General features: G+C 40.1%; 14 protein-coding genes across 32 annotated transcripts; 2 read left to right on the top strand and 12 right to left on the bottom strand.

Moving 5' to 3' along the window:
* Positions 1 to 7,445: 7,445 nt before the first annotated feature.
* LOC122865705 (caM kinase-like vesicle-associated protein) lies at positions 7,446 to 51,283 on the bottom strand. Of its 2 annotated transcripts, XM_044174531.1 has the most exons (12): positions 51,007 to 51,283; positions 28,630 to 28,715; positions 18,117 to 18,224; positions 17,476 to 17,607; positions 16,465 to 16,539; positions 15,623 to 15,761; positions 14,758 to 14,878; positions 14,546 to 14,621; positions 14,196 to 14,332; positions 13,969 to 14,047; positions 10,488 to 10,575; positions 7,446 to 10,308 (listed from the first exon to the last, which is right to left on the bottom strand). In XM_044174531.1, the coding sequence occupies exons 3-12, from the start codon at positions 18,209 to 18,211 to the stop codon at positions 9,946 to 9,948; spliced, it is 1,305 nt and encodes a 434-aa protein (XP_044030466.1). In that variant the 5' UTR covers positions 18,212 to 18,224; positions 28,630 to 28,715; positions 51,007 to 51,283; the 3' UTR covers positions 7,446 to 9,945. The 2 variants fall into 2 exon arrangements, with proteins under 2 accessions (XP_044030466.1, XP_044030458.1); XM_044174523.1 differs by lacking the exon at positions 28,630 to 28,715 and having other exon boundaries at positions 51,007 to 51,277.
* Positions 51,284 to 104,391: 53,108 nt separating this feature from the next.
* Positions 104,392 to 126,621, bottom strand: mst1rb (macrophage stimulating 1 receptor b). 2 transcript variants are annotated; one of them, XR_006375528.1, is made up of 22 exons: positions 126,357 to 126,621; positions 120,875 to 122,181; positions 116,480 to 116,656; positions 116,237 to 116,359; positions 115,046 to 115,216; positions 114,783 to 114,943; positions 113,283 to 113,418; positions 113,014 to 113,150; positions 112,476 to 112,655; positions 112,144 to 112,243; positions 111,815 to 112,033; positions 111,550 to 111,696; positions 110,011 to 110,164; positions 109,735 to 109,824; positions 109,397 to 109,612; positions 109,189 to 109,269; positions 108,807 to 108,988; positions 108,564 to 108,673; positions 108,218 to 108,383; positions 107,877 to 107,919; positions 107,358 to 107,494; positions 105,692 to 105,830 (listed from the first exon to the last, which is right to left on the bottom strand). XR_006375528.1 is itself a non-coding variant. In XM_044174483.1 (21 exons), the coding sequence occupies exons 2-21, from the start codon at positions 122,078 to 122,080 to the stop codon at positions 105,602 to 105,604; spliced, it is 4,122 nt and encodes a 1,373-aa protein (XP_044030418.1). In that variant the 5' UTR covers positions 122,081 to 122,181; positions 126,357 to 126,619; the 3' UTR covers positions 104,392 to 105,601. The 2 variants fall into 2 exon arrangements, 1 of the variants encoding a protein (XP_044030418.1); XM_044174483.1 differs by lacking the exon at positions 107,877 to 107,919 and having other exon boundaries at positions 104,392 to 105,830; positions 126,357 to 126,619.
* Positions 126,622 to 127,178: 557 nt separating this feature from the next.
* mon1a (MON1 secretory trafficking family member A) lies at positions 127,179 to 137,804 on the bottom strand. 3 transcript variants are annotated; one of them, XM_044222058.1, is made up of 6 exons: positions 137,559 to 137,804; positions 136,652 to 136,803; positions 131,374 to 131,751; positions 130,491 to 131,256; positions 130,147 to 130,294; positions 127,179 to 128,338 (listed from the first exon to the last, which is right to left on the bottom strand). In XM_044222058.1, the coding sequence occupies exons 2-6, from the start codon at positions 136,773 to 136,775 to the stop codon at positions 128,198 to 128,200; spliced, it is 1,557 nt and encodes a 518-aa protein (XP_044077993.1). In that variant the 5' UTR covers positions 136,776 to 136,803; positions 137,559 to 137,804; the 3' UTR covers positions 127,179 to 128,197. The 3 variants fall into 3 exon arrangements, with proteins under 3 accessions (XP_044077993.1, XP_044077984.1, XP_044078002.1); XM_044222049.1 differs by having other exon boundaries at positions 137,452 to 137,618; XM_044222067.1 differs by lacking the exon at positions 137,559 to 137,804 and adding an exon at positions 137,262 to 137,399.
* Positions 137,805 to 137,957: 153 nt separating this feature from the next.
* On the top strand, positions 137,958 to 143,751 carry LOC122888098 (TRAF-interacting protein). 2 transcript variants are annotated; one of them, XM_044222090.1, is made up of 16 exons: positions 137,958 to 138,070; positions 138,432 to 138,556; positions 138,645 to 138,702; positions 138,815 to 138,898; positions 139,109 to 139,148; positions 139,238 to 139,365; positions 139,472 to 139,566; positions 140,271 to 140,384; positions 140,491 to 140,578; positions 140,681 to 140,770; positions 140,856 to 140,944; positions 141,052 to 141,207; positions 141,414 to 141,459; positions 141,540 to 141,644; positions 141,743 to 141,793; positions 142,345 to 143,751. In XM_044222090.1, the coding sequence occupies exons 2-16, from the start codon at positions 138,459 to 138,461 to the stop codon at positions 142,450 to 142,452; spliced, it is 1,350 nt and encodes a 449-aa protein (XP_044078025.1). In that variant the 5' UTR covers positions 137,958 to 138,070; positions 138,432 to 138,458; the 3' UTR covers positions 142,453 to 143,751. The 2 variants fall into 2 exon arrangements, with proteins under 2 accessions (XP_044078025.1, XP_044078016.1); XM_044222081.1 differs by having other exon boundaries at positions 138,016 to 138,197.
* On the bottom strand, positions 142,974 to 159,164 carry grm6b (glutamate receptor, metabotropic 6b). The gene is made up of 11 exons (XM_044222001.1): positions 158,637 to 159,164; positions 156,746 to 157,335; positions 152,676 to 152,892; positions 151,400 to 151,535; positions 151,066 to 151,220; positions 150,640 to 150,780; positions 150,354 to 150,554; positions 149,418 to 149,557; positions 147,422 to 148,045; positions 147,032 to 147,343; positions 142,974 to 144,718 (listed from the first exon to the last, which is right to left on the bottom strand). The coding sequence occupies exons 2-11, from the start codon at positions 157,280 to 157,282 to the stop codon at positions 144,479 to 144,481; spliced, it is 2,703 nt and encodes a 900-aa protein (XP_044077936.1). The 5' UTR covers positions 157,283 to 157,335; positions 158,637 to 159,164; the 3' UTR covers positions 142,974 to 144,478.
* Positions 159,165 to 159,638: 474 nt separating this feature from the next.
* Positions 159,639 to 164,588, bottom strand: comtb (catechol-O-methyltransferase b). Its single transcript, XM_044222105.1, has 6 exons — positions 164,432 to 164,588; positions 163,174 to 163,345; positions 160,592 to 160,709; positions 160,284 to 160,477; positions 160,060 to 160,191; positions 159,639 to 159,981 (listed from the first exon to the last, which is right to left on the bottom strand). Coding segments are annotated over exons 1-6 (798 nt in total). The 5' UTR covers positions 164,434 to 164,588; the 3' UTR covers positions 159,639 to 159,801.
* Positions 164,589 to 165,073: 485 nt separating this feature from the next.
* LOC122888076 (SRSF protein kinase 3-like) lies at positions 165,074 to 174,280 on the bottom strand. 3 transcript variants are annotated; one of them, XM_044222016.1, is made up of 15 exons: positions 174,131 to 174,280; positions 172,824 to 173,136; positions 172,636 to 172,744; positions 172,440 to 172,527; positions 171,799 to 171,886; positions 171,436 to 171,542; positions 171,116 to 171,281; positions 170,880 to 170,905; positions 170,709 to 170,765; positions 169,113 to 169,494; positions 168,817 to 168,914; positions 166,226 to 166,333; positions 166,006 to 166,075; positions 165,831 to 165,923; positions 165,074 to 165,580 (listed from the first exon to the last, which is right to left on the bottom strand). In XM_044222016.1, exons 2-15 carry the CDS (start codon positions 173,056 to 173,058, stop codon positions 165,396 to 165,398), a joined length of 1,812 nt encoding a protein of 603 aa, XP_044077951.1. In that variant the 5' UTR covers positions 173,059 to 173,136; positions 174,131 to 174,280; the 3' UTR covers positions 165,074 to 165,395. The 3 variants fall into 3 exon arrangements, with proteins under 3 accessions (XP_044077951.1, XP_044077962.1, XP_044077970.1); XM_044222027.1 differs by having other exon boundaries at positions 169,113 to 169,479; XM_044222035.1 differs by having other exon boundaries at positions 172,636 to 172,726.
* A 2,019-nt stretch (positions 174,281 to 176,299) lies between these two features.
* ccdc120b (coiled-coil domain containing 120b) lies at positions 176,300 to 195,173 on the bottom strand. Of its 5 annotated transcripts, none has more exons than XM_044219642.1 (12): positions 194,731 to 195,170; positions 188,545 to 188,699; positions 188,360 to 188,459; positions 183,885 to 184,015; positions 183,106 to 183,207; positions 182,890 to 183,010; positions 182,635 to 182,694; positions 182,205 to 182,315; positions 181,016 to 181,169; positions 180,769 to 180,870; positions 179,405 to 180,439; positions 176,300 to 178,885 (listed from the first exon to the last, which is right to left on the bottom strand). In XM_044219642.1, the coding sequence occupies exons 3-12, from the start codon at positions 188,406 to 188,408 to the stop codon at positions 178,645 to 178,647; spliced, it is 2,106 nt and encodes a 701-aa protein (XP_044075577.1). In that variant the 5' UTR covers positions 188,409 to 188,459; positions 188,545 to 188,699; positions 194,731 to 195,170; the 3' UTR covers positions 176,300 to 178,644. The 5 variants fall into 5 exon arrangements, with proteins under 5 accessions (XP_044075577.1, XP_044075604.1, XP_044075586.1 ...); XM_044219669.1 differs by having other exon boundaries at positions 176,300 to 178,623; positions 194,731 to 195,159; XM_044219651.1 differs by lacking the exon at positions 188,545 to 188,699 and having other exon boundaries at positions 194,731 to 195,173.
* Positions 195,174 to 196,119: 946 nt separating this feature from the next.
* mbd1b (methyl-CpG binding domain protein 1b) lies at positions 196,120 to 209,256 on the bottom strand. Of its 7 annotated transcripts, none has more exons than XM_044219617.1 (18): positions 208,898 to 209,256; positions 207,807 to 208,382; positions 207,005 to 207,145; positions 205,835 to 205,976; positions 205,470 to 205,756; positions 205,218 to 205,300; positions 205,035 to 205,078; positions 204,463 to 204,603; positions 204,293 to 204,373; positions 203,832 to 203,852; positions 203,640 to 203,732; positions 202,941 to 203,021; positions 202,444 to 202,605; positions 202,092 to 202,271; positions 201,863 to 201,916; positions 201,672 to 201,752; positions 199,021 to 199,143; positions 196,120 to 198,920 (listed from the first exon to the last, which is right to left on the bottom strand). In XM_044219617.1, exons 2-18 carry the CDS (start codon positions 208,181 to 208,183, stop codon positions 198,447 to 198,449), a joined length of 2,565 nt encoding a protein of 854 aa, XP_044075552.1. In that variant the 5' UTR covers positions 208,184 to 208,382; positions 208,898 to 209,256; the 3' UTR covers positions 196,120 to 198,446. The 7 variants fall into 7 exon arrangements, with proteins under 7 accessions (XP_044075552.1, XP_044075545.1, XP_044075525.1 ...); XM_044219610.1 differs by having other exon boundaries at positions 201,836 to 201,916; positions 205,035 to 205,075; positions 208,898 to 209,255; XM_044219590.1 differs by having other exon boundaries at positions 201,836 to 201,916; positions 208,861 to 209,254.
* Positions 209,257 to 210,689: 1,433 nt separating this feature from the next.
* cxxc1b (CXXC finger protein 1b) lies at positions 210,690 to 216,683 on the bottom strand. Of its 2 annotated transcripts, none has more exons than XM_044219673.1 (14): positions 216,527 to 216,683; positions 215,405 to 215,520; positions 215,203 to 215,303; positions 214,951 to 215,087; positions 214,138 to 214,293; positions 213,670 to 213,816; positions 213,434 to 213,541; positions 213,138 to 213,316; positions 212,303 to 212,510; positions 212,002 to 212,112; positions 211,852 to 211,901; positions 211,671 to 211,767; positions 211,407 to 211,559; positions 210,690 to 211,098 (listed from the first exon to the last, which is right to left on the bottom strand). In XM_044219673.1, exons 1-14 carry the CDS (start codon positions 216,527 to 216,529, stop codon positions 210,952 to 210,954), a joined length of 1,713 nt encoding a protein of 570 aa, XP_044075608.1. In that variant the 5' UTR covers positions 216,530 to 216,683; the 3' UTR covers positions 210,690 to 210,951. The 2 variants fall into 2 exon arrangements, with proteins under 2 accessions (XP_044075608.1, XP_044075609.1); XM_044219674.1 differs by lacking the exon at positions 216,527 to 216,683 and adding an exon at positions 215,760 to 215,781.
* Positions 216,684 to 217,109: 426 nt separating this feature from the next.
* Positions 217,110 to 219,108, top strand: si:dkey-245f22.3 (uncharacterized protein LOC492819 homolog). Its single transcript, XM_044168283.1, has 5 exons — positions 217,110 to 217,216; positions 217,993 to 218,180; positions 218,275 to 218,379; positions 218,475 to 218,708; positions 218,822 to 219,108. Exons 2-5 carry the CDS (start codon positions 218,045 to 218,047, stop codon positions 219,106 to 219,108), a joined length of 762 nt encoding a protein of 253 aa, XP_044024218.1. The 5' UTR covers positions 217,110 to 217,216; positions 217,993 to 218,044.
* A 31-nt stretch (positions 219,109 to 219,139) lies between these two features.
* On the bottom strand, positions 219,140 to 227,996 carry tfe3b (transcription factor binding to IGHM enhancer 3b). The gene is made up of 9 exons (XM_044168271.1): positions 227,827 to 227,996; positions 224,827 to 225,052; positions 224,502 to 224,726; positions 223,902 to 223,997; positions 223,040 to 223,151; positions 222,878 to 222,934; positions 222,635 to 222,710; positions 222,285 to 222,432; positions 219,140 to 221,443 (listed from the first exon to the last, which is right to left on the bottom strand). Exons 2-9 carry the CDS (start codon positions 225,016 to 225,018, stop codon positions 220,979 to 220,981), a joined length of 1,371 nt encoding a protein of 456 aa, XP_044024206.1. The 5' UTR covers positions 225,019 to 225,052; positions 227,827 to 227,996; the 3' UTR covers positions 219,140 to 220,978.
* A 302-nt stretch (positions 227,997 to 228,298) lies between these two features.
* gnl3l (guanine nucleotide binding protein-like 3 (nucleolar)-like) lies at positions 228,299 to 233,828 on the bottom strand. The gene is made up of 15 exons (XM_044168258.1): positions 233,705 to 233,828; positions 233,566 to 233,609; positions 232,801 to 232,911; positions 232,567 to 232,683; positions 232,400 to 232,483; positions 231,852 to 231,987; positions 231,605 to 231,708; positions 231,331 to 231,475; positions 231,151 to 231,238; positions 230,892 to 231,069; positions 230,665 to 230,807; positions 230,435 to 230,571; positions 229,176 to 229,342; positions 228,891 to 229,065; positions 228,299 to 228,405 (listed from the first exon to the last, which is right to left on the bottom strand). The coding sequence occupies exons 1-15, from the start codon at positions 233,784 to 233,786 to the stop codon at positions 228,338 to 228,340; spliced, it is 1,779 nt and encodes a 592-aa protein (XP_044024193.1). The 5' UTR covers positions 233,787 to 233,828; the 3' UTR covers positions 228,299 to 228,337.
* An 8,135-nt stretch (positions 233,829 to 241,963) lies between these two features.
* LOC122887355 (red-sensitive opsin) lies at positions 241,964 to 244,251 on the bottom strand. The gene is made up of 6 exons (XM_044220466.1): positions 244,092 to 244,251; positions 243,220 to 243,516; positions 242,922 to 243,090; positions 242,670 to 242,835; positions 242,341 to 242,580; positions 241,964 to 242,253 (listed from the first exon to the last, which is right to left on the bottom strand). Exons 1-6 carry the CDS (start codon positions 244,192 to 244,194, stop codon positions 242,155 to 242,157), a joined length of 1,074 nt encoding a protein of 357 aa, XP_044076401.1. The 5' UTR covers positions 244,195 to 244,251; the 3' UTR covers positions 241,964 to 242,154.
* Positions 244,252 to 268,139: the final 23,888 nt, after the last annotated feature.

The following is a 268,139-nucleotide window of genomic DNA, read 5'->3' as shown; positions in this document are numbered from 1 at the left end:
CATCTGTGCTTGTCCTTCTATGACAAGTCGAAATGTCTGTTGTTAGAGGCCTAAATCTCAGTCCCTCTTCAAACAAGAGGGTCCAACTGCAGACCTCTCATCTGAGGACCCCAGGTCTGCCAGTTAATGGAAAGAGAGTAGGGTCGCTAGTCATGAGGTGTGTCACTTCTGTTAGCAGCCTGGTTTTCCTAAACCTTTATTTAACCAATTTGAAAACTTTCAAATAGTTTCTCAGGAATTTAAGTAGCAATAACGTGATGATGTTTGTCACGTAGCAAACATTAGCTAAATATTCTTTCTTGTAGTGTGTTAGGTGTTAAAGAAATACTATGCTAAATTACCTAAATAAATACTACCTGTCCGAAGTGCAGGTGAAGCTCACATTTATCTTAGTCCATGACTATAAAACCATATCAAACAGATTCTAACATATATCCTCCGGAATAAAACTGAAATCACAAACCTTTGTTGTGCTGTCACTGTTTGACTTTAGTGAATTGCATGTTCCTAAACTCACACTGCCTTCAAAACATATACATAAAATACAAAACGTAAAAAACATATTTTCCAGTTTTTATAACTCCCTACCACTCAGCATGAGAACTGTAATGTAACTGTGCTGACAAACAAATGGGTTAAGCTAATCTTTACCAGCTCATTAGCTGGCTAACGTTTAATATTAGCATTAAGTTTGAACTCTATTTCTTCCACACCTCGCTAATGTTAAATGCTAGTGCTAGTTAGAGACAGTAGATAAAGTTATATTTGCCCAGTAGGACCTGAACATTTAACTTTCTCAGTGGCTATGTTGCAGATGGGGTTTTATTTCACTTGTAGCATGTTTTTTTACACAGATGTTTCATTCTGAGTGAAAAAGAGTTATATCAACCCTAAAAGTAGACCTTTTTTTTATGCTTTCGTGGCAGAAAAGGAAGTGATGCACCCCACTTCTCAGAACCCTAAAGGAATGGAACGGGCCTGGAGTCCCCAGATGCTCAATCTCTCAGATGAAGTTGCCCAATCGTATCTGAAAAGTGCACTCAGAATCTACACCAGACTCTCTTACAGTCATTGTATACCTAAATGAGGGCATTGTGGCCTGTCATTGTTATTCTATGTTGTATCTATTGACCAATATTTCATGAAACTCTGTGTTTCCAACTATCAAGATCCCTTAGTCAGCAGAATTATTTCCATCCCATAATGAATCATAAGGAATGTGTGATGGGAATACTTGAAGGCAAGTCTGGCTCACAGCATCCGAGGGGAACGAGCTGTTGTCAGGTCAGAGTAGTGTGCTTCGGTCCATTAGGGTTTCTGCACCTCATAAAAGCCCTGATGGCAGAGCTGACCCCTGATCAGCCCAAGAGTGACTCACATTCTCCCACAACAATCTAGGTCAGGAGAAGGCGAGAGAAAGAGAGGGGGGAAAAAATCGATTGGGGAAGAGCACAGGAGGGGGGTACATGGAGTACATGAATGTAAGGAGATAACCTCATGTCAGCACTGTATCCAGCGCTAAAGGGTTTAAGACACAACACGTCCTTACATTGCTTGGATGAACAGAAAATCTTCAAGGGCAGCGTAGGTGTGTTTTTATGTACATATAAAGTGCATTATACAAACCTATACTAAAAGCTGCTGCAGTGTTAAGTGTAATACCTTGGTGTTATTAATATATAAAAGAAATGTAAGAATATGTAAGACACTGTTAGCCTCTAACCCCTCATCAGGAGAATCTAAAGGCCAAGGTATGCTTGAAAGGAACAACCGTCTAAGGCAAAAGTGTTGTCTGTCCTTGAAGGCATTCTTAGTGCTGCATTTAGGGATATAAAGGAATATGAAGGTATTATTCGGGTATGAACAGTGCACTGTAATCAAACAGCATCCAAATCCAATTGACACAATTTGCCATAAACATCACACCAATTGTTCTCAGAGTTATTACTCAGTCAAATCAAAATTCAGAGACATTAGACACACTGTTAACACACTCCTAACAGTTGTGTTAGGATCTCCAATGTTCATTCAGGATAACATCCATAAATCCATTTAGAAATCATGTTAAAAAAACTTCCCATCTTGGCTCATAATCATCAACATGACAGCAGTTGTGAAGTAATTATGTGAAGAATGAGAAAAGAGAGCTTGAGAGATCGAAGCTATAACTGTACTTATAAACATCCACTCAGTAAGCAATGTCTGCTTGAGAGGGCTCGCAAGTAGATGTGATTTCATATTATTGGGTCACATGTAAAAAAGGTTGGGAAGTGTAATGAATGAATATTTAATTTTTGTGTCTGGTCATTTACATGACCCATCCCTCATGGAATTATTCAGACATATTAACTAACAGCAAACCAAACATTTTGGCATGTTAAGCTTTCAGTTTTTTTCAAATTCAGCGAATATCTCCTCACGGTCCACTAGCTGTCCATTCTGTGTGCGCGCTGAAAAAACCTCTGGTGTTTGTACACAGCGCTGGCTCTGTAAATGGGAAATAAACAACACTATTCCAGCCATGATCTGTGTGTCAAGTAACGTTAAATGACTTGCCCACGGACATTCAGCTTACTTTCTAGTTTACCAAGATATGCTGTTGTTGTGATGTTAGCTATAGTAGCAGGAGAGTTGTGTGTATCGCTGTCTGGAGCTGGTGTGCTGGCTCTGGGAAAAAGTCTCGTCCTCTCTGCATGTTAGCTTTGCAGCAGCAACTGTAGGGACAGTTTGATAACATACAACCTAGCTAACGTTAGTTACATTACTTGCTGTGTTGTTGTTCGCGCTACATCATGGTATTTGTCATGGTATTGGATTTCTCCAGAATCGCATTCATATATAATACAATCTGAGGTATCTGTCTATGTTACTTTTCTCCTCCTATCCCATGCTTTTGAAATATATTCCGAAAATGCAAAAACATTATCAAAAAGGTATTCAATTAAATCTCCATTCTCAATACCTATCAAATCTAAATCAGGAACATAAACAGTATTTGTCGTAAATCATGATATAAGGGACAATATGAAATGAAATAAATTCTCCGCCTCATTTAGCTTACAATATTCACAGATTCTTTCCACTACTATATATAGTGGTAATATACTGCATCTTAACTGTGCACAGAGTGATCCCTGACTTTTAGACAAATTATACATCACATATTTTTTACATTTGTAATCTTTCTTAAATGAACAATAAATTCTGGCTTTTGCCAGATTTCTTCTGTCCATGATTGTGTTCATTTAGCCCGGACGGATATATAAACTCCTCCACCTCCACATTTGCTTTTTGGAAATACTTTTCTTCAAGTCCACAAATATTTCAGAAGCCCATTCACCTCAAACAGACAAATCCCAATAGCAAATGTCACTAGCCACCCTGTTGGTTGGTAAACCCGGCAGCCTCTCACCATGCTGGTCTTCCATCTTACCTCTAGTAATGCTAGTGCTCCGTGGCACACCTGTGGTACTCGTAGTGTCTCTGTTGTGCCACAAATGTAATGAAATTCAACCCAGCAAACACAATGTCACTGGACTGGCTGATACCATCAATCGTATGAAGGTTGCAGGTAACTGATCATTTCTAAAGATGAATGTGGGCAACTGCATAATGCACTGTAATGTAATATAATGTATTAATGCTACACATGGCACCTTCAAGCATAAATATTTGGCCAGTATAGAATGCCAAAACAAACTGGAATGCAAATAAGTAACAAGGAATGAATGTTTGCCGAACTCTCAGACAAACCCAGATGGTTCATAATTCATGTAAGGTAAAACATACTGAGCAAACCAGCAGAAGCAGTGATCCAAAACATGTTGCATTCTTGTTTTTACTTGCATAAATTATGAATAAAAACAGATCAGAGTGGAGATAACGTTTGTTCCTTGGTTGGATGTGTTGCTCTCTTGTATTTGACTGCAACTTCACAAATAAGTGAACTACTACATACACTTGGTTAGGCATTTGAATATGCTCTTCGCGTAATGTGTATGTCACAAAGGCCATCCCACAAACAGAATTACATCTGCTCACTTTAGCCCCCAATGACATTTTGTGAAAGGACGAGATGAGAACACGTCTGGAGACACCTTTTCACCCTAGCATGGGTTTGTTTCAGGACAGGGCAGACTATAGGTCAGATGTTTTGGAAAGCCATCACATGGCATTCCAGACATCAGATGACATCTGGGCTTTAGAGAACTCTGTTGTCCCCTTTTTCATTCTTCCCCATAGACAGAGCTTTGTTCCCTTTGCTTATCTGATCCCTACCAATTAGCAGCAGAGTAGACGAGGGTGGCAGTCCTGAAGAGAGGACACTAATATTCAGGTTCAGCCTCCCCCACAGTGGCTGTTAATTATATCTGTATCATCACCACATCACTTCAAATCCAGCCACCTCCGCCTCTGAATCACAAACTTGCTTAAAATCAAGAAGCTGATCCTCATTTTGGAAATTCAAAACTAGCCACAACAAAGGCAGACCCATCAGAATCTCATCAGACAGTTCTGTGCAGCATTCTTCACAACACAACAGAGATAGATTTCTGTGGGGCGTTATCTCCTCAGTGGCATATTACATGACATAAAGCAAGCCATGGCATCACTAACATCATTCAGTTGACTTTTCAGATGTGGAATCCAGCTCTGTCTTATCGTTGAGCCTGATCTGGTGCTCAGTGGCTCAGAGGCAGTCGTGGCATCCTGTGGTTATCTGCTCCGTCACTCTCACAGTGAGAGCTGCCGGACACTTACTGCATTGTTGGAGCAGAGAGACTCAGACGTTGGATAGTGAGGGGCAGACGTTTGGCACGCCATGAAACTGGTTCTTTGTTCACAGGCATCCTTCTGAAGACCTACAGACTTGGCCACTGTAAAAACTAAACTCAGTCCATGAGTTCAGGACTTGATGAGCTGACATTAATTTATTGCCTTAACCTGGGATTTGTCACAAACTGGGTTAAAGAGTTTAGCTCTTAAAGCGACTGGATGTTTTATTTGATGCATCACACCATATTCTGGCTTTGATGAACTCCCAGTTCTCATATTGTCAGACTTTCTCATGCAGTAACCATACACAGACGAGACTCTGGGGAAAGTGTGGAATAGCCATTGTCGACCACCAGAGCCTCCCAAAGTAAAGCAGAGTGAAGAGGGAGCAACACTGCTCTCTGCTGCTTCTATACAATCACAACAAGAGTCCTGCTTACAGCTGCATTACATGGTGTTAACCAGCAGATGGCAGGATGCAACAGAGTCTTCTGGACTGTTCATATGGTATGATCGGCCTTGTCTATTGTTGTTATCCACTTAAAATATGCACAATAAACAGGCCCATGAGTGTAAAATTGTGAAATTTGTACTACTATGTTATATTGCTTGTAACATGTTTGCTGAATAAAACATGGATTACTCAGATATTTTAATAATCACAAATTACAAATACAACATTGTAAAAAAAAACTCTATACAAGTCCTGCATTCAAAATCCTGCATAAGTAAAAGTACAGCAATATCATCTGTAAAATGTACTTAAAGTATTTAAAGTAAGAAGTACATGTTCAGCAGAGAAATGGCTCCTGTGACTAATGTATTATTATATACAGTCATTATTAGATTAATACTGATGCAACAATGTGTTAGTAGCATTTTAGTGTTGTATGCTGGTTGAGGCAAGTTTTAACAAATTTATATACAGTTAACTAGTTCAGTCCAGTGTTTCCCAACCTAGGGGTTGGGTCCCCTCCGAAGGGTCACAAGATAAGTTTGGGGGTCATGAGATGATTCAATGAGACAGAAAATAAGAAAAAAGTTATATAAAAGAAACCATTTGAGAAGTTTAGAGGGGAAATGTCTCTTTGGTGGAACAGCTAACATCTCGTAGTCATCTGAACAGTAGCAAGTGTCCTCAACTTTTTTGTAAGGCGTCACAAGCCAGAAAGGTTGAGAACCACTGATTTAATCTTCAGCAATGCCTTGTATTTTATATGTTTTTATCTTAATTGGAAAAGTAGCTGTCAAATAAATGTAGTGGAGTAAAAAGCACAGTATTTCCCTCTGAATTGAAAAGAATCTTAAACGTGTACTTTAGTACAGTACTTGAATAAATGTAATTAATTTCCAGTGGAAATAGTGGTTATACACTGCAACATTTAAATTCATAAAAATTGTTGGAAACAAATACTAAAAAAGGCTCTGTTGTTTTTTGCCTTAATACTGCACAGGTCACCACACTTTACTATACTGTAATTGCAATATATCCTCATTATAAACCACATTTAATCATCCTGTCTTATAATACAAAACTTAAATACTGTAGGTTGATTTTGCATTGGTGACGGTCTGTTATACACAGCCACTGACACTGATTACAGTTAATTACTGAAGAAACTGAAATGTTGTTACATGTCTATAACAACAATATAGACATGTGTTTTCTGCAGGGCCTCAGTGGCGTGCAGTAAGCTGAGGCAGTAAACCGATAAGGGGAGTTGTTGTGATTGATTGCTTTCTAACCTCTACATGCCAATAACTCAATGCTACACGCCACATCCATTCATCACTATCGAAATTCTTCATTTGGAATATTGTCATCAATTTGAATCTGATAGAGTTACTGAAACGATGAACATCAATATAAGTGTAAGGAAGCACTTATTAAGAGCAGAGCTGTGTTAAGATTGAGATGTAGTAGATGAATTATTGCTTGCTGTTACTCAAGTATTTCTGTATCGATTGCACTACATAACTCAATCCGCAATGTGCAGAAACTATTGTAGGTGCTATTTTAATTATGCTAGTATGTAAAGTAGGGAAGTATGTTTTGCCCAGACGATGTAATATTTTGGTATTCCTTGTAAAATTATCTTTTCCTCTCGGCAAGGACAGACTCTGATCAGTAGCCTTTCATCTCTACATTGCTGGTTGAGACAGGAAAGAGACGATTCTCTCACCCTACCACTCTTAATGAAGTCATCCAGTGACACAGAGACAGAGAGGATACCCCTGAGCCCCAATGAGTGTATGGATGGCTGCATACCATTGTACAATGGGCATGAAAAAGAGCAAATCTCCCAAGAGGAAGCCTATTGAAACCCCAGGGGGCCTAGAAAGTGAGCTCTCCGCATTATTATTCCAACACGATGCAATTCAAGTATCCTCAAAAGTGTCACCAAATGGCACTGCTGGGATTTCTCGAACACTAGTTCGCACCCCACCAGGATGGGTGCTAAGCTTGTGCTAATTGAGAGCGTGTAGCACAGATGCTCTCCTCCGGGTGAGGGGGAAAGCGGAGTGTGATGACGCAAGCTGTTTCCCACATTTTCTCTAAATAATCCCGCAGATCTTTGATAGAGCCATCATTTTTTGAAAGATGCTATGTACCCTCTGTCCGCTGACTGACTACTTAGAAGAGAAATGATGAGGATTGCAGATGAATAAACAGATGAAGTAGAATTTTATTACCATCAAAGTCATCAACTCAGTCAAAGAGTACAGAACAAAGCTCACAAATGCAAGACAGGACCTACAGGTGACCACTGGTCCTGGCAAACATCACATCTACAAATACACCTGTAAGTGCATGGCAAAATGAACAGACATGGAATACTAAATACAGTGAGAAATGAATTGGAAAAAAGCATTGCTTTAAATTGTGTAACAGTATTTAAACAGTATTTATTTGCCATCTAAACAAAGAGAACGGACTACATGAAATAATCTATTCACATAAAAAAAATCTGATATTCTTCTGTTTAAGCATCTCGTTAAAATCTAAATATTTATCTTAAACAATGCAAGAAATAATATAGTGGTACATACAATCTGAATGATTGGAGTGTCTACCAATCTACCTTAGCACAAATTAAAAGGAGATACATGTATAAACAAAAGACTCTGCAACAACAAAGTCAAACTTGAGATTCTACGGATAATAAATGTGATCAGCTTTATCCAGAGCCCCTTTTTATCTGAGGTGCACTTTTTCATAGAAATTCACAGGTGTTCACAGTAAATACTCTTGACAACAGATTGGGTAGAGTCAGACAAAGTGGCCGAGCACAAGCCATAACATATTATACTTTAATTATATCATCTAATAATCGTATTGACAATGTGGCCGCTGTCTTTGTGACCAGGGAATGAGGGCCCGTGGTTCAGTGCGTGTTAGCACAGGAAATCATGTGGGGACTCACAGGCCAGAGGAGCAAATATGGTCTTATTCGCCCTCCCCCACACACACACTTATCTGACAGCAGCCATGTGTTAGTTAAGTGGCCCTGATGGGCCTGACAGCTGGTAAGGACTAAAGACTTTTACTTACAGGTACATGGACTGTATCAATAGGACACCAGGAATCACAGTTTCTGCAGCCAGTCGAATATTGCTCAATTTCCTCTAGAGTGATTACAGAGAAGTCCTTCTGTAGCTCATTATTAATGCTCGAGGGGATCAGTGACAGGAAAGGATAGATCATTATTACTGTTTATCAAGTATAAGCTGAAAAGTCTATAGAAGAAACAAATGAGAGTAAAAAAAAACAAAAATGAAAAAACCAAAGCAAAAAGAGATATGGAAATAAAAAATATAAATAAATAATAAATAAATAAACAATAAGTTCAGAAATACAGGTCAGCAAAGCTGAGTTGGTGAAGATGACCCTAGTTACCACAAGGTCAAAAATGATGCATGTCTTCCCTTGAAAGCCGCATGTGGTCAGTTAATGCACATTTTGTTTTACAGTTACAACCAAATATTAAGACATATGTGGCATTTGAGTCAATGTCCTAACACACAGGACATGATTAAACCAAAGTAGATACAAGTAGATGGAAATCTAGCAAAAGAAAAACCAATTTCTGTCATATGATGGATAAAGACGTTTCTAAAAAAGTAAAGCTACAAATTAATTTGGATGCATAGAACTGCTATGTAATGAAGACTGTTTTTTTCCCATATAACCTACATTGATAGCAGGGGCGCTAAATGAACAGTAGTAATAGACAGCATCATTTATAGAATGCTTTTGAAAAGAACATTGGCCTCGACATGGCTTGTGGCAAGAGGCGAGGGTTCTGTGGCCTACGGTAAGACAAGGTTGGCAGTAGCGCATCTTTATCCACCAAGTGGCTGTAAATGTAAAATGAACAGCAAAAAGTGAGAATGCATGCTGTTTTGGCTACTTCTACAAAGGTCTCTATGTACAGAATCTTTACACTTACAGCTATGAGGTTCTTTCCTGAGCAGGAAGTTAGCAAAGGAACATAGTGTTTGTGTGTGTGCTTATGTGTGAAGCTGCCTAGTTCAAAATACAGTACTGGGCATAATAACTCCCAGTCACCAATCTCACCATTGTTTAACACACAATAACTGGTTAGTGTAGACAGATAAGAAAGATAACCATATTTCCCCAGTGACGGGAATATGTGATCTTCTCCATGTGTGAGGACCAGCACTTACTGAGTATTACGGTACAAGGTCAAAATTTCAGAAGCAAAACTTTTCTACTGATTCTAAGAACAAACACTGTAATTGCAAAAGTGGCAGAGAGAAGTTTCCCAAGTCTGCTCATTAAAAAGAATCAAAGCCGTTTTCAGCACAATTATGTCTTCCTATATTCTCTTATCACTAAGAGAAGAATCAGAAAGAAGACTTTAGCCATAAGCCACAGTTTGACAGCAAATCTGTTTTTGCCCCTAAAACTCAAGTGTGTGGAGATTTATATAATCTGACAAAAAAACACTGGAGGGTCAGTGAAAAAAGACACATGTAAAAAGAAAGCCAGCACTCAGGAAAGGTAGCACACAGCCTCCATGAGATGAAACTAATGCTGCAAGTGAGAGAGAAGCAGAGTCAGTGTCACCATGCTAGCAGCTAATGTACAGTGTGCAGGAGTTGGTGGGGACTGCAGAGGTCACACAGGGAGGGGTGGGAGGGGGTCTAACCCTGCTCGTCCCCGGCCTCAGTGGCTGCATGGAGAGCAGCCGAAGCTTCTCCATTACAACGCAATGTGGGCACAGCCTCCTGCGGCGCCGGGCTCGGTTGCTGTGGCTCAGCGGCTGAGGCTGCCACCCCGGCTCCAGCCTCTGGTGCCGGTTGACTTATCTCCGCTCCGGCAGGGAGCTCTGTGACAGAAGCGGGCGTTCCCTCGGGTGTCGCGGCAGATGAAGGTGCGGAGGGGTCAGTGGCAGCCTGGGGAGCTGTGGTGTCTGCTGGGGCACCAGTTGCTGGGCTGGTTGCCCTCGAGTCACTCTGCTCAGGTGCTCTCAGTCTCTTCATGATGGTGGTGACCCGCACAGCTTTCTATAGCAGGAGGGAGAACAAACTGAACTCAAATAGGTGCTGTAACCTTAAAACTCTCATATTAATGCCTTAACTGTTATACAATAAGGCACTACTATACTTCCCTGTTTAAGGACCGTACAACTATTGTTGGACTTTGTGAAGAAGAGCTTCCTGGAAGAGAGAACAAAATGGCTTACCTTCCATTTAGCTCTGGCAAAGTTCTTCTCAATTTGTGCACACACATTTTCCTTGATGTTCTTATCTGAAGCTGCACCGCCAGAGATCCTGTTGTAGAAAATGGTAAAAACACAACACAGAGCTTTATACTCCCCCTATCTTTGAATGTCACAGGCTACTGCACACAGTATTACTCAATTTGTTGTTCATTTTATTGACTGGCAAACTTTTGCAGGAACTGTTTAACCTTTAAGGATTATTCTGGTCATTTTTCAGCTTGGGCCTTTTTCTCCAAGTTTTTGCCACTTCACAATCGATTTGTGTTCAAAATGTATAGTTTGCTCGAAGTGCCTAAGATACACCTAAGCAGGACCAACAGTCAAACTGAGAAAGTGATTAATACATGCCTTTTTAACACAATAATCTGAGTACTGAAATATCCTACTCAAGTCGGTGTACTGTTACTTGACTGAAATGTACTCAAGTAAAAGTAAAAGTATTTGTGTAAAAAATGACTCAAGTAAAAAGTAGCTCACTTAAAAAGTACTCAAAGTAAAAGTTACTTCCGTGTTGATTTTTATAATAAACACATTTTGCCAAGGTTACCTTACACATGCATCCCATGCTTATTGTGTAATATGTAGCCCTCAGCTCCCAGTTATAAATAGACATCAGGGGTGTGTTCAGCCTCGACAAAACGTAGCAAAACTTTTATTTAAACGGAAATGGTGGTGCCTTGAATACCCTGTTGTGTATGCAAGCCACTGCACTGCACTGCCTTTTTTTAAGATGGCGGTGTTTATATACATGTTGCTGCTGATTGGGTAACACCTCCAACACACCCACCAAATGAGACAAAACATACCTCAAAGGCTGTTGCACACCGTTTCACACCGTTTTGAGGAAACATGTCGCTCAAACCCGGAAACCGTAGCAAAACAGTGCACACAATTTTCAGATTGAACGTGCTTCAGAGCTTCCACACACATGGCCAGTCAGAAACACAGCCTCTGATTGGTCAACAGACTCAAACCAAGGTATTGTGGCTGCCAGTAGACAGCTTAGAACAATAATAACAAAAATCGATAAATAATTACAGAAGACATTCACTGTCGGATTTATAATTATGGATCTCCAAAAATACACTGCAGTTCGAGGCTGGATTACAAAGCTTCTGAAAGGGATACGATCGCACCGGAGCCCTTGTTGGCAAGGCACAACAGTTAGATTCTGGGCAAAAAAAAAAAGTAAGTCTCTAACATAAAGCGTTCGCTGATGCATGACATTTTGATCTGGATGGCTGATTTTTGATGCGATGCATTTGATAGGCTGGCCCAAGTCACTTTTCCCGTTGATCATTTTAAAGCAAAATGAAATAATTTACTCAGTAACGGATGGATGTACAAATATAGCAAACTACTTTACTTCATTAAAAACATACGTAAGTAAAAGTAAAATTACTGTTGGGTCTTGTCTAGCCTCACCATGTGTGAGGGACAAAAGAAAGGCCTACCTGGAAAGGCCAAAGCCTTCACTAAGTTGCTTGACTGAGAAACAAAGAACAAACAATAGGAAGGTGCCAAGCCGACACAGCCGTTTATTCCTGAATGTGAAATTGAGACGAAATCTTGTTTGAACCCAACATAAGATCTCAGTTGAATCTAAACAACGGACTCCTATTGGACGAGACGTGCGAGACAGCGCATAAAATCTCGGAAGACAGCTATGATGACGCCAACTCTATAAAGCCTGGCACTCCACACTGCTCGTTGCCATTCCACAGTAACCCCTTTACAAAAGGAGGCGCCTTACGTCTTTTCCACAGTAAACTCTGTTTATGACAGGAGGTGCATTAAATCTTTCTCCACGGTAACTCCCGTTACCACAAGAAGACTCTTTTCACGTGAACTTTAATTTCCCTAGGAAGAGTCTTAACTCGCTGGACGAGAAAAACAGACTATTTTGTGTTTGCACTTTTGGATCCTGATCGTTTACTCCCCATTACATTATTAGGAAACACTCCATAAACTTTCATTGTTATGCGGATGATACCCAGTTATATCTATCGATCTAGCCAGATGAAACTAATCAGTTAGCTAAACTTTAAGCATGCCTTAAGGACATAAAAACCTGGAAGACCTGCAATTTTTTGATGTTAAACTCAGACAAAACTGAAGTTATTGTACTTGGCCCCAAACACCTCTGAGACATATTATCTAAAGACATAGTTGCTCTAGATGGCATTGCCCTGGCCTCCAGCACCACCGTAAGGAACCTCAGTTATCTTTGATTGGACTGACTTCTTTCACCTACGCAACATTGCAAAAATCAGGCACATCCTGTCTCAAAATGATGCTGAAAAACTGCATGCATTTGTTACTTCTATTTTTTTTTTGTTCACTCTCACCGCTTTCATAGTGTTGTTTTCAGCCACAGCAAGCAGCTGTTTTCAACGAAAAAGCTCTAAAAACCCACTGTTCACTACCTGCTCAGCACCAAACAGCAGACAGATACAGTTAACGACTAGCTGGTGAACATAGTGGAGCATTTAGCAGCTAAAGAACCAGATATTTCCCTCTGGAGTTGATAGAAACCAAAAACAGAGCTAAAAGAGAGTGAATGCCAGGTGGCCAGAAACATGGCTGCAAGCGAATGCTATTGTTGCTCCGTAACTGCTGGATGTGTAAATAAGCACCTGCTAACAAGTTCATCATATCAACTTAAAAGGTTTCCCAAGTAGCCAAAAAATTTGTTCTTGCAGCTGTGCAAGTGTGTTAGCATGCTAACATTTGCCAATTAGCACTAAACACTGAATGTCATGTGAATGTCATTAGTTTTTCAGGTATTTGGTCATAAACCAAAGTTTTGGACAAAGTGAAATTTTGACCTGATGATGGCGTTAGGTAAAAAATCAAGGCATTACTAAAGTTAGTGTGGGGAACATGAATGTCTTTACCAAATTTATTGGCAATCCATCCAATATTTGCTAGTTCAATAGAAAATTTCATCCTGCTGGTAGCACTGAAGTAAAAGTTATTGGATCACCAAAGTCAGTAGTACATTGTCTGGGAACCATGAATTTGTACAAAATTGTGTGCCAATTCATCTGATATATGTTTCAGACACTACCATCTCTAGAGCCACGCTGCTAATGTGGCAAGCAGCTTTGGTTTACTGTTAAGTAAAGCATCAATATTGTTGCTACAGTATGCCTGCTCTATAGGAAAAGTGCAATGAGATAATTTCTGTTATAAATTGGCACTATATAAATAAAATTGAATACAATTGAACTGAACTTGCAGCCTACAGGCGGATCATTATTCTGAACAGTGATCTGCCTGTTAAAGTGAACTATGAACTTTCTCAGTGTGATTTTAAGGGACACATCAAACAAGAAAGAAAGTCTGCTCTTTTGCAGCTGTTCTGATTCCATTAATACAGTCTGATCATACTGTTCTGGTTCAAATGGTCTGCACAACGAATCAAAGGTATGCCACCTACCATTCATGGTTTATGGCCTCCTGGGCTGTCAGTCTCTGGTCTTGATCCACCTCCATCAGACGAGCAACCAGACTCTTAGCTGTCAGAGAAAAAACACACAGAGGAAACTCAACAAAAAAGGGTTTGTTCTCTTGATGGATGGGAACATAAATATGACATGTTTGGCCACTCTAGAGGTAAAGCTGTCATTGCGTTCCTTCACAGTGTAAACTTTCTCTTTGAAGTACCTGAATCAGAGATGTCATCCCAGTACGGAGAGTCAAACTCATAATCGCCTGCCAGAATCTTTCTGAATAGGTTCTTGTCATGGTTTTCATAATCATCATCATCAGTTTCATCGTAGAAAGGAGGGTTGCCTGACAGCCTGAGGTAGCAAAGGAAAAAAGAGCATCAGAAGTCAAAAAACATCTACATACCATATTTAAACAAGGCCTATTATGACAGAATGGACAATCTAAGATATTATCATCAAAATGATTTAACATGCCACACAGTGACTTTAAATGAGGTGTAAAAAATCCCTGTTTTATGTTTAGAATAATAATCTTCTGTCTTTATGTTTTATGTCACAACTTACAGTATGTACATGATGACACCTGTTGCCCAGCAGTCCACAGGCCTGCCATATCGCTGTCTGCCAACCACCTCTGGAGCTGCACAAGAGCACACAAACTTCATCAAAATCTCTGCGAGTTTGAAAGCAACAACAGGCAGCCACATCACATTATCCACTGATCTGCCTGTATATCAATGTCTTATTTGCCACTTGGTAAATATATATATTCTCACCCAGGTACTCTGGTGTCCCACAGGGGTCTTTGATCAGTCCGTTCTCCAGCTTGGCAAGATGGAAGTCGCTGATGACTATTTTAGAGTGCTTCAGGCGGTTGTAGTAAACCAAGTTCTCCAACTAAAATATAGCATATTACAATGACAACGGTTAATATAATATTCATGTTTAAGGTCTTTCATTTTCATAGTTAATCATCTAGTGAAAATTTAGGAGGTTGAATTTCAGTTGTGAGATCATTTTTTGACAGAAATATAATGAGAAGATTGATAACATCTAAAAGTTTATTTATCCAGTGCATATTAAAACGAATGAAATCAAATGAGAGACATTCAGTTTAATTTTGTCATTTTATTATGATTGGACTAAAGCTAAATGCCTCAACCTCAAGAAATGTATCGATTTTCATTTAAGGGAGATTTGAGAGGTATCGAGGTTGAGAAGCTCATCCAGCTTTTGCTATAAAAAGTAATCATATGGCAACCACCTTTTCCTCTATTACTCATTTGTCATCTTGAATCTGCATACTAACAAGATAAGGGCTCTATTTTCGTGAACCCTGTGACGTGGCGCAGATCGTAGTCAAGTGCGCCCTGTCCAGTGCGTCGTTGAAACGTTTTTCAGATTCTAATCTTTATTCCAACACATTTTGATCACTGAATATATCAGCATATTACTGATTCTACAGGATCTCCTGGACATATTTCTTGTTAAAGATGGTTAAAGAATCATATCCTTCACGTAGATTACAGTTTCATTGCTTGGGTTAAGAGTGAGATGCCACCACAGCAATGCCATCTAGTTTACTTCTGCCTACAACTGAGATTAGACTATTCTAAGTCCTGCACTGTTGTAGCGTGTTACCTTGAGGTTTCTGTGAACGATACGTAAGGAGTGGAGGTAAGCGACAGCCTCCAACACCTGGCGCACCACGTTGCTGGTGTCTCGCTCTGAGTAGTAGCCTTGGTCCAGGATCCAGTCAAATACCTCCCTGCCTGTTGCGCTGTGGAAAAGGAAGGCCGTATTGTGTTACCTGTTTGTTGTTGAAAGTTATGAATGTGATTCAATCTCAGCATTGGAAGATTTGCACCGTGTAACTGCAATGTTATCGGTTTAAATCTGACTGGGAACATTTCTGTCATCCCCATTCTCTTCCCATGTTTCCATCTGCTCTCTAGTGCCAACTATTCAGGCAAAAGCAAAACAAAAAAATAAGATTTGGTAATATAGAAACTGATAATAATAATTTTTATTGTATTGTATTTATCATGAAATGTTAATTACATTGTTCAAGAATACATTTTTTGACAAGATGACATAACACGCCCCACCTGTTGAAGGGAGATGGTTTAAATCTTTTCCCCATAGATGTTTCTTTTGTGTTTGATGATTTTCTTTCTTACCACAATTCCTAAACCCACTAATCAAGTGTCCTCAAAGGACGAGATGAGTATCGCACATTTAGCATATCCATGGAAACGTATCAAATTCTCCAAGAACACGTGCTGATGAAATGGGGAACTAGCAAGCATCATCTGAATACCAAATGAGTAGATTTCAGAGCTGTTCTCATATCTACCAGGCCTCAGGCTACAACAGCTCATTCCCCATGAGTGTATAATCAACATATACAGTTCAGCAGGCCCAAGCGACCGCAAAGACAAGCAGAGAGCCTTTTCCCCAGCTCATCAGGCATCTGAACTCACAGTTCAAGGAAGAGGAAGTACTCTTTCTTGGTCTCGAAGACGTCCACCAGTTGGAGAATATTGGGATGCTTCACCCTGAGGAGATGTGTCACAAAGCACAAGACAGAGAGAGAAAGAGAGAATGATATCAGGAGTCATATAGGAGATGACGTCTGCATCAGATATTCAGTTGGAGGAATAATGTAAAGTCCTGCTTTAATTCCCATGAATAACACACTATAGTAGTCACGGAGGCCAAGAGAGGGAGCAACCACGAAGAAAACAAAATTAAATTGCAAAATGTAATCAGTTAACTTTACTTCACATCACTGGGATGTGCATGCCCAACTGCCTATGCATAAATAAACAGATTTATGTAATCTGATGCATCCATTTGGGCATAAAGACAACCATGCCGTGCTCACTATGCCTTCAACAACCACAGCACCAGCTGGGAAACTTTATGGTGAATTTGGCCCATAAAGGTACAATACTTGAGCCTATAGAGTGTTGTTATTATCCACTGAAACCCCCACTGATGATTACAGAAGCAGTGCACATCCGTTATTGAGGTTTCTAAACTGTAATGTTCAGAAGAATATCCATGGTTTGAAAGGCTTCTTATAAAGAAATCACACCTTCATCTTCATCGTGCTCCACTGCTTCGCTTGCTGTCAGCGACAAATTGTTTGATAAGGCCCAGGTTATGCTAATGTGGGTTTTACTGGAAAGTTAGATAATCACAGAGAAGCTGAATAATGATGTCTCAGATAAACAAGACTGTTAGAAACAGTGGCTGTGTAATCACTCAGCAAAATGAGGTTGACTTTTCCTATTAAAGCAAGCATCAAGATTTGTTTTCTTTTTTGTTTTTGTTTTCATAAATTGTAGTCTGCGGAATTAGTATTTAAGATGATGAAACAGGGAAAACAAGAAACAAAGAACTTGACAGTCTCATCACAAACCTAATAATGCACTAGTTAACACAGAAATTTAGACTGCAGAGAACATTAACCACAATGAATAACTTACATCTTTAAGATGAGGATCTCATTTTTCGCAGCCTTGCGGACTTTCCTTCCATCCTTTTTCAGGAACTTTTTACATGTGTACATTTTCATTGTAGTTTTGTCCTTGGCTCTGAATATCTCACAGAACTCCTCCCTGAAAAGAAGCATTTAATGGCATTTCAGGTTTATTTACAGGGATTCATGCTGCCTTTAAATATGGTCGTGTTAACCGTGTTCACGAGAAGAGTACGTATGACAGCCCGCCCCCCGAAATCTCTGAATTCACGAGTTGTGACGTGTTTGGTGATGTTTTCAGAAATGACGGAAGCCATGGAAGTTCATTTTTCAGTGGATGGTAAGTTTATATATTGTAATTCTTTGTAAATCTAATTCCTTGTTCCTCCACAAGGCGTTGAAATAATCAAGACAAGAGAACAACGAGGAGTCATTTGGCGTCCATGTTGCCGTTGCCCAGCAGTGGTGTTCTCACGACTTACCACTTGAACGCCAAGCATATCCCATGTCGTAACCACGAGCTCACGAGTTCCATTTGAAGGCAGCAAGAATCACAGATCATAATGCTTTCTCAAGAAAAGATAAAGCATCTTCCAAAAGTCTGTATAGATGATGTTGAACTCTACAAGAAGCTGTTGCGATACTCACGATTTAACAATCTGACCCAGGTCATATTTATCCGTCACGTCCGAAGGATTATTATAATCCTTCTTTTCCCCGATTGTTAAACAGCCAAATGGCATGGCCACTCCTGACCTGTGGTAAGAGACACAGAGAGACAGAAGAGGGAGAGAATGAAATGAATAAGAAGACAGCGATAAGACTTTCATCAATCTATCAGGGTGTAATGTCCTGGTGTCCCACTTAGCTTATGAGTTCTCTTCAATTTGGCGTCACACATCATTACACTGAATGATGACTTGGCAAAAAAAAAACTAAAAAACGTGGCCCTCTCTCAGTCATAAAGAATTACTCCAGTAATGCTGAGAAAGCCTTTCAAAAGTGTGAGAGGTAAAGAGCCACCAGAGGCAGTATCAATGCAGTGGATTGTTTCACTTAATGTGACAGAGCCTTTCATGAGTATGCATTAATAACGGGCAGAGCCATAGAGGGATCTGCTGCGCAGGCTCAGCTTTATGCTAATATCTAACTTACATAACTAATAAAACAGCAAGGGGAATGTTTTTTGCAGTGAAGCAAAAGTGTTGACTGAATGTACCAGTGCTTCTCTGTGGGGTGCAAGTTACAAACCATAGGGGTCAGGGAGCAGATGTAGTAGCGGCTAATATGGTCCGAGAACCCATGCGAGGCAACCGCAGCAACAAGTGAAGCATTTCCAATCAAGAAAGGGAGCCAGCAATTACAGGCACAGCACCCCAGGACTCCGAAAGGAATTAACATACTTTACTAGCTCTGCATCAACACCTACAGTAATTGCAGTGCAGCCTCTCTGTGCCTCTCTCAAACAGCATGGAGTGAAATTTGAGACCAGCCTTTGCTACTTTACTGCAGGTTTTTGTTTAATGAGAATTAAAGGTTGTATAGTCAGTTTATTTGGAGTTGTTATTTTTGTGTTTCAAGGGAAAAGAAGGGATTTTTTTTTAAATTTCTTTCCCTGCTCTGCACAGTCAGGAACAGAGATACCAAAACAAGTAGGAAATTAACTGTTTTTAGAGTGTGACACAATCAAACTTTCATCCTCCCCTGCACTTCAGACAGTGTTTTTGTGGTCTGACTTAGGCTACCTTTGGGGACACATTTCAGACTAAAGAGCTTAGTTAAGTGGGGACGGCTTGTCCATTTGGCTGTGTCAAAAGCTGTGTCCCCAATTGGAAAAAAGCTGATTTTTGGGTCAGCGGTTAAGGTTAGGGTTAGGTACAGTAAGTAGTGGTTCTGGTTAGGATATGTAGGGCAAGGCAAGGCAAGGCAGTTTATTTAGAAAGCACATTTTCTACACAGAGGTAGATTCAAGGTGCTGTACAGAGAAGCCAAAAACAACACAATTCAAAGTTAATAATAATAATAACACAGTTCAGAAACATTTAGTTAAATTGCTTGAGAACAATAATGTTTTCAGTCTGGATTTAAAAACTTCAATGGATGGGGCATTCCTAAGGCCATCAGGCAGTTGGTTCCACTGTGCTGCATAATAACTAAAAGTGGCTTCTCCTTGTTGAGATTTTGCCATGGGCACCACTAGCAGTCCACTCCCCAACGATCTAAGAGGCATATCAATTATATATTTAGGGCCAGTTCCATGTAAAGATTTCTAAATAAGTAATAAGACTTTAAAATCAATTCTGTGGCTTAATGGCAACCAGTGTAGAGATTTAAGAACCAGGGTGATGTGGGCTGTCCTTTTGGTTTTTGGTACGAATTCTTGCGGCTGAATTTTGGATAAGTTGCAAGTCTTTTTAGCAAGACCTGTCAGAAGTCCATTGCAGTAATCAATTTTGCTGGAAATAAAAGCATGAATCAGTTTTTACAGATCTTGTTTTGTCATGAGGTCCCTGACAGTGGATGTTTTCAAGGTGATAAAATGCCAATTTTGTTATTGCTTTTACATTATTGTTAAAACACCAAGGTTCTTAACCTGCTCTTTTGTGTTTTAGTGCCTTGTTTTGATTCATCTGATGATGAATCTGATAACAATATATCAGCAGATTTTTTTAATTAAATGGATCCCTTTATTTTAAGTGAGCAAGATATGTACTAAGCGGTCCCGCTTAGTTATTTTACAGTTGAAAAATAAAAGGGTCACTGCTCTCTGGTGGACGAACTATGTAATGGTGTTTCTAAAGCTATATTTTGTGTTCTGCATTAAGGGGTTACAGTGTAGCTAAGGCGGCTATGTACATAGGCTCAGTAGCTACTCAGTAGGCTACGCAACAGCTGACGATCACCTCGTCAAAAATTTAACTACAGCAGCTACGAGCTACCATATGGGGCTGTGTTGGGGAGTAGTGGTGATACATGTAGCAGTGCTACTAGTTTAATTGCCTTTTCCAGTAGCTGTTGGGTAGCTTAGCTATTTTCAAATTCATAACGTTTTTAGTAGTAAACTATGTTTTTCTGCTAAGAAGTGGGAAAATGCCAACCAAACCAAACATTATGTAGTTACATTTTATTTTCTCTTGAAGATTAAAAAGCTCAGAAATTATTGAAATATTTCTAGACCACCCATGCAGATTCTGCACCCACACTTCCCCGTCTTCTGTTTCAGGTTAGAATCAATCAAGCGGGATGATTTGACAGTGTGAAGCAGAGAAAGAGTGGGACCGACAGCCGACCTGAGCAATAGCCAGGCAACCAGCGGTGACCCCAGGAAGTTACTGCTCCCAGCCAAGAAAAAGAATGGTACATAACCACCCATGAAACAGCGAATTGTTGTTTTTACAATTTGCTTTTTGTATGGATTTAAAAAAACAGATGTAACATGTTAATTGGTGAGCTTAAGAGGTGCTGGTAGGCAGATTGTGTTACCCTGAGCCAGGCTAGCTATTTCCCCCTGCTTCCAGTCTATGGAGAGATATAATATGAGTGGAATTGATCTTTTCATCTAGCTCTCTGCCAGAAAGCAAATAAGCGCAAAATGTTGAACTATTCCTTTAAATAGTTCCAATGAAGAGTAGCTTTATTTTCAAAGTACCTTCCCCAACACTGACGTGGGAACCACAAAAAAAAAGCATAAAATCAGATTATACTACTTCAGACATATCTTTGGCATTTCTGTACTGCAATTTATAGCCAATTTTTCAGTCGGGCTCTACTATATACATGATTGATTTTGTTTTATTAAGGGATTTTACAGGTCCAGTGTGTAGGATTAAGTGGCATCTAGCATTGGAATTGCAGTTTGCAACCATTTGAATACCGCTCCCCTCACCCACCCAAGTGTGTAGGAGAAACTACGTTGGCCACGAAACTCGCGGAAAAAGCGAAAGGCCCTATCTAGAGCCAGTGATTGGTTTGTCCGTTCTGGGCTACTGTAGAAACATGGCGACCTCCGTGGAAGGGGACCCGCTCCCTCAGTAGATATAAACGGCTTATTCTAAGGTAATGAAAACACAACAATTCTTATTTTCAGCCGATAATACACTAATGAAAACATACGTATGTTTATTATATTCCATTTCTGCCAATAGCTCCTCCTAAATGTTACACACTGGACCTTTAAGTCTGATTGCAAACACATGACTCTTACTATAGAACTAATCACACATGGTCATCGTTAGGGCTGGGGGATATGGATAAAATCTTCTGTCATGTTATGTGTCAGGGTTTATATCGCAGTCTCAATATACTGTATGTCATGATATAGTACATTTCCTGAAATGCAATTAAGAAACCATTTATAGATAAAGTGGGAATGGCTGGACCCTTCAATGATGTAAAAATTCTATAAATTCAATAATGCCTACAATGGCCAATACTGCCACTACATATTAAATGGATACATATGTTGGTACAAATGGCCAAATCTTTTATATCTCTCTTAATAAGCATATCATACTATTGACCAACCGTAGACATCATGAGATTTAACACTAAACAAACACGTGATTTTATTACTAAATGCTTCTACATGTGACTAAATTTTTTTTCAAAGAAAATAGCTTGCATAAAACAAAAAACAAAGAAAAAAGCAAGTTTGTGATTAAATGTTCTTCTGGTTCAAATCCCTGGACAGATTTGGGCAATCTGCAGGGAAAACAGTTGTTGCCTCTTTCTATCACTATCACTGATACTACTACAGTACATATTACTCCAGTAACGCTGTTCAGGCGCCTACCATACAACACTGCAGCATTACTGACTAGTTCTGAACTGGTGTGAATATTCTGCATGTGAAGCTGCATGAATGTAAAGCAGGGCAGTGCTGAAATACGATTGCGCCACAAAATTTTTCCAGATGAATAAGGGGTAAAAAATATTTATTTTCTAGCCACACAACATCCATCTGTGCAGACAGTCTGGATGATGGATGTCCACATGTAAATGAGCACACCCAGCATGAAATATAGCGTTATGGGTAAGAAGGGCAATCTGTTCACTGTAGCTCCGCGAACTGACTCGTAATCCAATCTAAATGAACATGGCACATCTCAAATTGCTGAGAGAAAATTGTGCTCTGCTCTCTTTGAACCTCCTTTTCTCATCTGAGGCCCAAGTCTGTGTTGTGTAGTCAGTGTGAGGGGCTGACCTTTCCTGGCTCCCTAGCTCTCACTCTCGCTCTCAAGATACTGTACATGTATCTCTGTGGTAAATGCTTTGGCTCAGTAAAATGTTATGATGAAAAGAAGAAGGGAAAGTCCTGCAGGGCCAGTGGCTTAAACGGAGGTAATTCTGAGTAAGTCTGGCAGAAGGAAGACATTAGCTAGCATGTCAGGAATAATCCATATTATGCTAGAAAACATTTATATTCTGCAAGCAGCTGTAACAGTCCACAAGAGAGTCGTTGCATTGCAGAGAGGGAAAATAGTCTGGAGAATAAGAGAGTGAAATTCTGATGATGATGATGAAATCTAATACATCTAATGAATAAATCTAGCTAATAAACAGAACCTTTGTGTTTTTGGAAAAGCTTTGTGAGCCCTTGGAGACATTTATTTTACAGGTTCATGATGAACCCGTAAAATAAAAGGCGGACTATGGAGACATGAACATTCGTACAAAGTTCCAAAGGCAGATTAGTTCAGCAAAAACCTAAAAGTACTTCCTCAAAGTATCTCAGTCAGACTCAGTCAGACTCTCCCATTAAAAAAAAAAAATGTGTGACTTACTGTAAGAATTTGTGAAGCATTTCAAGTGAAAAGAGCAGGATGCTGGCCATATCATATAACAGAGGCTGCATAATGGGCCTACTTGGACTGACCACCATCAGCAACATTCAAGCATTATCACCCAATATTCTGACTGTTATCTGCCCTGTGGGAGCACCAATCAATGGCTCGAGATGCTTCATGGCCCAGAGTGCGACCTACATCCTGCCGGCTAGGCCAGCGTGGGCCATATCACCACAGATTTTCTGCAGATGCAGTGAAGATTTACAGGACGGAAGATGGATAGTGATCAAGATCATGGCCACATTAGGCGAGCGCAGCGCCTCCTCTAGCCAGGCGAGCCAATGAGCAAATTAGTTTTTCTTGTTCCTGTAGAAATCGATGAGAAACTCTTGTAGCATTTGTGTCTGGGCAAAGTTTAGGATTAGGCTAAATGCAGCGCTTATGTGCTCTGTGTCAAGACTTTTTAACGCAGCAGTAAGGGGGATTATTTTACCTGCTGCTATGGTATAATGTTGGGCAATGCCTCGGGGAAATGGCTGGTATCTCTTTGGTATGGTAAGCCTTTACGTATGTGAGTGAGCAGCCGTTTGCACTAATCGCACCATGTAATTCCACAGAGACGGAGAAGTGCTTCCTTGTTTTTGGAAATGGGGTTAGGGTTTCATATGCTGTTTAGTTTACAACTCTGTCTCTGTCCTTCTATCACCCCTTCCTCCATACCCCTCCTCTGGCTCAGCAGCCGCTTAATGAGGATGCACAGTAAAGATCAGACCCCATGCATCACACTTGTGCTGACTGTAGGCCATTACAGATTTACTGACGTGAACCTAAGCAGTGCTGAGCCTCAACAGTCATGTAGAAACTATATTTTACACAGACAACATTCACCTGACCAAGATAAAAAAAAAATATGATCAAATAAAATGTGCTATATTCATTGTACATAATTTTGATGGATGAACAGTTTTCACTACATGTTCCTTATCCTAAGGTACACATAACTGAAAACAGAAGAGCTATACAGTACTAATTTGCTTTTTCAAATATGTTTTGGAGGAAACATAATTGCTGCCTGGGTTATGTTCAGTGGCAAAATGTTTTTCAATCCACAAAGTGTGACATTCTTACTCTGCACAAAAGTTTAAGAGATGACGTCAGGGTGGATGGTTGGGCATATATAGCAAAAGACTTTGACATGGAGACTAAGGATAACTGCCAGCCTCTCACATGCTGTTAGGTTTAGGTTACTAAAACACGTGGTTAAGGTTGGGGAAAGATCTAGGTTTTGGGTAAATATTGAAAAAGTCAATCAAGTCAAATCAAGGAGAAAACATTTTAGGGAAAACAAATTAAATACATAGACAGAAATATGTTCCAATATAAACTTTTCCTCATTATGTTTGAATTAAACGCACTCTGAGGTGCATTATGTTTCCTAAGAAACATTTCCTATGTAAAATTAGTTGTATAGGTAGCACTTTATAATAACCATCATTAATACATGGTAAATTGATAGTTAATTAAACTTTAGTTAATAGTTATTCTACCGTTAACAAACAAAGAAATAATAATAATTAATCATGTTTACTAATTATTAGTAATGCTATAATTTATGTTATTTTGTCATTAGTTTGTGTAATATAAAATAATTAGTTTATAAATTATATATTGAATCATAGCTGATAAGCGATGATAACAATTACATTCGGATTACATTAGTAAACTATGTATTAACAGTTTATTGTTGCACACATTAGAACATTATAAAGCTGCAACTGATTATAATACCTTGTTAAATGGTTAATAAATACTTCGTTAAGCATCTATAAACATTATTTAGAGATAGTTAATACTTTGTCAATGGTTAATAATTGGTTTGTAAACCATCTATACACATTATCTGGATGTTATTGTAAAGTTGCACCTGATGTTTACAATACTTTGTAAATGGTTAATAAATACTGTGTAGTGCATCTATAAACATTATTTGGATGGCCATTATAAAATTGCAAAACTTTACAATTGCTTAATAAATGGTTTATAGAGTATATATAAACATTATTTGAATGGCTACTATAAAGTTGTAACTGATGTTCGTAATAGAGCTCAACAGTGAGGTTCTGGAAGTGAAAATCCCATTCGTATTCTGAAAAGAGGATTTTGATTATTAGCCATAACGTTCCATCCAAGGTAGACTTACCACGAGCTATGAGATTGTGAAACGATGGTATGTGCTCCTGTAGAAGCCACACGTCTGTATGATATCAACCTTGTTTTAAGAAAAGCACGTTTTATTCGCAATCTCATGAAGAAGTGCTACACTACCCACAATCCTAAAGTGTTACAGCAACGTCTCTGATTGGTGGAGATAGCTGTTACCATGGAAATGTTTACCGCACCCACGAGCTCGAACCTGCAAACAGCTAGTGAGCTTTCTTTTTTTAAAAACTTTATTTACACACTTACAACAACCTTACAACAGGTTCAGCTAGTGAGTTACTGCTGTCACTGAACTCTACGTTCGTTTACATTACGTTTGCCACAGAGCAACCATGATTTCCCTTTATGACATGCTGCCTTTTTTTAAAGAAACACAATAATAATGATGAAGGTTAAATTCAAGAAGAAGTGCGCTACTATTGTCAGGTTGGAAAGGTATCATTCGCAATGGTTTTATGGGATGTTCACTCTTAAAATGAGTGAAGGACTGTCCACAGTCTTGTACCTTTTTTTCCATTTTCCAATCTTTTTTTTTTTGCTCCGAATCAAATGTTTTATGATCACGATTCATCTCATAGTTGGTTGGCTTGGTTCCAGGCTTAAAACTCTTTATATAAGGATTTTCTGAAACGTCAGTGGAGTGAATGAATGGGGAAATTCACTTCCGGAACCGCAGCCGGTAAAAAAGTGGGCGGTCACTGTTGAGCTTGATACTTTGTAAATGGATAATAAATGCTTTGTAAAACATATATATTATTTAAGTGACTGTTATAAAGTTGCAACTGATGTTTACAATAGTTAGGGTAACACTTTATTTAAAGGGGTGTGCACAAGACTGACATGACACCATCATAATCATGACATGACACCTGTCATGAACATGAAGGAGTCTTTATTAATGTTTGGTGACTGTTGTCATTATTGTCAATTATGTCACTTTTAATGCAAAGTTGACATCGTTTGAGATGTCTCTGTTATGACAACTTGACAATGAGGCGTTTTTCGCGAGTTTTGCGGCCACTGTAGTTTCTCTTACACGCTTGGAAGGGGAGGGTGAGGCAAGCAGTATTCAAATGGTTGCAATCTGCAATTTCAACGCTAGATGCCACTAAATCCTCCACACTGCTCCATTAAGTTGTTTACTTGCAGTGAAAGCGGTTTAATATTCAAAACCAAACGGCAAAAATCAAAAATCTAATACTAAAAGTTCTTATGGGATCTTTTGGTGGGAAAGGTAAGCAGGGAATGGTATTTGTAATTGGTAAAAACTTTCAACTTTAAATTTGAAGTGAGCATTTTCTCACAGTACTGTTCTGTGTTGAGTCCCCTAAACACACTCCATTCTTGCGTGTTGTGGACAAGCTAGTAATTCTGTTTTGACAAGGCTCAGCTCAGCCATTTAAAATATCATCTCTCCCTCGCTCTGTCGCTCAGTCTTTCCCTCTGTTCCTGGGGATTGGTTGGAGCCTCAGCCCCACAAGGACAGACACTCTAGTTATTACGACATTCATTTTCTTTCATCCCTGCTGATCTCCTGGGATTGCCCAAGAGACTGCGATAGCACTTTGCCTTCAGCTGAAAGGAGAAGATAAGGTCAACACAGATGGGCATGGCGACTATTGTGCAAGTCTTAAAAGAGAACAGTGCGAGAAAGATGCTCAAATGGTTGCCTCCCGCTGTCTCTTCCTGTGAAAAACGGTGCAAGGAAACTATGCTTATTAAACTGGAAGCAAACATAAGAACTGGAGGATGATAGAAAACAAGAAAACAAGTTATTGTTGGATTTCTGCAGCTCTGTATTGGCTTGAAAGCCGTTAACTTCGACAATGCTTTTAAAAAAATGCATGGACTACAGTTACAATCAGTAAGGTTTCAATCACACCAGGTAACAGGTTCATTTTGAAAACCAGATAGTGAAGTAGCCCGACTGTGATCGGAGAACTGACACTATGTTCAGGCAGCAGACAGATCAAACCTGTTTTTTTCATATCGGATTTTCTAAGATTCATTTAAAATCCCTCTGACTGTTAATGACATTTTCTGGTTGTTCATAACATATTTGTCATATAAGATCTCAGCTTGTTGGTGAGGAATGAAACTTCATCATTCACCCTGTCTTTAGTAGTTGTTTGTAGCATCTCTTCCATGTGATTTATGATGATGTAAAATACGTGCATGGAGAAAGAGGTGAACAACACTTAAGCCTGATCTGAGAGGTCAGAGATGTGATGTAAATAGAAATTCAAACACAAATGTGTACATAAATGGTGTAAATCTCATCTGACATGACTTGATTTTATGTGATATGTGACATATCAGATGTGCAAAAAATGGATTTTAGCTCCAGGTGTGAACATGGCATTTTGGAGGCAGGACAACACATGGATTTTAAAGACATAACAACACCATAAGTGTTAAACAAATCGTTTTCAAGTCAAGTGTCGACACATAACACATCATAAATTGGCCAGGTGTGAAGGGTGTGCAGGCGTAGGGTAGCCACAGTCCAAAGTAAGTAATTTAAATAACATGGAGGCAGCTCATACAACTAAAACACAACCAACTAATTCATTTAGTTATATAGAAAATGTAATTTTTCACTTGTAGCTATTATGCTCCAAAGATATAACAACAGGCAAATATAAATGCTAATGATTGTTATTGCTTGCGCCTAAGCTGTCTGACTCTGAGTGAACTTTTATTGATGAAGGGCTGAACCAAGGGCCAAGATAACCCAATAGTGCTGAGATTTACTCTATGAACAGTACACTCAAGGTGGAATATTGATGTTATGCTATAAATCTAAAGTACCTCTGACTATGCTGGCAAAATTATAGCGGCGCTGTTCCCTGTATATTTCTATATAATCAGAAGAAATAGGCACCCAAGATGAAGACCAAATCAAAGTACTTTGTATGTATATTATTTCACAGTATACAGTAAAAACTGCATTAATTCAGTGGCGATTCAATGCACCCATGGAAGCACAGAATTCTCAGAAGCTCACTGGGAAAGAAGAAACAACATTCTGCTACATCACACCGCCTCATTACTGCAACTCGCAAGAATTATCTTTTTACATTTGATTTTAAGGGGAAATGGCCTCTTGGAAATGTTGACATAAAAGTTTGCATGCACTGTCTTGGGGGTCTTACCGCACTAATTAAAGTTGCAATGTAGCATATTAGCCTTGCTGTTTCAACCTTTGCAGGGCCAGCAGAGGAGTGTGGAGCTGAGAGGTCTATAACGAGGGGGAGAAGAGCAGAGTAACAACAGCAGACAGGAAGTAAGAGATGGAGAGTTGCATCAGTCAGCAGCATGCGCGGAGCGGGATCAGAATAAAGATGGTGGCAAAGGTTTTTAAAATACACAACTGAATTAATTAATCATGGCTGACAGTCTCCTTTTCCACAGCGTGTCTCACTGGGCCTGTGGTTCGTGTCTTTCTTGCATCGAGGAATCGCTGTGTCCCGGGGCGCTTGCTTAACAGCGTGCTAGGAGCAGAAGCATGTCAGCTCTGGCAGTGCTGTAATAATTACCAGCCTTCTCTCCTCAGCCCTCCTCTAATCCCAATTCAGTGTGCTGCACTGATTGTCGGTGTCTGCGTCAGCCCCACACACATCAAATCTCTCAAGAATTGGGAGGATTGGATGGCTTATATTTTTTTTAAGAGGACTTATTAAAGGTCAGGGACCCTGATCATTCATGCCTTTAGAAAACGATCAGAATCTATGTGCTGTCATTCACTCACAAGAGGGCAACAAGGCTCTGTATTTGACTCATATTGCTGCATTCCTCACTGAATGAGAAAACACTGCAGTGGCTTCTTCGGCAGCAGAGAGGAGCTTAAGAAAACCCTCACTCTTCTCCACTTGACCTCCTTCCCACTTCCTTCTGTCTTCCTGTGCCACCACTCTCTCACAGTCACACTTGGAGCCCCTCTATGGAGAATCATCTGCAGCGACAACACCACAGACTTAATCTTGCACTTTACACAAATCACAAGGAAAATTACAGCCCCCTCTTACAACAGCTTCTAAAGGGGAGGTGAGACTGCACGATCATGTCACATATACTGTACAAGAGTCACAGTTCTATAGTCGATATATTGCCCGCCTTCCCAGGACAAGCAGACTGCCCTTTCTACACCTGCTGCCCACCATACCATTATTTTTCTGCTCCAGAGCGGGGACACAATGCCTGGACTTAATTAGGCAGGAGAGTACACAGGAATTTTTGTTATCAACTACATACAAAGCCAGTGAACAGCTTCTCAGAGCCTGTGTGCATTACAGCCTGAGGAAGCATCATCTCAGAACTGACTAACAGGACGGACACATGCAGTGGCTGCTTTTGGTATATTTTTTTTATATTGTTATTTTATCAGTATACTTTGGCAAAAAAATGACAGAATCAGTACCTACAAACAGCTGACTAGAAGTGACTTTAGCATTTGAAAGGCAATTGTCCGCTACGTCCTGTACCTATGACTGTAACTGTCTTTGGTGTCTTCTTTAATCCTGCCAGCACCAACAGCATTCATCTTACATGTCTGTTTCACACAGGAAATGGTTCTGAGACCTACAGTACAGTACACTAGCCAAAGCACCTCACCAAGAACTGCAAGCAGCCGATTTAAACAAGACAAAAAAGCATTTTGCTACATTTTGTCTGCTTAACGTGAAAGTCATGAAGACAATGTGAATATGAGATGAGCTGTGGTTTTCTAACATCAATTATTAAACCGATTCAAGCTATTAGCTGATGCTGCTACTAGTGCTTGAATGTTAATTGTGGGCTTGACTTGGCTTGCCAGGGGGAGAGGTTTGATTTCCTGCATTTAAAATTTGCTGTATGGAGATTTTTGGCATATGACTTAAATTATTTCGTTCATGGCTTGTGCTAATTTAAAAGTCTGACGCACGCTCCTTTAAACAACTCCATCTTTTGTATTTAACACGAGTAGAAATAGAAAACGAGACATTGTAGTTGTTGTTTTTTTTTTTCCCATTGTGGTTTAGCAGCCTACAGTTTGGAGTTATTTACTAACCATCCATCAGCTAACGTTAGCTTAGCATCAGTGACCGGCACACAGCTCTCCAGTCCCAACCTCAACTGCGCAATTACACCCTCCAACTCTAAACAAAATTAGGTGATTCCTGAATATACTCGTACCCACGGCTAACGTCAGCAAGCCAGCTAATAACACACAGCATGTAAATAAGACAACTTTGGAATTACCATTTGTCCTCTTTTGGTAGGTAGCTGCCCCAACTTTAAGCCTCTGCTGCAAGCTAGCACATCCCGGACCAGACTATTGACTGAACGCAGAGAGATCAATCTGATATTGGCCCATCATCTAACTCCCAGTAAGAGTTGAAATGTCAAAGTAACTAAGCGTTACTGGGATTAGTAACTGTAATGTAAATACTGAATTTGTTTTGAAATTGTAAGCCCTTACACTACTCATTACTGAAAAAAAAATGACACTGGTTATTACTACCAGTATTAAGCTAGTTTGATATTGGTTTTGTAGCTATATGTAACTATAAAATCCCTATGGAGAGAGTATGTGAGAACAAATGCCAGCTTGTTTTGATAAAACAGCTACAGACAATCCATCCTGAGGGAGACAGCGTGTGTGAGCGCATAGACATGAGTGCATGCCTGAATGCACATATACATGTGTGCATTACAGTGTGAATCCATATACTGCACTGTACTATGGACATTTGTGTCCTTTCCTATTTGCAATGGACACAGACACTATTTCTAATTTTAGCCCAAGAAATGTCGCTGCTGACAAAACCCCTGTACCTTTATGTCATTTTTAGTCCGATGCAGGAGAGTGTTGGTGTGAGCGTGGTGAATCGCAACATAAGGTGGTAAGAGCACTTTTTGAATGCCCTAATTACAGACACAGTTCAAAGAATGTATGATGAAAGCAGGTTCAGGGAGGGTGTGAGACTGACTGAGTTAATGGAAGAGTCTAACCAACCTAAACCTGAGACACAACATCTCTGCTGAGAAGTCTGGTCAAGTCTGCCTGACAGTGGTGACCACAACCTAGACAAACAAACAAAAGATAGTTTGGTCCACAAATTTATACTCGTCATATCATTTACTATGTCTGGTGCCTCCATTACTGTACTGTCAACAATAAGAAACCGCTGTATTTTTTTCTGTATATGCGATGTTAAGTGTAAAGTGAATGTATTGATATTTTTACATTTTGGAGCTAAAGTTGTATTTATTTTCATGCAAAAATATGCAGAGTGATTGCTTTTTCCTATGAGCGTGTCCAACGCGGGTCAAACATACGTTGAGTAGACCCACGTCAAACGCTCGTCCGTTGTCTGAAAAGGGTATAATACTGTTCGATTCAGTTTGATTTATATAGCGCCAATTCATAACAGAAGTGATCTCATTGCACTTTTCCTATAGAGCAGGTCTAGACCGTACTCTTTATAATATTATTTACAGAGACCCAACAAATCCCAATAATAATACTATAAGCACCTCTTGGTTTGAGTCCTGTTAATTGGCAGTTCGCTTTAGAGTGTGTAGAATTTGAACATTTCATACAGTGGTAGTATCAAAAAAGACACTGTGGCATAGAGCAATGCAGGCCCATGGATCAGACCCGAGGACACTGAGATGAATGTGCTGAAAGCAACTGCACCAATTTTGACTGTGATTGTCTCATTTTCTACAAACAAAAACTTACACCATTAGAATCATTGAAAAGATGCTATAATCATATACAAGTTAACTCACATAGTGGCTGAAAAGTACAATTTTTATGTTTAAAGATGTTGTGGTAATGTTTTAAATTATTGAGTTTAATTGCTATTTTTCAGCTTATGTCAGTTATAAACCAATATGTGAATTAGCATTAGTCCGATGATCAACTATGTTTCACTATAACACAACCGTAATGTACAATGTCCTCTTTACTCCAAAAAACAGGTCAGTTGTTTACATGAGGAGACCCATGGCTCAGCTTCTCCTCTCCAACAAGCCTTGCACTGCCAATCTCATTAGCTTTCAGTTCCTCTGTGCTGCTTCAGTGGACAGAAACTTTAATTGCCATGCATAAAATCGACATTACATGAAATATTATCATCTAAAGGCAGGGATAAATAAAGTAGGTTTGGTTTTAATGTCGAGCTCACACTAATTGAAAGTCCCCTCGGAGTGCTGACTGTGAAATTGATAGCACAAAAGAGACAAATTATGAGCAGTAAATTCAAGAAAGCACATTATTGAAACTGACAGGAGGAGACTGTAAATTGATAACATTTGAAAACAAACAATACTACACCACAGTGAATCCCTCCCCATTGTGGGATAGCAGCAAACTTGAGGGAAATTGTGTTGCACTAGCTAACCGCAGAAGAAGGCAACCTTAGGCTATAGTAGACTAGTCTAACTCCATATCGTTGAACATGTATGCACTAGTTCACATTCATGACATTTCTGTAACACATCTGGTATTACACAATTGTCTTGTTAGCCACAGCATTAAACTCACTGTACAATAAAGTCTCCTACATTTTAATGGCATCCTCCCTGAGTCCCTGTTCAATAGTTTGTGTGTGGGGGGTGTTAAGAGTGCAGATACATCTTGTAGGTTATTAACACAGCTAGATTTCCAGATGACAGTCACATTACACTGTCCCTGCTGCCTGCCTTCTTGCAAGAGAAGGAGCACATGGCTATACTGTAAGATATTTCAGATCATTAGCTTTCTGTCTGCAATACTATTAGCATATCTTTTCTTGAATGATATCTCTTGATGTTGGAAAGATGCACAATCACATTAGCTGAATGGAGAGACTCCTGCTAGTCCAGAGATGCTGTATGCTCCACCTCTGTCTTTGTCTCATCCACTTCCTGAATCTGCTTTCACCAGTCTCAGCTGTGATAGCCCAGGAAGGAGAAAAGCTAAAAACCTATTATGTCAGTCCTTTATTAGCTCCAGTAGTTGCACCTGTGCAAATGTTTCAAACCTTAAACCTGCAATAACTGTTTTTGGGCCACTTGGGGGCAGTGGAAACAAGTTGTGAGCACTGACATATCAACACCTTTTAACTTGATAACCTTTTAGCAAACTGTTGCTTATCTATACATCCAGTAGTTACAGAGCAACATTATCATTCAGTCATGTTTTGGCCACCTGATGGAAGTCCAATATTCAAGATTACTTAATTTGTCCCAGGGGACATAAAGGCTGTCAAATAAAAATACATACAATTATAGTGCAATAAAAGACATAAAGTGCATAGCACAGATAAGTGCAGACATAAGTGCATTTAAATGCATGCATCACAGCCCCTTATTTCACACCCTCCTTATGTCCTGAGTTTATGAGATTCAGTGATAGAGGGATGAAAGAGTTTTTATACCTATTCAGGTATCGTTCCAGTATGTAATTGGAGCCATGTAGCTTCTATCTGATGGGAGCAGTTCGTATTCTGAATACAGGCCATGGGAGGGGTCTGCGATAATTTTCCTAGCCTGTTTAACTATAGTCTTCTCTAAGAGCATTTGGAGGGAGGGATGCTCCCCCATGAAATTCTGTAAAGTAATAGACTCTCTGTCACAGCATGATAAAATAACAACATTACCCTCTCGCTGTTGGATCGTAGTGCATATAGGATTCACATGGACATTCCAAGACAGATTACAGTCCGTATGTATTTGTAAGAATGAACCTGGGTAACACAAGCGTTATGGACCAGTAGTGGAGAATGATCCCCCCGATGTCCTGGATCAAAAAGTTTGAATTTAATTTAAAGAGTTTAAATTTCCCCGATTTTTCCCCCGAAATGATGAAATTTCAAAATCTGCCCATCCACTATAATTATTAGAAATGGTATCACTGCTGTTTGCGATTGTGTTTTTTAAATTATGTACTTATTCCACATTTGTCTGTTGTGTCCAAACAGAGAGCGAGAGAGACGAGCAGACACACACACACACACACACACAGGCGCAGAGAAATGCGCTTCTGGTGCGAACAGCCAGGCTACTGCTCGCGCAGCTTTTGCCTCCTGTCTGAACCCGGCGTAAAGCTCCGTGAAGCCAAGGGGAGCTGCAGATTCAGGTGATAGTTCTCTGTGTTCATCACTAAAAAGTATTGGCCAAAGGAATAGTTGGACCTGATGGTGGCGCTAGATGAAAGGTCAGGGAACAATAAGTCATTAGGAGTCATCCTCTAGGAATCATGAATGTCTGTACAACATGTTGTGCCCGTCAGCTAACTAGAGGTTGAGATATTTCATTAGATAAGTAAAAAATCTGACTAGAGGAAAAGGCAGGAAATCACTAGAGTCATTAGAATTCAACCTAAGGGGACCATTAATGTCTGTGCAAAATTTCATGACAACCCATCCAATAGTTGTCGAGACATTTCACTATAAAAACAAAAATGTCAGCCTCATGGTGGCACTAGAGGAAAATTCAGCGGCTCATCACAGTCAGTAGGATTCATCCTCAGGGAATCTTGATTGTGTGTACAAAATGTGATGCTAATCCATTGATGTTGAGATATTTCAGTGGATAAGTGAAAAGTCTGACCTGGTGGTAGCGCTAGATGAAAGGTCAGGGACCAGTAAAGTCATTAGGATTCGTCCTCTGAGAACCACGAATGTCTGTACGAAATTTCATGGCAATGAATCGAGTAGTTGTTCAGAAATATCTCAGTTTGGACAAAAGTGGTGGACCGATCCACTGACCAACTGACAGCAAGCAACTGACAACTGCAACAAGGTCTCATCACACAGAAAAGCCATATATCTGTACAAGACTGACGTAATCTTTCTGGCATAGAGACCAAGGTCTTTTCTGCAGGCACAAAAAGGATCACATTTTTCCTTAACTCTAATTTGACAGCAAATTCTTTCCAGCACCATCTCCCTGTGCTCTCAAACATTCTGTTTTCCCTCCTCTGTGTAAAGTAAATAGATTGTGTCTAATGCTCTCATTAGTTTCCGCTGTTGCTCTACGTAGCATTGCGTGCTAGCTCCATCTTTTATTCTCTCTTCTCATTCAGTTTGAACAGCACTATTCTCCACCGCGGGAGAGGAGGCTTCTTATATCATCGTTTCACTGAACTGAAAATAGTTAGTTCAGAGCATGAAAATGCCTTTGACAGAGGGGGGGGGGGCTGAGGCTGCCGCCGCTGCACCCGGAGCCTGATGTTTAAAACAAGGCAGATCTGGAGGGTTTTGTCTGAAGTCCAGCACAACTGAAACTGAAAGCACTATGATGAATACATTGCTCAAAGGCAATGCATGCATGATGAAGATGTGGGTATCTGCATGATTTAGATTCATTCTATGTGATGTCTTTTTGATTAATTTAATGAAATGATTTAATGAAAAAGCATCAATCTACAGGGAATGTTATGTAAAAGATCAAATGATTTACATACAACATGCATAAGAAAAAGCACGATAACAATAATATATAATTGTGGGATTCTTTTTTATTCAAGTCAGGTCAATAATATCAGGCATGAAGCAAGTATTTTAATACGACTGAGCAGTATAGATCTGCTGTCTCGGTCCTGTGACTAACTGCCATAACTCGAGCTCTGGTGGAGTAGATTTTGATATTCAGCTAAAACAGTCAGTCAGCAAAAACAGGAATACTGCAGTGGAAGGTTTAACATTGTTGTGCAAAGGCAGGGCTGGGAAATCGACCTGGCTCCCTCCACCATTTTTGTATTTTTCAGCTGTAAACCAACTAAAAAATCAGCACAATGCAGTGTAACAGATGAAAACCAGTCAGGAGGTCATGATTCAATCTTGTACACAGGTTAACCAGTTTTAGATTTTGTTAGCTCTCCATCCAAGTCCAATCTTGAAAGCTGTCCGCAAGTTCATTTAAATTCTCTTTTATTCTGAGAGAGCAAATAAAACTCAACAGCATGAAGAGACTTCATGGCCAGGGCACCATGCCGCTGCTTGTTAGAAGTGTGTTACGAGGTTCTTGGAGGGGATAGAAACTGATGGGTTGGACTGCTGCAGAGCTGTTGTTGTCTGAGGGCTTGGTGTGAAATCAAAGAGAAGTTTCTCTCTAATGCTTGCTGCTTTGGAGAGAAGCCTAGAAAATGGAACAATGATATTGTATCAGTTCGTGTTAGTTAATGTGATGCTTGTCTCAACTCTTTCTGCTGTTATTTTGTGCTGCAGCACAGTGTGCATTGTGTGTGTATGCATATACATGTGTATTCCATCCTACTGTATACAGAAAGCCTTTAGCTTAATTTGTTGTTTAATTAATAATGGCCAACTTATCATTTTAATACAAACTTTTAGATACAGACATTTGGTTCTTAAAGAATCAACAATTCCAGATTTCCCTCAAAATTTCATACATAAATTCAATATTTAGGCTCACAGTCAGGCATCGGAGCACACTGTGTTTAAGTGAAACTGCTTTTATTTTAGAGACAAAGAGAACAGGACAGCTGCTGTTATGATTCAACTCGAATTCTAATTGAATTGTTGGCCAAACAAAACAAACAATGGGCCCAAATACTGATATGGTTTAATTTGCTGGTGTGTTACAATTACCTGCTCCAAATATGACGCAATGATATAAAACTGCAGTTTAGCGGCGTTACTAGTTTAACTACATTTCTCAGTAGCGTGGTGGTAGCGTCGCTGTTTTCTGAATCAAACAGCTTTTCAGTAGCTTAGCTCATGTTAGCTAATGCAGCCATCGCCAACCAAGCTAGCCATCACAATTCAGTGCAGTCTGCAGCCAGCAACTTGTCAACAGCTAGCCACTAGCTAGCTACAATTTTTTTCACTTTCTGTTGGCAGAAAGTGAAAAAAATTAAGCGTGGTTGGTTTTGGAGCAGTGAGAGCAGAGAGCGCTGACTTCTAATGAAGTTGGTTCAATGTAAAAAAAAAAAGCTTCTATGTAGTAAGCTACTTTTGCCATGTTGCTGTAGCTTAGCTTGCTACATTTCTCTGTATAGCTTCAGTGTAGTGAAGCTTCATTTAATGTAGAGTAGCTTTCCCAATACTGACGAATTTAATTGAAATTAAAATCAGGACATCCAAAAATACTATTGAAGTTGACTGAAATGAATATTATCTTCATTTTTTAATCAGGTTTCTTTCTTGATTTAGGCCTTAAATGCTTTTACTTTTCAGTTTTCAGTGATGGTTAGCCGTGTACACAAAGAGGCAGCACCGATGACATGATGAATTAGACATGTTTACAAGATTATGTAAAGCAGCTACCTTTAAAATGAATGTCCAGTGAAGTTTATTATTACATTTTTCAATTTACTTTTCAAACTGAGCCAAGGTACAGTTTATTTCCAGGATGGAGCTTGTGAGCTGCTCAAACAAAATACTGTGTATGATTTAACTGAATGAATAAAACACAATTTTAAATGAGCCATCGGTAAATTGCTGCGAAGTCATTAATTAGATCAGACACAACTTGACAGACGCCCTGCAGAAAGAAAGCTGCAGGCATAAATATCCAGGATGTTTGCAGAGGTCTTTAAAACATTTTAATACCTGATGATTTCAGACATCGGTAGTGAGAGCAGCAGCAATCAATTCACTGATTGTCATATTTGAGAATAATACCTCCCTTAATGTTTGTGCATCACTTATAAAGCTTTGGCTGCAAATTGACAACTCCTGCAAGATTAATAAGCACACCAGTGCAGTCCTTAAAATTGGGATATTATAATGATTTTTGTCAAGGAAAATATTAGAGGTTACTGAGCTCTATAGTTTCCACCGACAGTATCTTAATGTGTTATGTAAGTCACTTCTGTAATACTCTCCGCAGCCTCATCATATTTACAAACTACCCTCTCTGGGGGAGAAAACCCAGCAGGATGAGGGACGCGTAATCTCTCAACAGAACGTTCATGAAAACTAGGATTGTGTTACTGCCTGTGCTTTTGGATACTCAGCAAGAGAAACTAGCTTGCACTGAATTTCTAGCTGCTTTTCAAATGACATCAGAGTGGAGCAGCTGTGGCACTGTCACTGTGTGCAGGTAAACGGATGTTGGAAACACTGCTGAATGGCTTGCAGAAAATCCAAGTCATAAAGCAGACTGAATAACACTGCAGTGGCTTAAACGTTTCAAATGAGTGTAAATGCAACGTAACAGCCCTCTGTCTCCATGGTTACACACTGGTCACACGGGTGAAGAGATGACATATTCTTGGTGTAGAAAGAACTTTGCCTGCTGCGAGGACATGCTCTCGCTCCTCAGACCGGGGTGAGTACATGTGTTGCGGCCCACTGCAAGCACAGACCCAGTGAGGGGTGGTGAGCTGTCCTGCATATGGCCTCGATAGTCCCGGTGGAATCACAGCGCCGCCTGCCCACCAGTCCGGCCCACCTGCTCCTCAGCCGAGCCAAGCAAACCCAATCCCCATGCTGGCTACATTTCCTGTTGTACACACGCAAACACCAAGCCCTCCCAAAAAACGTCATCTAGTTTGCATTTCAGCCAATGCTTAAATTGATCTAGGCATTCATGCATGTTTCACACCCACAGTGTGATCACATTTGTCCTTCTCAAAGGGAAAGAGAGCCTGGTCCAAACCTTTATTGGTCCTGTGATGCACTCCAACTCAGCTCTATTTACTGTACTGTGTATAGCAAAGGATGTTCTCTAATAAATCCATGCAGTAAATTTCCTTTTTTATACTTTTGTTTTATTTTTAGATGAAGCGTCATCAAGTTAGAGCCAAAGGAAACCATGCTTAAAACCAGGAGAAAAGAGAGAAAGAGCTAATGTCTGCCTCCCAAGTATTTTATATCCACTCAGCAAATATTCAGGCATTATGTGTAAATCATGCACACCGCCCCCCAGAAAACACCAGTGATGTTCACTACATCAGACACAGCTGTCAACACCTCATTTATTTCTGCAGTTTCTTGCCTCCATATACGAAGACGTCTGTTGTGCTGAACGGCTTAAAAATGTAGAGTTATATCTTATGTTTATGAAAATCCTCTGTTTGTTTTGTCTATGGCCATTTTCACACCGTTTTCATACAATATTATCATGTACCTATGTTTTGTATATGGTTGTATTTGTCACAGTTTGCTCCTCAGTCCCTCTCTTCAGCCACATTCCCACCTCCTCAAACACATGTTTATTGCTATTATCATCCTGTCTACTAGATGCACTTTGTCACTTTTTCTCCTGACCCAGTTATTCTCTCACTCCCACGTTCAGCCACTCCCTCCTGCCCTGCAGTAACCCCTTTCCCTCCTTTCCCCATCGCCTGACTGCCCCACCCATCTACACACCTGTTTCCACTCTCCCTCATCAGCCCTGCAGTTACTTGGCCTACTCCGCCCACTCCTCACCTGCAACTCATTCCCTCATCAGCATATATACTGGTTCACTTCCTTTGTTCTTAGTCACTTCATCCCTGTTGCTATGTTGGTGCTGGTATTGCTGCCTTTTGGCCCTTTTAGCTGTCAGCCTACCTGTACCTGCCAGCAAGCTTAAAATAAATCACTCAAGTCATTGTTCTGCCTCCTTTCTGTGTTTGGATACTTTCCCTGTTCCCTGCTTGCCAACACTGTGACAGTGTTACATACATTTTATGGTATTTAGCACCACCATGCCTAAAGTACAGCCTTACAGAGCTGCTAGCAGCCATGCTGGGCAAACTCTGCTGATGAAGATCATGTGAACAGTCACAGAATGGATCTTGAGGTTACATTGCTTTCTCAACTGCCATTTCCATGGTGAACTTTGAACCTTTACACAAACACTATGTCCGTACACAAAGCATATAATGCGTTATAGAACATACTGTATAATTGTTATACTAGTTGCTTATTAATCCAACACAGTTGCTGTTATGATCCATGTTGGAGCCTCTTAAAGTGATGTCTGTTATGTCATGTGACATGTGGCTCTGTTCTAGTTTTATCTACATAATGTTCCTGGCAGAAATACCATGCAACAGGACACGTGTCTGAACTGATTTAGACAAGTGTCCACAGCTCTGATGTGTGCTGGGAAAATTGGAGCCGTAACACTTAAAGCCCATGGGATTGGTCCTCTGATGCTTGGCCTTTCTTGTATAAGTTAAAGTGGAAGAACAGACTGACTGCTCTACAAAAACCTACTATCCACCACAAAGCTGGACTCATGCTTCTTTTCGTCCCACGTGAATGAAAAAAGCCCATCTCTGGGGCCTTTCTCCAGTCGATAGTAGCAGTCTGTACCTAAATATACTTTCCTCTGTTTTCTTGCTTTGTCTAGGCAGCGATACAGTTAATCTGCTCTTGGTGTGTTGGTGTGCTCCATGAGGAGAGAGAGGCTGACGTACCACCCTGAGAGAACAAGCAGGGAGGAGTGGCGAACGGCCAGGTGACTCAGAACATGTGACAGGGGGTCAGTGCGGTGGGAGGCGGTGAGATGAATGACTGAGGTGTGAATCCTTGCCGCTAATGGAGGCATCCACCTCCACCAAGCTCTTTTTCTGAAGTATGTGATTAGCTCATCTCCAGCCTTGTGTTCAGCTACATGCCTTCGGCCTTTGAGCCCAGTATTTTAAAATTCCTCTGTGAATTTGTACTTAATATAATAGATTACGCATAAAATCTCACCACAAACACCACAAAGGCTGCTACAAGGAATATCTTCCAAGGTGAAGCGGTTTATTTAAGTTTTATACAATGTCGATGTAAAACAGCTTGGCCGTTTAGCAGTCTGAAATGCTTCTTCTTCACACTTCACCGGCTAATCTGACCATTCTCTGCGCCTGTTTGTTGCCTTGGTTACAAAGTCCTTCAATGTGGCATCATAATACAGTTCCATTTCAATGCAGAAAAAAGCAGAATTTGCTTTGGAGAAGGGTGTATGTTGTATGCTGCATATTGCTAAATTTAGACGTTTTTCTTATTTGTCTTTTGGAGGTCCAAGAGGTTTGTCTTCAAACAGCAAGTGGATAAAACATTCATGTGCATTACCGCATGGATCAGTGCTACTATTGTCTTTCACAAAAGAGGAGTAGGAACAGTTGTTTTGAATGAATTTTATCGGCTCTGCTCATTAATGTCTACCACCTGTTCCTTCAGCCCAGTTTCCCTCCTCGTTATCTGTTGACAAAGATCTTGCAAAGTGGATCTCATTCAATGTGAAAATGCTGCATCTCATTACAGTAAACTTTAATCTAATTAGTGACTCACTAAGATGAGAAACAAACATGTTTCTGGTTCTTATAAACAATATCTTCCCTCTGTCACAACGCATACAAGGCCGTACATAATGAGAATCTGCACAGTTTACTGAATTACTGTACACATTTAATCTTGGGATCATGCCAGGCTACCAGAGGGCTCAGGTGTGGGACAGACTGAGGCAACGAAAGGTTACAACCTCAAAAAGCTCTAATCAGTTTCAGGGAAATATCTGAAAGCCATAAAGATGGCATTCAAGTTTCCTTAAAGTGGTTATAATCTAGTTTTAAACAACAAGAGAAAGAAAGAGGTCGCTCGTACTGATGAACCTACAGAGAATTTTCACATGAATCTGCAGCTCCCCTCGGCTCTACAGAGCTTTATAGTGAGTTTCAGCTCACTGTTTGGCTGTCTGGTCCACAACTTTACTGTTTTGGTTCACTTTCGTGGCTCTCATAAAAAGCGTAATTTTCAGCAAAAAAGCTCTAAAAAAAAAATAAAAAAAACCACTGCACACTACCTGCTATGCACCAAATGACAGACAGTTAGCGACTAGCTGGTGAAAACAGTGGAGCATTTAGCATCTAAAGAGCCAGATATTTCCCTCCGGAGTTGGTAGACACCAAAAACAGAGCTAAAAGAGTGAAATTTGTGTTTACAACAAGTAAGTAAATTCAACTTAAAAGGTGATATGTTCACAACTTGTTTCCACTGCCCCCACGTTGCCAAAAAAAAATCAGTTATTGCAGGTTTAATGCTCTGTTTTACTGATGCAATAAACATACTGGCAGATGCCCATAAATGCTCTTTGTTGTGCACTTTAAACAGCAATTAAACCGTGAAATCATTTGCAATCACTTATTTGTAATATACAACATACTGTAAGCGATCGAGCCTGCTGGGTACATATTAATTTGTGGTGTCCCTCTGCTGATTCAGACATCTTTTAACATTTCTAATTTAATTGCATACTTTCTGTACAGAAGTTGCTCGCTCTATTACCAAGCCCCTTCTCCCCACCCTCCTCCTCCTCCTCCTCCTCCTCCTCCTCCTCCTCCTCCTCCTCCTGTTTAGCCAGAAGCCAAAACTGCACTGTTGCACCTCTCAAAATTGCAAACTGACAATGCTGAGCTTGTCAAAATGCTTAGACTCTAGCTCAAAAACGGAAACCTCCAACGTGCTTCCCTATCAAGGTGTCTAAAAAAAAAAACAGTGCAGTAGTATCTTACTGCAGGCCAATTCCAGACACATTAAGTCCTGACTCAAGGGTCAACTCAAAGCACATCTCTACCTGTGTCACCTCAATGACAAACTACCACACCATGAAGGAGCAGCATCGATTGTAGTCATGCGACTGCCGGTTGTCTTCAGGCACTGTCATGCAACTTTAATGAAAATAGGTTAGAGGAGACAATATTTAAAGGGACTGAGAATTTAATAATCAGGACTCACACATGAAACATGACAAACAGAACCGGGAAGCTTTAAATTTTTATTTCTCGCAGAAAACAATCTAATTTTCTACATTACATCTATAGTAGCCTGTGTGTTTTCTTGTTTTTTTTTTGTTAGTAACAGAAGATGTCGCTGAAAATTTCCATACATTTAATCAGTTTTTGTTGCATAGAGCAGATGAATAAAATGTCACATGAGAAATTACCTTGCACACGCAAATATCATGGAAAATGCCACCTATTTCTTTAGGACGCAGTCAGCAAACACCGCGTCAATAATACCTCCCAGCCATCACAGCCTTTATCGCTTCCACCCCTGCCGTGTGTGAATAAGAAAAGGACAGGGCAAGCAGCTGATGCAACAAACTAAGTGGTGATGACAGTAATGTTCCACATAGGAGGCCCATTACCTCTAATGCACAGTGGAAAGGAGAGGATGTGCCAGATCAAGACCGCGGTAACGTCACTGCATGCCTTTTCATAAGCGACTCGCTCGTAGAGGAAAATGTCTACTGTGGTGGCATGAATCAACGTTGAGGTGAAATATTAATCCACGTTCATTTAAAATTCCCCTTCAAATTTTCTATTTCTGGGTGCTAGGCAGGGTGCCTCTTTGAAGCTGCATGGTGCCACAAGTAACCCTTTCACTAAAGATGAGGTTTGAGGGCAGAAAACACTACTGTTTGAATTTTTGGTAACACTTTACAATTAGGTACACAAGATTTAGAGTACTTACTAAGGAAGTAATGAATGAATGAGCAACTATTAGTTAATGGTCAGCTGTTGAGTAACTCCTAATTAAATGTCATGGAGTAGCTAATCAGTAGGTAATGATTAGTTAAACGAGTGAGGAATGAATCAGGGATAACTTGATTATTGATTAATCGTTAATAATTACTTCCCTAATAGTTCCTAATGGAGGAATATATAGTAGATAATGATGAATTACTGAGCTATATATATATATATATATATATATATATATATCAGAAACGACTCATGAACAAAGTGGTTAGTATGATGACAATTTACAGATATTCATTAACTAATCATTACCTAATGATTCATTAATATTATATATATATATATATATATATATATATATATATATATATATATATATATATATATATATATATATATAGTATGATGACAATTTACAGATATTCATTAACTATTACCTAATGATTCATTAATATTATATATATATATATATATATATATATATATATATATATATATATAATTAATGAATCATTAGGTAATGATTAGTTAATGAATATCTGTAAATTGTCATCATACTAACCACTTTGTTCATGAGTCGTTTCTGATTAACTCTGAACCAGTCTGTGAATGTCACAAGACTCATTTATTACTAATTACTTAAACATTAGTTACTGTTTTTGTGTCCCCTAAAGTAAAGTGGAGCATCATACTGAGTGGTTGGCTAAATCGATCGTACAAAATGATATCGTGTCAATGTCGTCGCAGCGAGACAAAACCTAACGTTTATTTATTTCAGTGTTTTTCAGATAAAACGGGCGTATTTTGCACATTTATGTTTGCAGATAAATAAATGGTTGTGGAACCAAATGTGTGTATAGTGACTGTTCTTGTATCTGAAAACAATTAGAAGAGCTCCGCACACTGTCTCGCTTATTTCTGAAATGTTTAACTAATGGACAGGAAATGATGAAGTAAGATCAGTACTCAGTAACCACTCAGTGTGATGCACCACTTTACTTTAGGGGGACACAAAAACAATAACTAATGTTTAAGTAATTGGTAATGAATGAGTCGTTACTAGTTTTGGTTCAGAGTTAATCAGGAGCGACTCATGAAGAAGGTGTTCAGTATGATCGATTCACAGATATTCATGAACTAATTATTACCTAATATTTCATTAATATAGGATCTTGCAGTCTATTCTCTAGGAATTAATCAATATCTATTATATAGATCTCCATTAGGAACTATTAGGAAGTAACTACTAACGATTAATCGCTCTACCCCGGCGTGCCTCTGTCCCTGGGGCCCACCCACAGGACAACCAACCCTTGTCCAACATTTCTTTCTTCCTTCTTTGAATTTTATTTGTATTTGTATTTCCCCTCTCTTCTCCTCCATCTTTCCCATTTATAATACTGCTCACTGCTGTAACTTGCGCGTGCACACACACACACACATACCTAGACAGGCGCAAAGTACAATAAGAACATGATAATTATTTAAGCTTATCTGTATACGGTTTTTTTTTCTTGTTGTATTTATTTTCTTTCTTTTTTTTTGGTTGTTTGTATCACCTTGTCATGTCGCATATATGTCTTCTTGTCAATCACTTGTCTTGCACTATAAAATAAAACTAATAAAAATAAAAAAAAGAGTCAATGTCAGCAACGTGTTCCTAGATGCCTACGACAAGAAGAAACTAGCCAGGACAGAACAGCACAGATGAGACTGATTAATTCACAGCTGGCCCTCCTATAGAGGATATTCACTTACGTCACTTTTTCATGATATTACCTCCCTCACAATGCTGAATGGCAATGCAATGAACCAGAAGAGCTGCAATATCAAGATGGAAACAAACAAAATATCTTAAAAAACTAAAAGAGATTAGAAGTGCCAGACTGTGGAAGTGTGAAATGTGGCCAGGAATTGAGTTTCCTGATATACTTTATGTGTACATATACTGTATAGTTTGGTTTATAATCTTACATTTTGTTCTATAGCATTACATGTTCATGACTAAATATATAGCAATCAAAGTGAAATTTTCATTAAAAGTATTATTCATTAAACGTTTAACACTCAAAAACTCAGCTAATCTGTTTCATAAGGGCTGTGTGGGTGTGGCTTTCATCCAGTTTGACTGACAGTGTCGTTTGGCAACGTAAGCAAACAAGCACACAACTGTCTACAGATCCTGATTCAAATGTTCCTAAATCCTTAGTGGTGCACGGAAGAACATGACATCACGTTTTTCCAACTGAGCCCCGCCCACTTCAAACTAGTAAGAAGAACGCAAGAGAAAAACATACATTTAAAAATCTCTCACGTGAAATAACCAAAACTGCCGTAACTTTGGCGAAATATTGTGTGTTCTTGTAGGATCATGAGCACACAATGGTCATTCATAGTAAGGTGATTAGGAAAATTGGTTTTTGGGGTCTTGAAAAAGGAACTCCACCAATTTTACTAATCAAAGTCTGTTTACGGGTCTTGGGGAGTACTACTGCATATGTGAAAAGAGTTGTTAAAAGCTTTTTGTGGCTCCAGACAGCGATAAATTACCTCAAGTGATGTCACTTGAGTCAGTGTCGGTTGGGGCTGAAGAATACTGAAGTTGAAAATGAAAAAAATCTGGGGAGTTAGAAAGAAGTGAGCTTACCGGATCTCTGTAGCCCGCTCCTCATCTCTGCTTGAGGCAGATGGCTCAAGGCTACATTAGCCGCTACTAGCATAGCAAACTAGAATGTCGGCGGTCGAGTTGCATTGTGGGTATTGTAGGCACCAGGTTTTGACAAGGAAGAAGAATGCATAGAATAAAAAGGATAATATATAATATATATATATATGGTTCTGCTGAATCGATTTTGATCCTTAAAAATATTCTAGTAATCTCTAGAATGACTTGTAAAATATTTTGATTTTATTACAAATGTCATTCAGAAAATCATATTTGGTTAGTTGACATTACACAGCAACAAGTATCCAGTATCAATTCCCATTGCTTCTTTTCTTTTTGGCCTTTTTGTAAAGACTTATACCTGAATTGCCTCTAAATGTTTTTGCACTGCTGACTGCACAACAGCTCTTTTTTAGCAGTATTTTTACATGTTTTTTTTTTTTCCTTACATGAATGCACAAAGGCATATGCTGACTGCTGCATGCGTGCCACCCAGGGGGGAGTGGGAGTGACTGTGGCAACTTCCGTGGTTCAATGACATCACATGCATTTCCTCTATTGGCAGATCAGGAGCTGCGTCTAGGCCCCACCTCTTTTTGACCATCCACCAATGGGAAAAATCTAAGTTTGAGAATTGACTTTATATCATAGCTGAATGATAGTAAGTCAGATAGTAAAAAAATAATGTTAATATTTATAATAAACTGCTGTGAGGTGTGTTAACAGATAAAAGATGATCTGACTCATGACTTGTGTTGAAGCACTGGCATTTATACTGATTAATACATACATATATAATGATTAATAAGTAACCGTCAGAGAACAAGTCACAATGTGCATGGATAAGCTCTTATAATAAGGATACGGATAATCAACCAGTAATGTATCCATACACTGCATGTTTAGTGCGTTCGTTTTTAATGCATCCATCATCTCTGTCACAAATGTGAGCATCTTCTCTTTCCTGTTGAGATTAGCAGCTTTATGTCAGATGCTGCATTGCATGACTGCTTAGCGACTGCTACAGGTATCACTGCAGGAACTGTAGTATCCCCCTCATTTCACTCTCACTCACTTCTCACAGCAGGATATTGATCCACTGTAAATGGAGAGAGCGCATGCACGGCTACAAAAAACAACCCATGTGTTGCTGCAGTCTCTGACTTGATGGCATCACTTATTTTTCCCTGGTCTGTTTAAGTCATGTGAGGACAGCATTGGCCTGGGTTTGACGGGTGGACAGCAGCAGCAGTGAAACTGGAGAACCATCAAATGGAACCCATTAATTAAAATATTCCACACTAAATCAAAGATAATGGTGGGAGCATTTAACACATGTAGAACTGAATGTCTACATGATTTATTTTGTTAGTTTACAGGATATGCTTTGCTCTGCAAAAAAAAAAAAAGATGTTTAAAACATATTTGCATGACATCACATTTATGAAACAGAAAACATCTGCAGGCTGTTTGGAAATGTTTTGTAATTAGCAAGCATGTCTTATATGTTATTTAATTTCCTCTGTGCTGCAATGTAGCATTCTATACAGTATGTTTGGCTGTTTGTTGAGTCTGGAAAATCTACAGTTTATATGGCAAAAATCTGTATTCATGAGGTATACCTCACATGTGGGTTATGTAAAGTCAATACAACAGTCAGCCTCTGCAGTGGCTGAGTATCCACATGCTTGATTCTCTTCAAAGTGAGGGAATACACTCACAGTCCACACACTACAGTTCTCATAAAAAGAACCAGTCCTATCTTATTACTTTAGATGTAACCCTTCCACACTTGAGGGATGTTGTCTCTGACTTAAGTCATTAAACTCTCTCCTCTTGTATAATACGGGTCTCTCACTCATACTCAAAGGCCTGCTATTCTTATTTTCTTAGAACAGTGGTGACAATATAATGAAATACCACATTGGGAGCATCTCTGGAACTCCAATAATGCCAGCAGCAGTGCCACCTCCCAATGACAATTCATGTGCTTTAGTGTCAAAATGTGCACTTTACTCTCCATACAGACAATGACCCCGCCCTCCCAGGTTGACACATAAAAGTTGGGCAAACAAATAGCAAGATGGATAAACAAGTGAACTTCTCTGTTAAGCATCACTGCATCCACAGTCTCCACTCGTTAGAACAGAGTGGTTTTGATAAATGAAAAGTAGAGTATCTCAGATACTGGATAATCTCTCTGGCCCTCCACATGATATGTTCGCTGCAGTACATACCAATTTATGCTCCAATATTGCTGCTCAGTGTGTGTTTTGATCTAGTACAAGTACTCAGCACAGTACACTCCTCGACTATGTAAGGGCACACATGGTGAAGTTAGTTTGTCGTGTGGTTCTTGCACAGGAGTGTTAGAGGTTGAGGACTCTCAAAAGTCCCATAAAAATTTTAAAAAGCACAAATAAAGCCACATGCACGGAAGAGAAAAAAATGTATGTGTAATATCTTACACAGGTCAATATGTACTGTATACAGAGAACCACAGGACTAGTAGGCAGATAGTAATAAAAACATTGTATATTGGAATGTATTGGTGCAGTACTTCTAGAGAAAGCATGGATCTGAATGAGCAGACTTACAGAAATTGATCCTACAGCTATTTATACAGGAGAACCGACTCCACTGTCCTCTGAGTAATTTATTTCCATTCATTTACAACATCACTGTTACCCTAATCATTTCACCAGTAACAAATTTGTACATCTACAGTCGCATTTTCAAAGCAATCCTCACATTTCCACATTTCTCTCTCGTGCCAGCAATCAAGAGCGGACGCAACACAAAGTTCGAGTGGCTCTCCCCGGAGATCTAATTGTGTACAGATTGCGAAGGCAAAGTGGTAATCTGCTGCGCTTCCTGCAGCTGCTGCTGCCACGGGGCCACCGCAGGTCTGGGCTTCTTCTGGGACTGAACAAATCATTACATACAGCTCACTGGTGACCCAGTGCTCATCATTCATCTTAAAGGGCCTTCAGGACATGACATATGGTTGAACGGCATCAGCCTAGAAATGCTGCCAAGTGGGATTTATTTATTTTTTTACCTGTGTAAATCCGAGCATGTGGCTCAGCTGACTTACTGGGCTGCCAAATGTACAGACCTGAATTTATATCTAAGTAGAGGATTAATAATAATGAATGTCAAGAGGCTGATTGAGACTTGATTATTCTGAGTCTTATTAAATCCTAGAAGTAAATGTCAGAGTGTCTGCTTTCTAATGTTGAGGCAGGGAACATGCAAGAGTTCAGAAAGATTAGTGTCAGTGTCTCATAGGCCGTTACAGTAAAAAGCCTTATCTACTCACTGCATGCTGATGGTAGCAGGAGTTATTCCTTATGAACTTGAGCCTTTGCAGAATGCAAAACACTGATTCGGCCACATTTCCCAAAAAATATTTTTAAATGTCTACAAAGGTCATCAGTGCATGTGTTTTAAATAACAAAAAAAAATATATACATTTTTGCATGTGGTATTTGATGACCATTAACCTAAATAAAAAAAATCGCAATACTTTTATCTCATTACACATTTGAGGCGGAGTGAGAAGGGTATTCAATTTCTGCAAAAGTCATTATTTATATTTTTTTGTATCATCATCCACTGTGCAATTATAACATGCCTGAAGTTGCCCTGTTTAAGCCATCTTTAACCCCAGCCACTTCTCACAAGAGATGAAAAACCACCGTAGACAATATCAGAGAACATTACTGACCTTTGACATGGTAGTGTCTGTATGGTTTTTCACATTAAAAGATTGCCCTGTGTTGGGGCTCATAAGTCACTAAAAATGATCATTATATGTTTGAATGTTGCTCAGTGTTGCAGCATCAGCACTTAGATGTGTGCCTGTGGAGCCAGTGCAGACTTAGTGCTGTATAAACTCCTGAAATGTAAGAATAAAGGGCTCTTATTGCCATAAGAATTCAGGATAATGAGGAGGTCTGATGTTTCTATTCATTCTTAATTCATACCCGCATTAATGATGAAACTATTAAGTTTGCCACGTACCATTTAAAATAAACATCTCACTTGTGTCAATTAGTATCTATTTCAAAAATATCTTTCCTGGATATCTATGGATTAGTTATGGAAACATTTTGTTGCAATAGATTTGGAATCTGTAAATCAACTATATCTAAAAACTATTTGTTTTTACCCAAATTTCGTAAAAAATCTATTTTAATTAAAATGTTTGTTTAAGACATTCGATCTAATGGTGGGTTAATTGACGCCAGAGCGCTATTTCAATGTTCCATTGTTCTTCATTCCGTAAAATATTATGTAACAAACTTAAATGGTTTGGGTTAGTGTTCTAAATACACTTAGACACTTCGAGAAAGGAGAAAAAAATACTTGAAGTCATCGCATTTTATGCTTTTTCTGCGCATTCTGCTCTGAGTTCATTGATTCCGAAATCTGAACGGCTATTCAGAAAACATCACAACTTACCTTGACACCAAATTCCGCCTCTAAACGTAGGATCCAGTGACTGTCAAAGTCGAGCCCCCCCCCACTCCTATTATACTAAGCGTTCCTGTGAAGTTTAGAGAAATAAAAGTACATCTACATCAAATTATTGCGCTCCTGCAGCCTGTAGTACTGTACCATCTGTTGTGCCTGTCTGCGTCGAGCTCCGCGCGGTGAAGAGGAGAGGAGGAGGAGGAGGGGGGGTTAGTGTCCAGAGCGCACAGCGGATAGGACAGCGCACGCAGGAGGAGAAGGGTCAGAGACAATCTGATCGAGTTCAAATAGTTTACAGAATCCGCATGCGATGTGCAGCATGTGGGCTCTAACTGATAAACCAGCAATAAAACAGCACACAGTGGGGGATGCACCTGCACTCACTTTCACTTCACACACCATTTTAACCAGTTCATTAACATATAGGCTCGTTTAACCACCCTTTAGACAAATCTATGAATCTTAAAATTAAAATTTACACTATAGTATTTCAAAGCAAATAAAATGATGGAACTTGTGAGAATCATACCTAAAAGACGAATTACTGTATAACATCAAAGTTTGGACATACTGGACATAAAGAGTTTCCTTCGGGGATCAATAAAGTATTTCTGATAGTTTGCTTAGTGTCATATTTACCAGTACCAGTAGTATCATTAGCCTGTCTGCTATTGTATAGACTCACTCCACTGTAGCTTGTGTCAAGTGATGGACTGAGACATAAAATACTACGTAGTTCCTGGCAGGGTTGTTATTTTATTCTCACAATATGCATTTCAATGTAAGTTTGACACAGGCAATTGTAAAAAGAAAAAAAGAACAGTAATACTTCATAACAAAAATGAAGAGAGCAATAACAGGTTTCACATGAAAGGCATATACGGTATAAGTATGTATGCAAAATGGAAGGGTAAAGGGAAGGACAGGAGAATTACATGATATTATAATTCAGACCAAAGTCTTGTTAACTAATGTGCAAAAAGCAGCTAGCCAATCAGAGCTCCTGCTACTGCTCTATAGGCAGAAGAATTAATTTATCTTGTGAAGACAGAATAAGGAAATAGGCTTATTAACTGGCAAATCTCTATTATTTTTTCATTTGAGTTCTATTGTGTGTCATTTAAATGCAAATTTAATTAATTTTATTTTATTAATTTTTTTTTTTCAAATTCATGAAGTAAAAGTCTACAATTATTCCAGTGGCACACTCCAGACACCATACAATTTGGGTCACTTAAGTTAGTTGGCAGACTTAGATTGTCAATTACAACCACCAAGCCATTCTGTACTTCCACAGAAAGTCCTGATTACCAGTCCACCTGGTTTAACAGAGTGGCTCATAACTTCAGTCCCCGAAACAGCAAATGCTTGTACATCAATAGCCATTTGTTTTGTTGTCCTTGAGACATACATTAAACCATTGCTTGCTCACATGTTGACGTGTTTATGAGCTTTATATGGCTAGATACCAGTTGGTTCTCGCAGCTTTGGAAAATTTGATTTCAAAAATCAACAGCAACATCTCTATTCAGAAAAGGTGTCTGGATGGATAATCCACAGAACAAGCTGCCAGCTGTTTTTATAGGTGCTATTTTCTCGGAGGAAGTAGTTCAATGACAGCCTGTACTGGGGTGGTGGAAGAAATCTCAGAGATGGATATCTCAAAACCTGGGCAAATAACACCAAAATCAGCATGGCTAAATTCCAAGCAGTATGCAGTACATGCTTTTCTATATGTTATATATGTTTCCTTTCAACTGCCAAATCAAGCATCTGTAGCTGGCCTCTGATTGTTGTTGGAGATGAAAATATGCTCTAACATTCTGGGCCTTATCCAAACCCTCAAGGGTCCACATGTCCACACACATTACAAATGAAGCATGAGGTCAAACGGATATACATAAAACTAGGAACTGAAAACAGTGGATGCTCATGGATTGAGACACTGGATATTCAGAGAGTAGATGGTTTTCCCTCAATGTGACAGATACTGTACGATGCACCACACATGTTCAGAATGATGAAATCAGAGGTCAAAAGAATCCACTTGCTTCTAAACAAACTGGAATCATACTGTAAGGTTTTCTAATAACAGGTCTGAATGCATTATAGGTTGCTAATTGTTTATTTTCAAATTGTGTCCCTGCTAAGTATAAAATAGCGCAAACGTAAAGGCTATCTCTCTTCTATCACCTCAGGTAAACAGAACTGGATCCCTCCACCGAACACCGCTGCCTCTTCACCCACATGTGCTGAAGCCTGCTGAGGCAGGTGAAGATCGAGCCTGTCACCCAGGACGGATATTTTTGGAGGGGCACAGACAGAACGTTGACCCTGGTGTCGCTGGGTGCCATCTGCAACCGCTGAGAGAAGCCAAGCTGCCATACTGGCCATTTACAGCTCCTGCCAACTGGGATCGTGCTTGGTCAGCTGTTTACGATGTGCTCGCCAGGCTTGCTCACTCTCATGATGGAGTGGTAGAAGAGCATAGCAGCACAACGGGGTCGCTCATTTCTAAAGGGCAGTGAATTATGTTCAGGAAGTTTATAATCCAACTCACCCTTTTCAGATGACCAAGTTATGGGAAATGGCACAGGTGTTTGCTTTTTTATTCAGCTAACGGGCTTAAAGGAATTGTTTGAGAGAAATACGTAGTAGGCGATTTGTTCATTTTTAGGGGGGATGGCCCAATGGGAACACCAACCTGGCCTATGTCTCATATATTCCAAGACTGTGGCGATTCTTAAATACGGCAATGTGAAGCGCCACTACGAGACAAGGCACAGAGCATCTTTTGAGCAGGTTAACAAGGGGGATGGATTTTTGTCATTTTGCTAATAAGGGGCATGGCATCCCCCCCTCAAATCGCCTATTGGAAATACCCTTATTTGCTTTCTTGCTAACAGTTAGAGAAGATCGATATCACTCTCATGTCTGCCAGTTAGCTAGAGCCAGGAGATGGTTAGTTTAGCTTACCATAAAGACTGGAAATAGGCTCAAACAGCTAGCTTGACGCTATAAAAACTTGCAGTTTTTACACTCTGTTTTTTGTATAATTAAACAAAAGAGATAAAGCAAGTTCATAAATTAGCTTTAGAGGTGCTTATAGGTTTGTTTTGTACCTTTGGATGGAGCCAGGCTAGCTGTTTCCCCCTGCCATGGCATGGCCCCCTCGCTGACTCTCTGGGTCAAGTAAGGCAAAAGTAGTGGGACAAGCAAATCTGTAAATGTTATCACCGTAGTCCAGCTGAGACAAGAATAGACCTATAACCAGCGTGAGGATGGAGAAAAAGATGACTTTAACCTATGACACCTGACACCTGTCTGACAGTCCTGGACTCTGTTGCCCCCTACAAAGACAAAAAGTCAAATAGAACACTCCAGCCCTAGGTAAATAAATCCATCCAGGAATTTAAAAAAGACTGTAGGAAAAAGGAACGAAAATGGGGAAAAAGACGGCTTTGTATGTTTTTTATGAGCATTGGAAAGATGATGATGAAAAACTATCAAATGGCAGTTAAAGAAGCAAGAACATCCTTCTTCTCTAATTTTAGCAAATCACTCTAACCCCAATCAACCACGTGCAGCCTTGATATTATTCCCACAAAGTTTCCCACAGTTGGGCCCAGTATTTTATTGATTATTAATAGCTCCTTAGCAAAAGGAATTTTTCCATCTGTGTTTAAACACGCTGTGGTCCAACCTCTTGATCCTTCTGTTCTTAACAAATTTAGGTCAATTTCTAAACTTTCGTTTTTATCAAAAGTTTTAGAAAAACTGGTTTCAACCCAACTTTCAGCTTTATGTGTCGTAATAACATCTTTGAGAAGTTTCAATCAGGTTTTAGAGCTTTACATAGCCCAGAGACTGCCCTCCTCAAGGTAACCAATAACCTTTTAGCAGCCAACAAGGGGGAGAGCGCAGTTTTTATTCTTTTAGTGCAGATTTTGACACAGTAGATCATGCCATATTTTAATTTACCGCCTTAAAACCTGGGTTGGCATCAAGGACACAGTACTTAGTTGGTTTTATCCTTACCTTTTAGAAAGAACCTACACGGTCAGACCCCAAAAGTATAGCTGCTGTTTTAGATTGTCTCAGTGATGTCAACTGTTGGATGGCACAACATTTTCTTCAACTCAATAACTCAAAATCAGAAATCGTGTTGTTCAATCCCCAAACCCTATCAGTCTCATTTGGTCTGCTGTCTGCTAACGTGAAGCCCGCTGCCAGAAATGTGGGAGTACTATTTGATTCTGATCTAAGCTTTAAGCCACAAATCAAAAAAGTTGCCCAGTCCTGCTTCCTCCAAATCAGAGCCATCTCCAGAATGAAACCAATGCTCTCACACTCTGGAAAAAGTCATTCACGCATTTTTCTTCTCTTGACCACTGTAACTTCCTCCTTTCTGGCATAAACCAAGTCACATTCTCGCCTCCAACTAGTTCAGAATGCAGAAGCTTGTTACGGCCTGTCCACTCATCGCCAGCTCGTTGTTTTCAACCCATGTGGTAGTTCACATCCTTGGCCCCTATAATAGCCTTCTATTTACTTTCCTTTGCTTGCTTGCTCAGGATCACTTCCTCCCTGTCTGTCTGCCTCGCTGGGTCTCAGCTACACAGCCACACGTACCTCTAGACTTGGACCCACGGCTCCCCTCACACCCCTCGGTCTCATCCTCTGGCTCCCTTCGCTCAATCCCATCAAAACTCTGGTGAACTGTACAATAAATCCCTCTTATCTCTGACTCACCTCTCTGTGTCTGAGTCTGGGTTTGAGTCCACCCTTGTGAATCGTAATAAAGCTAGGCTTCTCACTGGTTTTAACAAACATCACATCACCCCAATCCTGGCATCTCTCCGCTGGCTCCCTGTTCGTTAAAGAATTGATATTACTGATCACTTTTAAAGCACGTGTGGGTTTGGTCCCAAGCTACATAATGGAGACGTTGACCCCATATGAGCCAGCTCGCAGCCTCAGATCCTCAGGTGGGGCCCTTCTGGCTGTTCCAAAGTCGAGGCTTAAATCTAATGGTGACCATGCCTTTGCCTCCAGGGTCCCTCAGCTTTGGAACGACCTGCCTGAGGAGATAAGGCTTGCAGAATCTTTAAAATCACTTCTTAAAACTTCTCTTTCTAGACTTGCTTTTGTGTGATGTTGCTTTTATTGTTTCCATTTGTTTTTATTTCCATTGTCATGTATTTCATTGTTTTTGTGTTGTCTTCTTGTTTTAATTTTACCTTAATTTTGTCTTGCTTTGTTTGGCTTTCTGCTGTTATACTGCCTTCTGAGTATCTTGTTTCTGCTTTGCCTTGTCTGTCAAAGCACTTTGTAAACTCTTTTTCTAAGGTGCTATATCATAATTATATAACAAACTCAGCATGAACTTGAGTTTATTGGTTAGTGTTTCAATGTGATGCTTAAAATTAAGATTTTTGTCCAACCAAATGCCCAGATATTTATAGATATCAACAAACTCTATACCAGCACCTTCAAGGGTGTTATTAGATGGAAGGATCCTTAGTATTACTGGGGGCAAATAGCAAAGCTTTAGTTGCATCATTTTCATAATAGTTCATGTGAAAGAAAATAACAAATGCATATCCAGCCAGCTGCTTTTGACCGTCCATCACTGTCATCTATACTATACTATATTGGTACTCGACACTTAGTTTATCTTATACTTATACCAACATGTTACTTAATTTATTTCTGACCTGTTTATAGTGTATAATATCGTTTTCTCCTGTGTGCACTGACGTAAAGGCGAGCTACTGTAACAAAGAGTTTCCCTACGGGGATCAATAAAGTATTTCTGATTCTGATTCTGATTCTGATTGGTCCTTTAATTTGCACACAGGCTTTGTCAAAAGTTGCTACTGAGTTCACCTGTTTAAGGAGATATTGGTATGATTTTAGTAAAACGTTGGTTTGTTTGCATAAATCAGAACAGTCCATACTCACTCACGAAGCAAAAGGAGTACATTTTTGGTGAGACGATGTTGTGCACAGGAAATAAAGCAGTAAATGCACCTCTCAATACTGCCTCTCCACGAGACAAGCCTGAATATACAGCAGACTGGCAGAATTGTAACAAGTGTGAAACAAGACAAGTTTAGCAATGCCTAAGTGCTTGGGAACAGTTCAAAAGTGTGCACAGAGCGATGCCTGATATGTTCAGCACTTGCTGTACAGTCAGTCACTTTGTCTCCTGTCACGACCACATCAGTGATGTAATGAAGCAAGCAGTAGTTATTGCATAATGTAGAGTCAGCTGTCATCTCTCAACATTGGGACAGAATAGACAGCTGGAGATCTGTCACCAGGATGTCATGTTCTTTAGGACAGAACCACAGTTCCTCATTGTGCAGAAGTCTCAAATGTGCCATGGAGAACCTGTGATTACACCGATCACTCCTCCCTTTGTGGTTGATTGTGAATAGCATGCACTCTCAGTGGCACATGGTCTGAAACATGGTCATACAGTAGAGGATAGAGTCGCTTATCAATTAATTGACAACAAGCTTCTTCCTGCCAGGGTTGGCTGTAATGTGTGTTTCATCTCCTCTCAGTCCAGGAGTGTCAGCATATAGCTCTTTATCTTTATTCACAAGAGATTGTGGTCTAATTAATGTAGACATTCTGCAGTCCTCACATCACATGGCATCACATAGACGCCGTTTGTTTTTTACCTGAAAAGTTTGTTTCCTTGTTGTTTTTCCCGTCCCCAACCATCTTCCCAATACTTTTTTTTTCAGCGTGCCCAGTACTTTTGGTCACAGACAGACTGTGCTGTTTCACTGCAAACGCCTGATATCACAACGACATCCATGGCCTTGAAGCATCACAGCGCTCAAGCTGGAGTTGCTATAGCAACGGGTGATCAGAGGGGTTATTTTTCTGTGTTTGTGAACATATTGAGGAGATGATGGGGAAAAGATGATTTTATAATCAGTCACCAGCTAGATAGCATTTTGTACTCACCAGCAGTGGTGGAATGTAACTAAGTACAGTACTTACGTTCAATTTTGAGGTACTTGTATTTTACTTGAGTGTTTCCATTTTATGCAGCTTTATTTACTCCACTACATTTTGGAGGCAAATATGGTACTTTTTACTCCACCACATTTATTTGATAGCTTTAGATACTAGTTACTTTGAAGATTTACATTATAAATACAAAATACCAACTAATAAATTATAATATATTGTTATAGATTGAGCTACCTAAGATATATAAAGTAATTCAAATTACCCTCACCTTTACCAGCTGCAATATTAAAGTGATGTACACATGAATGCATCACTGATTATAATCCAGTAATATACTTCATGTAATTCTAAAATGGACCATTCTGCATAATAAGTACTTTTGGCTGTACTTTTACTTAAGTAAGATTTTGAATTCAGGACTTTTACTTTTGAGTATTTTTATACTGTAGTTACTTTCACTAAAATAAAAGATGTGAATACTTCTTCCACCACTGCTCACCAGCACCACAACACCGGGCTTTTTAAAAGCCTGTAACGGTGATAAATGTGAACCTGCTATTGTTCCTCATCACTGAAACATGCCAGAACACTAAATCTGATGTAATCACTATATATATCCCTCCTCTTCTGGTGACCATCCATGAATGGATGGCCCCTTTGACAGAAACCTACTGCATGACAGCATCTCCTGAAACAAGCTTTTCAAGAGGAGCCCTTCTGAGATGTGAAATCATGAAGGGCACAGCGTGATTTGATATCACCCCTACAGAGGGGGTGCTGCTGACACTTTACTGCCACTTTTAAAGGTCAGAGCTGGAGGCATCAGCAGCAATATAAGGATTATATTACAGCATGTAGTAATTGTATGTAAGTGTTGCAGATGGCTCACTTTTTGACCACTGACATGCAGAACAACATGTTTTTAAAATGGTTTATGGTAGTATATTTAATAGCATATTTAAGAATGTTTTAATTAGTAAAGATCTGTAAATGTAGGTGTGTGTGTGTGTGTGTGTCTTTTGCACACACACAGTGTCTCTCAGCTCTCGGTTCTGGCATGTTTTGAGATTTCATACCCACCAATTGCTGTTTTGGCTTCTTTTTCTCTTATCTCTCTTTCTGTCAGCATACAGAATCTTGTATCACTATTCCTGGGAGAAAAAAAAACATATGAATGTATATGATTCCATGACATGGACATTGTTATTGTGAGTCACAATCCTCTATCCAGAGGAATAATTAATGTTTCACCATCACAGCACTAAGAGGCCTCATTACAGCCTGTAGATCCATCCACTTCCCCCTTAGCAGGATTTTTTTAGCATCCTGCATCATAGCCAATGGTGAAATTGAAATTAAAATTAGAACAACTGAGAGGCAGCAGATACGTAGGATCTGGTTTTTACTGTGTTATAAAATCCATCAGAAGAGAGTGCTTTAGAACAATTTTGGTGGCAAAACTGTCGGTAGCAAAGGAATTTGACATATCTAAAACATATTTTACCTGCTATGAATTTATAGTAAATACCATGTAAGACAGATATTCTAGCTTAGGATGAATGATGAATGTGTAGAAATTTTATATTAGATTGTGACAAAAGATAGAGTTTTGTTATGCTAAAAATGAAAAGCTGATCAAAGAGAGTATTACTAACCATTCGTCTCTTATAAAACTTATTACCCTCCAGCAGGTGAATGTGTTTGTATTGAACGTTTAAGTGCCGGAGCTCAGAGGATTTTTCAATGCAGGCATGCAGCCAAGTGGAAGAGCTGTTCGATGTTCAAATGTCTTCATGTCTGCTTATTTATGGCAGGTACTGTATATTAGTACTTGCCAAGATTCTCTGTGCTATTTCTGGCTCTCCTGAAATAACACAGTAAGCTCATTTTTTGTCAAAGGCTTTGAGGGCTTAGTTTAGATTATATGAATGAATATCCATGGTCACCGTGGTGATGAAGCTCCACAGATTTACTTCTGCAACTTCTGTAACGATGAAAATTAAGCTATGCTAATCACAGATCAATTGTAATACTTCTATATTTTGGGAAATACGCTTGAGGAGATTGATAACACTCTCACGTTTCTACGGTTAATGTGAAGCTAGCCGGGCAAGATAACAAAATCTGCCTCCCAGCACCTCTAAAGCTCACTAATTAACACAGTCATCACCGTGAAGTTGCCAGGCAACTCCAGGAGACTCCAGGAAGTGACACGGCCGAGACTAAGCGCGGCAAATTACCATACAGATATGAGAGTGGTATTGATCTTCTCATCTAACTCTCAGCAAGAAACAATAAGTGTATTTTCCAAATTGTGGAACTATTCCTTTAATTTGGTCTTTTATACTGTGATACGTTTGTCTTTTGGTTTGAACCCACCTCCTGACAGCAGTTGAACCAATCAACCAATCAACTTGCTTGACATGCAGGTTGTGTCGTTGAGATTTTGGAGATGTGCACATCAGCTTCTCTGCGAGTCTCTGCAACCTACAGTTACCCATAACACCCTTCTCTGCGTTGGTCCACGGAGACTTTTACGTGTATCTTCGATGAAGCATCATTTTCAGCATCAAGCCAACCTAGAACACAATTCTTACTTCCCTCAGTCCTCATACATGTATACTGAAGTCCACTTATGCAAGCTTTGGCAGACTGGCATGACATGGGATGAAGCAACCTCCAGCTGTGGCCAAGCTCAGGCTCCCTGCGGAGGTTGTTCAAACTCCATCAGTGATGTGGTTAGAAGTGACAACATGTAACAAGCATATAATAAAAACAGCCACCACATAGTATGGAAGGAAAAATGTACATAATAGAACTGCTACCATGTAGGGTCATAGAAACTGTAAGGAGGGATATTGTTTCATCATTTACCGACCACTGTGTTTCAAGGACATTGTCATAAGATGTATGTGCAGTCATCATCTGTGTCAATCATTACGCTAGGTACTGTCCTAATACCTTTTTAAGAGGAAAAGATGGCGAGAACAGTCACGTCTAGCAGTGTCTTGTGCCAAGCTCTTCGGGTCCATCTGACTGAGATCATACCACGAGGTCAGGCAACACATCGTCATACCTAAACGACAGAATAGGTCAATTGTCAGTGACTCCCAAAACAACATATATGACCGTTGGAAAGTACCGCTTAAGAAAGTCACGTGATGTAAGTCACATGACGTTAAACACGTGATTAATGTTGTGAAACGGTCACAGTTTGGTTAGGTTTAGGCAACAAAACTACTTGGTTAGGTTTAGGAAAAGATCGTGGTTTGGGTTAAAAAAGTAACATAAGTTACGTAAATCACGTGACTTAACTCACCTGACGTAAGTCAACGTAACGTTAATTAACTAAAAACAAGTAAACGTTGACTTGATTTTACACAGGACATGAACCCCGGTCTCCTGGATGAAAGACCTGTGTTTGCTTGACCCATCCATCACCACCACCACCACAACCACCTCCTATTGTGGACTTTATACAATGTCACCTGACTTCCTTCTTTGCTCCTGTCATAATTACTACGGCCACTTGAGGTCGCGGCCTACAATAAACGTAAATATGGGTCATAATAAGCTGCTTTCACGATCGACTTATACATTATTACTATCCTCTGTTGAGGGCATGCAGAACTGTTTCTAAGCTACAATTATCAACACAATAGCCATACTGAAATCATCTCATGTCATTCGCAAAAATGACCAACATTGATTAATGGGCTCAAAATTTACATTTACATGTTTTAATGTCCAAACACTTCCAAAATCAGAGATGAACATGAATGCCCACAGTGAACACCCTGGATACACACATATGAGCCCTTACAACTCATCATCTGCTGTTTTGATCGTGTAACCAGGCCCCTGTCCACCAACTTTGTCAATCCTATGTGGTCAGTTCAATGCTTTGAACAGATCCGCAGAGATATGCACAAACTCTTCCATTCTCCACATCCTGCTACTCCAACACGAATTTGCAGATTTGTGATAGTGCCCCGTGGTCTGGAACTGTAAAGGGGAGTTTCCTCTGAAAGAGCTAGTTTGTGAGGAGGAAGTGATGCTCATTGCTGGGAGGGGACCATCTGCAGGGCCTACGGCAAAGAACAGGTCAGGTGGTAATGGCTGCCTCTCACTGCCATGCTGCTTAAGTACTGCTCAATGCAGAGGAACACATGTGTAGCTGTTACTTCCTAGAATCACTTCATCCATCAATAGGAGACATCTTTTTCACCACAAAATGTAGAGATCAGGGGCATCTGAGTGGCACAGAAGCAAAACACTCACCTACCAAGTTTGATTCTTGGCAACAGTACCTCCAGCTTGATTTTGTGTTCCAAAGAACACAATTGGCAGTGTTTGTGGTTGGGAAGCCAGCGAGGGATCATGTCCTTCTCACTACATTAGCAAGTATTAAGACCAAAATCAGCCCTGCATTGGTGTGGGCATCTTGATTCAGGTACCGGTGAGACATGAAATATGGTCTCTGAAGTCCAGTTTGCGTAACAGATCCATGCGTTTCATGGCTTCTCAGACACCAAAACACTGCACAGCGGTTTATTATACTACGAGACAGGATTCACCTCTTTTTTTATTACTAGCTAACTGAAGTCAGAGCCTAGATGCCAAATATCAACGCTGTACATATTTTACATTCACATTGGCAATAATACATTCCACATAAGATGGCTGACTGATCGTCCGCACTTCTCCTGATACAACCAAACCTGTTATAAAACCTACATCTGTTATCAAACTGTGGTACATGCAGCTACTGTATGCATGAAGTCTGCTGTATGACAGTTCATACCTGAGGTACGCCACCTCACCAACAGAGGTGGTTCACAGAAAGATGGTTTCCATGACAACGTTATCTGATAAGCTCCCTCAAAGCGATCAAAAGTGGGGGAATAAAAAGCCACCTACTCAATAAGTCATAGACTGGTGAGAGCAACTCTATCACTGCTTTGTGTAATTTAGATGTCAGTTTTGCACAATGACAGAAGTTTATTCAGGTGGAGGGCAATTATGTCTTCAATTGCATCCGATTTACAGAGCGTTCGGTGCTGCCACTGATGTGCTGCCAAAAAGTGTCCCAATAGATCAGGAAGAATCAGAGTGAATGACAGTTATCTGAGATGAATGATAACCTGCACAGAGAAATATGATGATCAGCTTGTTGGATATAAAATAGTAGTTCCAAAAAGTAACTTTTTTACAACTTCTTTTTGAGGTCGATTATTTATCAGGCTGAGGGTAAACCCGAGCAAAAAAGTATGGGTCAAGACTAGTTTATCCATCAGATGCAATACTGTAAAGATCTAATATTGTGTCAGAGTGTTATTTATGAAATTTACAAATGAAATGCTTGTCCAGGAAGGTAATTGCACACCTTCTGTCTCCCTTCCCCTCTCTTCCTTTCATTCAGCCAACCTGGACTGTTTACTGACCTTACATACAGAAATATGTTACTTGCATTGCTTCATTGAAAACTAACACGCTTTATACAGAGTCTTGTGACGTAGCTCATATGCCAAAACAAATTACACACTTGATGTTTATAAACCAGCGGTAGAGATGATTTGTCAACATCCACAGTTAAATGCAATGATCACAGATTGGATGACACAACTTTACTGATGCAACCATGGCAACCTGGAGAATAGGATCCAGCATCTTGATAGGCTGTCGCTGCTGCGACTAGGCAGCCTGGTTGCATAATGCTCTCAACCTTGACTTTGATGTGTTCCTCTTTATGTCTTTGTACCTGCAGTGAATGTTTATGTAATCTGTTTAGATAGATTTTTTTAAAAATGATTGTATTTAATGGTGAGAGCAATAAAAGTGATACAGGAAAGTCTAAAGGAAAAAAGGTCAAAGATCAACAGCTGTTTCCACTACCTAGAGGTAATAGTCTGCATATAAAAATCTGCATTCCCATGTTATCTTAATAATGTTATCCATTTCTCATACAGAACACAGCAAGATAACAGTGAAAACAATTAGCACACAAATTAACAGTCTGTTTCTGTCTGCATGTTTGCGTGTGTGTGTGTGTGTGTGTGTGTGTGTGTGTGTGTGTGTGTGTGTGTGTGTGTGTGTGCAGGACGGATCAGCCCAAAAACTTTGCAAACTACTTCCAGCAGACTTGAGCAGTAGAAAGAGTTTAGCTTCTCCCATCTGGTGCTCCTTTAATAAAATGTGTTTGAACTGTGTCACATTTTTTTCAACTGGCCTCTCCGTTTATGCAATGCAACACGTCGTAGAGAAAAGAGAACACAGAGAGCAGCAGCATGCAGAGAAAAGGATAAGTGTGTGTAGTGTGTGTGTAGAGTTGGTGGCAGTGGGTGGGTGGGTGTAGGAGGATGGGGGTGCAGAGAATGAGAGTATAAATGTTACTTGCAGTGCCTTCCCTCTAGCACATGACCGTCACTTCACCCATTTAAAATCTGATTATCATTTTGTTCCTTATAAGAAACACTGCAAGGATTTCATAATAAAGCGTGTTATGAATCATGAAAGAGGACAATCATAATTTATATATTTTTAAGTTAGAGATTATTGATAACAAATTATACGTTGTCTGAGATTCAAATATTTTACTGTGATGATAATTCTTTTTTTCAGCCACATAAGCAAATTACTCTTCCATGGATTTACAGTGTCCATACACAGCAAGCAATGGGAGATGCAGTTATTAAGAAGTGATTCTCCCTGTGTGTGTTGGAGTAGAGATGAGGGTGGTTCATTGGTAAGAGGGAAACAGGGAGCAGAGGAGCTGACCTCAGAAGAGGACACTTTCTCTGCTCTTAATTACCAGCTATTCCTGAGAGAGAAAAGATGTTCATCTGCGCTGCAAGCACTGTGCACTTCTGCTCCGCAACCCCCCTCAACTCTCACACTTACTACATCACTGAAATACATCCTCAGCCCTTTGTCACTTCCTCATTTAATGATGCTCCTGTGGAAAAACTGGAATTTTCACCTGCACCAACTTCCAGGATTACTCATGAATATTTCAGTGGTATGTGTCTGGCTGGATCAGCACTTTATCCTCATCTTTTTCCTATGATGTTACAGTCGCTGGAGAACAAATCCCCCCACCCCCCACCACCCAACCCAACTGGTCTATAGCTGTCAATGATCCCTACATGTAGATTTGGATTATCAACACCACTACTTCTCATCTTCAGCACCCTGCAGTGCCTCGTGAGTCTCATTAGAAAGCAGTTACAGATGGAAAAACACATAAATATGTGTGCACAGATTGTTTTGGATGGATTTCAGCTTACACTGGATGTTTCAGGGAAGCGCTGACCTTGTCACGCAACACATATTTCATACTTAAACAAATTCAATATGGCCCTAAGTAGAATCAGTGTGTGGGCAAATTGCACTGAAGATAATATATCAAATAACAGGCTAAATCCAATTTCACAAACACATCCCCTTGAGGTAAGATTCAGATAGCTTGACTGCTGATCCTTGCTTGCAAACACACATACACATACACACATTGAGAGTGAGAGAACAAAGAAGCAGCGATCCCTTATTGTATTCCTATTGACATCAGAGAAATAGAATTTTTAAGGGAATGAGCATCTTTCGTTTTGCCACCGCCCGTCTAACAATGCCTGCTCGCAAGAGATTTTCTATCTATAAATACATATCTTCCAATAACAGTCAGGCATGATGAGGTGAAGGGCCGCTATTCTGTGAATAAAACCTTTATTGGCTTGTTAATCCTAAACTCATTGAGCTTGGATGTAGTCATGAAGAAGGGAGATTACATCCCACGGGTCTCCCTGGCCAAATGGACACACACACTCTCACTGACACACACATAAATATACAATGAGTTTCCTGTGTATCTCTGCACATAATATGGGTAAAGAGTGGTGATCTGTATTTAAAATGTAGTATGCAGAAGAAACCGAACCTGTTAGAAATAGCACTTCATAATCTACTATCTTCGAGTCTCACCAAAAGCACACAGTTTGTGTGAATGACAGAGAATATATAATCAATTTTTGCAAAATTAACTTAGCCCGAGACATCTGATATTTCTATGACAGTGTGAAAAAGAAAATGTACATACCCACACGGCAGATATATAGCTTAACTAGTCTGGTGGACACTTTGTTGGCAAATAAAGCCTGTTCTTATTACGCATCTGCTTGTAATCCGCAAGAGTAAGAGGAAACCTGTTTTACCCAGAGTGCACTGTCGATTGTTCTGCCCTGCAGAAGTCCAGCATGTTTACCTGTCAGCAAATTGTACAGCAAAACTCAAAACTCCCTCCAGCCAAAGGTCTCAGTGAGATATTGTAGTTCTGTGTGTTCCTCCATAATACAGAAACCCTTCAGGCCAGGATCTGGTAGCAGGCAAGAATATGGAGAGTTAAAAACTGTGAACCCACAAAGAAAGATGGATGTATTGTTCAGCAATAGTATCTTCTCTGGATTCTGTTTGTGAACAGTGACTCTGCAGCAAAATACATTTTAAGGGAAAGGTAACGGATAAAGTTTTTTTCTACGTATCATCCAGAATATTGGATTAATATCTGCAACATTTAAACGGATAGTTTTTAGTTGTTTGTCCCCCTACAATACTGTATGTGTGGGAAAATAAGTCATGGAAAAAAATAGTAAAATTGCCAATGTGACTATGTGTCTAACAACAAGCACATTTAGAGTATATGAACATTACCTTTCTCATGCAATGGGTCCAGGGAATGTAGAGGAGGGCATGTAAACACCATTTACGCATCTCTTAAATTCTCAAGTAACATTTACAAAATCCCCCTTGAGTATTTACAGTCCACTGGACCATAATCCATGTGTTCGTGTGATCACTGCAACCATTTGTATATATTGGGTCTGCAATGGTATGTACTGCTTTCAGAAAATAGCTAAAGCCTTGCACTCCGAGTCCGACACTGGCAAAAGCTTCCACTTTCTCTCGTCTACTCAGCTTTTATACCAAACTAACTGCCAGCGATTGAAATGGAAGCAGTACAACCTGTACCTGTCGAACTCTGCTGAAGAATACTGAAGCTGCCACTTGGGGACTTCAGGGCTTGCCAGATTCATTCATGCACCAGGGTCAGTCAGTACACTCTGTGCTTATTAGCCCGGATGCTATTCCTGGCTGCCAGCAGAGTTTGGAGAGACTCACTGCTGAAATGTGGTTTATTTACTGGAAAAATCATGCACAACTAGAATTAACACAAATATCATAATGGGTAAAGTAAAACACTCCAGGATTTTATAAGCTCAATGTAGTCTACAACTTAATTATAAATAAATTATAAAATAAATAAATTATTTTTGGCAGGATAATGAGGCATACATTGCTTTACTTCCAGTCAACCTGTTGAAAATTCCTGTATTTCAACCTTTCATTTCCCATAAATGTGGCTTTGCACTCACCACCTCATTGTAGAGTTTTGGGGGAAAGACAACTCGCATAAAACAACCCATATCAGGGCAAGCTGTGCGAGTCTCTGACAGCTTTCCAAATAAACATGATTTATGCATGAATCATTTCAAACACTTGCCTCTGATTCCGACTGAGAGCGCTGCTGTCTGCTCATCCATAACACAGGCTACTGTAGTACATTACTTCCTCATTAAAAGTCTATTGAAAGAAAGCAAAAGCCACAGAAACATTCATAATGTGATTACTGTTGCAAATAGTTGGCTGCTGAGCTATTAACCTTATAAACAGTATTCGTAAAGGCCAAATTTTGTACTGAACTGAATGTACTGCTGACCTGAAGTCAGTCAGAATCAGCGCTGAACCTTATTGAGGTTTGAACAGTGACGCACTCACTTACTTTACTAGAAAAGAAGTGGTTCATACAATGTGTTCATTCAAAAGTGTTTATAGTTCTTCTGAATGGCCACACTGGAAAGGCAGAGTAAAAAGCTGGCTCCCATGGAGAGGGGGGAGAAGCGATATCATTTCAAAATGGGGATAATGGCGCACATTTTAGCCAGTCTCTGCTGGAAGGCATTCATAGTGTTACGTTCGGTTGTTCACGTGAAAAATGACAGAAGTAGTTGTGTAAAGAATGAAAAAAGGGAGGTAGAGAGAGAAGTTCAAACCCTGGCACCTCTCTCACCTCCACACAGCTGACCAGTCACGCGGGAAGTGAGTGTGTATGTCGGATTGTCGGTTTCGGAATAATACATAAATGGCCGGACAGACACAGCCCCCCCCTCCCACAATCTGCCTGTTAAGCATAAAAAAAATGGAACAAACTACGGCTGGCTCTCTCAGCTCTGTAATGTCAGATCGTAGTGGGTCAGGGAAAATGTATAACCAGATGTTGCTGTTTATTGCTGGTAGGTCACACATATTGCACATAAAATTGCTTTTTTGATTGTCAAAAAACATACAACAGGATAGCTTTGCCCTACAGTGAATTCTTGACATGGCATGATTACATATGATTGCCTTTTATTGTCTATAATAATGTTTCCGTTTTTTTCACCTAAGTGTACAATCATAAGGTCATCACACTTCCTGCCCCCATGCTGAATATAATTATTGATGTCTTGATCCCATTTATCCCACAGCGCGCTGCCACCTGGCAGACGCTGACGCTCGTGCTGGCCTTGTATCTCCTCTCAGTTGAAAGATAAATCAGTGAGAGCAGAGACTGTAGCCCGAAGGAGAGGAGAACACAATGGCTCAGTTAGCAAAAGCCCCAGTGTGAGCAGTGTCAGTCACTTTATTCCCCGCAGGGACCCACTGGACCTCAGAACGCTCCCCACTGGGAACATTAGAGAAACGGGCCTTGTGGCTAGACACGCATGTACACACTCGCACAAAGACACCTCTACTCATGGAAGAGGAAGAAAACGATTATTATCGAGGTTTTGTAAAAATGGTTTGGTGACTCAGGTGAATTTGGAACCATACAGTCACGATCTTATTTGTCAAAAGGCTAATTAACATCACCTTTTCACACCCAGAGAGTCAAAATCAAATCAAAGAATCAAATGCTTTCTCCCCTTCTTTTCGGCCCTTTTGAGATTACCTCAGGATGTTCACATGAACAAGCTAGACTGAGCAAAATCATTCATAATGAAGGTTGTTTAGACCTAGCAATGTTATCGCATATGCTTCAGAGAAACATCATCCATTATCCAGTGTATCTCTTTCTATTGCTCTGCCCTTTTCTTCATCTATTTCTGCCACGAGCCACTCATGCAACATCAACATGCAACATCACCTCACTTTTTTTTTTCTGACTGGCAGGATCTATGTTAAGCCTCATAACAATACAGTTTTCAAAGATGTAGGACTGTTCTGCTCATATTATGATCCAGTTGACTTGTTGTGTCTTTGGCGCCCTCTGGCCACAAATACTGTTTATCCCTCAGGCTGTCCAGCTGCTCAGTGACTGGTATTGGTGCTGGGTGGAAAGAAGCTCTGCTACTCTCACTTATTGTATGATTATTCTGTTGAATCACCATTTGTCTAGTCCTGACAGCACACTGGAAACATATTGGTGTAAACATTTAGCAACAAATTAACACAAACATTGCCAGTGTTTCACCATCAGGAATGCAAGACCATAATAAAGCCAGCAAATTAATCCCAACCATAGATGCTGACCATGAAATTTTAATGCCAGTGCACACGTGCAATATTTGTTTTTGCTTTATCGCAGAGGCAAAAAGGGAAGAACTGATGAAAAAGATTGAGGTTATAGTGTGGGATGTTGTGTTTCTGTAATCGTCACATTTTGTGTTAATGGAATAATATTCAACCTTCTCTTCAAAGCATGTTTTACTAGTGCATCAACATAATTCAACTGAGCTGGAGACATACAGTGCAGACACACCAAACCATAAAGGAGCATCTTAACTCCTTTATGCTTTATCCAACTCTCTGAAATAATAAGCTTAAAGCTGTTAAAATGTAAACCTCAAGCATTCATAATGAGGTAAACACAAGTGGCTCCAGATCTGAAGAAGAAAAAAAGCATCCTGCCTTTTTAATACCTAAGACTAATGGGCAAATTGTTTTCATGAGACAGTGCCAGACTCGTGGGCAGAAGATAAGGATTTGAACATTTGTTGCACTGTTGCAGCAAAATTCCAGCTAAAAAATAACCCAGATTTGTTGGAAAAGAAATAGTAAAATATTTATCGTGAAATGAATATTGATGAGGCAGGTGGAGGGTGAGTTAAACCAGAGTAAAACAGCAACAATGATTATATCTGAGTCATACGGCACCGCACTAACCTGCATCACTGCATACACCACCCACTCTGCTTTGACCTTTGAGTATAATGTAGAATTTCAGTACAGCATATTTTTATGTCTCTTGCATGGCCACTCTTCCTGTTGCAAGTACAAAGAAGAAGAACAAAAGGCTCCCTCACACTGCAGTCAGAGATATTTAATAACAACGTTTCAGTACACAGACCTGCATCAGGTTAGCTTACCAGACAAAACGAGAGACCATCTTAAATAGGTTGGTTGACCCACGTGGACCAATCAGGTCACACTACAGACTGACATCACTCAGTTGAATCATATGAAACCCACATGGACCAGTCAGGTCACCTGTCGATCTACAGGTGGGCAGAAGTCCTGCTCTTTTGCAAGTAAATTACTAACATTAAATTCCAAATCTGTAATGCATACAGTTGTTGACTTCAGTGCTGTCACCTTCAACCCTGCAGGTGAAATGCCTGCAAACTACCAAGATGAACAAATACACAAATAGCAACCACAGAGCGTGCTGTATGCTCAGGTATGAATTTTGGCCTATGGCAAGCCTCCCTGTGTTGATCCTCTGAGGATGTTTGTGTTGTATGAACGTGGGGGCACAAATGACAAACTACACCAGGAGCTTAGCTTTTCAACAAATGGACCCCCTCCTACCTGTGAGAGCTCTGATGTGCGTGTGTGTGTGTGTGGCCATTTTGCATGTTTTTACATCTATTTGTGATCATTTTGCACCTCGATATATTCATTTTGCATCTCTTTGTGGTTATTTTGCAAATCTGTGTTTTGTTTGCATCTCTTTGTGGGTGTTTTTGAGTCTCTTCGTAGTCATTCGTGTGCTTTTTTTTCGTCTCTGTTTGCATTGCTTTATAGTCATTTTGCGTCTCTTTGTGGTTGTTTTGCATCTATTTGTGGTCATTTTGTGTCTGTTTGTGGCCGTTTTTTGCCATTTGGTGATATTGTGTCTTTCTGCAGTCGTTTTGTGTCTCTTTGTGGTCATCTCACGTGTCTTTGTGGTCATCTCACGTGTCTTTGTGGTCATCTCATGTGTCTTTGTGGTTATCTCACGTGTCTTTGTGGTACTAGATGCCACAGTAAAATATATCCACTACTGCTGGAAAAGACAAATGAAGTCCTGCAACAACTCAGTGAGATTCTCACATGAACTGAGAGGCAAGAAAAATAAACATCGTAGGGAGATATATTGTAATAGTGAGTGGAAGCCGAGCTGAGATGTGAATTAAGCCTCCTGAGCTTGCCTGCTGCTCGCTGCACCCCACACAGTGTCTGCATTACAAGCAGCTGGTAGGTGGTGAGATGTGGTTGACGTCTGCTTGTGGGCAGATTGTCTGTAAGGTTTTTTTTTTTCAAGGAGATGAGAAGCTCTCCATTGACTGGAAAGATGAACTTCATGCAGCCAAAAGTCACAAGTGAATATCTGCTGTAAGAAAATATTAGAAAACCTTTTTTTCCTTCTTCCTTCCTTACAATAGACCCTGAATCTCCTCAAGACTTTGCAGCTGGTTGCCATAGTTATGGGAGGCAGTGGAAAAAACACAGCTGAATGATTAAATTATTAATAAATGAACTGTGTAGAGCTCGCCTTCGCACATGCACAGCAGAGTATCTTAATAACATCCTGCCTAAAAAAAGACAATAGACGTCGGATGCTAAAATTACATGGGTGCATAAATACATCACTTGAGTTGTTGTTTTGGACGTTGTCCATTTAGTATTTCATTAATAGATTAGTGTATTTTTGGCCACATGGATGGTGCATTTGCTGAAAACAGGAATTCTGAATACCCTCCCTCCACTGAAATATTTTGGCAACATTTTCAACTATGTCCTTAATCCAAGATTCAAAATGGCATGATTCATCAAACAGTGCCCAGTGCCTCTATTTATTTCAGGTTTATGTTTAAAACTGATAAACATGCCTCATTGAGAACCAATTGTTCTGTGTGTGAACTGAAATAACAATAGAGTAATCTGCAACCCAATCCTCTTGACACAGATATGACATTGTTTGATAAGGCAACAAAGCTAGAGGTGGTCAACATGAAGACACATTTTCACATGTTTTCTATTTGGATGATGTGTGTAGGAAAATACAAATGCATTAAATTTAGCAGAGCTTCTGGAATTATTAATGCATTTGAGGGAGAAAAAAAAAACCTAATAGTTCATATAGGGAAACGAGTGTATTCACTTTATTCTGACAGTTAGATGAGAAGCTCAATACCACTGTGTATAAGTATAGAGCTGGAGCCATCAGACAATTAGTTTAGCTTAGCATAAAACGAAAGAAAACAGCTAGCCTGGCTCACCCCAAAGTAAAGAAAAATATTCCTACAGACACCTCTAATGTATTGACAATATATTGGTAAAACAGGGCTCAACGTCGCTGACTGACTGCCACAAAGAGATTATGGCTTAATGCTTAGCAATTAACATACTGTATCTTGTTTGTTTAATCTGAACAAAAAACAGAAATGTAAAAACAGCTATTTGTCTTTTTTGAGGGAGTTGTGTGTTGTAACTATTTCTTGACAAACAAAATGTTATCCATCCACCCAGTACTTCTGTGCAGCATCTCTGCTGGTTGCTTGGCTGCCTCACTGTGCTGACAAGACCTTGGGAAGTCACTGCACCCAGCTGTTGTTAGCCATGAAATAGTTGCAGCATGTAACTCACTCTACAACTACCTGTGCACAGATTAAACAAGGCATATTTTAAACCATGCATATATATGCTAAGCTAAACTAATCGCCTTGATTTAACACAGACATGAGAGTGGTATCAATCCATCAATCCTCTCATCTAACTCTAGGAAAGAGAGCAAATAAGCGTATTTCCCAAAAGCTTGAACTATGCCTTTGAGACCTACTGAATAGACTCAGCCTTGGAAAATCAATTATATCTGCCACTGATTGTGTCTTGTCATATGACAGGCTAAACAAACCACTTGCCACACAATACACCGTATGGACCACAAAGTGAGATCCAAAACAAAGCAATGTAAAAGCAAAAGCTTTGCCTTCCTAACTCGAGAGATCTGGGAAAGTAAAGGTTGAATTAGTTCAGGGTTTGTCACAGTAAACACCTTTTTCAGATACATTGATATGTTGTTGCTATTACAAACAAACATCTTAATGTACAGCAGCTAGTAATCTCATTAACAATCGCTGATGTGTTTTATGTGTAGGTGGACATCTCATTTTGGGAATGATCATTTATTTTGAACAACTCCTCCAGCTCCTCTTATATACACTGGACCAACTAGGGACTTCACAGCCCTTCTCAATGACCTCTGCTGTACCACTGGAGAAGCATCCATAATCAAGGGCTCTAAAGCTTCTCCCAAGCGTCAGTTTTCAGTAATGATTTTCTCAGTTCACGAGAGGCTCTCAGCTCAGCCCATATAATAGAGTGGCCACTCAAAAACAAGAGGAGATGAGTGTCTTCTTAAGCCCACATATAGAATAAGAGGATGATGATCATGAGGATGAAGATGATGAGGATCAATAGATTCCCCAACAACAGATTCGGGTTGCCTCAAATTTATTGTACGCGGCCATGACTGGGTGACGTCAGCGGGGTCAAAAGTGCAAGGAGGTGTGGGGTGGGTGGGCAGGTGGGTGGGTAGTGGATCTGATGGTAGGCAGACCTGTGGAGCGGAGGTGGTTATTGTGGTGCTAATGGTTTTTCAGAAGGGGGAAGGGTTGGTGTGAGGGCTCTTCATTGCACTTCTGTCGGTTTAATGACTCCACAGCGTGATTACTCAGGTTAGTCCACACAGTTACATAAACCACCACTCAGGTTTGTATGCTAAATGTGGTCGTCCTGTTGCTGTGAAGTCCAGCTGGTGACATGCAGTAGATAATAATAGTATAATTAGCTAATACTATAGCTAAACTGCATGTCTTTGGAATACATGTGTTACCTGAAATTATGTATTCTTGGGGAGGATATGACAAAAATGTAGATATATCCAGATTGTAGGGTGTGAGTTTGTTGATACCTCAAAAGCAAATGCATTTCAATTATTTGGGCAAAATATGAAGATTTTTTACCAACCAGTGCTTACTATCTGGAATCTAGATAGGGTTTGATTTGGTAAAAGAACTATGCTAATGTAATATACAAAAGCCACATAAAACATTCATCTTATTTCACAGTATTCTGCATAGACTCTATCTAGAACCAAGACCAGTATGATTGAATGGGGAGTTACATGCTCCCTTCACTTTCCAATAATTATTTCCTGCTATGATAGTCCTGTCGTCCTTTTAGATTTTATTCAGCGCCTCCAACACAGCTTTCACGTATTAACAAACTACCACATTCTTGTGATGCATTGTTGCAGTAATAATGTTTGATAAATGCCTGCCTCTGCAGCTCTTATACCTCTTTAGTTATATGCTGCAACCACTGATACCATTTCAGCTGTGTATATTGGATGGTATATTGATTTGCCATTACCAGATGGGATTTCATTTGTCTTGCATAAAATGCTGTCTAATTTATGAGGTGTGATTTGTGCTGTTAATGGATTTTTAAAAGATGTAACCTGGTTTAGCCTTGAGATATCCACTGAATGATGCCTCTGCCTTTCAATCAGTACTGAGGAGAGACACTGAGTTGTTTTAGCTGTAGCTGGGCCTGTGTAACTTCAACCTTTGTCTCCCACACTCCTATACATTTCTAAGATTTTAGAAATGCATGATTTCAAGTTCCTCTGCAAGTAGCATTGGACATTTTGTTAAACATCATTGCTGTTGCATTGGGTGCCATGGGTAAATTTTAGATTCCATTTACCTCATAAATGATGACAGTGGTTCCTTCCTACATGACAGTACATTTGCCACTTTTAATAATAGACAGAATTTGTATTGATTTTTGTGATTCTGCCTCTAGTATTACCTGATATCAAGTCGAAATCACATTTTGTGGTATTGCCCACCCTTACAATAAGGCCTTCACTGCATACCAAAACTATACATTTCAACAGGAAACTGAACATCAGAGAATCATGGCTTTTTGTATTTGTAAATGCTTTGTTAACTATAGGCCTTTTTCAATCAATCACATTCATGAGCATATAATATACTTTTTGTACTTTGTACTTTTTTCTCTTTGTTGTTGTGGATGTTATATTAAATTAAAATGAAAACGTTCTGCATTATTCATATAATTTGTCCAATAAAAATATGTATGACGATAGATCTATTTCTCTATAGTAAAGCAAGCCTTGAAAAGATATACTCATTAAGGGAATCAAGGGAGGCAAAGATTATGGTAGACACCTCCTTAGGATTTACCTTTCACCAACTGGCACATGTCTCATAGTAATACTTGGTGTGAATAGATTCAAATATCAGAACTGACTCAATTAATATGCCTTAATGTAGTCAAGGGCAGTATTCCTCCATGTAATTTTAACAGGGCTGCTGAGTGTGAAGACAATGATGTAGAGGCACTGCTAGGTCTTTGTGGTAATCACATAGAGGTGCTCTTTGGAAACTTCAGGTTTACTGTGCTTATTTCTTCTTGTGAAGGGCTCATTGCATGGGTGGAATAAGGTCTTAATCAAAAATGAAAAATGCAAGTCTCCTTCAAAAACGATCCAAGGCACACTGTAGGGTTTGTGCAAAATTAAAATGCCTTTATTTTTCCATAGCAATATGTATTTAAAGTAACCAACGTGTTGCAACCAACATAGGTCTTCATCAGGGTCATTGTTAGCTTACACACCTATATTGTGTTACATTAATGAGTTTAGTGGGAGGATGGTTCTCATATCAACATTACAAGCCTATTGGTCAAAAAACGAGGGCGTGATACATAAATACATTCATCAATGAAAGGCAGAAGGAAGGAGGACAAAAGAGAAGGGAAGGGGGATGGAAGGAAGTGAAGGAGAAAAAAATGAGATCAGAAGAGGTGAACCTAAATGTTAAAGGATAGATTTAATGTGGCTACCAAGTCAAGGTGGACCTAATCTTTTCCTTATGCACACATGATAAATTCCTCAATCTATAACATTTCTGTTCATCATTATAATCACATATTGACTACAAAAAACACCATAACCATCAATAGTTCCATATATTAAAAACACAGTATTTTCATTATTCCTGAAGTAATATTGCACAAAAAAGGAGAAAAAGTCTTGTCATTGAGGCCCGGGTATTGTGTTGCTTTCAGTTGTACAATCCAACAAGCTGAGCTCCAAGGAAGCTCCAGCACTCTCCACTCACTTTAATTAAAGACTTCTACTGGACAAGTGTTAGCAATTAGAGTGTCTCCTCAACTATTGTATGTCCCCAGGGAGGTGCCGAGAGGAACTCCCACTCACCCATTAATGTTTAAACTGGCCTGATGGGCTGAATTATTCAGTGAATCACTCGTCCTCTGCGGGTAAGTGTCTCCTTGTTGGTTTGGTCCTCAGGGCTGAGTCTGTGACTATATGGGCAGCTGCAGTAGCTGTGGTTTAGTCAGTGGTTGGTGTTGTCAAAGAGGGACTGTAAATGTAGATGGATACTGTGAATTGGGAAACTGTTTAAAAATAAAGTGAAGACAAGGGTCAAAAGTATAAGGAGCAAGAGTCAGGAATCAGCTAAGGCAAGTTTCAGCGTGGGTAGAGGGGGTCCAGAGGAGGGATTCAAGGGCCAGACGGAAGACCTCTGGCGGACAGCCTGGAGGCAGGGCCGAAGGGTAGAGCAGGTCCAGAGGATGACCAGACTTGTGGAGCAACTCTGGGGGTTGGCGATGAAGGCGAAACCCCTCCGGAGGCCGGACTGGATGCTAGCGGTGAAGACAGAAACCATCTTGAGGCCGGCGTCAAAGGCGGCTCCCCTGGGGGGCGGGCTGCGGTGAAAGCTGGAAGCTAGCATGCTGGTTGTTAGCAGGTCAGAGTGAAGGCTGAGGTTTCTGGGTATAAAGAAAGTCTGTGAGCCATTCAGGAATGGCCTCCCTCATCTCCAGGAATGCCGACAATCTTGTTTGGGCCCGAGAAATGATGGCCTCTCTTTGGAAGTCATCGACTTCCTCCCATATGTACCTGAGGCACATCAAGTCACAAATAACATCATATTCCTCCTCAGAATAGTCTGCTGGGTCCATGTTTGGTCAGATCGTACTGCCACAGTTATTGTTCAGCCGGGTAGCAGACCCAAACGCCAACTAGGAGGCAAAGCAGGTGCAGTTCAGTAATTTAATGACACAAGAGACCACTGGGGGGGCATACCATGACAGTGTTCTGCAGTTTTTTGCAGTTGCCAATTTGGTTAGCATTCTCAGAAACAACAACTACTTAAATGATTTAGGTGAGTTACCTAGCTTAAAAGTTAGCAACTGACTAGACCACACGCATGCCTCATGAATGGTACATGTGGTTTGTTTTCTGTTTGGGTATAAGAAACTTTCCACTGTTAGTGTAGCTATTTTAACTATAAAAGTTGATTATGATAGGCATATTTACCAACAGGTAATAGTAAAGGTTTGACCTATAAAACCTGAATGGAAGTTTAAGGTTTGAGTTTTTACCTGCCAACTGTTACTGATTTCCTTGAGACGTATGTGAGGTACACAGGAGTACACGGGAAGTGACTGCTCTGTTGCTGTTTGCCAAGACTGAGTTCCAGCTTGCCAGGCTAGCTGTTTTCCCCTGCTTCCAGTCTATATGCTAAGCTAAACTAATCACCTCCTGGCTATAGCTCTGTATTTAACGGACAAACTTGAGAGTGGTATTCATCTTCTCATCTAACTTTGAATAAGCTTATTTCCCAAAATGTCAAACTGTTCTTTTAGCCACGGCTATAGACTTTTACCTACTGTAAACATAATGAAAAAAGTGTATTAAAATGTAATTTTTTAGCAGGACGTCTGTGAAATGATAAGTCAATTATTTAAATCTGCACCATACTATGGCTTCTGGGCTGTACTTGAATAAGGCCAGTTGCTTAATCACTGATATAATTGTTATTATCCTCAGTGCTCATAATTTATGAACACTTACAGGCAACAGTCCAACAAAATAATTGTTTCAAGTCAAATTCTTGGACTGCTTTGTTTTCCATGTCAGTTTCCGATTCATTCTGCATTTGTTGGGAAAAATGCATTTCATGACCCAATGGATCTTATGTAACATCAGCATTTCAGAAGAGGTGCACTTTTGCCTGAGGTTCAAATTGTCCAAGCACACAAAATATATAGTATGTCTCACTCATCCTAATCCATTATGCACATAATTTCTTCCTCTCACAGAAGCAATCAGAACAGATTTTTTTATCTGTTTTGAGAAGAAATTCCTTCACAAGTCAACTGACTTGGCTGCATGTTCTTACTATAACTGGAGCCATTTGTAGTACATATCAATTTTTTTTTTTTTTTTTTACGAATCTGTTGCAATGTGCAAGTAAAGCCTGGGTTATCTATATTGAACCAAATTCTGGCATTGCTACTGGCATCCTACACATTCTCATTGTGAAAACAGCAGTTACCTTGGTAACAAGCACACCACAATAAGGGCATCTTAGAAGACAAACAAATCGTGCTGTGCCGTGGAGGCTGGGACGTGTGATAGATTTACATAATCAAGGACATCTACTGTACAGGCACTGTTACCGTGATCTTGAACATCTCCACAGGAACACCCATGGAGGTTGCTCTGTTACATGAACACATCTCTGTGTCTTCTAACACCTAGCTGATAGACATTTAATTCTCACCAACCAAGGCAGCTTTAATTTACTGGAGCCTTTCCAGAGTTTAATAAATAAAAGAATAAATTAATAGCATTGACACAAGTAGTGACAAAGTTTCCTCAACAATGTAATTGCACATCAGTATTTTCCTCATGCATATGTGCCTGGGGCAATCTTGATGAGGGTAATTGGATGAGTTTGTTCACTTAAGTCAACGGATGTTTCTCTACAGTCACAGCTGTTAACTTTATTTGGTAAGTGAAGACTTTAGAGGAGATCTGAAAGCTGTTATCCCAATACAAAAATTTCACACATTTGAACGTCTTTCTTTGCTTCAATGGGCTGTGAAGAAAGAAGGAACTGTGTTTTCCGTTTGCATTTGTCATAGCCTGTATGGCTATGCTTTAGTTTTTAGTGACATCTGTCAGTGTTATCTAGCCAGGAAGCTGTTCTGGTTTCTACTCACACAGTCTTTATCAAACTCCAGTTCCAGGACTACTAGGACATGTGCTGTATAGTGGCCTTCATTAGAGGCCCATCTCTTAGCGTGGACTGTCCGGATGTGTGTGTGTGTATGTGTGTGTGTGTGTGTAAATGTGTGTGTACATGTATCTCAGTAACAAGGGATATACACATAAAGATCAGTTTACTTGTCACAGGGAGTACTACCCAGCCTGTAAAAACTGTTATTAAATGGGGAGTGATCACAACGTATGTTCTTCTACGAAAAATTATATTAATTATAATTAATTAATTAATTATATTTTTTGGCACTTAACTAGTTCCACATTTTTCAATGTAGAAACTTCATTCAAACATCAAAATATTCAGCTCAATTAGGACATGCCGAATATTACTTTTCTCATTCATACCTTCCAAAATACTCCAGCTTTTCCAGGACATTTTCCACATTCAAATAAATAGACGAAATCTTCAAAAATCACGTTTACCCACTTTTTCAACTCTTAAGTATTCATTCATGCTTTCAGCTAGAAACTCCATTCAAACATCAAAATGTTCCACATCTTCCATACATTCTGGGTTGCTTTTCTAATATCATTAAAACTTATTCAACTATTCAAATAGCTATTCAAATATTCAACTTAGTTTGAAGTAAAATTATAATGACAGTCAACTAGAAAAACTTTCAAACCCATTCATCTTCAACCTCTTCGCAGTCATTCATACATTCACGTAGAAACTCCATTCAAACTTTAAAACGTTCTCAATCCTTTGGAATTTCTCACATTAATTCAACTTGTCATGTCTTTCATACTTTTTACACAGTCACAATTCAAAATTCATGAATTTATTTGTCCTTTTCTGAGTTTATAATGGGTGTGTATTGGGTGGAATGTTCAGAGCTAGAGCGGGTGACATCGCTAGAGTGCAGAGGAGAAGTAAAATCTTAAACATTTCTCTTAAACTTGCTTTCATTCCCACAACTCTCATTCCACATACGTAATTTATACATCAAAAATGTGTGTTGGTCGCAGACATGTAACTATGGAATCAAACAGACTCACACAGTTGGCACAGTAAGCTTCAAATTGACAGCAGTGCCAGCCAACTGCTGCATAGACTTTCATATTAACTGAGACCAGAATTTTCAGGAACGAGGCAGAAACTGGGACATTTCTAAATTGCTCTAATGGACACATTTTTGACACTACTCACACAAAGCTCTCACAGCCTCTTCAGGAGGTTTTCATCTCTCTTACGGTATTTTAACTTAGGCGATATGAGTTATGGTCATTGCGCTAGAAGCTAAAATCTCTCTTATGAAATTAACTCTCTGAGACAGGAGTCACCAACCACCAATTTAACGTTGCTTGGCCAGCCTGAGTCCCATTTCGTCCAGACATTAGTCAAGTCATGGAGTTCAGCTCCTAGCATAAACTATATTTTGCTTTCCTCAGCCCATTCCCACTTTCCCAACTATTGATATTCCTTCCTACACTTATCATACATTTTTCAACTCTTATCTACGAAAAACTCCTTTCAAACCTTCTAATGTTCCACATCTTTCATACAACATTGGTATTATTCAACTTTCAAAGCCAGCAATTCCATTTAGTGTCAGCTTTGTGTGACTTTAAATGTGTCCATTACAGACCATGTGATTTGTCAGACACCTGTTGATGTTCTTGGTCTATGAACCACAACTATAAAAGTCCATAAATCAAGTAAATAAAGAAATTATACGATCAAATACATAGCTATGAAAATTACATTTGAACATCAAAGTAATATTAAACTGAAATGGATTTCTTTCTGACACATATAGGCTGTCACACTTGAATGCATTTCACAATTCCAAGCTGTATCTCAGTAATCAGAAGCTTCCAGTCTGAGGAAGTGAAATGATTTACAGTCTAAGCCTCAGCGCCTGAAGACATGACTAAATTGGTTTTATGACAGTGACAACATGTAGAATTACTCTGTCATAAATCTGTCACCTGATACAATCATGTTGTGGTGCTACAGAAGTACAGTGCCCTGGCAGTGCCACCAAGTATAGTAAAAGATTGAAATGATTGAAACCTTTTCTACTATAGTACAAGATGTTTTTCTCTTATTTGCACAGTTTAGTTTGATGTGATCCGGTGATGACGCATGCTGGCAAGTCAGCCAAACATATTTAGTACAGGTCTATTTTCAGAAAGTAGAAATAAGCCTCACAGTCTCAGCATTTAAAAAAAAAAGTGTTTATACGCATTGAAAACGACCAAAGTATACAGCATCTTTGTGTGGTGGAAACACAACATTAGTGAGCCAGCCAACTTTATCTGAAAGCAGACCAGTGAGGAAATAACATAAGTGAATAAAAAAATAATACTGAGATTAAAGGTCAGTGTTTGAAGATAAACTCAGAGAAAATCTGACAAATCCCTCTGTGTTTCTACTGAGTCTATAAGAACACAAATCTGCATTGTATTTGCTGTCTGTGGCTACGTTTTCTGTATTATTCTGTTCTCAATGCTGTCTGTTCTTGCTCTTTCCACTGAGTGTCCTGGTGAACTTAACTTTAACACAGCATCTTTGAAGTCACATTTTAAGTTGGAATATAAGAATATGAGAGAATTATATCTATTCAAAAACAAATGTAATACAAAGTCTATGGGCAGTTTGCTATGTGAGTAAGCATGGCAGCTGGTGGAAGGTTTGAGTTTATTGGCTGGGGTAAAGACAGTGTTTTAATTGGCTCATGTGGAGTGCAGGTTGAGTCGGAATATACAAATGAGACAGAGCAGACCTCTGTTCTTCTGTTTTTGTTTATTACCATCACATACAGTCTTGGATAAAAGAGACCCAGATCCTGTCCATAGTTCTGAACCTGCTGGTGCTGAAAATTAAATATTGGTTGGTCACATTATGGCACTTCCTGTGTGTGAAGAAGAATCATTACTAGGAAAAAGGGATCACTGGATAAACAGCATGAATTCCATGAATGTTAATTTGATTTGTTCTTTCAGCGAGAAATTTATTTTCTATTTTCTTTATCAACATTGTGCCAGCTGCTCAGTATGGGTTTTTCTGTAATTTATTTATTAGTCCCACTACAGGCTGTTTATGTGGGCTCCTTACTTTTCTTTCGTGCTGAAGGCGATGCACCAACACTGTCTCTAAATAGACAAAATTATCACCTGAGCAGCTACAAGTAAAAGTAAAAAGGAGCATTTACACTGCATGTTTGTACTATAAAGGCTTCTTTTTTGCACAAATGGCTCACCAAAGCAGTGAGCATCAGGGACCACATGAAGATTTTATTAAGAAAATATTTATTGTACGCATCAGTTTAGAATAATATCTGCAACTCCTTCAGATGAACAAAACTATTCAGACAGATTCCAAACTGCACTGAAAGTAACAGATTCGGTCTTTAAATAGAATTTAAAGTCTTGGCCTACATGTCTTTCACTTCCAGGTCCAGGTTTTATATTATTTACTAATGATCACTGTTGACTGGACTGAATGTGGGAAACCTTTTTAAATAGAACAGAAGAAAAACCTTCAGACATCATCTAAACCCCAATAAGAGATGAACTCTTTTGATACAACTTGTGAATTTTCCATATTACCATTATTTACAAAATAAAAAAAGAGATACTAACAAAGGCCACTTTATCATAGGGCTGTCCAAAAGTTGACCATTTACAGAAGAACATTTTGCCCCTTCTCCCTTCCAAGTCTGTGCATATCACTGTACTGAACTAACAAGACTAAGAGTCTATGGCCATGCCAGCAGCAGTGAGGCTTTACCATGGTGGGTTGTACTTCGGTACAGTAGTGCTTTGAGCTAAATGCTAACATCAGTATGCTAACATACTCACAATGACAATGGCAACATGCTGATGTTTAGCAGGTACAATGTTTACCATGTTCACCATCTTAGTTTAGTGTGTTAGCATGCTAACATTTGCTAATTAGCACTAAACACAAAGTACAGCTGAGGCTGATGGAAATGTCAATATTTTTGCTGGAATGTGGATATAAACCAAAGCATTGGACAAACTGAAATTTCATCCTGAGGGGATTAATGCCTGTGTTCATGACAATGCATCCAATAGTTTTTCAGACTCTAAATCACAAATATCAACCTCATGGTGGCGCTAGAGGAAATGTCAGGGGATGACCAAAGTCACTGAGATTCATCGTCTTGGGATCTTGAATGTCTGTACAAAATTTTGTGCCAATCCATTTCAGTCTGGACCAAAGTGGTGGACCGACCGACTGATATTACCATCCATAGAGCCATGCCGCTAGCATGGTTAAAAACTGAGCATTATTTAATAAAGTAAAATTAATCTTAACATTCCCACTGTGTCATTGTAAATAGGCAGAAGATCAGGAAAGACAGACAGAAACCAGTAAAGTCAGAAATCAATTAATAGGTTTTAAAGAATATGTTGAGATGACAGTCACATTTGCAGTCTGTTTCCAGGGCCTCTGGGTACTGAGATGCCTGAATGTCCAAAGCTATTTAGGAGATTTCTTCCACATATCCCTCCTGTGGCGACAGGAGAAAAGCAACTCACTGCCTCCCATGATCTGATCTGCCAGTCCATCCTGCAATTTTGAAATGACGAACCCGAGGACTGATTGCCATGGGTTTTCTGCACAGAGCTTTTTGATTGAATCTATCAGCTTCTCATAGAGATGTCATTTCATGGTGGAACTCATTTGCTTTTGGTCTGTCAGCATCAGGAAATAAAGTCTCATTTTCACTTGTGGTTAATGAACCTGATTTTCTAGCATTAGTCTGCACTAAGCATCCACATTTACAGTAATCAGTACTGAATATAGGACACACTTCAATATTGTGCAATGGCATGCTAGATGAGCTGTAACCACATACTGCTATCCAAAATGTGATTCAGAATGACACATCAGCACCAGATTGGCACTGAAATTATTAAAGTTTTAGTTTATTCTTATAGAAAGTCCTTCCTATGTATTTAAGTTACAATGCTATTTAACATGCATAATGCACCAGTGATAGGTTTCAAACACAGACCCTTTATGCCAATAAGCATAATTTACAGTTTAGATTAGACTGATTTATTACTGAGAGTACTATTATGCAAGTCAGACTTGGTTTTTCAGTTAGAATACCCGAGAGATAAGCAGTGTGTGTTCAAGATTAAACATGTATGATATGAGTTAAAGTAATAATTTAAAGATTGCTTTCTTTTTCGTATGGCAATATCTGATAAATGCTTCATTATGTTTACTAGCTAGTCGATGACTTTGTCTGTCAGCTGTTTGGTGCTGGGCAGGTAATGTACAGTGGGTTTATTAGAGCTTTTTGATGAAACAGGTGGCTGCTGCTGCTGAAAACCAAGCTGATAAGAGCAGTTAGGCTGAACGAAAACTGTTAAGCTGTGGGCCGTAAAACCAAAATAATGAGCTTAAAGATGCTAAAATGCTCATTGTAACAGTAAAAATAGAGACTAGCAGAGCTTTAACACCTAACAAATTGTTAATAAAGAAAGCCCGTGGTTGGAAAGCTGCAGAGAAAAATACAGCGAATAACAAGCTAGTGTTCATATTCAACATCTACAGTGTGATACCTTTTGAAGGCAGTCCTTCTCTGTATTTCCTCACTTGAAAAATGTATGTTTCCCAGCCCTGAGATTTTCAATTGCCAGAAGCAGAATCCTGAGGCCCCAATGAAAGAGAATTTCTTCTCTCTGGAAGAAGAACTACTGCAGCACAATAACCAACACGTATTATTTGAAATGTACTTCAGACAGCAGACCTCATCTTCTGACACATAGGTAATACTAATCAATAAACTTCATGACTCCAATCAATAGTACAATATCTCACACAAAAAACACATGCAGTGCCTTTCTTCTGCTTCAATATCTCTTTCTGGGAAGCGTTACGTCATGAATTATGTGTTTGTGTTACAGCAGATTTCTTATGCACTTCTACTATACCCCAGAGCTCATAAAAGCTGATGCTGAGAAAGAGCTGAGAAAGTGAAGCTATATTACATGCCTCTCTTTCCCACCAAGCAATTTGAAGTGTCCTGAGACTGAGACACTTCTGTGACAGCTACAAGAAGGCAAAATGAATCAAGTTGGTGGGGACAGACAGTTTTGTGAAGTCTGGTTTTCACTGGTAGTTTCAGTTTCTTTTTGCAAGGATGTTACAAGCTTGAGGTAGAGAACTGTATTGCATTATTGTTACACTTTTTGTTTTCTTGTTTAATATTCTTTTTAGCTTATGCAAGAGAGAAGCAGGCAGGCAGATGAACGCAAACTCCCAGTGCTCTGTAAGTAACATATAAGCAGCCAGATTTACAAACTGCTCGAGGCATCTCACAAGAGGAACAAGCTGGACTGCCAACGGTAGATGCCTGTTGCCTTGTCTAGACTTGTACCTCAGTTTAAGACAGAGTTGTGACCATCAGTTCTGGATATGACAAAGTTGAGTAAAATTGGCAAGTGCAGAGTTGGAAATCAAGTAAAGACTGACCCTCAAGATAGATTCAACATTATAACCCTCATTAAGGTAGGCTTATTGCAGGCCTGTTGTATTATACTGTATTAGTTTAAGCTATGTGCACCTAATAAACTAGTTCAAGCGTCTGAATCTCATGATCTAATTTAAACTGTAGTATTTTTAAGTTTTTATTTTCTTATTTATATATTTATTGGCACCTGGGGGCAGCATACAAAGCTATTGTACACAAGCATTCATGAATGCTAATGTAACTCTCTTTTTATCTCTGTTTTGGTCTGCACTAACTCCTAAGGAAAATATCTGGCTCTTTAGCTACTAAATGCTCAACTATGTTCTGTTGTTTGGTGCTGGGCAGGTAGCTGTTTATAAGTTTATCAGTTTATAAGACCTTTTTTGCTGGAAACAGCTGCCTGCTACTGGAAATTAGATTGATGAGAGTGGTGAGATTGAACAAAATCATTAAAGTTGCTGGCCCCAAAACCAAAACAATGAGCTGAAAAAGGCTAAAGTATGAGTATGAGTGATAAGTGATGATTCTCTGTGGATTTACCAGAGCCACCCCTTTCATATACAAGTAGCCATTGATCCATTGTTAATAATAATAATAATAATAATAATAATAATAATAATAATAATAATAATGATTAGTGCAGCTTTAAATAATATTTACATACAAATTACACAATGGATTTATTAAGGCTGCACTGCACTACTTAGTGTAGTATAATTACACTGATGCCAGGAGGGAAATGTACGTGTCCTTCCACTATTAAAAGAAATCTTCATATCCTCAAATACTCTATGTCACTTTGTTGTTGAAAAAGTAAAAATCTTGGGAATTGCACTTTTTAAAAAGCCAGAGCTATGTATACGTTCCCCTAAGAATAAAAGCAGATGAGTCATGGATCAAACACACGCACTCAGACAAATCCTCAACAATTACCATAAGAATAACCATGGGTAAACCTACTAAATAGCTAACAACAGTTGTCTTCTTTGCTTAAATCTGGCACAAAAGAGAAAGCGGCTGAAAGAAAGAGACCTAGATTATAGGAATGATGAGGGATTTTTAGGTGGCTGTGGTTGCCGAGCGCCCAGCTACTCATCCTTGTGATGATTGACAGGAGGGTTTTCAGCGAGAGATAAGAGTTGAGACTGTGTGAAGCAAGGTGTCAGTGGAGCTGGAACATTAAGTCCAACAGAGACGACAGAGGCGACGCTGCCAACACAGCACCCACAGGAAAATGCAGCTGGAGTGTCTGTCTGTCCTGCTGTGCAGTTAAATAGGTGATGTTCATCACCAGTTAATGTGAAACCATCTAGTGTCATCTGTAGCTTAAAGTTAATGCAAGTTGACTGCATACTGTAAGAACACTGTAAGAAAAACAGAAAGCTTTCATGTTAAAGGTTTGGTTCACGTAGTCAGTAATGGGGGATCAACATGAGGAAAAATGTTTTGCAGACATTATATTTGTACATTGCTCCTTCTTTTGGATTCTCTGTCATGATTGTTTTTTGGACAATCCACTTTCCCTTATCCTGCTTATCCTCTTAGATTATATTTGAAGGTGGAAAGAGCGTATGGTGACAGTGAATTTAGGTTTTCTGTTGTAAAGTCAGTCTTTACCAAAACGAAATTATTATTTTTTTTATTGTAATCTCTGTCCTCTACAACAATGATCTGTCAACAGTGGCGGTGGTAAGCCTTCAAAGAAGCCATCTCTCTCTGATTCACTAGGGCTGACAACATCTGACATTTACTATTGATGTTTAAGGTAGTTTTTTTTTCTGTTGTCAGCCTTTATTGTACCTCAGCTAGGAATATGTGGACCTGACAACATGTCATCTACATTTGGCCAGCTATATGGCATGGTAAAAAAAACACCACAAAGCAACTATCTTGATAAGCAGACTAAACTGACATTTTGTTTTACCTCATTCATTCAGCCTGACATTGTGTTCCTGTTTGCTGATCTCTTTTTAGGATGGGGGGGTTATTTTGTTTTGTCTTGCCCTAACCAGTCAGTAGCACGTGATCTCCCGTCAACGTAATTTTCAGTCGACATGGAAGCTGCTGTAGCAGTTGCTAGATTGCAAGATTTTTCTTTGATCAAAGCATTTTTGATCAGAGAAATATGCCAGTGTCTTTTCTGTAAGTCGATTCATAACAACTTTCAACTTACACGCTTTAGCTAGGCAACTAGCTAGCTATGTAGGAAGATCATGTGCCAATTCTTAATCCCGCCTACTAAACTCTAACTGTTCAATTGTTTCTTTAACCACTTTTTGGGCACAACATCAGATTTGACGCACTGAACAAATCTGAGACGTGCAGCGATTCAGAGGTCTAGAATCAGGCTACCAAGTAACTTCACTGTCACTGAAATGCAAGGCAATTCGAACAGAGTCTGTGTTTTCCTTTAATATAGCAAAGAAAAAGATTACAACTCAAATTGCATCTGCAAGTGGTAAATAAGTTCTACGTTTACAGCACATTTACAGCACTAGGCAAAAACTGTTATCCACTATTGCTCATGTATGATTAAAACTCTCAGAGCTGTTGACTTAAGGGTCTGCCAATTTCCACAAATCAAGATCTGTTTATTCATCATGTACTACTCAGCCTGTGAAAACAATAAAGCCTTCTGTGGCTCTGGAGGAGCTTTCAAAAGTCTGAGAAAAAATAACCCTGATGATGTCATCAGGGTTCTCAGCAGGGTTATCTGAGCTTGGACTTTAACAAATTTTACAGAAAGTCTGTGTTACAAACTGGAAGCATGGAGTTTTAAATATGTGGGTATTTACCAGATATGGACGGTCTAATAATGATTAATTTGCATTATGGGAGGTGTCCAGCATTTTTGGAGCTTGACCCATATGAGGGACTAAAAGTCAGGATATCTCAGCCTTTGTTGCATTGATTTTGACCATTCCTTCTAAATCTGTCCTTTGAGTCCCCCAACTCTATTTAAGTGCACTACTAAATCTCTGGAGTAAACTCCATAGTGACATGGACATCCCTCCAGACACTTGTGGACAGCTATAGTAATCAAGTAGCGAGACAAAATATGAAGGCCCAACTCTATTAAGAAGAAGCCACAGCTATTTTTACAGTACGTTGAATTATACTTATTCAGCTGGCAGGGGTTTGTTTTGCTGTCCTCCCCCACTGTCTTTGCTCTGTAGTAATTATTATGCAAATTGCCATTGCAGGGATTGAGGAGCTTCAGGTTTTCATTCGTTTTGGAGATAAGTGCTAATTTTTTAAGGGGTGGAAGCCTCGTATATCTAATCTTGTGTATGGATAGATCACAAATGCCTTTTTTACACAAACGTGGGCAGTCACTGTTGCTTCCAAAAAGCAGAAAGAGCATCTAGAAGATTTCTTGAAGATTTGATGATGCAGCTGGCTGTTGTTGTGAGGTCAAAGGTCAGCTTCACTGTGAAAGAACATAATGAATTTGTAAAAGATGATGTCAGTGTTTAGCCATTGGTTGCACATAATTGTTGCTGTTGTCCAGGTTGACGTCTCCATATAGCCAGAGATGTACAAACACAAACACACCAGGGCCCTTTGACAGGTCATCGTCTTTATCCTCCCGTTCATGCTGTCTGCCATCCATCAGCTGTTTCCATGACTCCCACTGCCGTCTCTTGCTCCTGCTCCACTGGCTGTCGCCTATGCTTGAAAGACATTCTTTTTAATTACACTCTGTTTTGTGACTATCATTTCTCCCAGTGGATCCGTTGGAAAACTGTCAAGAGTGAACCAGCTCCAGGATAAATCCTTTAAAACAAGCCTTAATATGACATGATATAAGTATCTGTTGATTTATAATGGTGCTATTGATTACATGCATATTTCACTTTCTTAGCTTTCTTTTAAATTCCCTACAGTCAGTAAGGTGTAAAATTATATTTTTCCTTCACAGGCGTATTACTCTGGATATGAAATTAGTCTTAATTTACACTGCGGTGGTCTCATTTTTCTACTGTACAGCTAAATTACTATTCTATGAAAATTCATTGGAAGATAATAAATTGCTGTACATTTTCCAAATGTAGGGGCTTTGAGAAATGAATAAGAATGAAGAATTATTAACTATTTTAACTTGAAATAACATTCTAAATATCTAATAAAAAAATAAGCAGTAGGGATACAATTTGCTTTCAGAAGTGCTTCAGTCTGCCTGGTGCAGCTGTCACACAACATCCTGAACTGTATGTAGTGGATACTGGAACTTTCATCAAGAAGAAAGCCCTCCAGAGCCATCACTGTGGTGTTCCAGGAAACCACTTTTGCAGTTTGAATGGGAGCATTATCATCTCCCATTCCCTCGAGATGGGACCATCTCGAGGGAACAGTGTTTGCACCCTATGGTGCTACTGGTTGTGTAAAATGGCCTCATATTCCTTGGCTGATATACAACTATGCAGCGTAATTATCAGATTGACGCACTAGATGGATCATTACAGATCCGTCCGCCATTTTTAACAGTTGGCAACACACACACACACACACACACACACACACACAACTAATTGACATTCAACGTAATGGCTGCCCTGCAATGACTCACTTTGTTCTACTTAGTACCGGAACAATTAGGGATCGCCTCAGTGAAAGCAGATGATGACCATATGGGAGTCAAGTTACGAGTTGTACTGTATAAGCTTTAAAGCGTGTAACTGATAAATGTCATAACACTGCAGATACTTAAAGGAATATGCCAATGTTTTGAGAAATTTGCTTGTTTGCTGACTTACTTACTCAGACTTACAGGAGAATATCAGTTTAATGTGTGTAGCCTAGCTTAGCAGAAAGAGGGAAACAGCTAGCCTCCATCAAAAGTACAGAAGAAAGGCAGAAAATACTTTAAAGCAGCAATAATTAATATTGTCATAAAAACAGTGGATCACATGACTATTTGTATGGCACAGCGTCACTCGTGGTGATGAACTTTGTAGCATCTTTAAGCTCATTGTTTTGATTTTCAGGTCCGCAACTTTAGTGTTTGGTTCACTCTCACCACTCTTATAGTGTAATTTTCAGCCATAGCAGGCAGCTGTTTTCAGATAAAAAGCTGTAAAACCCCACTGTACACTACCTGCTCAGCACCAAACGGCAGAAAGACACAGTTAGTGACAAGCTGGTGAACAAAGTGGAGCATTTCGCAGCTAAAGAACCAGATATTTCCCTCAGGAGTTGGTGTAGACCAAAAACAAGCTAAAAGGAGTGAATGTTGGATTTACTTTAGCCAGTTTAGGCAACTGGTTGCTAACTTGTTCACCACATCAACTTAAAAATCAGTTATTGCAGGTTTAAGTAAATTTCCCAGTACCCTGCATGTAACTCTCAATTGAGGTTCAAATTATCATGCACCTGCTACACAGCACTTTTTTCTGTCTTCATTATGTCATATACCACAAAAAACAAAACAAAATTGTGAATTGTATCTTAATACTAGTTTAGCATTCATTGAAATGCAGAGTTACTGTGACATTCCATATTTACAGTAAAGGAATTGCTGAAAGTCACAAATAATACAAAAATTCCGTATCTCAAAAGGTCTGCTGTACAACAGAGAAAGTAAATCAATGTAAAACTTGAACCTACTGTATGAAAAAAAAATGTCACAGCCAAGACATCAACCAAAATGGAAAAGTTTCCACCGGAAGACCTAGACACTGAATAACAAAACACAGTTAAAGACATTTCGAGACAGAAATGCAAATTATTTGAAGGACTTGTTAGCATAACGTGGGAAAGAGAGGGCCTGTTGTGAATGCCTTATGTAATAGTCACCCAGCACTGCCACTCCACAGATGGTCCAGGAGAGGTAGGCAGTTGTACCAGCACATCTATTTCCACATATCAGCAGTAAGAGCTCTTATCCTTCTCTGCAAGCCCAAACTGTGACAGGAGGCTGAGGCTCTTGACGAGCAGCAGTGAGGCCAGATACCATGATTAAAAATGGATGCTGATGCGAGAGAGAATGTCAGCATGATGCTGCCATAACACACTGATATAAAAAAAGCAGTCAGATTGCTGTCTCTGGATGTGGTGCTCATTGGTGGGTTATTGACTACGGTGAGTGAGCAGAGTGTGTTAAGAGGCAGGCTGGTCCCCAGAGAGGATTTGCATGATTGATGCTTTCTTTACGAGGCTCGTATCATGTGCTTGTCTCTAGTCAGCTCAGCAGAAAAAAGACACATACTGTACCTGATGATAAATGGGAACTTGTTGAGATATGATCTCTAAAATATTGAATACCAGTAGACCTACATACAGTATATGGCAGCATGAATAGGAAATAGTTCCTCATTATCAAATTTTTCCACGTGTGAGGTTTGAGGAGAGGATAGCTTTAGTTTTTCCATGCATGAGAAACACAGCTGGCGCTGGCTGTTTGTATATGCAGATCTCACACTCTCACCCAAGGTTCTTCTGATTAGAGGGGAAAATCTGAAAATCTGGTGCACTGCTGACTCAGACGAACATTATACGAATTTCTAGAGAGAGTTAATATTTGCAGCACTGGCCTCAAACACAAAAAAATGACAAGACTGTGCCACAGACACAAACACATCCAGTGGTGAAGAATTATTCAGATCCTTGCTTCAAGTAAAAGTAGCTATAGGACAGAAAGTAAAGAACATTTATAATCAATGTTCTTATACAAACAAATGACTAAAGTATGTGTAATTTGTCAGGGGTCGCTCGTAGTGATGAATCCACAGAGAAATCTCCCCCAACTCCGCAGTTCCCTGTAGTTCAACTGAGAAACACATCTTGTTTTATCTCATTGTTTTGGTTTTATGGCCTGCAACTTTACTGTTTTGGTTCACTGCTCTGAGTGTGGTTTTCAGCTGCAGCAGGCAGCTGTTTTCAGCAAAAAAGCTCTAAAAACCCACTGTACACTACCTGCTCAGCACCAGTTGGCAGACAGACACAGTTAGCAACAGGCTAGAGAACAAAGTGGAACATTTAGCAGCTAAAGAGCCAGATATTTCCCTCAGGAGTTGGTAGAGACCAAAAACAAGCTAAAAGAGAGTGAATATTGGACTAAGATTCATCAGGTGGCCAGAAACACAACTCCAAATGAATGCTAATGTTGCTTTGGCATTTAGCACTTATTGGACTCGTGTTTGTGTCCATCTGATGAATGTAAGTAAGTACACAATTCACTGTCCTTTTAGCTCTGCTTTGGTCTAGAGGGAAATATCTGGTCCTTTCGCAGGATACAGTGCCAGAGGCAGGGCCCTGTTCATTCCTATGAAAGTTGCTCAGTGGCGCATTAAATCAAAACAGCCACTTCCCGCTGTAAAGAAATTACCCAGATGAATGCATACTGCTACACACCAGACTTCTGCTGACTTCCGGTTTAGCCCTCCACAAACTTGAATGGGGATAAAACGATTTAATTGTGCTGCTCTTCCAGTCTATCCAAATGTTATCGGACCCAATGGATCAAATTCTAATCGTGAAACGAGTCATTTTGCAGGGGTTGTGAAGCTCAAAAAAATGTATCCACCGTTTTACAGCCACTCCTTTCACAATGTAAGTTTATGGGAAAAAGTCTTTTTGGACCAGTGTGCATCACGGAAGTTGTAATTACACGGTTTGCCCACTATGTCAAGTTGGCTTCAAAGCCTGGCGCACTTCCAGGGGGCTTAGCTGCTGCTGAAAACGACGCTGAAAGAGCCATGTGTGTGTGTGTGAACCAATAAAAATTCAATGAGCGACCCCTTTCACATTGTCACATTGTTTTCACGTTGACAGTTGATACATTGTTATTATAAAAACATTGCTTTAAGTATAGTATTTGAAGATAATAGCCTATACGTTGTTATTTTTCACTGCTGAAGACATCCTCCTCCAAAATCCATGCAATCCATTCCACTGGCTACATTTTGATATTATGTGCTTTCCTATTTTTCAGTGTATTTTCATATGATCCTGATTTCTGAGCCCCATCACATCAGTTTAAATAAGCCATTACCAAAAGTTTGAATCCTATCCAATAAACCTAAACCAGACTAATAGCTTTACACATGCACCCTGCTGCCGCTGATTAATTGCTGTGATAATATGATTACTGGAGAAAATTGGGCTCTCTATCACATCATCAGTTTCCTATAAGATAAAGGATGCAAGAGATAAAGGAGTGAAAAGAAAATTTCATCAAAGTAAAGGGGCACAATAGCTGAGAACTTCCATTACCAAGCATGACAATTATACAGATGAGCCAAATATGTGCTCTCTCGCCTCCCATTGTGTTCCGGTGTTATCACCCTGTACACCCCTAGGCACAAATTAGTGACACGGATGTCCAAAAAGATGGGTTTATCATTAATTTTGCTATGTACTGAAGAAATACAATACAATACTCAAGGAACAGAACTCACACAAAGCCTGCCTTAATTGAGCTCTGCCTTCGGCTGCTGGTACCAGACTATTGTCCCACTGGAGGCTATTCTTGGTGACTCATTCCTGTATTGATGGCCGAACAAAGCACATCTTAGCCATTTGGTGAGATGGTGAATGGCAAAATGTTTAACACAAGGAATATTTCTGGATGCTGTTCAGCTTGATACTCAGCTCTTATATTTTGGTATAGCTGCTACCAGCTTGGTGTCTTTAGAGAATTAAGGAAGCAGAGATTTCATGAGAGGAATTTGGTGGTATTGTATTTTGAAGAAGGCATTGTGTCATATTATATGTGCAGTTGGAACCAAAGGGCATAAAGATTCAATGGCCTAACTACTAATAAAAAAAAAAAAAAAAAAAATATGTAGCATGTGGGGAAAGGCTGAACTTTGCATGACCCTGGATATAGATGTAATGAGGTAAACACTGGCAGGCAGAGACTGTGGTGAATTAGAGGATTAAATTTGCTGTAAGTTTTCTGTAAGAATTCATTACCATATAGGCTTGTTTTTTTTACTGAGCACTTTGCCTGGAATGATAAGTTCTCTATCAATGATAATCTGAGCTTTATTTGGCATTCTGTTCCTAATAATAATAATAAGCAGGATCCCTCTTTTAACTGTGCTGCCTTCAGGATAAGCCAACCAAAAGAGATGAAAAGATGAGCGTGCCTTTAAACCAAAGTCAAGGTGGTCCAAGTATTGTTGATAACAGAACTCTCTAAACAGCTTTGGGCAATGTATCATTAATTCAGTATGTTTCGAAGACTGTGATGTATTATGTGAAAACTTTTCTCAATATTTATTTCTCAGGGAAGATTTACTGTAGATGTTGTTTTTTCAGTTTCCCTCATGTTCCACTCCTTCAGCCTTAAAGTATACAGTATACACATTATGGCACTGCTCAGGGCCCTGTTCTTCGTACATGGATAACTGAGTTATCCAGATTAGAATGTTGACGATTTGACACAAATCTGGATTTTTTGGTTCTTCAAAGCTGGTTTAAAATTCCTCTGGAACTGTTGTCAGTGCAACAAATCCTTAAGCCCAAACCTGCAAAATTGCAGGCTTATTGACAAGACCTTTTAGTCTGAACCCAATACAGTACATGAACTAATTCAAATACAAATTCGCTTTCAGAGATTTACAATGAAAGAGTGTTGATATACAGTAATTATGATTTTAGATGAGAACATGCAGGTTATTGTAAAATCACTATTATCTGTTGGTGTAATTATCACAATTTAAATATACAACAAAATAACGTTTGTACATTAAAAAAGAACCAAACCAAGTGCAGTCTGAGGTACTGTGAGCAAATATAAATAAACTCAACTAAAAGATTCTGTTGAGAGACTGTTAAAAGACCAATGGAGCCAGATACAGTATTTAATTTGACATTAAATTAGGAATTTGTCATTTGAACAATAAAACTTATTAAATGATTAACGGCAGAACTCACTTTGCTAATATTTGTTCATGCAATTAAAGATGCCTTCTAAGAGACTTTAGTAAGATTTCATTTTCATAGCAGGCTTATGATCTTAACCTGAAAGTCTCTTGCACGTCCGTTGGGAACCTCGACCAATCATGCACCAAACATCACTTGTAGTCTAACCACATTCACTGTTAATATCTAGTGTTTAACGGTGATGAAAGTGTGGAAGCAGTGGAAACATTGAAGAGCACAATAAAGAACAAAATGACACCCATAACAATGCAGGAATGCAGAAAAAGAGACTAATTTCCATGAATCTATCGCCCCAGTGCATGCTGGGACGCTTCCCAACACACCTATGCCCATGTCACATGATCAGCCAATCATATTAACACTTACCATGGTTTCAACTCTTTGCTTTTATTTCAAAATAAGAGCACATTGTCATTCAAGATAACTTCATCAGGGTTCAACAAATCAGCCCTCAAATTGCTTTCAAAGAACCAAGTTAGCTGGATGAGAATAAGCAGGAATATTTTAGCCTGAATTAGTTAAGCCACATTTAAAGAACAGGGCCCAGGTCAGCCTTGGTCTGGTAGGATTACCCACTGAGCACCTGCGCTACAGCAACTGATGTTACAGTAACCTTCCGAAAGACTACTTATTCCAACCTAGGACAAAGACATATGCTAATGTTTATCCATGTTGACACACTACACTGGGATCACCTTGGTTGTACTAAGTAGAAGCTACTTTTGCCTTCAGAAAAGCCTGAACTATTTAAAGGAGGTGCTAGAAACCTTCCACAGAGATTTTCAGTCCATTCAAACACGATGATCTCACTTCCTCCCAAATGGGCCCTACAGGGTCGAGATCTGCGGACGATGAGTTCCTGTATTTGTATGTAGACTTACAAAGCACAGCCTTTCTCTTTTCAGTACTCCTCAAGGTAATTTATTCTTTGAAGGACAGCTGTAATGCCTTTTTGAATATTACATGAAGCCCCTAATGGAGAGGATGAGAGTCTAATCAAGATCACATTCAATAAACATTTTGTTTGGGGCAATGAATTATTCAAGTAATATGCAATTTCACTAAACCTCATGTGGACTTGCTTTGCTTTTACTACTTGGCAGTACATTTCTATAGACAGTTTTTTAACTTCTTGTACTAGAAACAATTTTAGATACAACATCACAGCTTGGTTTGGAACTCTAGTCTATACAACTAAAATCCAAGACACTATAAGTCGGGTGCAGACAGCTCTGCAGGTTTTATGAGTTAGGATGTACCCACCCCATCATGCAATTTTTAAGAACTTGGGGATCAGACTGCCTCAGAAAAATCACCTTAAAACCATTTCTATCCATGATGTGAGCTGTTCTGCACAGCAAATCATGTCAGGTCACCAACAAGTCAAACCAAGTCGATACCCAACTTTAAATGTCAAGTGTAATTAAAAGGAAAATTTACAATCATTTATTGATCTTATCTTCTTTTTCTCTTGTAAATCCTAGGGTCACTAGTTTTGTCTTTATTGAATTATGGCATCCTCATGAGCAGCACAGAACATCTATCAGCCTAGTATTTGAAACTTGTTTCATCAATAATAAATTAGCTGAATAAACGACTACAAGGTAAATAGCTATGAGCATCTGGAGTTTTAATACAACAGCTGTTGCTGGTCTCATTTCAGGTGTAAGAGTCCCACTGGAAAAGGGATTATAACATAAATCCTCAATTACTAGTACTACTAATTGTGTCAATCCAAATTGTAGTTTGAGCAACCAGTACATCTACTGGATGGATATTTGAGATATTTCACAGGATAAGTAAAAACTCTCCTGTTGGTGGCGCTAGAGGAAAAGTCCAACCCGTCCTCACAAGAAAAATGGCTGTATAGGTTGATTGTGAAAGCAGCTCAGGCGAGGCCCAGGAAGATGCTGATGGCGTCGGCGAAGCTGTTGAAGAGGTCCCACGCTGCGGTCCAGGCGGCATGACCCGTGACCAGTCAATGGCCGCTGGGTCCAGAGGGTAGAGGCCACACCGCCTGAACCCAGCCAGCACCAGTCCTCGATCCTTTATCCTCTGGTAGGAGTCTCTTAGGACCCTTGAAAACTCCTTTGTGGAAACCAAGAAGAAATCTGCCTTCAAGGATCCAAAGAAACTGACATCCAGAGGCTGCAGGATGTGAGATGAGTGTGGTGGCAGGCACAGGAGAATGACCTCCTCCCTCCATGCCGTCCGGATCAGCTCTGGATCCAGGTGGGATTGGTGACCATCCATGATGACCAGCAGCGGGCGCTCCTACACATTGAACTTCAGGAAATGCCCGACAAACCACTTCCTAAACAGCTCACTGTCTATGTACCCTGCCGGCAACTTCCCGTAGAGGGCGTTGGAGGACCCCTTCCTTGTTTTAGGTGCCCCCTGGATGTCCCCGCTTATATATGATGAAAGCGGGGACATCCTCCCCAGCCGACACAGATATATTTACTTTAAGCCAAAGCAGCAATTGCAAAATTTCAATTTCATTATCCACCTTTTCTTTAACCATCTTGATGCGCATGTAAAGAAAATAAAAACCTCTACCTCTCATACACACACACACACACACACACAAGCACACACCCTTTAGCTACTTTTTGTATTTTAACTCCCTGTATTGTCTTATTTCTCCTTCCTGTCTCTTTTCTCCCTGTCTCCTTCTTCCTGTTCTTCCTGTCTCTTTTCTCCTGGTCCCCCTTTCTGACTCGTCCTGTCTCGTTCTTCCTGTCTCTTTTATCCTTGTCTCCTTTCTAGTCTCTCCTTCATTCTCCTTTGTCACTTTCTGTCTCTGTTCTCTAGCTTTTCAGCCAGAAACATAAACCACACAAGAGCACAGTTGAGTGTCAAAAACATTCAATTTTGGTTAACCTTAGACATATTATATTGAAGGTTAATCTATAATCAAGATTTCCCATCATAAGAGCCTCAACTGGCCTTCAACACATACAATCTCTCTCTCACACACACACACACACACCCAAATTATTTTCATAATTGATTAAATCATGGTGCATGAATATGGTTTATTTGGCCTAGCTTGTAAACAACAAGAAAATAAATTTGAATAGCAAATTTGAAAATATTTTTGCGCAAAATTTTTATGTGTACTGTCATGTTACAGAAAATAAAAAAACACTGCATTTGCCACGTGCGTCTTTGTTCGTCTTTGTTCGTCTAGATATGATGAGTTTTAGTGTGCTTCTCCATGCATCGCCCGTAGGCTTCAATAGAACTGGCACCAAGAGGAGCATTAGAACGTAATTATGATGTAATGACCCTTCCTTCTTTTTTAGTTTCCTTGAACCTAACCAAGTAGTTTTGTTGCCTAAACCTAACCAAACTGCGACGGTTTCACAACATTAATCATGTGTTTAACGTCATGTGACTTACATCACATGACTTACGTAACGTACTTCAGCGGGACGCCTGTTGCTGGTACTTTCCAACGGTCATATATGGGAGTCATTGACAATCGACCCATTCTGTCGTTTAGGTATGGGGATGTGCTGGAAAAGTTTGTCATTATGCCTCTTCCGCTGTAATATCTGTACAAAATTTTATAGTAATCCATGCAATAGTAGTTGAAATACAGTACTTCAGTCTGGACCAAAATTGTTGACCCAGAAAAAACACTGGAAAAAACCCTGAAAAAAAAAACCTACGACCGACTGCCATTGCCTGGCTAAATTTCCTAAACTGTTCACCTCACATGCATCTCAAAACATAGGTGTCATTTACACTGGGGACGCTGGAGACATGTCCCCACCACATTTTGAAATGGCTGATTTTGTCCCCATCACTTTTAAAAAGCAGAATTTGTTAAAAGAAGGAATAAAAAATCAAATTAATAATTTAATATGGATAAATAAGCAGAAATAATCTAATCCCTGCTCCAGTTTAATTCATGTTCTCACAAATCGATATTTAGACCATATGCTTAAAATGAGTCATGATTGGTTGAACTTGACTCATGAACTCTTGTGAACTCTCTGTTTCTCTCTCGTTGTTAAAAAAGTATGCAGCATCAAAACAACGAGGCAGTTTAACTTAACATCTAAAGGTAAGGTGGATTTATTATCTTTATAAGTTATTCCTTCAGTTGGTTCTATTTTGTCATATTTTAGGGCAGTGATATTGGATATTGTTATCGCTGGACTGACTGACATGCACTGGTGCTTTCTGCAATAGATGTGATTTTGGCATTGTTCGATTAACATGGTGTTGCAGCTGTGGATGTGATGGATGACTGTTACTTGTGCGGTCGTCGTTGTTGTACGTTTTATGCTGAGTATTTTCGTATTGGACTCTGTAGTAGCCTAGGCTGTGTCCTTTTGATGCACCATTATGCAGTTTTTCTATTGTTTTCTATTATTGTGCAACCAAAATGGTCAGAGTAATTATAGTCATGCATTTATCAGTAATTTCTGTAATCCAGGAGGACCCATGACCACTTTAACGCACAGTTCACACTTAAGTGATTTAATACACTCTGCTCCCTAGCACAGAGGTGTGAATGGACCTGAAGGACTCTCTTCTTTTCTGTCCTGTTCACAATTTACTTCTATCTAGAGACAACTGAGAAGCCTGCCACAGCTTGATAAAGATTAATGGTGGCAGGAAAGCATTAATCCCCTTCTCCATTTTTGATCAGGACGTAGCTGTAAGTCCCACACCAAGTGTTGAGAAGTTGGGGGGGCGATCCAATCTTATTTTTAATTTTTTTGATTTGTAATAAAAAGGAAGAGATTAGTTGAAAACTGCTGAAGGAGCTTGGAACATTTTCCACAAAGTATGATGTATACTTACAAGCACTTGTAAAATAAATTGATGACCACAGGGAAGAGATGATTTACTTGAAATTTGGAGCAGACTGAATTTGCTTGTGTTTACATTTTTTCTAATATATCACTTTTTGGAAGAGGTGGACAAAGTTTGTTTGGAATTATTTGGAGATAGAAGGGCCTTTCACACTTTTCACACTAGTTTCTCCCTTCACCTTCTTCATATCTATGCAAAGTCCCTCCAGATAACAAAAACAGCAGCAGTGTGCCTTGACCTCATAAGTCAGGCATGATGCGGTTAAATCAATAGCTTTTAACATCACTATAGTTCAAGCTCAGGTACTGGACCAATATAAGCTTGACAGAGCTTTTTCTCTCTGTAAAAAAAGAAAAGAAGATGTGTAAATTATTAATGGCTTGTATTACAGATGCAGGGAGTCAAGCTTTTCCCGATACAGAACTGACATCGGCCTAATAACAGTTTACACTCTTCTCATCTGCTGCAGCTTGTGGCAGAGCTGGGCATGACTGCTCAGAGGCAGAGGCTGCTGATGGATGGCTCGTATCTACACTGTTATAGGCATAAGGTTATAAGATAACCACGACCCCTGCATTTGAATATAACAAATGGAAATGTGGCATCATGAAATAGTCCCATGAAATAAATAAACGTGGCATTATGAAATAAAAGTGCCATGAAATAAAAACGTATTTATTTATTGAACCATATTGACTCATTTATTTATTAATTAATTTCATAGACATATTTATGTATTTATTTATTTAGTTAGTTAATATTGACTAAAATGGCATTCCATACATAACTACAGCAAGTTGCTTGCACAATGCTGTTGTTGCACAGATTCATAACAAATAGGTCAACACTAAAGGTCAAGAGGAGGTTTCAGGTACAGACAAAAGAGTTTGTTTTGTTTTACTTACAAATTCCAATCAGGTCAACACTTCCTGAGATTCCTGAAATCCTGAGTTCTCTTAAACCACTTCTATGTTTTCAAGCCATGTGTTATGTTAATATAAAGCTATTTAACAGCGCAACAGATTTTTTATGTAAGTATTGGTGAGCATTTTTCAAATACCCATTACATTTCATATGGTGTTCGACAGGGTTACTTAATTGGTCCACTTTCATTATACATGCTTCCGCTTGCCAATACGATGTATTCACAGCTATGCAGACGACACTCAACTGTACATATTGCTAGTGCTTGATGAGCCCAGCAGTTGTTCAACAGAGTTTGGATGTGCAACTATTTGAAATTAAAAGAGGACAAAACTGAAATGATGGTTGTGGGTGCTGATTCTAAAAGAGACAAAATTCTAAGAAGACTCAATCTGAAGCAAAAATTTTGGGTGTGAAATATAGACTTCATATAGTGAGTATAAAGGGCCCTTGTGTGAGGAGAGCCCACAAAGATACTAGAATGAATAGCCATGGATGCAGCGAGGGGCCCATATACTCTTAGCCGCTGCCGTAGGTCATCGAATACCACAGGATTAAATGTACCACCTCTTAATTTTTTAACTTGTTTAAATGTTTTTATACAATTTGATGTGAAGCATTGCATTCTACATATGAAAGGTGCAATAAAAATAAAGTTTATTATGATTGTATTGCGAAGAGGCAATTTGCATCAATTAAATGTGCAAATCGTCTTCTAAATCGTACTATAAATTTGCTGCAACTGAGAGGAACAGTAATGGCCACTTATTGAGACATACTGTACATTAACCCCATTCAGTGTAATTTACTGTCTGTAGTGTATGGTCACAGGAAATCTTCTCAGCACACAGGAAGTAATAAACTGAAATATAGCAGTGCTCAGAGCAGGGAGAGCTGGATGCACCAATTATGGTTGAACATGGTACAAAAATATCCTCTTCATGTCTGCCTCTAACAGCCACTACAAAAACATTAAGTTCCAAAGACTGTGCAGTTGAATAATTCTGAATGATTTCTGTGCAGCTCTCATAAATTCACTTATTCACCATAGGGCTGAAAGTGCAAAGCTGCAAAATTTAGCAGATTCTAACTTCTTTTGTAGTATGTTTACAGACCAGTTTAAAGAAGAGCAGTGCTGAAACTCAAATGTTATTCCACTATCCTAAAATAGCTTTATCTCACTAACTTACCTGTAATGTCACAGTGGCACTTTTCTGCAAAAGATGGATGGATTCAGGATGAAGTGAGAAAGATAAAAAGTAACTCTGACAGTATTCAGGATGGGTGTCTAGGGTTCATGAGGGTAATACCACTAGCGCAAAATAAGCTTATTTGAATGCAAATGCTGAATGTGTGCTAGACCTCTATTTCTTTTAATTTTAGCTGTTTCCTGCTGCACAGTGTAACATAATGAGAGTCTTGCTTCATTGGTTCATATAGGGTTTTTCTTCTTTTATGCCAGATCCTACTGGAACACAATCCAAGAGCTCCCAGTTCGGGTCCAGCACTTATTTGTGAGGGCCTGCCATCATCACATAGCAACGGAAATAATTAGCCTGCCGCTTTCAAAAAGTCTTGGCCAATCTCACAGATTGCTTTCCCTCTCTCCAAAGTTGACACAGCACTCGAAGACTGGTTATTCATGTTCCCTCTGATGAGGCTGCCATATAACACATACAGACACAAAACGCACACACTCTCTGCGTCATGATCAACCAGCATTAACTGTCTTATTTCATAGTTTTAGGATTTGGTTTGAAGTCCATGTAAACTATCACAACAGAATCAAGGAAGGAGAAAATAAATGTTATGTATGAGATACGCATTAAAAGGCCTATAGTATGGGACCTAATGGTGAACCCAGATCAGGAGAAAAGCTACACATCTGACAGCAGCACTCTTAACAGGTTCTGCACTTTTTATAGCCCAGATAATACAACAGGGAACAAGAGACACAGAGAGAAAAGGAGAGGGGGGGATCTGTGCAGCGCTCATCTCCTCTGTGGATCCTGTGGGCTTTGCCCTGCAAAATATGGCCTCATACACACACACACATTTTGACAACGTACACTGGGCTCACTCTCTCTGTCTATATCAAAGGCCCCACCACGCAGGGATTGACTTTTGTTTTTGGCAGCATGAAAAAAGAGAAAACTTTATGATGTTTATTTCCCTCTGGTTTTATTTGACTCGGGTTTTGTTGTGTGGGAAGTGTGCTTGTTGTGTGTGACGTCTGTTTACAGCATAGGGAGTTGCTACTGTATGTTGTTGTTTGGTTTATTAGTGAGATTGACAGATTGTCTATGTTGGCTGTTTCTTCCACTCATTTAATTGAAAATGCAGTCATTTGCTCCTGCCAAATGTCTGAAGGCAGAACAGACAAATGAAAGAGGAAGAAAAGAGGAAAACATGCCTGTTTGGTCTGTTGTGCTGTTCTGGTCTGCTTTTAATATCTTACATGGCATCCAGAAGGCTTATTGGTTGGTTTTAATAGATAGGGGAAAATCCTGGGTCATTCACGTTGCTATGCTACTGCAAAAATGATGCACACATAAAGAATGCTGCATCCATGTTTCTGGTAACATCTTCAGGAGCAGATCAGTGGCAATGCAGAGAACTTCTAACAGGATGCTGACACCTAGTGGAGAACTGCAACAAAAGACTGTGAGTTCAGTCAATTTACGTAGCAGCCATATGGGAAAATATCTGACTGTGTGACATAAATCAACTGCAAAAGGCAGAGTTTGCATACATTCTCAAATGTACCTAAAGTCCACAGCATGAGAAAAAATCTATAAACAAATAAATATTTTAATTTATTACACTATCTCAAAGACATTGTGTCAGAAAAACAAGCAACAGGGTGATGTCCGATTGCTTTCAGAACATTGTTGTCAACATTGTGCCTTACAAAGGTATGATCCAAAATACACAGAACAATCACTACACTGCAAAAGAATTAAACGCAAATGTGAGATTGTCATACCTAAACGTATATACACATGGGCTCTGCTGCTGTAACAGTACACTGTTGTAGGTAGTAAAAGAAAGCTACTGTGCTTCTGAATTACATGGATTTTACTTGTTTGCACTGTAGCTCTGCTTTTTGTGACTCCTTTCCTCAATACTGTAGCCAACACTGCTAGACACAGACCTGGACGAACTGACATGGCATTTATCGTTCCACACCAGGATACTAGGATGGACACTATTTTATAAACAGATCACATTAACAAAAAGGAGCGAGCTACGCATGTTGCTTCATCTCTGTGTTATTTTTTGGTTTACTGTGGTTTTCTCTGCACCAGCTGGCACCCAGGAAAGAAGCACTGCACGGTGCATGGTGTATCTTCAACTTTTTATGGCATTGATCATGTCTACATTAATACCAGCTGGGCAAGAAAAAAAACAGATATCTGAAAAAGACTCCTCATTTGGTTACCTATTAGCCCTAGCCTGTGCCTTTCTTTGCACAATACTTTGGTGTTAGAAAACCCTTACTTCAGTTAATCTGAACAAACTCTGTTTTTACCATTGTTGGCTAGCTAGCTAACCTGCAGGCTGATTTAGCAAATCAGCGTAATGCCAATTAGCTTCTAATGGATACGTAGCAAGTGTTAACAAGAAGGCTTGTTTTGTTGGCTAACAACAAGCTAATACTACTACAAAACTGATTAGATGTATCATCAGTGACATCTGTTAACAGTGAAAAATAACACAGAAACTAAATGTCTATTACTTTTAAGAGGACCAAGTTTGGAAGCTCACACTTTACTCAGCTATTGTTGCAAAAGTGACAGACCTCCAAAATGGATGCCCAAGGGTCTGCTATGTCAGCTGAAAACATCTCACTACCACTTTCATGCACACAAACAGTAGGCTGAATCTCTGTTTCAGATGGTAAGAGACATGTTGTGACCTGGCAGAGGTTGTTTTTTTTTTTTTTTTTGCTCTTGCTGTTAGCACCGATACCAGTCTAGGTCGAGAGAGGAAGAGGAGAGGATCAGGAAGAGACCGAGCCTGAGTCAATATCTGTGGAGTCGTATTCATCAGCAGACTCTGTGAGGGCAGGGTAGGGCCGAGGCTGGTCCAGGTTGACATAGGTAACATTCAGACTGATGTAGTGTTCTCCCTCCAGGCCAGACAGGATGGTGGAGACAGCCAACACCAACGTAGCAAAGCTAGGCCTCAACTCTGGATCAGGGTCCCAGCACTGAAGCATAATGCTATACCTGGAAAAACATGGACTATCATTAAAATAATCTATAATTACTTTCACTTTGAAATCCTGAAATTCCAGACTTACTTTATAAACAAAATATTTTTGTTTCCCTCCAGCAGTGATAAGCTGTGTCTGAAGGCTACTGGATCTTAAAGACCCTACACACCCACAGTCCACCCACACAGGTGTTTTTACTTATTGTGCCTGATCAGACCTCTTCTGAGGACTGTGTGGGCATGTGCAGACTGTGCTTGATTGACATCTGTCTGACCCAACTATTAGTTTTGTTGCACCAGAATAAGTTTAAAAAAAACACCTCTGGTGGTGTGCAGGGCCTTTAAGCAGTGTTTAGCTGTCATAAAAAAGTTAAACACCAGAAATTATACTGTGGTCAGGAGTGTTACCAGCAAAAATAAAGTTGTCCTGAACATCAACCAGTTATAGGAACAGTTCGACAATTTGGGAAATACGCTTATTTGCTTTCTTGCTGAGAGTCAGATGAGAACATATAGATACCACTCTCATATCTGTGTGGTAAAGATATAGCTGGAGCTAACAGTTAGCTTAGCATAAAGACTGGAAACAGCTAGCCTGGCTCTGTCCCAGGCCAAGAAATACTCCGGCACATAACACCCCGTATAAAGACAAATTGTTGTTTTTACACTTCCTTTGTACGGATTAAACAAACAATACATAACATGTTATGTAGCGAGTTTTATAGGTGCTGGTAGGCAGATTTTGTTACCTCTGGGCAGACAGGCTAGCTGTTACCCCGTTTACAGTCTTTATACTAAGCTAAGCTAACCGTCTGTTGGCTCTAGCTTCATATTGAATGGACAGACATGTCCATCTATCTTTTGTTAAGAAAGCAAAAATTGGTATTTCCCAAAAGGTTTAACTATCCCTTTAATGTTCTATGTTGGTGTTCTACATGGTTTCTGGTTGACACTTTTCCACGAGTCCTTAACCCACGTTGGATGTGTGACAAGGCCTCAGTGGACAAAGGATATGAATGGTTGATTTATTCTCCATCAATCTGTAAGTTTGCAAAAGCTTAGGCTACAGTCCAAGGTATTTATCATTAAAACAGCAGAAACATGTCGCTTTTCCTTGTAAAGTCCCATCAGTGTGTGTGTGTGTGTGTGTGTGTGTGTGTGTGTGGTTTTGCACGCGTGTGAAAGAAGCACTGTTCTTCGAGGTGTCTTGTAGACATACACATTAACTTCCAAACTGCATTGGTTAACCACGTTGGAATATCAAGTAGTGGACAATTTACGGTTTTCACACTACTGAGTGACCATTCGAACATCTTGTTGTTACTACTTAGACTTTGTGCCAGGACTTTTTCTCTTCCGTCTTGTAGCTGGAAACCTGTGTTAGCAGTATTGTAGTATTAGCATTGATACTAAAACAGCCTTTAATTCTGTGAAGTTTTACAATGGATGTATACAACTAAGCAACAGCAACAAATTTACAATCATTCTTTAGACTAATTCAACAAAATGAGCAACATATTGCTATTACTGCTACTACTTACAAAGGGTCAGGGCAGTACTGAGGCTGGGGAAGCCTCCTGCCCTTCAGTAAGTAATGTGTTATGTCATAAGGGTCAACCTCTGGGTAGGGGCTCGCTCCTCTGGTCAGCATCTCCCACATCAGCACACCAAAGGACCACTGCATCAGGAAAGGCAAAAGTTACAGCAAGTTCCAGTACACTTGTACAGACCTGAACTCCCAATCAGTATTGTATTTTGCACACATGTTAAGAAAGGTTTCGAAACCTAGATACATCTTTAAAGGTGTGAAGCAATCCGAAAGATTTAGTGCATAATCCAGCCAAGTGGCAATCAATGTAAAATGCTATGTAGAGCAGTGTTCCCCAAACTTTTTGGCCTGTGACCCCTTAAACCAAAGCAATGTCTACATGCAAAAATGCCTTTGTTTTATTAGAAAAATTTTTAAAGGCCTAAAGAGGTAAAAGTGTCTGGTAGTTCACAAGGGGGAAAAATCAAAGATTGGATTGCTTTCCTATCATTTCGTGACCCCTCAAATTTACCTTGCAACCCCTTGAGGGGGCCCGACCCCCAGGTTGGGAACCACTGATGTAGAGGACAGCAGATGATAGTAAATTGATTATAGTCATATATTAACATGGTAATAACTGATGTTAAAATGCAACATCTCAAACATTGTTGAAATTTAGTGAACCATACACATAATTACTGTACTCCCTTGCCAGATAATGTAATTTTCCTACCTAATACCTACAAGACAAATATATCATGCATTAAACATTGATTTCCACCCCTACAAACATTGACAAGTGTCTCTAAGTGTCAAAACGTTGACAAGTACTGCAGATCTTGATTATACTAATGTAGTTCTTCATTTGCTCACCACATCGGACTTGGAGGTGAATTTCTGTGTCTGCAGACTCTCGATGGCCATCCATTTGACAGGCAGCTTAGCCTTCCTGTGATCCTGAACACTGTAATACTCCTTATCAAAAACATCTCTGGCCATGCCAAAGTCTGCCACTTTGACTGTATACGACTCGTCCAGCCTAAAGACAGTAAAAGTAAGATGAAGTTTTTGTTGCAAAACATTATAACTGAGTACTCTGATGTAACAACCTCAACCAACTTTGTACCATGAAACATCTCCCTACACTAAATAAAAGAGAGATTCAGGCCTAATGGCAGTGAATAAATTGCTGATTTCTCTGCACATCTCGGTGACTCACATGCAGTTGCGTGCTGCGAGATCTCTGTGCACAAACTTCTTCTGAGCCAAATACTCCATCCCCTTGGCAACCTGCAGCCCGAAGCCAATCAGATCCTTTACGGTGGGGTTCTAAACAAATCCCACGAACACATGACAGAAACACAGACTTGTTGTAAATGTTACATAGTTTGCTAGGTAGTAAACAGATGGTTGTACATAAATCAGATGATTCATTTCCACTGTTTTAATGTGGCTGTCACACCCTCTTCTCGCAGCGTATGAAGTGCCGCAGGTCCCCATGCTTCATATACGGCAGCACCACTAGAGGGAGCCCTTCCTGCGGCAGGAGGATGCCCAGCAGAGATAGCACATTACTGTGGTGGAAACCCTTCATTAAGATACCTTCCTTCAGAAACTGCTCCACCTCCTCGACATCTGTTATTCCTGTTGACACACACACATACATAAACATTATGGACTAAAGGAAGAAAGACACTGAAATCCCAATTTTGAAAAGCTGCATTTAAAAGGTACTCAGAAAACATCCTGACTCCTGTGGCAATTTGTTCCACAGCAGAGGAACTGAAGAGAAGGTGCTTTCCTAAGGCATATATATCAACACTCAAGAAGCAAATATTACTCACTATTCAAAGACTTGACAGCACAGTGGATTTCTCTGTTGTTGTGGTCTGTGAAGTAGCCATGATAGACAGTGCCAAAATGACCTGCAGGAAAAAAACAAACAGACAGAATGACACTGGACTGCTGCTGTTCCTTCAATATAGGATATAGCTTACACAAGGCTCCATAACAAGTTTTTTTGCTTCAGATAAAGGCAGTGGGGTTCCTTACCCTTCCCTATGATCCGGTGGTGCTGCACAATAAGCATCTCAGCAGGAATAAGAACATCCTTCACCTCCTCCAGCAGCTCTGGCCTAAAACTGGAGATGGAGATCTTCTCTGGAGGCATGAGGGGAGTGAGCGTAGAATCTATGCTGCCTGCAGCATAGGCCAGGCTGGGGAACACCACCGGCCCCACCAGCAGTGTAGGAGGACTCAGGGATACTACTAGTAAAAGTCCAGAAAGAGGAATTTATCATTAATGAGAGTTGCGAAGGTATGTGTGTCAGAAGCAAATAAGCTATACAGTATTAAAGTGCAGTATGATAAGTGCTTAGCTAGACAGTCACCTCTCCTGTAGTCCCCAACAGGCGACAGCTCCACATTATTTGTACCAGAGCGGTGAGCACTGTGGGCCAAACGGGTTTCTACCATGGAGGCTGAAAAACACAACACAACACTTTTTAATCATCAACCCCAGGAGAAGAACACCTGTACATCTCACGCAACACCAGAGATGTTCTAGTTGAAAGACTTGTGTAATTCATCCCAAATTCCCACCCACAGCCGGAAGCAGTTATATAAACAGGTCTGACCAAGGTCCACATAACAGAGAGGAGCCCAACCTTTCTTCTTCTTCCTTAAGTGTTTCATGACAACGAATGCCAGCACCGCCCCTGCCACCAGAGCCGCCAGGATCCCCAGAACAATGCCCACCATGTAGTGGTTGCTGACCCTCACCACCGTGCCAACATTGTGGACCTGCCCGTTGATGGAGATCTAAAGAATAGAGTCCATCATACAAAGTGAATACCATTACTATTGCATTATTATTTTCTATTTCTTGTATATGCCCCAATGGGAAAACATAAATAAGTTTCTAGCTATTTAAGTTTTAAGCTATTTACACTGAAACTGGCTGTTTTCTGTCACACATGGATGACTTTAAAGTACTGCGTGTGTGACGGCATATGGCTAACTACCAAAAAAGAACTTTAGATTAACTTTAGATTTTTATCAGTTATCTCTGGAAGGCAACTCTGGAAAGCAACTCTTCCAGACATGGTTGCTTTTCTCAGTCCAGCATTGTTGATGGTTTGCTACTGATTAATTAAAAAGGTAACTAGTTCTTGACAGAAAAAATGTTTGATGTTTTGGTAAATGCGCTTATTCGCTTTCTTGCAGAGAGTTAAATGAGAAGGTCAATACCACTCTACATTTATCTACGTTCCAACCCTCACCTACGGTCATGAGCTTTGGGTAGTGACTGAAAGAATGACATTGCGGACACAAGCGGCCAAAATGAGTTTCCTACGTAGGGTGGCTGGGCTCACGCTTAGAGATAGGGTAAGGAGCTCAGCTCATCCGGAGGGAGCTCGGAGTAGAGCCACTGCTTCTTTGGAGACCCCGGCTAGACCCAGAACACGCTGGACATCTGGACTACCTTGCTTAGCCTGCTGCTATCAAGACCCGACCCCGGAAAAGCGGCAGAAAATGGGTGAATGGATGGAATACCACTACCATGCCTTTACATTAAATATGAAATTAAATATAAAGCTACCTCCAGCTTTCTAATTAACACGTTATATCCCAGTTGTTTGTGAGACTTCATGAAGTTACTGTGCCTGGCTGAGAAATAGTCCAGATTACTACATTTTAAAGGTGCCAGTAGGTGGATTTTGTTACCTTTGGACAGAGTCAGGCTAGTTGTTTCCCCCAGTTTCCAGTCCTTGTGCTAAGCTAAGCTAACCGGCTGCTGGCAGAAGCCCCAAAATTATCATACAGACATGAGATTGGTATCCATCGGCAGGAAAGCAAATAAGCGTATTCCCAAAATGTTGTACTATTCCTTTAAGTTTTACTAATTTTGAATGCTAGCATAAACTATCTAGCTAACTGTCAGCATGCAGACATGATAAGGTAGCAGAATTTCCTGGGTTTGTGTATTCAAAATTAAAAATGTGTAATTCATTTTGCAAAATAAATTTTACTAGAACTATACTGAGCTCATCATATCTCATGGCAGCTTGACAGTGCTTGCACAATGTACAAGAATGGTTGGTGATCCCTGACCAGGCATATGCGTGGCCTGGGGCCACATGTTGCATGCTGGATCCAGATAATTTAGTCAGTTTATCATCCTCTAAACCTCCAGCCGGACTAACCTTCACTGGCAGTCCTTCACTTGGGATGGTCATGTTTTTGGGGATCCTGCAGGTGATCTCATTATCCAGGACTTTAGCATCACAATTAACACCTGCCACCGTCATAATGATGGTCATACAAGAGCTCACCAGATTCAGCTTTTGATGCTGTGAACAGAGAGGTCAAATCAAGAAATGAGACAAAATAAGTTATTTCAAAATCCATAATAAATATTACAAAAACACATTTGTCATTAATTCAAATATTCTCAGAGCAATTTCTTACATGTAGTGACACTTCGTCAAACCCAGGGTACAAACTCAGCACGTGTCCATCTGTTTCAAAAGGTATGGGCTCGCCGTAGGGGTGGTAGGAGAACTCTTTGTTCCAAAGTCCCAACGCTCCGTCCATGTCAAAAGAAAGCTCTCCTTCCTCGGTCTCATCCCTGGGGAACACAGGGGAGATACACTCCATCCTTGTGGGCAAGGACTTGCCTATGCACTCCTGAAACAACACAGTGTAATCAGTGAAATCAAGTAAATCTAAAACTGTAGACTGATTAAAAGAATAATGCTTTTGGATGTATCTACTGTACATTAGGATGAACACTGTACCCTTGTCACAGGTTTCAAGTGGCTCTCATTGGGTTTAAAGCGGATGATGGTGCGGTAAACAGAATCCAGGTTCTTCCCCTCAATCACAATCTTTGACCCCCTGCAATTCAGACAAATGTGAGAGACGGTTACAATTTCATAATGTCCGTGAAAATAAGACCATTTCCTGTACAACTGAATTTGTCATATTGGAAAGATGAGGAAAAAAAGGTGGAAAAATTGTACTGTAAAGACAATATTTTTCTTGTGTTACTTGTGTTCCCTTTGATAAAATGGGTTGATTTCAAAATACACATACACAGCTGAGTGTGCTGGAGGTCTCGCTGGCCTACCTGTCAAAGCTACAGCCAGGTAGGACGGCTGTAATCTGCGGGTTTTCTTTGTAGTAAAACACCTTTGTGGTGAGGACAGGAGACTTGTCAATGAAAACACTCAGAGGGACGTCCCTCACCTCTGACATGTGCTGAGACAGACAGATGATGGAGGACACATTGCCTTTAGGCTTTGTGACTCTGTAGAGAGACAGAGGTATGTGAATTACATTCCATAACAGATATACTGTAGTAGATCAAAAAGCTTCATGCTTTTAAATGTATTTTGCATGTTCAATAAGATAACATCTGCAGTAGAAAATAGTTCTGTGTTCTGAGTCTTTGGATGCCAAGACTCGGAGTAAGCCTGTAGTTTCCCAAACCATAATTATTCTACACACAAGTTGGAACACATTTGGCTAATAGGTCATGGCAATAAAAACGTTCAAAGCTGCAACTCGTCTTCTTAACTCTAGAAAGTACCTACACAAAGTAGTTTATTTAAAACATTTGAGGTAAGTGTGATTAAAAACAGATAAGGGGAGATGTATTTTCAAACCTCTTTATTGGACAGGGCACATCATTGAGAGTGACTTTCCTGGTCTTCCCAGCATCCAAGTGAGGTCCAGTCACTGTGATGAATGTGCCCCCAACGCGAGGCCCATAGTTGGGCTGGATTTCTGTGATGTTGGGAATCTGGAGGGACAGTTTATTATAGTATTTCAAACGTGTTTCCAAAGTGGTTTTATAAATTAAATAGCTTATAAAAATATGTATAGCTTGTATGTTGTAATGAGGATATAAGTAGATGACAATATGAAAGATTACCACAAATATGAATCCTGGCATTTCTGCCTTCCCGTCAATAGAGTAGCGTCCATCCACCTTGCCCTCATGCACTTCCACTGTAATGTTGACTGGTTTGGACAGCTCAGTGGCCCCAGAGCGAATCTTACACACTAGGCTGAAGGGCAGCACAACAAAACACTTGTGTCAGTATGTCAGTGGCAAATACAGTTACTGCAACACAAGTGACAATTGAATTTCAAGGTAAATTAAAAGTGTTAAACAGTGCTAGGAGACAAATGTTACTGTTGTTTTAACAGGTTAGCTTCGCTGCTAAAGAAGTTTATTCATTAAAAATTTAAATTGGGGGGGGGGACTGAAGAGGGCCGTCTCTGGGAGGTCAGTGATGACCTTAATTGGCTTGAATGACGATATGTCAAGCTTAGGACTATTATTAGTCTGATAAGGTTGAGCTGTTTTGATTTAGTGAAAGCTAGCCATCACAATTTGGATGTAACATTAGGTGTTAACATTATTTCCATGGAGTCTAACATTAGCTAGCGTACTTGTTATTCCAAATTCCACTTATGACGTTAATGACGTTAGGGCTCTGGGACTACTCGTTCAACTTTACTAACAATACCATTTTGGCGACGATTACAACATAAGTTGAGCTCCTCAGCCAAAGTGCCAACTTAACGTTAACGCTAGCCCCTGATGGTTCCATTTTCTTTATGCTAAGATAATATTAGCAAGGCTAATACTGTCGACACCACGTAATTAAACGATTTGCTTTCGGATTTGTTTTGGAACATGAGACTAATTCTGTTCCTGCTCGACAACTGCTACTACAGTTGTTGTTATTGGCTTTGTTATTATTATTGTCATTATTATTCCTATGACTATCCTTCATATTATTATTACTGCCTGAGGTTTCTGCCTGTTAAAAGGAAGTTTTTTCTTGCCACTGTCACCAAGTGCTTGCTCATGGTGGGATTTGTTGGGTCTCTGTAAATAATATTTAAAAAGTGCTACGAGATAACTTCTGTTATGAATTGACGCTATATAAATAAAACTGAATTGAATTGAATTGAATGAGACAACGGTGTAGACGTTTAACCTAGCTAAAATGGACCTACGTTGCAGATGTAGTTAAACGGAACGCTTGTTACAGTAGTCTAATTATGTCACTTGAGAAAAGGGCAAATGCCAAGCTCGCTTAAAATGAGTTGAAATGACCTTGTTACAGTTTTTCTTTTAGTTGTGGTGGTTGTGAAATCAATTTATAAACGTAATAATGACAACCCCAACTCCTTATTAGTGCTTATTAGCAAATGCGGTCCCTAACTGTCTCAACTCATTATTTTGCAGTGATGTTCAACAGTCAGACCAATTATTCCACAAACTGTAGCCTCAATAGACCAGATCACGGTGCCGCAAGACATGTTCTGTTAAGTTCTCTCACTTTCTCAGAAGGCTTCTGGGAAATAAAGAAAGAAAGATTGTACTTCGAACCAGAACGAGGCCTGCATGGCTACTCACTGTGTATTGTTGCTTTTGACTGGAAGCACAGTGCAGGCAGTCTGTCCCAGTCGGACCTGGTGGGTTCTGGAGGTGATGGCAGGTCTTAAGGGGGACTGGAACTCCCATCCACACACCGTTACCTCTGTTTGACCATCAGGAGGAGCAGTCCGTGGAAAGAACTGCGTCAATAAAGCAGAATATATAGTACCACCTTGAAATGAAATGTTTTTATTAGTTGCACAAAGAGATGTTTGTATCCGTGCTTATAGAACAAACCTCACCCCAGTGATCCCTGGTGGGCAGGACTCATTCCTCCAGCTACTGTGACACTCGCTCTCCCAGGAGCACACTCCAGCGCACCAGCCACAGCCCATGAACTTGGGGGCTGTCAAACACATAGCACAAGTCAGGAAGTGTTGACAGCCCGGCCCTCTCTGGGGTACCTGGATCATCTGAAACAGAGAGATAACAATTCTTGAGGTCACATCATCAATCTTAGAAGAAAGATGCCCTGAGCTATTTCATTAATAATGTTGCTATTAACATATCCTCTGAATGAAATGACCTGAATTTACTGTTTAATAATTTATCCCTTCCATGCAAAGAGAGCCATGTAAACTGATACCGGCCCTCATATCAGCACCAGGCTGTTTAACAGATCACATGGACAGCTCCTGATGCTGAAATGAAGTCTAATGAATTTATAAGATTAATAACAGATTAAAACAAAGTCATTTTGATTAAATCACGTCTTATCTCTTCAATTCACACTCCACAGCTTTATCTTAACAAAAGACATTATGTTGTTTTCTGACAGCAACAGCATCATCAGCAAGGCATATTCCAAACTTCTGTTTTCATTAACCACTGTTTTTGCATGGTTTTTAAGGGTTTTAAGAAAAGATGTGTTATTTTCTGGGATGAAATGGTTTTGCCTGTAGCCTAGCTTAACCAGAGACCTGAAAAGTTGATAAAATTGCCCTGGAGTTTTCAGAGGTGATTCATTTTCCTGTTATGTCCCAATCTCAACAACACAAGGTAATAGTCCTAACGTCCCACGCTCCACAAGACCCATGTGATTACTGATCCACTGTCAGCCTCTAACATCCACCCTGCCCTAAACTACCATGTCTTATCAAGTTTATCGATTTTCTTTAGCCATTTATTCATTCTCCAGGTCACAGGGGTCACACCATATCTCAGCATGCACTGGGAAAAAGGCAGGAAAACACCTTAGACAGGTCTCCAGAGCATCATAGGGTCATGGACAGACAATTAGTCACACTCCCAACTCATTTGCAATTGTAATGTAATCTAACCTGCATGTCTTTGAACTGTGGGAGGAAGGTTGACCCCAAGAGCCTCCTGCTATCAGATGACAGTAATATCCACTAAACCATTATACACTTTCATAAAATCTGTCCAGAAAGGTTGTTTTACTCTCGTTTAAAGACATGGAATTGCTCTCGTACCTTGTCTCCAACCACAAAGAGAAGATACTCTGATGAGTAAACAGCGGCGATGGACGAGACCCTCTGGTTCTCTACCAAAGAGTAATTGGCGAAGATAATAGGGCTGGATCTTGTCAATACAAGCTGCCAACACAGACACAACAAATGATTATTAGAAGTGGATCCTATACAATGGTCAAGTAAAGACAAATGCCAAAAATGGCTAATAAAATAATCAGTAATTTTTTAAATCATGCTGTATACCTGCAGCAGGCGTCCAGTAGAGGTGCCAATATGGGCTACGGTCTTGTTCTCTATGGTTGTGACCAGCAAAGATGTGAGCAGGACATTTGTCATCTGCCTGTTAAAGAGGTCCACTCTATAGTAGGGCTTTGACACCATAGTAGGATGGTCTCTGCATGTGGCGTTGTTCTCCATGCTCTAGTACCAAGGCCACAGGCAGCAGAGGACATGAAAATGAGACAATGAGGAAGAAAGTGAGGTACTCAACATTATTTAAACTCAGTTGACAGTAGGGTCTACAACAGGTGGCTGGGCCTTTAGATACAGAAAAGCAAAAAGAAGAGTGAGGAGTCTTTATTTTTGACCTTGGAAATAGTACTTTGACCAAACAATCCAAACTCAATGTCACGTAGTAGACAAAACAATCCCAACGCAAGGCCCATTTACTTGCTTTTTCCATAGCTTTCATTCACATCACACGGTCTTCATCAGCGGATAAAGTTTGCTCAGTTGTCATGGAGTTGGGTCTGTAGGAAAGAGCCAGCAATTGGGCCATGAGTTGTAAGTCTTTTGTCAAACGACCATTTTTCAAGGTAAAGACTGAACTGTCATTGTTCAACCTACACGTCAAGTCCTGAAAGTGCAGGATGAAATAATAACAGCTACTGAGCTCACATGTCAGCAGATCCACAGTCATGACAACTGAGCAATCTCCATCTGCTGCTTAAGACCGTGTGACATTGTAGAAAGCTCCGGAAGAAGCAATAAAGTGGACTTTGAGTTGGGATTGCTTTGTCAATCACTATATTCATAGGTGAATGGGTAGAAGGCAATATAAAAATGCAATTCTCAAACTGATAAACCATCATCCATATATTATTGATGTTAACAACAACACAGTTCACCAATAGTAAGTAAGCAGATATATTACAGTATCACATTTTCCTTTATGCTGCTTTAAAGCCAAACACAAGGAGCTTCTATTTTGTCACTCCCGCAAAGTTCCCAGCATCCAATCTGATTTATAAAGTAGTTTAAATTAGCTTGTTGAATGTATATTCATGTGCTCTGAAGAGTTCCACATTCTCAGACAATAATATTTTATCTTTTAAAAAGGTACAGATGAAGTTAGACAGGCCCAGGTGTTTGGTTGTAAGGACGTGGTATGAGCAGCACTGGTCATCAGGGTAATCATGAGAGACCCTGGCACACCAGAAGCACAAGGTAAATCGGTCATGATAATATGATCATTTCATAATTTAGGAGGCCATGATAAATGATTATGTGCTGCATTACTGACAGAAGGATTGCCTTGTAGCTATAGACACCGAGCAGAGTGGATCACTGTTTGATTAAAGGGAGTCTTCATGTAAACACTGGCTAATATCTCTGAGGCCAAGATGTAAAAACAAAGAAATTAGCCTACACTTTGTAATTGTTTTCTTGGCATAAAAAAGTGGAAACAGGAAACTGAGAAATAAGCCTTTTTCAAATTAAGTGAATGCAAAAAAAAATATTGGAAGACATGCATCCTCCAAAAAACACAAACTGCATTGCTATTGACTGAAGTCATTCACCTCCAAACGCTAGAGGAGCATAAAACCTTTATAATTCAGTTTCCTGAACGCTAAACCTCAAATTCCACTGACCTAAAAATAAAAATAAACATTATTTGGGAAGCTTAAGGGTACATCCTGCACATCATCAACCTAGCCAACAAAATTAACGTAGGTTCAAAGGTTGAGATACCTCCAAGTACTAACACCTCTAAAATGACATTGAGAAAAAGTGTGAACAAGGACATTATTAAAAATAGGATATATTTTATCCTATGCCAAATTAAAACAAATTTTCATATTTCAGTGAGAGCCCAAAAACTGAAAGTGGTCTGCATACTCATTGAAAAAAAGTTTACTCTACATTATTCAATAAAAATACATTATGTCTAAATAATTTGTACTAAAAAGCAGAAAAGCATAGTATTTGTGAGGCACAGATGATGTTGTTGGCACAAAAGGTGTTTTGATCTGCTGAGAAATGGAAGAACCAGGATTTCAGGTTTTTGGACAAGCCAACTGGCAGGTTACTCAACAATCAGACCAGCAGCCAAAAGCAACAAAACAGAAGGAGCTTCCTCTGAACACAAATCAAAGAAAGAACATCCAAAAGAGAACATTCAAACTGTTAAAAAACTGAACCACTACCAAAAATCATCTGTAAATCTAACAGCTTAAATTAATGTTAATTTTTCAGCTTTTATAATCCTTGAACAACTCACAGCTCACAATATTGTTTCTGAGTCACAACATCTGTTTTCTTAACACAAGTTCAAAGACTCAACATCCAAACTATGAAATCATAGCTGCAACTCCAATAACGGCAACTCACTTCTGGGAATTTTACTTGCTGAATCAAACTGGCTAGAATTGACTTTTAGTAAATAGGGAATATGAAGTGTTACCATAACCCTCCCAACTCTAAATAACTTAACATAAAAAAGAATATTTTGGGAAATATGCATGGGATCTGGAAATAAATAGCAGTTTCCCAATTAGAGAATTAACAAAAGAAACCAATGATATCATGATGTAAGATGTTTAAAAAATATAGAACCAAATGCACACTATGGCCTGAAAAGGATACTGAATACATTCACATCATGTCAGTTATATATAATATTTAATAGGAAGGATTGAGGCAAACTTTTTTGACTGACATGAGATACATTTTCTTTAAAATACCCTCTTCCTGTCTGACCTGAGAAATTCACTCAACTGTGGCAGAAAACAAGTCAATAGCCAACTACCCTCACTCCTACCTGGCCTCCGTCCAATTTTCATCCCACCGGTTGCTTCTGAATAATGACGAATGTGTAGGCTGACTTTTTCCATTTTCATTTTTCCATCCAAAAAGCAATTTGTATCTCTGTTTTCTTGGATTTAACAGTGAGTGCTCACAGAATGCTGATGCGTGGTTCTAGTTGCATTCCCCTGCCAGCTGGGATGCAAATGACCTCGTGGTACGTCACAGAAATCCTAAAAAGTTTCCTTTCATGGGCAAGATCTGACACATGATGAAGGGCATGTGCTTAAAATAAATCGATCCAAAAAGGAAATCAAAAAAAGGCCATATGTTTGATAAACTCAGGCACCATTTCAATTGGATGACCGTAAATATTCAGACAGTGATTTTCATGCGTGTTCATGACCTATTCATTAATTAAATCAGCTCTTCTCATCACTTTCAAAACCTCCCCACCATGACACATTGTCAGTGTTGTAATGTAGAGAATGTAGAGAAGTTAAGAAGGGCTTCTCCTCTTAATAGTAATAGTTCGACTTTTGGGGAAATACGCTTATTTGCTTTCTTGCCAAGAGTTAGATGAAAAGGTTGATACCACTCTCTTAACTCCTGGATGTAGCTTCATATTTAGTGCACAGACATGAGAGTGGTGGTATCGATCTTCCCATCAAACTCTCAGCAAGAAAGCGAATAAGCATTTTTCCCAAAATGTCAATCTATTTCTTTAAGAGGAAAATAATGCTCCCCTCCGGGAAGTGCACAGTTGTAAGGTACTGTATGAACAAACAGTGAGTCATTCCATAACCACATGCAGCTGGAGCTAACTCTGCGCTATGATAAAACCTTTTAACATTTTGGCTGTGTTTCATTTCATTAATCATGTTTGGCTCAGTTTACTTTTGCACAGGCATGCTGCTCCTGCCAGTAGTGTGAGGAAAGTATTGCTTTGTTTAGGGGTTTACATGATTTCATAAACTGATATTTCTCCATAATAATCATAAGAAAACACATATGTAAGGTATAATACTTGTCATTATCATTTTTGACCAAAACCATTTTATTCAAGTAACTCCTACAAGGACTTATTTACTTTACTCATTTGGATATTTCCTTTCCCATGTACAAACATGGTTTCGAATGATTTCATCCAGCCACAACAAGGCCTCGGTAACCTGGCTCTGTTTACTATCTTTTCATTGTTTATACGCATGGTAAGAGAATAGACACCAGACATACTTTATAGCTCCACACCCACATGGTAAGATTTTTAACAGGCCCTATCAAGATACCTGCACCCTGAGTCAGCAAATAGTTAGTATTTGAATGTGTGCAGTTCAGGGAAATACCTTAGATGTTGTCTACTTTAGGTGAGTTCTCAATCTGAAAGTGAGTAATGTTTTGCTGGATGTATTGCTGGAATCAAATCAAATCATCTTATCCAGTAGACTACACATACTTAATCAGTCACACACAACTGAATTTACCTGTTAAAGGGAGTCTGCCTCTTTCAAACAGTATCTTGAAGAAAATCAAACTTTCAGTTTAATAAACGTAGACCTGACATCATATTGACCACCATGGAATTGCTGTGTGTTAGTGGACTGATGTGCTCACCTCATGTGGACAGCTCTCACAGGGCTGGAAATGGCAGAGCCCTCTGGACAGCTGCTCTGGTCCAGACTCGCAGCAGTCATCCACCCCATCTACGATTGCTTTGTTCACGTTGTCCATTGGGAAGGCGCACAGGGCCGAGTCCTGCTCCGTGACCCTGTTGTCATCAGTAACCGCAAAAACCCCATAGAGGATGTCATCCTCCTCCTCAGCCCCCAACTCCTCTGCCAGCTCCCTGCCTGCCTTGCCAAAATGGGCTGCCTGGACCACGTTGTACACCACATCCTTGTAGGGTTCACTGGCTACATTCCTCCTCCTGCGTTTTGGTTCAAACCGACACTCCAGGATCACCTCACGATACCTCTTCATCTCCCATTCATTCCGTGGGAGACGGCCCAAGCGAGTCTGAAACGGAGATGAGTCTTGATCGGGGCACTCTCTCTGAACTGAGAGGAAGTACACAAACTCCTGAGTGAAAAAGCTGTAGACATATTCAATATGGTATGTCCTCCGCAAACCCGGAAGGACAGTCAGACCACGCACATCACTGTAGAAACCATCTTCTGTGGCCAGTGGTCGACGCACAGATATAGACTTCCTTCCGTAACGCTGGGTCACACTGTCATTGACAGTGGCAGCAACAAAGAAGTAGACTGTCTGACCCTCTTCAACCATGGTGACTTTGGTACCAAGTGGGCTGGCCACGCAGTCAGGACAGTAGGCAGCAGAGTTCGAATCCTTTCTGAACAAACACTTAGAAAGAGAAGGCGACTCTCCATTTGAGTTAAGTTGATGGAAATAGCATACACCATACTGAGAACTTCCACAAGAGTATAAATACATAAAGAGAGTATCCAACAGCAGGACCTGATTGTTTGTGTCCTCCAAGAAGTTGGGATCCTTGTCAACATCGCACAAGTCACATATCTGACACTCTGGACTTCCCACCGGCCCAGTGTGGAGCTCCCACACCTTCTCCAAGCTTCTGTTGACAGCTTCGATCACATTCTGAGAGGCAACATACACCTCCTGGTAAAACGAGTTGTTGACTATGTTCTGGATGGGGCCCCGGGCCTGGAAGAAGGGCATGGTGTAAACCACAGAGAAGTTGACAGGGCTGGGGGTAAGAGAGGAACAGTTGGCCAAGGCAAAGGCCAGCAGAGTCTGGAACCAGACATATGTCCCCCACTGTGTGGTCCAGTGGACCATCTCCACTCCGGGGTGCACGGGGGGCAACGGCACAGACAACGTGGGGTTACCTCCAGGTCTGATGTCGGGACAAAAGCATCCTTAGCACCAACCGCTGATACCTGAATGAAGAGAAATAAGTCGTTAAATCATTAAAATGATCCTCTACATCACAAATGTGACTGAAACGCTGTGGATTCAGTCATATTCATTCTTGACCCTGAAAACAGTTTGACAAAAATATATCTTGTTCGACATTTTGAAAAAGATGCTTATTTGCTTTCTAGCTGAGAGTTAGATCAGAAGATTGGTACCACTTTCAAATCCGTCCATTCATATGAAGCTGGAGCCAGGAGATGATTAGCTTAGCTTAGCATAAATACTGGAAACTGGGGGAAACAGCTGGCCTGGCTCTGTCCAAAGTTAACAAAATCTGCCTACCAGCACCTCTAAAGCTGTTAAGAGCAGTGACTTCCTGAAGTCTTTACCATTGGGTTGCCAGTGGAGACTCCAGGAAGTCAGTGCTCCCAGCAAAGAAATAGTCCAGCACATAAACCCCCCAGAAAACCACAAATTTTTGCAGATTAAACAAAGCAGATATAGCAGTAGTTATTAGTAAATTTGTATATTAGTTAGTCTATATTAGTTGATTAGTGAGCTTTAAAGGAGCTGGAGGGCAGATTTTGTCACCTCCGGTTCAGAGCTTTCAACCTCTCTCCATGGTCTTCAAAAGGGAATGGAGTTTTTTTAAAAGAAGCTGAAAAGTGAACCTTGAGTTTTTTGTCAAGTGACTGGCATCTTTTTGGTTCAAAACTGATCTACTATATACATTTTCTTCAGTAACACTAAACCGCCAGCAAAACTATAAAATTATCAATAGTCATCCATCACAGAAAAAGTATTATTTTATGAAAATGGTGCTACCTAGGAGTGTTCATTATTTGTAACTGAGGAACATTAATCAATATCAGTCTGCTTAATTATGCTCTGCACTGAATCCAAATAAATCTAAGGTGACAAATATCATCATCTTGATAGAGCCAGATGATGATAAAAGTGCATGTGGTCATAAAGCTTCCTCTGACTCACCACAAACACTCAGAGAAAATGTTTACATAATCAAACAGTGTTGTGTTGGTAGTGCTCAGCATAGTAGACAGTGGATAAAACAGTTTTTATTGTGACTTCCTGTACGTCATTCATATCTGTCAGTTCATGTTTATTCGGGTTAATCCGACATCTTTTTTTCTCCAATTATGAGTTGTTCATGTTCTTTTACGTAGGAGAACTGGTAGTAACAAGCCAAGTTAATGGCCTCAGTTCAACTTTAATGCACCAAATGTATCAAATAAAATTGAGCATTTTTTCGTGGCTCATCTTCATCAGTCTCTAAACAACAACCAACTAAATGGAACCGGGTTTCAAACCCTGAGCCTTGTCTTTATCCTGAACAGACGTTGCTGGGTGGATCATTAACTAGACACATTACGGTAAAGCTGTATTCAAGAACCCCGGCCTCTCTACTTTGCATTCCTGTCACAACCAATACGTGCTTTTCAGGGGGAAAGATGTGCACGGACTGATGGTCATAAGACGACATGTGGCTTTTTAAGTCCCAGGTGAAGAAGAAACGGCTTGTCTGCTCGTGCCAGAGAATTTCATCAACTCTGATTATTTCATTTAGCAGCAGAAAACCTTCATTTAGGCCAAAATTTTTTCAAGAAAAGAGCACTTATTCTTGCTATAAGGAATCATATGGAAAAATTTAAAATAAGACTCTGGTGTCTTTACATCAATAATTCATAGAATCCCACTAAAGTCGTGTTACATTTTAACATTTGCAGCTCCATGTGAAACTGAGGTTAAGGTTAGAGGACATGGGTATACATAGTAATGGCACTGATTGACTTTCTTCATGTTCATGGTTAATAAAGCAAATGGTTGAAATTGAGTTTCCATTCCTTGTGCTATAGTGCTATTTACAGGCCGGTCAGTATGCAGGTTTTTGCTGAAGGCTGCATCAGTGTATTCCATCACAGGTGAATTAAAAATTATATTAGTGAGAACACCGGCTTCCTTGGTTCTGTTATTTAGACAATATCAAACCAGATTTCAAGCAACTTTATATTAGATTCTGATTTATAGTGAATGTGTTGAATTTACCCTTGTAATGCTCGTGCATTTTTATCTTCACGTTTATATCAACAGTCAAAAAACATTATAGATGTGACATACAATGACTTCAAGGGTCTTATGGATGCTCTTGACTAGTTATAAACTAGAGGTTGACTGATGGGGCTTATAATACATTATGACTACCTATACCCACCTATACACACCTCCACAATCAACTGTAGTAAGGATAGTCCATGCAGTATCATAAGTTATGATTGCATCTATAATAATGTATGCTTCACCATCAAGAATCTATGCTGCGTCTCCAGGACTCCTTGCTCTGTTTCAAATCACAATAATAGAGACATTTTTTAAATCAATCTTCTGTCTGTGTGTGTGTGTGTGTGTGTGTGTGTGTGTGTGTGTGTGTGTGTGTGTGTGTGTGTGTGTGTGTGTGTGTGTGTGTGTGAACACAGTGGCTACATACAGTTGTTGATGGTTTGTTAGAACACCCCATCTCCTTGCTGTCATCCCATAGTGAAAATAAAGCTTGACGAAATGCCTTTTGTCTTTTTCTTACTTTGAATACATCATCTGCATTGTGGCACCTTACATAATAATCACTTATGATGCAGCATAGATTGTTTTAAATGCACGAAAATACATTACACTTTACTTAACACATACAATGATAGCTTATGGACTATTATAGAAAACTATGAGTCCGTACTACAGTTGAGGTGTGGATAGGTGGTTATAGCTGGTCATAATAAATTATAAGCCCCATCAGTCAACCTCTAGTTTGAACTAGTCAAGAGCATCCATAAGACCCTTGAACTTATAAGTCATTATATGTCACATCTATAATGTTTTATGGCTGTTGATATAGTGCATCAGAAAGCATTATGTGTGTTTATGAGTGTAGTCATAAAGCATTATGAATGCAATACTGTATAATTAACTATGAATGCCCCCATAACGCACTATAGATGTGGTCGTCACAAGACGAGTAACAAGTGTTGCCCAAAGTTTCTGTGACAGGGATGCAGACATTGCATTGGTTTGAGTATGCAACAGCTTTATCGGACCGGTGCCTTGCACACAGGCACTTTGGTAGCAGTTAATTAGAGTAAGAAAGAGCACCTCTCTTTCATTAATCACTGCACAGATATCCACAGGGATCTGAAGAGGCAAGCTGCTGTGCAAACAATCAATGGTCAAAACATATTGTACCCCAAGGATACATGTATTGATTCAGTGGCAGGAAATGCATCCCAAACCAGTACAGAACCTACCAGTGTGGAGAGACAACAGCCCTGCCTTTACTTTATTTTGAAACATCTAAATTTACATAAGGATGATTTCTTCGAGTTTACTCTTCAAAAACAATCTGAGATGAATCCAAGTGGTCAACATGGTATCAAAATCAATTCTGAAAATTTCACAGAAGCAGTGTCATTTTCAGCCTGTGCTTTTGTGCCTGTTGTTGTCCTTTTTAGCTTTTTGGCAGTATGTTTTTTTTTTAGCTTATCGCAATGTTTATGCTCCTGTTGCTTATTCAATCCATCTGCCTTAAGTTCAGTGAAATCGCGCCAGTGTATTCTGGCTCCAGTCCACATGTATGATGGTTTTTGATTCCAACAGCTGTGGAAAAACATGAAAGGTTAGAGAGGGCAACACCTTGCTCTGTGAGCTTATACATACTGCACTGAGAATAAATCCAATTATAAATGTAAATTGTAATATTTCATAATATCACTCTCACATTATAAAAGGAATAGTAAATTATTAGTGTTTTTTTTTCACTGATCATCACACACACACACACAACAAGCCACACAGAATTAACTACAGTATCAACACCTCAGCCTATATTACAAATAAAACTCTATCCAAACAAAGTGTAACCAAAACTCTTATTAAAAACACTTAAGATTTATTTAAATTCTGTAAGTGGCACACAGTGATAAGTTTACGATGACATAGAGAGCTTCATGAGATTCTTTATATCCTGTTATAGTATCGCTGTATGATTTTCCTGAGGAATAGTTGTTTATCCAAAGCGGCTGCATGTTTGCTGTGACATCTGAACAAGCGCCTCCTGTAAGATTTAGCGGCGTCACATGGATTTGTTTCAAAATATCCACGGCACATGCAGCTGCGAATGTTATGAAAAGCTTACCTGTACAGGTTAGTTACTGTCCTCTTCAGGGAAGCAACCACTGCCAGCTTTTGGTCCCTGTCTGACTTGAGCGCAGGGATGACTGATCTTTCCTCGGGTAGATTCAAGATTACTTGAGATTCATTTCTGCTCAGAGTTGAAGCCGGCCCGTCCTCGCAAAGCGCTGGAACACGTAAACTGCGTCGGTTTCGGATTTAACTTCAGCTCCCAGCATGAGTCGGTCTTCTTTCCTTGAGTAGTGCTCCGGCTCGCTCCTCCCCTCACCGCTTCACACTGACACACACCAACTGCAAACCCAATTAACCCAAATTGTATCATTGTATTGATTAACCCATCTTTCACAGTGACGTACATTTTGCGATAAATTGATGCAGGCTGCTTGTGAATGCGCATTAGAACTGATTTGTCTTCATAGGCCTTCTTGTTTTCTTTCTGACAACCAATTCAAGATTACTACTGTACATTTTACCGTGTTCCACGGTGCTATTCCTATTTTTATTTTTTTTTTTTTATCATGCTCCAAGTGTACAGTTTTCTTATTGTTTAGGTCTGTCTTATTCATAAAATATGACAGTACTCATGATGGTACACTGAAAAATAAACCCAGTCCTAGAATACATTTTACAATATATATATGACAGAACAGTAAATAAATAATAATGGTAAACAGTAAAGTCAATGATAATAATTGTATCATTATACTGGGACTACAGTAGGGTTGTTAAAACAGGTATTATTACTAATATTATGCTATTTGATATATGTATGCAAAGTGCAAACACCAGGGTCACAGTCAAGCAAGACACAGAATCTGATAGGGAGTCTGTTTTGTTACTTGTCATTTATTTATTTATATATAATAATTCTGGAATTGTGCAGCAGCCATACATGTGCACTGTACAACCTTATATTGGTTTTGCACAATGACCATTAGTTAAGGCATGATTAGTGGAGGCAGATGTGGCAACGTTGGGTTCCTTAAGCAAAGCAAGATCCCATGGAATACAGGGAACCTTTATGATTAGACACAAGCAGATACAATTTCACACAATACTTTTCTTACTGAATATGCATATTATGGTAAATTAAACACAAATGTCTAAAGGGAAATTGTAATGGAGATTGGAAGATGAATGGACTTACATTTACACTGACATTAACAACACATGTTAACACAAACTGCTGTCAGCACTAATAAAGGTTGCAGACTCATGAACACATATCTCTTGGAGTGCCTTTTGCATAAAGAAAGTGCATAGAGGTAAAATGTCAGTGGTTCATACAGTTATTGGTCATCACGTGAAGATAAAACACAACAGGAATGTGGCTACCCTGTATTTTGACAGTATGTCTTGTAACAAGAGATTACATTCTACTGCAGGTCAGTATTTGAATTCAATTTGTATTCTTGATATTTAAGAGCTGAGCTGATAGCATTTTAAAAAACATAGACAGCATTTTTCATATTCTGAGAGGCATAATAGGTCTGTTACAGTAAAACAATTATTTATTAAACAACTTAAACAGCATACGAACACCACTGTTTATGTTGTTATTGCGTCATCGCTGATGCCGATGCTGCTTCCATCTGTTGTTGTTATCCAAATTTAAAGTTATAAAAAAATATAGCCAGATAAAATACAGCTTTAACTTACAATCTGCTTCATCGCAAATCTGTGAATTAGATCAGTGGAACCCAGAACCAAAAAAAGCCTAGCTTTGACAATCATTAGTGAACATTGAACTGACTGCTGCATCATCCACAGCTGTCGTTAGCACCGGGGCCGTCGGTGCCCAGGGTGTCGCGTTATGTTTCAGGAGGTCAGCCGGCAGCGAAGGGCTCAGTATGTGAGAGGACTCAGGATGAAGAGGCGATCCTCCTCCTTCCTGATCCACTTCAGCAGTTTGCTGACAGCAGAGACGGCCAAGGCCTTGGTCCCCAGCGGACTGAAGCAGAGGTAGAGCTCGAAGCCACTTGTCACCTGCAGGAAGGAAGGTAGAGCAAGACAAGGGGTATGACAAGGCTGTTGAGTCGAGTATTACGGTATTTTATGATTGCTTTGGCTCACTTTTGATATGTAAAACTCTTAATGCAAAGAGCCACACTGACTTGCTAAATTCTCACCTTCAAAGTGCAAAACTCTAAATCAAATGCTCAGTCCTCAGAACACAGCCACCTCACATTAGCACAAGTTGTCAGTGCTTAGTGCTTAGCGTGCAGATCGCTGAATCAGCACGTTTGTAAGCACCTCTCCTGATTTTAACAACATTAACCTTGTGAGTAATATTACGACATAACTGCTAATAACTTCAACACCACTCTTATACTTTTTAAAGGTACGGCAGTGATGAAGAGGAAAAGTGAAGGGAAAAAAATGCAATGTAAGAGGGAAAATGCTGAGTGTGTAATGTATTGAGTGTCTGTTACAGCAGTGTTAATTGTGGTTTAATGTCATATGCTCTCCAGCATTACTGTAGCTTACTGTATTTTAGATGATTAAATATGCAAGTGATTGAAATAGCTAATGTTTGATATCTTGAATAAAAAACAACTTTGCGGTCGATACAGAACAGAAACAGTAAAGTGACGCAGCAAAGTACAATCTCATCATTTTGTCTCGTATGAATGTAGCATAGTGTAGTTACTGTGGTGTCAGACTCTAGAATACATTATTTTCAGTAGTAATACAGTTTTCAAAAAGCATTCTATTTATATACATTTTGAGGAAATGACCACTGCAGACAGCATGTATCAGAAGTAGTTACTGTTATATATAGATATTTGATAATGACCTTTTTTTTATGTAATTATTATATTAAAACTCAGTGACGAACACATTCAATGTTGTGATGTTCTGGTAAACTTAGTGCGTAATGTATTTCCTAATTTCATGTCAGGCGATATGTCAGGGGTGCAACAAATAATCGACGTAGTCAACAAAAATCGATGACCAATTTAGATGCCGATGAATTTAATTATCGATTATTTGGTGACGTCATCGGGCAGTAGCGACACCTCTTACTGGAGTGAAGTGCACAACAACTTCACGAACAAAAACCTCCAAAGTGTGAGAGCATTTCAGTCTAACTAACTCGGCCAAAAAGGTTGTGAACCGCAACATTTGCAAAGCTGACCTTGCCTGGTATGAGAACACATCAGTTATGCTAGAGCATCTGAAGAGGAGGCACGTTGGCTCGCTGGATGATGAAGACTTGTCTCGGCAATGTTAAAAGCCATGTTACTTCACTTCAATTTGATACATTCTAAAATTGCAAAAAATCCTACAACACCTGTCTACGCATGCGTGCCCAATGTGGCTTGGCTTCTAACGATTTATGGGTTTGTTTGATCTTTTTTCGAACTTGACTTTTGGAAAAAAGTGACCACCCCAAAGAACTCACTGTTGCTATAGCAACCTGTTTGGTCCATGACAGGACTTGATTTCACTTAAACATTCTGTTGTATCAGCAGGAAAGTTCATTAAAAGAAGTATTTTTGAATGAAGCATTCTTATTTATTGTCTTTATTGTTGTTAACACATGCCTAAAAACAACCTCAAGCTAAATTTAAAAGCTGATAAGCTAAATAAGAGCTATTGAGTAACTGTGCGATTCATAATCCGAATAGTCAATTATTCGTTTCAGTAATCGATTGATGATTCTACTATCAAAATAGTCGTTAGTTGCAGCCCTACTGTGAAACTGAAACTCTGTTGTGAAAACTGAGCCAGAGCAATTGTAAAATACTGTAAAAGGCGACAAGCATCTCATCTCACAGTGCCAGACTTACCCACGCCAGCAGGTTTTCAGTTTCACTACAGCGGTAGAAGGAGCGGAGAGGTCTGGTTGGATGATGCAAGTTGCTGTGAAGGTCCTGGTACAATCCCATCAGCCTTTCCTGCTCTTTATCAGACTGGTACACTGCAGGAAACTCTGGACTGGAGGAAAAGAAATAAGAGCATCTTGTCAAGTGCAACACCTGAAGATTTGCACAAAAGAAGTCTGGCACTCAGAGGGACGCCAAGAATTAAAGACAAAATGACATGACTTGTGAAGCTTTTGGTATGTTTCGTAATGTAAAAACCACTGACATAAATTCAACACGAGCATATCTCTGAAAATGTTTCAGCCCACCTGGTGTACAGCCCTGAGCTCTTCGATTTGTACAGGAAGTGCCTGAGCTCCGGGATGCCGACCTGCTCCACAGAATAGCTGGGACATTTAAGCGCCTCCTTCAGGGCCTGGTAGGCACTGCGCTTGCTCAGCCTCTCCATGAACCGTTGCTTGCAGTCGGACATGTTAAAAAAGTCCTCTCGGTCGGTTGAGACGAGGATGAGGCAGAGCTGGGACGCGGGCTCCAGGTAAGAAATGTGAGCGTGGAAAAATCCTGCAGTGTTGAACTTTGGCAGACAGATCGGTGTCCAGCCTTCACCCTCTCGAAACGACGAGGAGGAGCCAACAAGGTTGAAGACCAGGTGCAAGTCTATGTGGTGCAGGAACTGGTCCTTTTTTCTCACCAGAGTAACTAGGCGGTCCCCCGCCAGCAGGATGGAGAACACCAGGTTTTTGGCTTTGGCGGCTTGTAGGCTCGATGAGACCACGTCCCTGGCGGAGCTGGCCAGAGGCAGGCAGGTAACGGCGCTGAGCAGCAGACCGGGGTCTCGGTCCAGCCGATGCAGCAGGTTGTCGGTGAGATACTCGGAGCCGGCCAGCAGGCGGCGCAGGTCGTAGTTCTGCTTGTGCTGGAAGATGTTGTTGAGCTGGGTGAGGGTAAGCAGGCTGACGATCTGGTAGTAGATGTACTGCAGCTCCCGAAGCAGCTCCTTGTCTGACTGGCAGGTACGAGACACGCCCACCAGGACCAGAGGGCTCTTAGCGAGGAAAACCACTTTACAGCCATCTGACACACAAAAGGTTTACAGAGTTGACATGGATCCAACATATTTCACAACATGCACTTTTGAACAATTTATTTTTTACTTATGAGCCACATCCTAGAACCAAAGTATATTCTGACCTGCGTGGATGGAACGAATGATGTTCTTCTCAGCCTCAACAAAGGATACAAGGGCCATCATCACCCCCATGGTGCTGGACAGAGCCTCCTCCGTGCCGTAGCGGGTGTAGATTGGCTTTCCAGCCTCGCTCAGCACAAACACGTGTTTTCTGTGGCTCCTCCATGCCTCACTCAACACGTCTTCCTCCTTAGTCGTACTCTCCGATGAAATGTCGTTGTTGTGTTGCTCCTCGATGGTTTCCTCCCCCACCATCACCTTGAGCTCTTCTGTGCACTCTCCTGATTTGTCCAGTTCAGCCTCCCTCCCAACCTCTTCCTCAGCAGTCAGATCCTCGAAAGACTGTGCGTGGACAAACATAGCACTCTTCTGACCGGCACCTGCATTCATGTGGGGATAAATGATTGTCAAATGTTTGTCAGTATAATGCATGGATGTGTAAGAAATAAATATGTAAGCCTTTAAATATAAAGCCCCGTTGGAGGGTGCTTTTTTAGTTGTTTTTTTTTCACTCACTGCATGGGAGACAGTCACAATGTTTCCCATAGAAAAGCTCAGGGAAGCGGCTCTTTAACGGGGGTGGGGTGGTTAACCAGATGTAGATTTGCCAAACCAACCACTTAGTCCTCATCCTTAAAGTCTTTCCGATAAAGCCTAAATCTCCCCTTTGTGTGGCTTGTCCAAGTCAGATTACAAAGGGCACATTATTGTGTCCATATGTTCAACATTTCTTTGCACAAACAGGATGTGCATACTCATGCTCTCTTACACACATACACACACAGTGTGTATGAGTCCTGCCCATAAGATTGCATGGTTATAACGACGTCAAATGGAGAACTTAGTTAAATGTATTAACAAGGTCAAAACAAGTCATTCTGGTTTTTGTCTGTTGCCGAGCAACATTTGGTCATTCGGAAGTCTTCTCGTGGAACACTTTTCACCCATGAGGGAAGTTACAGAAAAGTATTACTCTCGTGCTTTAAAAAGGTACAGTTCACCCCCAAATCTAAAATACAAATGTGTCCTCTTATCTGTAGTGCTTTTTATCCACCTATAGTGTTTTGGTGTGAGTTGCAGAGTTTTGGAGATTTAGGCCGTAGAGATGTCTGCCTTCTCTCAAATATAATGGAACTATATGGCACTCGGCTTGTGGTGCTCAAAACGCCAAAAAATAAAAAATAATAATAATAATAATAATATGAAAAACTCAACAGCAATGTCAGAAATCATGATCCGGTTATTCAAGATAATCTACAGACCTTGTTATGAACAGTTTCATGTAGGAACTATTTTCTTTCTATCAAACTACATCTGCCAACCGTATCACCGCACAGAAGGAAGCGTGCAGCGATACTGCTAGCTCACCTAGCACCACTGAGCTAGCTAGTGTTACAGCTCAGCCAAGGAGGACGCCACTTATGTTTACATCCTGCGCCATCACAAGCACAAGCCTCTCGTCCATGAGTAGATGCACTCGGCAACTCGCACCACAACAATCTAGATGGATAAATAGCAGATGGATTTTTGATTTTGGGGTGAACTGACCCTTTAAGCATGTTTTTGTCATGGTAGAATTATGTATCCTTTAAAAATCAGTATTAATGCAGGCATAGCCTACTGCAAAGATTTTTTTTTTTTTTTAAATGGCCAAATTAAGCCGTATACACAAGAATAAGGGCGAGTGAAAGTCTAAAAATGTAATAGACCTGATTTAATACAAGCTTAGACTGTTGAAGCAGTGCAGTGTATTAGGTTAACACAAGCGTCACTGTTTTTCTGCTGCACTGACTTGTCCTCCTCCCTGCAGACAGAGATGTTTCACCTGAACATCACAGCGTTGTGTGTTTCCAGAAGTGCTCACTGGGTCTCAGTACAAGCTGGACGTTAGTCACACAACTGATTCTGTATCCACTGGATCAATGGACACCACTAGACTCAGGTCTTTTTCTCTCACTCAGACACACAGACACTTTATTAAAGTCTTGTATTTTAGTTTTTTATATGATCTATAATTACCTTGTTTTATTTTGCTTATTGTATTTTGCTTGTTACATTTTGCTATTCCCTACTGTACATTTTTGTACTCCCAGTAATTGCTGCTGTGACACCTGAATTTCCCATAGGGGATCAATAAAGTGCAATCTTATCTTAACCAATAAATATGAAAAGACTTTACATGGCTGTACAGTAACAGTCCACATTTGTTGTGCTTTACGTTATTTGCTTCTAGCGCTGCTGAAATTAGAAAGATATGATGGCTCATTTGGCTGCCAACTCAAAGCCACAGGGTTTTATTAACTACTTTAAAACACACTGTTAATTTATTGAGGCAGCTAAATGATTTGTATTCGTATTCGAATAAAAGCGGAAATAGGCAATACTGTTACTGTGAATCTGTAGTTTTCAGTGCGGTTCCTCCTCACTGTGCTCTTTAGCAGGCAGCTCCCCCTGCTGTCCATGAGGAGCCTCTGCGCTTTTATCTCTTTTAATTTACTATTTAGTAAATTTACTTTTAATTAGAATTATGACCAAAAATACCCTCCATATTGATCACTGAGTATTGAGTACTGGGAAACGTTCATTCTGAAGGCCTATGAGTTAACAGTTTGAGTCAAGCATAGAGGCTGTATTATGTGTAGCTCTGCGGTGTATTCCAGAACGCAGGTTTAGTGAAAACTCTGAGTTAGTTAACCCTGAGATGAGGGAAACTCTGGGGCTGCGTTTTATTATTAGTTCCACTTCCCCTCTTTCACTTCCCCTCAGGCCTTGGTATTACGTAACAGCATATGTCGCACGGAAGCCACTTGGACAGCAGCGGGAAAGTGGGATTTAAATGGAACACACATACCCTTGAACACTTTCCCAAACTATCACAGATCGACTGCCAGTTGTAGACTTAGAGCTAGAGGCCTACTGCTTTTTACCAATAAATCGGAAATACCTGCAGACGCATTTCAATTAGGCAAATAAGGCGTCTACTGCGGATAATTGCTATACAAAGGCGCTTTGTAATTAGCTGCATCAGTTTCTGATTTGAAGGCTCAAGCCGTTCCACTAACACAATTCAGCCCTGTCTAGTCAACTTTAACTCAAGCCAGGCTTGAACAATCCAGCATTGAGCGCGCGCGCGGAGTACATAAGCAGCCCAGAACAGTCGATTGTCGAAAAGTGGACATATGTCGCAAAAAGAAGGGCAGACGACAGCAGTGTTCTTCTCATTATGGCATAGCGTAACTTAGGAGAACTGACATAACTACAATGCATTTACTGTTAATTAGCCTAATTCTGTGAGGTGCGTGAAGCCTCTATGACCTACATCTCAACAGGAGCCATCTCAATAGCCAGAAAAGAATGTGGCAACAAGTGAAACTTAAGTACAAAAACATTTTCCAGAGTGGTAGTAGCCTATAATGAATATATTTTGTCTATGTGTGTGTATGTCTATGCATATAACATGTACATAGCAAAGTATGTAGCCTCCTATGTGTATATGTACATGTTTCATTATTTACCTCTTGTAACTGTTCCTAATGTTGCTTATGTTTTTCATCTTCTGACCTTGGAAAGCACTTTGTGCTTATTGTTTGAAAAGTGCTCTAGAAATACAATTATTATTATTATTATTAAATCACCAAACACCAAACAAAAAGGCGGATGCCACTGCTACTGGTGGGGGACCTCCACCTGAGGACAACCTGGGGCGCTCACTAATAGAGGGAACGGGGGGGGGCCTCGTCAGACATCATTCCCCAAGGTACTCGGGAGCAATATGTACAAGGTATTGTCTACTACTTTTTGTCTACTACAGGTATCAGTCTCTCAATGGTAATAACTAACGGCAGGCCTGTATCTTTCAGTGAGTAGAGACACTATATGTCTGCTAGATCCCCCGACTCAAAATGCCCAGGGATTACCTGACCCATGTGTGAGTAGGTCTTTTTTTTTTTTTTTAAAACACTGCATCTTAAGCAAATCTTTCTTTTGCTTTACCAGCTGCAGTGTTCTTTTATTTGCAGGGAGATGGTGCCAGCCTTGGGCCCTTGATGAGGAGACTGTCTGCAGTCACAGATGCCAGAGGTAAGAGTAAGACCGAATGTGAAATGTTTTGGATGAGTCTACATTCTACAAATGATGTATACCCCTTGCTGCAGGACATGAAGCAGGAATGAAGTGAGTAACTCTTCATATTGCTGTTATCAACTCCATAATCAGCTACCATCTGACACATTTTTTCTTTCACAGGATGTCCGTTCAATATACAAGTGTCATCTGCTCATTGGCACTGAAAGCCAGAAAATGGATATGGTGTGCAAGAAGTTAAAAAATTAAGAAGTTAGAGAAACAAACTGGAGAATGATGTATGAATGATGTTTTTTTTTTAAAACACAGCAGAAGGTCATGGCTGGGATTGTAATTAATGTTTTTGTTTTTTGTCTTCACGTGAAAAAAAAAAAGAGTGAATTAATAAACTACCAACCAAACTTTGGCACACATTTCTTTCTTAAATTATACCTGCTAAGCTTTCAAATAAAATGTTTCACTCCAAAATAAAAAAGGTGACCGTGAATAAAATGGGGATTAACTGAAATAGCTCTTAATTTATGTTTCAGAACACATGACCTATGTGATGCGAGTGCGAAAAGACACTTGACGGAACGGTCTTTTGGGATGTGCAGTTTTTTTCCATGACTTCACAATTTTTTGATGGGGGTGTGTGAATGAGTTTTGCACTGTATTCACTGCAGCAACTGTAGCAAAAATGTGAGGGTATGAGTTTCTTAATTTGTGATTCGTAGCATAGGATTTGTGCACCAGCAATGAAGACTTTGAGAAGGTGTAACTGTTGTGTTGTGTTTGTGGGAAGAGAAAAAAACTCTACAAGTTTGCAACTCCTAAAGTATTTTTCTCTGTGACCTCAAATTTACTATTTTCTACAACTACAGATTCCACTGTCACAGGTGCTCAGTTGTTTTGCTCCAATAATACCTTCATATTATCCAAGCCTAAAGATGTCCAGACAGACCTACATTCTTTAAAATAAGCACGAGAGAAGAAATGGTGGTAAATGTTGATAGTGGCTAATTGCTGGGATTTACTTGTTGTGTGTAAAGTGCCTGCAAGTGGGAGTTCACGCGCAACACAATTTCACCATATTTGGGCTTTCCAATCCTCTCAGATATTATCAAGATTCATGTGAAATGTAGATTACATTGTAGGTCCGTCTGACTGCCTACTGACAATCTGCCAAAAGGGCTGGATATTATGAACCAGCCTAACCTGGTTCAGTTCCCTCCACCAGACCTGGTGTAGGGCTGTCCGCCCTCTCGCAGCGAAGGCGGTCCCCAGGAGCCAGAGTACCATTCTCCCATGACACAGTCGCCCTTTGGGCTTCTCCATCCATCACTGCTACTTATGGCAGGAACGCACACCTGGCAGGACAGACAGACAGACAGACAGACAGACAGAGAGCTATAGGACCAAAGGTCAACAGCTTCGTGACCGAGACTACGATTGAAGATCAATCTGGTTATGATGTACTATTATTATGACATGGCCACCAGTGCGCGAGTCATTACAATTTTATGGTCTGACTTTAACCCCTTTTTATTTACCGAGAAACTACAGAATGAAGGCTGAGTCTTACTCTTGTTGCTACAAACAATGGCTGGTGCGATACTAAATTGGCAGACAAAATAAGAGACTCTTGTTAGAGTATAACATTTCTCCGTGTTTTCTCTCCTTCATTATATGTGTTTAATATTATAAAGAGTACGGTCTAGACCTGCTCGATAGGAAAAGTGCAATGAGATAACTTCTGCTATGAATTGGCGCTATATAAATAAATTAGAATTTGGACTGAATACGGGTAATGTCTCTTGTTTCACACCCTTCAGTGTTGAAGAGAGGTCTGCTATGCTGATGAAGAACTTCAAAGACTAACGTTACTTTGATAGCTAACTTTAGCAGATATAATCTAACATAATATAACAGTATGTAAAGCTAGCTGGGTCTGGTTTCGCTGCCTTCATTCTGACAAAGAGCTCTCAAGACACTTTAAATTAATTCCAAATGATTACCTTTCATTTCCGGAGCTGTCTGCATTTAATTGTTGTGCTCCACAACTCGCTTGTCACATTTACTGCAATTAGCTAACAAGCAGGGAGAAGACAGAAACAGAACGTACTTTTTCTCGCTAGTCAACATGCCCTGCTAGGTTGCGGAAGTAGGAATTGTGGGATATGAAGTTATCTTCCAGAGAATGGCTCTTGAGCAGTAAACAGGCCGATTTGATTAGAATAAAACAAGTTTGTGCTTCTATTTTATTTAGCTTAGTTCCTCATTTGATCTCGATGGTGCATTCATAGCACTTCGGACATCAAACAACTATGCTTGCAAATTATTAAGATACTCGTATAGAGAACACGTTCTGTTATCTGAAGTAAAATAATAGATGTCAAATAGGAATTACTTTAAAAGGATTAACTAACGTTAATCTCTGGGAAACAACGGGCCATCAGTTCTCTTTGGTCTGAAAATGCTCTATGAATTAATTAAGAAAAATCTTCCTTGGTGTAAAAAAAAACAAAAACAGTAAATATCAGTAAAACTGACGATACGTACACGAGTAGCGCAATGGGCGGGACTTACGTTTGAACGTACAGCGGGGAAACAGAGCAGCGATGGAGCAATCATTGTGTTAGCTTATTACGGGTTCTGTCTGATAGAGTCAGTTCAATTCGGTTGAAATGTCATATTCCACACAAGATTAGGGATGCTTGATTTCATTACGAATGACTGCGCAGTAATTTAACGTCTTCGTTTTGTAAGTATGGCGACTGTTGATAGGACAGCTAACGTTAACCAAAGCTAACTAGCTTTAGCGTAAGTTAGCTAAATGTTAACGTTACGAGTGCAGGGCCAGTAACGTGTTTGCTAACATTAATGTTACAGCTTTAGCCAAGCCATATCATTTAACTTGCAAAGACAAACACGGTTAGGAAGAGTATAACACTGTTTGTCCGTCAAGTAATACGGTTTCCTATACTGTTCATAACAGGTTGATCCTTGTGACAGTAATGTTAAGATGCCTATCCGAGCATATTGCACAATTTGCTCCGATTTCTTCGATCACTCCAGAGATGTTGCTGCCATCCACTGCGGACATACTTTCCACTATGAATGGTGATCTCATATAGAAAGTCAAATCTTTAACAACACTCATCATTTCAGACTTCTGATTCTAATTGTTGCCTTTCTCCTCCCTTCTCAGCCTTCTCCAGTGGTTTCAGACAGCCCCCACAAAAACCTGTCCACAATGTAGAAAACAGGTACAGTAACTTACGCTTCCAAACATCACCAAAGTGCTACTAGCCCAGGCTGAACCAACTTGCCAAAAAGAAGGAAAACGTCAACTTAAATACTGTTGTGCTTTGTGTGTAGGTCAGCACCAGACACATTATCAGCAAGCTGTTCTTTGATATTGGTGGAGAGGAGGAGGGCTCAGCTGACCCGGAAAGCTTGCAGGTACCAAACTTAGAGCATCTATTCTAAACAATATATCTGTTGGTTTTGAGGTTTTTACAGAGAAATAGTTTGAAAAGTGGTGAGTCAGTCTTAAAATTTGTAACTCTTATACTCAGACAGATACTACAGATAGCTGTCATTACATCATCTGGATTTGATTTAGAGTGTCATATTGTTTGTTCTCATTGTGTGTGTGTCTTCCTTCCTTAGAATGAGCTTGATAGAATGAAGGCGCTTTTAAACTCTAAAGGTAAGAAACCTAACGATGTTGTGATCCGGTGATGCTTGATTGTTAAAAGTAGGCAGCGCTAGTTTATCATCTGTCTGATCGATTTGTAGAGCGAGACTGGCGGGACCAACAGAAGATGGTGGCCAGTTTGAAGGACACTGTGGACAAGCAGAGGAGAGACCTGGACAGTGTTCGGAAAGAGATTATGGAAAAGGAGATGCTCTGTTCTGCCCTCAGAGTAAGCTGTCTGTTCTCTGTTGTTTAAACCCATTTTCTTTACTGACTCATATTTCATATGTAATGCCTTTTCATATATTTGTGTACTTTTATTTGACTTCTCAAAGAAACAGATGACATATCTGGAGACGCAACAGAATGAAGCTCAGGCTGCCAAGGAGGAGGCCCGTAGACTCAGGACCAGAATGAAAACCTTTGAAAGGTATCTGCAGTCATATAAGTACTGTCATATTTAGGCTTCTAAGTAGGGCCACACTTTATTAATCACAATATTGATTGAAATGTGAGCATGCATTTTCATAAATTAAATTTGGAGTGGGTGATTGGGCAGCTGGAGAAAAAATCTTATTAGTAATTTAGATATATGAGTAAGGAAAAACAGGGGATTCATTGTTCATTTCCCTCAGCTAGAACAGCCAGATAAGTTCAGTAAAGAGACCATTTAAAGGTCCAGTGTGTTTAGGATTTAGTGGCATCTAGTGGTGAAATTGCAGTTTGCAACCATTTGAATACCGCTCACCCTCTCCTTCCAAATGTGTAGGAGAGGAGTCACATGGTGACCTCTTGTGGAAAGAGACCTGCTCCCTTTGTAGATAATAACATCTTATTCTAAGGTAATGAAAACGATTCGCGTTTTCATGTTAAATTATACACTAATGAAAACATACTTACCTCACCTACTATAAATATCATATTCCATTTCTGCCAATTGCTCCTCCTAAATGTTACACTGGACCTTTAAGCTTACATCACAACAATAATAATATAACAATCAGAATTCTTAATATTTATTCCAGTATTGATTTATCAAAATATCCACAAGCTCTGCATAGTGCTGTGTCTTCTTTCACTGTAAAAGAAAAGTCATACTCATGCTGTGCACTAATACTGCTGGTTTGGCCCCAGCCTGGACGTGTTGTTGCAGGGCCAGAGAGCAGAGGTGGAGTCCATGATCACAGATATGGGTATCAGCCAGGCGGCAGTGGAGCAGCTCTCCATCTACTGCATCTCGCTCAAAAAGTAAGGAGCCCGAGAGCTGTTGATCACTAAGTGAGCTTCAGTCCTAATGAATGCAACTTCCGTGTCGTCATTCACTATGCATTTATCTCCTCCCTTCCTTTTTCAGGGAGTATGATAATCTAAAAGGAGGCCTGAAGTCTTCAAATGACATGTGTGAGAAGCTGAAGAGAGAAGTGCTCTCCTCAAACAACAAGGTAACTTTATGTTAGTAAGTCACCACACCCAAAGGAATCAATTCTTGAATGTGGAATTTCTTTTTTAATGTTTTTTTTTTGTGTGTGTGTGTGTCATTTTAGTTACAAAAAGCCTCAATGGAGGTGAATCAGACAAAAGAGGACATGAAGTCTCTGCTGAACGATCTGGCCAATGCTGACAAAGAGATCTCTGTAAGGCAAATCCACCAATCGTGCTTTTATCTTCAATATCAGAGAAATTCATGGTCGTGATTCCTGCATGTCTGTCTGTCCACAGAGTCTGAAGAAGAAAGTGGAGTTTCTTCAGAGGACTCTGAGCACCCCGACACGGACAAATGAAGCTCTCAGTCGGCTTGTCTTTGAAAGGTGCGTCACCCAGCCACTGGACTGAAATCTCCACACGCTTCGACTTGTCTTTCATGGAAACACACTGTGTGTGATTTACTGATGAGGTTTCTCTGCCCATCTTTCAGCCCCGCCCCAATGGAGCTGAAGCAGCCTCGCCTCCACCATCCCGCAGATAGCGAGGACATTGACCTCAACATGACTTATGACATCACTACGCCAGATGATGTGGCCAAGAGACCGACGCAGGTCCCATCCAAGAAGATGCGGCTTGACCCTCCGGCGTAAGTTTAATGTGGCTCATTGTGGGAGTGTGTGTTTTTATCTGCTTTAAAGTGGTTACGGAAGCTGCTGCTGTGTGAGCCATGTGTTCATAATATAGTGTTTTAATATCTGTTTTTTCAAATATTCTCTTTAAATTACGTTTTTGTATGCTAAAGAATTAAGTAGAAGTGCCTGTAAATGTTATGTAAAATGCTTTATTTTTCAGGCCGTCTGTGTCCAAGCACAATGAGAAAAGTTCATCTCTAAGCAAGGTAGGTTTGTAAATGTCACTCAACAACGTCCATTTTCAAATTAGGTGTACTTGTCCCTCAATATTTCTTTCTTACCTCAGGCTCGAGATGAGGAGGGATCCATGGATCCTTTTTTGAGGAACTCCCTCCTCTTCAGAAAGAAGACTTTCGGAAGCATGTTGGACCCTCAGAGGAAGCCTGGCACTGTATGTACAACGCAACCATCTCCTGCGCTTCAGGTCTAATGTTTTAATGTCATTTGTCCTTTTAGTGGTTTGATGAAAGAAAATGTTTCTTGTTTCAGGTGAGAAGTGGTTATGATGGTTTAGGAGGACGTACTAAATTCATCCAACCTGTATCCTTTTTTCTGTCATGTGGAATGTATGTGTCAAACAGGTTTTTCTTGATTTTGAATTACTTGAACATTAATGTTATCATTGATGGAAGAAATACTAGCCCAAATAAATTGCCCATTTATGTTGCAATATTCAACAGAATTTAAAGCTGCACTAATTTATGTAGCAGCTAAAGAGCCAGATATTTTTCTCAGGAGTTTGTAGAGATCAAACCAGATTTTAAATATTGGACTTTAAGTAGATTTGTCAGGTGGCCAGAAACATGACTAAGGGTCATTTGCCATAACAATTGTATAAAGTGATATTATGTAAATGTTTTTGCTGTGTTTTAACCTTGTTTCGCTAGTCCTAATTGGCAAAAAAAAAAAGAATGCAGCTTTAAAAAAAAAAAGCATTTGGATAATATTTGTTTTGGACATTTTGAAGTGTCAGAAAATAGTCATAATTAATAGTGAAAATTCATTACCAAATATTCATATCTGAAAATGATAAAGAATGAAACAACATCAATATAAACTGTATCATTCCTTAACCAAGCACTTCACTCCAGTCTCCTTTATCAGAGATCCGCCCACTGATGAAAGCTAAAAGGAAAAAGGTATCCAGGCCTCCACCCAAGATTGCAACTTGCCTGACTCTGGACAGCTTCCTCGAGTAAATGTTGACCTCTCCTTCCCCCGGACGTGGAGTCAAAGGGCAGGATGCTGTAGCATGTTTGCGCTGCTCTGGCACACAGAACCACCCTGGCAGCGGTTCTGCCACTCAGCACCAAACAGGACTTTCTGATTGAACTTTATTTAAAAACATTAACTGACCTCGTCTTGACAACGGATGCGGAACTTTTGGTGACATCAGCAAAACCTGCTGTACTTATTTTTTGTGTGTTGGCTTGAACTTGTATGTTGGCTTGCCTTTGCTTTGGAGCCTCCTCTTGTTGTTATATGTGTGTGTGTGTGTGTGTGTGTGTGTGAGAGAGACAAACCAACTTATTTGCGGACCATTCGAATGTCCGTGCTCTGTAGTATATCATACACTGCTGCATCTTTTCTCTATACTCCGAAAAATAATCAGTTATTTTTCGCACAGATTTAATATCCTTCTCCTTAAACACCTACATGAGGATATACTGTAGGTATTATAGTTTTAATGGTCTTGCCAGATGTAAACCAACTCAAATAATAAACAAGATTTTTTTTTTATTAAGGTTGTGTGGGGTCTACAAACAATTCCCTCTTGACTGTGCTTTTATTCGCAAACATTTCACTGAGGTGTGCTGTCCTGCAGAGGGCAGTACAAACAGTGCTTTCTCACATGAGGACATGAATCTCACAGCCCTCCTGAATGAACTGTGAGGAAACATGCACCGCACGTGGCGATTGCTGAATCCATTTGTATTGAAAAGGCTGCACCAGTACAGACGGAAATCCTCAAGGAAAAATGTTATTTAAAACGCCTTCGGTAAAACCTGAGTTGTACATTGTGATCAAGTAACAAAACGTACACTGCAAATCATATACTGGCAAGTAAGGGACTGTTGTTAATTTTAGGAGTTACCTCATGTTAAATGAATAATGTTTGCAGAAATGAGAACTTGCAGTGATAGAGGACCTTTATCATGGCACAAAATCAGTCAAATACAACTGATGATGTGAAACTTTCTGACAAGGTTCCCATGCATGAACAATAGCTTGTCTATGATTTTGGCATGTTGCTTTACAGGCTGGCCTTAGAGGAGATTGCTTTATATTTTGGCAAACAATATGGGGAAATGCCACATTGTTTTCCACTGTGGAGAAGTAAAAGTACCAGGTAGAACATAAGTATCCCGTTCACAATTACTTGTATCCTGTTTGCACTGATGAATTTACAGTTTCCACAATGGAAACCAGCTTGTACCATGATAATTGTATACATAATACTAATTTAAATAAAATGCTTTGTAGCATTAGTGATTGGACATTGAATGATTCGGCTGTGAGTGATTATAGTAAAGTGATTCATAATACCTTCCCAGGGGACTGCATCAGAAATAGTAACAGGACATGGTGGTGCATTTTAAAAGCTAGTTCCTTCCAGAGCAATCAAGAAGAAAAAGTCACAACACCCCATACAAACAATATTTCAAAACATTCATGTACACATAAAACACAATCCATGCAGTGCTTTTGGAGCCAGTAAACAATAACGCTTCATTGATCCCACGGGATTCCGCATACATGTACATCTTCCTGTAGGGCAAAGGTAGCCATCTATGCTTAACTTTTTTATTTTTTTTCCTAAACAGCATTTCCCAGGGAAAGTTAAAACTAACAATATCTCCTTGTCAAGTTGAGGTGTATATGGTGGATGTTGTTACAAAAAAAAAAGAAATCTCCCATGTTGCAGTCCATTCAGGACGGCTCAACATTATTCCAGTTCTTGTTTAAGTGTACTAAAAAGTTGTCCATTTTAAGGGTGAGCATTTCTGTTTCCTTTTGTGCTTCATTCCAGAGTTTTCTAAATAAGTAAGATAAAGAAAAAACATCCAGGAACGTCTTTGCTGGTGTTTCAATCCATAGTAAAAGGGGAGAAAAAAACAATCCAGCCAAAACTAAAGGAAATGCTGATTTTTAACTGATCATTAGCCATCACAGTGTGGGCTTGTGACGTTGGGTGATGAAAACATGGACCCAGTTTCCTTTGTTTCACTGTGATCTGTCCGGCTCGATCTTGGACTCTCCGTTCTGTTTGTCGTTGGACTTCTGGGACAGGTGCGTGGACACGGTGGCTGCTTGCACCACGGCTTTGAAGCTGCGCTTTCTCTTCTGGACGTTCTGCTCCGGGTGGAAGATGATGACGTAGACCTTGGGGATATAGAGCATGCCCAGGGACACGGTGGCGCTCAGGCTCATGGACACTGTCAAGGTGGTGGTCTGGATGAACATCTGCAACAGGCACGGCAGGTCAGAAAGATCCCTATACACACACCTACTGAACTAATTATCGATTCAGTTCTGTTCATTTCTTAGAATTCTTTGAGCATCCATCAGAGTGCAATTAATAGTTGATTATATCATATTGCACAGGTTCAAGAATACATTATATGTCATCTCATAGGTTGTCACAATGCAGTGTTTACAATTTTCATGTCAAAGCACAGGAGGCAGTGTTTTTGAATGACTTATGACATGGTATATGTAGTCAGGAAAGGTGGCTCTATTTATGGGCTTTGACCACGTCTAGTCCCCCCTGTTCTTCCTCTTATTGCAAATCCAATGTATAATAATGAGAAGTGACTTCTCCTGAGATCTGCCTCCAATAAATTATGAACTCATTATTCAAGCAAACTGCACAGGCCATAAATAAACCAAGCCATATATGCCATAAATAAGATATATTTGTGCCATAAATAAGTTATAAACTGTACACTATCCTCAGCAGCAGCACATCCTGGTATCTCACAGGCTGATGTCCTTACAGTATAGTTTCTTTTATCATCTCTGTCATGCTTTTTATCGGTTCCTCTCAGTGACCTCTCCAATTCTAAAAGGAGCTGTGGTGATTTATGAGCACAAAGTGGATTGTATTCATGTGCTTGGCCTGAGGCGAGCAGAGAAACTGGCTCAGGAACAGTGAATGATTCTTCCATATGTAAATACAGACATCAAGCAGGTAAATCACCTCCTCCTTCACGTGTTCTTACACATGATGGGAGGATAACTGCCACTATTTCCATGAGCCAAATAAAAGTTAGTGTCTATATTTAGCTCTTTTTCTAAATGATGATTAATTGAATGGGATGGCTGAATTGGGGCCCCTACCGTCCCTCAGCTCATCTGACCTCCTTTCTTTCCTTCTCTCCCTTTTCTTAATTCACTTCATTTCCATTCGGAGGAGGTGAAAAGACTTTGAAAGCACCTCAGGCTTTAATTGTTTCAGCCTGACTGATTCATAATACGGGCTCTCTATTAGTCAAAGCGTATCTCTGTTTTTCAAATATTCCCCCAACAGTCTCGTACTTTGTGACGGCAGAAATAGCCCACAAGCTAAATTAAACTCTCAGTACAGTGGAGGCAGGATGTCCTGTTAGTACAGCAGGAAGCAAATATGATATGACAAGCAACAAACTCAGATTTCACTTTGAACATCTGAAGGGTTCATTTACTCTCTTACTATAAGTGCGTGGAATTATGTATTGTATAATTTTGATTCACCTGATTATTTAAAATACTCCTGTTAATATATAGCATCTACAGTAAAGAGCCTCGCAAAATACTGAAATTAACGTACTGATATTAATTTGATATTTAACTGTACAACAAAATGAGGGACTAAACTTTACAAAAGAATCTATTAACCTATCAATTAATAGATTATACTATAAAGCATATAATTATTTCATTAGTAATTGCAGAATATGTTATTGCAGGGATGAACAAAAAACTTAAACTGAAATAGAATAGAATGGAAAATGAATAGAGGCAGACTGAATGAGAATCATCAATCAGAATTAATTTCTGCCATCTTTTAAGCAATATCACACTATAAAAATACCATTACAAGTAAAAGTCCTGCATTCATGATTTTACTGAAGTATAGATGTACAAAAATGTTAGCGGCAAAATATACTTAAAGTATCGAAAATAAGTAGCACAGTAAGTGTGTTATATTATATTATTGGATAATTATGAAATGGTGTGCCGCGACTAAACATACAACAAAACATAACAGCCACCTCAAACATGACTGTAGAAACAAATGCAGCAAGTATGTGAGAAATAAGCAATCAGGGATGTGATTTTTCCGGATTAATCCGGAATTCCGGATTTTCCGACCTGCACGAAAATGCACCGCTGAGGTGATGAGGCTTCAGCTTCAACCATATTTTGACATACTGTAATTCTAATAGTTTTGGAAATATATCTAGACACATATATGGTTGCGCTTGCAGATTTGCGTATCATAGTTATATCTAGTTACTGATGCAGTAATGTGTAAGCAGCATTTTAATGGTTTGCTGGCTGAGGTGGAGCTAATTTTAACTAGCTTATATACTGTTGGGTAGTTCGGTCTGTAAATACATCATATTTTAGAAGATCATCTTTTGTATGCAAAATCTTGATCATTTCCCTCTGAAATGTAGTGAAGTAGAAGTATCAAGCAGCATAAAATTAAAGTACTCAAGTAAAGTACAAGTAGCCTACCTCCAATCCCAGGAAAAGTGGCCAGTAATGCATATAAAATGTTACATTTCCCACCTTCTCCGTAGACTGCGCTGTGCCAAAGAAGATGGGTACAAAGGCCAACCAGATGATGCAGGTCGTGTACATGGTGAAGCCGATGGGTTTGGCCTCATTGAAGGTCTCAGGAACTCCTCTGCTCTTGATAGCGTACACAGTGCAGGTGATCATCAGTACGATACTGTAGCTCAGACACAAGATGAGGGACAGGTCGGACATGTCGCACTTCAGGACTCCGCGGGCGAACTCTGGGTTTGGGGGCTTCTGCTCCTCGTAGTCGATGATGGTGTGGGGGGGCATCACGCCAAACCAGATGAACACCCCAAGTATCTGCAGAGAAAGGAGCATTAGTTAAAGTACTACAAAGGATATAGGTTATGTGTGTGAACGAAGCAGCCACATGCATACCTGCACTGAGATGAGTATAAAGGTGATAATCAGCTGAGAGGTGGGGCTGATGAATTTCGGGGGCGTGACTGACTTCTTGCCCTGTTCAAAGATGCGGTAGATCCGGTTGGTCTTGGTGAGCATGGCAGAGTAGCTGATGCACATGCCGAGCCCCAGCAGCAGCCTGCGGAAGGCGCACACGGCCACGCTGGGCTCGGCTATCATGAGGAAGGTGATGAAGTAGATGAGGAAGATGCCCGTCAGCAACACGTAGCTGAGCTCTCTGCCGGAGGCCCGAACGATGGGCGTGTCATTGAAGCGGATAAAGGTGGCGATGACTCCTGTGGTGGCCAGGATGCCCAGGATGGCCAGGAAGACGGGGATGATGGCCCAGGGAGAGCTCCACTCCAGCTTGATGATGGGCGTGGGCCGGCAGCCTGTGCGGTTCTTTAAGGGCCTCATGTCGAAGGGGCACATGTCGCAGGAGAACTCATCCAGCAGGTACTGGTAGCCATCGCAGAGCTCACAGTGCCAGCAGCAGGGAACGCCCTTCACCATCTTTTTCCTCTCTCCGGGCTCGCACGGGAAACTGCACACCGATTCGGGGATCTTGCGGTCTCCACCTGACCATTGCATCTCCTCCGACTGGGGTGGATGTACAAACATACAAACACAACTTCAGTTGTATCATACTTGAAGTAAAGTATGCACTGGCTAAGTCTTTGTAAAAGGCTAAAAACTGCTGCTGGGCTGACACTGTTCGGATTGAGCCCGATTTCAGCCACAAATTGGTCGCCCCGGCTCAATTTCCAATTGGGCTGAATTTCTGCCAGATTAGTTATCATTTCACGTGCAGTTTGAGGGGGGTCAGGATGCCTGATTAATTGCCTGAACAGCTCTGGGACGACGGTTGGATTTCTAGAGTGTCCGAAATTTTGGTCGGCTCTCTTGCAGTTTGAACAGTTCCACGATCCGATTTCTCTCATGGCTGCTGACAAAAGATCCGTTATAAATTGCAGTGAGCTTGTTTTGATATTACTGGAGTAGTATTTTACATGTTGTGATATAAAACTGAACTTCACTGCAGAACAGACAGACCAAAGTCTGCTTCTTCCAGCCATCTGCGGCTCCATATTTTTATTTTATTTTTATTACTTTCCGTTCATTGTAGAATTGCACAAAGAAACACTGCGCAAGTTTTGTCAAATTTGTTGAGGACTGGGCGCCCCGGTGGCTCGCCTGGTGGAGCGCACACCCCGTCTGCAAGGCTGAATCCTTGCCGCTGCGGCCCAGGTTTCGGTCCGATCCGCAGCCCAGAGGGGAGTCGTCGTCCCCCCCTCCCACATGCCCTGTCTCTCTTCAGCTGTTCCTATCAAATGAGGGCAAAACAAAGCCCCCAAAATGTTTTTATATAAAATAAAATTTGTTGAGCATGCCGTCATCTTTTTTGAATAAACTTGGATAAAACCAACCGGGGATTCCATGTTTACATTTAGTGTGAGCGACACGTCATGGCCAGTCAATTGATCCATACACAAAAATCGCAGGTTCTGGGAGTGCAGAAAGTGCAATGTGAGGTAACACAACGTAAAAGACTGATAAAAAAATGCAGTGTCTGCCCAGCTATAGAGGAACGACAATCTAAGAGACAAAGGAACATGCAGCTAGTTAGCTTAGCTTAGCATAAAGACTGGAAACAAGGAAACCGCTAGCCTGGCTCTTGCTAATTCCAGGAGGTTCTTGCACCTGGCCAGGAAATGGTGTTTTAACACGGATTAAACAAACAAGACACAATGATTAATTAATGAGAGGTGCTGGTAGGCAGAATTTGTTACCTTTGGACAGAGCCAGGCTAGCTGTTTTATCCAGTTTCCAGTCTTTATGCTAAGCTAAGCTAACTGGCTGCTGGCTCTAGCTACATAGTTATCCTACAGACATGAGAGTGGTATCAATCTTCTCAAAATGTCGAACTATTAGCAGAAGTTGTACCTCAAATGGACCAAAAACAAATATTTACATTGAGTCGGAGGTGGTTTGTCCACTGGCCGATAACCTTGTAGCCAGGGTTGCTGACATTAGACAGTTGGTACTGGAAGATGTCATAACGTCCAGGAGCGTCTCCATTCTCATTGAACATCACTCCAGTTCCTGCGCTGCCTGTTTGATGGAGACAGAGTTTTTATGGCCTGTGCACTATCAAAAAAGAAAAGAAGTGAGTCACAGGGGATGAGGATTTCAAGCTCTCTAAGCTGGAGACATGCACCCCTAAATTTAGTGGCGGGGAAAACACCCACACGCTGTTGAATACAGCTTGCGTTTGCTTTCTTCAGTCTTGTGCGATTATGTGAAAGCTGAGTGCAGGATGCTCTTTAGTGAAGGCTCTCCTCCACGCATACTGTCTTTCAGCACACTCTGCTCTGTTGCCCTAACGTGATTGAATGTTCTTCTCAGGTCCCTGCAGGCGCTCAGTCAGAAAATCTTCCATACCAGCCAAGGTCATCCAGCAAGAGGAGAGCAGTAAATAGGATGCTTTCAAAGAACACTTTTTTTTTTCTTTTTCCAAACTGTGACTTTTTTATAAAAGACGAGCATGAAAAGCGGGAGCGTTGTGTATAGGGAAGAGCAAGGAGGCAGCCCTAGGGGGGGACATGCTTTAAAGAAATGTGCTGTATTCTGTAGCTAGGTACATTAGCAGAAACATCTCAAGGCTTCCGTCTTCAAGCTGACCTCCCTTTTACTGTTTTATTTGTTAAATTTTCTTCTTTTCAAACTTTCTGCAGTGATGGAGAGCAGCAGTGGAAAAGCAACGGTTTTGCCAGCACAAATCTCCTATCACTTAGGGTTTCTTGTCCAGTTTGATTTTTTAAAAAAAAAAGAAAGTTTTTTAAAATCTAAATCATCACACATTGCATGAGAAAGGAGAAAAAACACATATTGAAAGTCAAAAGCTCACCATTGAAGTTGACAGAGTGAATGTATTGGAGGAGCATCCGTCCTTCCACAGGGTCCATCCTCTCGCAGACACCCATGGAGCCAGGACACAGGTCCAGGTGCATGCTGTGTAAGGCGTGGGCCATGGCGTACACAGCATCAATCACAAACTGCACCTTGCCCTCCTGTTCGTACTGAGAGTCTCGACTGATTCTTTCCTCACCTGACAGACAAAACTGCTTACAAACACAGAACCACGATATATTTAAACAAGGACTTCCCTGTACATTAAACTATAGCCTGCTTACCTGTACATTTTCTTCTACCAAGTTCATACTTTATGCCAGGGCGGGTTAGTTTGCACTTAAAGTCGTCCTCCCAGAATTCTGCAAACCAGATGTTTCTTCTGTTGTTTTCTAGAGATCTTGAAGTGAAGTACTGGTCGAACCCTGAATCATTTCACAAACCAGACTTAATTTCATGTTTCATGAAAATATCACGCATGCTTTGAGACCACCGGACTCAGACTGATATCAGTATCATATTGCGCTAAAATCAGCCAATCGCCATTGAATTTTTGCACAATTAAATATTAGCAGACTTATCAAACATTAATTTCCTTTATTTGTTGCATTGTTATTAGATCGATCAACAGCATATGTCATAGGCTATTGTAGATATTCCTATTGCACCCAGTTGGTTAGAGTTATTTTGATTGAATACATTTGCACTACCATCAATAGAGGCTCTTTTGGGCAGGATGGTGACAGCGCCCTCAGCCACATCCTCCTGGTCTTGAATGGGGGAGTTTTTGGCCCCCCAACTGTCAGACCCAACAAACAGGAAGTGGCCTGTCAGGTTGGCCTTTTTGGCAGCCTGCAACACCCGTCTGAAAGAGGACAGATTATACTTCATCACACACTTTCTAATTTACTCCTCTGCTAGTGGCCAAGTGTGATTATCAAACAGGAGACTTGAAAATTCAATATAAAACGGTATTCTTGTGCACATTTTATCATCTGGCTGATTTCCTTTCTCTAATATGATGTGCAGCAGAGCTTGACTCACTTGATGTCGTCCTCGTTGGCAAAGATGATGACCCCACGAGCATTAGAGGTCTCCATAAGTCTCTTGATGATCTTCTCAAACTCCCCTGGTCTGGGCTCTCTGGGAATCTTTATGGACTGTGCAATACACAGCCCCCCTGTGCCAGAGTTATTGGAAATGTGTTGGCATTGCTGTATATCCCTGTTTCTCCCCTCACTGCACAGTAAAATAATTATGTATCATACTTCTAATAATCAATGTCATAACTGAAACCTTAAAAAGTATATTATAGATTACAAAAAGGATGATATAGCAAATAGTGATATTAAATAAAATTAGATATTCATGTTCCCCTTTAGGATGAATGGTGATCCTCTGAATTTTCATCTGGCACCAGCATGAGGTCAAAATTTGAATTTGTCCAATTCCTTGGTTTATGACCAAATACCTTTAAAACTAATAACATGCTAACAGCATGCTAACACGTTAAACTAAGATGGTAAACATGGTTAACATTATACCTGCTTAGCATCAGCATTGTCACTGTGAGGTATGTTAGCCTACTGACGTTAGCATTTAGCTCAAGTACAGCCTCACAGAGCCACTAGCATGGCTGTAGAGTCTTGGTCTTGTTAGTGTCTAGATGAAGAGCATTAGACCTAAGCCAGTATTGAAACTAGGAAATATCTCTAAATGACTAAATAATTCTATGAACCAGTTCTAATAAATTATTACATTGAGTAATAACAATTAATAATAGCCTACAAGACTAAGAGTCTACAGCCACGCTGGCAGCTTTGAGACTTGTGCTAACGTTACTGTGCTAATGTTACCATGCTAACATGCTAACAATGACATGCTGAGGTATAATGTTTACCATGTTCACCATCTTAGTTTAGCGTGTTAGCATGCTAACATTTAGTAATAATTAGCACTAAACACAAATTATTTGCTGGCTGAGGTGGAGCTTACATTGTTTAGATATTTCAGTCCAAACCAATATGGTGGACCAACTGCGCCACTAGCTTGGCTAAAAACAACATGCTGGTATTGCAGTAAACTGTCTAACATTGTCAGTTAATAATATGAAATCTGAACTCTAGTAACATCATTTAAGCATTTAAACCCATATGAGGCGGTGACTTCTGTTCGCCCTGTTAGTTCTTGTTCTTATGTATTAAAGGATTTTTGTTTCCTATTTTAGTCTTTTAATGAGTGAGAACAACACGGCTTCATAAATGAGTAATCCCTTATTGTCACAGCAGTGAATTCACATTCATACAGCCAGATACACAACCTGCTTCTCTGGATATCTGGAGGAAGGCATCGACGCCACTCTCTCCATAGTTGCCCTCAGAGGCCAGCGTGGAGACGTAGTTCCAGCCCATGGCTTTGACTATGTCCACCATGGCCTGGGCCTGGTAGGAGTCAGGAGGCACCACACGGGAGAAGAACTCATAGCGGCTGTTGTCGCTCAGCTCCGGGGCAGTGGAGGCATAGCTGATCTGGGGGATCTGAGACACAAGGATGGGTCAGTGGTGACGAAAGGGTCGGGTCAAGTAGAAAACATGAGCAACGCTGATTATTAGGCCAATATGTGATACCAAAGATAAAAAGAATGACTAGAAGAGGCAGTGAACCACGTCAGAGGATGATGTACCACTTACTCACAGACAAAACCTTAACAGGGTTTAAATGGAGGCCTTCCACATTATTACTGACAAGTCAGAGTGCACTAAAATCCCAAAATTGGACTATCATAGAGAGTGTTCATCTCTTGAACAGACTGTGTTCTCAGTAATTCTCAGAACTGAGGCAACTTCACAGTGTGATCTGCCCAGAGCTGGTCTGTGCTAAGGATATAGCCAACGTCACAGTGAAATACAGATGGTAGGAACCACAGCTGTAAAAGCATTTGTTTGGGGGAAAAATGGATGAGAAGATTAATTTACCGGTGTTCTACTTCTTTAATGACACAGTTAAGGTCGACAGTCTCAACCCTGACCCTGCTAATGCCAGTACCCCAGCATGGCTTAACGTTGGGCCCTCTGGAGGGGAAGAGGAAATAAAGGTAGACACAAGGGGTAGCGAAGGGAGAAGGAGAGAGGAGCGAGAGAACCATTTCACAGATTATCTGGAAGGATTATAGGGGTTTTAGTCAAATTACGATAAGCACAGAGGGAGAGACAGAGATCAAGAGACTAGAAAAAGGCTAGCATTTCTCAGCTGTAAGCCATACAATATATTTAATTCTGATGGCCACAAGCAGCTTCAATTTGTTGCTCTGTGTTAGCCCCGTCAAGATCAAATTTACCGGTCAGCCTCCATGTTACAGACCACATCCTCAACCAGGGGTGAACTTTCTCCAAATAAAAAGTTCTTCCATCACTGTGTTTTGACAAGTCCGTTGAGTGACATATGACATCAGGACATCAGTGTCCCGAGGGGTCTGTGTCGGTGTCAGCGAGGTGATTCAATTGTTTGCATATAAATTTGTAATGAACAAGACAAATAATCCTCTCCAAATTAATCCCATAGAAGCATCTGCACCAATTCACTTTCTAAAATCAATGAGGCGTATCAGTAACCCAAGTATCCACTTACAATCCAGCACTGCTGAAATCTTCTCACTATCAGTAAATGATTGAAATTGGCCAAGATATTCCAGGATCCAAGCCAAGGAAATATGATTGTGGTTTAGCCCCGACCTGATGGTCTGATTTAACTTTAACACTAAATGCTAAACAGAAGTGTGTGCAGGTACAAGATAAATATTTTATGACAAGCATGGATTTTTATGATGCATGTAGAGCATGCATTAGAGAATGATCAAATGTTCATTCAAAGTATAAAATGTGCCCTGAACGGTTCAGGGAAATTAAATAGACAGCTTAAATATTTTGCTTTTTTTTAACTGCATAGTCTGCATTTGCTATGATTCAGATTATGGACAGTGCACTGATGATTCTAAATACATTGTTTTATTATAAATAGACCTACAACTAATAATTATTTTATTATGTTGATATCTAGATTCTCTTTTGACAATTTTTTTTTTGTGTATAAAATGTCAAAATTAGTTTTTTTAAAAATGGCTATTTGCCTGAACAGTGGTTCAAAACTCAAAAAGATATTGATATTGCGATAGGATATTGATGTACAAGAGACAAAAGCAGCAAATCCTCAAATTTAAAGTGCTCGAATAATAATCAGTTAATAATCTGTTGATCGGCTAATCGATTAATCAGATAAACATTTCGGCCCTAAATGGTACTTGAATCCACTGTTGGCTCTGCTGTATATGCTGTTATTTAACAAGCTGAACTGTTGAGTAAAATATAAAACTGATGTGATATATACTTCATAAACTGCAATAGAGATATACTACTGATTATATAAAATGACATACACCTTCAGTTTTCACTTATGTCAAAAAAATATGATAACAGTGTGTGTGGTAGATGCTGAAACATCTCCTGCTCTGGCTAAGAGCAGATGTTTAATGCATAGTGAACATCAGTCTAGAAGCATCTGCAGTCCGGAGAGCAGCACATGCGGACAGTAGGAGGAAACACACCATTTAGCTAAATCTGTTCCACACCGTCCAGGCTACAAGTTGCTGTTATCCCAGAACCAATGTCATCCCGCTGCCCTGATGCTCTATTTTCAGCCCAGGGTCCTGAGCTGCTGAGAGGGGCTTAGTGAAGGTTGGGATCTATAATGTAGTTAACATCTGCCCTGTATGCAAGCTGTCCTTCACTCAACATCCTCACTATAAAGAATGCTGCAACAAGTAGCATCCAGTGCAGGTAGAAATGTCTGATTTCATTATTTATGTAAAACTAATTTGGCCAATTTGACCCAGGCTAGTGTTGATTTTTAGACATTTCTAGCTTTCTGGCAGACTATGTCAGTAAGGCGATCAGACTATGGCATAATGTGAGATTTACACAGATTCAATGCCCCATCACCGCTGTAAGCAGTGTAATCAATTATCAAAGGTAAATCATCCGTTAAAAAAAAACAAAAAAAAACTACAATGAACACATAACACGGATTAGCCTGCGGAAGTCACCCATGACAGTGGATTCACAATCCTGTGAAGTACCTACCATCAATACAGAAACTCGTTCAAATTATTAATTGTTTCAAATGACTTGTGTCAAAATCACATCAGGTTAAATATGTGTTGATTATGTGTCTATACAGCAGCAATAAGGTGATATGTGCAATATTATCAATCCAAGTATCCAATGAGATGATGTTATTAAATGTGAGGAGTATTTTTAATTAGGTTTGTAAAATCCATAACTGAATTGCAGCTAAACTCAACCATGTTCATGCTGTAGAATAAAGACAATAACAGTGAACATTTAATGATGGCCCCATTCATCATCTAAGAGTGGACTTCGTGTGCACCTGTACATCTTAACTAGATCAGCGGTGAGCTAATTTAATAGTACAAACATGAACAAATAGGTTCAGTAAAACAAAAGATAAAAATTCAGCTAGTTTGAGCAATAAGTCTACATCAAAAGCAAAACTGTGTGTGTTTGTGTGTGTTCAGACACATGGGAAGTCCTCTTTCTGAGCACAGCTGGTCACTGATACCACTAAAAGATGTTTAAAACTAAACATGCAAAATATTAGGGATGTATTCCTGATAGTTGTACACTTTTTTGGCACAGTCTCAGCTGACTCTCAGTTTGAAAGTCAATGACTAACTAACTTTTTTGGCTTGTGACCCCTTAAAATGAAGCAATGCTACTTGTGACCCCTAATCACTTATTTAATTTGAAAGAAATTTGAGGCCCGAAGAGGTGAAAGAATCCAGAATATATGTATATTTTAAGAATTATGGCATTTCTGCCTTTATTTTTTGAGAATGGAGAAGACAGGAAACACAGGGAGAGAGAGGAGGGGATGACATTCCTGGTTCCTGGCCGTAATCAAACTGGTAATGTCGCAGTTGTGTGGCACACGTCTTACCTACTCAACCACCAGGACGCCCCAAGTATCCATGTAATTCAAAGAAAAAAACAAAAATGAGAGAAAAGATCATTTTTTAAAACAAAACATAATTTGGTATAACTTTTTCAATATTTCCTATCCCTTTAATCATCTTGGGACCCCTCAGATTTATCTTGGGGCAGAGTGGGGGATCCCAACCCCCACGATGGGAACAGCTGCTTTAACTCATATTCCTCGACTTTCTCCTTTGTGAATAGATTAAAAAAGATAAATCATTAAGGGATAATGGCTTTCACCTTTATCCACCTCGTCAGCTTACTTACTGAAAAGAGGAACTGTCCTAAATAGTTTGACCTTTCAGTGTTTAATGAAGAGAGGTAGTGAAAGAAAACTCACCGAAAACAGTCTGAGCACATTGGCCACCATGATGGACACCGAGCTGCCAGACGCCCCGATCACCCCGACCACCCTCTCTGGTTTGGGGATGATGGGAGGCTCTCCATTTGAGCAGCGCACATCTGAGGTGTCCTTCTGGATGAGGGCCTGGACAAAGGTGAGCGACTGCTCCAGGGCGTAGGTGTCTCTGGAGCAGGTGTCCAGGATCCGGGCCCCCAGAGTGATGTTAGGCAGCAGGTCCGGGTCGCTGTTGATCTGGTCCAAGGCGTACAGCATGGCCTCCAAACGATGGATCCCCTTCTCTCTCTTGACCTCCCCGCAGGGCACCCCGGCGGGTCCCCGAGAGTGTACAGGGAACAGCCCGCCCAAGGTGATGTCGCCCTCGATTTTGATGGACTGGGGCTGGGTGCCCTGCTGGGCCCACGAGCCCGGGCTGATACCCACCAGCAGCACCCACATCAGCTGAAGCCATGTTTGGTATCTGGATGGTGAACGGAGCCAGCAGCACTGATGGGACGAGCGAGCCTCTGATGTCATGGTGATGACCAGAGGTACTGACAGCACCTGGCCACTCCCTCTACCTTTGACACCTGAGGGCAGTCAGAGAGGGGGCTTTAAGGTCTGACTGTCATCTCATCATAATTACTGTATGTATAATTTCCATAGTCTCAGTCTTCTTTCCGAGAAAAAGAAGGCTACAAACTGTCGTATACCTACTTGGATTTTTGTGTCTCCAATATTCCTCTTAAGTTTACCCTTCAGTTTTACAGCTGGATAAATCAGTTATTTTTTTCCCCACAATGTGGAACCGCATCACTTTATATTCTGTGTTTTTGTTTGGTTTGTCACATCAGTGAAGCTATGTCACTGTAAAATATTCAAATACAACACGCGATTTTAAATGGTTACAACATAAAAAGGAAAATTCTAGATGCGTTTTGGATCATTTTATTCACATTTCCTTATAATTTTGCATGACAGGTTTGGTATCCGGAGAGACTTGGGATCTTGTGTGCCTGTATGCACAACATGGCATTATAATTGTAGACCTGCCAATGGATCTGTGTTGTTGAGGAGGTAAAATGATACCCTTATCAGGTAACATCAGTATGAGGTAGACACATTTTCTGACATATTCTGACATGAAGCTGCAATCTGTTTTGGTGCATTAGATCCAAACTGAGAAAATATATGAAAAAACTAAATAGCTGTATATGTATACACCATATAACGCTGTAGCTGAGGAGCAGATTTCAGACAGCATGCAGGATGACACAGAGTGAATATTGAAAGCTTTTATCACGGAGAGCTGAGAGTCGATGATGGAAAACACCATAAATTTTGCAAAACCGAAACCATCAGCTGAAGCTTCACAGCATTTCATGCTCCAAAAGTTGGAGCAGGTTAATTATATCTGCATGAGGATTATTGACAAAATCCACAGCAAACAATTGAGCTAAAAGATCACACAGTAAAAATTACATTATTAAAAGTGTAAATATATTTTATGTTTCCAGGCAGAATTTGGACAGTAAAAAATATTTATTATGGGCTAACTTAATTTAGTTAAAATCCAAATGTCTAATATGAATTAAAACTAAATAATACGTTTGCATGCTTAGGTTTACTCTTTCAAATTGCAATACATACCCATATTCATATTCGTATTTATGCTGCCAAGTCTTTCTATTTTTACGTACTGCGCTTGTGAAGTTGGATTCATAGAACTTAGCTGAAAAGATTCTCAAAATCAATAAAAGCATAATGAGAATGTGCAGAAATCTAAGCTGCTTAAATCACACAACTGTTGCAGACAATTTTCTCTTTCTCTCTTTTGAAAATACCATTACAGGCAAGTAGAGACATTTCTTCATGTAAAGGCACTTCTTACCTGCCCATTCTTCATTGACCAGTCTTCATTTTATCCATCACATGAGCTCTTCCAAACAGGCCTCCATCCATGGTCCGAAATGTGATTATATTTATCTAGAGGCAAGGCTCTCCTTTCCTCACCAAGAGTAAATCCTCTATCATCTCAGACAGCTGCCGTGCACTCTCAAAAATAACCAGAACACACTGCAAACAATGGTCTAAAAAAGAAGTAGTTGTGATTTATAAAGACAAAATGAAAACACTGACTTTTGAGGCTTCAGGATATAGTATCATGGCAGAATCAGGGAAAAGTGGAGGAAAAGCGCAACCTTACAGCAGTGGGATTCTACAAATCACTGCCAAATCCTTTAAAAGCTCTCTCTTTCTCTCTCTCTCTCTCTCTCTCTCTCTCTCTCTCGTTCTTTTTCCTCTGCGTGCAGCTCTGTCCAGGCACTCCCCCCCCCCTCTCTGTTGAACCCTCTCCTCGCTCGTTCTCTCAGCACACTAATGGCCGCAGATTGGGATTATCATGCAGGCGTCTGTGAAGAAAGCACTAGGTGGACTAGCCCATTTCTTTTTTCTTTTTTTCATACAGCTGAACCAAATGCAGAACCCCACCCCCCCACCCCCACCATGATGGAACTCTGTCACTTTGAGAGATTAAATGAGCAGCGATTTGATTCATACTCTCTCACACACTAACATGCCACACACATGCACACACACACACACACACTGTCTTCACACACCTGTCAACACTGGCACATTAGAGGAGAATATCAGAGCACAAAATAGGTTTCTGCACCACAGAATGCAGCTGGATTCGATTTATTATTGATTTGAGTCGATGCTCAAGGAAAAGCAGCCCCCTGGATCAGTTTGCAGCTCATCATTTGACAATTAGATGCGTGAACATAGTATCACTACTGCCGTCTACTGTACCTATATTGACATCTCAAAGAGTGCATCAAGTACAGAGACTCATGTTGTGTTACAAAAATAAAGCACACAACACAAATTATTTGTTTTCCCTTCACGTTACTTTTAATTTCAAATAACACACTCTATGGCATATTAGAAAAACAGATTTAACTCCTGATTTTAAGTTTGCTCAGTGAACCCAAGACAACAGAGATCTGAGGTTTACTAGTACCTGTGTAAAACGTGACACTTTTTGTTAAAAACTACCCTAAGAAGACAGACTTCTCCAAGCCATCCTCCACTTTGGTGTACTCCAGGTGAGATTTGAAGTACTGGCTTTCGTATCGCGGGCTGCTACGGACATATTCCAGGTAGTCAGGAGTTCCGGGGCAGATGACGTTGTCTGCCAGCAGGACGCTGCCTTTCCTGAGGAGGCCACACTCCTGATGAAAAAGATAAGAGGGTGTCATGGCAGAAAAATAAAGAGTTTGATCGGTATAAAATGAGCATAACAAACTTGCCTCCATCAGTTTTGTGTCAGGAAGGTACCGATCCTTCCAGTGATCCAGGAAAACCAAATCAAATGTTTTCACCCCAAACTGCTCATTCAGGTTGGGGATCCAGTCACCTGATGCTCCTTCAATTAACTGGACCTGGAAAGAAGAGACACACTGTCTTCTGACCTGTGCACACTCTGTGAATAATTGGTTTTCAGTTTTTTCAGCGTGGAGACATCTGGCTTTACCTTTTCCTTTAATCCTGCCCAGGCAATGACTTGACGAGCAATCACAGCAAAGTCTGGGTTGAATTCGAGAGTGATGAGCTTGGCGTGAGGGGGAAGCAGGCTGGCGATCCGCACCGTGGAGTAGCCACAGTAGGTTCCTAGCTCCAACACAGTGGCTGGGTTTACCTCAGACACCACTGAGTCAAGAATACAGCCTGTGGTAAAAAAAAAAAAAAAAAAAAAAAGATAGATAGATACCAAAACATACAGCTGGGTCAAGTAAAGTCATGATTTTACACATGAAAGCACAGTCATATAATGAGAAATACCTTTCTCATCCCCCACATTCATGGCCCACTCCTTGTGTCTGCAGAACTCATCGATGGCTTTGACCACGCTGCGAGGGTCTCCTCTAGTGGCGTTCTTCTGTACTGCACTCAGGAGCCGCTGAAGGGAGGGGGAAAAAAACAGTACCACTTTACAATAGGGCATTTTTATAATAGGTGTCACTAACAACCCATCATTAATTATTCATTCATTAATGCTTTTATAGATGGTTAATAAGCATACATAAAAACTTCTGGGTTGCCAGGTTGTGGCCCCATATTTAATAATACTGTATGTAAAGCATACGTTGCACACCTTTAAAAAAAAATTGTGATCAAACACTGCACTCGAGGCAAGCTTCGATGGACGATGGAAGTGCTAATTATCTTTTTGATTTAATTTTGGTAAACATTCATAAAGGCACAGAGGCATTACTGAACAAACTGTGGCATACACACTGCAAAAACAAGGCTGGACGCTGTTTTTTTTTTCAATGAGAGTATGCATTCATAAAAGCAAGCACCAATAAAATATAGGAAGCATAATGAGAAAAGGTGTTTGTTATTGTCCAGTCAAAAAAAAAAAAAGCCAGCTCTGTAGAGTGATCTGTAGTGATGATCAAGATTTCAAGAGCCCAAGAGTAGTGTTAGATAGATTCAGGGAGAGGCAATATCCTGAGCATGTGTTGACCAAGGCATATAATATAAGGTGTATGTATATTTATTTGTCTCACTAGTCTACCCTCAGCATGGTTTCTGCTCCTGCACACCTGGTTCCCATTAGCTCATCATCCCTGTGACCTGCTACCCGCCTGCACTGCTGTTTCTTGTTAGCTCATTAAGCCGCCTGTATATAGTGTACAGGCAGCTGAGCGTCTTTTAATTACATCCGACTTGTCTCAAGAGTTTGCATTCTGGCTGTCTTACACCGCGACCCTTTCCTAATGCCTCAATGTATTTCAATACACAGGTTTCCAGTGAGGTAGTAAGGGTGTTGCACTTTGCATTAGTCAGCACAAAATGCCCACAGTCCCTACACGCCCATGACACACCCACACAGGTGTTTTCACTTACGTTGCCTGATCTCCTCTGAGGACTTTGTGGATGTGCACCGACTTGACTGACTCCCTCACTCCTACTGTTAGTTTTGTTGCACCAGTTATGGTGGGAAAACTTGCACCTAATTCTTTTTGTGTACACAGAGTTAAATATTAAAAATATAAAATATTTACATGCCTACATACATTGTGTATGCCTGTGTCACATGCTGGCTCTGATGTAACTCTACAAAAGGTCAAGTAGTTAGAAATGATACTGTTATTTCTGCCTCTCCTTTTTATAGTGTAAACTTTACATATGTTATCAGTATATTGCTCTACTATGTGAATACCACCGCCATGGCATTTTTATTGCTGAAATCCATAAATCTTGGTGCTGTTCACTGACAGATGTAAAATGCACAATTTAACTTCAGTTTTTGACCAGCTACTTCAGTAGTCAGTGTTAATGAGAATAGACAATTTTTTGCCCTCCAGTATGTTAAAGGGTTTTGGCTTGTCATAGCAGGAGAAGCGAACTAAAGAAGTGTAACTAATAACATTAAAAACGGCTCTGTTACAGTAAATTGTCCCAGTGAACCAGCATGCACTATACTAGCTCAGTGGGACAGAATGCAGCCATAATGAGTGGTGTTAGTTGCACATGTGAAAGGTCTATTGTTCCATGTTAAATCTATTCCTGACTTGTCTTCTTAAAAGCTTAGTGAACCTGGATAAAAACAAAGATCTGATTAAGAGGTTTTTTTTAAAGTTCAACAATGTCCTCAATGTGGAACAGGAGTCATGATTTCAAAAATGCCAGATTTAGTTTTTCAGTATAAGTGCAGATTTTACTCGTCATACTAGCAGCGTGGCTCTATTGATGGCAATGTCTTTCTGTCGGTCGGTTCACCACTGTGGTCCAGACTGAAATATCTCTGCAACCATTGGATGGATTGCCATGAAATCTTGTACAGCCGTTCATGGTCCCCAGAGAATGAAGCTAGTGACTTTGGTGATCGCCTGACTTTTCTTCTAGCGCCACCATCAGGCCAAATTTTTAATTTGTCTAATACTTTGGTTTATGATCATACCTGCAAAACTAATGATATTCCCATCAGCCTCAGCTGTACTTTGTGTTTAGTGCAAATCACCATGCTAACACCCTAAATTAAGATTGTGAACATTATACCTGCTGTTAGCATGCTGACATTAGCATTTTGCTCAAAGCACAGAGCTGCTAGCAGCATGGCTGTAGACTCTTCGTCTTGTTTAGATGTAAATCATTAAAGGTCAATTTAATTAGTGTTATTAGAACTACTACTTGCATGTACAAGTACACACATGTGCTTTAGTGGTATTGACATTTGACCTACAGTGTGTGTATGTGGCCACTCCTTTTTTTATTTCCAAAGCCCTATTTCCTGTCAGCCTAAATCTCATCATCACTCAGTCTCCTCTACTTGCAGGACGACATCACACCAATCTGGTCCTTAGTGTGTTAGGGCTGCTCTTGCAAGAGGTGAATACTGTATATTAAAGGCACACCTGAGGACGTGTGGACTGGGTCAGAGTGTCCAGCATCCGCTCCACAATGACATCATGCCAAAAGAGTGCCAGTCCTCCATGATACTGTACAGCAGTAGGGATCACCCATCTGTACAGCGCATACAGAAGAGCTGCTCCACTGGTGCAACTGTAAAGAAGAGTCAGCCACATCCTGCAAAACCAAGACAGGGAGCGTAAACATCAATTCAGCGTGGTCATATGGTGCTGCATTGTGGAAAGAGGCTGTGATAAATAAACCGCAGACACACAGTGCAATAACAACACATCTGCATGAGATAAATGAAAGCTCTCATATCTCCCCTCACTCTGCCTCTCCCTTTGTGTTGAGCTAATGAGATGGGTGTTTACTATGCAGTGTGCAATACTGTCACTGCTGAGGTTTTCATTATCAGCTGCTGCTGCCAGGTCCAAGCTGCACACCCACACACACCTCAATGCGATGACATCGGATATCATTTAATATCAAATGCAATAAGCACAAACACACAACACAGCGCTTTGTGTGCATCTTTCCCACTCTCAGAAGCAATTAGCCTGCTTAGAACATCTCGAGCACAGATGAATTGAGAAGAACAGAGCAAAAAGGAGGAGAAAAGCACAGCCAGAATCCTAAACAAGGGCCCCTTCTGTGGGAAAGCTGGAAACGGCATTACCTTGCACTTATAATGCAACTGTGAAAGACCAGTGGTGGTTGAGGTAATTCCTTTTGATTTGGAGTTTGAGTTGCATGGCAACTGGCTGGGGGTTAAGAGCTGTGTCACAAAAGGCAGAGCACTGGGACTTTAACCTTTACTTTGGCTTCATCCTAACGTACACACAACCAAGACATTCAGAAGCGGAAATGCAGAATAGTGTGCATACTGTCAGAATTCAGTCTCTACGCAAATCACATCACAAAAAGTTTTCAAATAAAAGAACAGGAAGAACAAGAATATAATAGGCTATCAAAATATCCAAAACTTGTTCATTATTGAAGATATAATACATTATTTGTTGTGGAAAATGGCTTGACTCAGGAGTATCACCAGCAATGTCAGTTTGGAACTAAATCTTTGTTCTCCCCAATTTCACAATACTGCGAGTGCACACACTGTTCAGTCGAAAACAGGAATTAAAACCAGACTGAGCCATGGTCTCCCTTGAGCAACACAGGAACAAACACTTGTTAGGCATAAAAATACACCTCATGCATTCGTAAAGGGTCTCTCATTAAAATCTAACAGAAAATAAGACTTACATGTGTGGGCAGGCGGCGCTCCCTGTCCTCTTCTCACCTCCTCTCGCTGCTAGAGGAAAATCTGTGAGTTTTCTAACAGCCGGACATATGCCTGCGTTTACATAAGACTCCTCCCTCCTCTTCCTTCCATCCCCCTCTCGGAGCTCTGCTAAATGTGAGCATGCAAGGAATGTACAACAGACCAAATTTCAATGGTCAACACATCACACACACACACACACACACACACACATCACACACACACTCAGGGATCAGGGATTGCAAAAAATGAGGGAGTAATTCCTGCTTGGTATTTACTGATTTCTTCGGGTTAACTGAGTGCTGTTGCAACCAGTAGCAGTAGCATTAAGTATCTCATTTCCATTTTGATTACATTTTCACCTTTTTCCTCCAAAAGTACCTAAAATGAGGTTACTATCACAGACTGCAGTTTGTTGTTTTTGATAATACAACATATAAACGGCCTTTTACTGTGGTGAGTCATCAGGGTAATCCTTCAATCCTTCAAGTTAACATTTCTGAGACTGACTGCTGTGTGAGTAAATCCACACAGACAGGCTTACTACTACCTTATCACTACTTAAACAAGCATTTCTTCAAGTTGAGGTCTTGATTTACCTGTCTTAGAAATAAAAAGAAAACCAATCTTATGTCTGTTTATTGAAATTCAAGAACTTTCCAGTAAGACAAAACTTCTCTTTTGTCATTGCTGTGCTTGAGTTAGATGTGACTGCCATTAAAATACTAAAAGACCAAGCAACCCAACTGGGAAAAGGCTCCTATTCCTACTAGGCTCCTTCTAGGCTAATAAATATTTCTGAAAGCTGCGCTCATGATGCCAGCACCAGACTGCCACTTTATATCCCACAGCTGTCCGAGTCCCATGTCACGTGCGATGTGTCCGAGCCTGCTCCTGAACAGAGAGCTAGTCCACTGGGTTCCGAACAAGTCAGAACTGGTATGCCTAGGAGATGATCCAGGGATGTTTCAGACACTGGGCAGCTGTGGCTCTTTCCTCTGGCAGCAGCTCCAACATGGTCAGGAGGAACGAGCTGAACTGGACGGCTTCCTCCCGCCGCCACTCGTACTTATCCAGCAGGATCTCCAACAAGCTCCACGGCTTCAGCTTTGAGATGTGTCGCAGTTGTCCTGCACAGGATAAAAAAAAAGTCTACTTTTAATTATTAAATACTGTTTCTGCAAATAAACTGTTAATATCAAGTTTTTAATGTATCTCAAACTTCCCGAAACAAAACACTAAATCCTTTTTTAAGTATGACAATTTGAGTCAGAGTCCAAATATCAGATGCAGGTAATTTGGTGAGCAAATAAACATTTAAAATAGCAATAATAATGATAATGAGTATTACTGTATTTGTAATAATTGAGTGCATTTTACCTTTATGGTTGAAGTATTGTTTGGAATTTCTCCCCGAGAGGGCAAACTGGGATGGAAGGGGTCCCAGCAGCTCAATGATGTGGGCAATGTGATCTGAAACAACACGGGCAGATACTGTAGTATAAGCACATTTAGTTCAGTCAAGGACAAAAGGGACGCAGTGACCAACACAAACCTTCCTCGCGGGAGAACGTGGCTCCTGACTGGGGGTCGAACAGATAGTCCCCTGTGGCCAGCTCAAAAGCCTAAAGTACACATAAAGGAACAAAAAAATATATATATATGGTTGTAACACATCTATGTAGAAATGGCAACGCTAGAATGAAACATATTTACAAAGGAGGGATGAAAAACATTTTTTCAAAAACACACATCTATGCAGGTGCTCGGCTCACCATGCAGGCGGTGCTCCAGATGTCGGCTGGTGTGTCGTAGTCAGCCCCGATCAGAACCTCCACAGAGCGGTACTGACACGTCTGGATGTCCTCAGTGAAGTGTTTGTGCTGACGACAAGAGAGATGAGTATTAATAATGTTCCACTATGAAATGACCTGCATCTGTGACTATTAACAAAGCTCAAAAAGTGTCAAATGAACTTAATTAACAAATTAACAAAACAACTTATTCGACAGGCTTTTTACTATTAAGTATATGCATATGATTATCTTAGCCAAAATGATGTTGTTGTGCAATATTATCGCAATAATTATAACATGTAGTTGTAAAATGTTTAAAAACATGCCTTTAATTATTACAAAACTAAACTAATTAAAACAGATTTCAAATATCCAAAAGCCATGCTAGCGGCTCTGTGAGGCTGCACAGCTTTGCTCTGAGCTCAATGCCAACGTTGGCATGCTAACATGCTCACAATGACAATGCTAATATGCAGGAGGAATGTTAACCGTGTTCACCATCTTAGTTTAGTGTGTTAGCATGATAACTTATAGATAAGGCTGATGGGAATTTAATTAGTTTTGCGGGGATATTTGGTCTTAAACCAAAGTACTGGACACATTGAAATTTTCACATGATGATGGGGTTAGGTGAAAAGTCATGAAAGTTATTCAAATTCATCCTGAGGGGAACATGATTGTTTGTACCAAGTTTCATGGCAATCCATCCAAAAGTCGGCAGATATTTCTGCCTGGACCAAATTTCCATCCCTAGAGCCTAACATGGCTAAAAAAAATAATAATAATGTTTTAAAGTGAACTGTTATCAGAGAAAATGCCATCATTGTCTGTGTTTCTGACTCTGCCAAATGAAATGGGAAGCATAACCATCACCACTGCGTAGTACTGAGGTGCACAAGATTGTTTGTCTCTCTCAAGCTATATTTCAAATCAGCCCACGCAGTCGTGTCTCACTGGAGACATAGGGCAGCTGCGTTTTTCTCTGGAGGGAAGATATGGCTACCACACTCTGCAGAAAGCACCTGTCGCATTCGGTTCTGTAAAAAAGAGCTGGGTTGTAAGTGTTTTATAAACTAGACATGTGGCCATTTATAAAACACCTCACAACTTGCTTCACTGCTCCGACAGCTGTGAGGTGTAGAAGCTAAATTCTTTTTTGATTGAAAATCATTCCGGTTATTAATTTGTTGCTGTTTTTTTCCAAAGCAGTTTTTCTATAATTGGTTGCCAAATTCTTATCGGTGTGGTCTTTTTAACTTTACTCATGAACCCATTGAGCAGTTGTAGCTGAATTTAGATGACATACGCTCCAACGTTTCCCACAGGATTTTGTGAAACTGTGGTGGCTGGACCTCCAGACAGCGACCTCGGACCCTCTAGGAAGACAATTCTGTACATTTTCAAGTTAAATGCATCAATCTGGTGCACTTTGGGAGCAAAATTAAGAGGCTAGATCTATGAAGAACTTTGTGCTCAAGTAAACAATTCAATCCTAAACACATTCAGGGTTTTGCCTAGGTTTCTGGAGGGCTTAGGTCATGTGGTCGTGGGGTTTGATGTTATTTGACTAAAAACTTAGTATTTTACATGATTTTAGACTATTATCATTACAATATTTATTATAAAAACACACAGGTTGTAGTTTTGAGTTTGAGTTTGCCATAACAAATAATCGTCACAAAATAGCATTGGTTAAACAAAGCTTACAGTGAAGCCACTAATATGTATGTTAGGATTGTATCTTTATCTTATCCATACTCTTATCGGCCTAGTTCTTTATCAATACTCTTACTGCTTATTTTTCATTATGAAATAATGTTGTTGTTTTTTATTATTTAAAAAAAATAAATAAATGCAGAACAGAATTAGAATTGATCTATATTTTAAATATAACTAAATATTGTTTCTAGAGCAGCAACAGTAAAGTTTACAACAGCAAAGTCACTATATGCACTCAATAATATCTCACTGGAAACAAATCTAAAATGTCAGTCAAATAAATAATATTCCTGACATGAAAATATGAAGAACACAGAAAGTCAGTATCAGTCCTTCCTCCTGTCCTCTGCTGCTGGTGTCATCACGCTTGTAGAGAGAGCAGGGGCTAGTTTGTCTCAGCCAGCAGTAAGTTTACAAGAATTTGCCAAATTTTAAGATTACAGATCTAATAAAAAATAAAAATAATTAAAAAATATTTTCGGTTCATTATGAAAGTGGTGGGACAAATTAGACTCTAGGTAATTAATGGGAAACACTGTGCACAAATCAACTCCAAGCAAAATGTGATAGCTTGATAAATATGAACAGATATAACTCAAGAGTCTGACACAGGATTCAGGGATTCCCCCAAATCTAGGCCAATCAGCATGATTCCCACTATTTGTATTTTAATGCATAAATAAATTATGCGTTATGGAGGATTATGGAGCCATGGAGGAGGCATGCGCTGTGATTATGGAGCCATGGAGGAGGCATGCGCTTGCTGACAGCTTTCTAGTTTGAAGATGAAACAATTTAACTGTAATTTTATAGATTTTCAGGTTTCGTTTGCTTGTTAAATGATCACTCACCACCCAGCATGCATTGCCCAGGTCAGCAATCTTGATGAGGATTTTATCAGCATTCCTGGGCTTTAGTAGGTCCAAAGGTACATCCGAGTCACTGATACCTAAAATTCATCAAAGAATGTGACAGCTAAGAAGATTAGACTAGGATAAAGTGTACTGACAATACCAAATAATCTATATAGGAACATACTGTGTAAACACGCTAACAAAGGTACAGATTTTTGCCACACTGTAAACATTAAGTTACCGCAGGAAGAGGAATAAACTCAATAGACAAACACAAATGTCGTGAGACTGACCACGGGGAGAGGATGGTGAAGGTGGAGGCGGCTCTTTGTCTGCAGCGTGATGTAATAGCACTGATCTAGAGCCAGAGACAGGAGCATCTGTGTTGAGGTCTGGCCACGAACAGATGGAGTCTCTGTGGCTGTGTGGAGTCGAGTCCAGTGCGTCTTCCAACAGCAGGGTCTGCCTCCTTAACGTGAGGTTAGGACCTGTGAGTTTAGAATGACAGGTGGAGCTACGGGTGCTAGAGGGAGCAGTGACATCAGAGAACGACACATGAAGTTTGTCTTTTTGGTTGTGTTCGGGTGCACTCTCCTGTCCTCGTCGACTCCTGTCTTTCCTCGTCAGCCGCTTAATCGGGCTCCTGGAGACCTTGCTGGACTGCCGGGGTGCAGTCAGTTGTGGGAAACAATCAGAGGTGAGCACTGAGTAAAACAACTCATCTGAAAAGTGCTCAATGAATCATCACTACGTCATGCCTGTTTTGGAGGTAAAGCAAATCAGGAAAAATTAAAGCCACTCATGTAGGATTTGAAAATGTCTAACTTTGGTGCCCCCTAGTGGCAGCATCAAAAAACATTCAACATAACATATCATACAGGAGCATTATGTACTCTATGACCTTTTATCAGCTTCTTTTACCAACGTATCTAAAACAGTGCTACAGACAGAAATCCTAAAATCTTCACATGTTTGAGCCATGCATTCCCTCACCAACTTTTCATTGTTTTTTTCCCCATAGATGTTTTCTTATGCACATCATCTGTAGTTACCATAAGCCTATAGAGTTTTACATGTATTAATATCTCAATAATAAAGTGTGAAGCTGTTACGCTACAGGCTGTAAAACAGTAGGTTGCTAACAACAAGCTATATTGAAACCACAATAGAGGTTGTTGAAAGGACATCAAAATCAAGCCCCCACCCCACACACACACCCACACACACACACTTGTCCTTCCGTTTGACCTACAGGAGCCCATTGGTGAAACCCAACAATACCACAAGAGCAAGCTGGCAAATTTGAGCAGAGATTCAACACAAGCATATGTCACCATGCAAAATATAATCAGGGACTATTTCAGTGTTTCTATCCTTGGCTATACATATTTTGAGATATAAGAGCTGTCCAGTACATATATATATGTCCAGTACATATATATATATATATATATATATATATATATATATATATATATATATATATATATATATATATATAAAAAGTATTTCTACCCTGATAATCTCTTCTTCATATGCAGATCCCATTTTAACCCAGAATAAAGAAATACTACTTTGTGGCTTGCTTTTTTGATTAGACAACAAGGCTTTTTTTTTTTTTTGCTCAAATCATTTGTGAAAATGAATTATGTTGCTCACATAACTGTAGGAAGTGGTGTGGCCTTGCTGTAATATTAACGTCATAAATAAATGTGTGTGTAGATTAAGGATTCAAATCAATGCAGTGTGCTTGTCTAGGACTGCAGTCTGTAAGTCAGTTGGTACAGGTCTGATGCCCTGCCTTTTAATGATTTCACGTCCTCTGTCGAGTTCCAGCCTGTAGATGTTGTCAAGATGCAATTAAGAGAGGCTCGAAACATTCATCTTACCCACTGCCCGAGAGTGTGGAAAACCCCAGTCAGCTTCCCCAACAAGTTGGACAAACTCTTAGGAAGTAGCAGAAAACGTACAGGTCATAATGTAATTTTAACAAAATACAAATGTCCTAATAAAATGAATGAAATAACAATGAACACAAGAATACATTTCAGGTTGCACACCTGTTTATCTCTGGAGCTTCTGTTCACTGGCAGGAAGTGAAAACATCAGCGGGGAAAAGATTCGCAGAATGTGAAAATAAGTGAAAAAGGCAACAGCGGCGTACATTTTTCTTGCACTTAATCAAGAACACCGCCACCAGCCTGGTACTCTCAGATTCCTGTGAGGCATATTCCTTTATAATTGAACCTAAACATATATGAGAGATACATGTGATTGCTAATGCAGCATCACTAACCCGAGGAGCTGGTGAAAGCAGAAGACACTGGCAGCTGCCACAGCTTGGTGTTGGCTGCCAGTTTCTGAACGGAAACCTCGTCCACCCTCAGGAGGATGTTTTCTGGCTTGATGTCTGTGTGGATAATCTTGCATTTAGTGTGCAAGTAATCTAAACCCTGCAGAACCTGTGATAAGGAATGAAAATACACTGTCACTGTCACTGCACCCCATATCAATGAGGAGCAAAAATAGAAGATAATCTGTTAAAAATAAAAGAGCCCAGGCAGTGGTGAAAGACAGGGAGGATGATTTAAGGTGGAATAAAGGGTTGCACAGCACCTGTCTGAGGATGTTCTTAACGCAGGGCAGGGGGAGGCCAGTGTAGTTGGATTTGATGATCCACCTCAGCAGATGGTGGCCCAGCACCTCCAGAACCATGCACACGTCTGGTGAGCAATTAAGGACCTTGTTTCATACTGTACACCATGGGTAGTTAGAGTTTCTTGGGTGCTTGGAGAAGGCAAAAGCATAATCTTTTCGTCTTAAAGTCCTTCCACTATGGTATAAGGATGTCGTCATGGTGGCATCCGTTCGTCTGCGTTTAGGCACGCAGAATGTCAGAACAATACTTGATGGAAAAGCCATACCTGCGCCACAAGCTATAGATCAGGTGATTCGATTGTATGTCTCTGTAAAGGATACGCTCTCCATTCACTCCAGTGACCCTGAAGTCATCAATGAGGTGCACGATTCTCTCACGTTTTAGATCTTTGGGGTCACTGTCCCTTACCTGATGGTCATACAGTGAACATATTACAATATCAACAAAAACTGAAATGTATAACAATCACACTGTGCTCAAATAACTTCCTAACGTCTATAAAATGCAATAACATGGCAACGATTTTGACTGAATGAAAATAATATAAGTGACAGATGCTGGTGGTGTGAATATAAAAATAATAAAACCTTTGCAGATAGGCTAAGCCTAATATTACCAAGACTGCGAGTTGCCAGAGAGCATCCCACACACAATATTATCTATTACAACACATCATTCAAAATGTTGTGTGCTCCAACCTGTCTTTCTCACACACACACACACACACACAGTGTACTGTGCATTATTTCCCCCCTCATCTCTACTAAAACACAAAAATAAATCACAGTTTCTGATCAGCTTCTCACATTTCTTTCGATATTAAATACAACCACAAATTTTCTTTGTGTTGACCAGTCACTCACAAACATTAACAACGCTCTAGCAAGGTCTACTACTTGTGTATTGTATGTATCTTTTTTTTTAAAAAAAAGCATCTTAAAAGCAATGAGGTCCCACTGACACATTTCAGAAGTTTGATCTCATCCAGTGCCGTCTCTGTGAATGTTTGGGCACTCTTCACCACCTTCAGAGCCACAAAACGCCTCTTCCTGCATGCAAACAAGTAGAGCAGTTAGCTACTATGATGTTTATATGATATTATATTATCACCATATTACGTTATAAATGAAAAGTCAAAAGGTCAAACCCGTACTTACACCATGTCCCAGCAGAGCCATACAGTAGAGAAGTGACCCCATCCCAACTTTTTAACCACTTGGTAACAGTCAACAAAAATCTCTCCAATCTCTACAGGGTAGTAACCACCTGCAACACAATGTACCACCTTTATCAAAGAAAAGATCTCAACCAGTGTGTTGGAGTTTGGTGTTGGGGCGCTGCCTACCCATGCCATAGTCAGCAGGATTCTCCTGTTGCTCATCGTAAGACCCCAGCGGCGGCTCAGGGGAATGAGGATGTATCTGTACAGCTGGAGGGAAGTGGGCAGGTTTGCTGGGCGACGGGGGAGGTTCAGGACTACCTGCTGTGTCTGGGGAGGGGTGAGGACTGGGTTTCACAGGTGGATTTGAAGAGCTGGCTGAATGAAGGGCTGATATAGCGGCGGCATATGAAGATGACATGATAACTGTAACTGGAGTGTGACAGGTTCGAGCACAGCTGAAGATGGGCCCGGATGACAGCAGCGCTCAGGGAGAAAGCTACAACAAAAAATGCAGTCATGCTTATTTCTCTGAAACAAGAGTTCACTAGGTGTCTGTCTCAGGCAGCTAGTTTGTGCTTTAAGTCACGGATTGCAGGAGGTTGTTTGCAATGACATTTCAAAGGGACGAGCGAATGTGTATGTTTATTTTTAGCTGGATGAGTGGCATGTCAACGTAAATAGCTCCTGACACTGGCCCAGCTGCACCAGAACTCTTCCTGATATTGCATGAACTACTACAGTGTGGGCACCACAGTTGTAAACATGAACGGCTGGCAATTCAAATTAATCTAGCTTCTTTCAAGGGCTATCTGGCTAGAGCAATTACTTTGTTGACAATTACTTGTGATTAGAAAAATACCGTCTTTCAGACAGCTCTCACTGCAGTCGATAAGTGGTAAGGCAGGCGTATTTTTGTGTGGTTGTACACTTTGTGTAATGGTACTGATGTCTATTAGAGATCAAGTCATCTGACCTTAAATGAAAAATCGAAAAATGCCAAGTATTGCCGGTACTTCAAAATAAAAGTCTAAAATTTGTACCAGCAGTAGGCTACATTAGTCATATCCTGTCACACTGTTATACTCCGGGAACAAAACTGTTGGCTTTTATGGAGAGAGAGGAAAAAATATAATATATAATATAAAGATAAGGCTAGCTAAACGTTTTACATTCTTCTGCACTGCTTGATAGTTAAGTCTTGTGTAATGTTAATATGTCTTGTTTTAGAAAATGTATTTTGTGTACTGTGTAGCCTACATAGGCCTACTTGCCATTTATTCAGTGACTTCCGTTGCTTTTTTGCAAACATAGTTTTATTCTGAAGGTTTTTGCAGTAAGTCTTTTCTAGTCTAGGAATCTAGTGCTGGCCTAAGTAAGTGCAGTGGGCTACATGTTGCTGGTCTTAACGACGAGACTTGGAAGTTTAACAACTCAGAGCCTTATTCGCTCGTAATAAATACTCAACAACGTTAGAGGAGGAGCCTACTTACCCCTGTGTGTGATATATCCAGTTTTAATATTTGCAACGCGGGAAATAAAACGAGCCTGGCACGAGGACCGCAGAGTCCCTCAGCCCGAGTGCTCTGCTCCTCACTGTGGTCTGTGTCACTGAAAAACCCTCAGGTCCAAGAATAGCAAGCTGCTGCCTCTGCTGCTGTACTGTGTTCATGACATTTATCACCATGTAGCTACCAGTTCTATTTCCAGAGGTGGCGAGGAGGCTCTTATCTATTTTAAAAAAATTGTATTATTGTTTTATCTTTGACTTTCATATAATCCAATTACAGGATTTAGAAATATTATAGGTCACCATGAAGTAATTATGGTAAATAAATCAAAAGAAAATTATAATACTAGCAGTTTTTCATTTAGGGACTACAGTATGGACTTCATCTAAAATACTGAAACAGAGATTAAAGGCCCTTCACAACCATGGCACGTACACTCACCCTGTTAGTTTTGTTGCACCTGTTGTTACTTAGACATTTATCATTTTTACTAGTAGGCTATATAAAGTCTGGTGACATTACGTGATTCCCAGAACAGTATTTGTGGGCATTTTTATGCCTCTATTACAGTAGAGAGACAGAAGGATGTGAGGGACAGAGAGATGCAAAAGTTCCCCGGACTCGAACCGGGGACGTTACAGCAGACATTTTGATTTATTTTAGCAGGAAAACCACAGGTGTAATTAATAAAATGAATAAGTGCTACGCTCCACATAGTTTTACTATTTGCAGGGCCAACTGTGTATGCTGCCTGACTAGTACACTTAGTTTCATTGTACTGAATAGCAGTTAGCACCTGCCATTAGTGGATGAATGTGTGTGAATGGAGTGAATGACATGTAGTGTGAAGCGCTTTGAGTGGTCGGAAGACTGGAAAGGCGCTATACAAGTATCTACCATAACTGGCCTTGTTTGCAGTTTGAGGTGTCCTGTCAACAGTCAACAGAGGTGTCTTTTATAATGGTGGCCTATGGGGAAAATGCTTTTTGGGTAGCAGTGGAATTTTTTGTTGCAATACCGCGAGTGACCACTGGAAAAAAATTGGAAGCAAGGCTGAGCTGCGGCGCCGTATCCAGTTCTTATTATACATCCACGGTTGGGGAATTATCTGTAGTCAATCAGATGGCTCCTTCTGCTTCAGCCAATCACGTAGGCATAGATTCGAGGGTGTCATTGTTTTCTCAATTTTAAAGCAACTTTATTTATAACACATAGAGGATAAGTACATTGACAAACTCAGTGCTGTACAACTAGCGTTACATCCAAACACAATATTGCAAAATAACCTCACAGCTGTGAAATGTTATTCTCTGTTTTATAGTTTTGGCATTTCCTTTGTTAGAACATCCAAAAGCAGCACAAAGGTCTGACATTTTCAAGGCTACTATTTGAACAGCGCACAGATGCATCTCACAAGCCCGAATGCAGTATCTACTGTATATGGCGTTACATCTAACCGCAGGTCAACCTCAACATGGAGTCTGGTAGCTGCTCTCCACAATTAATTAATAACCCTTCTGTAGTGCATGGTTAAATATGTTTGAGTTATGAATGCTTGCTAAATTAGTTAGCTTGCTAGCTAATGGATGGTCCTAGGTTGTCTATCAGCATAGCTAACTTGTTAGCTAACGCTAGTGTCACTAATGACAAGCAGTTTGTAAATGCAGGTTCAACAGTTTGATGAAAATTGCAAATACGTTTGAATACATATATTTGTGGATTTCTATTACATTCATTTAAAACCAGAAATGTTTGTGTGTGCATATGTGTGTGGATTTTTAGTGTGGATTTGTTTTACATTTATATACGATAAATATTTTTGTGTGCATTGAAAAATATTTCTGTGAATCCTTCTGTGTGCATTCATTAATACTGAGACTGATGTAACTCCATAAGCAAAACCTGTTTCAGTGTTCATATGGACACCTGGCATTTGTTTTAAGATAGACTTGAAAAATAGTGAATCTACCCTTTAATATTTAAATTTCAGCATAGTGACTAATATTGCCTTTCACTTTTATTTAGAAAAATAAAAAGAGAGTAAATAGTAAAGAATAAGAAACAAAAATAAAAAGGTACAACTTCTTTATCAAAATGTCACTGCTTCCACTATTACTGTATGTACAATAAACAAACATGTCACATTCTGTGTTGATTTCAACCTGACACTTTATTTAGTAGAATGAATGCACAATCTCATACATACAGTATAGGGTAGGCCTATTTAGTCTTATTTCATAGGCCTGGTTATAAAGAGAGGAGGGAAGAAGAAAACAGCTGCACTTAAATATAAAAAAAAAGGAAGAATAATCAAATATTAACACGTCACACTGTTAATGAAATGGTTTTAACACACATTACCAATTCTCGCACTGATGAGAAAGAGCTACAGTAGATAGCTACAAAATGTTATAGGTTCATAAATAGAATATAGTTTGAATAAATTTGCTTCAGAGCTAAATTTATATCATTTATTTTCAACTTACAGAGTACATTTTATGAAAAATACATTTACGACCCCCAGTGCACAGCAGTTTGGTCTTTGATTTCAGGTTTTAACCAGCTGGAAGAAGCTGTATGAAGCTGGATACTGAGAGGATGTGAACACATCAGACAGCAGAAGAAACCAGGTAACATTCAGTGGTGTGCTACAGTTTGTAACAGAGTAGAAAACAACATCACTTATGACAAACGTAAAGAATTACATTCAAATGAGTCCCAAGATGGCCAAAGATCAAGTACATTAAATGGAAAAAAAAACCTTTAAAAAAGAGGATTTCATTATGTTATGTTCATTTTTTTGAAACAACACAAAACCAAGCACATGAAATGAGTAGAAGTCATTACAAATACAAAAATCAGCCAGCGTGAATTCTCATTAACAAATTTACTGGTATGAGACCTGCTCACACCGTCATTCAAAACTGCAGCAGCCCTATTCTGTTCATACCACCCACTTCACTTTTTACAACCAATTAAATAGTGCTCACTTGGGGGGGAGGGGGTGAGTGGGGGAGGTTATTTTGATTAAATACTTATGTGGTTAGTTTAAAAATTACATTGTTAGTACGGGAAGAAAATATCAGCTTCAAACTCATCAGTAGCCTACAATCCACACTATATACAGACTAACACTCAGATAGACCCTCGGTAGATTTTGACGAAACTCATACCTTCATTTTTCCCAATTAGAAACCCTGTCAAAACCTTCCTACTGCCTGTCATCTCTCTTTGAGACAATTTCATAGGGAATTAAGGCTTAAGATGTTCATAAAGTGCTCCATATGACACTCAAATCCTCCACAACTAAATGCAGAAAAAACTGATTTGATATGAGTAAATTATTGTCATACAGTCACGTGCTACTGCCATACGGCAGACTCACAACGGCCCTCGGGTTTTTCCTAAAACTGGTCTAATTATTCTGTCAAGGTCAGCACAGAGAAAGCTACATTTATCAGCCAGCACCAAGCTGAATCTAGAAAACAAACTGAAAAATCACAATATATATGACATCATTCCAAGTACCGAAATTTCGTGACATCGTGAACTGCTTTCAGTTTTTGATTAGACTAAGCTCACAAAGGCTTAATGCTAGCATTTCTGATTATTAGAAAGCACTTTAAAGTTTTCTAACCAAGATGATATTAAAACATTTAGGCACTCCCGTCTGCTACACCAGTACGCTACAGTTCATGGCCCGTTTCATTTATCAAACATTAAAAAAAAAAAAAAGATGTGAAATTAACGGCAGATGAAGACTGAAGCATGTTTCTGCGTTTTATATAGTTTACAAACACACATTCACCGGCATGTATTAATACTTTTCAAATGATGTGAGCTCATATAACATCTTTGTATATCACACGATTAATGAGCAATAAATTACCTCTTTAATATAACTGTTCTTTATATCTCAGAAGATACAAAATAGCAATTTAGAGTTGTATATATTCTGTAAAAAAGTATATCTCGGGAGACTTTTCAGGGTTATTAGGAAGGATTTTACTGCTCGTGTTGGACCAGAAATATCGATATATGAATTACAGCATGACCATGTTGTTATTAGATAAATCAACTAACTCCAGTGCACATCCACATGAGAACACTGGGTTTGAAGTTCATAAGTTCATATACTCAGGGATCAGTTATAACACGGGAAACTTGCCAAGGCTTTTTCACACTGTACAGCTACAGTTTGTCATTTATTCCAGTCTCTTTCTGCTGAGGTTGCCGTGTTTTGTTTTGCTGTTGAGGTCACATTGTATCAACTTGTCTGTGTGACTTTGTGAGTCTTAGTGAAGGTGTGTGTGAGGCTACAGTGTTCTTGCTCATAAAATGTAGTGTGTGTGTGTGTGTGTGTGTGTGTTCTGCTGCGTCAGACTAGGGTGCCTGGGTCTGCACTGGGTTCCTTTGGGGTCACCTCTTGCATCTGTGGATGGGGAGTGTCCTGATAGAGAGAGAACTCCATCGACCTGTTGGGGAGGCAAGACAAATCAATGCAGCACTCCACAAACACGAGGCAGAGAGTGGACGGTAAAACCACAGTGAGAATACATCTTCATGAAATAAAAAGTATGAATCATGGTCAGAATATAACAGAGCTTGGACTGCTGTCTCTCACGGGCCACTTTAGGCAATTCAAGGAAGCCTATGAGTGAGAAAACTTGAGTGTTTTTGATCAGGAGACGTCCGAGTGCCTGGATGTTGGCGGGCGGCACACAGCTGCAGATAATGCTGACCATGTAAAATACAAACACAAACAACCACCATTGTAAAAGTCAGAGGATGATAGATGGATTGGTTGGGAATAGAGTGAGAGTAATAGCACCATCCTCTGCTGGAAGACTTGCTGCCAGCCTCCAGTGAGAAAGATATTTAAGCAAACCTCAGTGGTAAATACTGAGTAACTGACTGTATTTGCAAACATGCATGTTGGTATTTGTAGTTCAATGAAATTTATTCTTATATAGCATCTATTCTAAAACATACAAAATGCCCCTTGAAATCAGATCAAATCACGTCTCTTAAAAGTGATAGTACAACGTTTCTTCTGCTTTGAGTGCAATGTAATTGTCAAACACTGTACAATAATGAAAGAAAAAGTTCCATTCCTTTAGGCTTTTTTATTTTGCAAGTTTTTACGATGTATGTGTATGAATTCTAGCTCACAACACTGATGGTTATTCCCACCAATAAACATACAGGTTTAAATTAGACGACACAACAAGATAAAAAATATAATAAAATACTGACCTTCCATGCAGCGGGTGACCGTGGAAGCTGGCTGACTGGGGTATCTGAGACCTGTGGAGGTTAGCTTGTTCACCTTGAACAGACTGGGCCTGGTGCACCAGCGGGTGGGGGTGTGAGAGGCGGGAGATCCCTGCCTCGTGGCCCTTTGAGGCAGCAGGAGGATAGCCAAGGGCGTTCCTCAGGTACCAGTCCCTCAATCCCTCCAGAGCCAGGGCTTTATGCAAGCTTCGCGTTGAGTCCTCTGGGGTCGGGAGAGAGAACTGTGGGGGTCTGCGGCTGAAGGAGGGGCCAGACAGTTCGGTCTGGTAGGGGTGCAGGTTGGGGATGGAGGATGTGGTGGTGCCAGAGGCAGGAAGGGGAGACTCGTACGCTGACAGCAGGATGGCATCCTGGGGATGTTGCTGCAAAGGAATAAAGGGTCCACAAGATTTGGTTCTGGTGACTTTGACCCTGCGCAGCTCAGCTTGGGACCCTCGGAGGACCATGGGGCTGTAAGGAGGTGCAGCGCTGGGTAGGTGCACCTGGGAATGGGAAAAGCCATTGGCATGCGGCACCGCCGCAGTGGAGGAGCGAGGAGAGGACATGTCCTGCCAGATCCTGCCTGTGGACTGGTACAGGTGGTGCTGCACTTGCATCCTCTGCTGTTTCCCCCAGATATAGTCCATCAGTAGCTCATTGTAGCCTCCACCAGCCCCTCTGCTGCCCATGGACAGACGCATTTTGGCCTGTTCCACAGAGCCATCGACATGTCTCTCAGGGCTGCCCAGGTGAATGTGTCGCAGCTTGCCATCAGTTAGTGTCTCTGAGCTCTTGTAGGGCCCTCCTCTGGGAGGCATCCCGTTTCTGGGAGCAGGATCATCAGGGAGGCTCGATCTATCCAGCAGGGCCTCTGAGCTGTTACTGCGCCTGGCCCGGGAGCTGTAAGGGCAGCTTCGGCGGTCAGAAGAAGAGCCCTCCTGGGCCAGTGGAATCATATAGGGCACATCCAGGCTGCCAGACCATTGCTTCAACCCATTACCACCTGATGCATCCGACCTAAAGCAGAGATTAGCATTACATTAGGGGACGACTTCGAGCAACTATGGATGCAGAAAAGTGAGTGGAAGTAATTTTAATGAAAACCATGTAACTGCATTTCACAGAGAATCACTTAAGAAGGGACACAATTTTTATGCTTAAACACCAAACGATGAGCTCGAGCCCTTGCTGGTAGCTAAATATGACACTAATTGTTGTTACAACGCTGACTCTGTGTCTGCATTGAACTAAGTCATTAAGCCATTTCCAACCACACAGTTCATCGCAGTGGAAGGGAGCTGTGGCCGTGCTGTGTCAGACAGAAGCATCACTGTATCACAGATTACCTGACGTGAACGCTGATTGGAGCTGTTCGGGCCAAGAGAGGAGTAGCGGGAACACTTCTACCCTCGACGTTAGATGCACTTCTTGGTAAAGAGTGAGTTGGGCTGTGAGAAGTAACACAAGAGGACATGGATTTATCACCTATACATGAAAACAATCACGATTATATTTGCAAACACACACAAACACACACACACACATAGTATGTACACTCTCAAGCAGACTGCACAGCTTGCAGTATCTAAGTACCTAACAGAGCTTGTGACAGAGTTGCGGCGTGTCCTCATCTCATAGTAAATCTCAACTGGAGACAACTTCCTGCTGATCCTGTGGTCAGGGCTGCCCACAGTGAGCCGGGGCTGAGACAGAGAGCGCTGGTCAGCAGCCACACTGGGAGAAGACTCTTTTGGGAGAAGAAAAACAAAGAAAAGATCTTTTAACTAAACAGACATTTCTACAGTGAGGTTTGTTACCATTTAGACCTAAAGAAAATAAATGAAAATGGGCAAATATTCACACTGTGTATCTGTAAAGTATTTAAAGTAGAGGTGTCGCAATGTACCGGTATTGACGATAACCGTGATATTTAACAACAAAATATTGATATGTTAATAATACACATATGATAATATCGTGTAAATAATCCAGAGCGACAGAGCTTGGCAGACAAAATACAATGATCTGGAGGAGAAGTTCAGGACGCTGGCCGAGAAAGAACAGAGCTGGGAAACCAGAGTAAAACAGGTGGAGGAAGAGAAGAAAGAACTGGAGGAGCTCTGTCTGAAAATGAAAAAGGAGAGGAGAAGTTTCTGGTCTCGCAAGAAGTGGGTGAAGACTGGACAGACAAAGGGGGAGAAAAAGAAAAGTAAAAAAGATAGAAAAGTAAGAGAAGAAGGAGATGAAAAAGAAAGAAAGGGAGGAGAAGAAGAAGAAGAAGAAGAAGAAGAAGAAGAAGAAGAAGAAGAAGAAGAAGAAGAAGAAGAAGAAGAAGAAGAAGAAGAAGAAGAAGAGCCACAGAAGAGAAGAAGAAAAGGGTTTGATGTTTGGCAGCCAGTGAGGATGTTTGGCTCAGGTTGGACAACAGTTGCGCCCTCCGCCCTCCACCCTCCACCCTGTGTCTGCCTCTCTGAATAAAGATATACAGTATAATTGTATGACATTATGGTTGGTATAAAGTAAGTAATAAAGTACTGGTGTCTGTCATCAAATATTGTTTTTTTAAGTTATGACTTAAACAACACTGAAGTTCTGTTTGGACAGGATCGGTGTTACGTAATAAAAGATGTTGTTCCAAATGGTATTTTAGACACTGGTAAATTACAGTTTAGGACCATTCTAAAGACCATTTCCTAAATTTTTTGTTCGTAACGGCCAATAAAATAAAAGTCAATAAACTGTAAGTGAGTAACTTGTGTACAGCAGCACATCTTGCACATACCCTGCATCTTAAGTCCCATCTTACAGCAGATTTTATCCCCTCGCGGCCCGGCAGCGTCGCAGAGTTGACGTGATGACGGTGAACACGTCACGGTACGTATGAAAGGAGGCACTAATTAAAAAGCTGTATGTTAGTTGTTTAATGATGCCCACTAACAAATGACAAAAAAAATATCACTTTCATTAAAAGCACAAAAAGTCAAGTGTGCTATTTTGGGTTTACAACTGAAATGTGACTTCATATTCTTATTTGGTACCTTAACACCAGAAGTGCAAATGAGTCTCCCACCCGCTAAGTGTGAGTGATGTATTTTGAATGTGAAAAATGCCTGCCTGCCTCCTACCGCGTTAGTTAAGCTCATTATGTATGGATAAACAGTATTCATCAGAGACAGAGATAGTTGTTGAAAGACAGTATTCGGTTGACTCACCATTGTCATGGGATGTTGAATCTGACATGGAGCTTGTACTCTCTGACATGACAGTGTCCTCTGAAAGACAACAAACCAATCAATTCAGCGTGAAATTTGATATCTTTGCTAAACGCAAGTGCAAAGCCAAGAGTGTTTTTCAAAAGCATAAAATGTTAATGACTGCAGATTTGTTTTTATTCACTTACACCAGATATGTTTTTGTTTTTTTAAAGTAGGTGTGTGGGTGTGGTTTTAGGTGTTTTGTAATTATACCTGTGTGACACCCCCGATGAACCGTCCTCTTGCTATTTGGGACATTTTGGCCGGATTCTGAGTGTCTGTACAGAGCACCAGTGAAGATGTCTTTCATCTGCTTTCTTTGGGCAGCCTCATCCTGCAGCCAGGGACAGCCAGCCGTGTTAGACCACAAGTACACACAGCGGTACAGCTGCTGCGTAAACACAATTGATATTCAAGGTGTTGACTTACCTCTCCCTTGGTGTTGGGCGTCAGGCCAACTCTGCGCTGCACCAGTGGGGGTTTCTCTCCCGTCTCCAGGGGGAAAGCACGTGGCAACTTCCCAGTCAGCTCCTGCAGAGGACATTCATTAGCGCCCAGTAACTAAAATCCATCTTCTCATTGGCCTGTGAGCTCCAAAGTGTTACATAAAATGATACCACTTAACAGATTACTTTAAGTCTCAATAAAACCACCCTTTAAATAGTTGACTGCACCGAAATAGATGCCAGAAATAATGGTTCTATCATAATTTACCTCTAAAGCAGAAACAGAATAACTGTGCAGATGAGTAGTGCTTCAAACTTCTAAATTAGCCAGACTGAAACAGAACAGATAACTTGTGAATCCAAGAATAGAGCATGCAGAGACAGAGTGAGTGACTATATATCCAGCTGAAAACAAAGGAATGTTTTTAACAGCTGTTAATGAAAAGCTGAGGCCGCTGTGGCTTCATTAAGACATACTGACAAGTTATCTGGAGCAATCAAGGAAATATTAATATGCAAGCCATTTTATTTGAGAAAAATAAATCACTGATTCTCAACAAGTTGCATCTAAGATCAGAGGTTCACATTTACAGAATATTAAAAAATATGCTATAATCTGCAATATGCTTCAGTCTCTTTAGTAAAAACACAAGAAGTGAACAAATTAACTTACTACAGTTGTCATCTAAAAACTAGTGTATGGAGTGAGAATGTTGCACCTTGAGCCATGTATGTTTCAAAAGTGAAGTGAGAGCTACTCACTGCTTCCTGCAAACAGACTTGTTTGAGCTCTCCCACTCTGGTGTTGAGGAGAGCCTCCAGGGCCTGCTTCCTCTCTTGTAAAGCTGCAATCCTCTCAGCCTGCAGCTTGCTGTCCTGGCAGCCTTGAACATCTACACAGCACAGCACATGTAATGCATCTTCAGAAAGACTGAATTAAAGTTAAGGGCTTGCAATATTCTAGAGTTTTTTACTGTCAACAAATCCCACGAAAAGACCCAAACCAACAATGAATGATCCTGCTAACAAGTATTGTCTGTGGATCCAATATGTGTATATATATCTTCCAGTCTCAGAACTATTAAAAACACATCAATGAGCCACACTCTGTTGCACTGGGTGACATGTTCCTTCATTACCTTGTACATGGAAACTGTAGTTTCTTTTGAGTCTATCTCACATACACTGTCTGAGAAATCCAATACCATGACAAATACCATGATATAGAGTGAACAACAAGACAGCAAGTAATGTAACTAACGTTAGCTAGGTTGTACGTTAGCAAACTGTCCCTACAGTTGCTGCTGTGAAGCTAACATGCAGAGAGAACCAGACGTTTTCCAGAGCCAGCAAATCAGCTCCAGACAGCGATACTCACAACTCTCCTGCTACTATCAGAATCAGAATCAGAAATACTTTATTGATCCCCGTAGGGAAACTCTTTGTTACAGTAGCTCGTCTTTACGTCAGTGCACACCGGAGAAAGTACTAGAAAAAAATAAACACTATAAAACAGGTCAGAAATAAGTTAAGTATCCTGTCGGTATAAGTATAAGATAAACTAAGTGTCAAGTACCAAGTGGGTTTACTGGTTGGTGATGAAAGTACAGTCTAGAATACAATGTAACTCCTTATGTAATAAATAATATTAATAAGCGGAAAAATAGTTTCAGTAGCAATAAATAAGATAAAAACTAACAAGGGGAAAACTAATATTGCACGGAAGTATTACACAGAATATTGCACACTTATTATTAATTATGGCTAGTACAATCTTCAATGTCCAGTTTAGTGACCTAGGGTCAAACAGTCTAACCCTTAGAGGGAGGAGTTAAATAGTTTGATGGCCACAGGCAGGAATGACTTCCTGTGGCGCTCTGTGGTGCTTTTTGGTGGGATGAGTCTTCCGCTGAAGGTGCTCCTTTTCTTGACCAGCACGTCATGGAGCGGGTGGGAGACATTGTCCAAGATGGCATGTAGTTTGGCCAGCATCCTCCTCTCTGACACCACTGCCAGAGAGTCCAGCTCCACCCCCACAATGTCACTGGCCTTGCGGATCAGTTTATTGAGTCTGTTGGCGTCCGCTACCTTTAGCCTGCTGCCCCAGCATGCAACAGCATACAGGATGGCACTGGCTACCACAGACTCATAGAACATCTTCAGCATCATCCGGCAGATGTTGAAGGACCTCAGCCTCCTCAGAAAATAGAGGCGGCTCTGGCCCTTCCTATAAACAGCCTGAGTGTTCTTGGTCCAGTCCAGTTTGTTGTCTAAGTGTACTCCCAGGTACTTGTAGTCCTCCACAATGTCCACACTGACCCCTGGATGGAAACCGGGTCACTGGTGCCTTGGCCCTCCGTAGATCCACAACCAGCTCCTTTGACTTTGTCGCATTGAGCTGCAGATGGTTCTGCTCGCACCATGAAACAAAGTTCCCCACCACAGCCCTGTACTCCGTCTCATCACCACCGCTGATACATCCCACCACAGCAGAGTCATCAGAAAACTTCTGAAGGTGGCAGGACTCTGTGTGGTAGCTGAAGTCTGTGGTGTAGATGGTGAAGAGGAAGGGAGAGAGGACAGTCCCCTGAGGGGCCCCAGTGTTGCTGACCACGCTGTCTGACACACAGTGCTGCAGGCGCACGTGCTGTGGTCTGCCAGTCAGGTAGTCCACAATCCAGGACACAAGGGGGGCATCCACCTGCATCGCTGCCAGCTTCTCACCCAGCAGGGCTGGCCGGATGGTGTTGAAAGCACTGGAGAAGTCAAAAAACATGATCCTCACCGTGCTTGCCGGCCTGTCCAGGTGGGTGTGGATGCGGTTAAGCAGGTAGATGATGGCGTCCTCAACTCCCAGCCGGGGCTGGTAGGCGAACTGAAGGGGATCCAGGAGGGGTCTGACCATGGGCCGCAGCTGTTCCAGCACTAGTCTCTCCAGGGTCTTCATTATGTGGGAGGTCAGTGTCACCGGTCTGTAGTCCTTGGAGCCACTGGGGCGTGGCGTCCTCGGCACAGGAACGAGGCAAGATGTCTTCCACAGAATGGGGACCCTTTGAAGACTCAGGCTCAGGTTGAAGACATGCTGAAGGACTCCACAAAGCTGGGGGGCACAGGCTTTTAGCACCCCGGGGCTAACGCCATCGGGGCCTGCAGCCTTGTTTGAGTGGAGCCTCATCAGCTGTCCTCTCACCTGGTCAGCAGTCAGGCACACAGCAGAAGTTACAGGTGGGGGAGGGGGGGAGTCGTCGGTCTGGAGAGGGCCGTTAGCCTGATGGGGAGGGGGGAGCAGAGTACTCAGAGGAGCTTGAGGGCCGGCAGCAGCTGAGTTAGAGGGGGGATGAGCAGGAGCCGGTGTGTCGAATCTGTTAAAGAACAGATTCAGTTCGTTGGCCCTGTCCAAGTTGCCTTCAACTCCTCTGCTGCCAGTCGGTCTGAAGCCAGTGATGCTCTTCATGCCGCTCCAGACCTCCCTCATATTGTTCTGCTGAAGTTTCCTCTCCAGCTTCCTCCTGTACTTCTCCTTGGCTTCCCTGATTTTCACCTTCAGGTCAGCCTGGATTGCCCTCACCTCCTCCCTATCACCATCCGTAAAGGCCCTCCTCTTGGCGTTCAGAATGTCCTTGATGTCCTTTGTTACCCACGGTTTGTTATTTGGATAACAATGGACCATCTTGGTTGGGACATTGCGGTCCACACAGAAGTTAATGTAGCCAGTGATGCACTCAGTGAGCCCGTCAATGTCCTCTCCACGAGGCTCACAGAGTGCATCCCAGTTTGTCACCTCAAAACATTCCTGCAGTGTCTCATAGGCCTCCCCTGACCATCTCCTCACTGTCCTTGTGGTCACAGGCTGCCTTTTAACCAGAGGCACATAGCTGGATTTGAGGTGAACCAGGTTGTGGTCTGACCTACCCAGAGGGGGGAGGGGGGAAGAGCTGTATGCATCCTTAACGTTAGCATACAGCAGGTCCAGTGTCCTCTCCTCTCTAGTAGGACAGCTCACATACTGGGTGAAATTAGTCAGTGTTGTTGAAACACTAACATGGTTGAAGTCACCCGAGATTAAAATGAGTGCACTCGGGTGTTGAGTCTGGAGATGTGCTATGGCGGTGTGAATGCCGTTGCACGCCGATGCCGGGTTAGCAGAGGGGGGGATGTAAACAGCCACAACAATGGCATGTGAAAATTCACGTGGCAGATAATATGGCCGGAGTCCCACAGCTAACAGTTCAATGTCCGGGCTACAGATACTCTGCTTGATGGTAACGTGACCAGGGTTACACCATCTGTTGTTAACTAGAACAGCAAGCCCGCCACCTTTCCGCTTACCGCTCCCGGTGTGATCCCTGTCGGCCCGAACTATAGCTAACATCACAACAGCAGCATATCTTGGCAAACTAGAAAGTAAGCTGAATGTCCGTGGGCAAGTCATTTAACGTTACCTGACACACAGATCATGGCTGGAATGGCTCAGTTTGAGCCACTTCATTTGTTTCCCATTTACAGAGCCTGGGCCATGTACAAACACCGGCGTTTTTTAATACAGCACACACACTGAACAGACAGCTAGCGGACAGTGAGGAGACATTCGCTGAATTTGACAAAAAGACGTGTATTAGAATTAGAATCACATACCCAACCTTTAAATACTCATTAGAGCACAAAATGTGTATTCATCCACAGCTAAAAACAGTCCCCAACAAATGCACTGCTTACTAGTTACGAGTAAAGTTTACTAGAAACTACAATGCCCAGCTGTTACAGAGCATTTAAAAAAATTGCTTTATATTGTTTTCTTCAGTAGGAGCCAGTTAACTTAGGGCTGAGAGCCACAGACAGGGTAGGGAAGTCAGAAAGATTTGAGAGACTAACATGTTGTTTTTTGTCTTTTCATGGGATTTGTTGACCATAAGAAAAAAAAATTAAAAAATGACAGACTAAAGTAAAAATGCAGTTTGTTTCTACTGTTTCACAATGGTTGCGTTTTAAAGTGTCTGTTTCTAACAACTTGATGTCTGCTCACAGTTACTCAGTGCTCTGATAAGATTATCTGGCAGCTGGGGTGACAGTACGTTAACAAAAGGCCTTCACACATACAGCTGCTTTTTCAGCTGGCTGCTCCCTTAAAAAAACACTTGTTTTCCTTCTGTTGAACTGTCAGAAAAAACACAAGCTGATAGAATTGCCAGGCCATTTCAGGCTTGTCCAGACATGAATGTGTCTGTCCTTACACTCACCAGGAGCCCCCAAACCCATGGATGTGATCAGATGTCCTTTGACCTCCATGTGATGTAATTCTGGGGACTTTACAACTCACGCTCCCAGCCGCGTCTCTACCTGATGAAAAAGAAACAGAGATTTAACTGCTGCTGAGGTGCATCAACAAAATATATTCAGGCTCAGATGTTTTCTTCTCTCTAACCTTGCAGTATCAGCCATGTGTTTTCTTGAGGTGTAGAGTCAATGGATTTCTAGCAAGTCAGCAGTAGATAAGCATGGGTGTCTCCTAGATCAGATTACACCAGGGACCATCAGGAGGAGCCACTGCACCTCTGTTCGGGTGTCTAAAGCAGAATCCTTGAAAAGGTTAAAAATATTACTAATACAGCTTAAAAAGTAAATAATAGTAGAACAATATTAACAGTATAAAATCTGCGTAAATCATCAGAGACTCTGCAAGGGGACCGTCCCTGTATGTAGAGAATCTATTGTCAGGATCGCAACAGCTTCACTAAAAGCACTATAAACCCAGATTTGACAATTTATAAATCCATATTAAAAATATGCATTTAGCCGGTTTTATGGAACATTTAAAAATGTATATCAAAAGTTCAATAAAAGTCTGATAACTTAACTTGCACCTTAAGGCATTCTGAAAATGAGTAATCCTCTAAAATTAGCTCTCAGATACAATTAGCAACCAATTAATATGAAAAGAGAAGGAAAAACGAGACAGGATAAGTAACATTAATAATGTATGGACAGAAACAGAGAGGGAGAAACCTAAACCCTGTGTGTTTTATGTCTCAACAGCTCAATAGCAACTGGTACAAAAGAGAGGGAGCCAGAGGAATAGAGCCAGGAGCAAAGTGATGGAATAAATAACAGAGGCGAGGAATAAACGCAATGTTCAGAGGAGTTTCCTCTTTGCTGCTGTCATAAATATCAAGGTTTACATGAAATTCACTTTGCATGGAATTACATTTACTATATTTTATAGCTTCTACATATCAGATCATCAGGGCTAGTTCTATTGTAAAGGAAACATTTTTAAAGGGTTGCCTAAAATTGAAAAAGACAACCTAAGACGAGAAATGCTGCCTTCGCTCGACTGTAGCAAGTGAGCAATGTTTCATGTGCACTTTTCCCCACATAACGGAGCTTCATTACATACAAAGCCTCTTCCCTAATACCCAATAGAGACTTTACATCCAAAAATAGCAATAGCGTTTTCTGCCAAAAGCCTCTCACTCAATGCTGCTATAAACAAGCATCTTGCCAGTCGAGTAAATCATAAATCGACTCCATTCAACCCACAAATCTAGATGAAAGGCCTCAAGGGCTGAATCAAAATTACCCGTCCAAAGTCTGCTTCTGCCAGCATCACATCTTTCAAAAGGAAACATTTATCTATCAGTTACTCTGAGCAGCTGTCTCAAAGCTCACACACAACTGACCATCTTTTTGCTTTTTTTGGGTCAATAAGACATAGTGGTCTGTTTTCCTCACTCAAACAACATAAAGAATGAGGCTCACTTTGTGTAAGGACATATTTGAAATACTTTTACTGAGTTTGTGTTGGCTCCTGTCCTGGAACTGAACCATTAACTGCTGTTTGCTGCTGTACGTGTGAAAACCCCCAGCATGCTCGACCTCCCACTGACAGACAAGTAGGAGCCGTTCACACGAACAAGTGGCAAAGTTACGGCCGCCGCTCAGACAAAAGGTGATCACATGAATCCTGTTACACAAATCCGAGTCTGTGATAATCAGATTTTAAGTTAATCGAATATACTGAGAAGGACTTTCACCTAGGAATGTAGAAGGCAGTATCATGTCTGTTCTCTGTTGAACAGCGAGGCTGAGCAGTAAACCCACTGAGAGAAGCAGTCAAGAGAAGACAGACAGAGACATTTGGTATTCATCTGGATGGTCGCTGGGCAGCTGAATACTGGAGCCAAAACGCTGCCATGCCTCTTAAGAATGGCTTTGTCCAGCAACCAAAACATTTGCTTGTAAACTTGATGCTATCCTTTTCACTCACTAAAATGTGCCCTTTATCTCTTTAGAAAACTAACAATCCTTTGACTTAAGTGCACTGGGTTAACTAATGTTTCATTTTTGCTCCTATAACTGATATAATACAGTCATTTAAAGTGTCACAATGTAACTTTTGAAGAAAAAAAGTACACAGTCTTCCTCTTACAAAATTAGCGATAAAAACACACCTTTGTTCTCTTCAACACACTCAGGGCTTTTGCTGCTACAGCCTTATTTGGTCTGGTATGACCAGTAGCTAATGTTAGCAAACGTTAGCAAGTAAATATTGCTGTGTAACTGACATTACTAAGTCAGTTTGCTGACATAATGACTCTACTCTGCATACTTCTCTACAGGGCAACACACACCTGTGGCGTCTAAACACAACGCGTTGGGGTACGCCACTGTCCTATTTCCCAGCCTCGACGCACATCGACTCTCCAGAAAAACAGCAATTCTGTCACATTCAAAACATCCTGACTACTGTACTTGACGAGTTCTTCTGTCTGTATGCGTCCCATGCGTGCTACTGGCATCAACTGACGTATGTGAAATAACGTGATGCTCCACAAAACTGCCAGTGTGTGTTGCACTTCACACTGTGTTTTAGCATTTACCATTATCCCTTAATTGCTTGTTGTTCAGCAAAGATTCCACACCAGCTTACACTTACGTAAGTCTTACTTTAGTGTAACCCACAGTGTATCCAGTTGATGAAAGCTTTTACATTTGCTACTTGTAACATTCCAGCAGGTCTTTCTGTGGAAAAGTTTCCAACAACAGCTGTTGCTATTTGTTTAGAATAAAGCTGAATGTAGTAGCATTAGTTAATAATTAAACTGAAACAGAAAAGGTTCCAACTATAGAAAGAGACATAAAGGAAATACAAAGGGGAAAAAACAAAATGCCAAAAAATGGCAACACAGTAGTGAGTGCTTAGCACCCAAATACCCCAAACACACACACACTCCAGGGTAACCTCAGGTATCGCTTTAAGACAAAGGCGAATCAATCAACTGCAACAGGTCGCACTTTAACCACTACTGAGTCTAACAAATAACACACCTGAGAGGATCAGTGGTCTCACTGGTTGAAGTCAAGCGCTAACTGCTTAAACATCTGGTGTACAGCTGTGTGCAGAGGTGTAGGTACAACAACACGAGACTGCATCACATTCCAGAGAGAGGCCTGCGGGAGAGATGATGGGACAATGAAGAATCAGATAAACAGAGTCACAGAGAGCGGTATCAAAGGAGGGACCAGAGGAGAAATGAGTATGAGAGATATGAATGCAGCATGATCATCAAACTCATGTTGACTTAACGTGTGTGGGGGCATGAGGGATGGGCTCTGCATGGTGGTATAGATAGCACTGTGGGAGCCATGTTGATTAAAACATGAGCTGTGCGATGAGAGTGAGCTGCCCCTGTGCAGCATGCATCACACGAATGCAAATCAGCGAGGAGTTTAATATACAAGTCTGGCGAGCAAAACGCTGAAGCCTGTAAGGTAGGTCCAATCCTACCATGTCCGCACACAACAAACTGCACCGCTCTCTCTTCAGCTTAGAAGTCATACATATTTGACCGCAACATTTATAGCAAAGCTAAATGACTACAGGCAACAGGTTTTACATTCAGTTTCCACATCCCTTGATAAACACGACGCCTCCCAGCTGCTGTCAGCTTTTATCTGGCCCAAGAGTCCCAGGAATGGGCTACTGTTGTCAACAGCATTTATATAACACATATATTCATGACTTACAGTACAACATGTCTTAATATATAACTGTAGATGCTTCTGCAACAACCTCATATCGGATGCAAGTGGCAACAAATGCACAATATGTTTGTTAGTCTCTTTCAACAGGCACTATAGAGCAGCTGAGATGTTACCTCCAGCTCTCTACAGACAGGTGAGGCAGGCAGCCCTCATGTTGACTGTTGGTGTTAACACAGCTGCTGCTGTTGTCAACTTACACATGGCAACCAGAGCAGGGTTACAACTGTACAGAGCCTGCCGGAGGAGCGCGGAGGTCCGGAAACGGCTTCCGAGGAGTCAAAACTAGACCAATAGTGTTGTAGACTGTGTAGCTTTGAAATATCCATATCAAATGTTGCAGGGTTGGCTCTCACAATGCCTTCAACGATGACAGCACTTCCGGTGTTTCTTCTTGATGCGTCCAACCTCTGAACCTCACTTTGAAACCCCAACCAAAGAACTGTGGAGGGATTATGGGAGGTCAGGTGACCCCACCCCTCCACCCCCCCACACTAATATGATCTCTTCTTGTGCTCTCTATATCCATGAAATACTGATTTATAACACGCTTATCGCACACAGCAGGGCAGCTTAGTTCGGACTGACCAATCACGTGGCTCACCATTTCTCCTCCCTGGCCTTGACGCTCACCTTTGCACATCTGACACATCTACAGCGGGTGAAACAAAGCAATCTTGGTGATTGCTATCCACCTGGATTCTGCTAAGCTGAGGTGGGGGGAGTAATAAAGAAAGGAATGTGGCTCTAACGTCCGAGGGGATTATTCCTATGCGTTCCCTTTGCTCTGTAACACCTGGTGGGATTTCTGTACAGTATGTGTTCCAAAGTCGTTTTTATGTTCCACTGTGGCTGTAATCCGCCTTGTTTGGTTTTGGAGGGCGTTCGGGGCTGCTTATGATGTGCAGCCACAGCCATACACTTACATTCATTACTACACATGCATAACAGCCTGATCTGATTCTTTGGTGCTTATGTGTTCTTTGTGACTGAAGGAATGTGGGTGAATCTTATCCGTGGCACTACTGCTCTGGTGTATTTTCAACACTTGATAAGGTCTGGGATTTGATTCCCTGAGCTCACACGCTACATACCAAGACATTTTGGACGAAGACAAAAGCATATTTTCATTTTAAATCCATGCAAATGCACAGGTAAAAGGGTTTGCTGAAAGGTCCTGGATCCAGATCAGGGAGTGAATGTGTGTGACTTTTCACACACCCGACTAAACCTACATGTTTGTCAGTCAACTACTACTGATCCAGATGCTCAAATCATGTCAGTCCATGTCTTGAGGGCATCATAAAAGGAGCAGTGTCACCTTGATGTAACAAAATGGCAAAAGAATACCATTATGTTTGCACCGATCTGGGTCAAGGTCCAATCCCATGGTGTTTGATTGAATTGTAACACTCAAAGTAGCATGAAAACCACAGGGAGTGCTTTCCAGAAAAGTAGAGTGCCATGCTACCAATTTAAAGATAACAGCAAACAGAGAGGGGAGAAAACAAACACCAACATGTGTCAAAATCCCCTTGAACAAGATGACACCGAGCAAGAATTGTGTCCTAGCTTCCCCTGCAGTAAAACAGCTAAACCAAACCTCTTTGCAAATGGCCTAATGATGCAAGAATACCAAGCCCCTGTAAACACAAGAAACCCCAAAAATAGGAACAATCAGCACTTTTGAAAATGCTAGGCAGCAAAGTGGAAAGTCCTCTTCTGAAAACAGAGAGGTGTTTCCCAGAAACACCAAAAGGTGGACTAGCAGTGAAACACCCTGAAGGCACTCACTGACCCACACAACACATTTGGATGAGTCTTTTTCAGATCCAGACAGACATCCTTGTTCAGGAATCTGTTAATAATAGGGCTTAACACTGCTGCATGAGAACAAGCAGTATTGCTAAATGAGAACAGTGAAATCAATATGGCCCAGCAGACAGCAGTAGCAGCGTGCTCCTGCCTATTTATGCTCCAAAACAATGCAGTATCAGGGAGAAGTTGTGTATTCCCAAGAAGCATGACACAGATTTTTACTCCTTTACAGCTGCTCGTTTGAATTCACGCAGATGCTGTTGCAATCCTGGCATTTTCTCCCTTTTAAGGAATGTGCCACACAAACAATATGTTGTTCGGTTTACAGCCGCTGGTGAAGGAGACATATTGGACTTCAGCTCATGGACTCCGTGCATTTAATTTACAGGCGTGTTGTTTATCTCAGCGTGGAGAGCACAAAGCATGTGTTCCCACATGAAGCCCGGCTTCCGAGGCTGCAGCCGTCCTGCATCTGCATAGTTGTCGCAGGCGGCAGCACTGGCTGATAACAAAATACACTGGACTAATTAATGGAAGCAATAACATATCGCGGCTGTGTCACAGACTGACACGATGACAAACCCGGTTTTTACGTTCAAATAATAAATAAAATAGCAAATAACGTTGCCTACTGTGGTCTCCCATGTAGGCTAAGCTATTTTTTTTAATAGATAATTTAGGTTGTCTTGACGGCTATTCATTAATACGCCCAGTTAGGATGAGGACATCTTGGAACAGAAACCCCTCTTACCAGAGAGCATGACCGATGCCTTCGGAGGTCTCCATGGCCCTCTGTAGCAAAACCAAGCCGAGAAAAAGCATTCCTGCGTAACACCACAGGACAAAAATCCTCCCCAGAAGAAAGCTTTAATTCATTAAACGCGCGGTAAGTCGTAATACACGAAAAAAAGCCCCTCGTTCATGGTGGCTTCGTATCGCAATTGTAATTCACCAGCAGCCTCGCGACCTCCGCTGTGTCGGAGCCCTGCGCATCTCAGCAGACTTGCTTTGAGAAAGAAGAAAGCTTTCCCTTCTGCGCCGGATGAAAACCCTCTATTTTACACAGCCAACTGACTCAACGCTGTCACAGCAATGGTGCCCCTCCCAGCTGTTACATGCCTTCAACGTGCGCCAGTTAATCCTGATACAAATATTATTATCCAGTTGTTGCATAGGCACGCGCACAATGACGCTGAACAGTAAAAACAAAACCAAAAAAAAAACACATTAGCTCGAATTGATGTGTGTTGTGTTCAAGCGCTCTACTCATCCTCGCTTTGCCAGTTATTCTGTGAGGACAATTTTAAAAAGAGTTATATTTTCTGTGTAGGTGCGGGACCTTCTTATCCAGGCAAAAAAGCTACAACCTCATTTGTTTATAAAGCTAGTACGGGCTAACACTGGCACATTTACAGAAATGTTGATTAATGTACGCTGTCCTTCTAAATAAAGAACATGAAATGAATATTTTTATTAAATATTAGTAATGAAGCAATCCTTAAGAATATTTTAAAATACTATTTAAAAACAACTTTTAAACAACAACTCTCTCTGTTATCCATAGCATACACAATATAATATAAAGCCTTGTTCAAATATTGTATGGTTCAAACCACAGAAAATACATCACAAAATTAAAGAAAACATGATAACAACGTTTAGCGCTTCATTCTTTAACACAATTAAACGCATTTTTAGGTTGAAATGGAGCCTTTCCATTTGTTTAGAAGAACACCGAGGCATAACAAATGTTCACATTACAAGCTACTGTAAATCAGCTAGACTGGTTTCTGAGGGCTTCACTTCAGACACACAGACCTTGGTGGACCAGAGATCGAAGTCTCTTAAGCAATATAAAATATAGGTTTGGCTTAATTTAAAGGCATTAGCTGCGGTTCCCACTGAAACAATGCATAATAATAAAACCAATAACCAACAAGTAAAGCACTCTGACAGCCACTGAAACATGATCTGGCTCGGTTCACTGTATCATACACCCCAACAAGTAGGGATTCAACAGTTAGATATACACATGGAGCAGCAGCTGTGGTCATATGTATGACTATCACTAGATATAAAACCTGAGTTGTGTTTCAGGTGTAGTGAGTCCATCAGATATATTTGATAAATGTTATAAAAATCTGTTCAGCAAGAAAAGTTTATTTGAACGCTGCCTTCAGAAAGACAAAGACAGGAAATATGGAAAACTTTTGCTTCAATTCTTTAAATATGTTTTCATTCAAAGACTAGATAACAATATATTTTTTAAGAATAATTAACTGATCCCAAACATTTCAAAAGCTGCACAATTACTCGAGGAAACCAAGAAACAAAAATAAATCTGATAAGAATCCATAAACTTTCACATTATTAAAGTCAAACATCCCAATGGAGAGGGGGACGGGAGAAAAATCGAAATATTATATAATTTAAGCAAAATTGATCTAAAGGTTTAAAATACAATATTAAATACCACAATCATACTAGTCAAGAACAGAAATGGAAGGACGTGGTTTAAAGAGGTTTAACACACTTCTATCAACCTAATAAATACAGAATGTCATCTGTAAGATGAGTTTTGGCTACACCAACAGTTTCATATGAGGATACCATTGTGGAAAATACATTCTACAAGCATATACTAACGGAAGTGTACGTACTCTGAGCTCAGTATTGATCAATGTCGAATCTGCCAATCAAAACCAAACCAAAATCAAAAAAAAAAAAAAAGTCTAGGGGAGATGGATTTGCTTAGCATTGTTGAAGATACGTGTAATGAATCTTTTACATGATTGTTAGTTGTAAAATGTTTTTAACAGCATGGCTTTACTGCATTGTAACTACAGTGCTTTTAAAAAGTATCCCACCCCTTTTTCATGTCATTTAAAAAAAAAAAAAAAAAACTGCATCAGAGTGGATGTAATCAGGCTTTTGACAGTGACAATCTGCAATAAATGTCGCAGAGAATTAACGTCTGGACTCCAGCACAATAACATTGCTGTTTTTAAACCCGTCTGACCATAGAACCCTCATTAACTTGGATTCCGTCTTCCGGCAATCACTTCCTCAGATGTCTTGAGTTGTTTGTTGTTGTTTTTTTTTTTTTTTAAATAGTGGTTTTCTCTTTGCCTCTCTGACATAAAGCTGCAGCTGTTCAAGCAACAGTTGTTTTACGAACACTGTCTCCCAACTCAGCCACAGAGCCATGTAGGTCATCATGACTGAGCTTTAGGCTCCATGGGATATTCAGTGTCGCGAAAATGTTTTAGTATCCTTCTCAATTGGCGCTTTTCAGTAACTGAAAATATGTTAGACTTGTTAAATTAGATCCAGATTATCTCTATTCAACACATTGTGGGACTCACAAATTGTTCCCCTCTCATGATATATGTGTGTCATAGTAAAGGGGATGAAGTACTCACTCACTGAGTTTTATATTTGTACCTTTTTTGGTCAATTTGTAGAAATTTATTTCCCACCTTTTTTCTGTTTTTTTTTTTTTTTACATCCACTGAGATTTAATTCAAAAAGCAAACATCCACAGGGAGGTGAATAAATTTTTTATACACTGTAATCTGTCTAATCAAAGTCTAGTATACAAAACATATTTCACAGTCTCCTTTTTCAATTCCTTTAACTGCACATACTGGTATACACAATAACTTAGACGTTCGAACATTAAGTTAGTGCCAGTATTGCACAGAAAAAAATATCTCAATCTTTGATGACTCAACAAAGTTGTTGCTAAATAAACTGGGTGGAAAAAAAAAAAAAAAAAAAAAAAAACAAAATGCTATAAGTCAATCAAACTCTAAGAAAGCCACTGCAGTAGTGATCATAATATAATTTACTATAAAATGGAAGAGGTGGACAAGGTGGAAACAACTTATTTAGTCCCAAAAACTTCAGTCTGCTGGTTTACAGATAGCATGACAACATTGTTGACATGGTGTCCAATGTTGCTGGTGAAAAGATATATATATATTTTCTTTTTAAAAGACAGTTTCAGTTTTGGGCTGAGCGAGACAACATTTGGGGTTAAATGACCACTCAAAAGTGTAATAATGGTGAGAGGGTGAGGGTTGTAGATTCCTCAAGTAAGAGTGTGAATCAACCAACAGCACACTAACCACACAGTGGGCTAATGGATTTCAGCTATATCCATCCCACTGCCCAAAACCTGACATAACAGTCATGAAGAAAAGCCCTACACCAACATAACAACATAACAGAAGACATCTGAGAAGAAACACGCCTGGGTTATAATGTCACAGCACCTGGAATGCCTTTGGTGATTCTTCAAATAATAAAATCATACTATTACAGTCCAGAGGTAAATCTGTAAAATGTCATATGTATTCTCACCAAAAGAAAAACGGAAACAAAAAGAAGAAAATGGCAGAAAGTTGCACCGGAGAACCGGTGGTCTCCGCTGTGGCCACAGATCTTCTTCCGTCTCTGCTGAAGTTAAAGTCCTTGCAGCGCTCTGCAGTTAGTACAGACGCTCACTTTCTTCTTAACCAAGAAATCACATGTTGATGCCCGCTCCAGTATGAGTGGGTCTTTAATAACTGATGGATCTTTGGGGGGCAGTCCCTGGCACACAACGTACTTCTCCAGGCCCAAAAGCAGACCGACTACTTCAGTCACTGAGGTTAAGCGTGCTGGGTACTTGTCGTACAGCGGGTGGGTGGGGAGCAGCGGCTGCTTTTGGACAATGACCTGATAGCAGAAGCCTGGGTCGATCAGCACCATGGTGTCAGTCATGCTGGACTGTTTAGAACACTGGATGAGCTGCAGCTGCGGGCCCTCCACCATTATGGCATACCATAGGATTGGCAGTACAGAGGAGCGCAAAGACTGTAGCAGTTTCATTAGCTGGTTTTCTATATCCGCACCACTCCCAGCTGGGTTATCAGCCAAACTGAAGATCTGTGTGATCTGCAGAGAGCAACAGAATGAAAACAAATACACAAAAAGGGGTTGCATTATATGTGGCTATTCAGACAAATAATATGAAAGGTCTCAGCAGGACACTTACCATGGGCAACTCCTCCTCTTCATCATCTTCTTCCTCTTCTTCTTCTTCCTCATCATCATCAACATGCCTCTGACCATGTCTGCCTGCGTGGGATTTCTCTGCACCCCATCTGCTTAGCTGGTCCTGGATTGATAAAGGTGAACTCATGAGCTCAACTATTAACTGCCGACAGTGAAAACTCAACCTGTAGTTCATGTACAATTAAAAATATCAAATCATATCGAACCTAAGCTGAAGTGAAATTGAATTCCAGCCGCATCAAATTGTATCAAATCAGCATTAAACTGCAGCGTGTGGCATTGTTACATATGTATCTATTGTTTAGCTTAGATCATGGACCATGTACCAAATCATGGGATAGATATACACCCCTAAAATCTACCCAGTGTAACTAAATTTTACAGTGGGAAGTATCTACACCTCCACTGAGTATAAACTGTCTTTGGTGTGGTGGCGGTTCCCTGCTTGAGCTAGCAGTACAAGCTTACACTTAGCTGCCATTTTATTACTGTAAGTACACCGAGCTAAAAGCTTCCTGCAATATATCCTTCCTTCATGAAGGTTAGAATGTTCAGTTTTTGTTGAAACTGTTTTAGAGAGGTGCTGATTCAACTGTACGATGATTTAGGAGGATGTAGTTTGTGGTGCTGTGGAACTGTATATTGCATTATACAGAGAGTTTGTAGTTTGTAATATTTTGTCTACCTATTAATATAAATGGCGTGGACAAAATATTTAAGACACCTCTAAGTATAACACAATTCAATAGCACCAGAGACCATAAAGTTGAATCAACATTTCTTTAAAACTGTTTAAATTAAAACTTGACATTATAGCCTTCATGAAAGTACAATTTATTGCAGGGCTGTTGTACTAGACTGCATTAGCAATGTGACGAGCTGACGTTTGCTATCTTGTATCAACAATAAGCTACATCGTAGGTTGCTAAAGCTTGACATCTCAGCAGCCATAGAGGTAACAGAAGAGTAACCGACATTGATCTGCAACACTTGCGAGCCCTCGCTCATAAACTACCGTCATGTTGTACATAGAGAATGGAAAATCTTACTGACTGCACCTTTCATGCTGACTTGGACATGGAGTTGAAGCGGTGCAGCGATTCAAGTGATAAACATGGAACAGCAGTCAAAATGGAAAGAAAATGAAGAGCAGAGAAGATCACGATGATTTATAGGAGTTTTCTGGCCACTGAGCAGCAAGCATGCTAATCAGCATGAAGTGGGTTTGGTATTGGGCGAGGTTGGATCGTTAGTGATTTTAAATTGAGAAAAAAAAAATCCTCTGGCCTAACTAAGTGTCTTTATATTTCTGCCTCATCAGCATTCATGACACTGTAAGTGAGACAAATACTAAAAGCAGAATTTGTGCACAGTCAGTATTTGCAATGGAACCAGGATTATGAGGCTTCGTTCACAGCGTTTGCCTGCACACTATACTAAACAACATAAACAGTGCAGTTTTGCATTTACGAGAAGCAGCAGGGCATGTGGCAAGCACCACTTAACTCAGATATTACAAATTCTAGCTGTATAGCCAAACATTGTTCACACCTGCAGAACTCTTTAAACTCCAGTGGTTATGCCAAAGATAGATACCAAATATGTCAGGCTAGATTTTGGGGAAATATGTGTATAAAGTTAAGCAAAATACATCCACATTTCTACTTGATGGAATGATGCAGCCATAAAAAAACATGCAGTCTTGGGCTTAGATATATATATATATATATATATATATATATATACACCTCAGTGTAAACATATAGCGGCACCGAAAACTGCTAACAAACTGCATCACTGATGCACTGATGATGGGTCACGAAGCATCAGATATTGACCACAAGAACAAACTGAAGGAAAGCCAAGAAGAGAGGGGTGACGAGGAGAGAGAGCAAACAGCTTGGCAGTGATATGCAGCCTTTATGAGGAGATCAAATTAACTTTTAGGGGTGACCTGGTGCCAAGTGGTTAAGACGCGTACCATATAATTGCAACAGCCCCAGTTGGATCCCGTCCGCCTTCGTTGCATGTCATACCCCTCTCTCTTTCTCTCTTAATGTTTCCTGTCTCTATCTACACTGTCAAGCTGTGCAATAAAAAGGCAAAAATGCACCCAAAAATTCACGTATGTACTGTCACATGGACAAAACTCGCAAGAGAGCAGAGGACAGGGGGAGAAGGAGCACTCCAACTTGAGACAAGACAACAGAAATCGACACAAGCACACCTGTTGCAAAAAGATGAATCAACCCCGAATGGAACACAGAGTTATAGAATGCATTGCCATGGATTGGTGAAAAACCTGGTCGAAATAGAGTTGGAACCAGGCGTGGAATCATCACACTGAGCCACAGACCAAAGAACAGCATGACAACAGATACATAAGGAAATGGACAACGTGCCAGAAGCGATTGTGAAGTGTAAACAGAAGGCCATGATGACTCATGATGAGTCAGGTTTAGTGCTATTAAGCACTGGGCAGCAAGAATTTGTACACCATCAGCCAGAAAAGTGCAACTATCTACTAAAGAACGGTGGGACATCTCAAGCAAACGGCTCCTGAACTTAAAATATAGACCAATCACAAAATCCATTTTTGGCCTGATGGAGAAAAAAAAAACAACAACTTACTAGTTCAGAGTTGTTGTGGTTGCTGATGTGAGGGACTCTGTCATGCAGTCCATTTCGCTGTCCGAAATCCAAATGATTCAACTGCTCAAAGACAAAACCAAGTTGACATTCTGTTTGGTGAGATAAGGTGACAAAAACATGCAGATAATGAGCTATTTTCAAACCTGCATAGATGATTGGTGGTTTCTCACATTCAGTTCGTAGTGGTGTTTGCTACCGCTGGCAGGCTCAGGGCTCCAATTCATCTACAACAGTGAGACATAAGCAAAGGAAGAAGAAATGACAAATTCTTCCTTAACTTTCTAATGAAAATGTGTGGAGGTTTTATCTCCAGGAGAATGCAACTATCTTCAAAAACAACCACTACAAGCAAAAAGAAACAATAAAAAGATTTGCACACCAAAGGCATTGGGAACTCACTGCTTGGAAGTTACTGTCATCATCTTCATTGTCAGTGAAGTCCAAGCCAGACTGCGATCCTTTGTTTTTCTTTAAATTTGACTTTCGACTGTATGTGTAGTGTGGTCTAGGTCTGCCCGGCAGCATCGAGCCATCTGGCCCATAGTCACCTTGTCCCATCTGGAAAGGCAGCAAGTGTCTCTGACAAATGTAAGCAGAGAAATATTTCAAACCAACACTCGTCAAGTCAAGTCAATTTTATTTATATACGGTAACCCAATATCACAAATCACAATTTGCCTTAAGGGGCTTTACACTACTACATCATTACTGCAAGAAACAACTAATTAATTAAAAATTGGTAGGGCCTTACCATTGCCTGTCTCTGACACTGACGTAGTCGACACTTCTGCCTCTTCTTGTTGCTGCCTCCAAACTTGGGTTTGTCTATACAGAAATCACATGTGCCGCAGTCTTTCCTGCAGAGACAGGCTTTACATTCTCCACAGGATCGCCGCTTCCGCTTCTTATGCCACTGAAAACAAGAATAATAAGAGAACTTAGCACAGATATAAAAGGCGTTATGAAACAATCAAGTGAACATGAGCGATAATTGCATAATTCTGTCAACTGTATAGGAAGTGGAAGGGGCATTATAGTGAAATGTTGTCTGCTTAATTAAATTCAAAACCTTCCAAAATTAGTCTTCTAAACTTTGAACAAATTAAGTCAAGTACACCATACAGAGGAAAGACCACACACAAGCATAGGGAAACTGAGAAACCCAAATAATCTCCTTGAGTTAACATGACAGTCGTAACGTAATGTGCAACTTTGTTTCGATGAGACAGTGAGTGCGTTTCCATCCACCTGTTTTATGAGCATTTTCCATTTGCTCCACTGAAGAGACGAAAACATCAGATCTGCGTCGGGCGATGAGGAGAATGTAACCTTCCTCACATTAAACACATGAAACAAACATAAATGCCATATTTCCATCACATTGTTTTCCATCATTTGAGGTTGGACTGGCGCTCTTTTAATCAGAGTAGTGGATGGAAACACGCATTCATTTGCATTTTCTATTGCCGATTCTCTGGAAATTCGGTTCAAATGTGCGCTACATTTGGATGGAAACTTGGTTTAGTGAGAGTACTAATAATATCCCTTCCAAAAACTTATTCATTTTTTAACCCCGTCAAAAACCAAAGACCCGGCCTTCAGTTTGCCACTGCTGTGAATGGTCAATATGGGTTATTGGTCCAACTGAAACTGTATAATCAGCCACATTCTGACAAAACTTTGACCATACAGAGCATACAAACGGACAGAAAAAAAGTACTTTTCTATGAATGTTTTGATAGTTGTTTTCCCACCATGAGAAGTAGTTACTACTGGAGTACACAGTAAATGACACGAAGTCGACCACAGCTATGGTTCTCTACGAAGGAGAAATCTGCCAACTTTCACTAGACACTATTCAGGCCTAAAAGGGTTGAGGCACTGTTACAACATACATATTGGTTGATTCTGAATCACTTTAAGCAATCACGTCTTCAAAAAACTCACATCGTCATCGTCGTCGGTTGACATGTCATCCTCATCGTCAACGTCCACGTTGACTGAGAAGTTCTCTGTGTCACTGCTTTTGAGACTCAGGTGCTGTGTGAATAAAACATTATCAGTGAGAGTAGGAGAAAGGTATAGCAATAATATTGAGTATTAATAAATACAGATATAATTTGGACTACAAAAAGTTACCTGTGAGTCCGTAACTTCACTCTGTAAAAAAAAAATCGTTGTTAGAACGTCGATGAATTCAATGAATCATTCAGTGTCAAAGCCACAATGCATGATTACACTGTTGACATTGCAATTACATCCCATGCGATACAGTGTACACAGTCTGTATCCAAATGTGGAGAATTTGGAATAAGCGAAACAAGTCTGTAAACCAGCCTGCAGAAAAATTGAATATTCTTGGCCAATAGTCGTATTTGAAAGATTCTTCCTTCTATAAACACAGCCAACAATCAATATTGACTTAACAACCAAGCAGAGGAAGCCTTGCTTGAAAAGCTTGAAATTTGCCAAAGAAAACATGCGGTATAACAGGCGGTTTACATGTTCAACAAGAAGCCATGACAATCTACATGACAGCTTGTGAGCAGCAAGCACAGAAAATATGTACATTTTTAGTGGATTATACAAGCTTTTATTACCTGGAAACTCATGCTGTCATCAAATGTTTCAGGAATGTCATTGTAAGGCATCTGCTGCAAGAAGCCTCCACTTCCAGGGGCCTGGTGGAACACACAGAAAAAAAGGCATGAATGCAAGAGTAACAAACAATAAGCATCAAAATAGACAATAACTATACCCGGCAGCTTACCTTGCGAATAGGACATATACATTTGCGTTTCCGGCATATGCGTTTCCGGGACTCTGGGCTCTGCAGTCCATGTTTGCAGTTGGCGCACTGCCCGCAATTCACTGTGTTGTGGCATCCCACACACTGTCCACAAGGAATCCACTACAGGTGACATGAACAAGAATAGAAAAGCACGTTTGTTTGTTAATTCATTTATATCCATGTCTCATTTGTATTTTTTCCCCCCACACAAATTTTAACGTTTTCATCTGGATCCTGATTCCGGAAACTCATACAGGAAATTTGTCTTTTTAGTGTTGAAGAATATGAATTATCTTTTTGTTATGTACCTCCATGCCAGATGAAAAAAACAAAAAAAAAAAAAAAACACTTCACACTGCCAAAAGTGATGAAATGTTCAGCCAGTTTCAACAATGCAACTTTCAAAACATTCACATAATGTGGGCATTCTGAATCCATAGTTTAAAAACTGTGTTATTAAGTTCCCAATGTACGATATGCTAAAGTTTTGTCTAGTCAAAGTGGCTAAATGTAGCTGTTCATTCACACAGCTTGCTGACAGAATGCTTTACCTTTCTGAAACGAATCATCGGATGCTCTTTTGTCTTTGAGGCTGCTGGAATTCAAAAGAAATAAACATTGTAGGATGAGTAAAATTGTTAAAAGGTTATTTTCATGATTTTTTCCCCCCTTCCTATTTCTAACGCTGTTTTTGCCTCAGAATCATGACATTGCACACCTATAAACTGACATACCCCAACAGGTGGGACAGCAGGGCCTCTTCCTTTGCTTGTCATACCATGTGCCTGTGAAGGAAATACCACATTTGGCACAGACCCTGCAGAGAAACACGATAATCGCTCAGTCCATCTGCATATATCAACGACTCACCACAAACAAACCCTTTTGACTGAATGGAAATGCTCAAGTGTCTTGTTAATTACATCAGCAGTTTTAATTATAAGGTTAAACGATTGAAATATGAACTGAAGTAATAACGGACTCACAGAGTGTTGTCCTCTGACCCAATTTCACCATTTATGGAGGGGAGCGGGAGCGGTCTGGATGACGAGGGATGGGGAAGTCTGATTTTATCTTCCCCTTGCAGATCCTCTTTGCGAGAGCCTTGGTTTGGAGTTCCCATCATACTGTGCGAGGAGACACTTGGCTGGTTGGAGTAGTGGTTTTTGGGCCCAAAACTGGGGGTGAGCCTGTGGTGGGAGTCTGGCGTGTCGGCCCTCTCTCCTCTGTCCATCAAGCTAGACTCTGAGGAAGAGCGCTCCCGGATCTTTCTCTAATCGATAACAAAGTTAACTGTAAGACTTACAAATCTTAAATGGTTTAAGTTTTAAGTGATAAAAGAGGCAAATACCTTCACTCTGTTGCGAACTCTTATGGGTGGTGCTTCGCCATCGTAGAACTTTCCTGTCTTGTATTCAAAGGCTGACAAGTCAAGAAACCCCTCCAGCACTGAAACCAGTTCTACTCGGCTTCTCACTCGATCACCCCGTGGACTGCAAAGGAAAATAACAATTACAGCTCCAAAGAGCTGGCTGACAACCACTAAAAACTACAACATCCTGTTGTCATCCAGTCACATGCTTCAGCTCCTTAAGTCCTAATGGCAATTAGAAGATAACAGATTTATTTAACCATTTCTTAAAAATGATAAACAATTACAACTAACAATTATTTTTACTATTAATTTATCTGCTGATTTTTTTTTGATTAAACTGATTAGTAAAAAAAAAAAAAAGAAACACCCATCACAAGTTCCCAGAACCCAAGGTGACACTGTGAAATTGATTGTTGTGTCTAACCAGTTCAAAAACCCAAAGACATTCAGATTACAATCATGTAAAAGTGAAAAGAGCAGCAAATTCTCACAACTGAGAAGCTTAAACCAGCAAATATTTTGAATTATTGAAAAGCCAACATATTACTTGCCTAACCTATGTGTGTTATTTTTAAAATCACAGAAGACACGAAGCACTGATGATCAGAAAGTAAGCATATTCAAGCACACGAACATAAGAGAAGAAACAAGTCAACCTGTCCTGCAGATGCTAGAAGGCTTATATAAGCGGGGTTGTTTTTGTGAGAGAGAAGATGAGAGCATCGGTACCAGGAGTCGCCCTGGTACCAGAAAGTAGGGGAAATTTTCGGCAGACAGGTGTTCCGCTTAGCAACAGGGTAATGCCACACAATCCATCTTACCAATTACAAAGTTCCGCGTCTGATTGATTGAATTATTGACCAACCAGAAACATCCCATCCCATCAGGTGGAGCTTAGTAGGAGAGGTATAAAAATTGATGCCGGGAGAAATGTTGTCGTTCTGCATTCTGAATCCAGACCCTTCGTATTTCAGATTTGTATTGTACTTTCTGCAATCCGAAGAATGAAGCATCTTATACCTCAGAAGTAAAAGTCTCATTCTTCTGTATCTGTTTGGTTCCTACGAACCTGACAGTGGTTATATATTTAAAGTTATTGAAGGCTGAACAAGAAGAAAATCAACCACGACACTATCTAGTATTTACCTCAAGTAATATACATCCTTCTGTCCCATGCTACAACCTGAGCGCCGAACAACTTCTTTGCGTTTCCACCCCTCTCCAAGTATTGGCCACTCAACCCATCCTTCATCAGGATGTGATCGCTTACGGCGGGGAATCTGAAGCCTGGATTTAGCAGAGGAAATGGGAATTATTCATGTTAGAAATCTTTATACCACATGGGAAAAACAAACTGCACGGGAAGCCATCCAAGAAAATGTTAATATGCTAAGCTATGTGGTGTTATATACTTATTTTCTTTCAATAGATTGAAGCAAAGTTACCTACAGGTTTAAGTCGAGCTGATTCATTCAACAGCAGTTGAAACAAATAGAAAGACATTCAAAATGTATCGGCAGTTCCTCTGAATATCACTATTAAACCTTTAGGACAGATTTATTTACATATAATTATACTCTATTTCCTACCAAGCAGCTATAAACTGTAACCCCCTTGCTAGTGTACTTCATCTTGTTAACCATTTCCTTTAATTGAATACACTCCTTGTTGAATTCAGTCTTCCAATCAGTCTTAGCACGTATGCATCACCACTGCCAGCTCCATGGTGATAAAGATAATGATGTGGCCCTTGTGCTTGCACATGGCAATAATAATCTAAATCTAATCCAAAGATAATCCTGCTCATTATCAGACTACGGTACAAGATATAAGGGCTCTGCAGACAACCAATGTCCATACCATGTTAGAGAGAAGATCTTATGTGACAGCTTATTGCACTATTATGACACGACCACAGACTGGAGTAAAACAAAATTATTCAACCTACTGATAAATCTTTTTCAAGGTCTTCTCGCTGCCCACCATGCTCTCACTCCTTTCACTTTCTCCTGCCAGGCTTTCTTCCTCTGGATCATTCCTATCAACACTATCGGCATCATCGTCATCCTCAAGCGGCTCAAACCAGTCAACAGGAGGCTCGCCACCAGTGGCCTTAGCCTCCTCCTGTTCCTCTCCTGGAGTTTCCTTTGCTGGATCTGAGCTGGGGTTTTCATTTGTATGGAGTCTGTCTGAGGGTGCCAAAGGCTCCTGTGCTGGTGCTGCCACAGAGGTTTTTTCTTCTTTGCTGCTCTCTGTGGTTTGTCCCGCATCTTCTTCCACAGGCTTTCTGCCAGGGACCACGTTCTCAAGTGGTTCCTCGTTCATTGATGCACCAGTTTAGGCTACAAACGGTCCAAAGTGTTTCCCTGGAGACAAATAAGATATCCTCTACAGTCGATCGTGCATCCCATTTACAGTGCTGTATTTTCGCTTTGTCCGTGGATGTAGCCCATTGACCTTGGTTTTGGGAAGGTAGAGGAACCGTCAGGATGGTTGTCAGCTGCTTAGTTTTTCATGACAGAACCTGGGAAAAGAGGATGTTGTTTAGAAACAGAGATTAAACACGCCGTATGTCCAGTAACGTTACAGTATGCCTAGCTCGATGGTTATGTTACTGTAAGGTAATGTTAGCATATAAGAACGAGCTGCTCATACATCTGTTTTATACTCGATGGCAATGACTTAACGAGCAGACATTCACGTATGGTTAGCACAGCATTTAAAAGTATTTACAACCAACTAAAAACACGGGATGTAGCGTTATGTCCCAATGTTGTAAACGCTAACGTTAGCTGACAAGCTTCTATTAGTATATATCTACCACGTATCCATGGTTAGTTAGCTAGCAGTGGGATGTAACTTAGCGTTAGCAAATGTTAAACACAACGTTAGAGACACTAGCTAACCTCAACAGCTTAAGTGCTGTTACTGCTGAAAGTGCTCTATTTCTCTGATGTTAGTCACGATTATTTCTTAATACGTAACTTTGTTTAGCGACGTACCACATAATACCAGTACAGCGATGCCAATGCCACTTACGTTAGGTTAGCTGGAGTATAACGTTAAACACTGAAACTGCAAATGGGAGTAACGTTAGCCACCGTTAGCTACAGCATTCCTCCGTGGTTCCTATGCCAAACTGAATTGAGAGCTGTGTATCGCTACCATTTTACAAATAACTGCGGTTAGGTAGGCCAACCAAACACGCACCCTTGGAGTAATGTTGCCCATATGCTTAGCACTCTAATCACAACAAACACCACTTCGCTTTACCAGGTAGCGCTAACGTAGCTAGCTACCATGCACCACGCAATAACGGAAACGATAGTAGGAACAAAGAAGGCTAGACACCAAAGAATCAAATCCGTTTGGTTCACGGATGTAAGCTCTGACCCCGCCTATAGAATACAGCGCTGAACAAACAACGTATAGGTCTACTTTGCATTAACAAATACAATTACTCAATTGTTTTTCAATTTAAGGGGCTTTATAATTATAATGTGATGGTAAATTCAATTATCCACCATAATGTATTATAAAAACTCAGTTTCAATGTCCCTGTGGCCCGTAAATTGGAACTGTATTACAATAATCATTTTGAGATGTAACTACTTTCTAACATATTTATTTACTAATGCTATAGATACTTACTACAATAACAGCCAGGCCTTTTTAGCTATGTTTTAGCTATATCAGCTAGCAATACAGTATTTCCATTATACAGTCACTCAATGAGAAAGTATTGAATTTGATTCGTTGTTTACTGATTTCAAACAGTAGTTCACTGATTTCAAACAGTAGTTCAAACATTACTCATTTCCTGCAAACATTCTGTTAGAAGAGAAAAGTAAAATGAGAAATAGCGGATTGCGCACAAAAGTAAGACCTGACCAATCAACAGATGGCAGGGAGTGACTTCTCTCATCCTGCCTGCATCATCTTTAATAATGTGCTTCCTCTTTGTCATTTAACTGTGCTGCCTTCACGGGTTATTAGAAAGAACTGCGAAGCGCACTAGACCGTTGGGAGCGTTGTTGTGTTTGTCTGTAATCCCAGTGGACAATCCTGAGGTTGTCAATGCGTGACTTTACAGGACGCACAGCTTAGAAACCATTATCTGCAATTAAAATGTATTTGTAAAATCATATAGTTTATGCAAACAATATTGTATGCCTCCATTTTCAGGCCAAATCACATGCACTAATTGGTCGGAGAAGCTTGTATTTATGAGGAGCACTTGAAGGCAACAGTGCTTGTTAAAATGAAAACCAGTTAACTTTTTACGAAACAAATAAGTTGTCTTACATTAATAGTTTTATTTGCTGTTGGAAAAAAAACTTGTGCAACACAGACAAACTGACCTTTGTATAAAGTTGTGTAAATGAAAGCATTTACTGCTATTCAGGCAATTAAAAAATAAGTTGTAACATATATAAACATAAAATCTTGAGGAGTGCACTTGTGTTGCTTTTTTTGCTTTTGTACAATGTAAACTTTTTAGGTGGGAGGGTCAAAGCTAGAGTCAAGTGTAATATTAACAACATATCAGTATTCTTATGAAAGAGAGAAAAGTCTACCTTGCAATATCCTTGTTACTTCACTGTTCTTGATGCGTTCTTTCTCAGCCTACATCCACTCATAAACTCATGCAACCATTTTTTTTCTCCTTTGAAGATGGCAACGATTGTCAGTTTAAAGCACACAAGTACATATTCTTGGTTTAGTTGCATTTCAAGCCAAGTTGTAATAATCATAATAATGTACATCATGTGTAGAAAGGCCAATAGAAATGATGGAACAAATCTCACACACACACACACACACACACAAGCAATTTTATGGTGTTTATTCAGGGCGATCATACCAAAAACAGCAGTTTTCAATCAGTAGTAGTTCATCTACCACAGTCAGGAAAAATATATATCCATTTACCTCTTAAAAAGGTAATTATCATACAAACATTTTAAAATAATTATCTAGTTAGAAAATCAGTTTTCATCCAAATGGTAGTTATTGTTCTACAAGTTTAAATCAGTAACACTCAAATCTCACGTTATGTACAGTGTCCCACAGACGGATGCAGACTGGGTCGACTACCTATCCTTGTTGCTACGGAGATCGGTCGTCAACGGGTCGTGCTGAATAGTTTGGTGCAACATCAGCGCGAGAAGACCAGCTCTGTTGGTCATAGCAGTCCTGACGTTACGCTCCTGTTCAAAGAGCTCGTCCAACTTGTACCACTGTGGGTGAAGAAAACAAAAAACAAAAAACAAAACAGGTTACTGCTAAAGAATGGGTCTAATCAATGTTTTAAGTTATTCAACTTCAGAAAGTCATAATTATCACTTCACTCAATGTGGGCTGAGGCCCAAGAGGCATTTGCTTTGAACAGATGTAATTTCAAGAAGGAGATAAACAGAAACTCTTCGTATATGTGATTGGACAGATGCAAATTTCATAAAATGTAGGACTCTGTTTGATGTTTCCAATTGAAAACCTACAGCACGTCCAATAAATGTCACAAGTTCGGTCCCGAAGTTTGACTTACCACCCTGACTCGCTCCAAGTCCACCTCTGCTCTCCTAAGCTTTTCCCAGTTGTAATGTTTGTTGCACTTCCTTTTGGAGACCCTGCAGTAATCTCCAGTCAGCTCAAACACATTCTTCACCAGAGGACATCCACACACCTCATCCACTGGGACCTACTCACCAAACAAAAGGAAACAAATAAGAAATCTCCACACAAACACTACTTAATGTTGAACAGGTTGTTCCTATCATGGGAAGTTTTACACTGAGGGGTTTCCACTGACCTTAGGGTCTCTGGAATGTTCTGGACACAAAACCTGAAGCCTTTTACAATATGTTTTGCTTTGGGGATTGTACACATCGCAGAAGAGTCTGGTTGCTCTGTGGGGAAAAAAAGGAAGTGTTAGTGAAGCATTTGAACTAGGAAAAAATGCTATACACTTTGAGAGCATTTCTTTTTCTTACCCTTCTATTCTTGTAGGGTACATCGAACCAAAGGAGGTCTGACTCTCATACTGTCAAGATAATCATTAGGGAAAGAAATGTTACCCATATGCTTTTGTTTGTTTATATCTGATGCTTAGAAGCAGAAACGGGAATGTAAAAAATAATTACCTTTGCGTAACATCTCTCCATATGTCTCAGTGCCACTTTTGGATTGATGGGATGACTACAAGACACACAGAAAATCTGCAGGTCTGTGTCCTCGCTATCACCTTCATTCACCTGCAAACACAACCAAAGCATTTTATCACAAAGCGTTACCTCTGTTCTGTTCTTCTTCAGTAGCTTCACATAAACAAAGAATGCCTGAGATTGCAATTTCAAAGCTGGCCCTGACTTTGACGAGACCCACAGGGAACTATCATGACAAAGTAGTTACAACTGAACAAACATGCAGGCTGCTCCAGCTCACCTCCTCGTCCTGCTGAACCGCCTGCTGCTTGGCCTTAGCGATGATGCCTTCCAGTTCGTGGAAGCGTCGCTCCATCTCTGTGAGGCGCAGCCGGGCGTTCTGCTGTTCCCGACGGATGCGCTCCAGGTGCTTCTTACCGTGCTCCTCAGCGATGCAGGGACTCTGCTGCCACTGCTGGATACGCTGAGGGAGGATCTCATAGATCCGGCTGTGGATCAAAATGCACACAGATTAATGCATTTAAAGGCTATATAAAAAAATAAAATAAAATAAAATAAAATAAACTCAACATGATTGGAATTTCCCTTTGATCGTAACTTAGTTAGCAGAAAGGAAAAGCCTCAGAGACACTATCCATGGGACACTACACCAAGGAGAATGATGAGAAAGACAAAGAAAAAATAGCAATACTTAGTGACAAATCTAATCAAATTGTGAGTTTAAAAACCAGGTTCATAAGTTCCCAACCAAAGCTAATAATGTAATGTCATACTAATAAATCAGACAATACATAAGTAATCAAAAAACTGCACCATTTTACCAGCATTTAATTCTTCTAGCACTAGGGGGAGCAACAGTACTATCATTTGACTACAAGCAGGGGCTATAAGAAGCAGTTTCTGACCATGCCCTTTATACTAAACAGAGGTGATAAACAAGGTTCCAATTATTAAAAAAATTAAGTTTTGAAAAAACTCAAATGAAAATAAATTAAGCTTCTATTTAAATTCACTTGAGATGCTGGCTTTGTTTGTTCTGAGCAGGCGTCCGGAATACAGAATCTATCCTAACAGAAGTACACTAATGCATGAAAGGCGAAGGGAAATGTTCTTACTTGGCAGCTAACTTCATGCCACAGTCCTCAGAGCAGTATTTGGAGTTGGGTCTCGCTCCCTCCACACAGCTTGGCCCCAGACACTGACGCTGCCCTCCGTTATCCCGGAGGTCACCCTTCTCACTGTATCTGGTTCTGTCTTTGTGCTTCTGCTTCTGTTTGTGGCGTCGTGACTCCTTCTGGATAGTTCAGAAAGACAGGGTAGTAGACCGGATGTTACCATATGTGTTACTCCCATTCACCATGTAGACACCTGGCAGCACTTCAGATAATAATGATGAGGAAACAAGTCTTACTTTCTTGTCAAACTTCTTTTCTCGTCTCTTGACGTGCTTCACCTTCACAGCTTTCTTACGCATGACAGGACTGAAAGGTGGCTCATCATCGTCATCACTAGCCCACGCCTGGGTGAGAGGAGAGCAAAACAAATGACTCAACATACGGTTCCCGATCAAACGTTTTAGCTGCTGACTGAGTGCCTCTAAAATGAGCAGGTTTATTTGCAACAATATGGTGTCAGATTTTCTGCTACCATGTTGTTGTCAAGTCCTGCTGTCTTGTACTGCTGGTAGAGTTCCGCCTCACTGTCGTAGTCCTCAGAGTACCGTCTCCGTCTGTGGTAGGAATTGTCCCTCCTTTCTTGCAAAGACAATTCCTCATCCTTCACACGCAGCATTTTCTGTACAAAACAACAAGCAACAGGCTGCACATTTCCAAAGTAGCCACAAGGGACTGCACAGATACATCAGAGATCAGGGAGTGCTAATCGTGTCAAGGATTGGAAAAAAGATGGATCTTTTAAGTGTCACATTTAAAAACGAGCTCACGTGTATTGACAAGTTAAATCTACAACTTTCAAGATCTTTCGAGGACAATTAAAAGTGTCAGTGAAAATGTAAAAAAAAAATAAAAAAATCAACAGGGCAGAAATGTTAAATATTCTTCTACACTTCGGTGGTATAATCACATTTGAAAACAAAACAGAGATCAAGTTACTCACCCTGGCTCGAACCTCACATTGCCTAAACCTGCACTTCTGTCTGATTTTGTTGGGGCCTCCAAACTTCTTCATGTCCTTACAGAAGTCACACTGGGCACAGTCCTCAGTCCTTCTGCAGGGCTCACATTCCCCACACATTCGGACTGAACGCTTCACCTAAGGAAAATCAAACAATGGACAATGAGAGGTTGCATCCGAAGAAATGTGCATTGTTTTGCAGCTTACATATTCACCTAATGCTTGAAAATGTGTTGCTGTGACACAAAGCAATGTCTTCTGTCATTTTCATTTTAAAATGAGGTTATGAGTTTAAAACTTCTGTGCAAAATGATCGAGGAAGACATAATCCAAAATATTAACAGCTTTGCTTCACTGAGCTGCTCTCGAACATTTGATATAAAACTGAGGCGGAAGAAAGACAAATTGATGGCTGACCAATATGGAAAACAAAAGTGACATAATAACATTAATGCATGTCTGCCATGTAACTTGTAACTCACTGCAAGTAGCTTCTGCATTCAAACTCCTGGCTTGTACTTTCAAAGGGCTGTAAATCAGGTGTATTTGTAGTAACCTTGATCACTGTTTTTATTCATATACAAAAACTGTTGAATCAAACTAACTGATTTATGTAATAATAATAATAAGCAAATAAATGAATACTAATGCTAATAGTAATGCATGTTGTTGTTCTTTGTGTCAATGAGGAATGGCTACATGTTAAGACTTTAAAGATCCAATTATCCAATTTTTATAATTGTATAAGTTTTTTTGCAGTCAAACCTAAGTATTTAGTTCAGAAGTACAACTTACTTTGGATCCACGCCGTCTTTCACTCTTATAGTCTGGAGTACTCGGCGTGCTGTACTGTGTTTCAGCTCTGTCAGGCTCAGCTTCCTTCTCTCGGTTTTTCTTTGATCTATACTTTATTTCCAGTGTGGGGTTTTTATCTGGTGACAGGGAGAATAATGCAACAATGTCTTGTTTATTTCAATGATTTGTGATATATTTAATGTTCAATGGCACTCTTAAATGCTGTGATAAAAAATGTTTTTTTTACATCACCTCTGCATCTCATGCAGTACCATTCTCGGATTGCCTTCGCCTTCTTCTCGGTGATGTTAATGCAGTGGCCATGGAACCACTCATTACAGTTATCACAGCCACTGTCAGTGGGAGGAGCAAATGAAGAAACTAATGTATGAGCATTGTTGCATCCGTATGCAGTAATGGAGTAATTGCAACAGCATTGGTGTTGTGAACTTACATCATGAAGCAGTTGATGTCTGGTTTCCGGCAGATACAGTACAGTGGTGCATTCTCACCCTCCATACTGCTGGTCTCAGGCCCTGGTATTGGGTCAATGTCAGACATTTCGCTGTCCTGAAAAGTACAATACGTATCACAAGCCACATTACGACTGATGGAATTACACTTAACACCAATGATAACTGATTGTTCAGTTGCACTGCAGGACATTGTTGTCAAGGAGTGCTGCAGGCTTTATGTGCATTTCTGAAGTTGCTGCTGTGCTTAGCAGCTAGCCACTTAGCATTTCAGTTTGCAGAGTAGTTCTGCCGTAACAGCCAGTCTGCTGCTCAGTATCTGGAGATTGTTCCTACCTTGGTCACTGCATTGAGTTTCCTACAAGTTCAGTAGTGCTTAACCAGTGCACCATTCTCCAATCCATTAAAACAGACCATTCTTCCTGTTGCTATCACAAAAAAATTCTACTCTTAACTCTCCTACATTTTTTTTGAAAATGTAAACATGTTTATTACACTATCAGGACCAAGGCGTGGTTAACATTAGAAACTAAGCTAAAGCAGTAGCTAGATTTTACCTAACGTCTTCCATGATGCACAGTTTCAGTGCCTGATAATGTTCGTTAGCTATATCATAATTAATGTTAGCTTGTGATGGCTAGAAAGAGAATTTGATGTGTTAAAATGCAGATAATGTTCAAAATATAAAAAGGAATTGGTCAGCTAACCAGCACACTAAGTTAAAGCAAACTCCCAGTAATGATAGCAGCTGCTTTGTTTACACACAAACCTACTGTATGTGCTTAAGTTAGCTCAAACAGTAGTCAGTTAGCATCAGCTAAACTAACATTTACGGTTAACGTTTGCCAGCTAGCTTACGTTGCTGTGACGTTAGCACACAAACACAAAGTTGTGAAACGAAGTTTAAATTCAACGCTATATTATTCTGCATTAACATGATTTATATTTAAACGATATAACTTAGCGTTAGGTTGGATCACAACATGCTCCTGTCGGATGTAAAGTTACGGCTGTGTAACCTAACGTTCATTTGTCGGCCAAATTGAAGCTAACTTTTCCAAATCGTAAAATTGAGACATAAAAGTATTTTTTCTAATAATTACCATTATGTGAGATCTGTACAGTCTTTAGTCGTTCTGCAAATATAGTGGAAAGACAACAAATACAGCGCGAAACAGTAGCTCGACAGCTAGCATTATGTTACGGTTTACACCATGGTTGACACGGACATAACATTGCTCACAATCGGCTAAACTCGTTAGTACTCGTAAACATATCATTGGTCAGTCTTCTTCTTCTCTGGTGGCACATTAACATTCATTGCTGCACTATCGCCACCTGTTGGATTTCGTACAAATTGCGTTTCTTAAATTCATACACCAGACACATTCAAATCAGTGATACTATTATTAAGGCTCATAGGGACATACTATGTCCTGTCTCTGCAGGAGTCAATATGCAATATGTAGAATATCACTGAAATAGGCTATATATAATATATAATAATATTGCTTTACTTATAATCATGTTAAATACTTGGATATATTAGATACTACTACCTACAAGATGTAGGACAAAAACACCTATCTAAATAAGCAATATTAATACAACCATTCTTGCTCCTGTTTTTACACACACACACACACAGAAAGAGAGAGAGAGAGAGAGAGAGAGAGAGAGAGAGAGAGAGAGAGAGAGAGAGTCACGCCTCTACTGCTGACAGGTCACTGAAGGATGCATCTGCGATTAAGGCTGCATGCTGGATTGCTTACTTCTAAAACACGTCATGAAAAGTAAGTACAATACGTTTCTTACAAAACTCTTATCATGCAGAGAGCAATCAGGAGAGATAAACACAGTGGGCTTTGTGGATTCCTGTACATTACAGTAATGAATCACATAAAATGTATTCAGGATTTAATCACTGTGGCTATTGATTCCATGCATCACATGAACTGATTCAAAGTTTATTGAAAGTAAATCATTTTGATTTGACACATTCAATTTGACACAATACTGCATTATACCCTATTTACATCTCTTGTATCCCCTACGACCGATTACTGTATACCTAAAAATTATTTGTTAAACTATAACAAATAGTTAAATATTTGTATAAAATACTTGATGAACTGAACTAAATGTGTTTTCCCCTGTTTTATCTGCAAATTAAAAAATGTCACATAAGGTCCTTGAAAACATGAATTATTAATGAATAGCAAAATCAAGATCTTACATTCTCATTTAGCTGTCAGGATATCCGTGTGCTGCCTTTCATCTACATTATAAATGTTTCCAAAATGGTGATTAATAATAGATTAACTTCTCTGCTGTTTCCAAGATGTCCACTCGCCACTAACAGCTATAACCTCAGCTACAGATCTGACTGGATCTGTGGTGTGTACAGAGAATGATTTCAGTTTAAGAAGAGAAAAGATGTCAAATTAAAGCATCACAAAAGATCTTATAGTGAATTAAAATTACAGTTAGGGAAATTACATTTTAGAATTTTCTCTCAGATTAACAGGTCCAGGTTCATTTGTTTAGTTTCTCTTGTCCTCCCTCATAGCCCTGGTTCAGGTAGAGCCTGAAGCAGATGACGTATTTAAGTGGAGGCCACAATGGATGCCAAACTGAACTCTACAGATATGAATGAAAAGATGGGTGGAAATGACGACAAAGCAAAGTTCCGTGACTCACTAGCCACTGCTTCAAAGTCGCCCATTATACCTCACAACTCCATCACAGGTCAAACAGGTATGTTTACAGAGAACAGGGTTTATTACTGTAGGTAACGAACTGCAGTTGTTTAGAAAAGCTGAACTTTCTTTCCTCTTTTCTTGTCTTACAGGATCTTTGACTGAAGTCACTAGTTTTTCAGAGCACATCTCCACTGAGGACACTAAATTATCTTCAACTGACATCTCTGTGAATGTGTTCCCAAATAAAACAATAGGTACCTTAATCCATGAACTCAATATTAATATCTATTTCCACTAAAGGCAGTTTTTGTAAAGATTTGTTGTTTGTTCATTTTTATGTCTGGTGCAGAAGCCTCTGTTGAAACCAACTTTCATAATAACCCAAAAGGAGGAGTGACCAGAGCAGTATCCATGTGTAGCCCATGCTCTGTGGAGAAAGACCAGCCAAAGCCTCTATGTGCCCTGCTGCCATCCTCTAAGGAGACCCGCACAGTCTACGAAGTGAGTCAGTCATTCACATCCATCAGCGGGAGTCAAGAAAGCCCCAAAACCACTACGGTCCACGCTGAGCCAGATGGTGACGGTAAGGACAAAAAAACTATTGTGTATTCCGTCTCGATCTCCTCTTTCTTAAATGCTTTTCCTTGAATTGAAGCTTTGTCGTCTCATCTTGCTCACTTCCTTTCTTTCCCTGAGACCTTTGCGCTGCAATCCTTTTGGCCTGCCTCTTCTGCCATCCACTGGACTGTTTCTTGGCCATGATGAGAGGGTGTAACGAGTGTGTTTGGTCGCTGTGCTCATCCCTGTGCGGCTGCGAGCCCACCACTCTGCAGCCCCTCCTGGACGTCACCCACCACTGTGACCTCTGCGGGTGTCTGGGTGTTCGCTGCTTCCTGTGCGACTGCCCCGTCTGCGACATCTGCCTTCAGGCTACAGAGTGCCTGGACCTCGCTATGGAAGTCTCTCAAATGCTTTACCACTAATGCTTGCTGCCAGCAAATAACCACATCCAGATATGAACCAATGGAAATCATTTATTCATTTTTTTTAAATCTTCCAAAAGCCAACTTGTAGGGACAAGACACAAATGCTACTTGTTTATGGTTAACAGTCAATGTTAGGACTCAAATATGTCAGGTTAAGTCATGGTTAATATTCTGTATGAGCAGAAAAAGATGACCATAGGTACTTAATCCTAATGGGACTACGAAGAACGCAATTAGCAGCACTGAGCTATGGAGTAGAGCTGTTTTTATCTGAAAATCAAAGTAGGTAAGTTCTGAATGAACAGGAGAGGACAACATAAAATCATTGTAACCACCAAAAAGAACAGATGTTTTTGGCTGCTTTAACTAATTTTGTTTTTATGTTACCACAACTTAAAGAATCATTTAAAATGTAAGTATATCAATAACTTGGAGGTTGTGTTGGAGGAAAAAAAAAAATACAGTGCGTCAGTGTTAAAATAACAACAAAAACAACTATACTTTTTCGAACACACATTCATAAACTGTACATAACATTGCGTTAAGCATCTGACAAAATAAATGCCTTTCTAAAGTTTGTGGCTATTTTGTAGAATAATAATTGCATGGCAGGTTTCACACAACAAACAGTTATACCTTATTATTACAGAGGTGAGGCTAGTGGTTGGTTTAAAAATAGGTCAAAGTCCTCTGAATTCATAATACAATGAGCAGTAATGCATTATTAGATATATCACTTTTGATCGTCAAAAAAAAAATAAAATAAAAAAATCTTGGTAGAACATGCTAACCGGTAAAATCACTCAGTGACCACCAAGGTTAACGGACATAAAGAATCACTGACAACACAGATATTAGTCAGGAGCAACTATTTATCAAACTATTAGTCAGGTATCAAAAAAATATGTAATTAACTACAGTACTATTTTAAAAAGGATAAAATTGTTCTGCATTTCTCATTCTGTCTTGCATTTCCATTGACTGAGTGAATATATTAAAAAATAAAACGCTGATTTGTAATTTGTAGCTACTCTGGAAGAAGTCCTGCTTTGGCTAACTAGCTGCAGCAGCAAGTGATTTTCCACTGCTTTTAAGGTTTATTACAAATACATGCAACCTGGGCATTAACTGTCCACTGTGTGTAATAGTAATAAAAACAGACAAAAGCTCTCATAAAATGCATAGACTGCCATAAAACAAGGTGCAATAAAATTGCTCAAAATAAAATATTCTTATATACAATATGCAGTAAATATTTCACAATGTGCCAATTCACTTTACAAAGATCCCTTCTGTAGCTGCTGGTGAAACAACCCAACATGGATGAGCATGCGACTACTATTAACAAACCCTGATTCCAGTCAGTTGAAAAAACACAAAAACACAAAATATACTGTATGTTGGCATCTCTTGATCCGTCTGTTATGCCAATGTTGTATGCAAACCTCACAGCTTTCTTCCCTATAAATGGGCACATAATAAATTCAAGCAAACTTGATATCCTTCTTAAATCTCTGAAGAAAATCTTAAAAACTATTTAAGAATGAATTATTTGTTCTATGCTAAGTCCATGCCCCTATTATACAATATTCTATTTTAATAAGATTGCATTTATAAACCCAGACATAATCATCTGACTCCAGCTCCAATGAGGAACAATAATAATTAGGTCTGTATGGCAAAATAATTCAAGAACTTACTTTCTCCTGATGCAACGTTTGTTAGTTTTGATCTTAATGTTAGCTATTTTTGCTTTTTTAAGTTAAATTCTACAGTCCAATTAATAGACTCACGTTATTTAAGGATAGACTGCACTTCCTGACATTCTTGTCCCTACAAACGGTCTCTGACCGCCACACAGAGCTCATCACAAGTCCTCGTCCATTTCAAGGCTGCTCCTGCGACTGCTGGTTTTAGAGGCACCTGGTGACAAAGGAGAAAACAGCGGCTCAGCCACCCTCTCTGGAGACAGGGTGCACCCTTCGTCCATAAGAATGTCTCCCAAGCCCACGTCGTGGTAGAGTGCTGAGGCGGAGGTGTCGTCTAGCTCGGCAAAGCTCAGGCTGCCCAAGTCCAGGGGGCTGCTGATGGTGACTCCTGCAGGAGAGTCTGACGAGGGCGGAGACAGGAAGGAGGTCGGCAGAGGCTGTCCAATGGCTGCCGCGCCCAGACTGAGGAGGTTCTGGGAGGAGGCACCTCCTGCACCGGGAGGCAGAGCCTGGCCGCTCTGTGGGACCGGCTGCTGCTGGAGCAGGGAGGTATCGGAGATCAGACCAGATGAGATGCTGGTGGAGGTGGAGAGGCCGTGGAGCCGTGCCTGCATTTCCAGCTCCTGAAAAGAACAGCAGCACATTTACATTCAGATGCCATGTCCTGGAATGCCTGACAATGTTATTATTTTACAACACCCAGGAGTTGTTTATGCACTTTGCATGTGAAAAGCAATTTTCCTACAATAAACATTACCTTAAAATAGAAAATCTTCGCTTTGTCACCTCGCTGCACATTTCTTGGGCTGGAACATCCCATTCTTTTGTGGCTGATTGTTAAGCTTTACTGTCTTAAGGCCCTGCCACTAACTCAAATCTCACCTAGTGTACGTTTACAGTGCACTGTGAAGTTTTCTTGTAAACAAATGCGGTTTTATTTACATTTTTGTTCTTTTTTTTCTCTCCATTTTTAAGAATGAACAAACCGTATTCATAGCCTAGCGATCTTCTTTTATACCTCCCTTTTTGGCACACCGCTGTTTTCTGGTGCATTACCGTGACCAACTGTCCACATGTGGGATTGCATGACTGTGATACAACCCCTTTCGTTTAATAAGACATAGCCAGATTTAAGTACAAATGTCAGAAAAACATTAACTGCTAAATATCAAAACATGCAACGTCTGCATGGAGGCAGGCTTCGTTGCATGCTAGCTGTAATAACTCGGTAAAACAAACACATTTGCATTATCATCTATGCAGTCTGCAGAAATGTGTATCGCCTGTGCCTGTGGTGTGCATGTGCATCCTTCCATTTGCTGGGCGAGCACGAGAAACAAGCAATCACTCGTCACTGTACAGCACCACTAGCAAAACTCCACAATGTGCCTTTAAGGTATGTAGCCAATACATAGCTGTTGTATTTCAAGTCTTGGATAACACAGCTGACCAGCAAATACTAACCTGGATGCGTAACATTAGACTGTGGTTTGCTTGCTCCAGCTTTTTCTGACGCATCTCGACATCCTTGGCTCTGTGCTGTTCCTTCTGTAACTTCCTGATGTAGTCTACAGAAGCTTTCAGAATGGTGCCTTTATTCCAACGCATCTCACTGTCATCATTGGGAGAACAGTAAACATATGTTGTAGAGGCGGCGAAGGAAGGAAACACAACAGTAACAGAAAACACGATTACATTTTTACTACACAACAGTTGCAGAGACTCAATTCTAAAATTCGAACGCTACAATTTCGTATTTATTTAGTGATTCAGCAAAGGAAAATTAGTTTCCTGAAAAATCAGACAGCACTTACGGGTCACTTGACTTGGGTATCAGAGTACCCAGCTCTTTTATACGGTCATTGATGTTGAATCTCCGCCTCCTCTCAACTGCAGACAAGCAAGAAGGACCAGGCAGAGAGGGAAAGCAAAACACTGAAGTTTACCTTTGATATACATAGACATGAGCAGACAAAAAGACCATGTCCCAGAATCTGCATTCACATTCAACAAAGAGGTGCAGGGGCCCAGAATGGTGGAAAAAAAGCTCGACTTACTGAGGTTATGGTTGTCTTTCTTCTGCCTTTCTTTCATTAGTGCTTTGGCATCTGAATCTGAAAGACAAAATCACAGTGTTTCATACAATGAAACATGATCAAACTTAAATCCTGAACATTACAAAAGTCAAGACACATGTTTATAAACGTAAGTTACTCTACCAGTAATTTCCCTTTTAATTTTTGGAAGATCAGCAGGGCAGGAGTTGCTGACAGTGAGAGTAGGTGCTGCCATTCCAGGGCTATGGTATACATCCAACAGATTTCCTGGGAGCTACAGGAACAGAACATGTTGACATATATGTCATAAATGCTCACTGATTGCCACAAACCTAGAAGCAAACATGTAAAAAGGATGCCTTCCACATTCCTGCTTAAAAGTTAAGACCAGTTTCTTGAGTTCAAAATCAAATCAAAGCTTGCTGCTGTGGCATCACATGAATGCTACTACATGTTGCACAGTGCAACCGTGCCCCAGATGCTGTTTAAGGATAAAATCTGACTATTTATACGACATTCTTGCATATTAAAACTGAACAACAATACCTGGTGCTATTTCAAAAATCACAAAAAGTGTTTACCTCACTGTGCTTCTTCTTCTCCAACAGCATCACCATAATCCTCATTTTCTGTTTTGCAGCCAAATTTTGGCAAGCTCTACAAATTAGTTGTTACCCTGGCAGCTACTATGTACTTATTTAGGCGCGCAATCCACTTTGTCTCGCTTCTCCCTGTCTTGTATCCTCCAATAGCTTTGCCCCGCCCAGGCAGCACTTTTGTGACGAATAGTAACTCAGTGCCAAAAGTGTATATTTACTCCTATGACTTCAGAATTCCACACATAAATAAAAAAAAGAGACTGTCCATTCACAGCAAAAACTTCGGGTATAAAAGTTAGTGAGTTAGATGTGCCTGAAATCTACTGTTATCCTTTCACGGTACATTTAAAGCAGAACTTGTGAACTCTAGAGGAAACTTTAAAAAGGAAGTATTCGTGGTTAAATAAATACAATGTTCTTCATACCGTGCTAGGCAACTGAAGACCTGAGTCAATCAACGTAATGATGTCGTCATTAAAACTGGATTCAAGACTAATGATGTCGTCGATCACATCGTCAATCTAGATAAAGCAGATGAGAGAAAACACCAGTGGTGCTAAGTCAGTAAAGCCCTCAGGGTTAAATGTGTGAAAGTAATCAACAAGTATGTATAGAGTGTGCTTTGTAATTTAAAACAGTCTTAGGGATACTCTGTGAAGACTGAATGCCAACACTAAACATTTTAACCAATGTAACAGTTCTAAAGAGGCCTGATTTCAAAGAGAGAGTGCTGGCATGGTTAAACTGTAAGTGCAGTATTTAACATCTTATTGTGACAACAGGCCGACAAGGGTACGATGACAAAAGCATGCATCATCACAGTGGGACCCTCTGGGCACATCATTGCAGAGCAAACAAAAAGTAATTAAGCTAGAAGTGAGCAGAAGGTTAGACATTTAACTTCCCCCAAAAATGCGGTCTGAAGGAACTATTACCTATTAAGGTTGTGTAATCTGCTGTGCTAGCAAACCAAACCCACAAACAAGAACTTAAACCACTAGTATGAAAACAGGAATTTCCCATACTTCCTCCTTGTTGGATCCGATGTTAAGCAGAGCCATTGGACTGTTAGGGGCACTGCTGGCAGTAGGAGCAACTTCTGGGGCAGAACTGGACTGCGGCACAGGGGACACACCCAGGGTCTGAGTAACTGCCATGTTGCCCAGAGTGGTGGAGAGGTACTGCTTCACCTGTTGCCTCTGTGCCTGCTGGATGTGGTACTTGGTAGGGTTCTCCAAGTGGGTCTGCACCTGATCATTTAAAGAGTTGTTAATGGCTAATGTTCTGACATAATCAGACTTCCCTAAATAAAGAACACAAGTGATGAATATCCAAACAGGACGCTCTTACTTTCAGCACCTCCACAGGCACCTGTGCTGGGGGGGGACGGGCAGCATTTGGGGGCAGTGTGACAGAGATGGCAGGAGTGGAGTCAGAGGCCCGGAGCTGAGAGGCAGAAGCCTGCTGCTGGGCCTCACGTCTCTCCTGCTCCTGGGCTTGTTCTCGCATCAGCTGCTGCCGTAGCAACACACGTGACGACATGGCTGGAAAGAGAGACCCAGATCTAGGGATGGAGCTGGAAAACGAACACAGAACAAAATGAACAAGATAGGTAATACCAGTACCTGAGGCCTATCCAGATGTTACCTCCACCATTGTTTTCTACCACAGATTTCCAATAGAAATGTTGTATTTGTTTTAAAACAAATACAACTTTTCAACACACTTTTTTCAATTTCTGAACATCACATGCAACTACTTTAATAAAAAATTTAACATTCTGTGACCCAGACCAGAATGACTTGAAAAATGATGAATGGATGAAGAAAGATAACATGGTACAGCGTAAGAATTTACAGTTGACATATTAGCGGAAGTCATTTATATTATACAGCAAGACGTGCAGCTCTTTCAGGCTTAAGTTTACTATAGTTAATTATTTTCTGCATAAATTGAGGAGCTTTGGGAAAATGCTTTGTAATGCTGTATTGTTTATTTTCCCTAGGTGGTTATCTGAATTTGAGACTTCTGAGAGCGTGACACAGTCTTAAGCTAAACATGTCACAGATCAACATCTTGCATTTTAAAATGGTTTTCCACATCACCTCCTCCACTGATCGTCCAGCAACCTGACTTTTGCTCAAGACTGTGGGTGACAAGTCTCAGAATCAGAATCAGAAATACTTTATTGATCCCCGCGGGGGAAACTCTTTTATTACCGCAGCTCACTATCACGTCAGTGCACGCAGGAATAGAAGTACTAAGCAAAAAATATAATACACTATAATACAGGTTAGAAAATAAATTAAGTACCAAGTGGGTAAAAGTATAAAATAAGTGTGAAGTACAAGTGGGTTTGCCGGTTGATGATAATAATACGGTATAAGGTAATAGTGCATGAACTGTCAAGTTAAGTGTAGCTTATTAAGATTATAATGAGACGGAAGATATTGCATAGCAGTAATAGAGGTATGAATAAATATCAATATCAATAAATAGGGAATTTTAAACTGAAAAGAGTATATTGCACAGGAGTATTAACACAGAGTATTGCACAATTATGTCAAGTATTGCAGAGATGTAATGGTCAATGTCCAGTTTAATGACTTACGGTCATATAGACTAACATCTCCTTTTGTGTGTTATCACCAACAATGATGGGTCCATGTGGAAGAGGTGGCTCATCCTGCTCAGTGAATGGATTTTTATTTTTATGGATTTGGTGTAGTCTCAAGTTATGTCAAACAGCAATATTATGCTTGCGATTCACGATATCATCCCTGGAATCACTTTACCTTACATTTTGTTAAGAAACAAAGATTTTTTATTGCATCACAGATAAGACATCTTTTTAGTGAACATCCCTTTTAGTGAAAAACAAACAAACAATCTTAAATAAGGTAATCATAAGGTCATCAATTGCATCAGTTCCCCCTGACTTAAGAAATACAGTAATTATCCTTTAAGAAAAATAAAGTCCAACTGACATTGTGGCATAGAGTCAAACTGTCCTACTTTGGACCCATTTAGTAAAAAAAAATAATTCACTCGTGAGGATATTCACGTTTATCCCGATAATGGAAATTCACCCCGATCAACTTATCTTGAATGTTTTTTATCCCGATCCGCGATAATATTGTATATCCTCCCATGCCCAGTCGCACAACTTGACATTATCCTGGTAACGGGTAAAACTGGTTACAGGGCAATAGGCTCTTATCTGCCCACTTATTATTAATAGGTCTTGCTTCTTGCTTCAAGATAGCTTGTGATAAACTGCTGCTGAAAATTCCACAGACTTAAAGATTAACTTGTAGAGGTACTCCATAAGAACAGGCATAATACTTTTGGGTTCCAAGCCAGTTTCTCTAATTTGTTATCTTCAATGCTTTTTCAGGCCATGACAATACTTTTATTGTTATACTCTCCTCTTCTGTTATATCTGGTACAGTTTTGCCTCTTTCTGTTCCAAAACCTTCCTCTGAGATATAGCGTGGACTTGTAAAGACCTCTTCAGGCTCTAAGCTGTGACCTTACATACAAACCAGCTTTCACACCTCACGCCTGCATCAATATTCAATACCTGGAATCGTCCTCTACATCCTCAACAGTATGTAGACTTAGGACACTACTTTTAACCACGCTGCTTGTTATAGTTGTTAGTAGTTCTTACACAATCTTGCATATCTTTTAGTGTCTGTGTACACTCAGATTTCAGACTTTGCACGCCGTGTCCTCTCTCATGGTTTCCAAAACGAATCAAAACACGTCTTTACAAGTTGTGTAAGTTAGCTAACGCTATATGTCTGCAGACTGCATAGCTGAGTGTCAGTATTGCTTCATCCTATGGGCGAGTTGTGTAAAAAAAAGTTGACACTGACAGCGTACCATAAAAAGGCTGATTTGCTTCATGTCGTGTTAATTTCTGGGTAGTTTTAAACAGCATCAACTGGTTACCTTAGCTATCTTACTTTTAGCTGTTATTGTAATCTCTATTTTAGGAGAGCTTTAGGTAATCTAGCGGCGTATAGTTAGCTGAGTTCATTTGACAGCTCAGTGCTGCTAACGGGCCCACATCAACGCGCTGTATGAATATACAAACAAAGCTATCATGTATACCGCGTAGGCGTTACGGTGACTTTTCAGTTACCTACCAGCCGCCAACTGGAAAGACGTTAGCTATTTTTGTTGAAAACTGTGGTGTTTCCGCAGTAACGTTACCTAAAGACAGTCACGGAAAGGAAAAATAGGAAGCTGCAGTTTCGCTAGCTAACTAGCACTAGTTAATTGCCAACAAAGCTAATGCTACCTAGCTAGATAACTTATTTTAGAGTAAAGATAAAAACGTACTGCGACAGTAGCTTTTTTTAATGTAATCACAGCCATAAATGTCCGAAGTCCTCAGTTTTCTTTGCCATTTTAAAGTCGGTAAATACAAGGTCTTCAGCAGGCGCTAGCCACGGCACTGACAGTGTTGTTATTCTTGGGCCGACGGGCTGATGTCATCAGACGCACGTTACCCGGAACTTGTTGACAGGTTCATACATTTTCAAATTGGCCTTCATGGTGCTACTTTACCTGAGATAGAATGATTAACTTAAGTAAACTTTTCCAATGGTTGTTAGGAACAGTGGCTGGACAGGAATATACTCTCATGGTGATTTTTCACTAGGTAAAGATTGATTGATTGACTGATTGATCATTTTTATAAATGAACAAAGGATCAAGGGTCAAAGCAGCTTAAGTTTTGCAGGTGGATTGTAACACATTTTTACATCAATCAGAATACTGTAGCTACATCCAAAAAGACAAAACACAAATATAAAGTATTCTTTACATCTTTTATTTCAATCTATTTTAATCAGCTATCTGAAAATGAGAAGTCCATTGCAGATGTCAAGGTGTCTGAGAGTTTGGTGGCAAGTTTGTCTGCATTGGAAAAAAAATACAAGAAAAATGTATCAATTTCATTTGCATGATCAGAGTAAGAAACACATTACTCCTATCAGAAGCCTGCCTGTGTGGGTGTCATTACATTACTGATGCATGTTTTGACCATCAGCAACATGGGGTATACAAAAACAAAACAGACCAATAGAACCTTTTACACAGGAATAGGCATTTCTGTTGCATAAGACCACATCTCAGGCCTGCTTAGCCACATTAACGCTGGGGTATAATTTCTCCACCATGAACTGATGTCTATCTTGAACACTATTTTGGTTTTTTAAACTTTTGCTTCTATCAAAACTGAGTAAAATGAAGCTTGTCTATAACAAAACTAACATGAGGTTATAGAGTGTGTTTGTTTACTCTCTTGGATTAAAGAGAATCTTAGAAATCATAGCATGAATACACCACACCGCAGACAGAATGATATACAGTATTCGACTGAGACCGATATTTATACAAACCAGCTCTTTTCTGTTGTTTTTTTCGGTTCTTGCTGGCAGCTAGGAGTGCCTGGCCCTGCTGGAGAGGATCTACATTCAAGATATCCTTCAAACCAGGAGCCCTGGATGCAGCATCATTTGCAGGTAAGTCAGTCTTTGACTTCTGAGATTTTATCTCCACTGTCATTGGTCCAAACTATTTTAAGCAGGACAGAAAGTTAATTTAATGAACCACATTTTACAAAATTTAAATAACATACTGTCATTAAGTAAACACTTAGTTGTAAGGACTGTATTGTTTCACACCTCTGGGTCCTGGTCATCCTCCATAGATTCAGTTTCATCTTTAAATTCTGGTTCTTCCAAGGACCCCCCCACCATTTCCAGGTCAGAAGGTGGTTCACCCTGGCCACCTTGTGTCATTCCAGTGGTTTCCATGCAGAAACCCATTTGCATATCGGGACAAGATGACTCTGAAACACAACAAACAGCAAATCCAACTTTGGAGCCACAACTGCTTCTTTCAGGTGTTATAAAAAAATGCAAACCCTCCAATTCAGCTGGGAATGGTGCTACCGCTGCATCAGCAAAGCTTTAAGCTCACACCAAGCAGCTGCTGATTTCTGTTGACAGCATATTTTTAATGAGGGGCATCTAAACAATAGGATGTCATAGAAAGGAAGTCACAAAATCATCAGGGACTCAAATAAATTAAGTGTGTTAGGAGCTCCTGTGTGCAGTGTATGCAAATGTGCTCAAATCCATGTATCATAATGGTACTATATTTCAGCTGTCCTTCTGTGACACTGTTAATTATCACAAGGAAATTCATTTCCAAGGGTCAGGTCACAAGAATTTTCTTATTTAAAAAAGGTGGAGTATGCGACTCTAATCCAATACACGTCTTTTTGTCAAATTCAGTGAATATCTCCTCACGATCCGCTAGCTGTCTGTTCAGTGTGCGCGCTGAAAGAAAATCTGGTGTTTGTACACCGCCCTGGCTCTGTAAATGGGAAATAAACATGCCATTCCAGCCATGATCTGTTTGTCAGGTAACGTTAAATGACTTGCCCACGGACATTCAGCTTACTTTCTAGTTTGCCAAGATCTGCTGCTGTTGTGATGTTAGCTATAGTAGCAGGAGAGTTGTGAGTATCGCTGTCTGGAGCTGGTGTGCTGGCTCTGGAAAACGTCTCGTCCTCTCTGCATGTTAGCTTCGCAGCAGCAACTGTAGGGACAGTTTGCTAATGTACAACCTAGCTAACGTTAGTTACATTACTTGCTGTGTCATTGTTCGCGCTATATCATGGTATTTGTCATAGTATTGGATTTCTCCAGAATCGCATACCCCACCTTTAAATCAAGTGGTGTCTAGACATGCTGACAGCTTCGGGTTCATGTTCTAATGCTTGCCTCTGGAACTACTTTTTAGCTAATAAAGTAGCCGAATGAAAAGTGTTGACAGTGAGGTCCGTTGATTATCCTGAGTAACTGGGCCATTGTTTCTAGATACCATTACAAGTAACTGAGAAAAAAAAACATTATAATAAACGTATATTTTTTACCTGCAAGAACCTCCTGATTTCCCTTTTCCAGCTGATCCCAATCAAAAGCTTTACCCATCTCTGTAACAATCTCAGCGCTGACGTGTGTGGGAAGAGTGTGTGTCTCTGGAGGGTGCGTGAAGTAGCTGATCCTTCCCCTAAATAACATAAACATGCTGAAATTAACACAGTGCCAAGAACACTGGTTGATTGTCATTTGTCAAACTTCCAAAATCCATATTTTTACCCACCCTGTCCAGTCCATTAACACACTCTTAGCTGCTTTGTCAGTGTCAGGCAGTCCTCCCTTTCTTAGTTTGCCTTGACGTCGAGCGAGCAATGCCAAGAACTCCAGAGCTGTGTGAAAGTCTGGAACTCCGTAGTGCTCCATGATCTGTACAGCCAGCAAATTAACTGTAATGGCAGTGGGACACAATCACGCAACATACAAAAAGGTCGTAACAACGACATGACATACCTGTGCCTTGTTGCAGCGTCGAATGATAGCTTCAACAGGTGGAAGGGGATCTACAAGCTGTTCGATTTTCACACAGTTCCGAAGTATCATTGCTGCATCAGTCGTCGAAATTGCCATGACAATGCCGGGGCAATCTAGAAGCTTAATGTGTTTGTCCAAATGCACCTCTTGAAGGCACCTGAAATCCATCAAACCCATCGGCAAGACTAGTAGGAAACAAGCAGGATTTCACAGGATCAACAACTTACTATATACTTACTTGGTGACACCAGGAGTGGCTCCAACACTACACGCCCGTGCCCGTTTCAAACTGTTGATCAAACTACTCTTTCCCACGTTAGGAAAACCTACAAAACAGGAGTGACAAAATGATTTAACTTTGGACAAGCTTGCGTTATACACAGAAAGAACCCGGTGTATTACTGGATGTGGTGCTTACCTACAACACCTACAGTGATGGCCGTCTTTATGTCTAGGTTGCGGCAGTAGTTGCCCAGTAGCTTCATCAAGCACTCTGCACCGACACAAGCACTGCTGCTAAGAAGCTCTGTGGTGGCTTGTGTCACTGGTACGTTACTGCGTTTCTGTCCATGGCACGAGACAGGGAAAATTTGTTTAGGGTTTAATGTGAAATTATGTTATTCTATAGCTTTATTTAATGACTCTCAATATGCATTTTTAGATGATCAAGATATAAATATTTAACTTCATACCAAGTTCTTGGTCTGTTGCTGAGTCGATGCTTTGAAAGCTACAGTAGGAAACTCATTACGAAGATATTTAATCCACTTTTCCACAATTTCTTTTGACACCAAATCTATAATCACAGCATCACAGTTTAAGTCAAGCATTGGATATTATTATTGAATATATACACTTGTAACTACGTTGTTATCCAATCAAATATATGCGAATAAAGACCCAAAAGACACACTTTCTAAATGTATTTAGCCAACTTACCAATTTTATTAAGCACTAAAACTATCTTCTTGTTCGTTCCACTTTGAATGACAGCCTGCTCCACCTGAGGACATCTGCAGCCGAGAGGGTCACGTGCATCCAAAACCTCCAAAATCACATCTGAGGCCTCCACTACCTTTAAAAAATATATATTTTAAAAGCACAGTGTCCATGTTCACAAGTCCACTCCACCCTGTTCTATTATGTTTCTATCATAGCTGAAGGTACAGCGTGATTTAGAAGGCAGAAAATCTGTACCAGCCTATCTGTGTGTGCGTGTATACGGGCAGGATGTCTTTTACCGGAGATTGCACATTTTTGATCCACCATGTGGGAGCAAATGCATTTATGGAAAGGCAATTGCCTAATTTATGGTAATGTGCCATTAAATAACTATTCTCCAACATGCACTGTCTTTTGACTGCTTTTAAAAAAGGTTAAGAGAAAAAGTGCTCAAATTTCAGTGATAATTCTATGTATACGCCTCTAGCACTGTAATAGTCATCAGATATGGGCCAGTTTGTGGCATGTATGGAGCAGCTACGTACCTTTTTAAATTCTCTGTAATATGCCTTCCTTGAATTCTCATTTTCAAAATTAACATGCTTCTCCAAACTCTGCATCTCCGTCTCCTGCAGGAAAACAGAAATCACTACTACGGCTACTTGCATAGTATGCAGTGATTTTAATTTCCACGAAATAGGCTGACATTTACCCTCCGCTCAAACTCTCTTTGTCGCTGCAGGATGTCATTCTGAAAGCTTTGCAAATTCCTCCTCTTCATCTGCTCTCGTTCTCTAGAGCTTTTCTGCTTTTCCTGGAGTTCCTGAAGCTAATTAGGAAACATATGAAGTGAAAGATGGTTTACCTCAAAAAAAAAAAAAAAAAAAAAAAAAAATCTGCAATGTAACCTCAGACATGAGTGCGGGGAAGACTTCTGAGTGTTTACCCTTTGCTTCCTGATTTCTTCTGGTTTTCTGTGGTCTTTGACATGCTGCACAGAAGACTGCTCTGAATTCTTTGTCCGCCCTGAAGCATCAAACTTTCGTCCATCTGTAGTCTGTAAACAGGAAAACATGCCAAATATATTGTAACCTGCAACCTAGGAAGCTAAACACTAAATTTATCACCACACCGTGAGGCTTTGACAATTAAAGAAGCTTACACCTTACACTGAGCAAACAATACAAACAAGTCTGAAAATGTCTTTAAAATCTTACTTATGAATAAATACATATAGCAAAGTAAAATGTAGTGCAACAGTGTTTGTGTGTCATGTGATGTCATTGCCATACAGTATATATTTGACATTATCTGCTCTATAGACACTCTACAGTTGCTTGGTTTGTTTATAGAGACATGCACAGTGACACTGAAGCGGCTGGATGCTAAATTTACACCGAAGTAGGGTGATGAAGGGAGCTGGGACAGCATCTTACCCATGCTGCAGTCAGTGCCACTGATACTCTCTAAGCATCCACAACAATTAACACGGAGCTGGAAAATACATCCGTGTATTCCCAATAACGTTAACGTCACCTTCAGGGATTTGGGTTGTCCTGACATCAGACTATGATATTTTCTTGAATGTAAAGGCAACACTGTTTTAACTCTTGTCAGACACACACACAAAAAAAAGCACACCGAGTGACAGCCGAGGCGTTCACTCGTAGCTCCAGCATTACGAGTTAGCCAAAGACAACATTAGCCTTACCTTAAATTTTCCGAGGAAGCCGAGACGTTTGGCTCGTTTTTGTTCTGTAAAATGTAAGAAACGACAGAATCCATTTAAAATCATCCACATTTTATTAGTGAGTGAATACATTTAGTCAATACCGATAAAAAATACGTACTAGCTTTCGACATAACTTCACCCAAGGAGCCTTCTCTGACTTCACACGTGTGTGTGTGTGTGTGTGGTAAGAGGGTAGACATGCGCACTCAACTACGGCTTCTTCTTCTTCTGATGAAATTTCCGGCAGGCTAGACGCAGCAAAGGCGTGTTGCTGCCCTCGACAGGTCATTTATAACACTCCATTGACTGAGTTACCTTTCTCTACCTTTCTCAGTCGCTTAGGGACGATTCTCAGATAAGAATTAAAATTCTCAAAACTACTTGTTCAACCTCCACATCATCTAGTCACTTGTGCACATCATAAAAGCAATTTCTCAACAAACTGCAAAGGCTTTGGTACATTCATACAAATGATCAATTGTCTGCTGTTTCCTGGATTATCAATTGTCAACACATTACAGTGTAAACAGTAACGGCATAAATATGAATCCTGTCTAATCTGTTACAGTCAGTCTCCCACATACAATAATGTGTAACTTTCTACTGCTGAAATCAAAACCTTAGCCATAGTTTACATCAGAAAATACTACACTGTTGTTTTACAGTTTTCTACAATCGCTAGGACACATTTCTCAATACTTAGGTCACTTTTTCAAAACTCTTCGCACAGTGATCACAACAGAAGTCTATGTGGGCTAAACTGTGGATCATTTATCATTGCTCTGGCACAAAATTCATTCAATGACGACATCTTTCAAAATGCATTCATTCTCTCGGATGAGATCAGAGCTACTGTAATTGATCATGTAATAAATCATGGTCTCTCAATGAGAGAGGCTGGCCCGAGAGTGCAGCCAAAACTGCAACGCTCAACAGTGGCATCTATTGTTAAGAGTTTTCCAGCAAACAAACAAGTAAGTTGTATTCTGCAAGGGCATCTGACTGAGTAAATAGAGTAAAGCCTCCAAACCCACTTGTGTGTAATTGCTTTAGCATTTCTGCTTAGGACCCAACGCTTACCTCACACAGGTGGGAGAGGTAGGGTGTTCACTGATGTGATGGAAACTGCAATCATTGATGTGGTCATCAGAAACAATGGCGTAAAACTCAATGAGATTCGAGTGTTGGCAGACAACGTTACATTTGCAAATATTCACAGTGGAAGCATAACAACTATTTCTAGAGTCCTGAAAAAACATCAGGTCCAGATGACGCAGTTGTACACTGTGCCTTTTGAGAGGAACTCTGAACAAGTCAAGCAACTCAGGAACCAATATGTCCAGGTAAGGTGACTATAAAATGCAGAACTGTTTTTGAACAAAACCAAACACACACAAAGACACATTTTTAGGTCCTGTATACTTTATTTACTACTGTAATAGCCTAACTCTTATGTTGCCTTGTGAATATATTTTAGAGAGTCATGGAGATTGAAGGCAAACGCCCCACATATTCATCTTTGTGGATGAAGCTGGTTTCAACTTGGCCAAAACAAGGCGACGAGGAAGGAATGTGATTGGGAAGAGAGCCACAGTGGATGTCCCGAGCCAGAGGGGAGCGCAGCAATATCCACAGAACGGACTGCTGTTACACAAACCTCTAATTGGGCCATACAACACTGAGCGTCTCCTTGCGTTCCTGCGTGACCTCTATGGAAGGGGTTGTGCGATGGATCAGGCATGCCAGAAGATTCTTTCCTAGGTGTATTGCCCTAGATGACATAAGATGTGATGTGGATGAGAATCTGTGGCCAAATGCAGAAGACCGAGTAGATTAGCATTCCTATTGTATCTGTATATGTATCGGTGGATGGTGTGTATACAAGTTATTGTATTTTTTAATTATAAAAAAAAGAGAGACATAAAATATATTGAAGCATACTGCATTATGTCTGATTCATTCCAGTAACATATATTGCAGTGAATTCTAAACAGTAGAGAGGTGTCCTTGTTTTACAGAAGAAAACGTTGCATAATGCTACCTGTTGTTAGTGTTTTTTAGGTCATTGTTTTATGAGTGACAAAGTGTGTTTGTTGGCTGGCAACCGTTGCTAGTGTTATGGAAGAAAGAGTTGAGACACGATTGAAGAGTTTTGGTAGTTTTAGTGCATTTTGAATGTGAAGTTAACTGCTGTGCCGAGCTGAAAGTTGGTTAGGAGAACTGTGTGAAGAGTTTTGAAAAAGTGACCTAAGTTTTGAGAAATGTGTCATAGCGATTGTTAAAAAAAATTAAAAAAAACTGTAACAACATGGCTAAGCATTTTGACTATCTTGTTGGTAAACAATGACACAAGGAGAGAAACTAACGCTTTTGAGCAAGTCACAGGCTTTTGCAGGCAATCCACTGTGTGGTGCTGTTTGCTACCAATTGTTTCAAGAAATGCACTCACTGTTTTGCAAATGTTTAGGATGATTTGAGAAATGTACCAAAGCGACTGAGAAAAAACTGTAAAAAAAACATCAACATATATAGTATAATCACTCATTCTGTACTGTGAGGGGTCTGATCCTCCCTCTCTCCTGCATTTGGTCACAAGTTCTCATCAACATCACATCTTATGCCTTTTCTGGCGATGCATCTAGGAAAGTATTTCCCGGAATGTCTAATCCAACCCCGCAATTAGCTGCGTTTGGAATGATTATTATTTCATTTTATTGTAAATATATGATTTTCTGTATATTTCAATCTGGTTACTGCAGAAATGCACTAAATTTGCCATCATTCCATTTAAATGTGATTTACAGTAACAGTTTTGAAAACAGTGTGTTAGCATTTGAAAAATGTGCTGCAAATATATAATGCTTTGCAGGTGGTGAATGAGAAAAGAGTTCATGGATTTTGGAAAATGCGGTCACTGAATGCATTATGTATGAAAGTAATGAAAAATGATTCAGTTTGGTCCACACAGACTTCTGTTTCGCTGACTGTGTGAAAAGTTTTGACAATGTGACTTCAGTTTTGACCAATGCATGTTAGCAATCGATTAAAAAAAACTGTAATTACAGTGTTTGTTGTTTCACAATGTTCGGAAATTAGTAGTGATTTCAATGAATTATCTGTAACTCCAATTTCTGACAGCTCCGCTTGCATGAGGCTTCTCAATTTCCAATTCAATTCAATATACTTTATTGGCATGAGTGTAACAAAGGCTCTTCAACAGTCCAAGGTGACCAAATCAGATTTGAACCATCTTTTTAATTTCCTAAAGTGTTGTGGAAAGTCTGTTTTTATCTCTGGTTCCATTTCCACAGGTGGCCACGGTGCTGCTCGTTTCAGCAGACTCCTTAGCCTCCATGACTGGCTTCAGTCCGCTTGCAGGGCTCACAATGTGGGTTTTATTTATAATTTTAATCTGTTTTGGGACCACTTGTCTCTTTTTAAGAGAGACGGACTTCACCCAAACAAACTTGGCTCACGAATGCTAGCCGCTAACATACTGCATGCGGTGCAGTCCTCTCCAGGTGAATGACTGTTTACACTCCACACACACACCCTGGAATCTCCCTCTCCCTTTCTCTCTCCGGTTTCTTCCCAGGCCACTGTTTCCAGCGCTAGCCCCCCCAACTGTCCTCCCCTGGCACTTATACCTTCACTGGTTAATTTCCCTATTCAGACTGTTGTTACAGATAGGGCCTCCCCTCCGGTGCGCCCCTTGGCCCGGGCCCCTGCTGTTGTTAGTAGTAGGTCTGTGGCCCTCACGATGGTGCTCGCTCCATTGCAAAAAAGTCCTGAACAATGTTTTCACATCTAAAGGCTTGGATTTCCTGTTTCTGACAGAGACTTGGCAGAGGAGCATGGAATATGGCCCCCTTATCAAACTGTGCCCGCCGGATTGTACTTTTATTAGCACTCCCAGGACCTCGGGCCGGGCTGGAGGACTAGCTGTAGTTTTCAGGAACTGCTTTTCAAGTCAGACGGTAAGCATTGGGGTTTTCTCCCAATTTGAACTACAAAGTTGTTCATTCAAATCCATTTTGTTGCATTTTAATTTACAGACCCCCTGGTTCTAATAGTTCTTTTATGTCTGAATTCAGTGATTTTTTATCCTCTAGCGTTAGGTTGGACAGAGTTTTTATGGTTGGTGATTTTAATATTCACTCACATTGATGGCATTTCTTGCAACTTTGCTGCTGAATCCTTTAATTTTATTCAACATGTGTCTAGTCATTAGGTGTCATACCTTGGACCTGGTTTTCACACTTGGTTTAAATATTGACTCTGTTTGCTCTGGGGAGCTGCATGTTACTGACCATAAATGTGTTCTGTTCAACCTGTCTTTTAATTTAGATTCTCTGCCCAGTAAACATGTAAGTTTCTCTTGCATCATAAATCGCTTGTCTGGTCCACTCCTTTAATACACATTGCTCTGCTGTTTTGGCGCCGAGTAAACTCATTGCCCTGGTTAAATGATATCATTCGTTGTTTTTGGCATAAATGTCGGCGAGTAGAGCGACTGAGGAAATCCACCAAGCTCCACGTCTCTATTTCAAAGACCTCTTAGCTGAGTTTCACAACATGGTTAAGGATGCGGTTAAGGATTGTTTAACACAATCAACAATGTTGTCACTCCTGCACCTCCTGATGTGCCTGCTTTTTCAAATCATGACTGCAGTAACTTTCTCTGTTTCTTTGGGGATACGATTAGAGATGTCAGGGCTAGCATCATCCCCTTGTCTACTCCCTTTTCTGATTATCCAACTCTGCCATCAATTTTGGCCTGTTTCACTCCTATTTCTATTCCTATTTTGGTGGGCAGTATGGAACCTTCGTCAAGCAATGTAGACATTTTACCAACTTCCATGCTCAAAAATGTACTTGGTGGTCTATGTTCGTCTATTGGTCGATGCCTGGTCTCTATTATAAATAGCTCCCTGCAATCTGGTTTGACCTGGTGTGCCAGTTAATTTTAAACATACAGTTGTTCAACCTCTTCTCAAAAAAACTAACTTTGATCCATGCCTTCCCAAAAACTACATACCTATATCTAAGCTGCCTTTGTCTGCTGCTGGCTCTTTTAAGCCTGATGAGACAGACTGATAGTTTTGCACAATTGTCTGACTGCCATTAAGGACTGGACTGGACAACTTTTTACAGCTCAACGCAGATAAGACTGAGGTCCTTATTGTTGCTTCAGATAGCTTAGCTTCCAAGGTTTCTCAGTGTATTGGGTCCCTTTCTTCAGCTGTACAGTCTAATCTCAGAAATCAGTATCAGTATTGTATTTGATCAGGCTATTTGCTTTGACAAACATGTCAAATCATTGATTTAAAAAATATTGCAAAACTCAGGGCTGTTGTATCACAACCTGAGCTAGAGATGATCACTCACGCTTTAATATCATCCCGGCTAGGCTACTGTAATTCCCTTTTCACCTGCCTGTCCCTGGACCATCTACAAATGGTCCAGAACGCTGCTGCAAGGCTGTTGACCAGGTCCAGCAGGTCGACTCACATCACACCCATCCTATCGTCTTTACATTGGCTTTCCATCAGGCTCAGGATTCATTTTGAGTGCATCTCTGACCTGCTCCACCCTTATATCACCGGTAGGTCACTTATGTCTTCTGACCAGGGCTTACTGGTCATCCCTCGCGCTCGACTGAAAACAAAAGGTGATCGTGTCTCAGCAGCTGAAGACTCTTCTATTCAGATGCCTCGTGCTGTCTAGTGTTTGTAATCTTGTGTGTTTTTAAGGTCTGTTGTTGCTTATGTTATATTGTTTGATTATTTTGTTGTTTTTTATGGTGCTATTGCTTATGTTTTACTGTTGTTTCATTCCCTGTCTTTATGGGCTTATTTTGAATAATTTTACTCTTGTGGAGCACTTTGTGACCTTGCCCTATGAAAGGTGCTATACTAAATAAACTTTACTTACTTATGTACAAATCTGTAAATACCAGGGAAAAAGTCAAGAGGTTAGGTGTAAAGAACAGTGTGATTGGCCATTCATAAATTAAAAAAAAAATGGCATGTCAATTTTCTTTACTTTCGTTTTTGCCACCTTTTTTTGAAAAGCATGCATGAGGAATTCCAGCCGAGGTAATGATACTATAATATAATAGCGGAGAGAGGGGCAGAGAAATCAAAAGGGTTGGCAAGCATGGGATATTATTTATCAGAATCACATCATTTATATCATATATAATATCAATGTATATCATTTATAATAGATTATCAGCATGTTTTCTTGCCAGATTCCCTCGTGGCACACGAAAAATATAGACCAGACTGAATCTATCGCTGCTGAGCGCGAGCCAACCACGGAGCTCCGTGTCATGACGCGCTCTGTCTGAGCAGCCCAATTGGTTAACACGGGAGCAGAAAGGAAGCGGGTTCATCTCCGGTGTGTCCCCTGAGGCGAGCGGTATTCAAATGGTCGCAAACTGCAATTTCACCGCTCGATACCACTAAATCCTACGCACTCCTTTAAAAGCCATACACTGCACGTCGATTGCCAGCTGGTGAAATCATTGTCTTTTAATTTTTCATATCATGCTTTGCTGTTGATGGATGATTTTTTTATGGTTTCCTTCATACTGACATTGAACACTGAATGTAAGTTCTGTGATGAAAAGGTTGTACACCGAACTTTGCATTTGGAAATGATAATTTCATAATTCTGTTTTAATGTTTATCCAATGAATACTAAAATGTATTGAATTTCATAATATATAGCTCTGTTTGTTTCACTTAACATGTGTTGTTTTGAGTGCAGCAGCGTCGCCCTGTCCTGGCACTTAGAGCATCCAAGATAATGCAGGTGAAGATTTCCCAAGTTCCCACAGACCAAATGAGATTAGAGGGACACCTCAGGCTGTTCCACTAAATTGATTGGCTCAATTACATGTTTGTCATGATCTCTCCGGAATGACAGTTCACTTCAGGGTAACGCAGAGGTTTATCAAAGCTGCTATAATGGCTTAATCCCGTGTATAAGCGCTTTTCTCAAGTCCAGTTCCCTCACAGCAAATCGCCTCACAGATTTCTTGAGACCTCCATGTGAGACTATGACTTCCAATGAGGAAGAGGATAGATCCTGGAACTTAAGAAATCTGTCAACTTTTCCCCTATTGCCCTTTATTTCCAAATGTGTCTGTATGCATATTAGTACTTCAGTATAGAAATAATACATTTTTGATGTAGTTTCTTAAGTAATCTTAAATGCAGACTTAAAGAACAGATTTTTGCATTCAGTATGTAAATTTACATTGCATCCAAGAAGTGGAGTTGATACTAGGTATTGTTTTTTTTTTTTGTTTCTTTTACCCCCCTTGACTCCTACTTAATGTGATGCTGTGATGTTTTCGAGGGTAGGTCTGGAATTCCACTAGTTATGAACTATTAGTGTTTGGCTAAAGTTCATCGCTAGCAGAACTCAGATTTGCTTCTGACTACCAACGAGAATCTCCACCACCACCATAATCAGGTGTGAAAGTCTGTTTTTCACACTTGCTGTTGGAACAGCAGGTGGTCTACATGTGTAGTGACAGTTTATTACACTTGTGTGAAGTGAACTGAATCCCCCTTTGCTAATCATATGGTCTTGTGTTCACATCAGGTAATAATCTCTCTCTCAGATTTGTGTGTAATTGGTTTATGTTGTTGAGAGATGTTGTAATGAGCAGAATCTTCTTGTTTTCTCTTTGCTTTACTCTCTAGCACAGATAACTCATGAGGGTCAAAAACCCAGACGCATGCCTCTGAGGGAGTAATTCTGACCCAAAATGAAAATGATTCTTGCATTCATTGTATTCAAAGATATGTGTGTGTGTGTGTGTTTGTCCGCCTACATTTCCTCTAAACTCTTCAAGGCAAAGTCAGTGAACCAGTAAACCTTGTACCTTCAGCAAAGTCAGTGAACCAGTAAACCTTGTACCTTTAACAGTGTGGGCAACAGGTAAGAATTACTGACAGCCTGGATTAAATCTGAGACTAGGTCACTGTCTAAATTTGGGGTAATTTGAGCCTCAATTCTCATGAAATGTGACCATATAAATGTGAGGAAGCGTAATCTTGGGCTCCTGACTCTCAGAATGAATCCCTAATACAATCAAGTTCTTTTTCCACTGCACATGAGTGATACTGTCACTCATGTACTCATTTTTTGTTAAGTTCTGCTAGAGAACTTCTACCATGATGTATAATATGGAGCTGCTCCATAACCCTGTATCAAGTTTCTTAAGACTTCAAAATGTTTGTACGGTCTCATACTAAACAATAACATTAACACCAGTGATAAGGAAAATGTTCAAGGTTCTAACGGTATCTAACAATCTCTGCACCAGTAGTTATAAAAATCACCAAACGAAAACTTTCAATATGCTTGATTTTTTTTATGTTCATCTGAAAAAAGACCAGTGATATAATGATTCATTAGCTTTGTTTTTTTTTTTTTCATTTGCCAGAAAGCTATGTTTACTAAAAAAAAAAGAAAAGAAACAATAAATATTTACTGTACAAATCACAATGGTTCTCAGATTTTTTTTTCCAAAAGGGAGAACATGGAGGTTTATGCAGGAGCCACAGAGGAGACCTCTGTCTTTGATGTGGATACTTCAGAGCCATCATCCACTTCTTTGCCAAAGAGCTGCATGATGCATGAACGGAACTGAAAGATACAGAAAAAGAAAGCATGTTAGAAATGTAAATGATTTAGACAATTTTATCAATGTGGCAATGAGACAGTTGTGCCCACCTGTCGGTTCATGAAGACATAGATAATTGGGTTATAGATGGTAGCGCTCTTGGCAAAGTATGCGGGCATGGCAGCAGCCAGAGGATGAAAGGCATATCCAGGGTTAGCTGCACCGAAGCAGACGAAAAAGGTGTAAGGTCCCCAGCAGAAACAATATGCCAAGATCATGACAACGACCATCCTGGATACTTCTTTCTCAGCTTTCTGGGTTGACTCTGATTCCTTCTGCTGCATGGCAACCTGTGGTCGACAAACCAACACAGTGTGAGATTCTGCCAGGCTGTAGTCTACTTTATATAAAGTATAAAACTGGAGGTAAGATAACTTACGGAATGGATAGCCCACCAGACTGCAAGGTAGCATAAGATGATGATAGCCAGAGGAATGATACAACATGTAATCATAAGAGTAATCATGTAGGACTGGACTCCAGGATCTTCATTTCCACTGAATACATCAGGTCCACAGGAAGTCTTCAGTCCATGAGGCCAGTACCTGATGCAAGAAAATGTTTAGTTTACATTCCCAATGATTAATTCAAAACTCAGGTATTTAAGATTTAAAAAAAAACACCAGGCTACCTGCTCCATCCAAAGATGGGGGGAGCACACCAAAATGCTGCCCAGACCCAGGAGAACACTATTCCACCTGTGGCCCACTTGCCATCAAACTTGACATTTCCAAAAGGTTTGCACACAACTATCCATCTCTCCCAGGAGATGATAGTCAGAGACCAAAGACCAGCAATGCCTGTGTAAGGAAGCAGGATACTCAGTAAAGGAGTTTACTCACAGCCTGATAACACATGCAACACCAAGAATCCTCTCTTTACAAACTGTCTCCAAACATTTCCCATCAAAGATTAAAAAAACTGCTTACCACAAGTTGCAACAGTGTAGCCCTCAAAGATGCACATTGGGAGTCCCAGAATGAAGTAACCAAAAATCTGGTTGCATACACTGATGGTGCTGGCTAAAAGTGTCTCTAAAAGATCAGCAACAGCAAGATTGACCAAGATCCAGTTCAGAGGGTGACGGAGTTTCTTGAACTTTGCTGTGGCCACCAAGACAAGACCGTTGGTGAAGGTTGATAAGACAACCACAATAAACATCCAGAGTGTTGCAACGTGGTAAATCCATCGAGGAGCAATGTGGTAATTGGGACCCTCAAAGGGACCTGGGGAAAAAAAACAAAACAATCTCATATATAGAAGCAATACCCCTTTGAGACAGCACATATTCATATATTTAATGTTAAATATATTACACAAAAGTCTAATAGTTGTGCTGTGCAATAATACATATATTCCTTATCAATCTAATTCTAGTTAAAGCCGCATTAAGCACTAGGGGGGAGAAAATGCTTTGAGGAGAAATGTGGTAATTGAGAGGTCCTCGAAAGGATCAGAAAAAATACAGTAAAATCATATTCATTTTGGCCAAGTTCACATTGTCTTGCTTAAAGTTTGGAAGCCCTTGGAAGCAGAAGTATGTCACATGTTTATGTGAGATAAAGATCTGGGTCAGTCTCAGGTGAAGAGACAGCACAAATCTTTATTTCATCCAATTATATAGAGTACAGTACAGCTTTCTAATCAATAAAATGAGATAAATGTTTGATACTGTACAATATCATTTTCATCAGCAAACTTTCGAGCTCTAACTTTTTGTTAAAATCACTAGAATTAACAATTACTGTTAACAAACAATTAACATTAAATTATTTAAAAAAATAAAATGATAATACTGTACCTATGGTATTATTGCTGTTTGTGTAAACAAAGCCAGATGACCTTGTTGTATCTTCATGGTACCGCCGGGCAGCAAATGCCTGTTTTCCCCACTCTTCTGCCATTCTGATCTTAGAAGGAGGTCCTCAGCAGTTAGCCCTTCTTGTCACTTGCAACCTCCTTGGGTGACTGGTGCAACACATCTGACATTAGCTTTTATACTTATGCTCTAGAGACTTCTGATAGGATTAGGTCACAATCAAATTACTGTCAAGGTGTGCTGCTTGGCAGTAATACTCAGCGGCAAAGCGAGCATAAGCAAACTTATTTTGAACTGTAATTAAAACTATCAGCTAATTAGGTTAAGACACAAAATGAATAATCTTGTTTGAAAGCGGATTTCCGTCCACTCCATTAAAATGGGGATTAGCTGCGAGACCTTTGACTACATTTTGACTAAATTTGCTTTCATCGAGTACTGTAGTAGCCAATATCATCTATTTCTTACAACTATATGAATGAATGAAGAAATGAATAAGTAATAAAGCAACACTGAATATGTGTATCAAATGATAACATAAGCTTCAAAGCAAATGTTCATTTTCTTAGACATGTGGATGCAGAGGAATAATTCTACATTGGGACACTTAATACCAGGAATTGCATCCGTTGGATGATATTAAATTAATTTGGGAAATTATAACAAACACAGCAGAACTGTGCATATCAACTTGATTTTATCTTGTGTATGATGTTGTGGTCCTGATAAGTATACATGTGGACCCTGGTCGGCATGTGAGGTCACCCAGGTTTTAAAGCAGCTTAACTGGACAAGTGGTGATCCACGGAACTATAATAGCGACAGTGGCAGTAAGACACCTTTAATCCCTCCGGAATGAGAGTTCACTCCAGAACACAGGATTTTTCAACACTCCCTTGATCCTACAACTCACGTCATAGTACTCATGGCAAGGTCAAAGTGGAGAGGGTAATGCATCCTGATTTATGAGCAACGACTCAAAAGTAAAACACTTTCGGAAGGATGGCACAATTAAAAAGCAGGATAGGCATGCACTGATTCTTTGTCTTGCGTCAGTGAGTAAATTAGTGTCTTTAGCCTAGAGGCAGGATTATTGGCATAAAATAACAATTAACGGTCACTGCACTAGTAAACAATGAAATAATCAGAAATCAAGGCAGTGTGGTATTGATTTTATAAAAAGACAAAATAATCCAAAAAGATATTTTACTTTATGTGGCGCAGCTGCAACTCAGTTGGACAAAGCGAGCACAAGTCATGCACTGGAATGGCCATGTGAGATGTCCTGTCAAAATCTTATTGCTGTTTATTAATTATTGCCATTTACTCTAAAGTACTTGATTTGCTTATGGCAAAAACCTGGTAATCAAAGTTTTAATATTAAATTGGAAGCTATTTTACAAACTGTGTGAGGTTTCATTTGGGATATTTTACCACTACATACTGGTTTTCAGGATATTTGTATTTTTAGCTGTGAATTTCAGTTTTATGTACATATAAGCTGTGCACAGACTTTTGGCAAAGAGACAAATCTCTTAGGTGATAAGAGCAGTCAGTGATTAGAGAAATTGGAACAGTCTTGCATACTTAATTACTGTCTTTACCAGCTGCTAACTTCTTAATTTGCTCAGCAAAGCCTTTTGGAAAATGTCATTGTTGCAAGCATGTGTTGCTTTCTAATATAATTGAAAAGGCCATTCAAACTATGCATTAAGTTAAATGTTTATCTCATGCACAAATAAATCCCCTAAGCAACATTTTAGAAACATATGCTTCCCTTCTGAAAATCTAATTAGTTTTCTGTCATAGTCTTGTAGTGAAAGCTCTTGCATTCTACTCTCCTAAAGTCCACAGTTAAAAGAAGTGCAATTTTGTAACTTGCAGAGATTGACCAGGTGTGTGGAAGTGTGAAAGTAGGCTAGATTTTGCTTCTCTCTCAAGCTCTGATTTCTAGTCCTTCACACAACTACTTCTAGCAACAACATGAATGCCTTTGATGAGAGACTGTCTGAAAGTGTGTGCTGCTATCTTTATACATGAGAGCAGTCATACGTCACTTTCCTGTCGTCAGAATGACCACGCCCCCTTTTGAGTGAAAACAAGCACGTAAAAGTGCCAGCGCCAAATTGAAAAAAACTAGTGGCAACATGCCTAAAAGCTGCTGTGTTGCATTTTGCAAGTCAAACATAATGAAAAACCCCAGTTTATGATTTTCTTTACTTCCCCAAAGAGCGAAGTAGAGCAAAAGAAGAGATCTGTGGCTTCAGGCCATCCACAGAGAGGATGAAAATGGTAAACTGTGGGACCCGCCCAGTCAATAGTGTACTTCTGTGGCAAACACTTCGTCACAGGTTAGTTAGTGATGTAACTGAGTAAATGTTGTTACAGCTGCTCACTATCACGTCAATGCACACAGGAATAAAAGATCTGCTTATTACTTCTATTCTTGTGTGCATTGACGTGATAGTGAGCAGCTGTAACAAAAGAGTTTCCCCTTGGGGATCAATAAAGTATTTCTGATTCTGATTCTGAAATGACATGTGTGCCGATTGTGCCTGTAGATAATGGAAAATCAGAAGGAGTCTTAGTGATGGTGTAATTAAAGTTCTTACTGTGAATTTGAACTTTAAGAATGGAGTTTGGTTTAACATTCTGTCCACTTGAAAAACTGCCAGGAGCAGAGAGTATTTTAAAATTATTCACATAAATTAAGCCAACCCACCTTTTAATAATAAAGCTTGTAAAAGGCATAAAGCAACGTAGGAAACGTAATTGTTTGCCTGAGTGGCCATTGGATTTGGGCTCCTAATAACTAAAAAGCAATAAGGTATTCTTATTTTATGCTATTAAATTGGCAAAGACCTAGGAATTTGCATTTACTGCCAGTTAAATTAGAGGCGCATGGGGGCATGACTCTGGGGCAAAGTACCCAGATGTGCTGCTCTCATCTATTGACATACAAAAGATGCAGAATTTTTGGAGAGAGAGCTTGGATCAGGGAGGCAGTGGAATGCAGCCATGACGGCAAGCTTTTCGTCCTGCCTTTGATGTGGCCATTCAGAACCCTTTTGTGCTTACACATGGTTGGATGACACATCATAGAACCGAGTTTGTTTCAAGCATACTGTAGCCTTAACTCCTCTTCCTCACCTTCATATTATTTCGGTAACAGTTTAGTTAAAAGAGTTATTGACCAGCAATATCAAATACATTATGCTACACCATAGTGATGGGGACTCCCTGTGGTGGACAGATATTGGTAAAATTTTCTCTTATTACTGATCCTGCCGTGGCACTGGTAAACTTTACAGAATCTTTTAATGTTATTGCTGACAGACATGCTCCTATGGAAAACATAGAATTAAAAACAGATTCAGTCCTTGGTTCTTCCCACAACTCTCCAATGACATCCAGACACATGGCAGACATATTAAATAAAAGACCAGAGGAGAGGAAATTGTGATTAAAAGCTTCTACCATAGAAGATCTATCAGCAATATGATCAGATAGATGTTTGATTTGAGATGGGAGGTGTGACCATCTTAGCTTAAGAGATGCTATGGTGTTCCAAAGTTTTTTGGCAGTATCACAGGCAGAGAGAGCTGACTGATAATAATTTGATTTAGCCTTCCTAATCATGCTGGTGCAGATGTTTCTTTGTTGCCAAAAGGTTAACCAGTCCTCAGGGGTGCCACTGGAACTAGCCTTGGACCAGGCTTTATCTCTGTTGTGGATGTCATTGGAGAGTTGTGGGAAGAACCAAGGACTGAATCTGTTTTTAATTCTATGTTTTCCATAGGAGCATGTCTGTCAGCAATAACATTAAAAGATTCTGTAAAGTTTACCAGTGCCACGGCAGGATCAGTAATAAGAGAAAATTTTACCAATGTCAGAGATTGACAAATCATTTAAAAAATCCTGAAGATTAAAATGCTGTAATGTAATTTCTTGTGGTGATAATTTGAGATTGAGATTTTGGAATTTTAGTATCGCTAACACAGGCAACAGGACAGTGGTTACTAACATCAAGGGCAAAAACTCCAGAGGCAGGGTATTTGTGTGGTCTGATAGTAAGTATATCAATTAATGTGGAGTTTTGAAGTTTGGTCTGGTGGGTTTGTCTGAGAGCTGAAAAAGATTAAGTTCCAGGCACTGATCTTTTAATCTGTTAGAGCTGTCAGAGAGCCAGTCCAGGTTAAGTTTCCCTATTATTAACAACTCAGAGGAGGCATACAGTGACCATAGCTTTGCAATATCCTCTAAAGCATCTAAAGCATCTGTCATCCCTACCAAGACAGAGGTCCAACACAATATATTTATATTTCTTGAGCACAGAGCATGAGTTGATTTCCTGGACAGTGAAGCAGTCTTTTACACAAATCACAACTCCAACAAAATGTTGTATCCATCTACAGTAATGACATTATTTGGGATCTTATGGGAGAGCCATGTTTCAGTCAAAACGAGGACGTCTGGGGAGGTTTCATGATGCAAAACGTGAATGTAGTCCAGTTTTGGGAGCAGGCTTCTGATGTTTAAATGTAACAGTCTGAGCCTGTGGCATATTTTAAAGTCATGAGATGTGTCAAGTGTAACATGCTCCTTAGAGGTAGAAAGGGGCGGACGAGTGGGCACAATAGACACAGGAGGATAAATTTGATTTTTGAAGGAGACACACTTAAGTCGACTTCTATGCCTAGCTAGATGGCCTGATTTATAAATAACAGGAATGTTGTGTATTGACCAATTGTAGATATAACTGTCAGTAGTGAGTGAATTTGCAGGGTTGTTTGAGGGTCCTGGCTCCTCATAAACAATGGAACTAATGCACGGGGAACCAATGTGTCTGGTGCTAGGTGTTGTAATGAGTCAAGCAGGGTAGCAGGGGAGAACAGGGGATTGGACCCAAACGCAGACAATGGAGGCAGGCTGGTATAGTTCAATGGGCAGAACACTACAAAATAAAACAGGAAATGCCTAAAACAAACTCTCAAACCATGACAACATGTGTAGATCACAGTATCAACAGCACATGTTTGGACTCCAGCTCCAGGATAGTCTTCTGGTACACTGGTCCTAAACTGAAGCCTTGTGAGATATAAAAATATTCATATTTTCCCATGTTTTTAAGTTGTCCATGCTTTGAAAACTGGACCAATCCAGTGTATAGCTGTTTGAAAATGTTAAATAAATTAGTTTTGAAATGATGATGAAATAAAATGATACACTCTGATCTTGTTAACGGTCCAATTGCTTGGCCCCCGGTAGTGCTGCTTGCAGCATTCTCTAGTGCCACTCATCTGATCAACTTCACACTCTACACTGCACTCTGTTGGGTCCTCAACAATACACCCGTATGAAGTCGATCAGATCAATAGTTCTGGAGATATCCAGCCGCTCACAGACCCCGCTGTGAGCTGCTGGAGCTCTCTCAAGAGACTGGTCTCATAGACAAGAGGCTAACAGATTTCCCTGGTGACGAATGGTTTGTTTAAATATCACAACACAAATGTCCATTATAAAATTAATCAAATTAACAGGAACCTGTGGTTATCTGTGTTGTTCTCCTGTGGGGTGTATTGACATAACCAGCCTCCATCATGTTCCAGCGGGCCCATGCAGGGCTCTCTGCCCTCTAGCCTTCAACCCCTGGTACTCCGCTCCAGCCAGCTCACAGTGGGGTTTGTGAGCGTGGCCAGTTAACAACCCCCGCAGGCGCTAGCTTGCAGTCGCGCCTGTTTGTGGGGCTTGTCTCTGCTGCTTTGGTGCAGGAGACACTGTCATGACTCACTGTCAAAACACCCCAAAGGAGAACAAGGCAGATAACCACAGGTGTTGTGATATTTAAGCAAAAGATCTGAGATGTGAATTGCCAACTTTGCATGTATCCAATTATATTGTATTAGATGCATGGCGTGACATTTATCAGGAAACACACCCTTGTACTGATGCCCACTGATGTCTGACAAAGCCCATTAAAGGACACCCTGCCATAATTATTATTCAAAATAATTTTTAATGAAATACTTTTGTGATCTGGTAAACAACCAACACACTCTTGCCAGGACTTGCACCTGGAATCTTCCACCCAGTGGATGGATGTGTTTATTACAGCAGTTGACAAGGCAGGTGCTTGAAGCAACATGAAGTAGGAATAGCTCTGCAATGCTTTGGTTAATCAGCCTCAAACTTCATATGGTTATTGAAGGACCATTCCTGATCAAACCTATGTGGCATTTATTTAAAGGGGTGTACTACACTTTAAACTTCTGCTTAAGGGTTTTTACTATTTACTTCAAATTTGGTTAACACAACCCACAAGCATTCCCGACTCTAAATTGAAAAGGTATGGCTGATGTGTTGAACAGGTTTGCATTGCAGACGCATGACATCATATTAAACATTAAGTTGGAATAACTCAGTGTAACTTGCCTGGCCTGCAGCAGTCATATATCTGGCTGGATACACATCTGTTAACTTCTATGTGATCTGTGTTGTATTCTATGGCTGTGCTGATTGAAGGAAGGACCCAGACCACAAACAGCCACTGGTTGCTCTTTTAATGGGGACTGTATGGTAGTTGTGTCTCTCCTCTCAGTTAACATGGCATGGACTGAGAGTGGTGCAGCATTGATGTCAAAAACTGGCGACCTCTTAAAGTGACAGTACAGGTATTAACACTTCAGTTTAAATAGGTTACAAAATACATCTTGAACGTAAACAAAACAAAGGTTCTTTGTTATATTTATCAGGATTTGGTGAAGTTTCAAACATAAAAGTAAAGATATAATTTCAACCTGGTTATATTCACCTCTCCTGTAATTCACCAGCATCCTGATTACATGATTGCACATGTATTAAAACTCAAAACTCTGACCTCAAAAAGCTTGTCATATACTGTAAGCACATTCAACATGTATTAAAGCTCAACTCACAAAACCAGCAATTAGAGACTGAGAGCAGCTACCTGATAAAATGTTTAGACTCTTCAGAAATGGTTTCTGAACCACAGATTCTATCAGTCTGTTCACTGATTTCACCAGTCTTCCAGCACGTGGCCCAACATGGACATCAGCCCCAGTGTGTGAGTGTGAGTCAGTGTGAACTGAGATGTCAGCACGTGGTGCACATGAGATAGATGGGTAGTTAGCAGGACTGAGTACTAGATTAGACTGGACTAGCTCTACTGAATCAGCCAACTCAGACTGGTTATGAGGTGAGACTGCAGGCTCCTCTCCATCCCTGGAATTTGAGAGGTCCTGTGCATCGTCATGCTGAGTCAATTCTTCAGACATTGACAGATCAGTTTCATGGGCATCCTCACTCTGATCCATCCCAAGGAGTGTCAAGAAGTTGACCTTCAGTAAGAGATTCCTGTGCACAACTCTTGTGTGTCCCACCGCATCTTGTATTTTGTAGTCATGGATACTGGGATTTACACCAACAACTGTATACACTCCACATACATTTCTCTTCCCTCGTTCTCCCTTATTGGCTACCAAAACACGATCTCCAAGAGACAGGTAGGTGCCCTTAACGCATCTATTGTATTGCCGGGCCTGGTGTTGCTGCTCAGTGGAAGGGTGTTTCTGGGCGATTTCCATGGCAACTTTCAAGCAGGAAAACAGAGACTCCAGGCAACTCCAGGATCATTCAAAACATGCTTGAACATAACGTCCACGGCAGTCTAGGGACACACCCAAACATGAGCAAAAAGGGTGCATAACCTGTAGTCTTGTGAATGGTGGCATTATGAGCAAATGTGAGAACACATCCCAGACCTTCTTGGCAACCTGCTTTGCCGTCTGATTGGCACAAGGGGATGCATGAGTGAGTTTGACGAAGTGGTCTGTGACCACTAGGACGTCCACAGACTTGCTGTCCTCTGCTGACCAAAAATTGATGCACACTAACTCCATCGGGGCAGAGTTCTTGATACTTTCCAGGGGCGCACGAGCAGCAGGTTATGGCCAAACACACATCTCTGACAACATCTGTAAGTCCTTCTCCATATCAGGCCAATAAAAACATAGCCTCACAAGCGAGAGTGTACAGTCCTGACCCTGATCACCTGCCAGATTGTGGATGTCTGAATGCTTTGTCCCTTAGACTGAGGCAACACATATTGGAATCTTTTCTGCTTGGACACAGGATCCCTTGTCACGCTATACAAAACACCATCTTGAACTTCCAGCTTGTCCCATTGCTTGAACAACCTGAGGACCTTTGAGTCAGCACCATGCTTTTCTCGCCTAGATGGTTGCTTCCTGGTGGCAACAAAAGGCAAAACCTTAGAGATGTAGAGGTCTTGCTGTTGATTCAACTGTAGCTTCTGAGCAGAGAACATGGGCGATACATACTGACCGCCTGATAGTTGTTGGACATGTTGGGCTAAACAGAGTGACCTGGACTCCACTGCATCAATCCAGTCACATTGGGCCTGACAAAGATCCTTGATCTCGGCTGTATCACACACATCCATGGGTATTGGCTGGTTCACTGATCTGTGGGCTTGAGACTGGCAGCTGACTCTGAAAACATCCTGCACCGAATCCTTTTCCACAGCGTCCCTTCAGCCAGTGGCTGAACTTTTCAAATACACTCCACTCCAGTGCCATGAACTCCATTCTATGAGCTGGATATTTCCTCTGTGATGCACTGAGAGTCTTGCTCGCAAAAGCAATAGGTCTGGCCTTGGATTCTCCTCTGGGAACTTGAGAGAGCAGTCAGTCTAACAATGCATCAACTAACAGGATAAATGGCTCAACAAAGTCTGGATGGGCAAGCACGACATATTCCAACTGCATGGTCTTCACTTGGTCAAAAGCGTTCATTCCCACATTCCACCACATTCACAACTATTTCTAATAAATATAGTGGATGAGCAGATCTTGATATTTCGTCATGTGGGTTGGGGGGGGGGGGGGCAGAGAAATCAAAAAGGTTGGCAACATGGGATATTATTTGTCAGAATCAGATCATTTATATCACAATTTATATCGTTTATAATACATTATCAGTGTGTTTTCTTCCCAGGTTTGCCCATAAGAACACATGATAAAACAGGAATACAAAAAGGGTCCTATTGTCACAGCAGGAGAATATAGGATTCAGTGGTGCTTGAGGACAACAGTACAACCATCCATTTCTCCCCATGCCAGACTTCAAGTTGGTCCTGATTTGGTCCTGATGTGTCCATCTTCTCTTTCTCTTTATCTTCCTCTTTCACTTCTTTCTTTTCCTCTCCTTCCTTCTCTTCCTCCTTCTTCACTAATTTTGCCCGCATGTAGTTGGCTGCACTCCGGCGGTCTCCTCCCTGCACTTCAGCCAAAGATACTGAACCCCACATTGCTCCCAATGTACTTGTGTGAGTGTGTGAATGACGAGCAGTTGGCACCTGCCATCAGTGTATGAATGTTTGTGAATGGGGTGAATATGACATGTAGTGTGAAGCGCTTTGAGTGGTCGGAAGACTAGAAAGGCACTATACAAGTACAGTCCATTTACCATTTACTGGTCTCTTCAGTCTACACACCTATCCATAATATGTTGTTAAAAGGCCCATGTACAGTATAAACTGTATAAACAGTAACTTTATCACTCATTATAAGGTTATTCAAAACAAAATTGCCCTGCATTTCCTGCAACCTCTGTACCAGGAAACCTTAACATTGACATAACATTGACACTATGTCAATTTATCTATTTACACTTGCTTAAAGCATTGAATGGTAACAGTTGTTGTAACAGTGTCTCCATTCTTAGTGTTGAACCTCTAACCAGAACCTGGTAGATCCAGTGAAATGCAGGTGAAGATTTCTCATGTCCCGACTTGACCAAAGCAGATTATACAGACAGTTCAGGTTCTTCCACAAAACAGATTAACACAGTAATTACTTCTGGCATGCTCAGTCCGTAACACTTTAATCTCTCCGGAACAACAGTTCACTTCAGAAGTAAGCAGAGGTTAGCAAAAGCTGCTATAGTGGTTTATTTAATCTGTTGACTATGTTTTTCTCGAGTCCACTTCTTGCACAGGTAGCTGGTTTGTAGATTTGATAAGAACTCCATGTGGGACGAGGACTGCACATCAAGAAGAGGATGGATCCTGAAACTAAAGAAATCTGTAAACTTCTATTTTCCTTTATTTCCAAATATGTCTCTATTCATATTAGTAAACTTTAGTGAATGTTCTAGTTTTTCAATAGTTTCACAATGTTTCACAGTTTATGAAGTATTATTGCTTTAAACAGCTTAAATGCTACTTTTGCCTAAAACTTAAACTGATTTTTAAAAAATGTTATAATGTCTTAGGGAAGGGTATTTTGTTTTTATTATGTTAATGTAAATTTACATATCTTTTAAAAGGTGGAGTTAATACTAGTTAATGTTTTTTACTCTTGATTCCTACTTCCATGTGATGCTGTGATGTTTCGAGGGTAGGTCTGGAATTCCGCTAGTTCTGAACTATTCATGTTTGGTAAAAGTTCACTACTAGCAGAACTCAGATTTGCTCCCGACTACCGACGGGAATCTCCATGACCACCAGGGGACCAGTGGTTTATACACTTGCCGTTTGAATAGCAGGTGGTCTACATGTGCAGTGACAGTTACTGACTGTAAATAATTACACTGGTGTGAATTGAACCGAGTGCACCTTTGCTACTCATATGGTCTCGTGTTCACTTCACATCAGGTAATAATCCTGTTCTCAGATTTGTGTGCATATGTTGTTGAGGGATGTTGTAATGACCAGAATATTCTTGTTTTCTCTTTGCCTTTCCCTGCAGCATGATAACTCTTGATGGCCTAAAACCCAGAGGCAATGGTGTCAGTGTTATTTCTAAGTATTGAGTTGACCGATTGATTTTCATCTCTTCTCAGCAGCATGACAGGCAGTAAACATGTAACCAAATATGTTTAGTTTTAAAATAATAATAATAATTTCAGAATTTTCACATGTAAAACTACAAATAACAGCACAAAATCTTCCACAATTGTTGTTTCAACATAGCGTCATATGTTCAGATTTTATTGTATGAATTGTATTTGTGTGTATGTACTTTCCATAATGAACATACAGGCAAGAGTTGGTGACAGCACTGAGGAAGATGTTTCTGAACAAAACACATTTGTTTTCCGTAAATCTACCTGAGATAGATTTTTTACATAAATAGTGAAATGTAAACAGTTTTATTCAACTTGAGATCATGCCTTTTCCCATTTATTGTGTAGATGTGTCACATACACGTTCAATCTGTGCCAACACAGGGATTTGTGTGAGTGCCCAGACGGAGGTTAAGAGGTAATCCTATTCAGCAAACCCTCTTAATCTTATTTTAAAACAAGTGCAAATAACTACTTTAAACTGTGAGCCATTTATCATAATAATGATGCATTTTATTTCTGTAGCACTTATTATCATGTATTGGACCCAAATTGAAAATGATTCATGCTTGCATCGTATGCAAAGATGTATGCGCGTTCGTCTGCCAAGTTAACCTCTAAACTCTGCCAGGGAAAGGCTTTAAGTCTGGTGAGTAAACTAGTGAACCACGTACCTGCAACATTGTAGGTAACATAAGAATGACTGACAGACTGGGTTTATTCTGAGTCTAGCTGTGCGTTTCTTTTAGATGGATGACCTCAAGTCATATATATAAAAATAAAATATAGGCATTGCTGTACTATTAACAAAACTACACCCCTTGACAGTATTTTCATGTGATTTACTCAAAGTTGTACGGTTACAGTACAGTACACATGGTAACTACTGTGTTCAAGGTTTTGAAGTATGGCGCCATCTGTACGCTGAATGTTGGACTTGTCTACATCTTTTACACCACAGTGACATCTGATATTTTGTATGCATTTGAATTAATTGATTGATAATGCAGAAGAAAATTGTGCTTTTTTTTCTGGTTGACAATAGCAACTGTGCCAGATGGACAGAATGGGTTCAAATGACAGAGTGGAGTAGATGCTTAGATAAATGATTGATGATAGATAAAGACCCGTTCAATGTGAAAACGGTTTGCACCGTTTTGCTACAGTTTCCTGGTTGAACGACATGTTTGCTTGAAGGCTTTGAGGCACGTTTTCTCTCGTTTGGTGGGTGTGTCAGAGGTGTTACCCAATCACAGCAACGTGTATATAAACCCCGCTATATTAAAAAGGCAGTGCGCTTGTGTACACAACAGGGTGATCAAGGCACCACCATTTCCGTTTAAATACACTTTGCTACAGTTTGTCGGGGCTGAACGCAGTCCTGGTACAAGTTCCTGCTGCAGGTTAAAGTGTTTGCATGGTGCAGTGCAGCCAACAGTGTGTTAATGATCTCATCACTTATCTCCATAAAACCTCGTGGTAGCAATCTTTTTCAAATTTCTCACAGTGTCAGTATGTCAAGTGGAAATTTTTCAGTGTCAGTAATGTTCTGTTGGACATTTATACAGCTGTTCTTGTGTACTTACACTCTGAAATAGTAATATGTTTTCTGTATTGTGTTTTCCTCATGTGCTTGGATGCCATGCTGTTACTTCCTCAAAATAAATTTGACCACAAATTCTTTTTCTAGCTGATGTTCTGGAACATTAAGTTTCAAAATATCCACAGTGAGCTGGAAAGAAATGTGGCTGTTTCTTTGGATCTATTGAGCACTAAAACAAATTCAGTCAGTGTAAATAAAGCAGAAATGTGGGTTTGGTTTGGCCTCTTTGTCAAAATGGTGTAAAAATATTTTTTTCATACCATTATGCCAGTTAGAGCATGTTATTGCTGTGTTTGTCTCCAATCACTAACTTTGTCAGGCTTACAGTGTTCTCAGTGCTTCAATGAGCACATCAGCAGAGATTAACACACACCAATCAGACTGCTGTTATTCACTTTTCATAGATATACCTACAGAAGGTAATCACAGACTGTATTAAAAAAGTTATGCACTATAACCAACGTAGTCAGGAGCCACGAGGCAGTTAAATTTATTAGGCAGCGACCTCTAGTGGCCTCCAGGGCTGGACTGGGACAAAAATCAGCCCTGACATTTTTGGCCCAGACCGGCCCACCACAGTCGGCTGAACACCACCCACCAGTACACCATCCTTGCGGTCCCCTTAAATATTGCGCACTGTACTATTCCCCCAAACCACTACAAAGCTGAGTAGTAATTACTGTGGACAAGTGTACCAGTGCAAGTGGACCAGTGTACCCACTCGCTCCTGACTGACTCTCTGGTGATCAGAGGTGGCTGTAGAATACACAATATCCATACTCAAGTCTACAGCTTCTTGTTCCTCCCTGTCTCTTTCCTCCGCTGCTACCTCAACAACCTGGCTCGATTAGACAATGACATAAGGAAAGCGGGAGAGATGATTACAATTAATTGGGTGGGGTATTCAAATGATTAGTAATTCAGATCGAGAATTGTTAGTATGTGAAAAAAAAGCTGTAGAATTTAAACAATACCATACTGGTAATGACCAAATTTTTGTTTATTCAATTAATACATGGAGCTGTTCCATCTCATTTCAGTGTATACTAACTAACTATTAAGTTCATACAGATTTCAAGTATCCAAATATTGATGATGACTATTGCATATGGTGTTTACACAGTTAATAGATCACCTTTGTGTTTTATATGAATGTTCAGAGAGGAGTAATAGACCTGTTTATGTGATAGGCCAATTAAATCAAGGGTATACTTGTTTATTTGGGGAGTTTTAACTACAGTTGACCTCTCTGCATGTCCACTGGTTCTCACGCGCCTACCACTAGAATGTGCAGCACCCAACAGTTTGAACATATTGTAGGTGGAGAAAGGAGTAGGAGTAGGCTACATGTGGGCCTACGTTACCCCACAGATAGTAATAACAGTAATCCACACAATATAACTGTATATCATACCTGAAAAAAAATATATAGAACAACTTTATTGCCTGTTGTTGGAAATGAAAACTATTCTTTAAGATCGTAATTTTAGCACAGCAGAGTTACAGATGTAACCTATACAGCCTTTTTGTGCATCTTTATCAAGGGAACCCTTAGCCTAATAATACGAATAATATTATGAACAGTGGTGGAATGTAAATAAATAAATGTACATACAAAAGTACTGTTACTTAAGAACAAATTCAAGGTGCTTGTACTTTACTACATCTCAGAGGCGAATATTGTACTTTTTACTCCACTACATTTGCCTGACAGCTTTAGTCACTAGTTACTTTTGAGGGTATTTCATAACCTTCCTATATGATGATCTTATAGAATATGATGCATTGCTGTAGATTAAACTACCCAGTAGTATATAAAGTAGTTAAAATTACCTCAACCTTAAACATTGACAACAGTAAAATGCAAATACACATGAATGCAGCAGTAATATTAATCCAGAAACATCATATGTTACGATATGGACTTAGGTCACTCACTGTTTAGCCAGCCTAATTGCAACAGCATTAGGGAACTATGCCAGGCTACAAAAACAATACCTCAGTGTCAAATAGTAGAGTAAAGTAGAGGATCCTACTCCCTGTTCACCGCTTCACTACACTATCCACTACACTCTCCTGCTGCTCCCTCAGCTCCTCGCGGGGCCAGCCAGGGGACCAGCCACCTCTCCGCCTTCCACCTGTTGGTGGTTCGATATTGAAGCGCTGCTGCAGCCCCTGCAGCAAACGTATCTCTGATTTGTACACATTTTGCAGCACCTAGATTATTATTTATTTTTGGCCCACAACTTCTCCGCACCCCTCTTGTTTCGTTTTTGAACTTAAATAAATAAATGAATTTTTGAAAATAAATAAATGAATATGCCATTAAATGCCCCAAACATATTAAAATTAATGTAGGCATTAAATAATTTATAAAATGTGACACAAAATAATATTTCTATTTTAATTTGCTTCTGTATTTATTTACATTTGTATTAATTCCCCTATTTATTTACTTTCTGATTTAATTTTCCATTTTATTTATTCATTTACTTATTTATTTTTTAAATGAACATTGTATTTTTGTATGTATTTATGTATGCATTATTTTCCCTTTGCATTTTCCCCCCATTTATTTTCCCAAACTTATTTATTTCTGTCTTTTGTTTTTACATTTCTTTATGCATTTCTGCTTCATTATGCAAATGAGGGGGGTGTGTCTCATGCAGGTAGTAACTTCTTTAATAATGTTTTTGATACAGATTGGACAGACTATGCTGCCCTCAAACACCTTAATATATTCAGTACATTTTTACACTTTTCAACAACTACTCTACCCTCTCTAAACTTTTTAGAATATAAAGTTCAAGTTTAAAACCCCACTCCATTGCCCGGCCCTCTACTTTCCATATTGCCTCTTGCATTTTCCTGACTACATAATCTATATTCCTTCCCTTTTTCCACATAACTCCGTCACCTGCAAATAATGCAACACCAATCGACCCATCTATACTATTAAATACTTCATTTATCATAACTGAGAACAGAACTGGACTGATTATACTCCCTTGAGAAACCTCAGGCAGAACCAGACTCAGGGTGTGCAGCCATCCGCTGCTGCTGGTTGGGTTGAGAGAGAGGGAGAGGGGGAGAGAGAGAGAGAGCACAATGCAAATTCCACCTGGAATTTTAAAATAATAATGTAATGGTAGTGGTAATATAAATAATAATAAAGTAATAATAATAAGAATGATAGTGATAGAAAAAATAATAGCAATAAGACTAATAATAACAATTGTAGTAGCAGTTGTCGAACAGCAACATGGAGGCAGCAGGTGGCCCACAATCACAGATCCAGACTCTGCAGCTCCGAAGGCAGAAATACCTGCTGAAAGCGACAGAAGGAGAGAGGAGAGAAACGAGAAAGCACAGATCTACGGGAGAGAGAAGATGTCGAGTTAGTAACATGCAGTAATGGGATAAAAATGCATACAGATGGAGAGGGAGAGAAGGAGAGAGGAAAGATGTGCATCATGGGAAGTCTCCTGGCAGTCTAGGCCTATAGCAGCATAACTAAGGGATGGTTCAGGACTCAGCTGAGCCAGCCCTAACTATAAGCTTTATCAAAGAGGAAAGTCTTAAGCCTACTCTTAAATGTAGAGATGGTGTCTGCCTCTCGAACCCAAACTGGGATCTGATTCCACAGGAGAGGAGCTTGATACCTGAAGGCTCTGGCTCCCATTCTACTTTTGGGAACCTAGGAACCACAAGTAACCCACAAGTAACAAGTTCTGGGAGAGCAGTTTTCTAGTCGGATACGATGGTGCCAGACCATTAAGAGCTTTGTAGGTGAGGAGAAGGATTTTAAATTCTATTCTGGATTTTACAGGGAGCCAGTGCAGAGAAGCTAATATTGGAGAAATATGATCTCTTTTCCTAGTTCTTGTCAGTACACGTGCAGCAGCATTCTGGATCAACTGAAGACTCTTAAGGGACTTATTCGGCAGCCTGATATTAAGGAATTGCAATAATCCAGCCTATAAGTAACAAATGACAATGTGTTTCAGAAGTGTTTGGGGTCAAGTACAATAACTTCAGTTTTGTCAGAGTTTAACATCAGAAAATTGCAGGTCATCCAGGTTTTTATGTCCTTAAGGCATGCTTGAAGTTTAGCTAACTTTGGCATGCACACAGGACTCACCATTAACATGTACAAACTGTGATCAATCTGATAGATAGGATTTAAACCAGCTTAGTGCAGTTCCTTTAATGCCAATTAAATGTCCCAGTCTCTGTAATAGGATGTGATGGCCAATGGTGTCGAATGCAGCACTAAGATCTAACAAGACAAGTACAGAGATAAGTCCATTGTCTGATGCAATTAAAAGGTAATTTGTAATTTTCACCAGTGCTGTCTCTGTGCTATGAGGCACTCTAAATCCTGACTGAAAATCCTCAAATAAACTACTGTTATTTAAAAAGTCACTCAACTGATTGGCAACTGCTTTCTCAAGGTTCTTAGAGAGAAAGAGAAGGATAGATATAGGTCTATAGTTGGCTGAAACCCCTGGATCAAGAGTGGGCTTTTTAAGAAAAGGTTTAATTACAGCTATTTTAAAAGACTGTGGTCGATAGGAGAAAAGCAGTCTGAATATATATCAGCTGTTACTAAGGTTACTGTGTTTGAAGATAAATCAGTACAGGTTGAGGACAGGACGTGATGAATTTTTTCTCTAATAATTAAAATTTTATCATTAAAGATGCTCATGATGTCGTTTCTACCAAGGGCTATAGGAATACATGGCTCAATAGAGCTGTGACTCTCTGTCAGCTTGGCTACAGTGCTGAAAAGAAACCTGGGGTTGTTTTTATTTTCATCTATTAATGATGAGTAGTAGGGTGCTCTGGCATTATGGAGGGCCTTCCTATACGTTTTAAGACTATCTTGCCAGGCTAAACGAGATTCTTCCAGATTGTTGGAACGCCATTTCCTTTCAAGTTTGCTTTACATTGGGAGTGGCTGAAATTAGCATAGGAGTCCTCTGTTATATTGAGACATAGCATTGAATTAAGAGATGGAGATGCAGATGGAATCGCTTCCTTAAATTTAGCTACAGCACTATCAGATAGACATCTAGAGTAGGAGTTTTTGCTTAATGGTGTGTAGTCCAGTAATAGGAGTTCAAAAGTTATTAAATAATGGTCTGATTAAATGTTCAATTTCAATGCTATATACCAGAACAAGGTCGAGGGTGTGGTTAAAACAGTGAGTGGGTTTATGTGCACTCTGACAAAAGCCAATCGAATCTAATAATGAGATAAACGCAGTACTAAGGCTATCATTTTCAACGTCCACATGAATATTGAAATCACCTACAATAATTACTTTATCTGTTCTCTAAGGACTAAAGTTGATAAAAACTCGTATTATATATAGTCTACCAACCCCCTTCTGATTTCCCTTAAGTCCTGTGTTCAGTAGTGATTTAAGCTCCATTCCTGTCCTATCTTATGTACCATATTCCTGAATATCTCCCTTTCTAAATTATATTTCCTAGAATGCATGATAATGTTTTCTGCATCTTCCATTTACACCACTAATATAAATTTGATTGCCTTTTCTCCATTATATATAAAGTTGAGTAAACACCTGCATGCCCTAACCTTAGTTGTGTGATGATTACCTCCTCTCTGCGGTTATGATATCCTCCTTTAAGCTGTTTAACATGAACTGCTTATTCATTACCTTTAATACCCATATGCGCAGGGACCCAACAAAACTGCACTTCTCTGCCCATCCTTTGTAATCTTAAAAACATAATGTGAATTTATATCATTAGATCTTCTCTGACTGTTTTTACTGGCTGTACTTGCTCTATCCACTGAGGGCCAAAAATGATTACAATTATTTCTGCTGAAAATAATGACAATTTATCAGTCAATCTATGATATATATTAACATTAAATTCTGGTATTTATACCTATTCTCACATGTCCATCATCAGGACTCTTTAAATCATCTGCATATATTATATCAGAAATCTATAAAATTGTCTTTGTACATGATCTTTAACAATATGCTGAATGTTATCTGTTACTGACCAATTCTTCTTTTCGTCTAAGAGCTGTAAATTAACATATGGATCTGAGAGAATCCATGGGGGAACATTACTTAAAACAACAGATGGACTGTAGTTCAAGTCTTTCAGACCCATCTTTTCTGCTTACCTATATTCCATCCCAAACCAAGCTATTGATCTTAGTATACTCCCAGCATTCACTTAAAACCTCAGTGGTGGGGTGTTCCTTTCCACAACCTTTAAGTTGTCCCCAATACGCTACTGATCGTTTCTCTCGTCTAAGATGTAATGGTAACTCACCAGCTTCTACTAACAGAGCATTTATTGGAGTTGTTCTAATAGCCTCTGAGCATGGTCTTAATGCTCTGTTCTGAACCCTGTCTAATCTTTGTAAGATTATTTTACATGCTTTTCCATATACTACACATCCATAATCAATAGTGGACCTTATTAGTGCCTGGTATATATTTAACAGTAATTGTTTATCAGCCCCCCAGTCAAAACTACATACATTCCTTATGAGGTTGAAAGCTTTCTTACATTTTGTTCCTATGTGCTTTATATGAGAGTTCCATGTGTTCTTTTCATCAAACCATAACCCTAAATATTTAAATTCTGGCACTCTCTTCAAAGGTTGTCCGTATAGAAATAAGTTGCTGATGATTGGTCCTTTCTTTTGTGTAAACAACATGTAACATGTAAACATGTGTAAACAACATGTAACATGTAACATGATTTCATAATTGATACCTTGAAACCCCATTTATATCACCAACCCCATTTATATCACCAACTTTCAACAATCTGTAAAGCACTCTGTATATTTTTAATCACGATTAATATTTCTCCCTCTTTTCCAGATTGCCCCATCATCTGCGTACTATGAAGCATGTAAATCTCTATGTACATCCCTAAATACATACACATGTGTCCAGCCAGTCTTAAAAAAACCTGGGCTTGATCCCACCCTCCTGGATAACTACCGCCCAATATCCAAATTGCCTTTTATTTCGAAGATTCTCGAAAAACTTGTATCTAAGCAGCTCCTTGCTGCTGTGGAAAACAACAATACCTTTGAAAAGTTCCAATCTGGCTTTCGTCAACACCACAGCACTGAGACAGCCCTTCTCAAAGTCACTAATGACCTTTTAATAAATGCAGACGCAGGCATGTGCTCAATTCTTGTGCTGTTGGACATAAGTGCTGCCTTTGATACAATTGATCATGGCATTCTTTTAGACAGACTGAGGCACTGGGTGGGCATATCTGGCACTGCACTAGACTGGTTCGCATCTTATCTGTCCAATAGGAAATTCTGTGTTAGCATTAATAACTTCAAGTCATCCTTTTCCCATATCAAGTATGGTGTGCCTCAAGGTTCAATTCTGGGGCCAATATTGTTCTCCTCATACATGCTTCCCTTGGGTGATGTAATCCGCAGACATGGTATTTCTTTTCATTGTTATGCGGATGACACACAGTTGTACCTCCCTGTCAAGCCCACTGACCTTAGTATGCTGAGTTCTCTGCAGGACTGCCTGTCTGACATAAAAAATTGGATGTCGATAAATTTTCTTCAGCTCAACTCAAAAAAAAAACTGAAATCCTTGTTATTGGGCCCCAACACATCACTAAAGAAATACTGCCATCCACTGGTAATCTGTCACAACATATCAAGCCTGTTGCACGAAATCTTGGTGTCCTGTTTGATAGCAATTTATGCTTTGAGCAACATATCACTAAGCTTGTCCAATCATGTTTCTATCACCTCAGAAATATTGCAAAAATACGATCTATTTTAAATCTTAGTGATGCAGAAACTGTTGTGCATGCTTTTATCTCCTCACGCCTTGATTATTGTAACAGCCTGTTCACTTGTCTTAATCAAAAAACTCTGACACGACTGCAGACTGTACAAAACTCAGCTGCTAGGCGATTAACCAGGACCAAGAAGTATGACCACATAACACCTGTTTTAGCCTCTTTACACTGGCTCCCTGTTGGTTTTAGGATTGATTTTAAGATCTTGTTGATTACTTCTAAGGCTCTTCATGGCCTGGCCCCAGATTATATTTTAGACCTTGTAATCCCTTATGAACCTTCATGTAGTTTGAGATCTTCGGGCAGGGGTCTCCTGTCTGTTCCTGAGTCCAGGATGAAAACTAAGGGGGACAGAGCTTTTGCTATCAGGGCACTGAGGCTCTGGAACAACTTGCCCGAAGAAATTAGGTTGTCTGAGTTTAAGTCTCGTCTCAAAACACATTTTTATCTGAAAGCATATCCTGATTTTACCTGAACTGGCTGTTTATTTTACTGTTTATTTTATTGCTTTTCTGTATTTCATGTGTTTTATTTCTTTATATTTCATCATTCACTGTGTTATTTTATTTTTCTTGTTGTGAAGCACTTTGTACTTTGTTTTGATAAGTGCTCTATAAAAAAAGAAAAAAATATATATCATTTATCATAACATTGAAAAGGATAGGGCTAATTACACTTCCTTGAGGAATTCCATTTTCTATTTTAAACTCACTTGATATATCTGATCCCACTTTAACCCTGAAAGTATGATGTGATAAAAAAAAAATCTAATATCTCGTTATACGTCCTTCCTCCAATACAAACCTGACTCATTTTAGTTTTTTCTACAACATTACTCATCTACCTCTACGGAATCCACTTCGACATGGGCTTAGCAATCCCTTATGCTCTAAAAAGCGATCTAGTCTTTGCACAGTCATCTTTTCCATTAACTTACATAAGTGTGATGTTAAAGCTATATGTCTATAATTACCTGCATTAGCTGGATCCTTACCTGGTGTCACAAATGTAAGTATCAATGCACTTTCCACCCACGAGGGAGTTTTCCTTCATTCCAGATTTTGTTGAACAAATCTAAAATAACATTCAAAATATTATCACGTAAGTGTTTAAGAATTGCATAATATACTTTATCTTGTTCAGGACCAGTTTATCCACTACCAGCCAGGGCCCTCAGTAATTCTAAATTCTAAATCCAGACAAGAATCCATTCTATCTCTGATCCTGTTCACTTAAGAGTTTTCTCTTAATATGTCTCTTTTCCTCTGTCTACGCCTGTCCTCAAGATGGTTTCCACTGTGCACACTTGCATACATTTTCCCAAGCAAATGAGCTTTTTCCCCATTAGTTATCGCCAATTGTTTACCATCAACTAGAACAGGAATTTGCACTGATGTTCCTTAACATTGTCCATACTTCTTTTAATTGGATTTCCCTTCTTAAGCTTTCCTCCACGCATTTTTTCTCTCTTTGCTGATTTAATAACTCTCCTAACTTTAGCTCTCTTTCTTTGGTAATCAATAACATTTTCTTGATTAAAATTCTTTCTCACCATTTTAAAAGCTTGATTTCGTTCTTTTATAGCCTTGCTACACTCAACATTCCACTATGGTACAACTTTCCTTTTACCACTTATTTTACTTATTGGAACATACATTGATGCTGCATTTATTATCATATTATAATAGCATCTTTATTACCTTCCATATTTATACTCATTTCTAATTCTGCACAGTATTCCTTAAATTCATCCCATTTAGCTTTAGGAAAGCACCATCTACTGTAAGGATTACCTTTTTCTGTAAATGCCTTTATATTTAGAGAGCATACAATTGGGAAGTGATCACTACCAACTGTGGATGTGGTTGAGACTTTCCATTCACTGGATCCTGCTAAATGAGCACTCACTAGCAAAATCTAAGCTTGTGATCACATTTCTCACTATGTTCATCCTTGTACCACTTCAACCAACAGTTTATCATCTATTAGGTCTTAGTGACTGGCATGGATTATATAAATTAACCATCTTAATATTGCCTTTTGATCTGCATATTTCAATAACCACACATTCATATTTATTTGGACATTGGTCCCATATCCGAGATATTTTGGCTTCATTTTTGTACAGTGGGAGACAGTGGAGACATCCACAGTCTATCTATATATACAGTCTATGGTTGTAACCATGGTTGTATTATTAGAACTCTTAATACATCCATAGTTTTAACCCACATAATTTGAAAATTAAAATGAAAACGGCATTTGAAATTAAACTTTCAAAGACTGAACCTGCTGTACAGTGGACAATATTCAAATGCAATGAGCGAAACAGTGCCCCCAGTGGATTGCATGTACATGTCACCATACTCTTTTTATGGAAGTGGGTTAGAGTTAGTTAATAGGGTTTATTAGTTGTAACCCACAGAAGACAATCCACAAATGTGTACCATGACCTACAAATATTTCACTATGCACAAACAAGGCATATTCACAAAAATACAGAACGATTTACAAATATGTATAACTTACTCTGTAAAAACGTATTTTAATTTCACATCAAAATGACATTTTACAAATGTAGTTTCACCACAACAAATACATGTAAAATGATATTTACGCATTTGTGGATCCATTTTTACATGTGAAACAGGTTTTGCACATTTGTAGATTGCTTGCTTGTCAGTTTGTGGGTCACGTGACATTTGTGACTTCCCTCCTATTTATTTGTGGAATTTTGTCCAATTCATACCGCAGCAGATCTGTAAAAAAGGAATCGGCAATGTGAGGTGCAGTTACTAGCTACACCAGCAGGTGGCGAGATTCCCTCATATGAGCTGACGGAACCACCGCCTGTACTGAAAGAAGAGTCATCTGTAGACCCGCCCCTTCTCTGCATCTGATTGGCTGTGCCGTTCCAGGTTTCTGCTAAACGCTGAAGTTCTCTCATGAAACCGGTCTCTTACACAAGTGGTTTTATTTAAATAATGGTTTGTTTAAATAATAATAATAATAAAACTTTATTTATAGAGCACTTATCAAAACAAAGTACAAAGTGCTTCACAACAAGAGAAATAAAATTGCACAGTGAATGATGAAATATAAAGAAATAAAACACACAAAAGCAATAAAATAAAAAGCCAGTTCAGGTAAAATCAGGATATGCTTTCAGATAAAAATGTGTTTTGAGAAGAGACTTTTAACGAAGACACTGACTCAGACAACCTAATTTCTTCGGGCAAGTTGTTCCAGAGCCTTGGGGCCCTGATGGCCAAAGCTCTGTCCCCCTTAGTTTTCAACCTGGACTCAGGAACAGACAGGAGACCCCTGCCCAAAGATCTCAAACTACGTGAAGGTTCATAAGGGATTACAAGGTCTAAAATATAGTCTGGAGCCAGGCCATGAAGAGCCTTAAAAGTAATCAATAAGATCTTAAAACCAATCCTAAAACAATCAGGGAGCCAATGTAAAGAGGCTAAAACAGGTGTGATGTGGTCGTACCTCTTGGTCCTGGTTAATCGCCTAGCAGCTGAGTTTTGTACAGTCTGCAGTCGTGTCAGAGTTTTTTGATTAAGACAAGTGACTTTAAATGACTTTACACAATACAAAATTTTAAAAAAATGCATGTTTGTGCATAGTGAAATATTTGTGGGTCATGGTACATTTTTTCTGTGGGTTACAACTAATAAAGTCCAATAAAAA

Source organism: Siniperca chuatsi, linkage group LG2 (assembly GCF_020085105.1).
Source record: "Siniperca chuatsi isolate FFG_IHB_CAS linkage group LG2, ASM2008510v1, whole genome shotgun sequence".
Lineage (NCBI taxonomy): Eukaryota > Metazoa > Chordata > Actinopteri > Centrarchiformes > Sinipercidae > Siniperca > Siniperca chuatsi.
The sequence above is the reverse complement of the archived record's forward strand: the minus strand, read 5'-3'. Positions and strand labels throughout refer to the sequence as shown.

Coding starts and splice junctions, on each gene's coding strand:
- LOC122865705 (XM_044174531.1), bottom strand. CDS start 18,211: ATGCCATTTGGCTGTTTAACAATCGGGGAAAAGAAGGATTATAATAAT. Junction 14,879..15,622: donor TCGTTCACAGAAACCTCAAG/GTAACACGCTAC, acceptor GCTATATTTTAG/TTGGAGAACTTGGTTTACTA. Junction 14,333..14,545: donor GGTGTCATCATGTACATACT/GTAAGTTGTGAC, acceptor TTGCTACCTCAG/GCTGTCAGGCAACCCTCCTT.
- mst1rb (XM_044174483.1), bottom strand. CDS start 122,080: ATGGTCCACTGGACCACACAGTGGGGGACATATGTCTGGTTCCAGACT. Junction 114,944..115,045: donor GCCCACCAGGGATCACTGGG/GTGAGGTTTGTT, acceptor TTATTGACGCAG/TTCTTTCCACGGACTGCTCC. Junction 112,656..113,013: donor GTGCCCTGTCCAATAAAGAG/GTTTGAAAATAC, acceptor GTCTCTCTACAG/AGTCACAAAGCCTAAAGGCA.
- mon1a (XM_044222058.1), bottom strand. CDS start 136,775: ATGGATGGAGAAGCCCAAAGGGCGACTGTGTCATGGGAGAATGGTACT. Junction 131,752..136,651: donor GGTGGAGGGAACTGAACCAG/GTTAGGCTGGTT, acceptor ACATGAATGCAG/GTGCCGGTCAGAAGAGTGCT. Junction 128,339..130,146: donor CTGAAAACCTGCTGGCGTGG/GTAAGTCTGGCA, acceptor TCCTTCCTGCAG/GTGACAAGTGGCTTCGAGCT.
- LOC122888098 (XM_044222090.1), top strand. CDS start 138,459: ATGCCTATCCGAGCATATTGCACAATTTGCTCCGATTTCTTCGATCAC. Junction 139,366..139,471: donor TGCTCTGTTCTGCCCTCAGA/GTAAGCTGTCTG, acceptor GACTTCTCAAAG/AAACAGATGACATATCTGGA. Junction 141,460..141,539: donor AAAGTTCATCTCTAAGCAAG/GTAGGTTTGTAA, acceptor TTCTTACCTCAG/GCTCGAGATGAGGAGGGATC.
- grm6b (XM_044222001.1), bottom strand. CDS start 157,282: ATGACATCAGAGGCTCGCTCGTCCCATCAGTGCTGCTGGCTCCGTTCA. Junction 150,555..150,639: donor TGGTAGAAGAAAATGTACAG/GTAAGCAGGCTA, acceptor TTTGTCTGTCAG/GTGAGGAAAGAATCAGTCGA. Junction 148,046..149,417: donor CAAACCACCTCCGACTCAAT/GTAAATATTTGT, acceptor CATCCACCCCAG/TCGGAGGAGATGCAATGGTC.
- comtb (XM_044222105.1), bottom strand. Junction 160,710..163,173: donor CCCAGTCCACACGTCCTCAG/GTGTGCCTTTAA, acceptor CCCTCCCTTCAG/CGGCTCCTGAGTGCAGTACA. Junction 160,192..160,283: donor GGGCAGGATTAAAGGAAAAG/GTAAAGCCAGAT, acceptor TCTTCTTTCCAG/GTCCAGTTAATTGAAGGAGC.
- LOC122888076 (XM_044222016.1), bottom strand. CDS start 173,058: ATGTCATCTTCATATGCCGCCGCTATATCAGCCCTTCATTCAGCCAGC. Junction 170,906..171,115: donor TGCTTTCACCAGCTCCTCGG/GTTAGTGATGCT, acceptor ACTTCCTGCCAG/TGAACAGAAGCTCCAGAGAT. Junction 168,915..169,112: donor TTCACCATCCTCTCCCCGTG/GTCAGTCTCACG, acceptor GATGAATTTTAG/GTATCAGTGACTCGGATGTA.
- ccdc120b (XM_044219651.1), bottom strand. CDS start 188,408: ATGGAGGTCAAAGGACATCTGATCACATCCATGGGTTTGGGGGCTCCT. Junction 184,016..188,359: donor CATGGGTTTGGGGGCTCCTG/GTGAGTGTAAGG, acceptor TGTGCTGTGTAG/ATGTTCAAGGCTGCCAGGAC. Junction 181,170..182,204: donor GATGGGACTTAAGATGCAGG/GTATGTGCAAGA, acceptor TTCTCCCAAAAG/AGTCTTCTCCCAGTGTGGCT.
- mbd1b (XM_044219590.1), bottom strand. CDS start 208,183: ATGAACGAGGAACCACTTGAGAACGTGGTCCCTGGCAGAAAGCCTGTG. Junction 204,604..205,034: donor CGATGATTCGTTTCAGAAAG/GTAAAGCATTCT, acceptor TGTCACCTGTAG/TGGATTCCTTGTGGACAGTG. Junction 203,853..204,292: donor ATGACAGCATGAGTTTCCAG/GTAATAAAAGCT, acceptor TTTTTTTTACAG/AGTGAAGTTACGGACTCACA.
- cxxc1b (XM_044219673.1), bottom strand. Junction 213,542..213,669: donor CAGGACTTGACAACAACATG/GTAGCAGAAAAT, acceptor CCTCTCACCCAG/GCGTGGGCTAGTGATGACGA. Junction 211,560..211,670: donor AACATTCCAGAGACCCTAAG/GTCAGTGGAAAC, acceptor TTTGGTGAGTAG/GTCCCAGTGGATGAGGTGTG.
- si:dkey-245f22.3 (XM_044168283.1), top strand. CDS start 218,045: ATGGATGCCAAACTGAACTCTACAGATATGAATGAAAAGATGGGTGGA. Junction 218,380..218,474: donor GTTCCCAAATAAAACAATAG/GTACCTTAATCC, acceptor TGTCTGGTGCAG/AAGCCTCTGTTGAAACCAAC. Junction 218,709..218,821: donor CGCTGAGCCAGATGGTGACG/GTAAGGACAAAA, acceptor TCTTTCCCTGAG/ACCTTTGCGCTGCAATCCTT.
- tfe3b (XM_044168271.1), bottom strand. CDS start 225,018: ATGTCGTCACGTGTGTTGCTACGGCAGCAGCTGATGCGAGAACAAGCC. Junction 222,935..223,039: donor AATTAAAAGGGAAATTACTG/GTAGAGTAACTT, acceptor TTTGTCTTTCAG/ATTCAGATGCCAAAGCACTA. Junction 221,444..222,284: donor GTCTAATGTTACGCATCCAG/GTTAGTATTTGC, acceptor TGTTCTTTTCAG/GAGCTGGAAATGCAGGCACG.
- gnl3l (XM_044168258.1), bottom strand. CDS start 233,786: ATGTCTACCCTCTTACCACACACACACACACACACGTGTGAAGTCAGA. Junction 232,484..232,566: donor AAAGAGAGTTTGAGCGGAGG/GTAAATGTCAGC, acceptor GTTTTCCTGCAG/GAGACGGAGATGCAGAGTTT. Junction 231,988..232,399: donor ATTACAGAGAATTTAAAAAG/GTACGTAGCTGC, acceptor TATTTTTTAAAG/GTAGTGGAGGCCTCAGATGT.
- LOC122887355 (XM_044220466.1), bottom strand. CDS start 244,194: ATGGCAGAAGAGTGGGGAAAACAGGCATTTGCTGCCCGGCGGTACCAT. Junction 243,517..244,091: donor AAACAGCAATAATACCATAG/GTACAGTATTAT, acceptor TTTTTTCCCCAG/GTCCCTTTGAGGGTCCCAAT. Junction 242,254..242,340: donor ATGTCTTCATGAACCGACAG/GTGGGCACAACT, acceptor TGTATCTTTCAG/TTCCGTTCATGCATCATGCA.